This window comes from Asterias rubens, chromosome 19 (assembly GCF_902459465.1).
Source record: "Asterias rubens chromosome 19, eAstRub1.3, whole genome shotgun sequence".
NCBI lineage: Eukaryota > Metazoa > Echinodermata > Asteroidea > Forcipulatida > Asteriidae > Asterias > Asterias rubens.
Genome location: NC_047080.1, coordinates 10,331,430 through 10,543,103, shown reverse-complemented (window position 1 = coordinate 10,543,103; position 211,674 = coordinate 10,331,430). Strand labels below are relative to the sequence as shown.

At 38.5% G+C, this 211,674-nt stretch overlaps 15 protein-coding genes and 2 long non-coding RNA genes across 22 annotated transcripts; 9 read left to right on the top strand and 8 right to left on the bottom strand.

Moving 5' to 3' along the window:
- Positions 1–1,593: 1,593 nt before the first annotated feature.
- LOC117303440 lies at positions 1,594–3,378 on the bottom strand. Its single transcript, XR_004520504.1, has 2 exons — positions 2,550–3,378; positions 1,594–2,484 (listed from the first exon to the last, which is right to left on the bottom strand). It is a non-coding gene; the product is annotated as an uncharacterized LOC117303440 (long non-coding RNA).
- A 791-nt stretch (positions 3,379–4,169) lies between these two features.
- On the bottom strand, positions 4,170–27,624 carry LOC117303138. Its single transcript, XM_033787239.1, has 3 exons — positions 25,503–27,624; positions 23,671–25,223; positions 4,170–5,470 (listed from the first exon to the last, which is right to left on the bottom strand). The coding sequence occupies exons 2-3, from the start codon at positions 25,002–25,004 to the stop codon at positions 4,933–4,935; spliced, it is 1,872 nt and encodes a 623-aa protein (XP_033643130.1). The 5' UTR covers positions 25,005–25,223; positions 25,503–27,624; the 3' UTR covers positions 4,170–4,932.
- Positions 27,625–33,209: 5,585 nt separating this feature from the next.
- LOC117303281 (phospholipid phosphatase 6-like) lies at positions 33,210–34,807 on the top strand. The gene is made up of 2 exons (XM_033787442.1): positions 33,210–33,639; positions 34,005–34,807. The coding sequence occupies exons 1-2, from the start codon at positions 33,297–33,299 to the stop codon at positions 34,382–34,384; spliced, it is 723 nt and encodes a 240-aa protein (XP_033643333.1). The 5' UTR covers positions 33,210–33,296; the 3' UTR covers positions 34,385–34,807.
- A 1,750-nt stretch (positions 34,808–36,557) lies between these two features.
- On the top strand, positions 36,558–43,018 carry LOC117303080 (peroxiredoxin-6-like). The gene is made up of 6 exons (XM_033787151.1): positions 36,558–36,825; positions 38,554–38,710; positions 38,951–39,088; positions 40,191–40,264; positions 41,044–41,116; positions 42,267–43,018. The coding sequence occupies exons 1-6, from the start codon at positions 36,740–36,742 to the stop codon at positions 42,396–42,398; spliced, it is 660 nt and encodes a 219-aa protein (XP_033643042.1). The 5' UTR covers positions 36,558–36,739; the 3' UTR covers positions 42,399–43,018.
- A 1,242-nt stretch (positions 43,019–44,260) lies between these two features.
- LOC117303079 (NMDA receptor synaptonuclear signaling and neuronal migration factor-like) lies at positions 44,261–55,078 on the bottom strand. Its single transcript, XM_033787150.1, has 14 exons — positions 54,048–55,078; positions 53,215–53,351; positions 52,787–52,922; positions 52,259–52,327; positions 51,825–51,943; positions 50,457–50,549; positions 49,832–49,953; positions 48,751–48,825; positions 48,478–48,511; positions 48,230–48,300; positions 47,454–47,539; positions 47,119–47,221; positions 46,293–46,368; positions 44,261–45,520 (listed from the first exon to the last, which is right to left on the bottom strand). The coding sequence occupies exons 1-14, from the start codon at positions 54,107–54,109 to the stop codon at positions 45,432–45,434; spliced, it is 1,272 nt and encodes a 423-aa protein (XP_033643041.1). The 5' UTR covers positions 54,110–55,078; the 3' UTR covers positions 44,261–45,431.
- A 1,384-nt stretch (positions 55,079–56,462) lies between these two features.
- On the bottom strand, positions 56,463–61,788 carry LOC117303225 (queuine tRNA-ribosyltransferase catalytic subunit 1-like). 2 transcript variants are annotated; one of them, XM_033787369.1, is made up of 8 exons: positions 61,528–61,788; positions 60,734–60,802; positions 60,265–60,482; positions 59,336–59,451; positions 58,773–58,911; positions 58,176–58,251; positions 57,416–57,610; positions 56,463–56,847 (listed from the first exon to the last, which is right to left on the bottom strand). In XM_033787369.1, the coding sequence occupies exons 1-8, from the start codon at positions 61,786–61,788 to the stop codon at positions 56,692–56,694; spliced, it is 1,230 nt and encodes a 409-aa protein (XP_033643260.1). In that variant the 3' UTR covers positions 56,463–56,691. The 2 variants fall into 2 exon arrangements, with proteins under 2 accessions (XP_033643260.1, XP_033643259.1); XM_033787368.1 differs by lacking the exon at positions 60,734–60,802 and having other exon boundaries at positions 61,528–61,786.
- Positions 61,789–62,640: 852 nt separating this feature from the next.
- On the top strand, positions 62,641–75,858 carry LOC117303453 (dolichyldiphosphatase 1-like). Its single transcript, XM_033787652.1, has 8 exons — positions 62,641–62,846; positions 68,311–68,411; positions 69,436–69,520; positions 70,090–70,189; positions 70,753–70,857; positions 71,678–71,768; positions 72,887–73,014; positions 73,741–75,858. Exons 1-8 carry the CDS (start codon positions 62,762–62,764, stop codon positions 73,781–73,783), a joined length of 738 nt encoding a protein of 245 aa, XP_033643543.1. The 5' UTR covers positions 62,641–62,761; the 3' UTR covers positions 73,784–75,858.
- Positions 75,859–82,004: 6,146 nt separating this feature from the next.
- On the bottom strand, positions 82,005–98,883 carry LOC117303071 (valine--tRNA ligase-like). The gene is made up of 23 exons (XM_033787138.1): positions 98,492–98,883; positions 97,828–97,903; positions 96,898–96,998; positions 96,055–96,182; positions 94,887–95,051; positions 94,108–94,309; positions 93,261–93,369; positions 92,675–92,854; positions 92,274–92,398; positions 91,697–91,800; positions 90,505–90,663; positions 89,907–89,997; positions 88,976–89,081; positions 88,444–88,514; positions 88,081–88,311; positions 87,312–87,459; positions 86,442–86,569; positions 85,949–86,104; positions 84,869–85,075; positions 84,224–84,335; positions 83,770–83,942; positions 83,278–83,427; positions 82,005–82,740 (listed from the first exon to the last, which is right to left on the bottom strand). The coding sequence occupies exons 1-23, from the start codon at positions 98,699–98,701 to the stop codon at positions 82,663–82,665; spliced, it is 3,210 nt and encodes a 1,069-aa protein (XP_033643029.1). The 5' UTR covers positions 98,702–98,883; the 3' UTR covers positions 82,005–82,662.
- Positions 97,140–115,211, top strand: LOC117303074. Its single transcript, XR_004520485.1, has 3 exons — positions 97,140–97,235; positions 114,045–114,148; positions 115,133–115,211. It is a non-coding gene; the product is annotated as an uncharacterized LOC117303074 (long non-coding RNA).
- Positions 99,129–103,331, top strand: LOC117303073 (exosome complex component RRP4-like). The gene is made up of 8 exons (XM_033787143.1): positions 99,129–99,252; positions 100,123–100,224; positions 100,664–100,709; positions 101,231–101,386; positions 101,561–101,629; positions 102,145–102,321; positions 102,456–102,584; positions 103,040–103,331. Exons 1-8 carry the CDS (start codon positions 99,140–99,142, stop codon positions 103,115–103,117), a joined length of 870 nt encoding a protein of 289 aa, XP_033643034.1. The 5' UTR covers positions 99,129–99,139; the 3' UTR covers positions 103,118–103,331.
- On the bottom strand, positions 105,519–119,092 carry LOC117303072 (outer dense fiber protein 2-like). Of its 3 annotated transcripts, none has more exons than XM_033787140.1 (19): positions 118,878–119,092; positions 117,857–118,002; positions 117,414–117,548; positions 116,687–116,848; positions 115,915–116,102; positions 115,124–115,253; positions 114,449–114,580; positions 114,012–114,137; positions 113,448–113,701; positions 112,731–112,910; positions 112,125–112,260; positions 111,455–111,565; positions 110,899–110,925; positions 109,648–109,752; positions 108,743–108,901; positions 108,271–108,371; positions 107,931–108,012; positions 107,248–107,454; positions 105,519–106,200 (listed from the first exon to the last, which is right to left on the bottom strand). In XM_033787140.1, exons 2-19 carry the CDS (start codon positions 117,983–117,985, stop codon positions 106,021–106,023), a joined length of 2,544 nt encoding a protein of 847 aa, XP_033643031.1. In that variant the 5' UTR covers positions 117,986–118,002; positions 118,878–119,092; the 3' UTR covers positions 105,519–106,020. The 3 variants fall into 3 exon arrangements, with proteins under 3 accessions (XP_033643031.1, XP_033643030.1, XP_033643032.1); XM_033787139.1 differs by having other exon boundaries at positions 117,857–118,006; positions 118,878–119,091; XM_033787141.1 differs by lacking the exon at positions 110,899–110,925 and having other exon boundaries at positions 117,857–118,006; positions 118,878–119,090.
- A 1,267-nt stretch (positions 119,093–120,359) lies between these two features.
- Positions 120,360–133,737, bottom strand: LOC117303069. Of its 2 annotated transcripts, XM_033787137.1 has the most exons (14): positions 133,615–133,737; positions 131,667–131,848; positions 129,559–129,652; positions 128,433–128,576; positions 127,111–127,320; positions 126,350–126,478; positions 124,887–125,061; positions 124,431–124,552; positions 123,659–123,964; positions 122,919–123,227; positions 122,279–122,548; positions 121,827–121,973; positions 121,309–121,449; positions 120,360–120,893 (listed from the first exon to the last, which is right to left on the bottom strand). In XM_033787137.1, exons 2-14 carry the CDS (start codon positions 131,829–131,831, stop codon positions 120,445–120,447), a joined length of 2,661 nt encoding a protein of 886 aa, XP_033643028.1. In that variant the 5' UTR covers positions 131,832–131,848; positions 133,615–133,737; the 3' UTR covers positions 120,360–120,444. The 2 variants fall into 2 exon arrangements, with proteins under 2 accessions (XP_033643028.1, XP_033643027.1); XM_033787136.1 differs by lacking the exon at positions 133,615–133,737 and having other exon boundaries at positions 131,667–132,069.
- A 3,067-nt stretch (positions 133,738–136,804) lies between these two features.
- Positions 136,805–140,273, top strand: LOC117302877 (glutaredoxin-like). The gene is made up of 3 exons (XM_033786839.1): positions 136,805–137,260; positions 138,225–138,474; positions 138,978–140,273. Exons 2-3 carry the CDS (start codon positions 138,232–138,234, stop codon positions 139,086–139,088), a joined length of 354 nt encoding a protein of 117 aa, XP_033642730.1. The 5' UTR covers positions 136,805–137,260; positions 138,225–138,231; the 3' UTR covers positions 139,089–140,273.
- A 4,573-nt stretch (positions 140,274–144,846) lies between these two features.
- LOC117303479 (acetylcholine receptor subunit beta-like) lies at positions 144,847–150,175 on the top strand. The gene is made up of 4 exons (XM_033787698.1): positions 144,847–144,904; positions 146,954–147,063; positions 148,440–149,247; positions 149,753–150,175. Exons 2-4 carry the CDS (start codon positions 147,011–147,013, stop codon positions 149,867–149,869), a joined length of 978 nt encoding a protein of 325 aa, XP_033643589.1. The 5' UTR covers positions 144,847–144,904; positions 146,954–147,010; the 3' UTR covers positions 149,870–150,175.
- Positions 150,176–151,652: 1,477 nt separating this feature from the next.
- On the top strand, positions 151,653–156,615 carry LOC117303542 (transmembrane protein 141-like). The gene is made up of 4 exons (XM_033787776.1): positions 151,653–152,295; positions 153,529–153,595; positions 154,572–154,658; positions 155,223–156,615. The coding sequence occupies exons 1-4, from the start codon at positions 152,242–152,244 to the stop codon at positions 155,417–155,419; spliced, it is 405 nt and encodes a 134-aa protein (XP_033643667.1). The 5' UTR covers positions 151,653–152,241; the 3' UTR covers positions 155,420–156,615.
- Positions 156,616–156,694: 79 nt separating this feature from the next.
- Positions 156,695–169,679, bottom strand: LOC117303044 (folylpolyglutamate synthase, mitochondrial-like). 2 transcript variants are annotated; one of them, XM_033787095.1, is made up of 13 exons: positions 169,340–169,679; positions 167,602–167,733; positions 166,602–166,720; positions 165,877–166,069; positions 165,065–165,126; positions 164,767–164,869; positions 164,257–164,334; positions 163,645–163,813; positions 162,663–162,797; positions 162,018–162,244; positions 160,829–160,898; positions 159,470–159,538; positions 156,695–158,537 (listed from the first exon to the last, which is right to left on the bottom strand). In XM_033787095.1, exons 1-13 carry the CDS (start codon positions 169,508–169,510, stop codon positions 158,053–158,055), a joined length of 2,013 nt encoding a protein of 670 aa, XP_033642986.1. In that variant the 5' UTR covers positions 169,511–169,679; the 3' UTR covers positions 156,695–158,052. The 2 variants fall into 2 exon arrangements, with proteins under 2 accessions (XP_033642986.1, XP_033642987.1); XM_033787096.1 differs by lacking the exon at positions 159,470–159,538.
- Positions 169,680–170,031: 352 nt separating this feature from the next.
- LOC117303045 (dual specificity mitogen-activated protein kinase kinase 7-like) lies at positions 170,032–196,505 on the top strand. The gene is made up of 12 exons (XM_033787097.1): positions 170,032–170,179; positions 171,107–171,230; positions 171,619–171,685; positions 173,174–173,287; positions 174,631–174,750; positions 174,960–175,067; positions 176,457–176,508; positions 177,476–177,603; positions 184,198–184,278; positions 186,580–186,722; positions 187,209–187,254; positions 195,539–196,505. Exons 1-12 carry the CDS (start codon positions 170,032–170,034, stop codon positions 195,668–195,670), a joined length of 1,263 nt encoding a protein of 420 aa, XP_033642988.1. The 3' UTR covers positions 195,671–196,505.
- The last annotated feature ends 15,169 nt before the right edge of the window (positions 196,506–211,674 follow it).

Sequence of the window (211,674 nt, the reverse complement as noted above, 5' to 3'; positions counted from 1 at the left end):
TATCATTCAGTAACTGATGCTTTTTATGGTGTTTAAGGTGATGACAATTGCAATATCCGGATAGTTTGTTTGTATTGGGTTGTGGGTTTTTTTCTTTCCAAGTCATACCCTCCCAATATTATTATTTTTTCCAAAGTCTTTCACCTTTGTGTTACTCGGTTACGCAAACAAACTCAGGGCGGCAGTATAGAACAAACATCAAAATGACCACAACATAACGAAAGCCAATGTGAAATGCTGAGTCGTCACCCACCCAGAATTGTTTTTGTTATTTCCCAAAACATATATTTTTAAACATTTTAAGGATCATTCGCCAAACACTGCGATAGCCTTCAGTATGAAGTATACGGTTTAATACCCACTTTGAAAGCACCACAACTGCAAAACTCACATTCATTCTTCAAAACACATCATGGTACTCCATAACATCAACCAGAATTGTTACTGGCCCGTATGCTTCATTTTTGAAAGTGCAAGGGCACCAAGGCATTTTCTCCTTGGTAAAGGCCACCCTATGAGGAAATTGTACATTTCTACTTGAGCATTTCAAGGGCACCAATTCAACGACATAAGGGCATGGAGGCAATTGCCTTCGTTGCCCCCCGTGAAGAATCAGGGGTGGATTTCAGTCGAGTATAAGACGAGTAACTCGTCCTAACTTAGGACTAGCCATACGTTTTTAATATCTCCTAGGACTATTCCTAAGTTAGGACGTGTCCTAACTCTTTGTGAAATCGACCCCTGGCCTGTTGTTATAAACATTTGTTTTGGTAGTGACAATAATTTTTGCAATGACAAGACTGTATGGTATACCATTGAATGAAAGAGCAGTGTAAATTATCCTAATGTAAAACTAAGTGATAATATCCAATAACACTGATTTAAATAAAATTGATCCTTCAGAACCGGGCAAATAAACATTGTCTTAATATTTATGCAAGTTACACCCAACATTACAAAAATATACAAAAAACTTGTGGTAAGAACTCAAGAATGTACAAAAATAAAAAGAAAGATACAAAATGCTTTTCGACAAGTAAACACTGTTTTGCATAATACTTCAATCAATATTGCATGGTCAACCTATAACTGACTCTTTTTTTGAAGGAACCACCAGAAAAAATGAAACGTGAAATTGAAAAATAATTTGTGAAAGAATCGCGAGTTATTATTTGATAATTATATACACCTCGCTAAATTTATTCTCAAGTGAGCTGTTGAAATTGTGCCTGGTTGTGTTATCTCATCTGAATCTTTGAGAGGGCGAGGCCATTTTCCAGGCTAGGAATTTCATCTTTGAGGGGGCAAGGCCATTTTCATCTTGCAAAGGGCACTTTCCATTGGAGCATCTTTAAGTATAATGGGGATTTTTAAATGGGCACCAAGGCCATGGTATCCGTAGCCGAATGTCAAGGCCGCTGTATTTCACATGTATAGCCTTGGTGGCGTCTTTGTTATCACGAGCAAGCCTTCTTGGAAACACTTACAACTCTGACAGTAATTGCCCTAATTTTTGAATGGCCACTAAGGCCAAGACGAAGCCATCATAGACCATGACATAAGCCTTCGCGGAATTTCCAGGCCTCTGTTTTGAACATTCACTTTAAAGCATTAATGTGATGACGTCTTCATGATCAAGAAACCTAGACATTCTTGGAAACACTAACAGCCCAAACCATGTCGTTCATGTGAGCTATACATGTCTCATTTTAATGGAGACCATGATTAACTATCAACATGACAGTTAAATTGAAATAACGCAAAGTGTAACCGCTATTCGGAGAAACAAAATCCAAGTACAAGTAATGCTGTTTGTTTTTGTTTTTCATCATCTCTAGGAAATGACTGTGATTAACTGACGCCGAAAGTTAATGTTACTTCAAAACATTTCCCTGAAAATGAATGACGTTCAGGAATTTCAACCTAATGACATTCGTACTTGCAGAACAATTTTTACCTCTGCTCTATTTGAGCCAATTTGAGATGGTTGACACAGCACTATGTCACAATTGGATTTGGGTAAATCTTTCTGTATACACCCAAACCAAACCAGTGCACTCCTTAGGGTCCACCACAACCTCGTACCCATGGTTTACTTTATTTTCAACTATGTTTACAATAGTAAACCCTGGGATGGAAACTCCTTACTTGGACCCTGATTGGACAACGACTTTACAATATTAGAATAATGTTCCATATTCATAGGTACAGCCAGCCGCCGGCAACCAACAATGTACAAACAATATCAAATCTGGTACCGTACTACGAGATTATGACGAATATGTGAATTTCGAAAAGTAGCCAGACTATTTTAATTTGCATTCGTATCCAACATTTTTGGATATGCAAATGATCCAATACCAGGGTGAGAGAGCGGTAAACCTTGTAACCGCTGGACACACCCTGGGGACGAGGTTGGGTCCATCATATCCCAAAAAGCCTAATGGTAGCTGTGCGCACGAGCTATAACAAATGGCCCAAAACCTCATCCAGAATCCATCAAGTCTAATGGTAGCTGTGCGCACGAGCTATAACAAATGGCCCAAAACCTCATCCATGAATCCATCAAAACCCACCTACGGATTAAACTTGACAACTGTAGTACATTTACTCGAGTCTCAATGGTTTAGCTGTTTGATTTCAGTTTGATAAAGAGGGAACATTCTTTCCAATAATTATAGTAACCACCCTTCGTTACCAGTGTATTCAAACCATGTTGATGTTGTAATAAGAACATTCACCAAGCCCCATAGGTTTTGCTGTTGGATTTCAGCTTGATGAAGAGTGAATATATTTATTCCAATAAGTAACCACCTTCGTTACCTGTGCATTCAAACCATGCTGATGTTTTTTATAAGAACATTCACCAAACCCCATAGGTTTTGCTGTTGGATTTCAGCTTGATGAAGAGTGAATATATTTATTCCAATAAGTAACCACCTTCGTTACCTGTGTATTCGAACCATGCTGATGTTTTTTATAAGAACATTCACCAAACCCCATAGATTTTGCTATTGGATTTCAGCTTGGTGAATAGTGTATAGATTCATCCCAAAGTAACTACTCTTCTTTCAGTATATTCAAACCATGTTGATGTTTTAACATTCACAAAACCTAGACATGTCATTTTCATTCAGAACCCTTCATTCCATTAGGATAATTACTTTTCACTCATCATGATGTCTGATTTTTCTGTCATTATCGCGAAGCAATCCTTCCCTTTCTTGGAAGCTAATGCCAGAGAACCTTTCTGCCTGAGTGTTTTTCCCATGGAGAAATTGCCTCTATAAACAGAAAACTTAACGTTGTTTAAAGCCATTGGACACTTTCGGTAAACAGTATTGTCCAAGGCCCTAACTTCGTGTATCACAACTTACATATAAAATAACAAACCTGTGAAAGTTTAGGCTCAATTGGTCATCGGAGTCGGGAGAAAATAACGGGAAAACCCACCCTTGTTTCCGCACGTTTCGCCGTGTCATGACATATGTTTTTAAAAATAAATCCGTAATTCTCGACAACGAGAATTGATAATTGTTTTAATGTTTTCTCGAAAAGTAAAGCATTTCATGGAATAATATTTCAAGAGACGTCTTTCACCATTACCTTCTGTAAACCCTGTAAAAATTGTTCCGAAAGTGTCCAATGGCTTTAAGTTAAAGGCACTGGACACTGTTTGTAATTACTCAAAATAATTATTAGCATAAGAACTTACTTGGTAACGACCAATGGAGAGCTGCTACTAATATAAACCATTGTGAGAAACGGCTCCCTCTGAAGTAACGTAGTTTTTGAGAAAGAGGTAATTTTTCACTCAAAAAATAATAATAAAACTTCAGCTGAAGCCTTTTATTATGCATGTGAAAGCACAAAGTTATGTAACAAAATGGTTTTTCCTTTCATTATGTTCTTGCAACTTAGATGACCAATTTAGCCCGATTTTCACATAACACTTATTTTTTTGTAAATGGATTTTGTTAAGGAACACTGAGCGAGGATACTAGTCTTTGACATTTACCAAACGTTTCCATGGTGCCTTTAAGTTAAACATGAATAAACTGTGAAGTTTAAAGTTTTTTCACTCTTAAGTTGTTTTTTAATTTGAATGTGGACATATTCTAGTAAGATTCATTTCTCGGATTGTTTTGTTCTATTAAAATTAATGTTACTTTCCTTGTAGCATGTAATTCTTCATGCAAATTAAACGAACCAAAAAACATTTATTCTAAAAACCAAATTAAGCTTAAACGTCCAGTCTCAAACTTTGCTTCTTTTTTTTTGTGTGTAACTTGTTGGACATTATAACCATCGAATTCTGCAGAAATTAAAATGTGCAAATATACAACATTCATAAATACATTATTTAACATTCACTGGTCCGTTTTTTTTTAATAGATATTTTAAAGATATGAAAACTCAGTAAGAAGCATGCGTAAATCATAAATGTTCAAAAAGGATTTCGATTTTGTTGTGTACCCTGTTAGTGAGAACCAATTGGATTTAAAAACCAAAAACTTTCTATTATTTTACACAACAGTTTCACAATCTAATTTGCATATCATCCAACCAATCAAATAGCTTGAAATTAGACCTTACCATTCATATTTAAATTAGCTGTATATTAATGATTTGAAGACTCGGTAAATTTAACTGTACATTGTTTTTCAGTAGTCAGCATGCGTTAGACGTGTCGAAGACTAAATATCCACCACCAAAAATACAAAACTGGTAGCTCATAATTTGTTTGTTTTTCCGATTCATACAAATTGCACTTGTTTTTTGGTAATAAATGTCTGTTTCCAAAAATATGGTATTATTGAGGATAGATATATAAGTTCTTGATAATTATGACTCGCTTTTCCAAAACAAAAAGGAGTACTGTACTATGAGTCAAAGGCACTTATCGAGTTTTGTTTGAAAACAGTTTAGCTTTTAGTGGTGGCTTACTGGTGGTACAATTATGACTTCACCACCACTGCTCGGCCGCCATATAAGTGTCTGTGCGTTGTTTGCATTGGGGGCACGTAGGGCTTCGGGTGGGGCTACTTCATTCTGCCATGGCTCTAGAATATGAGGCTGTTCCTGTATGATGGGGTCAAGAAGCTGAGCCCTCCGACCTAGAGGTTGGGTCTCGTCCACGGCAATATTAATCCTCATCCTCCATTTAATCGTCCTCAGGACAAACTTCTGTCCCGTGGTTTTGTTCATGGCGATCAGCCAGACCGTGAAGCTCTGGTCCCGGGCCAGCTTGGTCAGACGGACCTGGTGGCTGTTTCGCACGGGGATGTCCCACGTAATTGATGGGTGGAAGTTGTCGTTCATACGAAGGTGGAATGTGCTGTAGCAGGACGTTGGCCCCGGGATGGTGGCCACCTCCGTGGTGCAACCGTACCAGGGGTAATGTTTGCCGTCCGAGTCGCTGACGAAACGTTGCTGGTTGGTCTTCAGCGAGGGGATTTCCCAACTGGAGCTAAAGGAAGCAAAAAAAAAAAAAAAAAAAAACCATTGTAAGACATTCGGAAAATATACAACTTTCTAGGAAACCTTATGCATAGGCTAAAACAGACACTTTCGTTGGGATGGGAGGCAAGCAGAGGAAAGTTTAGTGATTTATTTGTTTATTTGTTTGTTTGTTAATGTCTGTTTGTTTGTTTCTTTCTATTTGTTTAGTTTGTTTCCTTATTTATTTATTTGTTATAAATAATTGTTTGATCATTTATTTTTTTGCTTGGTGTACCTTATGCCAAGCTAGATGTTTGTTAACAGAAACATAACCCCTTTCAAAGTCTTCAGGCTTGAAATTACATCTTTGAGAAAGCAAGGTCGTTTTCATTTTGCATTGGAGAATCTCGTTTATGGGAAAGTATGGAAGGGCACCAAGGCTGAGACTAGAGGTAACAGAGGTATGGCTTCCGTGTAATTCCAGGCCAGTACCCTTCTGCCAACTTAGATGTTTGTTATTTAGGAACATAACCTCTTGTCGAATTGTAAACACTATTTATGCACGACGTATCTCACTGCTGTGCAGAAATCTTAAGTTTTCGCAGAAGATGTATGTGTGGAATAGAGAGAGCATGACAAGACATCTTGGGCCCAAAGGCAAACAGACTTAAAAAGTCTTAAAATTCAGGTCAACGAATACATTGACTGAAACCCTCTCACTACAATCGATAGAAACCCATGGAAATACAAGACTTGTGGTCATGTATGGTGCGAAGAACTGCTCAATAACAGACACTAAGTAAACTAGTAAAGAAGCTATCACTCTTGAGGCTGACATATCAATACATTATCCACGAAGTGTTTACTGTGTGTTATACTCCAAGGAATTTCCCGGTGGCCTTTGGGAAACACCGTATAAAAGTATGAGCTATACTGCTGAGTATACAACAGGACTGGACGGGTTTTTTAGCGTATCGGATTTCTAAAATGCAGTTGAATCGAATTTGATTTCTTTGAGGGGCAAGAGTGTGTCGTGACATTTGAATGTTGTAGGGAGTCAGATAATACATGTAGGGCCCAATTTCATAAAGATGTTAAAGCCATTGGATACTTTCGGTGAACAGTATTGTCCAAGGCCCACACTTTGTGTATCACAACTTTATATAAAAAAAAAACCTGTGAAAATTTAGGCTCAATCGGTCATCGGAGTCGAGAGAAAATAACAGGAAAACCCACCCCTTGTTTCCGCTTGTTTCGCCGTGTCATGACATGTGTTTAACATAAATCCGTAATTCTCGATATCGAGAATTGATATTGTTTTAATGTTTTCTCAAAAAAGTAAAGCATTTCATGGAATAAGATCTCAAGAGAAGTCTTTCACCATTACCTTCTGTAAACCCTGTAAGTTATTTGTAAATCTGTAAACTTTTAATTGTTTTTCTGTACCGAAAAGGTCCAAGAACTTTAAGCCGAAAATACTGCTTGCCAAATTTCTTTGCTGCTACAAGCAAATTTAATTGACCTTTCAATTTCAAACCCCTCCCTCAGGCCTGGAATAACACGCAGGCCAGAGAGGACATGACCTCCGTTGCCCCTAGTCTTGTCCTTGGTGCCCCTTTAAAAGTTTCCCATTGACTTTAAGATTTTCCAATGGAAGTGCCCTTTGCAAAATGAAAATGGTATTGCCCTATTTAACATGTTCAAACCAGGCCTGCTCCCTCCCCCAAAACCCCCCTGATCCAGGCATATTTAACAACCCTTTTGTAATGACATCCAGCATGCAACCATTTGGAAACATAATCTTGTGAATTATCGAATCATGAATGCCTTGAAGAGTGTTGGTTTACATTTTAAGTGTTTATGTTGAGGGTGCCTAGCAGTCAACATAATATCATTGAATGCACACCACAAGGTGCTACAAAACAGCTCTATATATAAAGGCATTACAAACAAGCTGGCAACTACTCGAATTTTAATTAAAACTTGCCACGTACTTCTGCACACTCTTTTGTACTGGTGGATTGATTTCACACATGTTAGAATTTACATTAAAGATGGAGGGTTGCATGCCACCCATGTGCATGCTAAACAATTGAGGGGAAGTTACCGTAGCTTAATTTAAACCACCCTAAGGCAGTGGACACTATTGGTAATTACTCCCAATGTTTATTAGCATAAAACCTTACTTGGTTACGAGTAATGGAGAGCTGTTGGTATTAAAAAATTGTGAGAAACGGCTCCCTCTGAAGTGACGTAGTTTTCGAGAAAGAAGTAATTTTCCACGAATTTGATTTCGAGCTAGAACTCAGGATTAGATTTAGAGGTCTCGAAATCAGTGCATCTGAAAGCACACAACTTCGTGTGACAAGGGTGTTTTTTCTTTCATAGTTATCTCGCAACTTCGACGACCAATTGAGCTCAAATTTTCACAGGTGTGTTATTTTATGCATATATTGAGATACAACAAGTGAGAAGACTGGTCTTTGACAATTACCAAAGGTGTCCAGTGTCTTTAAATGACAAACGTACACCTGAGACAATGCATGGCTTCGTCTCGACGTTGCTGTGACATCATGTTCCTTAAAGGCAAAGTTTACCTGAAGTTTTTGTAACCGTTCGATTGTTTAAATCATACATACATGTACATGTATAGGTCTATACAACAAAACCAGCATGTGCAAATTTTAATCAAAAGGTGGTAGCGTTTTTGAGATGTCGCCGTAAACCCAGAGGGAATAAGGCAATGCAGAAAGCATAACACCAAATAGTAATATACACAGCCTGAGAAACGTAACTAACAGTAACGCTTCTCACATTAAAATTGTTGGCCATAAAAGCTTCTTTTTACATAACCACATAACTTAGAAGTGAAATGTTTCTTGAAATGCTTATTATAGTATTAACCAAAAGTTTGTATTGCAATTAATTTTAAGAGTGATTACCGAACGTATAAGGCTTAACGTTTGATTATACGTCAATATGTAATTACGTCAATATGTAATTACGTCAGACGTCATTACAAAATGTATATAAAGACAAATACTTTCTACGTGTCGCTGATAAAGGCGTTGATGCAGTTGAAAACATTTCAGTTCACGTGTAAATATCACTTTATTAAAACTTCACTCGTGTTTTGAAAGGCGGATGAGGAAGCCTATGACTAACCGCGGATACGTGACAACATTGAGAGGAAGGCTTAATTTCCTGTAAGTTAGTCTTTCTCATTGTGTTTGGTTTGAGACAACTGACTTGCCAATATATCTACTTACTCACATAGCCTTAGCTCAAGGAGTTAGCTAACTGCCAGACAAACTAGACTTCCCTTGCTCAACTAGCCTCATCTCATGGAGTAAACTGCCATATACAGACTAGACAGCCCTTACTCAAATAGCCTTAGCTCAAGGAGTTAACTCTCATCAGACAAACTAGACTTCCCTTGCTCAACCAGCCTCATCTCATGAAGTAAACTGCCATATACAGACTAGACAACCCTTACTCACATAGCCTTAGCTCAAAGAGTTAACTAAATCTCAGACAAGCTAGGCATCCCTTACTCAACTAGCCTCATCTCGAGGAGTTAACTCTCAGACAAACTAGAGATCCAATCTTTCGAAACAATCTCCATTTTTTGTATACTGTCATGCTTTGAAATAATGAGCTAAAACCACAACGTGTTTTCATTGTGCCTTTAGTTCTTTCCGGTTTCATCTGTTGGCATTGACAGTTTTAGTTAACGACACTAGACTTATTAAACGTGAAGACTAGCAGGACCTTGCATACGTACATACATGTGTACATGTTCATGTACAAAGGTTGTACGACACAGCGACGCCAAAATTATAGACCCATAATTTTTAATTTAGTACAAAAAGTAGCCATTTAACTTCTTTGCTGATCGGTTCGATATCTAAATTTCTATTTTGTATAATATAGCCGCAGACAGATTGAAATATGTACGCTGGGTAACTTGATACTGTTAACCTCTATATATTTTTCCCTACCCATCCGCGCATCACCTCTTTAGATAAATATACTCAGATACCTAGCGGTATCTATACAAAGAACATTTGAACAAATAAATTATATCTGCCAGCAAGTTCTCCAGCCTGCCTGAATGTGCATGTCTGTATATCATACGGCCACACACAGAAGGCTGTAGCATAATTATTCCAAATGCTAAAAAGGACCACGGCCTTGCTATGGTTGGCAGCCAGTTGCAATTAGTGTTATTACCAAACCAAAGCCCGTAGACGCAATTCAAGACGTACAACCCAGCCCCCAGTCTATTGAATTATACACAAAATGAGATTAGCCTCATCCCAGATTGGCTGAACCGGCTTGTATCAGCGGCAATATCATCTTACTGAGAAGCTTATACTAATATAATTTAAAATTTATATATTAAAGAAAAACACTGTGCCGTGATGAAATTTGCTTCATCTGTATTTGTTGTTGAACAAATCTCGAGTGATTGAAGAAGCAGACATCAAAACTTCTGCTCAATAAAACGAATTATGTTTCCACTAAATAAATAAACAAAGTAATTTGTTTTAAAGATATCAGTATCTGAATTTGGAAATTTAAATTACTGCTACGTTGTATATGGCACGATATAGGCTTACTGATAGTGACGACAATGTGACGTCATGATATGTTGCTGAGAAAAGTAAACGTATTCAATGTGACGTCATATTCTGCTGAGCAAAATAAACGTACTCATTTATTTTTCTGATAAATCGATTGGTAATATATTGCACTTTCACATTAATTATTTAAGAATGTTTTCAAGAAGGAGTTGATTAATTTTGTTGCAAGGTTACTTACTAATTCCATTAATAATTTTCCAAAGATGTTGGTCATATTTCATAAGGCCTGTAAGCACAAAAATTTGCTTAGCATGTATTGTCTTGATAAAAACATGGTTACCAACCAAATTTTCACGTGATATTCAGGGTAAGAAAACAACAGCTCAATACCAGTAACAAGCAATATGCAACAAATTGAAATTTGGTTGGTAATCGTGTTTTTAGACATTTCATGTTATTTGGCCATTGGTTTCCTTCTAAGTTCTATATAGCTATGTTTGAAATTTCATGATTCACATACCTTTACATTTCTTTATTTTACAAAAGCCGAGTTTTACAGCCTGTTTAGCCTCAATCCACAAACAGGATGCCGTTCATTTCTGTGATTGCCTCATTACCGGAGTTCTATTTTAGTTATCACCCAAATTAAGGCCTCCATAAAAAGAAAACATCATCAACCCAAGTTTTGAAAGATCCGAATCTCGTCGGAAATGACACAAAATATATTTAGAAAACCTTTTAAAGTGCTCTTCAAGTAAACGACAATGCAAAGGTTTTAGAAAGGAGTTTTATGACGCAGATTGTTCAAGATGAGAATTGTGTTGAAAACCTTTCCAAAGTGGTGTTTGTCCGTCAATCTAAATACTTGGAATGCATTACCATGCACTTTGCATGGGAAATGTGTTTCCGTCTTAATCTATCATGGATAACCAGTACTGGAGATCCAGATCCCATCATAAGAGACGAGTAACTTAAAGGCAATGGACACTTTTGGTAATTACTCAAAATATTTTTTTAGCATAAAACCTTACTTGGTAATGAGTAATGGGGAGAGGTTGATAGTATAAAACATTGTGAGAAACAGCTCCCTCTGAAGTAACGTAATGTTCGAGAAAGGGGCAATTTTCCATGAATTGATTTCGAGACCTCAGATTCAGAATTTGAGGTCTCAAAATCAAGCATCTGAAAGCCCACAACTTCGTGTGACAAGGGTGTTTTTCTTTCGTTATTATCTCGCAACTATGATGGCCAATTGAGCTCAAATTTGCACAGGTTTGTTATGTTATGCATGTTGAGATTACCAAACGTGTCCACTGCCTTTAAGTGTAAATACTTTACTCTTCAAAACTGCCAGTGTTAAAATTGACACCATGGGTGTTAAAACAACACCAATGTAATAGTCTTTGCAAAAATGAGTAATATTTAACATTTTGGTGTAAAAAAAACTTCACTCTCGTCTAAGAGACAAGAGTAAATACTGTACTGCAAAACTTGGGTGTTAAAATTGACACCATTGGTGTGGTCATGTATTGTGATTCCGAAGGTGAGAATCATCATTACATTATAGGGTGTTAAAGGCAGTGGACACCATTGGTAATTGTCAAAGACTAGCCTTCACAGTTGGTGTATCTCAACATGCATAAAATAACAAACCTGTGAAAATTTGAGCTCAATCGGTCATCGAAGTTGCGAGATAATAATGAAAGAAAAACACCCTTGTCACACGAAGTTGTGTGCGTTTAGATGGTTGATTTCGAAAACCTAATTCTGAGGTCTCGAAATCAAAGTTCGTGGAAAATTACTTCTTTCTCGAAAACTACTCCACTTCAGAGGGAGCCGTTTCTCACAATGTTTTATACCATCAACCTCTCCCTATTACTCGTCACCAAGAAAGGTTTTATGCCAATAATTATTTTGAGTAATTACCAATAGTGTCCACTACCTTTAAAACAACACCAATGTAATTGGGTTTTTTTTTGCAGAAATTAGTAATATTTTAACAACCTGTTGTACATTTTGATTATATTTGTTGATATCGATAATGTTCACCTATAGTGTCAATTTTAACACACCGGTTTTTTGCAGTGAAGTGAATCACTATCAACCATTGAGAAAAGATACATGCGAGAAACACCGTCTGAATGTCATTTTACCTGGGCACAGGTGCGGGCTAAATGTGTGAAGTGGATTAAAAAAGCAAGCTGTGGGCTCCGTTATATTTGTGGGTATCTCCATGATATACACCCATATGTTAATGTTAACAACCCCAGTTTTTGCAGTGTAGTGAATCACTATCAACCATTGAGAAAAGATCCATGCGAGACACACTGTCTGAACGTCATTTTACCTGGGCACAGGTGCGGGCTAAGTGTGTGAAGTAGATTAAAAAAGCAAACTGTGAGACCATAAAGGTCCGTTGAGACACAATCCCCTCCAAAGCTTCGCGACAAAATAGTACACATCATCAATAATTGGCAATTTCAACATGGTGCTGAAATTACCTTTTCACGTGGTGGGATGAATAGCAAATGGAAAAGGAATACTGCTCAATAGGATATGAACGATTTTGTTTTGGGTCAGTCCTGAGTAGAATTTCAATTTTCCAAATGGACCACGAGCTTCATTGCACATTTTCCTCCAAGGCTTTGCAAGAAAATGGTGCATAGTATCATTATTGGTTTTTAGATTCAACGATGACTGCTCTGTATTCCGACACCCCAGGCCCGACACCTAATGGAGGCAACGAAGGCGACTGCCTACATGCCCCCTCGGTGCCCTTGAAATGCTCTAGTAGCAATTTCCAATATCTTCATAGGGTGCCCTTTACTATTACTAAGGAGAAAATGCCTTGTTCTGACCAAATTTAAAAATCTGCAATCTTTTAGTGAAACAATACCTCCCAAGATTGGTTGCTTTGTTTCTAACAAATTCAACACAATTTGTGAATAGTTGTGTGACATATAGTTACAAACTTTGGCCATCTGTTTTTGTTTTGCCTTTATGGCTTCCTATAGTTTTCCAACCTCGATTGGCAAAAACTCGGGCTGTGACGTTGTGCTAGAAAGGTCTACCGAAGAGTAATGGTGAACAAATACTGGCGAATAGGGGAAATGAACGATTGTTTTGCGTGTAAATTCTGTGAAGCGTGTTCAGTTTTTCCAAATTACATTTACAGAAATTGTGTTGTAGCAAAAAAGAAGAAGTTACAATTCACTCCAAGAGAAAGTGAGTTATACATCAAAGAACCATTATCCGTGGATGGTTGACGGTCATATAATTATATATTTCAATATAAACTGATTGAATTATACATGAATGGAAGATCCATCATTCGTGTCTATATGAATGAATGAATGAATGATATATCAGTTTACACAAACTGATTGATTCATCCTTCGGAAACACAGACTATTAATATTATAAACCTCGATAAAAATGGATCGACAACATTTCATTTGTGAAACGGTCAGTGGGGGATCTTTGTGTCTCGGGATGATTTATAGTGTCATCTGTTATGTAAATATATTATCATAAATGAATTTAGTTTTTTGATTAAAAAAATCACTTCATTTCTTCTATTTATTATTAAGTTTCTTGTTTTATTTTGCCGTTTTTGATTTAAAAAAAAATCACTTAATTTCTTCTATTTATTATTATAATTATATACTAAATATTTTGGATAGGGTATAGAATGATGCTATACCAGGACATCAGTTAAGATATTTGTCAATTATTTGGGTTTGACCCTTAAACCAACCACTACTTCTGGTATACTTTCCAAAGTCCAGTGAAAATCCCTGAGCATATTACTTGGGTGGGACTTGGGAAAGTACAGTACTTTACACAATGGTAAAACCAAAATAATATTCTTTATCCTCGATGCAAATTAAACATCCATAGGTCCTCTCTCTGCGTTGAATATCCCCACCGAGCTTGAGTATCCATGCATTTATACATGTACTCTCCCCGTAAATCAAAATGATAAAAGACTAGTGGCGAGTCTCTTCAGTGTACTAATTAACCCCTGTGTCAGAACCAAGGTTTATATTTAGACGTGCTGAGTGACAGTCAACATAACATGTGCCACTCATTTGTATTTCATTGAATAGTAAGCCAAACAAACTGCAAAAAGATGGAATAACATTTACTGTAATGGGATTATTCCTCCAGCTAACTTGATTGCGAAAAAGCTCGCCTAGACAGGAAGTCCATAATTTCTGCAGCATTGAGCATGTGGCAAACCGAATCAGTGTATAAAAAGTAACAACAAAGGCACTCAAATTAATTTTGAAACGGATGCCAAATTTATTTTATTTATTTTTTATATTTAATATCCTGTTTGGTGATTTGATTTTAATTTTGACCAGTCGTTGAAATTTGTTCAATTGTTATATCATATTATTTTGAATAATTTGGTATTGTATAAACACAATACCCCACTAACAATACTTTGATCATGCTGCAAACAAGGTTACCTTTATGCTTTGTTTTTTTTTAAGTGGAAGGGCACCAATGTATTTCCTCCTTGGTAAGGACACCTTATAAGGAAAAACGGCCAACCCTGAAGTAACGTAGATTTTGGGGAACAAAATAATAACAAAACACTTCTGACTTGAAGCCATTTGTTATTAGGCATCTGAAAGCACACCAAGTTGTGCAACAAGGATGTTTTTTTCTTCCTATCATTGTTCTCTTTCAACTTCGATGACCAATGGGAGACTTTCTGAGACGATAAAGGGCAGCAGACTTACCGGATAAATCCATTGTAAACTACGTAAACAATGGAAATTTACCCGGTATGTCTGCTGCCACCTAGCGTTGGAAAGTCTCCTATTGAATCCAAATTTTTTAAGACTTGTTATTTTATATGCACATTATGTTGGGATCACCAAGTAACAATACTGGCCATTTGACAATTACCAAAGGTGTCGAGGGGTCGATTTCACAAAGAGTTGGGACTAGTCCTAACTTGGAGATATACAAATTGCATGGATAGTCCCAAGTTAGGACGAGTAACTGGTCCTAACTCGAGATGAGACTAGTCTTAACTCTTTGTGAAGTCCACCCCAGTGCTGTAAGCATATCAGACACAGTAATGCCCCATTGTAAATACCCACATTATATATGGGTATTGCTTCAACATGGAGCCTGTACATAAACTCTTTCCAACGCGCCATAGTCTGATCTGAACCCACGAAGATCGATTTACCTCTTGCTGTCTTGACACCAAACAAGGAATTAATTTGATGATGTCCTCATTACCATGCCCACTTCGCTTCTCATCATTCATTAGCCTTGATCAATGTATAGATTTAACTGCTAATTATAATCATAATGACGTGTCGAGATATGCAAATTAACACTCATGGATAAATCATAGCCAGTCAGTAGCGCCAGAATGTAACCACATTGAGTGTGATTATAGTTGGTGAACACGTACAGTTGACGTTTCGCGGTCTATCCCTGCCCCAGATCAATTATTAATTCCTGTTAATATTTAAGGAGTTAATTTATAGCTGCGTAATGTTTGAATGTTGAATCATCATGTTCTATGAGACAGTTTAATGCCAAGTGAGTGTGGCAAACGCAACGCCCAAGCCTGATACTGATAAGGAGACAACGAAGGCGATTGCCTCCGTGTCCCCTGGTCATTGCCTTGGTGCCCTTGAAATGCCCCTGTAGGAATTTACAGTTTCCTCGTATAGGGTGCCAGTTTCCCAAGGAGAAGATGCCTTGGTGCCCTTGCCTGGTCTTTTAGAGGGTCTAATTAAGACACTTCCATTGGTGCATCTTCAAGTCTGAGGGACGTTTTGAAGGGGCACTAAGGCCAAGACAAGAAGCAACGGAGGCCATAGTCTCGTAATTCCAGACTTGGTGTACGTTATTTCCTCATTCGAAGCCATTTATTTTCCAAGGACAAAATGCTTGGGTGCCCTTGCCCTTTCGAAAAACGAAGCATACAGGCCTGAATGCCACACGCACGTGCTACACGTTCCAAAATACAGGCAGTGGGAAAACTCAATTTACGTGGTCTGAATTAATAGGCGATGTTTCATTTATTATTCATCGAGACAATGTTCCTTTGGGCAATAAAACCACACAAAAAAGAACAAATTGCTAAATTGTCGGGCAGTTTTGTAAAGTGAGTACCGGACTAACTTGAAATGCCCCCGACGGGGTTCCGAGACGCGCTATTCAACACTTTTACCCTCTGGTTCAAGTGGAAAGCGTTTCCTGTTTTCCGTATCGACCGTATTTTATCAAACGCCATGCCTTCAAATTGCCCCAACCGCTTTAAAGTTCTGACGTTTTTATATCCTGGATATTTTCAGCGGAAAAAATTCTTCTCATTTTGTTTTTGTCGTCCTGAAGAAATATTGATTTGATGTGTCTTAATGTATTTATGAGTTTGGAGCACAGCCCGTTTTGTTTAAATGTTGGCTACAGGGGAAGTACTAGGTAGTGTATATAGCCAATGTTTCCAGCCATTTGCTTAGGCTTAGGGTATCACTGGCTCTACTTAAACAAAAGGGCTGTACTTCAAAATGGTTATCAGGTTGACAAAACTGCCCGAAACTAAATATCTTGCTTGATATATAGTACAGGAGTGTTCTAATACGGGGGTCATTGCTGGTGAAAGTATGTGAAGATATATACGTTTGGGATCAGGTTACGAACACTTCTTGTTGTTTCAGCAGAATTTAAAGGAAACCATCAATTGGAAATTAATGGAATTATAAACGGTACTGAAACAATGGTGTATGTCTTAAAAAAACTATGTATTTTCTATACCTACATGTGATTAAAACTCCCTGTGAATTATGTGACGTGCATTATTTGGAAGCAACCGCCCACCATCTTTCAGCCTTCCGTCCCACCCAATTTTGTACAGACTTTGGCATTTTGTATATTTGCACCCCGAGTACTCTAGAGGACTTTAAAGTAAACAGTGATCGTTAGGTATTTGTAGATAGACCAATTAGATCGATAACAGAATATTTGAGTAGAACTATTACACTTAATGGTGTGTAAATAGTTACATTGTATTGGACCTTGACAATTGGTGCTAAATTTTGGCTATAAAGTTTAATCTGGACACAAAATCAGGCCTGTATGCTTGGTTTTTGAAATGGCAAGGGCATCAAGGCGTTTTCTCCTTGGTAGGGCACCCTATAGACAATTTCTACTTGAGCATCTCAAGGGCACCAAGGAAATGACCACGGGGCATGGTGGCAATCGCCCTCGTTGCCTCCGTGAAGTATCAGGCTTCTACTAAATTCTACTTTATTTAAAACAAGGGTTTGCCAGCATGCTTTGTTTTGTTTGTGTATTTAAGTTTTTGGCAACTAGTTAGTTCATGAACCAATCCCGGAAGGAAAGACGCTGTCACACGGCCTCGTGTCCAGTGCCTTTAACCTGATGGACATAAAATCTGTCTTTTTTATCGCAAGGGTTTGTACAGTAAGTTGATGTTGTTTGTCTAAAACGATAACCTTTTAAGTCCTGGCAAGAAGTTCATCAACCAGTCCCGGAAGGGAAGGGCAGTTCAGGGCTCGTGTGGTCCGTGGCCTGTCCAAAAACGGCACACTTTACAACCACGTCCTTCCGCGTGTGGCGTGAATCAGTGGCTCCTACACAACGTTATAAACAATGACTTTTTATGCCCACTGGTTTTGGGGTTTGAAATAAAATGTCAGCCTTCAAATTCCACAAAACCATTCTCTTGGAAAAGTTTCATTGTTTGGTATTTGCAGTCAGCTTTGGCCAACTCGACCTATTGTTCAGTCCTTGTTGTGACGTCACAGCTTCTACAAAGTACTCGTGTAGCGTAACGTGTTGACAGTTGACACACTGGGTTTAGTCTTTAAGATTTTTAGTTCATTGTACTTCGCCCACTCCAATTTGTTTTATCATATTAGGAAAATGTATACGCATTCTATACGGCCAGTTTCGAAACCACGGCTTAGCTTTTTACTCAAAATAATGTTTAACATAAAAACTGACTTGGTATAACGAGCAATGAAGGGCTGTTGACAGTGTTAAACATTGTGGGAAACGGCTCCCTCTGAAGTTACGTAGTTTTTGAGAAAGAGGTAATTTCTCACTCAAATACGTAAAGACTTCGGGCCTGAAGGCTTTTATTAGGCATCTGAAAGCACACAAATTTGTGCAACAAGGGTGTTTTTCCTGTCGTTATTCTCTTGCCGTTTCGTAGACCAATTAAGTCAACATTTTCACAGGTTTGTTATTCCATGCATTCTGTTGAGATACACCCAGTGAAAATACTGGCCTTTGACAATGACCAAAAGGGGGCCATGCCTTTAAGATCCGCAAACAAAGCTGGGATCAAGAGAAATTGTCACAAGTAATTGCCTCACATTAAACCGCTTGCGTTTCTGCACAAACATATTAATGGCACATCTAGCATTTAAAGGCACTTGTCACCTTTGGTAATTGTCAAAGACCAGACTGTCTCACTTGGTGTATCCCAACATATGTATTTAATTGATAACAAACCTGTGGAGATTTGGGCTTAACTTGTCATCGAATTTGCAAAAGATTAATGAAAGAAAAACACCCCTGTTGCATATATACTTTATTTGCTTTCAGATGCCTAATTATTTGAGTGAGAAATTACCTCTTTCTCAAGACTACGTTACTTCAGAGCAAGCCGTTTCTCATAATGTGGTATACTATCAACAGCTCTCTCCATTGCTTGTTACCAAGTAAGGTTTTTATGCTGACAACTGTTTTGAGTAAGGATACCAAACGTGTCAAGTGCCTTTAATAATCAGCAACCCAAGCCGGGATCAGGAGAAATTGTCACAAGTAATTGCCTCACATTATACCGCTTGCGTTTTGGCACAAACAGATTAATGGCATATTATATTATACCAGCAAGAGACTATAGTATACGGAATACCCCATGTCGGTTTGCATTTATAGATGAACCAAAAAATCGTGTACACTGTCTGCCGAATTTGCCGCATTAACTGATGAAAATTACCCACCGTGGCAAACTAGGCCCCAACGTATACTTCATGTTGCGGGAAGTGAAAGCCGCCAGAGCAATTTGTGTTACGGAAATGGCTGGCAATTTAATCTTGTTTGAACTGTTCGTGTAGTATTAACGTTTAATGCGCAAGATGATTTACGGGTGGCTGTATCGCACCGTATTGGATTTGACCCACAGCCTAGTTTCTTATAACAGCTACTAAAGCAGAACAAATTGCTAATACAACCTGTCCTTTATGCTTACGTACCAGAAAAATGGGTACCAGCCAAACTACCATGGCACATGTACACATTAAGATTGGTATGCTGCTCATTTCTGCTAGTCAGAAAATTGTTCAACAAATTTTCTGCGCATTGTTTTTTCTTTTTTTCATAATTCTCCTTCAACTTCGATATGACCAATTGAGTCCAAATTTTCACAGATTTGGGATACACCCAAGCAAAAAATGCTGGTCTTCGACAATAACCCCATGTGTCCAGTGCCTTTAAGTTGTAATTATAGGCGAAAGTAGATCGTCACTCTCGTGATCATAAAACTTAAACCCCGATCCATACACTAAGGACCTTTAGGCCAGGCTATTAATACCTTTAGGCCAGGCTATTAATACCTTTAGGCCAGGCTATTAATACCTTTAGGCCAGGCTATTAATACCTTTAGGCCAGGCTATTAATACCTTTAGGCCAGGCTATTAATACCTTTAGGCCAGGCTATTAATACCTTTAGGCCAGGCTATAAATACCTTTAGGCTAGGCTATTAGTACCTTTAGGCCAGGCTATTAATACTTTTATGCAATGCTATTAATACCTTTAGGCATGGCTATTAATACATTTATGTAATGCTATTAATATCTTTAGGCCAGGCTTTAAATACCTCTATGCCAGGTTGTTCATACCTTTATGTCAGGCTATTAATACCTCTATGCAACACCTTTAGGCCTGTTTGTTCATACCTTTAGGCCAAACCAAGGCACGTTATATGCCAACCACAGCTCTTGTTTTACAAACAAGATTCCTATCTCAGAACACGTGGTTGAACTAACCACAAACCATGATCAAGTAGGTCCTTGCATGAGCAGACTAATCGAATGGATATAAAGCAATTGAGTGTGCCATTTAAACACGATTACAAAGCTTCAACATAGAAGAATATCGACTGTATATTAAAAAATCGATCATAACTCGTCATAAAGTGAAGTATTGACTATAATCGTATAAGCGCCATCTGTTAATCGAATTTATATAATCGAGCTGCAGAAGCACAGATAATCGCAAATAAAATACGATCACCATGGATGTATTGAGTAGGACTGGATGTATACATATTCAATAGGCCTGATACTCCACGGAGGCAACGAAGGTGATCTCTCATGCCCCCTGGTCATTGCCTTCGTGCCCTTAAAATGCTCTCGTACAAATGTACAAGTTCCTCGTAGGGTGCCCTTTACCAAGGAGAAAATGTCTAGGTGCCCCTTGCCCTTTCAAAAACAAACCATACAGGGCCTCCATTTCTTTCTGGCGCATCTCGTATTTTTATTTATTCTTTGGGTGTTCAGAACTGAGATGAGGTCTGGGCCTTACAGCACATTTTGTAGTCATGACTTTCTAAATCGAAGCAAGCAAGCAAGCAAGCAAGCAAGCAGCGCGTGATGCGCAATTTACCCCCATAGACCCGTCTGGTAAATAGATCATATTTCTTGTCACTCGGTAATGTGACTCGTAAAGCATGTCATGGACTGGGATGGGGGTTGAGCAGATTAAAGTAGTATTATCGACGACTGTGGACAAGGTTGACATGAAAGTTCTTGTATCGCACGTGAACTTATTGGTCTGGGTGACTGTATTGCAATGTCTGTTCAATCAAAGTGCGTGTGATCTTTACATAAATAATCCGTCACTGAGCAAAAACCTTCCTTTTACAACACCATGACTTGACGTTTTAATTGAAGGTTTGCTGAAGTCTTACGCAACCCGAAGTAAAAAAAAAAAAATTAACGTAGCTTTTTTTAAAATATATTTTGTACATAAGTAACCTAATACATAAGCAGGACATAGATAAATTTATCTTTAAATTAAGAAACAAATCACACGTTGTGGTCCGTTTTGTTTCTCTAATCGGTCTGATTAGAAAATGTCATCGAGTAACAGTTTCTGAAACAAGCACTCACTCAACCATGAAGTTTGGTCATGGGCGCAGCCATTTTGAATAACCCGAACTGCGTTTGTCATAGTCATGACAAACTCTTTGTCACACATTTTCCACTTCAGTGATCATGATAATACCATTAAGAAACACCACACACCGTGGTTCATTAAGTTTCCCATAACGGTCTGTATAATATGAGAATATCTTTGAGTTAGAGTTTCTGCAAACAAGTACTCGCTCAACCATGAAGTTTGGTCATGGGCGCCGCCATTTGAATAACCCAAACGAACTTGGGTTGGCAAACTCATGACGAACTCCACTTCAGTGATCATGATATTACCATTAAGAAACATCACACACCGTGGTTCATTAAGTTTCTCATATAGGTCTGTATAATATGAGAATATTTTTAAGTTACAGTTTCTGAAAACGAGGACTCGCTCAACCATGAAGTTTGGTCATGGGCGCCGCCATTTGAATAACCCAAACGAACTTGGGTTGGCAAACTCATGACGAACTCCACTTCAGTGATCATAGAATGCATATGGGTAGAAAGATGTTGTAAAAGTAGAATACAATGATCCACACAAGTTTGCCTTGAAATTGCGTGGTTTTCCTTTTACTGTGCGAACTAACACGGTCGGCCATACATGGGAGTCAAAAATTTGACTCCCATAAATGGCCGACCGTGTTAGTCGACGAGGTAAAAGGAAAACCGTGCAATTTCGAGGCATGTTTGTGTGGATCATTGTATTCTACTTTTACAATATCTTTCTACCTATATGCATTTTATAACAAACGGTTACAAATGCTTTTCAGTGACCAACTCGACCGATCCAAGGCAACGTGTTCCTTTTATCTCACCATAATTAGCTGTCACACCTGTTGTAATTCAGTGTGTGAAAGCACAAACAAAATTAATATGTTTATATTACAGTTGACTGCACTCGCGAGCATTTCTCATTCGCTGATTAATGAATAAGGAAAATGAGTCATTTTATGTTTATTTAACAGAGAGTTTAACCCCAGTTGGTACAGACACAAACATTTTTCCATTGCCGTTTTACATAAAATATGCTGGTGCGTTGATCTCACGTGCTCTATATGAAATATTGCCACCAAATATCGACTTATCGGCACTGGGCAACCTTTTGGTTATTTTCAAAGACCAGTCTTCTCACTAGGGGGTATCTCAACATTTAAATGCATAAAATAACAAACCTGTAAAAAATTAACTAAACTAGTCGTCGAAGTTGCGAGAGAATAATGGGAGAAAAGACACCCTTGTCGCACAAGTTGTGTGCTTTCAAATGCTTGAATTCAAATATTCGGTGAGAAATTACCTGTTTCTCGAAAACTACGTTACTTTAGTGGGAGCTGTTTCTCACAATGTTTTATACTAACATCCTCTCCCCATTACTCGTTACCAAGTAAGGTTGTATCCTAACACAATTACATGTATTTGAGTAATTACCAATAGTTTCCACTGCCTTTAAGTCCGTACGCTTACTATGATGACTATAGATCAATCTGGCAAAATGATTAACTGTTTTGAGGCGGTGGTTCTAAAATAGTGTAAGGAAAGAGGAAATGATGAACTTAAATTGATTATGATAATATGAACTACGCATTTAGAATGAGATACCAACATTACAAAGGGAATGAACTTTGAACTTTAGTGCGATAAGAGTGTAGGGGAAGTTCTATGTTATAGTTTGTTGTTGTGGCTGTTTTAGTGCTGTTGTTGTTTCGTTGTTGTTGTTGTTGTGTTCAATGGCTTATGGAGGAACTTGTCGAGTCAATCCGAGTGGTGTTCAACAACGAAGTACAACTCTGGCAACACATATTTTCCAGGCTTATTCAAACCATACACAACGTGATATGTTCATGTACACAGTCAGTTCAGTAAATAATAATGCTCTAGGGCGGATTTCACCAAGAGTTATGACTAGTCTTATAACGTAGGACTAGCCTCAAATTTTTCATATCCTCCTAGGACTACATATTGTCTTAAGTAAAGGACTAGTCCTAACTCTTTGAGAAATCGACCCCTTGTTAGGTAGCACTGCAGAGCAGTGCAATTTTTTGTGGACAGACGTTTTCTTCTTTTACACCTTTTCGGTTGTGTTAGTTTTCACTCAATTCTGTATTTAAAGTTTTTAAATACAAGCATATACTTGATGGAGAACTGTGCACTGTATTTAATTGTTCTTATGAGGGGAAGTTCCAGGTAGCGCCAGACGAGACGTACTTTATCTTGAAGTTGATGGTATGCGTGTTTTCATCAGCCTTTTTGAGATATGGTGGACACAATCATGGGAGTGCACATTTTGGTTTGGGTGTATACAAACAGATTTACCCTAGCCTGGTATTCTAGTATTGTGTCCGCCATATCTGAAAACGGCCTAGGAGCCTTCCAGTCCACTAAAAAAAACAAAAGGTTAATTTTTGTCACAAAAATTAAATATAAAAGTGAAACTTACGTTCCCAGATTGCCGTAGGAGATGGTGAAGTCCATATTATTACAACCTTGTACCCATCCGATCTGCCACGTGTCATTGCCGCTCACGGGTGGGAATCGAACCCGGGCCGAGGCGCGGAAGTGCGGCGTCTGGTACTTCAGCACGGTCGGGGAGTTCTCGATGAGCGTGGTCGGATGCGGGTCGATGATCGCATGGAGGTCGTACACTTTGATATCACCTTCAAGACCGAGGTTCTTCTGGCGTTTTGGCAGTATGCACCCCATCGGCAAGTGCTGGAAGAGTCGTGGGGTATAACTAGCTCGTCCTAGGTCGGCGACGAAAGGAAAGATGCAAGTCAGAAAGTTCACAATCGCTTCTCGAAAAGCGCCAGCTTCTTCTTCTGGGCGCTTGAGTATCCGAAGACTTATTTTAGTTCCACACACGTACGAGTCGAGTGTCGTACCACTCTGCGAGGGTTTTGTATCCGACAACTTTATATAAGTTTGTGGAACTTTATTTGCAATAATTTTGAGCGGAGCGGGATAAAATACCCGTGTTTTAACCTCAGCACCGATTTGCTCACTCGAATAACCAAGTTTACACAAGTTTATAAACTTTGTTAACAACGCGAGTGATGGAGAAAAAGTAAGCTCACTTGGCACCGACGTTGATATGTTAACTTTAGTTTGTTCAACTCCAGTTGAAAACTTTTTTGAGTTCTGAACAGATTTTGAAGATGCTAATAATACATGGTTCCAAGATAGTTTCAATATTTCAACAAGTGTTGTCGGTGGTAGTATACACAGCAACAAAAGTTGTATCAAAAGACCGGGTATAAAATCCAAATGAGTTTGGTAGCAATTCACTTTGTTCACAAAGTACAAAAACAACAGCAGACAGATAAGCAGACTAGGCAGCAGCTGATTCAATGTTGAAGCTGGGTAGAAACTATAGCTTTCTGTAGACTTGTTGAGAAGTTCTTGATGGGGGAAGTGGTGATGAATCCCCCGTAGGGACTGACTAAGCCCCGGTCTGCTTGGATCCAGAGAACACGCTCGGTCGTGGTAAGCAAAACTTTTCGACTCAACAACAGGTCCTAGGAGTTCAACTCTCACTCTGTCGTCCCAACAACCAGGTCTGGCGTGGAGTGAGGAGCTGCTCAGATCCGGGCCGGGGTCCAGCAGCTTATGACGGTGGACAAAACGAGCACAGCTACTACAACAACTGACGGCGGGGCCACAATCTGGATTTTCCTCTGATGTCATTTCCACCGGCATTAATGGGGAAACGAGTGGATCTGGAGATAATGGCCAATAGAGGAAGCCAGCATCAAGCAGGGTCCCGGACCCCTCCATAGCCTCATGACTGGAATAGAAGATCTGATTGGAGTCACACTAACTTGCTGCATCCGGTCTATATCATCGGCTACCAGACCATGTTGGGAGGCCATGTTTTTCCTTTTCCCTGAGAATGAACTGACAGGAAACTCTTTTAAAAACAACTGTGATGGTTGCCAAGAGATGACGATACAGTCATTTGACTTACGCTGGTAGTGTTAGAATGCAGTCCTGAGTCTAGTGGAGTAAAACAAAACAACAGAGAATGATTATTAGTGTTCAACTCTCTTCGCAAGTTATATTCTCGTCAGTTCAACCATGGTTTAACGAGGAAGTAATGGTTCACAACCTTGAGGAAGGGTTCAACACATACAACGTCCCATCAACCAACGGTCCTTGCTCTATGCATCAACTAACTACCCAGTAAACGGGAGGTACTTTCTAGCACTGTCTTGCTAAACCACCCCCGTAATCCACTCCAACAATATACCAAATTCTAACCAAAAATGTACATACCATTTAGAACAGTAGTCCTCCATCTTTATAGGGCGAGTATAACATGGGTCTTTTGCTCCGAGCACCGAACAAAACACAGACCGAACGGTCGGCTGGTCACGGAACAATGGAAGCCCGTATGTTGGCAACAATGGACCCATGGGTGTTACCCAGGAATACTGCTGGTAGCTTGCGACATTGGTAGCCTTGGGTAGGTCCAGTATAACTCTACTTTGTGCTAAATCTGTTTGGCCATTACTTGAAACTCTAGTTGTTCAGTGGTGTTGTCCAGCTTTGCCTTTAGAGTCCATGTATTCCGGTTGCTACTTTATCAATATCAACCCCCAGGATCAAAACACAACCACAGACTACCCGTGTACTAATACCATTACCAGCACTAACTTGCTCGTTGCTTGTTTACTCAGCAGTTGTGTTATTTATTCACGGAGTAAATACATGAACCATGAAACTACCAAACAGTGCATAACCCACACTAGCACAGTATAATAATCTCACAGAAGGAAAAACACTCGTTACATACAGTTGAGTAGATTCAGTTTTAATGGTTTCAGTTTGCAGTCTGTCCATGTATTTTGTACTTCTCGGTAGCTATAGGAACCTCTTGTACGCGAAAGCATGCACGGTGTAAATGCGTACACGATAAACAGCCAACTGGCGTCCAAGATAAATTTCACTTGTGGTAATTCAACCACCACTGTGTGTATACAGTGCAAACATCACTTGCTGCCAGAATGCAATATTGTGAATTAATTAACCACAGAACAAATTCACTTATTACATAACACAGTTAACTTCCTTCAAAACTCGAGGTTACAGTTCCAACGCAGCGACCACAATACATTATTTATTTTTATTCCACCACAGTATGAGTATACCAATACACCACTCGTTTCACACAGATGAACTCTACACATGCAGCACACACCAACGGCATGCAGTACAGCGTGGAAACTCAAGTCAACTCACACGGGGTCAAGTCCATGTCATCCACAAGAGATCCAAAAACAGATTATTTGTCGGTGTTTTTTTTTTCTTCTTTCTTGTATAATCGTAGACAACTGTGTTGAAAAAAACTTGCATACACAAATTATGAGAGTAACCCTCAATTGCGAATTCAACTATATTTATTCTCGTACTAGCTGCATCCATTAACCCTTGAGATGCCCCTCTCAACGTAGGCTAAAAACTTCACCTTGTAAACCCGTTTCGGTTTGGAGCACTGATGTCGACGTACGTTTTAGACCTTGCACTCCTGGGGGAATAGTTCACGGTGTTCAAGTTTTTTTTTCTCTCCTGAGGTCTACTACCTGATTTGAATAAAAGTAGGTTATGTTGTTAACTTCCAACGCTGTAGGTAACCTGGGGTTTCGACTGCTATATGGGTCCGTCTGCACTCCCTTTAATCCTGCTTAAATCCCTTAACTCCCTCTTGAGTTGAAAATTGGATTTAAAACCTTGGAGTTAAACCCAACCATCGACACTATGCGTAAGTTATCCCTGGCATCGCTCATATCAAATAATCTGATCCTATCCCTGCATCCTTCAGATCCACCAAGAGGTGACTCTAGTATAACACACAACATCTTTATTTTCTGCCGGTTGACCGAATTCCTTATATAAATCTGTCATCACTAGTTGGTCTTTAGGCTTCAGAATTAGTTTTCATTGATACAAATGGTCGATACTCGAAGCAGAATATATAGATGCACTCCAAAGTTTCTTCATAACCAGACGGAATTGTTGCTGGTGCCATACATTGTCACCCTACACCGGGGAAGATGTAATGATGCTACCCCAGTTGTGATGCAGTCTCGACATTACACAGAGTCCAGCACACCGAGAGAGAGAGAGTCAGGAAAAACAGTCGTAATTCACGCTGGTTGTATTAAACATTCATGTTTATTGAAAGGCGACACAAACAAACCCGGAGAATTCTCAATTTACTACGGGAGCTTGCCTCCTCCTACTCTCGAGTCCTCACACGATGATGTGACGCACTGATCAACACAGCACACACTGCACAACCACGGTACATTAACGGACAAATCCTCACACATCAGTCCATTACAAACTTCTCTCTACTCGTACACTTTGTGGTGTGACAGTTTGTACGCATGAGGCAGTGTGGAGATACCGACTTAAGCACACAGAGCCCGGCCTAGGTATCATCATCATCATCATCATCATCATCATCCCTGGCCGTAGATGCTTCACATACCGACGTCACGCCACTATGCTAACCGAGAGAAGTTTAACCTTCTGAGAGAGCCCTGCAGACCTTTATCACTAGAGCCTGGTGTATTTGATATTCGACCTATATTCACCCAGCAGTGAGTTCATATAGCCATAGCTATGGGCTTCGTTATTAAGCGAGATACCCAAAAGGTAAAACCTGGGTTTAATTTCGTAGAGCTGTTACGCAGAAAACGCTGCTCGAAATGTACAGAGCCGATATACTTTTAATAAGCTCCTCATCGTCAGCTATCTCCTCCATACGGTGAGTCATGGGGGTGAGATGGCTCAGTGTGGATAGAGAAGATGCCTAATACGTTCAGCTGATGTGGTAGTGGATTAGACGGTCTCCATAGCTACTGTGGGTCATGATGGTGAGAGGGTTTAGTGTGGATAGAGAAGATGCCTTATACGTTCAGCTGATGTGGTAGTGGATTGGACGGTCTCCATAGCTACTGTGGGTCATGATGGTGAGAGGGTTCAGTGTGGCTAGAGAAGATGCCTTATACGTTCAGCTGATATGGTAGTGGATTAGACGGTCTCCATAGCTACTGTGGGTCATGATGGTGAGAGGGTTTAGTGTGGATAGAGAAGATGCCTTATACGTTCAGCTGATGTGGTAGTGGATTAGACGGTCTCCATAGCTACTGTGGGTCATGATGGTGAGAGGGTTCAGTGTGGCTAGAGAAGATGCCTTATACGCTCAGCTGATATGGTAGTGGATTAGACGGTCTCCATAGCTACTGTGGGTCATGATGGTGAGAGGGTTCAGTGTGGCTAGAGAAGATGCCTTATACGTTCAGCTGATATGGTAGTGGATTAGACGGTCTCCATAGCTACTGTGGGTCATGATGGTGAGAGGGTTCAGTGTGGATAATCAATAATCCGGTGTTGTAATGAAAGTTCGTCTTTATCAGCCTCCTTCAAGATGGGTCATGGGGGTGAGATGGTTCAGTGTGGATATAGACAAAGATGCTTTACTTAGCCGATAATTTAATTTGGTGTAGTGGATCATGGATAGTAATTCATCATCACAATGGGTCATGAAGGTGAGAGTGTTCAGTGTGGATCAACAATGATGCTTTGATAATAAGTGGATTGTGGATAGTGATCGTCTGCATTGACCTCTGTACAGCTCCATCGTGTTTTTAAAAAGTAGCAATTCAAAATGACTCATTGTACTCCCCTGTTTCATATTATGTGTTGACTTCTTTAAGATGTATGTATACTAAGATAACATGTGATATTTGCAAAATAAATTAACAAACAAACAAACACCCCCAACAAACAAAACAAAGGAACAGACAAACAGACAAACAAACAAACAAACAGACAGACAGACAGACAGACAGACAGCCAAACAAACAAACAAACAAACAAACAAACAGACAAACAAACAAACAAACAGCGCAACACAGCCAGCAGATTTATCATGTAATAGTATTGGTCAGTAAAGATGCATTGCATACAATCCTTTACCTAACTCACTTTTAAGTTTCATGAACTCCCAACGCGTTTCCAAACAGAACACACTCTATATTTAGATTCCGTTTGTTCCTTCAGATTATTGGATTTAAAACACAACAAGCGGTTCCAAATTCCCCCTCTACCATGTCCCACATAACAAATTCGACTGATCAATTGGTCAGTAAAGAGTTAACGACTTTCGATCTTTTTCTTCACCTCCCACCGATTTGAGTGTTTTCAGAAATAGCATGGTGCGGCATGGCATTGGCAGCCAGGTTTATTGCTTTGAATAATGGTTCAAGTTAAAGGCATAGACACTATTGGTATTTACTCAAAATAATTTTTTAGTATACCTACACACTTAATTGGTAACGAGCGATGGAGAGATGTTGATAGTATAAAACATTGTGAGAAACAGCTCCCTCTGATGTAACGTAGATTTTGAGAAAGTGATCATTTCTCACTCAAATACTAAAAGACTGTCAGGCCTGAAATTTTTTATTAGGCATCTGAAATCATTGTGCGACAAGGGTGTTTCTTTCATTACTTTGTAGCAACGTCGAAGAATAATCAAGGCCTAGTTTTCACAGGTTTGTTATTTTGTGCAAATGTTAGGATATACACCAAGTGAGAATACTGGTTTTTGACAATATTACCAAAGGTGTCCAGTGCCTTTACGGCTCAATTTGTGATGGCCGTACAAAAAAAACTTCCCTGCCCAGCGTGTCCACACGCTCCTAACAACCGTATGTGATTCAATGAGCATGGCACGTGCTGTTTGCGATCATTTTAAAGGAGTTTAGGGTGACACACGGAGGGAGGAAATACCTGGGCCCAATTTCATGATAATAACAATATCGAAGTCTTATATAAGCGCACGTGTCTACCAAACAAGGTACTCCAGGCGCTGAGTATTATACAAACTTTCAGAAATATAGGTTATTACAGTGATGAATTCTGAGACTCAATTATTTAGCACCTTATAGGGGTTTACAAGGTGCTACGGTGCATACAGCAGCCACAGCCAGGAACACCGGGGCGAACCCCTTCTCTTTTCGAAAAGTGCACTGAGTTCTTTTACATGCGTTACACATGGGACCAACGGCTTTACGTGAGGTCAAAAAATGTATAAAGATTTTGTTTGATACATTAAATAGCACCGGCCAAAACGCCACTGGACCTAAAATCATAATGATATAGAATCTTAAAAATTAATAGAGATGAAGTATCAAAATCCAAGTTAAATATCTGGGTTTTTTAAAGTTTGTTTTAAGTACCCTCAATCAATATTGCTCAACAAATTTATTTGCTAAGCAAATAATTGATGGGGTACCAGTCACATCAATTCAAAGGCCTGCGATCTGTTTCTGTTACGGCACGGGACACCTTTGGTAATTTAAAAAACCTTGTCGCATAAGTTGGGTTCTTTCAGATGCCTTGAATTCGAGACCTCAGCTAAATTCAAATATTTTAGTGACTCATTTCTCAAAAACTATATGTTACTTCAAAGGGAGCCATTTTTCACAATGTTTTATATTATCAACATCTCTCCATTGCTCATGGCAAGTAAGTTTTTATGCTATAATTATTTAGAGTAATTTACAATAGTGACTAGTGCCTTTAAAACGAGGGACCCAGTTCCTTCGAATATCGGATTATAATCTTGATATTTAAATCGGCAGAGCCAGGTAAGTTAATCTCTGTTTAAAATCTTGAGACGGCGCGGGCGAGTTAACTTTCACACTTCCACCCTGGGGCGCATTTATTTTTGTATCCTAAAATGTTATGTGGAAGGCGACGGCATTTCTAAATAACTGGGGGTGGAGTTATTTTTTAATATTTCTAGTTCCAGTGTTATTGCACTGTGGTCACAACCCTGTGGCAATCTAGTGCTAAATATACTTTCTACATAAGTGTGCAGAAGTTGAATTCAGTCTGTTATATCAGTTCATATTGATACAGTTATCTTTCGTACCCATCAATATTGACAGGGGTAGCGTACGGAATGTAAAACAACTCGACCAGGAGAATTAAATACGTAGACTTAATCAGTGATGAAATCAGAGGCGGGCAGGGGGCGGAAGCCCCGCCCCATACTTTGCCCCCTGCCTCCCTTTAATGTGAGGTCAAAAAATGTATAAAAATACATTAAATAGCACCGGCCAAAACGCCACTGGACCTAAAATCACAATGATATAGAATCTTAAAAATTAATAGAGATGAAGTATCAAAATCCAATTTAAAAAACTGGGTTTTTTTAAGTTTGTTTTAAGTACCCTCAATCAATCAAGTCAAAACGTACCCCACCTCACACATAATTGAAAGAGTATTTCATGTTACCCTTACCCTTTCCGTTATCTCTCCGTGTATTATTATGTTTACAAAAAATGGTTCGTTCCAGAAAGATTATTTAAATCATAGACTTGTGTCGGCATTGTCAAGCAGCTACCTGAGATGTATGTAGAAAACTTACTCATGTATCAGGTATTCTGACAGATGGCGCTGTTTCAAATTTACATCATGAACAATTATTTCAAAATGAACCCCAAGGGTTGTGTTTTCTTTCGACAGGGTTTTTATTTTCAACTTGGCTGTTTGACCCTCTATGGTTTGACCAATGTTCATGACAACTTTTCTTAATAAACCCAAACTTCTTATTTTTGTAACATTTCATCATTATGAGCACCAACTTCCTCATAAAGGAATGTAAAATGACACCGTTCCAGAAGGGTTTGGAGGGTGGGTCACCACGGGGTTCCCCACCCAGTCTGGAGGGTTAAATGACCACACCCAGTCTGGTGGAATAAGCCTACTCTGGAATAGTGAAAGAGGATTACAATGGTATCTCAAGCCATTCCGGAGGAGAGGGAGAGGGTAATTTTTTGAGGTTTGGATCCTCATCCAGTCCGAAGGAGGGGGGGGGGGGTTCACAATAGGTTCTGGCGCTGGCGCTTACCATCACTGTCTTCAAGATCCATAAGTTGGAAGGACACCTCATCATTCCCAGGGGGACACCTAGTGTTCACTGATGGGTGAAGGCGGGGTCGATCATCTCCTCGAGCGTTGGTCATCTTATTACTTCCAATGGGATTCATGCCCCAATTATTCTAAAAAGAGTTTGTTAAAAATGGTGTGTCGTGCTCAAGGAGAGTTTTCGAAGACACACTACTCCAACCCGGTTTTAAACCATTATGTTTTTTGTTCTGTGTTTTGTTGTTGAAAAGTTTGCAATTTTGGGCATGTGGTAACCAGTGTCACTTTACACGCTCGTTTCCGAACTTTGTCTTGTGACGTCATAGTTAAATCTTTAGAATGCGTTCGTCTCAGAACGCGCAGTCTTGGCAATTTCTCGCGCAGATAATGGCGTCACAAATAAACCTGTCCGGCATCGAATTAGCTCTATTGATGTACAACAGCTTAAACGCGCGCCGTAGTAGTGTAGCCGTGATGAGCAATTTTGTCCCTTTTTTTTTGTTTTTGTAAGGATTCCCAAAACAAATATTGCGTCCCGTGAGCATGGAGCCATAGCTTTTGGTGGACTCTCACGGTACAAGTTGACGAGTCAATCCTTTCTCAAGAAAGTATTTTTATTTTAAACATTTGAACAGTTAGAATTGAAGTGTGTCTAGTGTCTGGTTGTGTCGGACGTTTTTTGCTGTAACTTTTTCTTCAGATATCAAGAAATTGTGCTCGTTTATCAACTTATCTCTAGCGCTGAGAGGAGGCTATTTCAAAAAGCTCACAGAAAATTGTAAATAACTCCGTTGTAAATAACCCCTGTACTTGAGTTTGTGAATCGAAAATATTAAGGGCCTCTCAGCAGGATTACTCTCCGGTTTTCATTTAAACTGTGTCGCCTGGACTATTTCACAGCATGAACAAATTTAAATACACAATCTTACTAAAAATGGGGGGGGGGGGGAGTTTGCAACGCCTCTAAGCTCTAGCTCACCGTTAATGTTAAAGAGCGCCACCACTTGGTGTATTGTAATTAGGAAAAGATGGCGCCAACCATGTAGACACTTCTGTAGATATTTGTAAACAAATTAACCTATTCGTTCTCTTTTGTTGGTTTACACGATTTTAAAGTGCAAAATGGTTTCGGAATTACGATCACGAAAACTTGCCTCTTCGGAGGAAAAGGTAAAACAAGAGATATCTGATAAGAAAAGTGAAGATGGGAGCAAGAAAAGAAAAGCTGTTCGTGCCAACAACGGAAGTCAAAGTGTATTCCGACGCCTTCTCGAATGGGATAAAGAAACGTCGCTTCTTTGCAGCATCTGTGCATCGCCAACCTCGGGCCATGGAAGCTTGAGGTTGTTCTTCAAATTGATTGAGTTAGGTGGCCATGGAGTGCCATGGATAGTGATTCCTGTCACTTTGATGTATTTCACCGAGGATCCTTGGTTCATGGAAATTTTACTCAACCTCTTGGCAGGTACAAATTTAAATAAAATATGTATATTTTTTTTTTTTACTTGAACTTGGCGTATCCGATCCCAAAGATGATTTTTATAACCATAATGAATTTCTTATTCTTATAGTTAGTTATGAATGTACTTTCTGCCAGTGATAGCAGGCCCGGAATTTCATTTTTGAACATGTTGAAAGGGCCAAGGCCTTTTATTTTTGGAAAGGCAAAATCAGTTGGACTTAAATTAAATATAAAGTATTTAAATTTTCTGAGGGTTCGATAATTTTTTTTAACAGATTGGAATGGAAGTGTTTAACAGCAATTTGTATTCTAAAACCATCTTTATAATAACATGTTTATCCTTTTTTTTTGTTCACTCCTTTCGGCAGGAATCTTTCTGGATCTGCTGGTGAGCCTGATTCTCAAATCTCTGGTCCGAAGACCTCGACCCAACGTCAACCAGAATGATATGGTCCTAACTGCATCCGTAGATAGCCTGTATTCCTTCCCTTCAGGTCACTGTACACGAGCAGGGATGCTAGCCTTCTTCTTCATAGCCAACATCGATTTCACTGTCATCCAGGCTATGATACTCTTAGTTTGGACTGTCGGGATTGCTTTATCGAGGGTCTGCTTGGGACGCCATTACATTATGGATGTCAGCTGTGGCCTCATCATAGGCCTTCTTCAAGGAATATTCATCCAGTATTACTGGCTGCCTCTGAAGAGCTTTGAAGATTTAAAAGGATATTTTATTCTGAAGCAATGAGCAAATGGCAAATCAGCATTTAACTCTTTGTGAAATGAACACTATTTGGTTTTATCCTAACACCGATGTATGTAAGCGCTGTACTTACTACTTTTATAAGTTCTGTGAACTTCAAAGGCTTATTACTTGGGTGCAATGCAAACCCATGACCTTTGACCTTTGTCAATCTGCCCTTTAATACCTATTTATTTTTGCAGTGGCTTTTTATGTGCTTTTTTTGTTTTTTTAAAGGCAGTGTATACTTTGTGTATGTCAAAGACCAGTATCCCCACTTTGTGTGTACCCCAAACTTTCAAAGGCTTTTTTGAAGCCTTTCTTAGACTTGAATTTCGAGTTGAGAAAAATGACCTCTTAAAGGCAGTGGACACTATTTGTAATTACTCAAAATAATTATGATCACAAAACCTTACTTGGTGATGAGTAATGGGGAGAGATTGATGGTATAAAACATTGTGAGAAACGGCTCCATCTGAAGTGACATAGTTTTTGAGAAAGAAGTAATTTTCCGCGAATTTGATTTCGATACCTCAAGTTTAGAATTTGAGGTCTCGAAATCAAGCATCTGAAAGCACACAACTTTGTGTGATAAGGGTGTTTATTCTGTCAAAGTTATCTCGCAACTCCGACGAACAATCGAGCTCAAATTTTCACAGGTTTGTTATTTTATGCATATGTTGAGATACACCAAGTGAGAAGACTGGTCTTTGACCAATAGTGTCCACTGCCTTTAAGGGGGTGGTTCGTAACAACAGCTCTCCAGTGCTCTTTTCCAAGAAAGGTTTTTATGGTCATTTTGTTGGTGTTATTACCAAATGTACACACTTCAATATGAGGGAATGATATACATTTTTTATGCTTCTGTATAATCCATCCTCTGGGAAGAAAATAATAATGTTTTTAAGGCGATGGAATTAAATTCTAATCTTGAATCTTTTACTGAGAAAATAAACTATCCTTTCCAGGCAGTCAAAACAAGAATGAAGCATCAGGCCCTGCCCCTCTCTACCATGTCAAGATGGAACAATTTATAGAAATGTTTCATACTATGAAAACAATTTTACCGCAAATGTATTTTTGTGAGAAAACTGCCATATTTGTTATTTTTAAATAAGATAAATTTCATTGTGAACATAAATTGTAATATAAGCTTTAATATTGTAATTATTGTGGTATCATGAAATTTAACTGTAAAAATTCAAATCAAATCAGAGAGAAAAATAAAACTTTTTATTGTATCATGTAAGAGTATATATAATGAATAGGGTAGATGGCCTTAGCTTTCGATCCAATCCGGATATAATATAGACCCCCCTACCCTGTCCCTTTCATCTCTATGATCCATTTCCAGTAGACTTATTTTGTTACACCAGTAAACCTGTTTATGCTTGCAGTGTTGTCATTACCTTCCAGAAATACTCAAAACCTGGCCACTCTTTTGTTGCTTTGCTGTATAATTATAATATAGACCAGTTACAGAAGACGTTGATTTGCAGGGTATTGTTTTACTCTACTACCGTTTGGTGTCCCAACATGTTAAACCCCAAATCAAAACTACATACGTGTAGCTTATCACTTGTACCCAATGTAACACACTTCTACATTTCCATTTCCATTTGTCAGTTTTCTGAAATTTGAAATGCATGTAAATAACAGAATGTATTCGACTTTACCTGATTTTTTAATAATGACCTTTACATTCCAAACAAAATTTAAATAAAACGTTGTCTGGTAGTGTGATTTAAATTTTTAACGCAATTGTACACGTGTCTTTTTATATTGGCGTTTGTTTGTGTGTAATGACATAACCGCTCACCCCACAGTTATTCATGTTTTCAGAATTTGACTACTGCATGCCCTGGTACCGACGCGTAATTTAATTTCCTCAGTTAGAAAGAACTGAAACTCAGAAACTCAATACTCTGCAGAATATGAAAAAATATATATGAAGGACTGGTCACACTGGGAGATATTTGGGTAAAACTTAGGAATTTGTGTTGCGTAACAGCATTTAAAACGACCTAATCCCAACTTTGAATGGAGCGTGTATGGTACCCAGACTCAACTGTTGTATAACAACGCAAATCGAATGTTAACTCGCTCGTCGGGTGTCTTTAGACTGTGAACCATGTGTGTGTCCATGCAGAACCAATTACCGCGTGACATGCAGAAAGTTGCCCTGCCCACCCACCAAAAGGAACAGAGTACAAAACGTGCACTACGTGCAGTCACAAATCTAGGTTGTTTGTACTTGTTGTACACCCGTACCCTTCCACACTCCCTCCCTCTCTTACTGCAGTCTGCTTGGACCATTGACGTGAAGGCTTCATAACTTGATCTCGCAACTCTTCTACAAAAATGGTGAATCTCGGAGAAATCTTCCCCAATTTCACTGCTCCGACGAGCCAGGGTGAGATAACCTTCCACGACTGGCTTGGAGATAAGTAAGTTACAAAAGCAAATCAAGAGTTAGTGAGGCCTTAATTTAGCTCCATGGTTTTTACATACTATGGAGAGGTAGAACTGCCAGCTCTATGCAAAGCATTTGTCAAGGCCATGTCAGCCAGCGCGGTTGCTGCAACCATGGAGGTAGCTGCAACCATAGAGTAAGGACAGAGCTGCAACCATGCTGCAACCAGTGCACCGTGTTGCTGTACAGTCGGTGCCCAATAATACTATACTGCCCAGGGCCCTATTTCATAGAGCTGCTTAAGCACAAAATGTTGCTTAAGCAGAAAGTTCATTGCTTAGTAAAATCAGATGACCGGCCAAGACTCCACTCAATTGTTATGCTAAGTAAACAACAGCTAAATACTAGTCATTAGCAATGTATGTATATGGCATGAAATTTTGGTCAGTAACATGTGTAAAATAAGCGAGCTATTTTCGTAAGCAGCTCTATGAAATTGGCCCCTGCAAATTTTTGTTTTATATTGTATTTACATCATCGTGTTTTAAAACACATTGCATTTGCTTGTAATATTCACTGCCTTGTGTATATACGTGCGCAGTACAAGTCTTATTATTATTATATTATTATAATCTATTGATGTGTTTCTTTCATAACTTAGCGAGTGAGTGGACTGCGGAAAATGGAGTGTGCTATATATTATTGTATAAATTGAATTTGCTGTGTCATATTAAGGAATACAATGCTTTTTTTTCAGAAAAGTTTCTGTATGGCGCCACCACATTTTTCATTCGATATGAAATAATATAGTATCTAATTTACCTCGATGAGATATCCCTTTTTGTACAAATGAGTGAAAAAGTGGTGGCACCATACGGAGAGTTATCCCTTTTTCTGTAGATGTGGATTCATTCATTTGCAATTTTGCAAGGGCACACCCTTGTCTGTCGAGGGTTAGACCCCTCAACTCAATCCTATCTGTTACAAGTTTAATCAGTGTTTGACCAAAGACCAAGCTTTGGTCTGTCTGTAACTAACAGTTGTATTGTTTTAATCCTATATAAATAAAAACTATAAAACTAACTAGCCTGTGAAAAATTCATTTTGAAGTGTGCGTAGTGTATCTGAGATACTGCAAAAAAATCTGGAGCGGGCATATTAGCTAGAGGGGTGTCTGTGTGTCTTTTGGACATTCTGTTTTAAATTTGGACACCCTGTGTTATGTTATTTACATGTTATTAGGCTTCAAAAAAGTGGACAATATAGACACCCAGTTTTAAATCTTTAGCAAACTTGGACACTCTTTTTACCCAATCCTCGCTAAAACCTTGTTTTAAAATCATAGCTAGGCTTATATTTATAATTCGTTTTAGATTTACCTTAGCAATAAATTTTAGTATGATGAGCAAGGTTTTAATGTTTTTAAATTTAAATAACTGATATATATATATTTTTTTTTTCAAGAGATATAGTATATATCAAACATCTTGGTTTATCATATCAAGTTATAACTTTATAAACAAATTTAATTAACTTTTATCATCTCGACTGTGGACTCCTGCTTTTTGAATTTTTTGTTTAACCAAACAAATAATTATTTGAAAAAAGTTTTTATGTTTAATTACATTTAACTGATAATTTTCTTTATTCTTTATTTTTCAAGAATTTTATTCAAAACCATCTTGGCTTATCCTAATTTATAACTTTGATTTTCTGTAGTAATATTTCTCAACTTGACTCTGTGGACTCTTCCATTTTTCAGATGGGGAATCCTGTTCTCCCACCCTGCTGATTACACCCCAGTGTGCACGACGGAGCTTGGTACTGTAGCTAAACTTGAGCCAGAATTCACAAAAAGAAATGTGAAACTTATTGCTTTGTCCATCGATGACGTCGAAAGCCACAACGGTTGGATTAAGGTAGGTTAAAGGAACACGTTGCCTATGATCGGACGAGTTGGTCTATAAAAAGCGTTAGTGAACGTTTTTTATCAAATGCATATTGGTTGGAAGCCAAATCTGCCATAATCACCAGGGATCACACCAAAGTTTACAATACAATCTTGGAAGCGGCAGCAGAAGGATGCAGCTTTTTATTTCCAATCCAAACTCTAAACTTTTTAGCAGTTGACCATAATTTATCTTCTTTTGTATCATCAGGACATTCAAGCAGATTCTCAACTGAAAGGGGAATTTCCTTTCCCAATCATTTCTGATAATCGTGACCTGGCCGTGAAGTTTGGCATGTTGGATCCTGATGAGAAAGACAAGGCTGGCCTTCCCCTGACTGCTCGTTGCGTAAGTAAAATAAAAAACCTCGTTTGTAGATCAAGTTAAGCCCACGCTGTGGTTGTCAACGCTCTTGGTCACGTCTCGTAGACCTTAAGTTTGGTGTGTTGAATTATATTAAGGAAGACAAAGCTGGCCTTCCCCTGACTTCTCGTTAATTAAGTGAAGTAAAAAACTTTGTTAGTAGATCAAGTTTAGTTCCAGCTGTGATTATCAGAGCTCTTGCTCATGTACAAACCTTAGACCGTAAAATGAGCATGTTAAATCCTAGTGTTGGAAAGAGACGGCTGGCCTTCCCCTGACTGCTCCTGGCGTAAGTAAAACAAAACTCGTTTGTAGATCAAGTTTAGCCCAAGCTGTGATTGTCAGAGCTCTTGGTCACATCCCGTACACCTAAAGATTGGCATGATGAATCAGTGATGAGAAAGACGAGGAGGGCCTTCCTGTTACTACCCGTTGCGTGATTAAAAAAACACCTCGTTTGTAGATCAAGTTTAGCCCAAGTTGTGATTGTCAGATTTTCTTGGTCACGTCCTGTAAACCTAAAGTTTGGCATTTTGAATTGGTGATGAGAAAGACGAGGAGGGCCTTCCCGTGACTACTCGTTGCGTGATTAAAAAAACACCTCGTTAGTAGACAAAATTTTTCCCAAACATTGATTATCAGAGCTTCTTTGTTACGTCCAGTAAACCAAAGCAAGTTGAATCCTGAAAAGGTGGACTGAAGCTGGCCTTCCTCAGCCGTCGATTTCACAAAACTCTTCCTAACTTAAGATTAATCTTAGGACTTAGGACGAGTCCCAACCCTGCACTGCAGCATGCAGACCTTAAGATTAATCCTAAGTTAGGAAGAGTTACTCGTCCTAACTCGAGATAAGACGAGTCCTAACTCTTTGTGAAATCAACGGCTGACTGCTCATTGCATTTAAAGTAAGTAGATCGAGTTTGGCCCAGTTTGCCGACCCAGCTGTCATGCTTGAACTCTGAACCCCTTATACGATTGAAATCTAAGAAGTAGGAAGCTGCTATGTTGAGTTCTTCTAGATTAACTTTGTACGTCTTTATAGCCAAATTGATACTGAACCTTTTTTTTTCTTTTCTTCTTCTTGCAGGTGTTCATTGTTGGTCCAGATAAGAAGTTGAAACTGTCCCTTCTGTACCCAGCAACGACTGGCAGGAACTTTGAGTAAGTTCACCTATACTTGATGAGCGCAGGCCCTGTGGGCTGTCAATTTGCAGGTCATCGTTGCCTAGTCAGACACTATGTGATAGGGCATTTTCAATTGCTGCTCCCCGACTATGGAATTCTCTACCTACCCTAACCAGAAGCTCAAACAGTGTCCCAGCCTTCAAACGTGCTCTCAAAACCCACCTTTTTGCCTCTTCGTAGCTGGTCGTCTTTATCTTTGTTCTGTCTTTTCCCTCTTCTTTCCTTCTCAGCGCCTTGTATCCTTTGGCAATTTGGCGCTTTATAAATACTGTTATTATTATTATTATTATTATTATTAAACTAACGTACACTTCGCTAAAGAAATAGATTTAGACAACTTATTTATAAAAGTTTTTTTTTTCTCTGATGCGCTCTGGTCTTAGCCTAAGCCTCTGTTGTCATTTTGACAGACTTTCCCCCAAAGATTACTCAATTAGAAGTACCCTTTTCGCAATCAAAATGGCCTTGCTCTCTCAAAGATGAGTTTCCAGTCATTTCCTAATATTTGTTATTTTCAAAATTTTGTGTTTAATTCTTTGCCCAGTTGCACATCCATGCACTCCAACACTGAGAGAAAAATGTGGTTCTCAGGGAAAACCTGAGGGAGTATATATTGCTGTACCTCATAGCATCTGCCGGGAGTGTCAGGGGTCTTGGTTTCAAATCCCAAATGAGGACCAATTGGTTTTTCTCTCATCCCATGCTCAGTCATTTCCTGAAAGTAAACTTATTCTCTGTGTATTTTCTGTACACAGTGAGATCCTACGTGTGGTGGACTCCCTGCAGTTGACTGCGACCAAGAAAGTTGCGACCCCTGCAAACTGGCAGGTAATACTCTCTTTACTTTATTATAAAAGATAAAACCCTCTTGCTGCAACAAACTCTCTTGCAGCCCAACGGTTTTGTTCACTTTAATCTTGCATTTTAGAATGATTATCGCATTTACTGAGATTAGATATTGACTAATCCCATTATGTGATATCACTTGACTGTGTAAACTTTATGTGTTCTAGTCTGTCGACCTTTGCTTTTTGAGATAATGATTATAATTTATGATGTAACGTGGCATGTACATGAGAGGATCTCCTTTATACTTTAATACAGTGATGCAATCTCTGCCACTTCTTTTTGCCCCAATATTTTGAGCGACAAATTGGAAAAGAGGCACCATTTTCAACAGGGTGCTACGATCGCAATTTTCGCAGTTTTAAGCGCTGTGTACTTGGTACTTTCCAGAGTTGTGTGCAAATCACTCAGGGTTTGAACCCTGACCTTTGATTTGCTGGAGCAGATGTCTTACCACTAGACCACATAGATAGCCCTGTGGTTAAAGGCAGTTGGAATCCTAGTACGAACAGCAGATACCGCAATGATTTGATAGATGTAAGCGCATTTTACAGAAAACGTTTCAATGCACTTTACATTTGTGCCCTAGTCATCGGGTTAAATAACAATCCTGTAACCTTTATCAGCTCCCTGCTGGGAGTATACAGCCCTGGGCTGCTTTGGCTCTCCAAAGGCCTTTTCAAACACATTATCAACCTCTATTCTCGCAGATACCAATTTGTACCACTGGGTGAAGAGAAGAAATTATGGTGAAGTGTTTTGCTCAAGTACACAAGTGTCGCAAGCGAGATTCAAACCCACGCACTTCACCAAAACTTGAATTTGATGCTCTAAACCCCTCGGCCATGACAACCTACTTTCTGAGTGTTTTACATGTTCTATTGATGGTGTTGTTATTTTGCCGGTGTGGTTAATACATGACAACATAGTTGCTTTATTCTAGCACAATGTTGACCTCTTCTGTTGTAGAAATACTATTACTAGTTAACAGAAATATTTCAAGGGATGTTTTCTACTATCATAATCATTTGACTTTGTAAGTTTTATGTAAATCTGTGATCTTAGTTGAGTTTTTTTCTTACCAATTCTGTAATTTTCCTAAAACAAAGCTGTTTTTTCTTTGTTTTTTCAGCAAGGGGGAGATTGCATGGTGATACCCTCTGTCAAGCAGGAAGACATTCCAAAGCTGTTCCCCAAGGGGGTGACAATGAAGCCAGTCCCCTCCGGGAAGAGTTACCTCCGCTACACCCCTCAGCCAGAGTAGAGTAAACCCATCACTCTGCACTGTGTTACTATGCAGTGGGCGACTGCATTCAGGAGACAGGGGGTGTCCAATCAGATTGTCCCACCAATTTGTGCGAAAAAAGACATCGGTTTGTATGATTTGATTGACACTTTTTAAACTGTGTTTAGTTTGCATAAATTTGCATATTTGAGTTAATTAGTCAGGGAATAAGGTTACAAGAAGTGCCTCTGCATTTTTTTTTAAATAAAATCATAATAAATCATAAGTAAATTATCTTTCATCTCATCTTAACACTACAAAAGATAACTTCTGTCTATTTTCTAGATGTAATTATTTTTATATTATATATTTTTGAGTGTTGTTTGTTCACAGTTCTTTGGGTGTTACTGGACGGTATATGAGGGTTGTGCATCTATGAAACAAAACAAATTACTTAACTATATTCTTCTTTTTGTTCAAAAGAATTTAATTCTTGTGTGTCTTTAGTAAGTAATCATCTTTGAGAGTTTTAGTATAAATGTTTGGCTAAAAAGTTATAAGTACCACTTGCCGCATGACCAATGAAAAGAAACTTCCAAGTTTAAATGACTCCTTCAATCTCCACAAAAACTGTTGATTCGCAAAAACGCAAAACGAAAATGAAAGTACATGTACTGATCTGATAGCAGTGTGTCTTATAGGTTCTCAAGTTGCACCTGCTTTGCTAAATTGAATGCCGACTGTTTGCATGGCTAAAAATAACGCATTATAAGTTGTATTGAGTGGAACTACATATAAAATCGCTTGGGTCAAAAGTGAAATTGAATGGCGGTTTCAGCTGGAGAGGCAAAATCACTGGATTACAAACAAATGGAAGTGAAATTGGTCACTATTTGCTGGATACTATGGAAAAAACATCTGACAAAAGTGAAATTGAATGGCGGTTTCAGCTGGAGAGGCAAAATCACTGGATTACAAACAAATGGAAGTGAAATTGGTCACTATTTGCCAAATACTGTGGGAAAAACATCTGACATGCATCATAGGCTGCTAGCTGACATGCATTATAGGCTGCTAGCTGACATGCATTATAGGCTGCTAGCTGACATGCATTATAGGCTGCTAGCTGACATGCATTATAGGCTGCTAGCTGACATGCATTATAGGCTGCTAGCTGACATGCATTATAGGCTGCTAGCTGACATGCATTATAGGCTGCATACATGTACACGCTCACAACTGATAAAAATGTGAATTTAAAAGGCATCTGTCCGGCATTCTTCCTTAACAATGGTTTGGCCCGCTAGTTCAGTGGTAAAAAGCATCCAATATTCACAATGAGATATGGATCAGTGAAGAAAGCTAAAGAAGCAAAGAACTGGTCGCGCTGGCTAGTCACTGAAAAAGTTAAAACCCTTTCACACGACAGCAATTAAACACGGGTCCCATGCTTAATTTTAGCATGGTAATGAACTTTGACCAAATGCTCCTCATGTAAAAGGACAATAATGTTCACACTGTCTATATTACAGGATGGCGAATTTGAGAACAAAATCACAAGGGACCATGGACAGTCCATAACATTGGTGTCCTTTTCACACGAAGTGCAACTTATACAATTTCACAACCATGCTAAGCAGGGTCCCCTGCTAAATTGCTGCCTTGTGAAAAGGGCTTTAGAAGGCAAACCCCGGCTTAGAAAGTGCTAAGCATGCGGTATTTTATAACCATTTCGATGGACGGTAACATTCACAACATATTCTTCAAACCATCACTCTGTTCCTCACAGGCATGCAACTTTTCAGCCGGTCAGCTGGTTTCCACTTTTTCTTTTCAAAACAGTGCCATAAAAAAAACTGAAAAACACTACAAAAGTTAAGTGTGATCGGCCATTGCCTCTATTGTTTTTTTCAATTAGAAAGTTGCATGTCTGTCATCTATTATAACTTATCTCTACCATCAGAGTTGATTAATTTGTGCTCAACTATTGGAATGAACAACAATAAACTGATCATGTTCTTGAAGAATTTGTGGTCTCAGGTTGTTGATGTTTTTTAGTTTAGAGAAAGAAATCTGACTCTTGTCAAAGTTTCAAAGATATGTCACACCAAATGGTATATAGCACTAACGTTTCAAACAATGTTTATTGTTTATGTTTTGTTGACAATCGTAAAAGTACGTAAATTTGAAGGGGTTGAAAAGTTAACCCAATCGATTTTAATAAGGAATCAATTCATTATTACATTTAAAATTAAATCTTTGAGATTTGATTTTTAAAATGCTTGGGATTTATTTTCAAATATATGGATCCAGTTTCTAATCACAACACAATCCTTTTGATAAACTTTTAAATCCCTCGCATTTAAGTTGTAAATTCATTCAGCATTAATAATTATTTCGTTTCTACAACTTTTCACAGCCACAGCGAGCATACAAAACAGATCTTTAGTTCATACAGATTTGGTCTTATTTGGTCCAAAAACTTTGCACAAATGGATTGTATTAACTAAATATACAAAATCTCAACATAAATTATATACATTCTGACAATATTTACAGAAAACGACTCGCATTGCAAATTAAAAATGCTATGTAAAAATGTACACAATTCGACGTGATCCTATAGCACTGAAAAATAACTCGTGTACAACCAAAGTGTTCTAAATAGCATACACTGCTGTTGGTTGCCTTTAAGATGCCAACAAAAGTTATGTCACTTTCATCCCAGACAGATACTGTACATCAATACGATACAACGTACGAAGTCAAGGCTCTCTACACGAACATGGCGGATCCATGCGCAATTTTTGCTGCACTTTTTGACTTGCCATCCTTAAAAAGTTTTTCTGATTTTTGTTATAAGGATTCCCTTTTTTATTAATCGATTCAGAAAACGAAATTCTCCCATTGAAAAGCACTTGGACAGTGGCAATTTAATGTACAGAAGAAAAAAAATGCGATCCGTGTAAAATCGTTTTGTTATAAACCATTACATACATCACAGGTCGTTCAAAATGGAGGTACTTCATAAAATGTGCAGCAGATGGAGGACTTTCGTTGCGGTCGAATTGCTTATAAGTCCAAGTCTAATTTCAGGTGCTTGTTCGATCGCCATGTCTTATATTTCTCAAAGTCGAAGTATGTTTCAATCATTTCCACACCTATTCAAAATAAAAAGAGAAAATAGAATAAGTTATTGCAAACTGGTTACCCACCAGAAGGACCTCTGCTAGAAATGCAAAAACTAGTTTTTTTGATGGCCTGACAATTTGCCCCTTCCATTAGCCGGGGTCGAAACGTCAAGCCTTTGATTTTGTTTTGCCTTTAAAAACATAATTTGTCAGGAGAAGTATAGCTGTATACAGTTGCTTTGAAACAAATTTCTTGTAAATTCAAAATATTTCTTTTGAAATATCATTGAACCGTCTTGGTAATGTCAAATTTCTCTATCCTAAATTTTAAAAAAATGAAGTAATCCTATCGTAAATTAATAATTCTTGGGTTTTGTTTACCTCTAAAATCTGATGCAACTTGCTCCTTTATTGAATGATTAATTACTCAAAATAATTATTGGCATAAAACCTTACTTGGTGACGAGTAATGGGGAGAGGTTGATGGTAGAAAACATTGTGAGAAACGGCTCCCTCTGAAGTGCCATAGTTTTAGAGAAAGACGTAATTTTCCACGAATTTGATTGCGAGACCTCGGGTTTAGAACTTGAGGTCTCGAAATCAACCATCTAAACGCACACAAATTCGTGTGACAAGGGTGTTTCTTCTTTCATTATTATCTCGCAAGTTCGATGACCGATTGAGCTCAAATTTTCACAGGTTTGTTATTTTATGCTTATGTTGAGATACACCAACTGTGAAGGCTAGTCTTTGACAATTACCAATAGTGTCCACTGCCTTTAAAAGATTTAAGTATACATACCTGCAGGCGATAGTTCGAGGGGTGCCTCAAATCGAACAATATTTGGTTTCATGATTCCTTGAAGATGAGTAAAGAGCTGGAAGGTGCAAAAATAAGAAAAGTACAATATTTATTTCATGCTGTGATAAGGCAACATTTTTAGAATGGGTCAAATCATGTGGCAGTGAAATGCATTTTAAATAACTCATTTGTCAGGTTTGTTATGTTGTTTTGTATAGGTTACCAAGCATGCAAGTAAAACTAATTGAAATACTCGGTAAACCTTGACCTTTCCCATTCAGCAAACTTCATCATGGGTAGAGACTTTTGTTGCCACACAATGGTGGATTGGAATTCAAATGTAAATGAGGTAATATACAAAATCGGGTGAGTTGTGGCTGTAGCACTGTGAATCTCTTTCGAGTAATAGTGGTTCTGAAAAGAACGGTGGTTGACAGCTCAACGTTTTGATCAGTATGCCCTGATCATCTTCAGATTTTCAATCAGTTAGGCCTATGCTCTGAAGATGATCAGAGCATACTGATCGAAACGTTGATTTACAACTGGGTTTTCTCGGAACCACCACCACTCTTTGCAGAGTTGTACACATAGTGCTACCTCAAAACCTCACATGATTACACTCCGTACCATTCAAAGTTTCCAATCCTACGTAATACACAAAGTAATAGGAGACTTTCCAACGCTAGGTGGCAGCAGACATACCGGGTAAATTTCCATTGTTTACGTAGTTCTGAACATGCGCATAATTCTGAGAACAATGGATTTACCCGGTAAGTCTGCTGCCCTCTATCGTCCCAGAAAGTCTCCCATTGCTAGATTTACAAACCTGTTCCCCTTTCTCGTTTCCAAGCATGTTACACCCCATCACGTGTATGAAAGACTTTGCAGGTTCTCTCTTTGACATGAGCTTGCCCATTTCCTTGAAGAACCTTTGAGAGTGAATAGTGAAAAGAAATTTTTCAAAATGCACTGTAGAAAAAAAAAGCTATAGTCGAGGTTACTGCAAAAAATCAAGTCTGTTTCTGTTTCGACTGATGTTAATATTCGTCATTGAAATTCAATTACTAGTTGTCTTAGTCATATTATCATGGCCCAATTTTAAGTAAATGTTGCTTACAAATTAGTTTCTGTCCTTTGATGTTAAAATAAATCTTGGCATACCTGACTTGATCCTGTTCTCTTTCTTTCTTCAACTTTGCGACAGTAACGACTTTTCCTCTTCGAATGTACAGGAAGCCAGGACCTCCCTGAAACCAGGCATACATTTGAGGATTGTATTGAAAGTTAAAGGGAAGGTACACGTTTGGTAATTACTCAAAACAAATATTAACTTAAAAACTGACTTGGTAACGAGCATTGGAGAGCTGTTGATAGTAAAACATTGTGGGAAACGACTCCCTCTGAGGTAATGTAGTTTTTGAGAAAGAGGTAATTTCTCACTAAAATAATAAATACTTCTAAGAAGTCTTTTATTCCTATCTGAAAGCACACAAATTCGTCCAACAATGGTGTTTTTTTCTTTCAGCATTTTCTCGCAACTTCGATGACCGATTGACCTAAAATTCTCACAGGCTTGTTATTTTATGCACATGATGGGATACACCAAGTGAGAAGACTGGTCTTTGACAATCACCAAACGTGTTTCTTCCCTGTAACCGAGCATAATAGTCAAAACTATGTACAAAGTTAACAAATCATGAAGTAAAAATATTGTACAAAGAAAATACCATACCCTCAAAATATTGTACAAAATCAGCAAACCAAACAACTAAAACATGGTACAAGTTAATCGAGCGTAACGCAAAAAATATTGTACAAAGTTAACCAAGCATGACGTCAAAATATTGTACAACATTAACCAAGCATTACACCAAGATATCGTACAAAACGCCAAAATGTTTACTTGTTACTTTTTATTTCTGAAAACAAATAATTACCTGGCAATAAATGCAGATCGATCTAGCTTTACTCCCCGGTTTGAAAGCCTCGAGATTAACTTGAATATTTTCTGTGGATAGGTGAACAACATGAATGAATGAATAAATTAAAATGTCAAAAGATATTTATACAAATATTTCAAAACACATTTTGATCACAGTTTTAGCAGACAATCCGTACTATTACTTGATGCACAATCATTTGTCGAATTAGTAATAATTGATGTTTTATAAACTTGAATTCTTACCTAGCAAATTATCAAACGTATCCTTGTTGAAATCCTGGGGGAAAATGAGAAAATTAAATTGTCATTAATATACATGTATATTGACATTTGTAATATTCTATCATTATTATTTCTTGATTAACAATTATATGAATGACGTGAAGAAATTGGACAAACAAAATTGTGAAAAGGTTTCTAAAAACAACAACAATGTGTTTAGTTTCATAATGATACTTACAAATCCAGAAGAGTTCATTTTAGTCATTGTTTATTAAAATACAAGAATCAACTTACATAGTGAAATATAAGAACATTGTCTTTCACGACCTTCGTCAACAAATCACCTTTCGGCACCTTTGACGAAACCAACTGCATCAGAGAAAAAAGAGAGTACATGTAAACGCTAAAGTGTCCCATTGACGTTGCACATAAACAGTAGTTAAATAGTTAGAAACATTTTGATTACAAATTCACAGTTTTGATGTTGTTTTCCTTGTATGAGATACCGCCTATAACATCACAATGCCACGGACGGCTATTTCATGGTGAGGGCTACATTAAAAGGCAGTGGACACTATTGGTAATTACTCAAAATAATTATTAGCATAACACCTTTCTTGGTGACGAGTAATGGGGAGAGGTTGATGGTAGAAAATACATCGCCACTTACTCCTGGGGCTACCCCCTTCACAGCCGGCCTGTAAAGATGTAGGCATGGGTATCATTCACTAGGAGCCACCTACTCCAGGGGCTGAAACAGGGTTACTCCCTTTACAGTCTGTAAGGATGTAGGCATGGGTATCATCCACTAGGAGCCATCTACTCCTGGGGCTGAAACAGGGTTACCCCCTTCACAGTCCGTAAGGATGTAGGCATGGGTATCATCCACTAGGAGCCATCTACTCCTGGGGCTGAAACAGGGTTACTCCCTTCACAGTCTGTAAGGATGTAGGCATGGGTATCATCCACTAGGAGCCATCTACTCATGGGGCTGAAACAGGGTTACTCCCTTCACAGTCTGTAAGGATGTAGGCATGGGTATCATCCACTAGGAGCCACCTACTCCTGGGGCTGAAACAGGGTTACTCCCTTCACAGTCTGTAAGGATGTAGGCATGGGTATCATCCACTAGAAGCCACCTACTCCTGGGGCTGAAACAGGGTTACCCCCTTCACAGCCGGCCTGTAAGGATGTAGGCATGGGTATCATCCATTATAGGAACCTGGTTGGTAGAGCAGAATGCACTACCTTCCGAACAAGTGCCTTCCACAAGGGTTTAGTGTCATGACTGGGATTCGAACCCACACTCTGCTGCTGACAACACCAGAGCTTGGGTCCTGTGACAAGTTTTTTTACATTATTGACTTGAACTCACCACAATTCTGGGCCCAACGAATTCACTTCCACAAATAGCTTTCTCTAACTGTTGTTCAGCGTACCATTTCAATTCCGTGATTTCGTCTTGGAATGCAATGAAATCCTCCTTGGTCTGTTGCCCTGTCATGACAGAAATGAAAATATATTTGGTTAAAAACTGCTGAATGTTTTAACAAAACTTTGCAATTCCTAGGCATTTTGTTAAATGCAGTAATATACTTTTGGTAGTTGTCAACTTTAACCACTATCCTCACTTGGTGTATCCCATCGTATGCATAAAATAACAAATCTGTGAAAATCTGGGAAAGTAAGAAAATAAGAAAAGAGAAAACACATTTTACACGCTGTTTTCAGATTTATGAGAAAGGCTTGTCATTAGAAGCCTTTTCCCATGTTCAAATTTTGAGGTGAAAATTACCCCTTTCTCTAAAACTACACAATTTGTTTAAACTATTACCAAGTTTTTTTTTTATTAACTTGTAGAGAAATTTCCAAAAGTGTACCCTGCCTTTCAAAAAAAAAAACCTAGACCAATACATGTATACCGGTCTGTATTTAGTTTGACAACCTTTTAATTACACAATCAAAAAATGTGGGTCAAATAATGACTAGTAATTTCTTACCAACTCCAACAATCTGTTTTTTAACGTTAGTCTTAGTTGGTGTTTTTTCGAGCCATTCCTTGGTGGCCTTACACGGATCAGGCTCGCAATTATCTGCAAAATACCAAACAAAATAATTCATGGTTAGTTGTATTTCTGTTGAAGGTTTCCTGTTAATTTCGGTCGCTATAAGTTTTGCTGGTTAAGTCATCTTAGTTTGGGTTCGAATCCCGCCCGTAACACCTGTGTCCTTGAGCGAGATACTTTTTACTGTAGTTGCTCTTCTTCACCAGGGATATTAAATGTGTATATGCGAGAGTAGAGGTTGATATTGTGTTTGAAAAAGCCTTCGGAGCACCATGGTAGTGAGCTGAGAAAGGAACGTTATTGGCCTAATGACAAGGACACTCATGTAAAGCACATTGAGACGGTTGTTGTGAAATGCGTTTTAAATAAGAATTGTTGTATTGTTGTAATCAGCCCTTGTTCAATTCTTTTGGTTTTAGTACCATGTGTTGGCTCCTCTCTATTGCCGGTGAATTTCGGTATCTTGTTAAAGTTCTTGTGATTTTAGTACCATATGTTGGCTCCTCTCTGTTGTCGGTGAATTTCGGTTTCTTGTTAAAGTTCTTGTGGTTTTAAACTCTTATGTCGGCTCTTCTATTGCCGGTGAGTTTCGGTACTACACGTTGTTAAATTCTAGTGGTTTTAGTACCATGTGTTGGCTGCTCTATTGCCGGTTAAATTCTAGTGGTTTAAGTACCATGTGTTGGCTGTTCTATTGCCGGCTAAATTCTAGTGGTTTAAGTACCATGTGTTGGCTGTTCTATTGCCGGCTAAATTCTAGTGGTTTTAGTACCATGTGTTGGCTGTTCTATTGCCGGTTAAATTCTAGTGATTTTAGTACCATGTGCTGGCTGTTCTATTTGTCGGTTAAATTCTAGTGGTTTTAGTACCATGTGTTGGCTGCTCTATTGCCGGTTTAATTCTAGTGATTTTAGTACCATGTGCTGGCTGTTCTATTGTCGGTTAAATTCTAGTGGTTTTAGTACCATGTGTTGGCTGTTCTATTGCCGGTTAAATTCTAGTGGTTTTAGTACCATGTGTTGGCTGTTCTATTGCCGGTTAAATTCTAGTGGTTTTAGTACCATGTGTTGGCTGTTCTATTGCCGGTTAAATTCTAGTGGTTTTAGTACCATGTGTTGGCTGCTCTATTGCCGGTTTAATTCTAGTGATTTTAGTACCATGTGCTGGCTGTTCTATTGTCGGTTAAATTCTAGTGGTTTTAGTACCATGTGTTGGCTGCTCTATTGCCGGTTTAATTCTAGTGATTTTAGTACCATGTGCTGGCTGTTCTATTGCCGGTTTAATTCTAGTGATTTTAAGTACCTTGTGCTGGCCCTTCTATTGCCGGTGCTTCTTCGGGTACAGGGGTTACCTCGGCTATCGTTTCCATTACAGCGGCTTCTGTGACCTCCTTCTTTTGAGACGAGTGACGTCGGTAAATCCTAAAGAAAAAGATTGTGAACATATATAGACCAAATTTATCACCCGTGTTTCCCCCTCAAAACCAGAAATAATAAAAACGATATTACACAACAGTCGCCACCCAGCATTCTCCTGAAGACGATCAGAGCATCTGATCGAAACGTTGGGTCGTCAACCACCGGTCTTTTCAGAACCAACGCTACAAAAGAGATTTACACATGGTGCGACCGCAAATCTCAAATCTCCGTGCAAAGTTTCAAATCAGACTTCATTATTGATGATGTATGTGTTAGGTGTTTTTAAACACTTAAAAGTCGCCATGTTGTTCCACTCACCGTTGTATTTTAATCGCCATTTCAGTCTCTTTTCTTCTTAGGGCTCTCTCTTGGTAGCCACGAAACACACTGCAAAGATAAACCTCCAGATTACTCAGATTTCTACTCATAATTTTTTCATAAAATCAGACAACCTTCTTCGTGTTGTAGAGAGTCTCCTTCTAGTTTGATTATGTCCACTGATTGCAAAGAATCACTTTGTACGTCCAAGGTTTTGGTATCTCCAATTTAGCCGCACTTAATGCACAAAAGGCCATAGCAATCACCTAAATTGTTAATTTCCTTTTACATGATGAACTTATTGTCCAAGTGGCAGTTATCGATGCTTTCCATTGTTACCATTCTGGATTGACTTTCACCTTTTGCAGATGAGAGTGAAAATAATGTTGTCATCGAATACATTTCGCAGGTTGACCACACTCTATTATTCGTTGCCTCTTTGAAGTATCAGAAAATCTAATATTCTTGATGCAATTATTACATCTGCTAAAAAAAATAAAACAATCATAATGTGTCCTCTGCAGTTACCTCTGTATTTTAACCGATGCATGGCTTAGCATCAGCTCATCAGCATTAGCATCGTCATCATTTACTCCGTTTTCTATTGGTGGGTCGGGTACCACCACGTGACTCGCATCACCGTTCTGCTCAAGTGGTTGCTTTTCTAAAGTGGATACAATAGTGAAATATACAGTTTTAGAAAATGTACTCGCGGCAATGACAATGTCAAACTAAATACATGTAGAAAAAAGTGACCAGGAACAGATTTGATGGCTCCTTTCCGGGTACTACACAAGTATTCCATAAAAAATAGACGTGTTTGTCTGATTGAAGGCAATGATTACAAAAATAAACTGCATGGGTCTTCGTAGCAACAACTACTTCATTTCCAATAACTTTGAAGAACACCCCCATACATTCCATGTCTTGTAATTCAATAATTTTTATAAACCAACCTTTTTCATTTGAAATTTCTTGATGAACAACCTCTCCATTGTTTACTCCTTTTTCTTCGTCTTGTCTGTCTCCAGCAGTCTGAAGAGACCTCTTCTCTTCTGACCGTTTCCCCGCATCCTGAAAAGCATTGGCTACACTGTTTCATAGATAGATAGATGGATAAAATGTTTTTTAAAACTGCCCTCGTAGATACAAAGGCTTAGTTACAACAACTTCACATGCAAAACATATTACAAATTGAAATAAAAAAAAAAGGTGGTCGAAAAATGGGCCACTAAACCAGAATTTTACATTTAAAAACTGTTCACATATACATGTACAAGAGCAAAGTCACCACTACACCAATATGGTAAGTTGGTTCATGAATAGTTACACACAAATCCAGGCATATTCTTCCTACTTTAGTCTGTTTTCCGGGTTTTTTGCTTGCCCTGGATAAATCAGATTTGTTTATTCAAAAGGCCCGAACTAAACAGTCTACTAAAGCCTACACCCACAATGCTGTAGGTCAGCCCAGTTGTACTCAATCCAATGTTTGTACCCTTTTTCCAAGGACGAAATATCATAAATAAAATAAATAAAAGTGTATTTATATTGCGGCCATTCCATAAAATGTACACAAGCGCATAACAAAATAATTATAAAAATATTAAAAATTTACACCAGGAAAACATACAGCAATCCATACAAATAAAAATACAAGAACCTTACAGGACTATCCAAAGAGTAAAATTGCAAAACATTAAGACAGTAAACCCAAATCAATTAGTAAAGGAACAATGTAATTTTATGCACAATCAGTATGCCTGAAAATCACAAGTTGTGTACTTACTTGACCGCGTTGGTAACCTTCCTTGCTGTCTCCTGTTTCTTCTTGGAAGAACCTGATCCCATGATTACTGTTTATCCTATTGCTGTCCTTGTCTTACATAGTCATCTTCTCATTCCTTTGAAATCGTTGCTACTAAGCTAAGTAAGAGTCCTTGCTCACATACGATCTTAGGTTCTTGACCTTTTCTCAAACTTCAGGAGAAAGTCTTGAATAATATGGTTTGGAGCAGTTTCAGCAAACTGTTAATCCCTTTCTCACTAAAGTTGGCGAACTTTGAAGTTATACGTTTATAGACAACCTCATCACCAATGTATAATAAAGATGTCTAGCCGCAACACTTGCTTCAGATGGGTCTGTTACTTGCGAGATATATCTCATTAAATCCCAAAAGGGATGATCCGATTGTAGAACCTTGTATTCACCACACGGCACAGTGAAGCGTCCAGGCGAAGATGATCCGAGTTGTCTTCAATGGAAGAAAGGATAAACAAGCCGCACTATGCAACAAGAAAGCCTCAAAACTTAATCCCGTTAACTGATGTAAAAAGTGTGATCTTATTCTCCAAAATGGTGTCGTTACCGTCGCATGACCAAAATCGCGAACGGAAACTTGTTGAATGTGAAAGTCTTATGTCAACACGTGAACGTCATATTGGCACTATACATTATACAAATGTTTCACTTACTAGTCACCACTTCGATTTTCATGGAACTTGAGTAAAAAACAACCTTGTGAAGCTCAATGAACTATGGTAGCAACAGCAACACCCATAAGCTCCAGTCCGTGTTTTACAATGGTAACAACTCCACAGGTTTGGCGATAGAAGATAGCACCATTATTCGATGAACTCCTCAATCTTCGTAAACGTTTGCTTTTGCACGTAAAGACGTATATCGATTGTTTTAATGTTATTAAGTCTGTGGGTCTGACCGGTGGTGAGACGTTGCCATGCAGTGTGTTGTCCGTAACCGTTCAGCGGGTTAATGATTTTTATTCTCTATTAAGTGCGTAGCTGCTATTCATAGCGAAGGCTCTTCAGGAATCGACCTAGTGGATTTAAGTATAGGCCCTTTTGTTGATGTCAGTGCTCACTCGGGTGATAATTGGTATGAATGGGAAAAATGGATTACGCAATATAATAGGGCTGTAGACTTTGCTGCGTACACTTCGAGAGAAAAGGACAAAGCTGTGACCTTGCTGCAGGGGGAAATGCATAGGCCTTGTATTCCTTACTCTATGATACAGGCAACTCAAATAAAGTTACATTTTTAAACTTTACATGGTGAGGGTATAATCCAGGTTATGTTTGCGGTAGCATGTACCATGTGTAAATCTCATTTGAGCCATCCAACTGCCAGTTAATCTCAGTAATTAAAAGCACTGGACACTGTAGGACTATTGGTAATCACTAAAAATAAATAGCATAAAAACTCATTTGGTAACGAACAATGTCCTTGCCCTTTTAGTAAGCGTCTGAAGCGCAAAAAGTCATACAACGAGGGTGTTTTTTTCTATCATCATTCTCTTGCAAATGCCATGACCAAATTGAGCCCAATTTCTCACCAAAAATGTAATACTGCAATGCACTTTGTAAGGAAGTAAAGTAATGTTGGCAGGGGTTTTGCGTGAAACTTTGGGAAATTTAAATATAATTTTGGTAGACATGTTTTGTATTACCAGGTAGGGAAAAGGTACATTTCTGTGCTCTTAAAAAAGTGTTTGTTTGTACTCTGCAAAGTTGTAAAATGTTTATTTCAAAAAGACACACACAAAATAATTCATGGTCAACAGGTTGTTTTAAGATAAAAAATACTTTATTTTATTTGGACAATAATGTCTTTTTCTGACGAAGACAGAACAAATTCGAACATTAAAAAAAGTATTGTTTTCTACATGCGATAATAAGAAAAAATATGGTATTAAAGTGGATTTCAGGGATCTGACAGTAATTAAAGGAATGTAATTGTCCCAATGACCAGGGCACTAATGTAAAGCGCATTTTTATGGCTTTGTGAAATGTGCTATAAATAAGAACTAGTTATTAACTAGTTATTAAACTTCCATGACACCTCTGAAGGCGTTTTCTCTATAAATAAGAACTAGTTATTAACTAGTTATTAAACTTCCATGACACCTCTGAAGGCGTTTTCTCTCTAAATAGAGCTTGGAGTTCGATTCCGAGAAGTATTTTAACCAGACTAGGAGGTTTCTCAGGACTTCGACAACTATAATGAAGGATTTGAGTCATTGCATGGTGAGGTATCAATATATTTTGTTTGCGGTAACACCTTGTGTGTATCTATTTGCTAGGCAGAGTTTGTTCTTAGAGAACTGTCTTGCTTAATTCTACTACTGCCGAGTAGATGTTCGGGGGTTCAGGAGACATCTCAGTTCTGAAAAGAACTGTCCTGCTTTTTAACTATTACCCGGGCGGATGGTATAGAAAATAGGCTGGGGACTACTACTTTAGCTTATAGGATTGTGAAGTCTTTGTTAGAGCCTGGTCAGCTACATTAACATCTCTGATGAAGTATGTCCTCTCAAATGAAGCGTTTTTTTGGAGTAAACTCAGATGTACTTAAAACAGATAAGGAGGTTTCTTAAGATTTATACAACTATCATAAAGTCTTTTTCAAAGTCCCGTCAGCTTGCGTCTAGAGCTACATTAACCGATGCTAATGAGTCTACAGCCCATGTAGGGTAATCCCCAGCGGGATAAACGACTTTCATGAAGTCTTTGATGAAGTCTGGGTAGCGATCATCTAAGATGGCTTGTCGTATATCTCTCATAAGATCCATCTGGAGGAAAGACAGAAAGAGGATGTCATTAATTTGGATGATTTTGCACCGGAGATACGGTTTGATGGCCCAATCTCAAAATACACATTGGCAACCTGGACAGAGAGACCTTTGAAGTTTTAAATTTACATTACATTTGGTATATAATGTCAGTTGAACTGTAAACAAACTTTTTGGAATTCAGTAAATTTTCAATTGAATAACAACAATACACTGTAAAATCTTGAATAGAAACAAATTATGAACAAATGTTGACATTGAGTCTGATAGATACCATTATATTTTGTTGAGTAATGTTCACTTAATACCCATAAAGACAGATGAGATAAATCCTCTCTGAATGTCTTTCTTATTGCTCTTAATTTTTGGTCTCAGTTGGATTCTGGTCTTCTACGCAAATTTCTGATCCAGTGAACATTTTTAGTTACAAGCCCTGTGGTCTTTGAATATTTCTCCCAAATTCAAGCTATTTTACATCAGCGCCATTATAAGGAAATCCCACTTCACTATAGAGGGGGCTATACCATTCAACCATGCAAAGATGAATATTCTTCTGGTTATTACACACCTGGAATTTGATGTTGTGTACACTGATGATCTGGCATGCCACGGTCTCTTTTCCAGCGATGGAGTGGAGGTAAGCTCTGGTGTAGTTCAAGCAGGTAGAACAACGACAATTCTCATCAATTGGTCGGAAGTCTTTGGCATATTGCTTATTCTGTAATTGGAGCTGACCAGATCTTACAAGGGCTGAACCAAATCTCTAGGATGGGGTGGAAGGGAGATAGAAAGAAAGTGGGAATGTGTGAACCAGGAACTTTGTTCCAAGCTTGTTGCTGTTGTTGTTTATTTGCCTTGGCTTAGGTCAGGAACTATGAGGCTTCTTTGCTAAGAACTACATACACCAAGATAATAGAGGACGCTAACACAGTGAACACGGCTTATATTTGTTTTGCTATGTGTCAAAATTTTTAACCTGTTTTATTCATTTTGAGACGTTTTATTTCAAAATAGATTGAATATATATCTATACTAACTCCACCTTATTCAACATAGGACTGTATTTAGTGAATGGTTTTGCTCCTGTCGATGGATGTAGTCAGATTTTGCTTTGACCCCCCGATGTCACCTGAAAGTTATGCACTGATAACTGCTGTTGAATTTTGTTTGAAACCATTTTGTTTCATCTGCTGGATATATGAAACTTTGTGATTTGTGATCTTCACCTCTGAGGATATTGTCAGAGCCTCAAGAGAAACCAGAAGTTATGTTTCAAAAGTCACAGAATTTCTAGTAAATTTTATTTTATAACTAGCTGAAATACTTACAGCTGTTCTTGTGGGGTACACACAGTCATACATATCCACTCCTAATGCACAGCACACAACTAAATCAACAGCATATCTAAAAAGAAAAATAGCACAAAATTAAGTACTCATAAGACAAGTGAGATAAATTTGTTCTTGCATGTCTTCAAACTTGTTCAAATAAAAACAGACTCTGTCAGGATATTTTGTTTCTTATTTTGATTCTGGTATTGTCAAAAGAATTCTGGTTAGCAAACATTTTGACTGAGTAACAAGCCTTTGAATCTTGATTTTTTTTTATTCTCTTAAAAGTATTGCTAGTGTCCTGGAGAGGGTGGGTTGCAAATTCTATTTGTGATCTGTGCTTGTGCTGTCAATATTGTGCTTATAAGATGGTGATATTGTCAGTTTGTCCGGAGAGAGATGGGATGCTTCATCCCTCTTATACTATAAACTCTTATACTGCCAGCTATAAGGTATAGCTGGCATTGCTTCTCTCTGGGACCCATGGGTTGTCTTGTTAAATCCCCCCCCCCTGCTAAATTCGAGCCCTCAGCCACTTCATCCAAGATCGTGATCAATCAAGTCAGGTCTTATTGTATCTTATGAATGTCTTACCCAACTCCCATGCAGTATCGAGGTTTATCTCTCGGCAGTATATCCGTCGACAAAGTCACCATCTTCCAGAAGTGATCTTTCTCTTCTCCACCACTCAACCCTCCGATGGCGTAGCCAGGGGTGTCCCGCTTAACCATTTCTGCAATCGAAAATCATACTTGAAGCTTGGTGGCTTAATTACAATGATGAAAAAGGTACAAAACGACATAAACTTGTGAAGCACTGAACGTTCATACTTGTAAAACCCAAACAGAGAAGACTTCTAAAAAACTGCTAGGCAGCAGTAGAAAAAAGTAATTTTCTTCAGGTTTTATTTCAGATCCTTCAAAATTGGTATTTGTTTTGTTGTTGTTGTTTTCTGTTAAAAGTAAGGGAGCCAGCATCTCAAAAGTCATTCATGCTGAGAACGTTCCTCTTGATACAGGCCTGCAATCCATTGGACTAACAGAACGTTCCGCTAGACTGCATCATTTTGTTAGTAAGTACAGGAGAATCCCTTATCCGATCGGACGTTCCTAACATTCCGACCTTTGAGATGCTCCCTAAATGATGAACATCCTCACCTTTGGCACAGATGGTTCTTAGCTTAGAGTCTAAACCTCCTTGGATGATTGCAAAGAGATTCTGTTCATGGGGGCGTTTCTGAGCAGCGATGCATCTATCTAACCAGCGGATAGACCTGTCAAAGAAATCGACAAAAACTCAAGTTTTCATTTGGATACAATGTTTCAGTTCTTTCAGCAGTGCAGGAGCGTCACGCACAGCACATCATCCCAGTTTAGCTTTTACCAGCTGTAAAGGGATTACTTCATCAAGTAGATGCATCTATCTAACCAGCGGATAGACCTGTCAAAGAAATCGACAAAAACTCAAGTTTTCATTTGGATACAATGTTTCAGTTCTTTCAGTGCAGGAGCGTCACGCACAGCACATCATCCCAGTTTAGCTTTTACCAGCTGTAAAGGGATTACTTCATCAAGTATCAAGTACCAAGATTCTAGTTGTAAGACTGCCATTTTGGAGACAATGGTGTGAATGTCATCATTCTCCCTCAACAGTCGTCCGCTGGCCGAATTGCTAGTTCAAATACCCGAAGACCAAATTCTCTCCAAGTGGTCCAACTGGCGAGTTCAGCTTTGAAAGGCATCCCTATTTTTAAGTGTTCTAGAAAGCAGGAACACTTGGAAAGAATTGTCACGGTATCTGCGGTGCTCGCGATTTTTGGCTGGGTTTTGGCCAGTTGACCTCTGTTTAGGGAGAAAGCTGCTGGTGTACCAGTGAAATGACAAGATGACTGGTTCTGCTCTCAAGTCAAGTAAAAAGTTAAGGTAAGGCCGTATCCGAATTGGCAGGTGTTTTATGACTACCTATACCTAATGCATGATAACTCAGAAGTCAAGCCGTAGCTGTAGCCACCTTGCCTAAAGCTTATTAAGACTTAAGTCAAAAGACTTGAGCTGTTATGATCAAAACCTTTGACCTTTGACATTACCTATACATGGCCTCTTCGACTCTGGGCCCTGTGGTCAAACTGTGGACAACATCATCGAGCTGCATGATGATATCAGCTCCGATGCTAGCCTGGATTTCAACAGACTTCTCAGGGGTCAGCAAAAGTTCTTCCTTTGTGTATGGAGACTGAAACTTGACCCCTTCTTCGGTAATCTCTGCCAGCTTGACGAGCGAGACCATCTGGAATCCTCCACTGTCCTACAAGGGGGAAGAAAGAGAAATGGAAGTTTTATAAGAAGATTTCAGGGAAGATAATAAAAGTCAAGAAGAATGTTATTATTCTAAACTTTAAAAAAAATATGGCGAAACAGTGTCAGTTTTTTTATCCTAGCTGCCACAACTTTTTCACTCATTTTCACAAAAAGAAATATCTTTTTTGATTAAATTTCTTTCATAATGAATGAAAAAGTGGTGGCAGGATACAGAACTTTTGTTTGAATTGCACATACCGTGAGCAATGCTCTTTTCCAGTTCATAAAATTGTGAAGACCTCCAGCTTTTTCCAAAAGTTCTGGACCCTGTTGAACAATAACAATGAATGATAGATAACAATTGATCTAATTAAATTAGATTTGAAATGTTGGGCCATAATATTATTGTGTCACCATCCTCCAACAAAATAATGTAAAGAAGCCCAGGAAAGAGATAGTCTTAAAAAAAAAAAAGGGGGGGGGCCAGGCTCAGGGAAATGGGGGCGGGGGCACCTTGGTCCACCTTGGTCCAGTGGTTAGACTGCAGGACTTGCAAGCATGAAGTTATGTAGTTACGATAAAGTAACCCTCCTGTTACGTTATCACAACATGGGTTCGAATCCTACCATTACCAGGCTACATTCACATCACTTACACACTTTGTAAACTCTTCTTAATTAATATTTTGACTTGTTTGGTATTTTTAATAAAAATGAAACGAATCACGAATGATTGATTGATTGGAAAGCTAACCACTAGTTTCACGAATGACTAGCATTTATTGCCGTCTAGAAAAGGTCATTATAATTACTCAAATTAAAATCACAATTTGTTTGAATTTCTTGATTTGCGCAGTTCATAATCATATCATAGAGTAGACGTTATTTTAAACGAATGTTTCTATACCATAAATAATAGAGATTGGCAATTGGATGGCAGCTTGGTGTTTTTAAAAAATACCCCCTGCTCTTGTGGGAGTTCCCCGAGTTTCGGTTACACGGGAAGATCTTCCAACAAACAAGTAAACAAACAAAGTAAACAAACAAACAAACCGGCCGCATTCCAAGATGATACGTATTTCCAAGTATCAACTGAGCATCAACATTTTCGAGTTGTGACGTCGTTAAACTCTTCATAGTTCCCTGAGTTCCAACAGGCATAAAGACTGGAGTGTCTACTGTGTAATGTGGAAGTTTCAGTTTGCATGTTCTTGCTTTTGTTGTGCTACACTCAGCGAGAACTTTCAGCGAAAGCGCTTGTGGTGTTTTGTTTATGGGGGCTGCCATCTTGGATTTGAGGTTCGAAGTTTGCATTTTGAGTACAGAGTAGGTAAAATATATTCATTATTTTTTAAACATGCTTTTGTATATAAGAGCTCATTATTTTATTATATTGCAGTAAAAAGGACAATTTCAAGCAAATAAATATAACAATAAAGAAATTTTAAGCATATTTTAACGTTATTGTTTAATGATAAATTATTGTTTTAATGGACTACAAATATATGTAACACCCCCTATATAATAGAACATCCCACTTGCTGAAAGATCGCGTTGAGGAAAGAGAAAATGGTTAACGACGATAATCAATTTAAACATACACTTGATGTAAACCGAGGTATGACACACTTTGGGGGTGCGTGGGGTCAAGGGGGGGGGGACCTATTATCTAATTATTTATGTCTGCACTTCGATTGCAATGAAGGAGATCACAGGGCAAGATTTTCCCCCTTTTTTAATGGAAGACTCCCGGCCACTCGACTAAATGATGCAGAAGCAGTTGCAGCGGGAGCAGATTTTCAGAATTTCTCGTGTTTAGTTTTGACTTTACTGTATTAAAAGTCAAACAGAATGTGTAAAAATTCAAGGGCCCATAATAGCAAGAGGATTTCTTTTTTCAATTAAATTATAATTTCCTAAATAAAAATATATGCTTTTGAATTAAGTTTTTTAAATGTTTATTTCAAAGCTAAGATTTACTGTTGTTTGTTCACATGCAATCAAAACAATTTCCTAAGCTAAATAAAGTTATACTGCACTTTTAAAGTGTCTAGATTTACTGTTTGTTTGAATTGCGTGCAATCATTTTGGCTTCGACTTCTGTACCAAGTACACGTTCAAAAATCATTCACTCCGGCCACGCATTATGCACTGCATACGCGCACACCACCACGACACACAGAAACGGCGTATAAACACACAGTAGATTCTCGAACTTCATTTCAGGAATGGGTTTTAATTTCTTGAGAAAAGAACAAATTTGAGTGATTACAGCTGCCGAAAGACCATGGAGGAGGGAGGTAGAGAACCCACTGCCGAAACGGACGTGCGATGGCGACCGGTTTCCCTTACTTTTGTTGAGTATCCCGACGGTAAGTAATGAGTGTTTTCTTGCAGCAAACACACCCTGTGTTTGTGGTGTGTCGTGTATGCCTAGGGAGGGCGCCCTCTATTTGTGTACTGTAATATAATTTACTACCAAACCATTGCCTGTTTTGTTGTTATTGATTATCCAAGAAGAATTTGTATTAATTGCGTCATTTGGAAAGGTTCTACACTAGCAGGTTGTTAATTGTTTGGCAAATTTACAAAAATTACATTTAATTTGGGCTTTCTCTAAAAAAGGAATGCACAAACAAAACTTGTCGCAACGCACGACATCAACACACACAACCATGGACGCGCAGCATGTCATGTCTCACAGGGTCGGAAGAACCTCTCCTTTTGTTTGGGATGGAGGGCGCAGCTCACTCACGAGTTGGGGATGTCATCATCATTCAATTCAACATTGATTGATTTATAGGCGTACAGAAAAGTTGTGGAACAAACTTGACAACTGGATTCTGGAACCAGGTGTATTTCGGGGCACAATAGACCTTATGCACATGACGTCATTTCAGTACGGCGCCCTCGCCTTGAGGTCAAAAGGAGGTTGTTCATTGGCCAATCTATGTGCGTTTCGATTGTTTCGTCACCTTTTGACCTCAAAGATGCTGGCTGGATGACGTCAATGCAAGGGTCTATAACCATGCTTTTTATCATTGTCCCAAAGTTGGAGATGGATAACTTTCCGTATGGCGCCACCACTTTTTCACTCATTTTTACAAAAAGGGATATATCAATCAGGTAAATTAGATACTATATTATTTTATTTTGAATGAAAAGTGGTGGCGCCATACGGAAACTTTTCCTTGGAGATATATGGCCCTTTATACAGTTTATATGATACCTTTTTTCCATAAAAGCCACTGATTCAATTACACATGTTTTCTTTTTGTGTTCAAAGCTATTTTAATTTCCTCAATCTTTGTCATGCAGCAAAGGCTGAAAAGTTCTGCGACCCAATTTCCTTCTTTGTTTCCCCTCATACTAAAAACATACTAGTTTGCCAGCTGATGTTTTAATAAGCTCAGTAAACATTCGTTTCAATTCAGTTTTCCTCGCTTGTTTGTTCTAGACACAAAGTCTGTTTCGTTTGCATTTGTAGAAGGATTGTAACAAAAACAATTTTTTGAAAAAATAAACGTTTGATGTCTTCTCGCAAATTGCAGGCGATAAGTAAAAAGTAAAACAAGGATCTTCAAAAATATCCTAAATCTCGAAAATATTTCCTTCACTACAGACCAACTTGGTCTTAAAGGGTCACATTTCCTGGTTTTTACTATTTCCCATCAACACCATGTTTATAATAACAACGGTGGAAATAGTACAGCACAGCTACAATAATTGGAATCCAATTAATACAATACTTTTTTCAATTTACTACAAGTCAACAGATACAACGTCACTGGATGGGAGAGCACCAACATTTATTATCCTTTTCTCTTCCAGATCAAACTCACAAAATACACAATTTATTTAAAGACTGTTTGCATTGCCCCAGTTTGTACAATAGGGCTTTTAAAGCCAAAGATAAACACCCAGTAGAAAAAATTCCGAGGACCAAGTTCATTCAGCATACTTTGGCAATCCTTCAGAAATTTGGGCCAACAATGCACCATAGTTTAAAAAAAACATTGTATGTCAAATAATCGTTATGTATATAGTACCTAAGACAGGTTGTGATGATTGTAAATTTCTCATCTATACATAAAATATATTTCCAATATTCACAATCCCTCAATCTTTTTAAAGGCAGCTGACACTATTGATAGTTACTCAAAATAATTATTAGCATAAAACCTTTCTTGGTAACGAGTAATGGGGAGAGAGGTTGATACATTAAAACGTTGTGAGAAACGGCTCCCTTGGAAGTAATGTAGTTTTCGAGAAAGAAGTAATTTTCCACGAATTTGATTTCAAGACCTTAAAATTAGATTTTGAGGTCTCAAAATCAAGCATCTGAAAGCACACAAGTTCGTGTGACAGGGGTGTTTTTTCTTTCATTATTATCTCCCAACTTCGACGACCAATTGAGTTCAAATTTTCACAGGTTTGTTATTTTATGCATATGTTGAGATACACAAAGTGAGAAGACTGGTCTTTGACAATTACCAAAAGTCTCAGTGTCTTTAAGTCATCTATCCTCGAGACACACCCTTTTCTTGAGTTAGTTCATCTTTAATCATCTAATGGTAACAAGCATCATGGTTTACCGTGTCTTGAACGGAGCTTTTAGCAATTGGTCCAAGTAGAACTTGATCTTGACTGACGGATGGTGCCTGTAGATCACGTCGGGGGGGGGGGGGGGTGTTAAGTTCAGATGAATCATTACTGTGCTTATGGGATGTAAAGATACCTTGCGAACGTTTTCCCAAGACATTTTGTTTATTTAATTTCCAAGCTTTTCTGTTAGAATGATCCCTAAAGGATGGCTCAACGTTCGTGTCAAAATGTCTTTTTAAGTGCATTGATTGGGCTTCTTCATCAGAATCAAAATAGACATTGTGAAATATACACTTGTAAAGAATGCACATAAAAAAAAAAAATTCTGCGAGTCACTTAATTTTCAATGATAAGAGAATTCCACATGTGAAAGCTATTTACTTTGTACCTTTCCAAAAAAAAACACCATGATAGTTTTAGAGACGCTTAAATTTCAAATCTTCTATGCTCAATACAAAAAGTCCAGACATGAAATATGTTTTCGTTTTATATTTTCCAAGTATTTGATAATGAGGGAAATATTCTGGCTTTGATCTCTGGAGTAAAGAAGTGGTGGCGACACTAAAAGCCTCCCTGAGTAATGTCTAAAACACTTGTGTCAACCCTCCATAGCAATCAGTCAGTCATGCTTGTCTAGAAACTGTCTGCAAGGCTTTCTTGATGATTGCCTAGAAATGCCAAACCACATGCTGGACTCGATCCATTAAGTAAAAAATAGTTTGTCTTATTATGAGTCAGACTTTCCACATGAGGTTTAGAGATGTAGACCGCAGGCCTGGAATTAAAGTTTTTCACTGACTTTATGATTTTCCAATCGAAGTGCCCTTTGCAAAATGAAAATGGCCTTGCCCTTTCAACATGTTCAAAGATGAAATTCCTGGGCTCGATTGCACGAAGCATTACAATTCATCGCAAGACAAATTGTTAGTATTACCATAGTGATTTGTGTTGTGACATCACACTTTACTTAGCAACTGCGATTTATTTGCAGTAAATATCAATTTCAGCTCTTTGTGAAAATCTGCCCAAGACCTGGGGCAATACAGTATGTTAAGGCCCTGGAGTAACCCACGGCACCCGTGGCAACTGCCGTGATGCCCTGCGCTTTTGCTTTGGTGCCCCTTTCAAAGTTCAATACAAAGTTTAGTTTTCCCTCACAGAAGTGCCCTTTACAACAGGAAAATTGCTGTGCCCCTTCAAGTCTTGAATGTCATAAAAATGCAACTGGAGTCTTGTTGTTTGCTTTCTCCCTCCGTGGTTATAAGATGTTGATGTTAGTGCCACAAAAGCTCAGAATGGTAATTCGAAAATAAAACAAATATTTACAAATTCGGGGCTAGAATTTAAAGTTTGTATTGGAAAGGCAAACTCGTTCAAAATAATTTCTTTGAATTAAAACAGAACGACCATACATGTAGGATTACATGGAAAATTTCCCAGAGCCTGGCTGTAAAAAAAGAGAATAAAAGGGTAGCGACGAGTTCTTACGAGTTTGAATTGCCGTGTGATAAAGGCCTGAGCCGAAGGCGAGGGCATTTAGCGCACGGCAACGATCCTGCAAGGTTTTAAACGGACGTTTACGAACGAGTCACTACTCTTTTATTCCCATTCATAAATGCCCTTTAATTAAAAAACATCAACAAATACAATTACAGACACTTTGACAGTTGAAAATTCGAGGTTTGAAATATTTTTTTCAGAAACTTTGTGAAGAGTCTGTTGCGTGTGGGTTGTGTGTACGCGCGCGCACTTAGAAATAGATTAGGCGCGCGCGCTTAGAGGTAGATTATGCGCTGTTACTAACAGCTATGAATTGCGTTCCGCGTGATAATCTTGCGCGCCTGACACGCGGAAGCCAGCCGGTTATAAACACTGGTCATTATGAAGCGTTTAAACACGTCGACGTGACGCGCTCTCCACCAATAGGAGTAGAGAAACTGTCTGGGGTATTTATGAATGACTGTTTATAAAGTGTCAATCAAATCAAATATCACCATGGCCTAGAAGGTGAGGGTACTTAAACCAAATTAAATAGGTTAGGCTGTCATCCCAGCATTGAGCCTTATCACTTATCTCTTTACTTTACAGAACTGAAACTGGATTGCCCTTAAAGGCAGTGGACACTATTGGTAATTACTCAAAATAATTATTAGCATAAAACCTTTCTTGGTGACAAGTAATGGGGAGAGGTTGATGGTATAAAACATTGTGAGAAATGGCTCCCTCTACAGTGCCATAGTTTTAGAGAAAGGGGTAATAATCCACGAATTTGATTTTGAGACCTCAAGTTTAGAACTTGAGGTCTCGAAATCAACCATCCAAACGCACACAACTTCGTGTTGCAAGGGTTTTTTTTTCTTTCCTTATTATCTCACAACTTCGATGACCGATTGAGCTCAAATTTTCACGGGTTTGTTAATTTATGCATGTGTTGAGATACACCAACTGTGGAGGCTAGTCTTTGACAAATACCAATAGTGTCCACTGCCTTTAACAATTATAGGAGTTTGGGTGGGGGTGGGGCATCCCTAGAGGACCCCTAGAAACCAATCCCTGTAGGCCCAACTTCAGGTTGTCGGTCAGGTTGGTGTAGTGCTGTCTTGCATCGCCTTCCACCTCTGGGACTCCGGTTTGAATCCCACCGGGGGCACTATGTGGATTGGGTTGTCAGTCCCTACTTGACTGCGTTGGTTTTCCCTGGAATAATTCTCTTGGGTTTGCCTCCCACATCTCAAACTGAAATTTATTCCTTGTTTTCTTTCTTCTTGTTTGTCTCTAATAAGAGCAGTGAGAATATATATCCAAATCCACCAAGCATTAAGCAAGCATTATTGCTTTGTATCGCACAGGTAAACAGTCACATCTGTTTTTAATGTAGGGCTGATAAACCCATTGGAAATATCATAAGATTTTTCTGCATTTATAACGAAGTTGCTTTTAAAAGCTTTTTTAAATTATTTATATTCCATAGACTCAAAAACAGTTTGGTTGTCAGGTCTAATACTTCACAGAGGCAACAAAGGTGATTGCCTCCATGCCCTCATGTCATTTTCTTGGTGCCCTCGAAATGCGACAGTAATAACTTACAATTTACACATAGGTTGCCCTTTACCAAAGAGAAAATGCCTTGGTGCTTTTGTTCTTTTAAAAAACGAGGCATTACAGGCATGAGTTGTCATTTCTATAAACTACATGTATCTTATTTGTTTATTTATTTTGTTTACTGTACAGGTGACATCATCGGCAAGGCCTTAGCTTACATCAGCCTATCACCTGTCATCATTCTAGTTAGTTTTGCAACATTAATTCTCTTCAGAAGGGAATTGCATACGGTAAGATTTGATCACTTAATGTAACAACATGGGCCTCATTTCATGAAGCTGTTAAGCAGAAATTACTGCTTAGCAAATTTGTTTGCTAATCAATTAATGAGTGGGGCACCAGCTGCAACAATGTAAACCAAATGGAATTTTGGCTGGTAACCAGTTTCTGGTAAGCAACATTTTTTGTGCTTAGCTACTTTTTGCTTCAAGCAGCTCTATAAAATTGGGCCCTGAGCCCAATTTCATAAAGCGTGTAAGCACAAAAACTTGTTCAACACAAAAATATCTTGCTTTAAAAAAAAAATAGTTTACCAGCTGAGTACCATACAGTTACCATTGCTGGGACTGGTACCCTGGTAATTCTTGCTTAGTCAAGATATTTGTTAGCAGCTTTATCTGCTTAACAGCTTTATGATATTGGGCCCTGGAAGGTAAATATTGAAGCGGGAAAGAATCGTCTTCCCTCATGGAGCCAAAAATCCATTAGAGAATCAAAATATCTGACGGGAATATTTCTCTAGGCGCTGTGACGGTAAAAGTCTTGTAATTGCCAAGCAGCCATCATTGCTGTCATCAAGTCTTATATTACATCTTGAGAAACGTCTTTTGATCTGTTTAAAGGCAGTGGACACTATTAGTAATTACTCGAAATAATTATTAGCATAAAAACTTATTTGGTAACGAGTAATGGGGAGCTGTTACTAACATAAAACTTAGTGAGAAACGGCTCCCACTGAAGTAACAAACTTTTCGAGACAGACGTAATTTTCCACGAATTTGATTTTGAGGCCTCAGAATTAGATTTTGAGGTCCCGAAATCGAGCATCTGAAAGCACACAATTTCCTGTGACAAATGAAATGAAATGAAATGAGACTGGTCTTTGACAATTACCAAAGGTGCCCAGTGTCTTTAAAGGGAAGGTATACGTTTTGGTATTCACTCTAAAAATGAGTGGCAATTAAAACTTTTGCTGCCTACAACAGGAGAGATAGTTATTTTCAATTTTTGTGTGTTTTTTTTCTTGTTGATCAGGTAACATTCTTGTGCGGAATCTTATTTAATGAGATGGTCAACTGGATTACTAAACATATCATCAAGGAACCAAGACCAGCCAGAGGTAAATATCATCGTTTCTTCTTCTTGAAAAAACTCTCCACTCTCAAGAATATTTGTCAGTAAATACACCAATTAAAGGCACTGGAAATTGTTAGCATAACAACTTACTTGGTAATAAGCAATGGAGAACTGTTGATAGTATAAAACAGTGTGAGAAACTGCTCCCTCTAGTCTGAAGTAATGTAGTTTTTGAGAAAGAGGTAATTTCTCACTCAAATATCAAAAGACTTTAGGCCTGAAGCCTTTTATTAGGCATCTGAAAGCACAAACAATTGTGCAACAAGGGTGTTTTTCTGTCATTATTCTCTTGCATCTTCAATGATCAATTGAGTCCAAAGTTTCACAGATTTGTTATTTTATGCATGGGAAACAACAAGTGCGAATACTGGTCTTTGACAATTATTGTACCTAAAGGTGTCCAGTGTCCAGTACCTTTAAGAACAGACAGATAAACAAAGTGTTGATTATTACCTTCTACCACAAGACTGCAGTTTTTGCATTTGGTTTACAAAATGTTTGTATGTCAGCTTTACCTTGCAATCTGATATTGTTTCTATATTTGTATTACAGGTAATCAGGAGTTACTCTTCTCAGAGTATGGCATGCCATCGAGTCATTCCCAGTTCATGTGGTTCTTTGCAGTCTACACTGTCCTCTTTATTTACATTAGGTAAGTCCGCTCAACGTTTAAATTCAGCCATTACAAATGACAGAATTGAGGAAAAGGATTTTTGGGCGTTGATATTAAAAGGCAATCCCTCGATGTCGAGGAAGATGTTCTTCATAGGTAAACAAAGTGATTAGGGTTGTGGTAGTTTGTGCCTATGGTGGCTCCGTCGATGACTAAAAAGTTCGATCCGTAAGCCACTTACTCTCAAGCAGATGTTACAGGTTGTAGTTATAGGGAGGGTTAGACCATGGAGATGTCTCTCACGTTCCCTCTCCTTTCTCAGATGTCGCTTAGCAGTTGCATGAGCTTGACGATTCGTTTCAAAGCTAGCAGTGCCTCTGTGCAATGGTTGCCTCCATGAGGCTCGATCTCCTGCCTGCTCCTCCCAGGATGCAGTGTTGAAGCTACACTTCTGGAGCGATGCCTTAAGTTAAAGTTGTTGTTTAATATTTGATATCTTTCTCAAAGGCTAAGAAAAGACTTTGGTCAAAACGTGAGGCCATGAACAATTTATCTTTCAAGTTGACGACTGTACTGACACTGTGATTCTTGTTGCTTTTCAGGCTAGGACTACAGCAGCATAGCTCCAGTAGTCTACTAGAGTTAGCGTGGAAACATTGCCTAGCCATTGGAGCAACAATGTTAGCACTGATTGTTAGTTTTAGCAGGTAAGAACCCAGTGCTTTAGTCAAGTCCTTGCTGTCAGAGTCCTTCCCCACTGCATCAAAGTGAGTCTTAAAGGCAGTGGACACTATTGGTAATAACTCAAACAAATTGTTTGCATGAAAACTGACTTGGTAACGAGTAATGGAAAGCTGTTGATAGTATAATACATAGTGAGAAATGGCTCCCTCTGAAGTACATGTAATGTTATTTTCCACAAATTTGATTTTGAGACCTCGGATTTAGATTTTGAGGTCTCGAAATCAAGCCTCTGAAAGCACACAACTTTGTGTGACAAGGGTGTTTTTCTTTCATCATTATCTCGCAATTTCGACGACCAATTGAGCTCAAACTCTTACAGGTTTGTTATTTTATGTTGAGATACACCAAGTGAGAAGACTTGTCTTTGACAATTACCAATAGTGTCCAGTGTCTTTAACACCCATTTCAGAGTCGCGCCGAACCAAATTCTGAGTTAAGTACGTGAAAAGTTAGATGTCTGAAACAGTTAGGGGCCACTGGACGCGCTATAAGTCGAAAGATCAACTGTTGAAGTCGATTGGAACGACACTGGAGCGCCCTGGTTTCAATCGTTGATCTTATCATGACTCATGAGCCATGCCAATGTAAATGTTAAGTTCACCTGTCTGAAATCAAATTTCATTTAGGTCGACCTAGAGTTGCTCCTTATCTAGTTGGTTCTGTGCGACTCTGGCGCCTTATGAAGTTGTTTTTGTAAGACACACTGGATACTAACTACTATACTTCTTGGATCATCATGGATGAAACCAACATGACAGAATGTCTTTGATATTGTGATTGCAGAGTGTATCTTGCCTACCACACTGTAAGACAGGTTGTATGCGGAGCATTACTTGGGACCATATTGGCAGTGCCTTGGTTTGCTTTTAATGAGGTGAGTGAAGAATAATAATAGTGGCTTTTTATATAGCGCTCATTTTCGGTCACTCAGTGACGCTCAAGGCACTTTAACATACAGTGTTTCCTGCAAGGTATGTGGGCCTAGGGTTGAATTATGAGACCTCCTTTTACATAGCACCATATAATAGTTTTACAAGGTGCTGTGGCACAATATGCAGCCAATCAAACCAGGGGTGGATTTCACAAAGAGTTAGGACTAGTCTTATCTCGAGTTAGGACCAGTTACTTGTCCTCTAACTTAGGACTATCCATGCAATTTGTATATCTCCTAGGCTAGTCCTAACTCTTTGTGAAATCAACCCCTGGAACACTGGGGCGAACCCTTTCATTTTTCGTGCACTGGGTTCTTTCATGTGTTACACAACACTCGGGACCATTAGCTTTAGTCCAGGTCCAAACTGAAGGACAAAGCGTCACTGGTAAAGTGTCTGGCAGAAGGGCACAAGTGTCACGGCTGGGACTCAAGCCCACACTCTGCTGATCAGAAACACCAGAGCTTGAGTCCGGTGCTCTTAACTCTATTCGTCAGATCAAACGTAAACTTCTACCTGTTTTTTAATTATAAGTATCCTGTAGAATTTATACACGGTTTCCTCTCTGTAATTACTGCCTCATTGAAACCATTGGCAAAAGTGCTTTATAAATGCTATGTTATTATTGTACATTTGGTTTGCAATAACACCACGTGTGTATCTACTTGCCAGGTAGAGTTTGTTCTTAGAGAACTGTCTTGGTTAATTCTACTACCGCAGAGTAGATGTTTTGGGGTTCGGGAGACTTCTCAGTTCCGAAAAGAACTGTCCTGCTTTTTAACTATTACCAGGGCAGATGGTATAGAAAATAGGCTGGGACTACTACTTAGGCTTATAGGATCGTGATTAACTGTACTACCGCGGAGTCAGTTCTTAAATTGGTCTCAACATTTCGACTAGCTTGCTCTAGTCATCGTCAGGAGACTCTACCTGGCAAGTAGATACACACATGGTGTTACCGCAAACCAAATATACATTGATACCTCACCATGCAATGCCTCAAATCCTACATATTTTATTATTGGTATTACTATTTTATGTCTTTGTGATTTCTTTTAAGATTTTCCTGACCCCTCTTTACCCACAAGTCGTCTCCTGGAGAATATCTGAGATGTTGATGCTGCGTGACTCCACTCTCATTCCTAATGTGCTCTGGTTTGAGTATACCAATGCCAGAACAGAAGCAAGGTGATTAATCAGGCCTTCCTTTTACCCTATTCATCTCCAAAAATAAATTATAGTAAAGGCACTGGGGTCGATTTCACAAGAAGTTATGACTCGTCTTATCTCGAGTTAGGAAGAGTGACTCGTCTTAACTTAGGATTAATCGTAAGGTCCCCATGCTACAGTGCAGGATTGGGACTCGTCCTTAGTCCTAAGATAAGTCTTAAGTTAGGAAGAGTTTTGTGAAATCGACGGCAGGACACTTTTGATAATAACTCAAAATATTTTATAACGAGCAACGGAGAGCTGTTGATACTTTTAGTATAAATCATTGTGCGAAATTGCTCCCCCTGAAGTAACAAAGTTTTAGAGAAAAAGGTAATTTCTCACACAAGTATTAAATGACTTCAGGCCTGAAGCCTATTAGGCATCTGAAAGCGTACGAATTTGTGAAACATGGGTGTTTTTCCTTTGATTATTTTCATCCAACTTCTTTGACCAGTTGAGTCCAAATTATTACAGATTTGTTATTTTAGAAAGGAATTGCTTAACAGAAACAGGTTACCAACCAAAGATACCTTAAGTTTACGTTGTCGTGACTGGTGCCCATTTAAATTTTGCTCAGCAATGAAATTTGACAAGCAGTATTTTTAGCTTTATAAAATTTGGCCAGGCCCTTAAGACTGTAATTTTAAGAAACCCAATCCTAACTCTGATCTTATTCGGTTTTTCTTTTTTCATTTATCTCAGAACAAGACAACGGAAGCAGGGCTGCGGCAACAAAATATCATGACTAAGAGAGGCCTTTCAGGATGAGTGGCGTGACAGATGTCAGTATTCCTGATCAAAGCAGTGACGAGAACATCCCCGTCTACTGACGAGAACCACCCCCCCCCCTCTACTGTCTCCCTCTACTGCCTTCATCAAGTCACAGAAACTACTCATGACTCATTGTCACCAATTTCACGGAGAGACACATATCGTCACGTCAGTACCAAAAAGTTGTATCTCATTTTTGCAAAAAATGGCACGCGGAAATTCTCCCTGCAAAACATTGTGTCTCGGCGCATTCTTGTTTTGTGTGTACACCCTCGGCTCGATTTCACCAAGCAATAAAATTCATCGCAAGACAAATAGTCAGTATTACCATAGTGATTTGCATTGTGACATCACACTACAATTGATTTGCAGTTAAGATCAATTGTGAAATTGGCCATGGCTATTTTAAGTTAGGTACAATGTTTTTGACAATTTCAATTTGCATGAAACATACAGTAAGTGCTATTGTAGGAGATGCGCTGTTTTGGCACTGACGTGATGATGTTCTAAAAAATAACAAGTTATTGAGTATGACAGGAAGGAGTGTATATATGTAGCTCACTAATTTTCTTTTTTATTAAGAGCCACACATCCCCAAAGATGCATGTAATACATTGCGATAGAAGAGAGTAAACGTACATGTAGGTCAAACATTCAGGTTTCACGATGACCCAAATAATGTCAGTGTGTACGTGATCACACGGCATGCACATCCCTTTTCTGTGTGTAAAACACGTTGTTCACATGTCGGACAACTTGGTGAATATCTCACATACAAACACATCCTACCCAGGGTTATGGTGTTTGTGTTGGTTTCGGAATAAAATAAAACACAATAAAATTATCTTTGACTAATTACTATGGTAGTGAGCCAATAATGTACAAGAAATTAGTTAGTCGATGGAAAGGTTAGCAGAAACTTTTTAAGCAATTATTTTCTGCATAAGCAGCTCTATGAAAATGGGCCCCGGTTTAGCACAAGCAAACTGCAAAAGCTGTTTTAGCATCAAAAATAGTTTATCTGTCGATGAACATATACCATGATATACCACAATCTACAGTACATGACTGGCTTCTCAGTTAAACCCGCTTAGCATGAAAAACCGTGCTTACAAGTTGAAATGCAGTGATTTGTATGTTGATGTGCAATGGCACTCTGCAAAATGATTGACATGCAATTTAATTTCTGAAGGAAACTGTCATGTTAAGTGCATTTAAGCCTATTCCTTGGAATTTCTGTTATGGAATCTAAGATGATCAATTTGGAAGTGATGTTTGTCTGCTAAGCAGTTTGTTAATGTGGGGGTCTCTTAAAGAAAGTAAGCAGTCATTTTAAGATTTGAGTTAAATTCTCTGTCATCTGAGTTACATTGCCATAAGTGACTTGAGTGTATAAATCAATGGGGCCTATAAACGAGAGGTATAACATGTATGCGTATAGCGGAAAACTGCCAGGGCCCAACTTTATAAAGCGTGTATCAAGCACAAAAATTTGCTAAGCACAAAAAAACTCTTGCTTAGCAAAAATAGCGTACCAACCAAAGTACTGTACATTACCAGTGCTGTGACCGGTAACCCACTCATTTCCTTGGCTTAGCAAAATTTTCTGCTAAACATCTTTATGAAACGCGGCCCCAGATAAAAAACATGAGTCTTTCTTTTCATGTCGCTGCAAAATGGAATGCTTTTTGAATCAGGCTGATTTAAACTAAATATTGATTGATTTATTGATTGATTGACCAGTTGATTAAGTTTCAATCAACCTATTTTTTAATGAGCAAAAGATATTATTAATGGTTTGACCACGCACTGTTTTTGTTTTTGATTTAAATACAGGGTAGGGTAACCCTAACATAATGTGATAACGGGTCTTGCAAATTTAGGGCCATGTCACGCGAGACAATGTTCAGGCAAGAAGAATTATTGCTACACTTTCATTTAGTTATTACCAATAATCAACCAAATTATCAAGTAGGCTTTAAAGACACTGGACATCTTTGGTAATTGTCAAAGACCAGTCTTCTCACTTGGTGTATCTCAACATATGCACAAAATAACAAACCTGTGAAAATGTGAACTTAAGTGGTCGTCAAGATAATAATGAAGTTGTGTGCTTTCAGATGCTTGATTTTGAGACCTCAAAATCTAATTTAGAGGTCTTGAAAAAAAATGTAAGAGGAAAATTACTTCTTTCTTGAAAACTTCAAAGAAAACTTTCTTTACTTCAGAGGGAGCCGTTTCTCACAATGTGTTATACTATCAACAGCTCTCCATTGCTCGTTGGCAAGTAAGTTTTTATGCTAATAATTATTTTGAGTAATTACCAATAGTGTCCAGTGCCTTAAAGGTTATTTATGCCATTTGTAATCTGATTGAAAGGTTCTAACTTACTCCATTCCACCAATCAGGTTTGTTTGCTCATTTTGAAGTATTTTAAATTTCCTTAAATTCATTGGGAGTGTTACCATGCCAACCTCCTGGACATTAAGAAGGAATGCTCGACAGGCTTTAAGGTTCGAATGAAAAGATCATGTGACATAATATGACATCCCATGTTTACAAAAGAGCCACAGAGCATGGGCTTTCTGCAGGCACGATTTGTACACAGCACAGTGAAAGAAAATATGAAATCATTTATTATTTTGAGATTGCACTGTCTGATTTTGATTAATTTTTTATTTGAAGAAAGGAGGCACCTCTCAAAATAAGTGCAGCTTTTACTTGTATAACTCCTGAATTTGTGTGGAAGTTATGGCACCAAACGTAAAACTTCCCAGATGGCCAGTGCAGTATCTTGCCTGCCAGAAAGACCCTTGAAGGTACACGGTCACTCATTTTGTAAACAAAGGTTACAGGGGCCCAATTTCATTAAGCTGTTAAGCAGAAAGTACTACTTGGCAATGTTCTTTGCTTAGCAAAACATGAGTGGGGCACCATTTGCAACAACGTAAAACTGAATGGCATCAGGATTTTCTGTACTTAGCAAATTTGTATGCTTACAGGCTTTATGAAATTGGGCCCGGGTATGTGCTACCAAGCAAAGCTGGCTGCAGGTTTAAAGGTACAAACTGTGACCATATAACAAAGCAATTAATGGAAATGTGTAGGAGCCATTTGATTTGTTACATTTTCTTGACTAGAAGAACAATTTTGAACGGGTTAACGGTAGTTTGTTAAGTCTAAGATTTACGGAGTGATTGTAACTTGCAATGTCCTTTAAGATTTGTTTGTCTGCAACTTCTCCCTGTTCAAAGAAAAATTGGACCAAAAATTATCAGTAAATTATGCAAATAAATAAGTTTGTTTTGTGAATTGTAGGTCACTACTCTGTTTATAAACAACTACAAACTGCTCTAGAAAATTGCTCTGGAATTGCAAGGGTCGTGGGTTCAAATTCCCCCGAGTAATATGCCTTTGATATGTTTTCACAGGACTCGGGAAAGTACTGAGTATACAGTGCTAACACACATCGGTGTATGGGTAAAAACCCAAATTAATATTCTTTATCCCCGATGCAAATTTAACATTTATTATATAACTACAAATTTGATTTATTTTGAAACCCTCCTAACTCCTTCCTTTAAATTCCCCAGTGTTGATCACCAGAACCATTTATTTAAATCACTCTAATCACAAATTGTCTGAAAAATACCCACCTGCTTATTTGAGGTCGCAAAAAAAATACAAAATATCTGGTAGATGTTATATGATATGACAGGAATGGTACTCCTGTTGTCCTAGCTGTCCTTATTGTATGGTACAATCATAAATTTTGCTATTTGTTTTGGAAAAAAGGGTCCAAAACTTTTTGAATTATATGAAACTGTATTCTAAGATCGCTAGTTGCGAACAAAATAAGTTTTGAAATTGTTAAATTCATTGAAATATCTTCACAGTAAGGTATTTTTTTTTGTTTAGAAAAAAATAAAGACAATTTATGTTTTAATTTGTTGACCCCCACCAAAAATAACCTGAAAGATACTGGCTGTGCATGTGTGAGTGAAGTTTCGAAGTTTGCATGTATTGCACATAAAGAACAATCGGCAAATGTCAAGTTTTTTGGGGGGTTGATACATTTTACCCTAGTTTGTGGAAACTCCCAATAAGGACTGCGCTGTTTGTTTTTCTCAAACAAATCTTTGGCATTATATTTTCCTCACTCAATGAACAATGTGTGCCTATATCTATGATTTTGAACTATATGTTCTGTTTTTAAGCACACAATGATGTTGTCATCAGGGCCCGATTTCATAAAGCTGTTAAGCAGGAAATTGTGCTTAGGAAATTTATTGGCTAAGCAAGAAATGACCAGGGTACCAGTCACAGCAATATGGTATTCTGCCTCGTTACCAATTTTTTTTTTTTATCAGCAACATTTGTTTGTGCTAAGCAAGTTTTTGTGCTTACAGACTTTATGAATTCGGCACTTGGGCCCTACTTCTTGGCCCTGCTTACCCGAAATTATGGTTTAATATGCATGATGCCTTGTTTTTGGATGTAACTTTAACTAATTAATTGATTAATGATGGAGTGATATTTCTTGATTGTAATTTTTGCCAAATGGGTCAGTCTTTTCTGTATGTTTTTTGGCATCAAATGCAAACTTTTTCATTATCAAAATAAATTATGATTATTGATATTGGAATTATTGTATAGATTTGTTGTTCATCAAATCCTCATCTGACATTTCCTTATTCTCCCAAATTCACCTATTAAGATACACTCCCACTATTTCTTGAAAGAAACATAGTATTTTCCAGAACGGTTACCACGCCCTCTTTCGCCGTAGAAATAAAAGGCGCAATGTACTTGTGCGCGTGCGCAACAATGAAGTGGTCACTTTTAAAATGTCCGCCCTTTTCGCGACTCACGTGGATTTGCGAATGTGGAGAATTTCGTGTAGGAATTTTATCATCGTCATCATCTTTCTATACTATGCACCATTTCGCCACGACAGACGACTCAGTTTTACTCCAGTGACATTGTAGAAGTCCTTGGTGAGTTTATTTCTATTTGTACATGGATGTAAAGGTGCAAATTTGAGGTTTTTATTTGTTTTGTCTTTCACTTTCGGTAAACACTTTGTTCATATGCCCAACTTACGACCAGCCCGCGTTGGACTCCCCCGTTGCATGCATACACCGCAATGGTGTCCAGTGCATGGCAACAGCAGAGAATGGCCGTCTGACCCCGACGGCATGTATTATATGCCGTTTTTTCTTAAATCAAAGACCGCCAACTTTAAATTTTGTCTAAGGGTAAACTCCTAATGGAAATTTTGGCAGAAATTGTTGGCTATTTTTTTTAACCACGTGAGCGGATTCAAACTTGGCGCTGTAAGTAAAAAGTAAAAAAAAAAAGTGGGGGAGGGTTTCCGTATCACGCCACCATTTTTTCATTTGATATGAAATAAAATAGTATCTAATTTACCTCAATGAAATATCCCTTTTTTTGTCAAAATGAGTGAAACAGTGGTGGCACGATACGGAAAGTTATCCGGTTTTGGGACAGTGAGGGATTCGTTTGAAAGAAAGAGTGTCCCAACTTGATAATTCTACTTGAGAAATGACAATGTGACCTCATCCATTGTTGTACCACATTCCTCTATACACAACATTCCTTTATAACCGAATTCCTTTGGAAATACAGTTCACAAGTTTTAACATAATTTCTCTTTTGCCTTTTTATTATTATTAATCGGATTGTTGTACTAGAGCTAGTTTTGTACCAAATCATTATGTTATACGCAATTTGCATGACACAAACAGCTGCCCTCCTCTTTGGGCGAGGTTTATATGATGACTATAGTATTAGCAAAGAGGGTACATGTCACCTTGCTCGTCAGTATAGTAAACACGAGACATTCAAACCGCACATTGACCATAAACTAAGGCCTACAAAACGTGCACTGTTTTGATTGGTCCAAGGTGATTTGGGTGCAGCTGCCAACATTACATCGGACCAATCAAAACACAGATGTGGAAAGCTTACTTTCGGTCGTCTGCTAAGTTAAAGTGACGTGTTCACAGTGTATTATTATGATGGACATGCTATGATGTACATGTACATGTACTTGCATGTAATGTTGTCATGTATGTAGGATTTGGCGTCGTGTTTCCATGTGAAATTAATTATGGTGAAAGGTGATTATGGATGGGGATTGACCTAGAAGGGCACTCTCTGGTGCAACAGCCAGAGCCTCGAAGTGTGACGTCAGACATTCAGGATAAAAACATACTAACTTGGGAATTAAACTGTGGTTGGGGCCAACTTGGTGATCAGCAAGTTTTAATAATTAATCGTACCCACTGAAGAGAATGAAACAACTATTGTACCAGGCCAAAAAGACAACAAAAAAACCTTTACATTTAAAAATGTGTTGCTTTTGTGAATATTTAGAAGATAACAATTTCAAAAAACAAAAATTAACTTCTAAAAATGACAGCATTGCTGCCACTTCAAATTTTATTTCCCCCTCCCCAGTACAAAATAGTTTTCAATAATCGTACCTTACCCATCTCATTCTAATGAAAAATACTCTCAAACAAACGTTTTATTTGAAGTTACATTGCAAAGTAATTTATTTCATCACTGATGGTTTCAAGTTTGAATATGTATTTTAATTATAACATCTACATTCCATATGTTACTTGCTTAAAGACATATCTTAAGAATTGCATTTAAGTAGAATAACCCCAAATCAAGAAATGGATCAAGTTACTTTTAAAGGATTCATCATCCCTGAGTAAAAACATGAACATCCTCAATTAGTTCGGATTACAAAGTGGTGTATCTAGGATGTCTAGAAACAAAGTGGCAGCGCACACAATGGTGCACCAACTTTTCAGTCAAAATCTTTTGAGTGTATAATAGTGTCAATTTCTAGTCCTAACTGTTGTTTGTATATGGAGCTGGCCAACTGATGTAATTGCCTGTTGCGGATGAATAAAGTTCTTTGAATTAAATTTAATTGAGTAGTGACCCTCCCTTGATCCGAATAGCAGATGTGTGATACTTCAGAATAGTACACTCATTATACAAAAAACTCACATTTGTTTACCAACCCTCACTTTTAAAACAGCTAAACATAAATTCTTGTAGTTCACCTGATCTGAAAATTAAATCTAAATAATAAAGCAATCCTGAAAGAGAACAGCCCCATATCGATCAAAATCCACTGTCATACTTGGTAAATAACCTCAGCAACTTTAAGTTAAAGCTGACATATTTTGTGGCAGAACTCTGTCATAATCAGTATTTTAGATTTATACCAAAGATATCACAACACAATAAAGGCATGTGATACTGGTAAGAAGTTTACTCCATTAAAGAAGGCGCTTTGAATAAATAAACTAAAAATATTACCTCCAAATAAAAGCAAGATTTAGAAATACACTAGATTACCACACACAAAAAATAGGTGCTCCCCAAACCCAGCAAAAATAATGAAAGTAAGTTTTAACAATAAATTTTACGAGAAGTCCTTTGGGGGGGGGGGGCATATCCAGCCTGGTCTTTCATCTATGAGAGGGCAAGGTCATTTTTATTTTGCATTGGTCACTTCCATTAAAAAAAAATTTTGCGGGAAACTTTTGAAGGGGCACGAAGGCTAAGACCAACAAAGACCATGACCTCCAAGAAATTCCAGACCTAGGGCATCTGTTGAAGAAATTCAGACTTAAAAGTCTTCTGTTTAAAAAGATTCATATCCGCACAAAAACTTCTGCTCAAATATATGCTGTAATAATTTATTTTTATATAAATGATTAAGCATTACGAAAATTTTTTGATTTTCCCCCTTTGAGCAATATTGAAGACGCACACCACCATTGTGACATATTCCAGGCATGTTTTACTTATCAGTACAGTGAAAACATGTTAAAGGCAGTGGACACTATTGGTAATTACTCAAAATAATTATTGGCATCAAACCTTTCTTGGTGACGAGTAATGGGGAGATGTTGATGGTATAAAACATTGTGAGAAACGGCTCCCTCTGAAGTGCCTTAGTTTTTGAGAAAGAAGTAATTTTCCATGAATTTGATTTTGAGACCTCAGATTTAGAACTTGAGGTCTCGAAATCAACCATCTAAACGCACACAACTTCGTGTGACAAGGGTATTTTTTTCTTTCATTATTATCTCGCAAGTTCGATGACCGATTGAGCTCAAATTTTCACAGGTTTGTTATTTTATGCATATGTTGAGATACACCAACTGTGAAGGCTAGTCTTTGACAATTACCAATAGTGTCCACTGCCTTTAAGTGAAGCATTTGACATGGTTTTATGTGAATACATCCACAACTTTCTTATCAAGTATTTTGATCGAGGAATCAATAAAGTATCAAAATGAAGTGGCTGTAGTTAAAGGCACAAATTTGAATGTAAAACAGGATTGAGATTCATTGCTGACAAAAAGGTCAAAAACTAAGTATGAAGTATGCATGTTTAAATTATAGTATTTCCATGTTTGTGTTTACAGCCAGGCCTTGAACTTAATCTGTAAGAGGGAAAAGGACACTTCCATTGATGATTAAAATGTTGCTCATGAATTCTTTTTAGCGGGGGGCGTTTCAGACAAAATCATTTCAAAGGATGCTTACTGACATACTTTCTTTATAACAGATAGAAATTACACACTAGACAGTTTGAAATCATTACCAAATGAATACCCAGCCTAATACTCTGAAAACATTTATAAATTTCCAACTCATATGTAGGAACATTATGTTTTCTTCTTAGCTTATTAAGAGCAATTATTTATAAAGTGTATAATAGCTCTGGAGTCCTTGCCTTCTGTAATACATCTTGTTGCACACTTATTTGAACTATGACCTTTCACAGTTCAAAGGTCAATTCTCCTGGCCGACCAAGCGGAACATAGCCATCGCATCTTGGAGTTTCTTTACTTCATTTTCTGATTGGACCATCTGTAACAAAGGATGACATTTTTAAGGCATTATTTTGGAAAGATTGTCCTTCAAAATCAAACAATATGTTTTTTTATTCTGTTGGTCAGCTAACTGCACTAGCACAGTTAACTGACCATGCTTTACATGGGACCAGGCACACCACCATAATCAGAGTCCAACAGTTTGGTTGTTGAGGTATTGTATAGTGTTGGATTTTGTTGGCTTGAGGAAGAATTCAAGTCAACCAGACACAGGAGTTAGGGTTTAGCGAGTCCAACAGTTTGGGTGTTGAGTTATCAAATTTTGTTGGATTTTGTTGGAGTGAAACAGGACCCTAGTCAATCAATCACAAGAGTTACACTGTATGGTTCAGCGAGTCTGGGTGTTGAGTTGAAGGCTCGGCTCCAACATCTACATAACACTGACAGGAGTTAGGATTCAGCAAGTCCAACAGTTTGGGTGTTGAGTTTATGGTGTTGGATTTTGTTGGGAGCTAGGAAGGCTTACAATGAAACACTCTTGCGATACTGTGTTAATGACAACCCCTGTACATACCTTTTCTTTATTACTATCTTGCACAGTTTGTGGCACTTTTGTAGCGTAGTCAGCAACAGCCATGGCCTGCTGGAGTTTATTCCGCTGTACTTCTAACTTCTCGATTCGTTGAGTTAGTTTGACAATCTCCTTCTCTGAATCGATCAACCCCTGTGAAATAAAAAAATATTTCTTACATTTTGTTTCTACCCTTACACCAATGTGTATAAAAAAACTCAGTACTTTGCCCGAGTTCTGTGAACAAAAATCCACAGGCAAATCACTCGGGTGGGATTCAAACCCACATCATTTGCATTGCTAGAGCAGATGTCTCGCCACTAGACCACCCACCTAGCCTGGTGGGTAGCTCTGAATTTTTCTTCATCAATATTTCTTTGATCGTTATCTCCTTAGAAATGAATTCCATCTGCTTTCATGTACAAAATCTTCATGCCCCTTTTATTAATGATAAGCAAAAGTCATTTCTTTGTGTTGATTGGTTGATTTACAAACCTTGAGTAGTAGATGCACTTCACATTTGTCCGATACGGTTGCCATGGCGCAGCCACTTGGGGGCGCTGTTCCAACGAGGCAGTGCACGGCTGATGCCGATGATAGTGTGATGATCAGATCTTGGTATTGGCTGAGAGTATCTGCCACAGCTTGGTCAGTGCATCTCAAGTAAGCTAAAAAATAAGAATAAGAAAGCTATTTATTAACTCTTTCAGTGCCTGCTTTTCTGTAGCATTTTTAACCTGATATACCCAGCTTTTAGTGTCCAAGTCTTTCTCAATAAACAAATGTATCTTGCTAATTGTGTTGCATTTGTTCATCCAAAAGTCAAAAGTATTTCATGACTTGAGTGATATAATGCCCCCTCCCCCCAGCTCTATAAATCCTGTATAATACCTCTAAATGCTGAGAAACTTGGTTTCTTTTGAAAAGAAAAGCTACACGGTAGACTTACTATCAATCTTCTGCTTGGTGAGATTGTAATCTGATCTCATTGATCGTGCTTTACCCACGATGTCCTGGACCAGTGTGACCTCGGCCTCTTGCTGCTCGTTGTAGAACGGATTCTGAAAACAACCAATTGAAGTGTTATAAAATAGACGTTGCAACTCGTATATTACTCTTATCAACAAACGACAGTTTGTTTTATTGCTGTCATTGGTTTGGATGCAGTCTTGAACTGCCTGGTGTTCCTCCAGGACCCGTCTGCGACTTGAAAATTTTATCATTGTGCACCGTTTTCCTAATCTGTGTAGAGACAGTACTGGGATAAGATTGTCCTTTTGTGTAGTTCTGGGTCTTTTATCTTTGGGGAATTTGTATGTGCATTTTGTCATTAAAATACTGCTTTTTATCGTATTAACTACCATATCGTACCATAGAGACTATAACTCAATACTTTTTACTGCAAATGTGTTTTAATCAGCATTAATGAAATAAAAATAAAACATGAATATTATTTGTTTTAAAATAGTTTGTTCAAATAGAACTTTCTCAAAATATACAATTGGGGTATACAACTTTGTAGGGCTTGGTTGACTAACAATCCCATCTTGGAGGTCCTTTCTTGTTTTTTTTGTTTTTTTGTGGGGGGTCCTACCTGAGCTGTTTCTGGGTATGGAGTGACACATATACTCAGAGGTTCATTCTCTGTCCTGCGCGGTAATCTCTGGTAGAGTTCCTCGCTAAGGTACGGCATGATGGGTGAGATGAGACGCAGACCTACATCCAGACAGGTGTAGAGAACCTGACGAGTGTTGGCAAGAGCTGGCGAGTCAGATCCTCTAAGTAGAGGCTTGATTGATTCCTGAAGAGAGAAGGGAATAAGGAATGTTGTTAACCCTCATTTAATAGTCAACCCTCCAACTGTCTGACCATTCAATAGTCAACCCTCCTACTGTCTGACCATTCAATAGTCAACCCTCCTACTGTCTGACCATTCAATAGTCAACCCTCCAACTGTCTGACCATTCAATAGTCGACCCTCCAACTGTCTGACCATTCAATAGTCAACCCTCCTACTGTCTGACCATTCAATAGTCAACCCTCCTACTGTCTGACCATTCAATAGTCAACCCTCCTACTGTCTGACCATTCAATAGTCGACCCTCCTACTGTCTGACCATTCAATAGTCGACCCTCCTACTGTCTGACCATTCAATAGTCGACCCTCCAACTGTCTGACCATTCAATAGTCGACCCTCCAACGGTCTGACCATTCAATAGTCGACCCTCCAACGGTCTGACCATTCAATAGTCAACCCTCCTACTGTCTGACAAATCAATATCGACCACAGTGGAGTCAGATCCTCGCAGTAGAGGCATGATGGATTCCTGAAGAGAGAGTGGGATGATGAATTTTTACAACTTGAATGCCTAGCTGAGGTGTGGACAAAAAATTGTCGTGTCGTGGCCTAGTGGTTAAGAGCACCGGACTCATACTCTTGTGTTTCTGATCAGCAGAGTGTAGGTTTGAGTCCCATTCGGTGACACCAGGGGTCGATTTCACAAAGAGTTGTAAACCTTGTAAACCTACATGATGCCGTGTTAAAGGAGTAGATCTCATAATTCAAACATAGTCGCACATACCTTCTTGCAGGAAAATACTGAATGTGCGCTTAGAAACAACCGCATTAAGTGCCCAATAAGTGTTGTTACGGATATTTATGTTGGTACTTACTAAGTAGACGTCACAAAGGTCATACAGCCAGAAGGAGTGAATAGCTGTCGTAATACCAGGGAAGTCATAGACTGGCCACCCATCCTCACAGACCTTCACAGCGCTGGCTAGCTTACTCAGAATCCACCTGTCTATGTGACTCTCCGAACCATTTGACTGCAGATCAAAACACAAAGATAGGAATGTCAAGCAACACTCACTGTTCCGATTCTTAAATGTAGTGTGATCAGTCGTTTGTACATTGATACATTTGAAAAGAGCATAATCTATGCTTTTACGCTGTTAAAACACCATGTTGATACCCTTTTTGGATCAAAAGTTGTGAAAGTGGAAACACCAAGTGATACGAGAGAATGAATTGAGAAAAAAGAAAGGCTTGCTTGAAAGGTTCTTTTTTGATTCCATGAGGATTATGACCTGAACTCTTTAACTGATTGAACCTTTGCTTGCAAGACTTTTACCTTTGCGCCCTTCTAGAGACACTTCCACTCACCTTGAACTCCGGGACTGGCTTGAAGTCATCCCCGAGAGCCTTGAGAGCAAACTTTGTGGCATTCCAGAGTTTATTACAGAAGAATCGATAGCCTTGAATACGTAGAACATCAAGGTTGATGTCACGACCTGCAACAAGAGAAAAAAAAGTGCCATTCCTCAAGATTTTGGGCTTTTGGTATTTAATATCAATTCTGTCATTCCAGGGCATACTGATCGAATAACAGGATTACAACCCAAATTTCCATTTGTTGCGTATTTGGTATTCAGCTGTTGTTTGCTCATACTGAAAATCATGTGGGAATATGGTTGGTAATCGTGTTTTTATCGAGGCAGAAATTTCATGCTAAACAAATTTTTGTGCTTAGCAGCTCTACGAAATTGGGCCCTGTTCTTTTCAGAACCAACACTAGTTAAAACCTCACCTAATAATAATTCTTGTTGCGGAGCCAAGGATTCTCAGAAAAGCAAACTTAGTAACTAGACTAGGTTCAGTTTTAGATGTTTGAGGAAAACCCCAGTGAATTATTTCCTGGCAAGTCCACACAATCAGGAGGGGAATATAACCAAATCCACATACTGTAGTGCCCCATGCAGGATTTGAACCAAGGTCCTATGAGGTGGAAGGCGAGGACAGATACCACTACCCTAGCCCGATTGCCATTTGTGGCAACAAACAACAAGGCCCGAGCAGAAGATGTTGCTTAACAATTTCTTAGGAATGAGCAGAATGCCAGTCACAAATTGTACAAGTGAAATGCTATTTAGGCTGGTAATTCTGGTAAGCATGACTTTGTCGTGCTTCAAAAGCAGCTCTATGAAATTGGACCCAGATGACTAACTTTATTTCTGATCAGTGAACTTTGCTTACCTTGTGCTGTGTATGCACACAGAGCAAACCTCAATGCGTCTGTTCCACACTCTGGTATACCATTGGGGTAGTCCGCCGACTGGCCGTTCTTGGCTCTGGTAATCTCTCTCGGATCAAGGTTACTATTGTCAAGTAACTTGTGAAGATTCTTTAACAAACAATACAACAAATATAAACTTGCTTAGCATAATCAGGGCTCAAAGTTGACTGTGATTTTAGTTGGAGACAAGCCTGATGGTCTTATGTTTTTACTCAAATAAAATACCTCATTGTGCAATATCGTTCTATAATTTTTGTGACTGTGAATGTGATTTATCTTTCAATTCTCTTTCAAGAGTATCGAGCTACACTTACACATAAACACAAACTCTCTGAGTGCTTGTTCAACTCATTTTGAGTCTGTTCTTGTACTACTTTGGCTTTGTTGATTAAGGGGACTTCTCGTTATAAACTTCACTACCTCAGTGAATTCTTAATTGGTTTCAATGTTTCAACTAGCTTGCTCTAGTCATCGTCAGGAGACTGAAGAGTGTGAGAGGTATTGGCTTTTTTATAGGGGTTCATAGGTTTTAGTGTGGAGTCAGTCACTGGTCTGATTGGTTGATCTGAAAGGAGAACTGTAGTTGGAGAGTTCAGGGTTATTGTGTTTTTTATTTTGTTATTTTATGAAAGTCTCCCAACACACAAGGCCTGAAGGCCACTTCAAGGAGTGAGCTAGAATTATTTTTTTCAGAGGCCGTTGCCACCAACTCCTAGGGCTGAATCTTACCTCTAGTGTGATACCAGTAATAACATCAATCGGATCGATGACGTTACCGAGAGATTTACTCATTTTCCGTCCGTGAGCGTCTCTGACCATAGCATGGAGGTACACCTCCTTGAAGGGTAGCTTGTCTGTCAGCTTGATTCCAAACATCACCATGCGAGCTACCCAGAAGAAGAGGATGTCGTGACCAGTCTCTAGAAGGGTACCGGGATAGAAGACTTCAAGGTCTTCAGTCTGTAAAGGTCAAAGGTCATTCAGAGTACAAAGGTCAAAATATCAATTAGAACTTGTTTTTCCCTTTGTATTGGCTATGTCTTCTTAGGCAATATAAAAATTTGTTTAATTATTTTTGGGAGAAGAGTTTACCTTGTCAGGCCATCCAAAGATGGAGAATGGGAAAAGTGCTGATGAGAACCATGTGTCAAGTACGTCTTCATCTGTTAGAAAGAAAGTGCAAAGGAATACATGCTACCGAATTGTCATCTTAAGTTTTTGGTTAACGATAAAGCACATTTTTATGATTGATGGATTTAAGAAGATTGAGGGAAATCTATTGCGACCTTTGTTGAGTTTTTTTGTTGGAGAGTGTTTGAATCTGTCAAGAGGAATATAAATGCTGTGTAAATGGTTAAAAAGTGGTCATGAAATTCTTAAATCAACCATTGGGTTCAACTGGGCTCAGGACTGAAGACCAATCTTCATGATTTAAGCTATTTCTGAAGCGCTGCATACTGTCAACAGAATGTCTGCGAAATTGTTTTGATGGACAGGGAAATGATGAATAAGTTATTATGAGGCAAATGGTCAGAAATATCACAGATTAAAATATTCTTCTGATACTTTGTATATATTTGATCAATGTTGGCTTTGACACCCATATTTATATTCTGTACCGTACCTTGTTTGAGTGAGATTTTCTCAGCTGGAACGTTGAACCGTTTTGCAGCTTTCTCCAGAGCCAAGGCTTCTGTTCTGGCACTAACCCAGTAATTGTTGTCCACGTTCTGTCAAAATAATCAAAATTGAAACATAAAATTATAATGTACACAAATGTAAGAAATACACAAATGTAAAGGTTTGAGGTAACTCATTGTTATGATATTCTCTAATACTGCTAAATGAGTTTGGGTGGTTCTGAAAAGAACCGTTGGTTTCAACTCGACGTTTCGATCAGTATGCTCTTCTGAAGACGATCATTGATTGAAATGTCGAGTTAAAACCAACGGTTCTTTTCAGAACCACCCCAACTCATTTAGATATTATCATTACATGGCTTTACCGCAAACCTAATACTATCTTGTATTTCCACCATACAAAGTTTCAAATCCTACTTTACACAAATGTAGCATCCCCGCTTGCCCCCCCCCCTTTTTTTTTGAAACAAACCCTTTACTTCAATCATCTCCAGAAAGTTCAAGAATTCATTGAAAGATCAGGTCCGAATTTCATAGCGCTGCAAAACGGTAAACAAATTTTCGTGCTTACTGTAGCAGAAAAATTCGCTAAGGTGCAAGCGTATTTCACAGGTTAGCAGAAGAATTGGGCGGCCATATTGCACATTTACCATGGATTTGCATTGTGATGTCATATCTCTTTGTGCGGTAAGCACCGGAAGGTTAGCATGCCTTTTGTGTGCTTACGGTTAGCAGCGCTATGAAATAGAAATCGCACAGTAAGCAAAAAATCAGCCGCTAAGCAGCGCTATGAAATTGGGCCCAGATGGTAAACAGACAGTCAGATTGCCTAATGATAAGTAGTCTAGTAGTCTGAAAAAGCAAAAACGACAGCACTATTTGCTGAATTTAAAAACGAATCATATTGTGACTTACATCACCGGCGGGGACCTTATCATCGCTGACAGTGATAAAATAACACGGGATACGGTGGCCCCACCAAAGCTGACGAGAGATGCACCATTGCCTAGATAAAAAACAACAATAACAATAACATCAACAACAGTTTGGGCTTTCTTAATTTGAAGTGATACTTTTACAGTAACTAGGGGTAATAATGTTAGAGCACCATGAGCGTCAGTGAGTGATGGATTTGAGCAATATATAAGAAGCCACTATTATTGTGTTTTTTAAAAAAGGTTCAGGCCTCAAATTAACCCATGGCACGCTGTGCTTTTGCCGAGGTGCCCTTTGCAAGGTTTCAATACAAATTTACGTTTTTCTCAAAGAAGTGCCCCTTACCAGAGGAAAACTACCAGTGGACCCTGGTTCGAACCCCACCTCAGACCGGAGCATTGTATGTGGATTGGGTTTTCTGCCCCTACCGGATTACATGGGTTTTCCCCCATTTGGGGTTTTCTTCCCACATCTAAAACTAAACATTTCTTCTCGTATCCATTCTGTTATGGCGCTAATTGTGCTTTCGGGTATGTCAAGAATAAATAAAAATACAAATTTTGAACCACACACTGACCTGATGTTCGTCAGCCAGTTGTTCCATGTCTTGATGTGCATGTCTGGTACAATCTTGAGCTGGCCTTCCTCTACAGCCTTGATGGCCTTTGCCGCCATGTCTGTGCAGTCCACATACCACTGTGGCTTAAGCAGAGGCTCAACAATATCTTTGGAGCGGCTGGAATGGAGACCATACAAATTGCCATTATGTCATATCGATGATGAGGTTCATATGTACCTTTTAGTACGAATGAACATTCAGTACATTAGTCTTGGCCTCAGCATCCCGTGCAAATAAATGAGTGAAACTCTAATTTAATTCTGATTTATTAAAAAGCGAGAAAGGTGGCCTCGACTTGTCCCTGATGACGGCATTTTAGAGTCGTGGCAGAGCGGTTAAAGCACCGGACACAACATCTGTTAAAGATCAGCAGAGTGTGGGTTTGCATCCAGGGGTCGATTTCACAAAGAGTTAGGACTAGTCCTAACCTAGGACGAGTCCTAGGAGATATACAAATTGCATGGATAGTCCTAAGTTAGGACGAGTATATGGTCCTAACTCGAGATAAGACTAGTCCTAACTCTTTGTGAAATCCACCCCTGGCCTTGGCACTTGTGTCCTAAAGCAAGCCACAAACCATTATTGCTGCATCCTTCAGATTGGACCTCCACTGAGTTGTGTAAATGCATGTAAAAGAACACATTTAAGCGTATTGTTAAAGGAACACATTGCCTTGGATCGGTTGAGTTGGTCCTTGAAAAGCATCCTGTAACCGTTTGTTATAAAATGCATATGGGTAGAAAGATGTTTTAAAAGAAGAATACAATGATCTACACAAATATGCCTCGAAATTGCATGATTTTCTTTTTACCTCATCGACTAACACCGTCGGCCATTTATGGGAGTCAAATTTTTGACTCCCATAAATGGCAGATCGTGTTCGTTCGCGACGTAAATGGAAAACCGTGCAATTTTGAGTGATACTTGTGTGGATCATTATATTCTATTTTTAAAACATCTTTCTAACCATATGCATTTCATAACAAATGGTTTCAAAAGCTTTGTATAGACCAACTCGTCTGATCCAAGGCAACGTGTTTCCTTAAGAGAACAGGTTTTGCCCCAGTGTTGCTGGCAGTGGCTGCTGAGTACGCCGCAGGACCTTCATAAATTGATACATAACTAGATACATCTCAGGAATTTGACTCACCTACAGATAGGAACAACCATTGGGTTCTCTTTTGTTTCTTTGTAGAGACCCTTCTCCTTCAGAGCGGCTAACACAGCCTTACGAGCTTCAAATCGCTTCATCCCCTAATAGCACAACAAATAAGAAGATGCATTATACACAAGAAACTGTAAAATTGTGCAGATATTTGTGTCAGTAAATGACAGTGGTACCCAAAACCACCTGTTCACCCTTCATGAACTTTTGATCAGATAAGAAAGATTGTGTTTAAAACTGCTCATTTCCTAACCAGTAAGTTCATTCCCCAGTTTGTCATAGGCAATCTCAGGTCTGCTTTTAACTGGTGATTCAAATAAAGGTTTTCTGTTATCAAAGTCACAAACACAATATTTGATTTTAGAACTGAGATAACCACACATGGGATAAGAGAAAAGTCAAATGGTACTCATTAAAGGAACACGTTGCCTTGGATCGGTCGAGTTGGCCTTTGGGTAGAAAGATGTTGCAAAAGCAGAATACAATGATCCACACAAACATGCCTCGAAATTGCACGGTTTTCCTTTTACCTCGTCGACTAACACGGTCAACAATCCTTTACCTTGAACTGCTCACAGATATCAGTGATGTTCCCATCATCAGTAATCATTGTAATAAATTCCAGGTTGTGACGTTTTCCGACATCGTAATCGTTGGGGTCATGGGCTGGGGTAATCTTCACAGCACCTAGGGGGATATGAAGAAGAAGAAGAAGAATAATAACTAGACATACAGCTCTTTATCTATAGGCTTCTAAAAGTAAATGACATGCCACAATTTGGGGTAAACTGATTAGTTTACCATTCACTCTCCTTGAAGCAAAATAATTAGTAGTTAAATCAGTGGTTTTGCATGTATAAATAATTTCACAGAGATAGGTTACGTCAAAAATCTGATGCTACCTTTATCAGAATGCCAGAAAATCCGCCAAAAAATTAAGTGGTTTTACAAAGTTCAACTCACCAGTTCCGAATTCCTGCTCGACGAATTCATCGCAGACAATGGGCAGAGAGCAATTGCGGAATGGATGGATGACACGCTTGCCGTGCATGTGCTTGAAGCGTTCATCGTTCGGATGAACGGCGACGGCTGTGTCTCCTAGCATCGTCTCAATACGAGTTGTTGCAACAATGATCTCATCATCTGTGACCAAACACAAAAGAATCTTTGCTTAAATAACCTTGCTTTGAGTACAATGGGTACGTTCGATTAGCTTCCCCAAGTCGTTCATTCAAATGGCTTTGACGTCATTCCAGGGGCTCAACTGGGTCAGCCCCATGTGCCCTGCTTGTAGAACGGGTCACTTGGGGCTGGCCCGAGATGCATGATGCACCACGAGAGCGCGACTGATCGTTTGTTTAGCTCTTGTCAGGGGCTCACCCGAGTGAGCACTTGGGGTCGACCCAGGGAAGCTAATCGAACGCACCCATAATACAGCACACTGTATGTAAACCTGTGAGAAATATTAAAAACCATTCTTTTAGATAAGTCAGGCAGACTGGCCTCTCTCATTAGAAAGTCTGTACATTTGTTTTTAGTGTTGGCTTACCAGATCCTTCTACTTTGTAGGAGAAGTAGACAAGTACTCCAAACTCAACCTTCTCTTCATAGCCCGGTACAAACAGCAAGGCTCGGCCTGGCAACTCTCGCTTCTCCACCTGTCAGGTCAAAGCATATTAAATATAACACAAATGTCAGAATTAGTTGGTGCGTTTTTAAGAAAAAAACCTGCTTTCAAAATAAAATGAATAGGGAAGGTTTGACAAGGGCCCGTTAATAGCGCTGCTAAAGCACAAAATTATGCTAACCAGAATTAGTTTACCGGCAGAATTGTTTGATAAGTTGCTTAATAATTTCCTGCTTAGCAAAAATATGCAGGAAACCAGTTGTAAATGGTACGTACATGACACAGTATTTTGGCAGGTAACCTTTTTACTGCTCATTGTTTTGTTTTGTGCTTATACTAACATTTGTGTTTCAGTAGGTGGATGAAATCGAATCTAGGCCATTTCAAACTTTTTATCTTAAAGCCAAATTGCAGTTACCACTTATCCCAAACATTTGAATTCTTGTTAAGAACAGAACATCGCAAGAGTGAATGTCCGCCATCAATGACAGCTAAACTAACCTCGTTGCGGTACCCGCTGCCAAAACATAGGATTCAAACTGCCTTTAGCTACCGGGCAACCTCGGTAGTCTAGTTGGTAAGACACTACTCTAGAGTTGCAAGGGTTGTGGGTTCGAATCCCACCCGAGTAATATGCCTGTGATATTTTATCCCAGGACTCAGGAAAGTACTGAGTATACAGTGCTAACACACAGATCGGTGTATGGGTAAAAACCAAAATTAATATTCTTTATCCCCGATGCAAATTTAATATCTAGTATAAACTAACCTCAATGTCCGAAATAGCACTCTTCAGTGTGCAGGACCAATTAACCAGACGATTGCTACGGTATATAGTTCCATCGTCGTGCATTCGGACAAAGGCCTCCTGTACAGCCTTAACCAGCTTGGGGTCCATGGTGAAACATGCTCGATCCCAGTCCACAGACGAGCCCATTAGACGAAGCTGGTTGTAGATTCTGTCTCCTTTCCTAGTTGGATAATCAGATCATTATTAAAATAACTTCCAAACCATCAAAGGGAAGTGGTTTTCAGGCATGGAATTTCATCTTTGAACATGTTGAAAGGGCAAGGGCCGCTTTCACAAAGCAATAAAATTCATCGCAAAACAATTTTTCAGTATCACCATAGTAATTTGTATTGTGACATCACCATTTTCATAGCAGTTACGATCAATCTTAGATCTTTGTGAAATCAGCCCCAGGGCCATTTTCGTTTTGCAAAGGGCACTTCCTTTGGAAAATCTTGCAGTCAATGGGAAGTTTTTGAAGGGGCACCAAGGAAGGGCAACAGAGGCAGGGCAACGGAGTCAATGGCCTCAGTGGTCTTTGTGTGTTTTCAGGCTGGTTGTCTTAATTCTTAAAACTTTTGAAGGGGCACCAAGGTCAAGAGCAGGGCAACTGGGCCATGGTCTCCTTGACACTTCAGGCCTGTTGTATTAGTCTTACTTCTTGCCTAGTTCCTCTTTTTTCGAAAAATTAATTTAAAATATCTTATAAATGTCTAAATCTATCAATGTTTATGAATCTTGCAGAGGTTACTCCTTACTCATTCTTCCATTTCCAGACCTCCTCAACAAACTTCTCTCTTCCCAAATCGTGTCTGGATAGTTTCTTCTCTCTCCAAAGTTTCTTCTCAACTACGACCTGTGTAGCGATGCCGGCATGGTCACACCCTGGATTCCACAGTGTAGTCTCTCCACGCATACGATGCCTAAAAAGAAATATCAACAAAATTTGAAAAGTTCTTGTACAGCACAAACACAATCATGGGTACACATTTTGTTGGTGTTCATATCATGAACAACAGATATCTCAATTGTAGGCCACATAAAAACAAATTGTTGATCGTCCTTTTTTTTTGCGGATGGGGGAGGGAGGGAGTTTTTTTTTGTTTTTTTTTTAAGTTTTGTTTGACATGCCAAATATGAAATCAAGAATAAAGAAATCATCACAATCACTATAAAACAGAGGGTTTGTGTGTTTTTGATGTTTTCAATAGTTTTGTCAAACAAATTTAACTCCTAGATGACATTTTCTGTAAACTTTTTCAAACAACTAAGCACAGTGTAGCCTAAGTAAATATTTGAAGAATTGTTCTTGCTTTGCCAACATGAATAAAAACCTTCTTTAAACATCTTTTCGAACCTGGACATTTTGAAAAAAATATCAGCTGAAAAATCTGGGCAGTAAAAGTATAAAGAGATATCCAGACATGTTTTTTATGATTACAAAAAAAAAATAAAAAAAATGGGGTCGGGGGGTTTTGAACAATTTTTTTTTTATGTGGCCTTTTACACACAATGTAATTACATATCAATCAACAATTATCAATCATAGATGAAAGTGTTTGAGTTTGTCGACGACTAGATCTACAAAGAGTTACTCAATATTTATATGTTGTTAAATAGGTATTTTTAAATACATGTACAGTAGGTGTCTTTTTGCCTTATGTTGAAATTATGCAAGGTCCTCCAAGTGTTTTTACTTGGTAATTATCTTTGGTTTGAAAAGCCCAGGTCTGTGCAATCTGTGGCATTCTGAATGGTGTTATGTTACAGTCCCCCACCCCCCCCCAAAAAAAAAGTTTCTTGTTCACTTTTTGGCACATTGTTTTTAATTCGCACGTAAGATGGCATGCTATCTGCGCAGATCCTTTCAGTACGCTAAGCGCGTATTGGTCTGATGCGCTATATACGTAACTTGTAAATACTTACCACCTAGTGAGGGTGTCCTCAACGGCATTAGTTAATGCATGACCAACGTGCAGGCTGCCGGTTACGTTGGGTGGTGGAATACAAATCATGAACACACCTTTTGGATTCGGCTCCTTCACACTCTTCCTCTGAATCAAATAAGATTCAAGAGATTTGATTAATTTAATAAAAAAATCAAGAGATTTGAATGAATTAACCGTCTTTTTTGTATCAACAGCTTCTTTGACAACTCAAATAATTGGGATCTTGCAAAGGTCTGAGCAGGCTGCCTGAAGATTATCTTGGCCCAGTTTAATTAAGCCTGTAAGCACAAAAGCTTGCTTAGCACAGAACAATCTTGCTAAGCAGAACTCGATAACCGTCCAAAATTCCATTAAGTTTTCATTGTTGTGACGAATGCCCTACTATTTTTTTGCTTAGAAATGTTTGCTAAGCAGTATTTTCTACCTAACAGGTTTATGAAATTGGGTCCCGACTAATAACAAATAGGATTGTCTAACCCCAGCCGTGACACTTGTGTCCTTAAGCAAGACACTTAACCATTGCTTCGTCCTTCAGATGGGATGGGACGTAAAGCCGTTAAATGTGTTGTGTAAGGCATGTAAAAGAACCCAGTGCACCTCTCGAAAAGAGAAGGGGTTCGCCCCGGTGTTCCTGGCTGTGGCTGCTATATGCGCCGTAGCACCTTGTAAACCCTTATACGGTGCTACATAATTGGGTCTCAAAATTCATCACTGCAATTACCTATCATTCTGAAAGTTTGTGTATATACTCAGCGCCTTGAGTACCTTGTTTGGTAGATTCGTGCGCTATATAAGACTTTGATGTTATTTGTTTACTTACACCGTACTCCGGTTTGAAGAAACCGGATTTCTCCCACCATGCGTACCAAGCTGCCTCAACATATGATGGACTATAGGCGTCAGGTAAGGGACCACTCACATCTACAAATACCAAGTTATCATTATTAAAATCTTGTTTTTCCTATCTTGGTAGGTCCAGCCAAAAGAAGACACGATTGATGAGCATGCAAAATTAAGAATGAAAACACCAAATGAAAAAGCAGACAATAAGAAAATGTGGAATCAGAATCAGAATCAGATGGAAAACAGTGGCAACAACTGAGGCAAAAATCAACAACAGTGGGAGGCTGGAATTTATCTTACTACGATGGAAAACAGGTAAGCCTATAAGTAACAACTTGGATTCAACAATATCACTAGTGTTTAGTCAACAAATTGTGATTGGTTAGATTTGATTATTTTATACCGATTATCGAGCTACGGTTTTCTGATCGGAAATAGGCTACAAATTGAACTTCGGGAAGGATGGCAGGGTTCTGCCAAAGATTTCTTTAATGGAGGAAAACTATTTTCCCTAGTGTGGTCAATGCACTTTCCTTTGCACACAGAATGCAGGCCTGATACTTCACAGAGGCATCGAAGGCGATTGCCTCCATGCCCCCGGTCATTGCCTTGGTGCCCTTGAAATGCTCCAGTGCAGAAGAAATTTACAATTTCTTCATAGTCATAGGGTGCCCTTTACGGAGAAAAAATGCCTTGGTGCCTTGCCCTTTTGAAAATGAAGCATACAGGCCAGCCGCCGATTTCACGAAACTTTAGGCAACTGTGTTAGTCCACTTGCGGAACCTTTATGGTGCAAGTTGCTCCATAAAACGTTGCGCAAGTGGACTTAGGCAGTTGCATAAAGTTTTGTGAAATCGGCTGCTGTAATTCTCTTTTCCAAGATTTTAAGATCCGACAAGATTTTTACCCTTCTTCTCTCCTGCTGGTGTTTGTATATCGTACGTAGCGGACACTTTCTCCACTTTCTCTTTCTTCTCCTTACCCTTTTTTTTTTTTTTCAGAATAAAATAAAAAATGTAGCTTAGCTAGAGTGATGAGATTTGAAGAATTTGATAACATTAAATTTAAATATGATCAGGTTTTCACAAAACAATTTCTGCTTTTCTGTCAAATATGTCAAGACTCATAATTATATTTGGCAATTTCTTTAATTTTTATAGTTGCATGAACCGATTTTCACCAAAGATATGTTGTTTATTAATTTGTTCTCCGAGTCTGAACAAATTCAGGTAATTTTGACAGATGATGCTGCTGCTTCAAACAAAGCGAAAACATTCGCAGACTTAAACAAATTAGCTAGAATGCATTGTCAATTTAGTTAGCTAGAGTAAGTAATCTCTTCCAAATTGCACAGTGATGCAATTTAATAATTGTTTGGATTCCAACAGTTTTTAAATAACTACCACTTATTACATGATAACGTAATCTGATGATCTTTTTTAAATTACACAAAAACAATATTGCCAGTTAAAAAAAAATATATATACTGTTTTAGTTTACAATTAAGATTTCAGTTTATTCAATTGAAATTAAATAAATTATTTTTGAAACAATAATCTTCAGTTCCATACCGCAGCTTTTGCTGGCTTATCTGCTTGCTGTTTTGCCAGCTTCTCTTGCTTCAGTCGAAGTTTCTCCAACTTGGCCTGTTTCTTAGCCTCTCGTTCTTGTTCCTTCTTGAGCTGCGCTGCCGTCTTTGGCTGGCCGTCCCCGGCAGCAGCTCCAGCTGCGCCCGCTGCTGGAATCGGCTCCGTGGTCTTCACTTCCGGACTCTCTTCCATGGTTAATTTGATATGAAATTAACCTCAAAAAAAGCGATGAAGAGTGGGTTTCTATTCTTCCACCAAAATCAAGATTTCGTCAATAATCTGACTGATTTTCTATTGTAAAACACACTTTTTATAGAAGACTTTGAGGGCAGTTCGGAGCAGACGGTCCCTGTGATTGCGTGAGACGTGCATGACACATGTCAACTCGGTCATTGCGCACGCTCAGTACCGTCCTCTGCAAAGTGATGCAATAATATTGTTTTATGTTTATGTCAAAATGTAAATATAGAACGTACATTATTCCAAGTAAATTAAATCAAAAATTTAGTTTAATGCTCTGTTATTATGGTTGCATTGCGATTTCATCATCAAAGACACTCTTTTGTGCTCGGCAAAAGTAGAATTATTGATAAAGTGAAGCGTTTGCGAGGACAGAGGGCGCACTTCAACATGGCGGCTCCCATCAGAGCAGCAAGGAAGCGAAAGTCTCCAAAAACTTTTACAGAACCTAAGCGTTTGGTGACACCAGGAGATGTAATAACATCGGATACTGACTTTATGAGGTAAATACAATGTTTAACTATCTATGTGAATTGAAACAAGAAGGCCTACTTTGTATTTTACGGCGGTGTACCCACTTTAATTTAAACTTTGTTTGTTGTGTTGCTCCGTTCCTTCTTCTTGATCTTGCCCGTCGTGTGTGTCGCTGTGTGATCCGTCGCTGTCGGCGGCGCGAGTGGCCAAGCAAGAGGCCAGCCGCCGCCGGCCGGCCGGCCACCACCAACCACAAGCCAGGAGTCAAGAAAATGGAATTAAGTTGTTGTTGCTGTCCTCGACACTTTTTGTCTTGATTTTTTGTATTGTACATATTAGTATGGCTTTTGGTTGCCTTTTCCCCCTTTTTTATGGTATAGATTTCGCCTATTTTATTTATCAATAATAATGTGTCCATTTAAAAAAAAAAAATTATTGTTTGTTTACACTTAGTATAACCATGGAGGAAGGAAAACATAATTTTTATGCATTGTTTTTCATTTTACAATTTAGTTTTAATTTTTTTTTTAAGTGAATTTTAAGTGCAATAAATCAGAAATCAAATGAAGTATAAATGAAACTGATTAATTGAATTAACAAAGTTTAACTATACAAAACAGTTGACCATGATACTATGTTTCACAGTTTAGAATTGTTTTTGTGTACCGAGTTGTAGATTACTTTTTAAATAAAGTAAACATTACATTGCCGTTAAAAATAAGATTAAACCTCTTGTTCTTTGTCACCAATTTTAAATTAAATAACCGTTACATTGCAGCGAGTGAATAAGATGAAACCGCTTGGTTGTTCTTAATAAACAGTTAGAATAATGGGGCACAAGTTATTGTAAATGTAATAAATGTTACTTTTAACTGAGTGATAATTTGACAATTCAACAGAGGACATGGAACCTACCTTGATGACGATCAACTTCATGCTTCTGTTGCTGGTGTCGTGGAAACAGTCAATAAACTGATTTGTGTCAAGCCATTGAAAACAAGGTAAAAATATGTGTCTTTAAAATGTTTGTCAACTGTCAACTTTCCATTGCAAGGGATACAATTTAATTTTTTATTTTAATACAAGACTTAGGGGTTATGACTAGCCCACCTTGTTGGGCTGTTTTGGCTACATTTTAACATCAGTCTTATCATAGTAGCGACTTTGTTTAAAGACGGCCACAACAGCCCAACAAGGTGAGCTTGGTTATGATTTACATTGAATTGCATTGAGTTCAACCTGAGATGTTTGGAATATCTTTCTTAGTTTCATTGTAAGGATTTGTGTTTTGTTATTTTAATAGGATAACCGGTTAGATTTATAACAAGCAAGACATTTTCTCAAAATACATGTAGCAACTATTAAGTGTTCCTACAAAGTATTTTTTTTTATATTCTGATTTGGAAAATCATGATATTTGTTTAATTTGTTCTATTTCAGATACAATGGTGAAGTTGGTGACGTTGTGGTTGGAAGAATAACAGAGGTAAAATATAACTTCTTACAAATGATTTTTATTTATTAAGGTATCGTCTAACAATGTTTAATAAAAGGCATGCTTTTTTAGAAACAAAGTCAAGAATCAATTGTAAAAAATCACCTTATTGTTCCTTAAAATTGAGCAGAAAATCATGGGGTGATAGATAGGTCATTTTTGCGTGTTGGACCCACTCTCTGGAATGACTTACCACGACAAACTTGCAATATTTCTTGTATTGAAACTTTTAAAGTTAGTTTGAAAACTCACTTGTACAATCAGGCTTTTTGTAATTGTTGTCTTTCTTTACTGTGTCAGGGTTCTGTCTTGTGTGCCTATTCACCAACATTTGGTGCAGTTGAATACAGGCTTGCCACTTTTTTCAGCTCTTTTTCTTTTCAAAATGGTGCCATAGAAAACTGGACAAAAAGTTTGCCCATTTCCTCTTTTTTGTGCAATTAGTTTGCATAACTGACAATACTCTGTATTTTTATTACTAAAAAGGAAAATCTAACTTTGCTCAATTTCAGGTTGCCCAAAAAAGATGGAAAGTTGACACCAACTCTAGACTTAATTCCGCCCTGATGCTCTCTGCCGTCAATCTGCCAGGTGGGGAGTTGAGACGACGATCTGCGGAAGACGAATTGTTGATGAGAGAGTATCTCGCTGAGGGTGACCTCGTCAGTGTATCCTTTCAACTTTGACCTCAATGAATTGACCAATCAGTATAACCTCAAGTTCTTTTAAGATGAACAAACTATTTGAAATTAAATGAAATAGCTCAGTTTTGTCTTACAAACAATCCGTTATATTGGGATTTATATGTCGTTCAGTTGTTTTGCCTTAACTATACTTACCAGGCGGAGGTGCAGTCTGTATTTAATGATGGTGCTTTGTCAATACACACAAGAAGTTTGAAATATGGGAAGGTAAGTGATTTGTAACTAAGGTTTCCTTTTACAAACAGCAAGGAATCCTGAGAAAGACCCTCTAAGGCTACAGAACGAAGCTCGACTGAAGGAGTTACCGGCACAAGGGAAAATGTTTTTTCCTCTTTTTCATTGGCTGCATATTGCGCCATAGCACCTTGTAAAACTTTACATGGTGCTATGTTAAAGATAGGTCTCATTATTCGAATGTAGTCCCACATACTTTGCAGGAAAAAAATACTAAATTTTGAGCGTCACTGAGTGACAGATATGTGCGCCTGGATAAGAAGCCATGCTGTGATAAGATGCAACTGCAAGCCAGTGGCATTGGACATATAGGCTTTTAGTCACAAATATTTAGTAAACTTTTTACATTCCAGGCATCTGCCATTGTCTTATTGTCCTTGCTGTTTTGTTTTGTTTTTCCTGTATTTTGTGTTGTTCTTCTTGTTATGCCGAATAAATAATAATAATAAATAATAATAATTATAATAATAATAATAATTTATCAACAGCTTGGACAGGGCCTCCTCGTAACCGTCTCCCCATCCTTGATCAAGAGACGGAAGACTCACTTTCATAATCTTACTTGTGGAGCAAGTGTCATCTTGGGTAACAATGGATACGTGTGGATCAGTCCAACAGCTATTGACGAAGAGGAGGAAGGTGGTGGATTTGTCCAGAATCTAGAGGTAGGTAAAACCTTAGGTAGGCTAAGAGTTTCAAAGACATGTAATACAAGGAATAAAACTGTTTATTGTCACGATGTTACCCCTCTATGGTAAATGGAGTAGTCCAATTTATGCTCTTTTTCTTTTTGTTTCAGCCTGTTCTATACTCTGATAGGGAAGTTCTTGCCAGATTGCGGAACTGCATTGTTGGTATGGCAGAGCATCGAATGATGTTGTATGATACAAGTATTCTCTATACATACGAAGCTTCCTTGAAATACACGGTAAGAATATTCACTTTATTAGTGTTTTTTTTTTTTTCACTTTATAGGGGACTATTTTGGAACTCGGCAAACTCCCACAAAGGGATATAAACACCGAGCCGGAAACAGCCGATCTCTCTCATTGGTTTAAATCTCTGATTAGGAAGTGCTCAAATCAAGAAATTATGATTCAGAACTAGACTGCAGTACTTAATCTAGTCATTGTGAAATCAGGTAGCTTGGTAGGATTTGAACCCACATCCTTGTGATTGCACGTCATGATCAGTAGACCACAATGAAAATTGTCTTAAAAATTGTCTTCACGCAGGAGACTTTTGAAACAATAACTCTTATAACCGAGAACAATGAAAAAGGTGCGGTGATTGCGACACCCACCATCATCTCAAAAAGTCTTCCATTGTTTGCAAGTATTGAGATACCTCAAAGCTATTGTTCTTACGTTTTTTTTAATGCAGCCGGAGGAGCTTTTGAGATCTGAAGTGATTGAGGAAATTGTTGAAGAAACCCGCAAGAGACTGGAGCAAGAAAAATAGTGAAGGCTGAAAGTGGAAGCAGACTGGAGATCATGTCTTAAAGATGCTGCCTGAGATGAGAGAATAATAACCAGCCTTGAGAGACAGACTAGCAGGGGACCTGGGCCCAGTTTAATAGATATAGGCTAGGAGATATAAATAACGTGTGGCTAGTCCTAAAGTGAAAGTCAAGATAAGACTAGTCTCAACACTTTGTGAAATCCACCTGTAAGCAGAGAAACCTGCTAAGCACAGGAAAATCTTGCTTAAAAAAAAACCTGTTACCAGCCAAAATTACATTGAGTTTTTATTGTTGTGACTGGTGCCCCAATCATTTTTTGCTTGGCAAATTCCTTTGCTAAGCAGATGCTCATGCTAAATAGCTTTATAGTGAAATTGATTCCATGTCTCAAAAGATGTTGCCTGAGATGAGTAAATAATATCAGCCTTGAGAGACAGACTAGCAGGGGGCCTGATGGCCAACAAAGATTTTTTTCTTTTTTTTCTGGATCCTGTAATCACTGAAGTAAGTCGAGTTGCTGAAGTTTGTGAGAAGGGTTATTGCCATCTTGGAATGGTAGACAGAGCAATAACTCCTTCAAAATGGACAGTGGTTGTAGCTCATTCAGCTTTCTGCTGAAAATTAAAGGCATAATGGAGCCGAACACCAACACTTGTGATTGGTTCAGAGTGCCTCACATCCTTATTTTTTAGAAGAAAAGTTATGGGGAAGAAATTGCTGTATAGACAAACTTTTACATTTGAAATAAATGTTCACAACAACTTATGAATTACTGAGTCAATTCTTGGTTTTATTACGTATTTGAAAAACTGAAAAATATGTGATCCACATTGCTTGTTCTGACATTGTTCACACGGTCTGGCATACCTTTAGATAAACTGTTCTATTAACAAAACGATGTTTGCTTTTATTGCTTTTACGACTGAACGGGAACATGAAAGCAGCATTTTAGTTTGTTATATCCCGTAAAATTAAATCAAACCCCTTTCCCACATTTTCTTTTTCAATACCTTTCAAACATAATTTGATGACAAATAGTAAATTCATGCTGATGCAAAGACAAGATCGAGTTAAATTCTTTTGGTTTTTAATTGTTGCCAAGAGTAAGCCATCCCATCTTAAGTGGCATGTCGAAATTTCACTTTATAAAACAAAAACAAAAAAATGGTTTGTATATAATGAAAAAGTTGGATACAGAGAAAATAAAACACATTTATCAACAAATAAATTCTTTAAGAGGAAAAAAAAGGTCACCCTTTCAAATCAATTTTCAAGCCTTTCTCAGTTCATAAGTAGGACAAAAATGAGTTTATAGAAACCAAAATTTGACACCTGGAATTTTGTTCCATTTAACTCAATCACAAATACAACAAATTTAAAAGATCACTAAATGGACCAAAAATACATGATATTGCGATTCAAAATAATTTAAATTGTTCAACATTTGATAGAATCCATGAAAAAGTAAGTTTTTTTTCTACCGACTACATTTCTTTGCTAAGCCTAAGCATAACTCTGCGGGCTGAAATGATCTTTCTAAGGTTTACATTTTTTCAAAAAATAAAAAGCTTTCTACAGAAAAAGACTGAATCTATAAAATGATTCCTGAACAAATAAATACAGCATTGCTGCATCGACTGGCAAGTTTGATTAATATACCTGAAATGATGTCTAGACACATGACTTCTCACTGGAATATCAAAGTTGAACATGCAAGCTTGAAATCAAGGAGGCCAAGGCCTCTGCTGCCCCCGTCTTGGCCTTTGTGCCCCTTAGATTTCCATACTTAGAGTTTCTGACGGAAGTGCCCTTTTGCAGAAAAAGGCCTCGCCCTCTCTAAGATAAAAATCAAGGCCTACATATATCAAACTTCAAGAGAATCTTATTGAAAATCCGCTTATGTAAAGATTTGAAACTCTAGCAAATTTTATTCACTGATATTTGCATATGAAAATGGATTTCTTTCAAACAGACAAATGAAGGGTCAAGTTTACCTGACTATTGGGCATAATTTTAGTTGCCTTAAAGGGAGGGTACACCTTTCGTTATTATTAAATGACCACAAGAAAACTTACTTGCTGAGAAGCACTGCAGCTGTTGATAACAAAGAACATTTTGAGAAACAAATCCCTTAAAGGGAAGGTACAAGTTTGGTAATTGTCAAAGACCAGTCTTCTAACTTGGTGTATCCCATCATAACCATAAAATAACAAGCCTGTGAAAATGATGGAAGAAAAAACACCCTTGTTGGACGAATTTGTGTGCTTTCAGATAGGAATAAAAGACTTCTAGCTAGAAGTCTTTTATTATTTGAGTGAGAAATTACCTCTTTCTCGAAAACTACGTTACTTCAGAGGGAGTCGTTTCCCACAATGTTTTATACTATCACCAGCTCTCCAATGCTCCTTACCAAGTCAGTTTTTAAGTTAATATTTGTTTTGAGTAATTACCAAACGTGTACCTTCCCTTAAAAAGGAATGTGAGAGGGATTCTAAGACATCTCAATCTGAGAAATGTTCTGCATGAAACGGTTCTCAGATTATGTATTCCAATCATGGATCATTTCCCTGCATACGGCAACATCTCCAAATTGCTACCAGCTCTCAAAAATGAAAATTTCACAAGTTACTTTTATTGTATCTTAAAATTAGGATTGAAACAAACGAACGTGTCCAAAACCAAAGGTATACTTTGCCTTTAAGTAAACAATATAAAGTAATGCACCTGAAAATCACAGGTTCCCTTAACATGTTGAATAACATGCTATTTATATGTGTTGCTATCACAGTTAACTGCCATTACTACATCCTAATTGAGGCATTAATAAATACTGGCAAGCCCTGTCCCTCACCTAAATAATACTAAACCTACCCTATTTCTGATATTACTATGGTCCACTTTGTCATGTCCTTAATGGGGTGTGACCTCTTAAAGGGGATCCTGAGAGGGAGGTATCGCCGAAGACGTTTGCGTATGAGCTCTTAAGGAACTGAACGTAGTTCTGCATGCTGCGGTTGGTGCTGTGGGATTGCTCCAGGCGATCTTTTAGGTCGTAGAGCTGAGAGTTGAATTTACGCTCCGTCTGAAAGAGATGAATATTGACAGAGAATTAGTCAAGGGTGATTGTTGCTTCACATTGTGTGGTTAGTCTGGGACTACATACCCGACAACTTTGAGGAATGAAAAAGAGGAATCAAGCAAAATCAAGCAAAATCATTATTCTTACAAAAAGTATGCACCCTGATTGTGCACCCTAAAAAAAAAAGAATTAAAAAAGCAAGAAAAATGTCCGGATTTTTGGGCCAGCATTACGGACGTTAAAAGGCTTTAAAAAATAAACTGCAGCTAAGACAAAACATTTACAGAAACTTAGACATGGAGGCAGTCAATTTATTTTTGAAGTGACTCTTGATATGGTAACTTGCAGTATTTATCAATGTGTTAGGGCAGGAGTAAACTGAATTTACACTATGCAAAATAATTTAAACAAGTAAAACCAATTGTTCTTTTCATTGTTATTTTTTATTTTATTTTGCCATTGATACACAAAGCAAAATAAGACAGAACAGTAAATTGTGATGCAAGAAAACAAAATAAAGGCAGTTGGAATAAAAAAAGTAAAAACTGTAATTGTGATGTAAGGAAATTAGCCACAAATAGTGCCCTCATGTGCTAAAAAAATACAGACAATGCCACAAACAAACCTTGGGTGAAACTGTAGGAGTTGCTTTTCTTCTTACATGGGCTCAATTTCATAGAGCTGCTAAGCCAAAAAATGTGCTTAGCATGAAATTTCTTCCTTGATAAAAACAGGATTACCAACCAAATTTCCATTTGTTGCATAATGCATGTTACTGGTATTCAGCTGTTTGCTTATCAAGAAAATCACATGGAAATTTGGTTGGTAATCCTGTTTTTATCAAGGAAGAAATTTCATGCTAAACAAATTTTTGTGCTTAGCAGCTCTATGAAATTGGGCCCTGGTCTGTATCATTATTCATCTTTTTCCTTTGTACCACCGGTTGCTTTGTGTGACCGTTATTGTCCAATTATAAAAACCAAAAATCATGGCGATGCAATAATCCAATTTATCAGAACAAATGAAACAAAACAAGCAAAGCCTACTCACATCTTCTTTGGCGCGTTTGATCTGTATCGTTTCCGTCTTAATGCGATTCAACTGCGACTCCAGATCTAAGATCCTAGCCTGTGTGTTACGCTCTCGTTGAATCGCCTTCTCCCGAACCTCTTCCTCAAGGTGCCTGCTGTCGCTGATGGCTTGCTCCAGCTGCCGAGTCAGACTGGCATTCTCTCTGGTCTTATCCTCAAGTCGCAACTGGGTGTCACAAAAAAGAGAAAGAGATTGTCAGTTTAGGAGGGGGGATCTTTTTTACAAGGGATGTCGTGGCTAAGTGGATGAGAGCACCAAACTCAAGCTCTGGCTTTTCTGTTCAGACGATTGTGGGTTCGAGTTCCCGGTTGTGACACTTGTGTCTCTGAGCAAGGCACTTAACTATAATTGCTTCTCTTCACCCAGGGGTAAATGGGTACCTGTTAGGGCAGAGACGGTTCTTGTGATTGATTTTTGTTGTGACTGATATTTGTTACAAAGGCCAAATACTCCCCAGGGAGCCGAGATGGAGGCCGTGGCAAACCTAAATGAGAGGTGGCAATCTAGAGATGGGCAGAGATGGTTCTTGTGATTGATTTTTGTTGTGATTGATAATTGTTACACAGGCTGTATACTCATTAGGGAGCTGAGATGGAGGGCGTGGCAAACCTTAATGAGAGGGGGGCAATCTAGAAGCCTACCTGATTCTGATGAATGGTCTCCTCCCTCTTTGCTACGATGGAATGCAGCTCTTTGTTCTGGTCTTCAGACTCTTGAAGCCTCCTAGATTGTGAACAAAATATAACATTATTTACAGGCCTTGGACTTTGCTATTAACAGGGCACAGCAATTTTAACTCTTTTAAAGGCCGTGGACACTATTGGTAATTACTCAAAATAATTATTAGCATAAAACATTACTTGCTAACGAGTAATGGGGAGCTGTTGATGGTACAGTTATTACGTTTGCTTTTCTGAGAGTCATTCGCTTCACAACCACAAGAAATGAAATGAAATTGAAGTAGGACATTGTTTATCTGACCTTTGAATGGATTCCATTCTGCCAGTGAAGGATCTGTTCTCGTCCTGAGCTACGTGCCACTTCTCTCTCATCAACTCAAGCTGCTCTGCCTGATGGTCAACCTAACATTAAAAAAAAATTGACAAAGAAATGTATTAATTCATAGGTCATCACGCCATGGCCGAGTGCATTAGAACACACAACTCAAGCCCTGGTGTTTTTGATCAGCATAGTGTGGGTTCAGATCCAGGTCATGACACTTCTGTCCTCACGCAAGACATTCTTAAACCATTATTGCTGGGTCCTTTGGATCCTCTTCTTGTTTCACCTTCTTTGGTGCGTCTGCAAATAGTTCAGCTATTTTGTTTTGCCCCCCCCAATGAAATACATGTAATCAAAGTGAGGCTGGTAGGGAAAAATAGCCTGGTGTCCATCTTGGGTTTTTTAGAATCAGTATGTAAGATGACTATATGACACAGGGAACATGACCTACTTTGGTGGACATGTCTGAGATGACCTTGGTCTGTTCAGAGAATCGTCTCTCCTGAGTCAGGAGGTTCTCCGTTGCTTCTAGGAGTCTCTGCTCAGAGTTCCGTAGTTGCTCGGGGAGTGGTTCCAGCTCCTGTAGTCTCTTCTCAAGATGGTTCCTCAGCTAAAAAGTAAAAAAGTTCCATTGTTTAGAAAGGGAAGTTATAATAAAAAACAACAGTTTGGAAGGCTAATCGTCCTTACTCGCAGCTGAGAAGCAGAAATTTGAAGGACACGGCTACAATGTGTTCGAAGCCGCAGGCATGCAGAGGGGCACTTTGCAGCCAGCCACATTGACTCATACATGACCAAGGAGATCTGAGATTGAGTGTGGTTGTCAAAATATATGCAACAATGCACAATATATAAAGTGTATTCTTGGAATGAGCCTAGATTATAGATTTGCAGCAATTTGACTTCACTGAAAAAACAGGACAGTAAACCAAAACACAATTGAGCGAAATCAAATTAGTTAAAGGCAGTGGACACTATTGGTAATTACTCAAAATAATTATTAGCATAAAACCTTACTTGGTGACGAGTAATGTGGAGAGGTTGATGGTATAACACATTGTGAGAAACGGCTCCCTCTGAAGTGCCATAGTTTATGAGAAAGAAGTAATTTTCCACGAATTTTATTTTGAGACTTCAGATTTAGAACTTGAGGTCTCGAAATCAACCATCTAAACGCACACAACTTCGTGTAACAAGGGTGTTTTTTCTCTCCTTAATATCTCGCAACTTCGATGACCGATTGAGCTCAAATTTTCACAGGTTGGTTAATTTATGCATATGTTGAGATACACCAACTGTGAAGGCTAGTCTTTGACAATTACCAATAGTGTCCACTGCCTCTAAGACCCGACTTACAATGTCCATTTCCTTCATAGTTTCTTGTTCTCTACGTGATCTGTCTTGTTGGTGTTGCTCCAGCTGGAACGAGGCATCAAGAGCTTCACGCCGAGACTTACTCATCTGTAATCAGAAATCAAAGAAACATCAGAAACATAACAAGAAATAACTCATCAACTCACACATATATCACATGATAAACATCATTCCAGGTAATAAATCTCATATTAAAGCCATTATACACTTTCGGAAAAGAAAAAAAGGAAAAAAGTTCACAGATTTACAAATAACTTACAGGGTTTACAGAAGGTAATGGTAAAAGACTTCTCTTGAAATATTATTCCATGAAATGCTTTACTTTTTGAGAAAACATTAAAACAATTATCAATTCTCGACTACGAGAATTATGGATTTATAGTAAACACATGTCGTGACACGGCGAAACGTGTGAAAACAAGGTAGGGTTTTCCCGCTATTTTCTCCCGACTCCGATGACTGATTGAGCCTAAATTTTCACAGGTTCTGTTATTTTATATAAGTTGTGATACACGAAGTGTGGGCCTTGGATAATACTGTTTACCGAAAGTGTATAATGGCTTTAAAGGCACTGGACACTATTGGTATTTACTAAAAATAACTTTTAAACTTATCTGGTAATGAGCAATGGAAAGCTGTTAATAGTATAAAACATTGTGAGAATTGGCTCCCTCTGAAGTAACGTAGTTTATGAGAAAGAGGTAATTTCTCACTCAAATATTAAAAGACTTCATACCTGATGCCTTTTACTGTGCATCTGAAAGCACACAAATTTGTACAAAAAGGTTGTTTTTCTTTCATTTCTCTCTTGCAACTTTGATGACCAATTGAGACACAGTTTCCTAGATTTGTTATTTTATGCATATGGCTGGATACACCAAGTGAGAATACTGGTTTTTGACAATTACCAACGGTATCCAGTGCCTTTAATAAATTCTTCTAGTTTGAAAAGTAAACATCTCTCTTGCCAGCCGAAAGAGAAGGAAGCGTTGTAGTGCTTACAATTGCCGCATTAAACCGTTTCTATAAAAACCAGTTTTATATTCAACCTACAAATCAAAGGGAAATATTGCTAGCATTGAAAGTAAAGTAAGCGTCACAGCACCAGAATTTGCAGCACAGCAAAGAAATTATTGTAGTCGTAAAGTAAAAAATATCACCCAAGCCACCAAAAGCAAATTGCAAAATCAGAAAGCGTGAGCTTAAAACTTGATAGAGTTTGATGAAACGTACCCTTAAGCTGGACCTAGGAAAGGAGCTCTATATAAGTAGGAAGGAATGGGACATCAATTACTTTCTTTACACAGTGTAACTAACAACAAATGTATAGTGTTTCTAAAAACACATGTTTCTAAAAACACATAGGCCTACCTGTAGTGTGTGCATTTTCTTCTTTTTTTGGAGCAAACTAACAAAACCGATACATTGCCATGCTTACGATTTGAAACTAAGGAGCGTGTATGGGTTTGTGTACTCGAAGGAAACAATAATAGTTATTTTGGAAAGCTTCCGCCGGGTACGAACTGGCCCAGTTTTTGGTCAATCCCAGTGGGTACCAGAACAATGTTTTGATCGGTCAAAATAGGCAGGAATTCTCGGTCGTCTGACTCGGAATAAAGCCCCTTTCACATGAGAGCAATTTATAAGTAGGAAGGAATGAGACAAAATATACAACTAAAAATAGATACCTGCTGATTTGGCCAAGTAAAACAACAATATATTAACGCAGAGTTTGAGTCTGCACCATTTTAAAGATGCAAAAATTATATATATAATCGGCAAAACTCACCTGGGACTTGTACTCGCCAACCAGCGACTCATACTCATGGACGCTTGTCCTAAGTTGCTCTACCTCACTCGTTGCAAAGGTCAATTTGTCTTGAACGGTGTTGAGTGTTGCCTGATGGAAAAGTGAATTAAAGAATTTATGAAAAAAAAAAAAACTATCGTGGCCTAGTGGACAAGAGCACTGGACTTAAGATCGTGGGTTTCTGAACAACAGAGTGTGGGTTCGAGTCCCAGTCTTGATACTTCTGTCCTTAAGCAAGACACTTAACCATTATTGCTGTGTCCTTTAGATGAGAAGTAAAGCAGTAGGTCCTGTGTGATGTGTAAAGAGAAGGGGTTTGCCCCGATGACCCTGGTTAGAATGGCTGCATATATTGCACCGCAGCACCTTCTAAACCATTTCTTGATGCTATAAAAAGAAATTTGTCTTATACTTCAAAACCGTCGCTCCATATATCTTTCAGAAAAAAATACTAAATGTTGGAGCGACATAAACGTCACTGAGTGACGGATTTGAGCGCTAAGGAAGCTACCATTATTATAATTTACAAAAGTGAAAAGAAAAAGCATCTTATTCGAGAACTTGGGACAGGGTAACACTTCCTCAGACCAAAAGTTAATAATTTCAAAGTTGGTAAATCTGGAGGGTTTCTCCCGTAAAAACCACGAACCTTAAGTCTATCATTTTCCAGTTTAACGGCAGTTCTCTCAGTGGACTTGCTGTGTAATTGATGCTGCATTTCATCTGCCGTGACTCTAGAGTTCATCTCAACTTCTCTCAGCTTTTCTTCCAACTCCTCAATTCCCCTGAAATTTAAACAGAGCAAAGACAGAGTCGACTTAAAAATCTTTAAAACATTTGCAATGCCACCAAGCTAATCTTACTAGATCAGTTAAACAATGGTATTTAAGGGTCTTGATACCTTTTGTAGATCAAAATTTTGTCATGACATAAAACCCTACTCACTCTTAATGAATATTATGTAATACGACTTACCTAGAAGTTTCAGCTTCATTAATCTTCAAGTTGTTGAGAAACATTGATAATCACAGAGTAATGTTTCCAGGAGAGTTGCATTAATCCCTTGTACATGCTAAAATAATTTTGTTTCACTAAGACGAAAATTACTTTGGGAAAACTGTTTCACTCACTTCTCAGAAACTACAGCACCTCAGCAGGTAATATTTTTAGGGAAGCTTTCTACTATCATTATCTCTAAACCGTGTAAAATTAATGTAAATCTGTGAACTTTTGTGTTTTGTATTTATTTCCTCACCGTGTAAGAGTTGCATTCTGAGATTCCAGTTGGACCTTCTCTCTCGTGGACTTCTCCGCTCTAGCTTTCCACTGATCCATAACCATTGCAGAATCTGCAAGCTGCGTCTCTTTCTCCAGCAGCTGCATGTTCATTTTCTCCACGGCGTCTTCGCTGCGTGTCGCTCGGTCTTTCTGGACTCTGTTTTTTTTTTAGGGGCGACAAAAGATTGTAGAAAAGGCAAAAAAATTAGTTAAAATTATTGATATGGACCTTCAAAGACGTATATTAACTCATCCGTGAATCAAAAAGCTAGTGCTTAAAGGGTTTGGTATCTTTTTTAGATTAAGTTTTTGGCCATGACATGAATCCCTACTCACTGTGAATGAAGATGTATGTAAGATAATTTACCAGTAGAAGTTTCAGTTTCATTTGTCGTCAAGTTTTTGAGAAGAAAAAAAAAGGTGAAAAACACAGAGCAATGTTTCCAGGAGATTCGCGTAAATCTGTTGTACATGCTAAAATAATTTTCGGCTCATGAGAAATTTGTTGTGAAATTGTTCTTAATACTTATTTCTCAAAAACTACAGCACCTCAGCAAGTAATATTTTAACTGAAGCTTTCTACCATCATTATTTCTAAAGCAAGTAAGTTTATAGTAAATCTGCGGACATTGTGTTTTGTGTTACAAAGAGTACCCAAAGCCTTGAAGGGATAAAAACTAGATGGCCCCCATACCTTGTGGCTCTCTTCAGTGCCTCTTTATCCGATGCCGCCTTCTCCTTCGCTGCACCCAACAATCCCTGCGTGTGATCAACGTCAATCTGCTGCTGCTCTAGCTGGTTCTCCATCTTGCGCAGCTGCACGGCCATTCGGTTGCAATCTCCCTCCCGTTTGCGCAGCTGGTTTTGGAGATGCCCTCGTGTGGCGGAAACGGAGGTCTGGAGGTCGGTCATGGATTGCAGTTGCTCCCTCTCTGACACTAGTGAATCCTTTAAGAAGAATTTTATAGTACAAAATTGATGGAGTTGCCAATCGATATTGGGGCTAATGGACTTGAACTGAAATTGTTAATGGCTCAACGTTTCAACCCCAGCATAGTCTTTCTCGGCTGTCTGAGGGTCAAAACATCCGGCCATGAACTTTTTTTTTGCATTTCTACCATAGGTTGTTTTGGTTGCTGTGCTCCTTCGCGAGCAAAGCTCAAGGCGAGACATGGTGTTACAAAAATTTTGTTATGTTGATATTATTTAAGAGCATGTTGATATTATTTTAGAGACAAATAATGATGATGTACAGTACCTTTAACATTTGAATTTCTTGTTCTTTCTCCAGGGTGAGCATACGGAAGCGTTGATTGTCCGCGTCCGATTGGGTGAGCTTACGTAGAAGTACGTCACGCTGTTCTTGCGTCTGGTCACGTTTTGCCTTTAACAGAGGTAAACCATTTACAAGATCTTTCTTACAAAATAAATCACTTTTGCATCATATTGAACACTACCTGATGAAACTGTAAACCTCTTCCAGAACTCAACTACATACATTGGCAGCCTATTGCGCCACAGCACCTTGTAAACCATTACATGGTGCTATAATGGAATAAAGCTCATACTTCAATAAGTAGCTCCACATATCTTGCAGGAAATAATACTGAGCGCTTTGATATGCCCCTAGGGATAATAAGTATTATTATTACTACATTGAAGGGTGCACAATTTCCATTGATACGTTTAAGTTACCTCTGATTTGTGCTGGTCCCGTAACATTTGTCTCAGTGTTGAGTTAGTCCGCTCAAAATCCTCCAGTTTCTGTAAAAGCAACTCTCGCTGCTTCCCGAGGATCTTGCTGTCATGAGATGACATCCGCTTCTCCTGAAACAAAATCAGATTATTTGAGGTTTAAGTTGTCTTTGTGAAAAATTAAAAATGGAATCAATGAATCAAGATTCTTTGTCCATTCGCGTTTCCAGTTATGCTTTAAATTGGTGGTTATATATAAAATACATTGAGTTATGTTAATTCTAATACCATCATGATGTATACAACGTCATAAAAAACAGAGAGCGTATATCATCTCAAGGTCGGACGGCCACTTCAAGGTTAGGGCTACATAGCCCAAATCAACTGCCACCAAGGGCACGATGCAACCTTTCCCTGGGGCTGAAACAGGGATACCCCCCTTCACAGTCCGTAGGTATGGGTATCACCCACTAGAAGCCTGGCTGGTAGAGCAGAATGCACTACCTTCCCAACTAATTACAAAGCAATTATGGTTTTAAGTGCCTTGCTCAAGGGAACAAGTGTCATGACCGATGATCGTACCCACTCTCTGCTGCTGACAACACCAGAGTGAACTAGACCGTTTGGCCACAACACGCCACAAATATTGAAAACTTAAATTGACATTGAGACTACCTCTCTCAGTTTGTATACAGCATCCCTGAGTTGTGTGACCTGTTTGGAAGCTGCCTCTGCGTCTAACTCCACCTCAACAAGCTTCTTTAGCAGGCGTTCTCGCTCTGTGCTAACCACTACTCTCTCAGACCTAAGAAGAAGACAGCAAAGGTAAGTTAAAAAAACGCTTTACTCAATATTGCTTGATTATCATTATTTCATATCGTGTACGATTTATTGAAAAAAGAACAGGTTTATAATTCGTGTGTTTGGTTGGTTGGTTATTTTTGTGTATACAGACAATAGTGTGCTTTGAAACAACCATATTAAGCGCCTAATAAAATGTTGTGTAATATTATCTTTATTTTAATATTTAGGATTCAGGGCATGTATTTGTTTGTTTGTTGTCACCATTATCTGCCTGCGGGGTGAGTGCAAAATTTCTGCACTTGTTTCAAAAGCAGAGAATGCATATATAACGCAGTTATAAAAATATAACACCCTAGAGTTAGAATTTAGAGTTCGGGCCGGTACACTTACAACCGGACAAGTCCGACGGTCCTATGATAACAAAACAAAATTAGGTTGACAAGCTAAAATCTCCATGGAACTGCGCCCCGTTAACCACGCTTTCAACAGAACTACTATGCTGTATAAGAAAGCAACGGATAGGTTAGCAATAAGCATGCCTTTTCATGTGCAATTACGGTTAGCATCTTTATGAAATATAAATCGCACAGTAAGCAAAAAATAAGCTGTTAAGCAGCTCTATGAAACTGGGCCAAGTACTTGAATTATTCTTTACGGCTTACCTTGAGAAGTCCGTATCATACTTGAGTTTATCCACTGAGCGTCTAAGATGCTCATTCTCTCGTTCTGTCATCTGCAACTCCTCCCGGTAGTCCAGTATCTCTTCTTCCTGGTTCTCAAGAAGCCGTCTGGAAATACCGAGGTCTTCTTTAGCTTTTTCTGCTTCACGTTTATTGCGCTGGAGCTCCCTCTAGTAAATGAAAACAGAACGAGGAAATAGGAATGTCAAAATAAAGTAAAGTTTTTTTATGTGAATTTTTTCCAATCAAATTATACCCCTTGATAATAAGCCATTCAAAAATTTAGTTTGAAGTTTTCAAACTGATTTTGGTTGAACCTCTAATGCCACATCCCCTGGTAAACCATTACATGGTGCTATGCAAAAGGAGTAGGTATCATGATTCAAACGTAAACCAACATCCCTTGCAGAAACAAAATGTATGTTAAAGCGCCTTGAGTGACGGAATGGGCGCTATATAAGAAGCCACTATTATCATTATTATTATTAAACAGATCCCCATAAAAATCCACATTGTTAATGCACACATGCAGTAAATAAGCCAAGTGCAATAACTGTAGAGACCAAGTCCAGAACAACAAGCAGATATTAAAGTATCGTAAAGAGACGGACCAGGACAAGATCTCTACCTGCCGTTAATACACCTTGTTAGAAATTGGGTGTCAGAGAAAACATGAGAGAAGTTCACAGTGCATGGAGAATTGTTATCCGACTACCTGTCCTGGATTAATTTTGACAAGACTTTTCCTACGTACCTCAGTCTTCAAAGATCCCACCTCAGACATGAGACTGTCGATCTTCTTCTCATAATTACTGAATTTATTGTCGTTATAATCCTCATCGAGATCTTCCATTCTCATAGTGGCGTGTACTGTGTCTCGCTCTGGGGGGTTAATGTCCAGCATGTGATTTGCTCCCTGTGGGTGCCGAAAAAGAAAAATTGCAACCAATGTGTAATGGTATAAATGCAAAAAGGAGTAGTTAAAGGCCTAATATGATGGTCCACAGATTTACTTTAAACCTAAACGGTTTAAAGATAATGATGGTAGAAAGCTTCCCCAAAAATATTACTTGTCAAAATGCTGTACTTTTTGAGAAATTAGTAACAAAAAATCATTAAAATTTTCGTCTCAGCGAAAACAAAAATTAGTTTAGCATGTACAACGGATTCATGTGACTCTCCTGAAAACATTATTCTGTGATTTTGTTTTTCCTTTAAAAAAACTTGACGACTTTTTAAGCTGATACTTCTGCAGGTAAATTATTCTACATCTTCATTCACAGTGAGTAGGGATCCATGTCATGGCCAAAAACTTTATCTACAAAAAGTATCCAAACCCTTTAAGGTTGTTTTACAATTATGGAAACTGGTTCTGTTCAATAGGACAATTTTCCTTTACAACAAGCAAGATAATTTTGTAAAAAAAAAAACTTTTTTTGCGCTGGAAAAATTACACCGATTGATGTACAGAAGGAACTAACCTGCCATGAGAATTTTTTCCCTTTGGTCGACTTTCCAGGGGCTGGGACCCACGGTTCCCTTGAAGAAGAGGTGGGTCGGAGGTTACCGAGTCCAAAACTGCGATTGGTGCGAGCCTTTGTGTCTTTTAACTTTTCCTTCAAGTAAATGATTTAATTCGATTCAATTGACATTTATTTCTACAAATTACAGAACGACACAGTTTTATTGCATTTTCAAAGACAGAAAAAGCATAAACAAGCGGGAAAGCGTGTGTAGGCAAGGCCCTAAAAATAGCTTGTAGCGGCTTGAATATTGATCCTCTTGTTTGGTGATATTTTAAATTTGTACAGCGCCTTGGGGTCCAGTCATTTATAAGCATAATGTAGTATTATTATCATTGCAAAATATGAGACAAAAATATTTGGTTGGAAAAGATGGTCATGAAATGAATAATCATCAGTACCTCAACAGCCCTGGCAGTTGCTGATTTCTTCAGCGCTCCTTTCTTAATATGAACATGGACCGGTGTAACCTCATCAATGTGAACATGCAGAGGGGGTGAGGGAGGGCCACGCCCCTTGTCTATTGTCATCCTCACAAGGTGTCAAACTGCCTGACAAGAAATGAAAACAAATTGAATGAAAACAATATTTGCAGGTAGGATACTTCACGTACATGTAGACAACGAAGGTGATTGCCTCCGTGCCCCCTGGTCATCGCCTTGGTGCCCTTGAAAAGTCCAGTAGAAATTTGCAATTTCCTCATATACTAATAATTATTACTAGTATTATTAGTAGGGTTCCCTTTCAATACCCTTGCCCTTTGAAAAAAAAAAAAAAAAAGCATATACATTGTAGGCCTGTATTTGACTTGGAGGAATGGAGTCAGACTCAAATGTTTACTTATTTTTCAAAATCCTGTAAATTTAAGTTAAATTAGGCCTAAAATTTAAAAAAAAATTAACAACAATAATTTGATATTTTATTGTTATGTATCAAACCATGTATCAATCATCTCAACTTTTACAGTACACACCTACAAAAAAGCTGAATTAAAATCAAATAATTAATTTCATGTTTGAATTTTGAATTTGAATTTGATTCAACTTTCAAGTTATTAATTTTTAAACATTTTTGTTCATTATTTTGGTTCACTTCATGATGTACATCATTATGAATTTGAACTACTTCCTAAGTAAGACTCTTAGTCTATGAGAACACATCATATAAAAAAATATACGCAATATATTTTTGTCTACCACTTTTTTTCTTTCTCGACATTGTACTGTCGGAAATAGACGACTTACAGATCACGTACTGTACACTTAGTCGTAGTTGGGCAGACGACATAATTTCAACGCTTATAATTTCGAAATAAACAGGGCCAACTGTGCATGGATGAATCCAAATGAATAAAACGGAAATAAATACAACTTTGGGATTATTAATTATGCATGACAGGTTTTTATAAAACAAGAAACGCACCTGTTTTGATGATTTTTCTTCGTCTTCGAAGAAGCGGACGCCACACTTATTGAAAAAATTGCATTTGTTGTTGTTTACAAAAGAAACGTGACGCCACGCTCAAACGAGCTCTGCCATTGGTCAGGTTTTTTTTCCAGGGGCAAACAGAGTTCATACGCAATATTCAAAGTTCGTGTATTTTACACCTTTGAGGGCATGTTGGGCCTGGCTGGAGTGTGGAAAGTGGGTGGGGCGGGGGGGGGGGTGGGGTGGTAACACAGTCTCTGTTCGCAATTTTGGCCTCACAATATCTATCAAATTTGTAGGGACACCGTACCTGAAAAATTTATAACTAGCACTGTTACATCTCAAATAAAAAATAGATAAACGAACACAATTGTTATTTGTGTTACGTGTTGTGTTGTCAATCTAAACCTTGTGAGGGGGGGGGGGGGACGACAATTGTGTATCTACTCGGTAAATGGATATATACACCTAAAAGACGAAAAACAAGTTTAGCAGTCAAAGGTATGATAATTTATTGTAGTTATTCGTGGATATCACACAGAGCGTGCCCCGATTTTATCATTAAAAATAAATAAAAAATATACCCTAAGTATACTGCTCTGATTTCTGAAAGACGATGTTGTAAACAAAACTTTGGCCTACAACAAATATTTCATCATGGACAATGCACAAAATACATCTAACATGGGAGACTCAGACAATCATATTATATAACTTAATTAATTACCATTGCGCTTGTTTCATTGGCATATTTCTTTTATAAATTATGCATCTTGGACAATGCACAAAAAACAAACATTGGACTCAGACAGTCATTTTTTTTAATTTTTTGTTATTACTATTTCATTGGTAGATTTGTTTTTGCATGGAAACACCTTCAATCGAATCGAGGGGGAGCTAAATAAGCATAATTTGTTGATATCGGCAACAAATCGACAAAACTCTGAACCTGACATGTGGTCCATAACTCAGGTATCGAATTACTCTCTCTCTGTACATTTAAGTAACTAACTAATTAAGTAAATACATAAATAACTAAATAACAGAGCAAAAGACAAATAAACATACAACTATGACACTATTGAATGCCCAGTTAAAAGTCAAACGCAATTTTTCTTTTACAAAACTCCAGCATGCAAATTAAGTTTTTAGTTGCTGAATTCACAAAATTAAAAATTGAAACAGTTTAGTATTACTCAATATTTAGAAATCTGTGTTTCTATTTACACACACACTAATATATATTTGAGCACCATTTCAGAAAATTAATATTTATTTATCTGTGTATTTTTTTTTCAAGATCTTTATATATGGATATATCAGCACAACGGCTGTTTTACATTATGGTCATGTCTTAAAGACACTGGACACTATTGGTAATTATCAAAGACCAGTCTTCTCACTGGGTGTATCTCAACAAATGCATAAAATAACAAACCTGCGTGAAAATTTGAACTCAATTGGTCGTCGAAGTTGCGAGATAATAGCGCAAGAAAAAACACCCTTGTCACACGAAGTAGCCCTATATAGGACTCTTCCTCTGTACACAGAATAAGAAAAATCAAGCCTGAACATCAATCAATAACATTGCATTTTCCTCAACTTTTACATCTTCATTTCCTTCCGTGTCAACTTTATCTTCTCCCATTCCGTCCAAATCATACAGCTGCTCTTCCAATCCCAGGGGGTTGTCGGGCAAGGATTCCCAAAGCAGTTTCCAGAACCGATCTTTGTCGCCCTCCCTCTGCGGACCCCTGCCGTCCAAGACGGCACCGGGCCAGGTGATGTAGGAGAGAGTACGGAGGACGGTCTGGATGTCGTCGGAGAGGTTTGCCGGGTTGCCGAGATCCTCGAAGATGACCGGGATGATGTCCATTTGACGGCGCAGCATCTGAAGGAGAGCTGCTTGAAATTCATATCGACACCATTCGCTCTCGACAAAGCCAGGGGTGAGGAGGAGAAGAGTCTTGCGGGACCGACGAACTGCATCAGAGATGTTGTCGATGATACCTGGCGGAAACAAGAAAATTGTACATCTTCAAGCGGACAATTCGGTAATTTTTGTCAAAGACCAGTATTCTCACGTATCTCAACATTATGCATCCAGTAACAAATCTGTGATAATTTGGACTCAATATTGGTCATCGAAGTTGCAAGAGAATAATGAAAGGAAAAAACACGCCCGGCCCTGTTGCACGTCTTGTTTGCTTGCAGATGCCTTAAAATGCTTCAGGCTTGAAGTGTTTTAAGGAAGAAAGATATTATCTCTTTGTAAATAACTACGTTACTCAAGTCAGAGGAAGCCGTTTCTTACAATGTGTTATCTACCAACAGCTATCCATTGCTCGTTACCAAGTAAGTTTTTATAGACCAACAATTATTTTGGAGTAATTACAAATGTGTCCAGTGACTTGGTTCTACTTACTTCTCCCTGGCAAGAAGAATCTAAAATGGACACAGACACGGTAGCCATCTTGCTCTAATCTTGGAATGAGCTCCTGCACAACAAACTCCTCATCGGGTGTTCCACTCTTGTACGAGATGAAGACGTCAAAGTCTTTGTTATCTGAATCAAAATCATACCAGAAATAAACTCTCCTGAAGACGAGAAGAGTATACTGTTCGAAACGTCGAGACCCAACCGGTTCTTTTAAGAGCCAACACTCACACAACAGAGTTTAACACATGGTTGTACTCGTAAGTTCATTATGGACCAGGAGAGTGGAACACTCCAGTAAGTCACATCAAGTATGCCCAGAAACTGCTAAATTTTATATTTTTCTACAAGTGCGTTGTAATTAATTTCATGTAACTGCATGTCTTGAGCGCCTTTGATTAATTTCTGTTGACTTTGGGCGCTACAATAATGACTTCTGATAGATGGATGGATTGTTGATTGATTGTATGATTTCTCGCATGCTATCTAGCTGTGTGAACTCTTACCTTTATTCTTGCCAGTCTTTGCAGACCACCAGAGGATAACTTCTTTACGGAAACAATAAGCAAGAACACTTGAGACGATCAACACCAAGAGGCACATTCCTCCCAAGACGGAGAATGCTGTAGTTGCAGCCGGTGTGAAGCCATTCTCTTGAAAGCAAACACACAAACAAACACAAGAAAATAAGATAACATTCAGAAGAGAAACCGACGGCCCAGGGACCACTTGCAGAAGAAATTGTCCCCGCACGGCAAGAGACTGGAACCAGCTATACTCCAGCGCCAGGATCACAGACTCTCAACTCAAAGTTTCATGAAGTTCTTGTAAAATTATCTGCTGCGTCCAAAACACACGACTAGTCCACATCTCAATATCTAAAGATCTAGATCAAGAGGAGAATTTCAAGGAGCATTGAGCACTAATTACAGACTACTTCCTTCTCTTAAATCCTCACCTGTCACTTTCATCCTCACTGTATCATTCGTCTCCCCAACCTCATTCCCAGCTCTACAGGTCAAGCTTGCCAGGTCATAGGTCATATCAATATTTATAAGATGGTAGGTGTCACCAGTTGAGGAATCAATCTGTGGTGTTTTGTCAGGTCGACTGAGGATCCAGTCGTAGCTGGTTGGACGTGGGTTGGCTTTGGTCAAACAGGAGATGACAGCATCCTGTCCTGAGGCAAGCGAGATTGGGTCTGGATTGATCTCCACAATGGGTGCATCTGTTAATTTGATGAAGTAAAAAATAAAACCTGTTGCTGGTTCAGCTTACAATGAGTCAAATTGTGTTTGCAGTTTTGTTTTCAAGTTCTTACGGAGACCCTACAGGGTAAGGACAGGTACAAACAATGGAAAAGGTAAAACATAGAGAAAAGGTTAACAAAATGTCGAAATTACTTCGTCGAAATCATTTTCTTACATCGAAATAGTTTTGTTACACCCAAATATTTTTTGTTCCGTGAAATGTGCATAGGTGTATTGACCTGAATTATTTCAGGTAATTACCGATGAATCCAATGTCCATTAATCAGAAGCCCTTCTCAGTGATGTGTGCCACTCTATACTTCATATTCTTTTCTAAACCAAACTTACACTGTACATTCAAAGAGGTTGACATTACTCTACTCCCCTCCCAAGCTGGGCTTTCCATGGCAACAGAGACTCTCCGTCCATCATCTTCAGGGGCAGGGTCAAAGGTCATCGTGGTGTTGACATCAAATGAATACTGATCATCTGATAGAGTGATGACTGTTGTGGGTTGCGGGGTGATTTGTCGGCCCTCTACGGCCCAAGTCAGTGATGGAGCTGGTTTGACTTTCTCCATCTGGCAAAAAAGCGTCACCTCCTGACCCGATGTGGCATTCACCACGTCTTGGAAGGAACACTTAGGTTGGGGATCAGCTTGAGGGGAAAGTCAAGAAACTTATTCAATTTTTCATTTCATCGATCGCATTTAAATAAATTTAAAAAAGACATTCAACAAACACCTTTAATGCCATAAACAAACATCTTTAATGACATAGACAATAACTATAAAACTGAAAGTAAAACGACACCCCAGGTTTCATGTTTCCTTAGTGTAAAGATACTCTGTATATCGAGAAATCAAAAGAATCAGTTTCGATTTCAATGGAAACCGAAATGTATTGTTGTTTTCAAGATTTGTTTCGATTGTCTACAAGTCATATTGCAAAAGTCATGTAAGTTGTTTTAGTCTTTTTAGTTCTGTGAAGTCATGTCAGTTGAAGTGATTTTTCATACGATATTTCCTGCAAAACTAAGAGTACTCATTGATCTTAATTTAGAGCTAGTGAAATGTATACAAAACTCACATTGGACAATAAGCTTTGCCTCTGCATAATTCAAGTCTGGCTCCTTGAAGGTGAACCCAACATAGCATCTGTACACATCCTCATCCGAGAATTGTACACCATAGATATGAAGTTCAGAAACACCATCAGAGAGATGGCGTACCCCGTAATGGCCAACTTTATCCTTGATCTCTGAGGATGGTGGGTTGTGACCTTTGACCCATTTGATGGTCCCAGCTGCCTTCTTGGTCTTACAGGTGAAGACAACATTCCTGTCGATGAGGGCGGTTTGGTTCTGAGGAACTCGCATGAAGGGATCTGGGACGGCTGTCAAATATTAAAACAATTTAACAAAATGAGCAATAAAATGCTTGTAATAATATTGAGATAATTATATGAGAAATGTGGCTATACCACAAGTACTCAACCCGAGTGAAGGAACATCAACCAATGAGATGGGTTCTAAGTGTAAAATGGTCGTGGCACTCTTGTGTCCTTATAAGCAAGTGGCCAATATTGCCCCATCCTTCGTGTGTATAATAAAGCGAACTCAGGGCACGTATCGTAACAAAAATTGGCTTGCCCTCGTGTTCCTGGTCTGATCGGCAGCATATTGCGCCACGTCACCTTGTAAACCGTTACCTGGTGCTATAAAGGAATAGGTCTCAATAGTCATACTTTAAAAACAAACTTTAAAAAAACGTAGCTCCATATATGCAAGATGCGCCCATCAGTTTTGGTAGAGCGCTATGTAAGAACCGAATAACATTATTATATTTAGACATTATAATACCTATGACGGTGACGTTCACATATTGCCTGTACTCTGTTCCATTTCCGTCATAGACTTCGCAAAGATATCCACCATTGACGGTTGTGCTGTTAACTTCCAATGTGCTTGTGAAAACAACAGGGCTATTGTAAAAGCAAAATTCAAAAACATATTGTTTAACAGAGTATTGGAGTTTGTAATCAAATAATCCTCAAAACACAATCTTGTTTTAAAACCCAATGAGTTGATATTGCTTTTCTTTTGAATTTCGGACATTTTAACCGGTGTTAAAAATGGATTTATATTGAAATTGAAAAATCAGGAAAACATTTTTCATTTGTAACTATTGCAATGTTGAATTGTCATCACCCAACCACTCTCTGTTTTTTTGTGTGTAAGTTGTCAGAGTCACAAAGGATATTAAGCTTATTGATCTTCCTAGCGCATGTCTTTAAGAATCTTGAAGGATTAGACTACCTTGGTTTATAAGGGACTGTTTTCTCTCTGGATGCAGTGACTAGGCGCGTTGATGTACTCTCTTTGATCCAAGAGTAGTTTGCAGGTATCATCCCGTCTCCAATACAGGTTAGGTTGTATGATGTTCCATACGGTACATAAACATGTTGCTGTTGTACACTGAGTCTAGGGGAAGCTATATGGTACAAATGGAATGACATTAGAAAGCACATGCACATGTTATTTTAAAAACATTTTGTTGTCACTTATAAGAAAATAGACTGGAGTGGTCTCCTGTCTTTTTCCGCAGTTATAGTCACTGGTCTTAACGGGCCCATTGATTTCATTGGGTACGATGACTTCATTTTGATAAACATGCAGTGACGAAGCTTTCCATATCTGTGTTACATTTGGTTTGAGGTGATGAGCATAATGTTTGACGACGTCACGAATAGGCATGTAGCGTTGTTTTATACATAGGTCTATGTAGAATTCGACTGCGAATCTCCATGTACGAATCCGGACATAAGCGCAAGACTGGTGTCTGGCGTAATTCACGAGCTTCAAAGTGTGATGGCAGATGTACAGGTCAATCAGAAAACAGGTGTTTTTATTTCAAATTATCAAGTATCGAGGAAATACCAGCAACTTTGATAGGAGTATCGTAATTTCAAACCAGTCTGGGGATGATGTGGATCTAAAGACCCCGTCATATCATTGGATCTAAACAACTGGCTGTAATATTAAACTTATACCAATACAATACATGCATTGCTTTCTTTTAAAGGGTTCATTTATTGGGTTGTTGTAGTGGTATCTTCGCCTTCCACCTCTATGACCCCGGTTCGATTCACGCCGGGAACATGATACGTGGGTTCTCGGACCCGTTAACCCTATTGGACGCTTCCGCCAAGGTGTCCGCCAGGGTGTTGTCCCTACCAGACTGTGTGCGGTTTTCCCTGGAATAAATAGCTGCGGTTTTTCCTCCCACATCTAAACTGAAACTTCCTTCCTTTGTCTTCTCTCAAGTTTTGGTTCATGGCTGGTAGGGCGTAAGGCTTTTCTATGAGTCATTGGCTTCACTCAAAATTTCTGCTTCAACGCAAAAAGTAGCTCAACAAAATGACGGTTACCAGAACAAGGTTACCACACCCAAACTGCCAAGTCACAGTTACAATTAGTGACTGGTATCCAGTGCGCGTTTGTGCTGAACAGAACATTGTTTAAGCAATAGTTATAATATCTGCTTGAGCAGCTCTACATTTTGGCACTGAATAAATGAAATGAAATAAGAGTAACAGTTTGTGAGTGGGTTTATATCAGGCCGTATCTGAATCGGCGTCTACAGCTACGGCTACGGCTGTTGCTAAAGGTGTTGCTAAGGATGTCCTATACCTCAAAGCATGATGACGCGGACATCTCTAGCCGTAGCCGTAGCTGTAGCCGCTAATTCGGACACGGCCTAAGTCTTTTGATGTACTTACTGTGTTCACAACGCGTTCCTTCAAGTCCAGGGGGACACATACAGATCCCATTGAAGCTATGGCACTCAACTCCCTGAACACAGGAACATGTTTGGTTACATGTACCCCCATATCGGCCAGATGGGCAACCTGTGGAGAGTAACAAAAGTACATCACCACATTTAACCCTCCGATGACCTGTCAGAAAACCTAATTATTGTCCATGACTTTAAAGTTAAATGATTCTCAAAATGCTCTATCGAAAGCTGCTGTACTCCTTACCATTTTTTATATATATAATTATTATTGCCATTAATTTTAAGATTGGTTACCAAACATAGTATCTTCCCTTTAAATAGATAGAATTAGTGGTAGGTTCCTTATAGAGTACATATGTTTATATAATATTTTATTTCAATTTATCAATATACATGTAGCTGTTTTGTTTTTTACTGTGTTTTTTTTTTTTTGGGGGGGGGCGCGCTGCGAAAAGAGCAATTCACAATATTTTGATCTGTATCCTTTACAAGTTATTTCTTTCTGGAAAAATACATGCAAATAGTTACATTAAGTGGACAAGTCGTTAAATCGGCCCCACGCGCTGAGATAGTCGAGTTGTGGCGGAACTCTCGCGAGATCACTGCTCGAACTGATGGCTCATTGGAGTAGAAATCGGGAAGCCATCAGTTCGCGCGAGAGCAGTGATCTCGCGAGAGAGCTCCGCCACAACTGGACTATCTCAGCGCGTGGGGCCGATTTAACGACTTGTCCACAAGTCTCACCATTAAGTTGTGCAGTTATGTTCAGGTTGTACTTTTCGTTTGGGAGTCTTTTAAGGAGAGGTACGTTGCAGCGATTCGTCAGTGATGTAGCTGGGAACTGGTCAATGTGCATTTGAATGGTAAGACCTTGCAACCACTCAGGCGGCAGATGACGCAACTCCTTGTCTGGTACAAGTTTTACACTGTTTCCATAATAACCATACGGACTTCCTGTGTGTAAAAGAAGCGGGGAAAATCATAACTACTTTTACGTTAATGAAGGGTTTTGATACCTTTTGTAGATCAGGTTTTGGCCATGACATGAATACCTACACACTGCCATGCGAATGAAGATGTATGTATAGTACAATTTACCTGTAAAAGTTTCAGCTTCATAAGTCGTCAAAGTTTTTAAGAAAAAAAATGGAAAGCACAGAGCATCTTTTTCAGGAGAGTTGCGTAAATCCGTTGCGCATGTTAAAATAATTTGTGTAAAATTGTTTTACAAATTTTTCAAAAATTTAACCATCTCAGCAAGACATATTTTAAGAGAAGATTTCTTCTATCGTTACCTTTAAACCTTGTAATTTTAATGTAAATCTGTGTACGTTTGCGTTCTGTGTCGTCCAAAAAGTACCCTAATCCTTTAAGGGCGAGCCTTTTTTTTTTTTTTTTTTTAACATCTCGATTGTGTTAATCCAATATAAAAATAAAAATAAAAGGAATACCACGCAATTTCGTTCTACTTTTAAAACCTCTTTCTAACCATATGCATTTTATAACAAACGGTTACAAACGCTTTTCATAGACCAACTCGTCCGATCCAAGGCAACGTGTTCCTTTAAGTCCAGGGGCCAATTTCATAGAGCTGCTAAGCACACAAATTTGCTTAGCATGAAATTTCTTCCTTGATAAAAACAGGATTACCATCCAAATTTCCATTTGTTGCATATTGCTTGTTACAGGTGTTCAGCTGATGTTTGCTCAAATCATGTGGAAATGTTGTTGGTTATCCGGTTTTTATCGAGGCAGAAATTTCATGCTAAGCAAATTTTTGTGCTTAGCAGCTCTATGAAGTTGGGCCCTGGTAGGGGAAGAATGGTGAGCAAGGTTCCAATAAATCAGAGGGTGCTCTTCTGGAGGTTGCTATACAAAAGCATTCCCGGGTCATTTGACATAGCAACTGTCATGTATCATCTTTATAACAAGTAGGCTTTCGACTCAACAAGTAGGCTTTCGACTCAAAAGTTACATACATGTTTCGGGGTCATGACCAAAGTTTGACTTTATACTTTAAACACTTTTTTTTTTACTCATACCGTGTTTTAAATGAAATAACAAACCTGTTGTGAGGACCTTTATGTACCAGCTTGTTTCAGGTGAGAATAAACAAGCTTGAGTAAGTAGCTGTTCCGTTTGTTGTATGACGTCCTTGTATTCTGGTGCTAAAAATATATGGTAATTGACGTAATACACATCAAGTCCACCTGTTACAATGCAAAACAAGAACAAACCCATCAGAATCTAAATTCTAATGGACGTTTTATGAACGCTAGGTGGCAGCAGACTCATCAGGTAAATTTCCATTGCGTAGTTATGAGCATGCGCACATTGCCGAGATTTATAGATTGACCTGGTCAAATTACGGGTGCTTGCAATAAACCAGAAACACCGGGGTTAACCCCTACTCTTCCACGGTAAGTGTTTAACGTGCACTACCAATCCCAGTACACGGGACCTATGGCTTAATGTCCCATCCGAAGGACAAAGCAATGTGTGTTAAATATTGCTCAAAGGCACAGGGGGTATGAATGGGACCTGAACCCACACTCTACTGACCAGAAACACCAGAGCTTGAGTCTGGTGTTCTTAACCATTCGGCCACGACACGCGACAAAAGGGGGTGTTCGGAAACTTGTTGAGATTTTCAAAACTCAACCACGGTACATCATCAATATTATTACATTATGTACAACCGCGTTCCCTACGCTCTTCCTCAGAGAACCTCTTGGCTGAACATACGAGCTGCGAACGTACATTTTATGATGCGCCTCCAAAATGTATGGAACTTATTACCATCACATCTTCGTCATGCAACTACACTTGGACAATTACAAAAGCTGTACGTAAGACGAATTAATACACAGAAATATTGTTTTATTTGATTTTACATAGGAGCATCTTGAGTTCGGACTTTTTGTTGCAACTTCTGTTATAGGCGTTAACCTTAAGAAAAAGGCACTAGGGGTGGATTTGACAAAGGTAGTCCTAACTTAGGACTAGTCCTAGTCAATGCTAAGAGATAGGACCAGTCCTAAGTTAGGATGAGTTACTGGTCCTAAACTTAGGACCAGTCCTATCTCTAAGCATTGCTTAGGACTAGTCCTAAGATAGGACTACCTTTGTGAAATCGACCCATGCTGACAGGCCTATGTATGTATAATGTCTGTATACGGTAAATATACTTACATGTCCCGTTAGGAATTGCCAATATTTTATAGTCCTGAAAGTCATCTTGCATTTCTGGGTCCATAGGGGGATAAGAAATGTCCACGGACATAAACTGTTGGAACAAACACCAACAAAAGAACTCGTCTTATAAAGGGAATTTTTGTGCTTACAGGCTTTATGAAAGTGGGCCCAGGGTGATTACTCATTCAGATTCTAAATTCCAGAAATTTTGTTGTGCTAAAAAACAACCTTTATTGTAAACTACCAGGAACAATTAGCTTTAACCTTGACTGCCACCATTGACGGGATAAGGAATAAAGTGCACGACAGAAAAGGCTAAATAAATGAAGAACCATGCCATAAACAGGGTTTATGTGACAAGGCCAAGCTAATAAATATTGTAGAACTAAAGTTAAAGGGAAGGTATACCTTGAATAATTACTCAAAATAATAATGACCATAAAAACTTACTTGGTTTAAAGGCAGTGGGCACTATTGGTAATTACTCAAAATAATTATCCGCATAAAACCTCAATTGGTAACGAGTAATTGGGAGAGGTTGATGGTATAAAACATTGTGAGAAACGGCTCCCTCCGAAGTGACGTAGTTTTCGAGAAAGAAGTAATTTTCCCCACGAATTCGATTTCGAGACCTCAGATTTAGAATTTGAGGTGTCGAAATCAAGCATCTGAAAGCACGCAACTTCGTGTGACCATTATGCGACAGGGGTGTTTTTTCTTTCATTAATATCTCGCAAATTCGACGATCGATTGAGCTCAAAATTCACAGGTTTGTTATGTTATGCATATGTTGAGATACACCAACTGTGAAGACTAGGCTTTGACAATTACCAATAGTGTCCACTGTCTTTACGTTCATGGCACTAAAGAAACATACAGTATTTAAAAAGCCTTTTGAGAAACATTTCAATTTATGCAGAGTGGTCACAGGGCTATATGCCAACATTTGTATCTAAAAAGCGTTACCGCGTCAATGTAATTGTCCCATAGGTCACCACTCACAATGGTTAGTGTCAGCTCTTCTGACGGTTGCTATACAAAAGCTTGCCCACATTATTTGACATAGCAACGGTCTCTATAGTCTGAACAATTCAAATGTAAGCCAAAACTTGTGACCAAACAAGTCATTGCACCAGACATCATTCAAATCTAACTCGCAGAAATGGCTTCCCTTTCATTTTGGCTGCAGAGCTGAAACCTTGTTTTTGTCGCTCAATTTCCGGGTTGAATCTGTTCAGCGTTCGTTTACTCTGATAAATATGATTATACCAAGCCTGTCGTGCTTCGTGTTTGAAAGGGCACATGGCGTCAGGGCATTTTCTCCTTTAAAAAGGGTACCGAAACCCTATGAGGAAAATTGTCAGTTTCTTCTGGAGCATTTGAAGGGCACCAAGGCAATGACCCGAAGCCGATTTTACGAACGCTATAGGATTAATCCTATCTTGAGTTAGGACGAGAATGCTTTCAGATTCTTGATTTCAAAGTCTAATTTTGAGGTCTCGAAATCAAATTCGTGGAAAATTACTGCTTTCTCGAAAACTACGTTACTTCAGAGGGAGCCGTTTCTCACAGAGTTTTATACTATCAACCAGCTCCCCGTGTACTCGTTCCAAAGGTTTTATGGTTATAATTATGTTGAGTAATTACCATCACTGCCATTATACACTTTCGGTACAGAAACAAAAAAATTCACAGATTTACAAATAATTTAAAGGGTTTAAAGAATGTAATGGTAAAAGACTTCGCTTGAAATATTGTTCCATGAAATGCTTTACTTTTTGAGAAAACATTAAAACAATATAAATTCTCGTTAGCGAGAATAACGGATTTATTTTAGCACATTTCATGACACGGCGAAACGCGCGGAAACAAGAATGGGTTTTCCCGTTATTTTCTCCCGACTCCGATGACCGATTGAACCAAAATTTTCACAGGTTTGTTATTTTAAATATAAGTTGTATAATGGCTTTAATATTAATAATAAGTTAGGAAGAGTTTGGTGAAATCGACGGCATGGGACTTGGAGGAAATCGGTTTCGTTGCCTCGTTTACGGTCCATTAGCCAAAAAAAGTGTAAAGAGTTAGAGAATTGATGTAATATTTACCGGCTTTGAGTCGTCGTGTTGGGAAGGAGGGACAAAACATGACCTGTCATAGTCATTGTGCTGTGGTTCATTCAGTTGGTTACCCGATGACACAATCGGTGACAACGACACAGTGACAGTGACAACAATGATGATGGCTGCTGCACTGACGGATGACGATGACATCTTTTTACGAGTTGCTTCTTTTAGATCAGAAAACAGTGACTTTAAACTTGGCTGGATCAATATGTCGTATGAATAAAAAGTAGTAGAATACTGAAAAGTATTAGCAAAACGTAAAAGCATCAACTTCTAAGTAGAAGCATTCAGTAAAAGCATCTACTAAATTCCGGATGAATAAACTTATCCGCTTACTGCAAATGGAGTAAACACTTCAGATGTCAAGCTCTATGCCATTGCTGAATGTTCGAACCCTGTGTAAACGCATGCACATTCCTGTCCTATTTACACATTTTCATGTCACCATGCATATATTCATCCGCACATGATGCAGCATTTCAGTTAAAGGTGCACTGGACACATTTGGTAATATTATTTTTCAAAGACTAGTATTCTCAATTGCTGTATCCAAACATATGCATAAAATCACAAACCTGTGTAAATTTGGGCTTATATGGTCATCGAATTGACAAGAGACCAATGAAAGAGATGACACCCTTGTTGCGTTATACTTTGTGTGCTTTCAGATGCATAAAGGCTTCAGCTGACGTCTTTTATTATGTGAGTGAGAATTTACCTCTTTCTCAAAAACTAGGTTACTTCAGATTTGGGGTTTATGGGGCTATTTCTCACATATGCATACTATCAACAGGTCTCTCAGCTTGTACCAGGTAAGTTTTTATGCTAAACATTATTTTAAGCAACTACTAATACTGTCCACATGCCTTTAACAGAAACATGTCTTTCACAGAACAAGTCAGCCATGAGTGATTTCGATTGTGACTACATTTTGATGAAGGTGACTCATCAATAAGGTAGCCTCGTTTTGTAACCTCGTTGATACCTCGTATAAAGCCATGCCTCAACCCCGCGTTATCAAGTACTGTTATGTGTCGTGCGGTATAGTATCTATGCATTTCGTGAAGTCAGAGCGGGCCGGTGCTTGCGTAAAGAGCCTTGGACAAGGCGAATCAGAAGGGGGATACCCCGAATCGAAGCAAAACGTTTGTGTTCAATTGCTGAAACATCAAAAGTGTCTTTTACTGACCAAAAGTTCAGTTACTAAAAAGTCAGAGTGAAGAAGGAGAGAGCTTAATAAGGGAATAAAAGTGTAGAGGCCGTTTAAAACCGGCAGGGTCGTTGCCGTGCAATAAAGGCCCGAGCCGAAGGCGAGGGCTTTTATCGCAAGGCAACGACCCTGCAAGGTTTTAAACGGACGTTTAAGAACGAGTCACTATTCCCATTCATTAATGCCCTTTTGTTAAAAAAACGTTAAACAAAATACCATTATAGACACTTTGACAATTGAAAATTCGAGGTTTAAAATATTTTTTTCAAAAACTTTATGAAGATGTTTGATGCGCGTGGGTTGTGTGTACGCGCGCGCTTATAAATAGATTACGCGCGCGCCTACATATATTACGCGCTGTATAACTATGAATTGCGTTCCGCGTGATAATCTTGCGCGCGCGCGCCCGACACGCGGAAGCCAGCCGGTCTTAAACAGCTTCAGCTGTGTCTTTATCAACCGTTTAAATACCCCCACGTGACGCGCTCTCCACCAATAGGAGTAGAGAAACTGTCTGGGGTATTTATGAATAATAATATAAAAAAAAAGATGCGAGCTGAATAATTATGAGCACATACCCCAGCTTTTATTGAACAAGTGTCATATTTAATAATTATGCACATTGCGAAAAATGGTTCGTCACTATAATTATTAGTTTGTGTCAAGTATGCAATACAGTTTTGCTCTAACCAAATTGAAACAATTGAAACATCAACTTACTTTTATAAGACACCTTTAATGAATAAAGCCTTATAGACTAATAGACGTGCGTCATATCCATTTGATAAATAAATTGGCTCTCACTGTTGCTTTGTGCGTTTATGGCATACGAGTGTGTTGCTACTGCTGCATTGTTGCCGTAATATGAACCCAATTTGAACAAGCTGCTTTTATATAAAGCAGAAAATATTGCTAGATGGTTTCCTGTTTTAAGGAAAGTGAACAGGATGCCAGCTATTTTGTGCTTAAAGATAAAGGATGATCTCAATATGTCAACTATTACCTTTTGATGGCCAAATAGACATCGCAGATACCGGTTAATAACCATTTTACTCTCAAAATTTGCATTTAGTAATAAATAACTCGAGTCAAAAATGCACCAGGCCGCGCAGCTTTTTCAGCCGAGAGTCGAAACCGGGTTATCTATTATAATGACCCTGGACGCCAGTGACGAATTTCCCCTATTGGTTTTGAACACAGTTCTCCAGCTTTGGCATTTCCACACCAAATAGCCGCCACTGACGTCACGATTCCTTTTACGCGCGGGTTTGTTTGACCCCACGTTTTTCAGAAATTTGGCTTGGAGCGTTCTGGAGAAAAACCCATTTTTACCATGTTAAACGTGAGTTAAGAGACTCGTTAAATTTGTTATGTTTCCTGGATGGAATTAAGCAAGGGACCCCAGTTAAATTTCTGTCGTGTGAATTGCACTTTAGTGATCAATCTTATTTCTTTGTGAAATCTATCCCTGGGTGAACTTCTGAATATAAGTGCGGAAACTCTGATGTTTGTTGGTCTTTGGTGAAACACAAGAACAATAGAAGTTATTGAATCGGTAATATACAATATAATATAACTGTGATTACTTCCTCAAAGCAAAACTACATGGGATGGACAATCAAACACAAAAATCAAACACCAGTGTGTTATTGTCAGCACGGACAAGTTAGGGAAACCATACAGTGTTATTTTTTTTCTCTTTTTTTCCACAAAACCTCCAAAAATTATTTTCAGTATTTACCGATAGTGCCCACTCGACCTTGAAAATGGGCCCTGCGGTATTAAAAAGGGAAATTCCACATCTGTTTTTTCATATGAACAGTTATATACATGTCCGGCTGGTTAATAGTTCTTCCTTTGTTCCTCAAGTTCTTTCGGTTTTGATTTGAAGAGAAAAAAACGATGGTGCGGTTTTTGTTTGTATAACATATGCCTCGAAAATATTTATTTCCACAAAACCTCCAAAACACTGAGAAGTTACAAAATGTTTCAAGAACATGTTTTAAAATCCATCACGCAAACCCCATCAAAGAAAGTAGCCAACAAGAAACTTCCTAAAATTATAAAATTATTATGAATTGACACTATTTTTTGTGAGAAGTGAATCTTAAGATGTGAAATCGGAAGAAAATCTCAATTTACCAGACAATTTATAAGCCTTGTAGTTTGTATTAAAGGTTTGCATGGTGGAAATGTACTAAACATACGAAATTTGGAGTATATAGTAACACTCACTTTTAGATAGATCTCTCTGGAGCGGTTGGTGGGTCTGAGAAGAATCTATGGAATTTACAATTAATGGGCAGTTAACTCGATTAAAATTTGTTTTTGTCTTTGGAAATGTGTTATTTCAATTTCAAAGCTCTAAGTTCAGAGAAGAAACTATTGTATGACAAACTCCATTATAAAAAGGAGTTACGAAACTTTTGTTTAAACCTTCACCCCTTTTTTTATAATTCAAACGTCCATTTAACTTAACATTAGTTGTCACCAAAAATAACATGTAGGCTGGTTGCCAAACATTTTTTTTCTCTATATACAAGGCTAATGCCAAAAATAATGTTTTTGTTTTTCTTGGCTTGCTCTTAATAATTCACAGACCTTTTCTATTGTTGTCAACATCCGTTTTATAAACATGTCCTTGTATTAATTTGACGATGTTAAACATGATTTGTAAAAAGAAACTGGAAAAAAAAAATCAAATTTCCTTGTTGAGATTGTAATGAAAGACGGTGTCAAAAAAAGGTTTCATATCCTGGCGATCCAGCTATGCAGACATTACATGAAAAACAATTCCCGTTAAAGACTATTAATTTTGAACTTCTCACAGAGCAATGTGAATGTCAAAGCGGCAACACTGTTTGAAGAAATGCTTATTAATTGTATAAATCAATTTCCTTTGACAAAATTCCTAAACTAAGCACGTTGTCGTGGTTCAGATCTACTCGGTGCCCTGTATCCCTTTTTGAGGAGCGGTGATGCCTTGATGATGGCAACTCGAGAAGGCTCCGAGATAATTATGTGCACATCAGGGCCCAATTTCATAAAGCTGCTAAGCACACAAATTTCCTTAGGATGAAATTTCTTCCTTGATAAAAACAGGATTACCAACAAAATTTCCATTTGTTGCATATTTCTTGTCACCGGTATTCAGGTGTTGTTTGCCTATCCTGAAAATCACGTGGAAATTAGGTTGGTAATCCTGTTTTTATCAAGGAAGAAATTTTTGTGCACGGCAAATTTTTGTGATAAGCAGCTCCATGAAATTGGGCCCAGGTCTTCAAGGCATCACTGCTGATGGGCTCTCAACAAGAAGTTATTACATTACATTCTGAATTTTATGGAATAAGTTGTTGAAATGCTGTCAGTGATTGATAAGTTATGTAGCCATTCTCAGAGCTATAGTATACACTATTTGACATGAGATTTTGACTCAACTTGGAGGGTCAACTTGGAATTTGTTTTGCAATACTCTTCATACTTAGACTTCCATTGAAATATCCGATAAAATGGCACAGATTATAATTTGAATATTCTTCGTGTCACGTGGGCAATGAGCAATCTCAACAAAATTAGGCTAATTAATTTATTTGGCTAAATCTGCATCAAATTCAACCTGTATATTATATTTAATATTATTGAAAAACAAAGTTGAAAGCATTATAAGAACTATAAGCTTCCTTTGTCGATTTTTAAGTGTTGAGTATAGACTAGACTGGGCCCCTGTATTATCCGCAAGGATGAGGACAGGTACCTGCTTTTCAGATCCAGTGGTTTCATTGGACAGTCTTTGGATTGCAGTAACATATCGATCACTTGCCAATCAAAACACGGTCGTCTTCTACCTGCTGTGTCCCTCCCCGTGTGTACATAGCCATGGTTTCGAAAAGGGCCTATGTATAGGCCCTCTTGAGGGCGTCCTAATGTTTACAACCAAAAAGTCCAGAATCCCAGCAGAATCAGCTGTGAGTGTGCGTGTGAGTGTGACCACCTTCACAACTATCTTTTCATCCTTTATTTAGACATTCATTAATTCTACATATTGTGCCCACCTGTGACCTTGGAATGGTATTTGGACCATTTACGCAAAACCCTTCAATTCCACCATCGTTTGGTTTGACACTTCATAGTCAGCTCTAGAACTAGTGCAACTTGCGACACAACTTGCATTGACCGTCGCAAGGTCGAGTGCCGTCCTGCAATACAATACACATCAGCATTGCTTGCATTGTGTGTTGTGGTCTTCCTGATACTGTGATAGTCACATGACGGTGTGTGTTATTAGCAACATATGGTAGAACATTTACCTTGCTGTGTGTTTTACAACTGCCGTTTTGTTTGTCTTCTACAGCAGAACCAGAAACAGGTATGTAGTTTTATTGTTTTATTACTTTTTTTAGCCCACCCTGTTGAGCTGTTAATGGCTCTCTTTTATCATAAACATCAGTCTCATCACACCGTCGCCATTACAACACAAAGTCTGTGATGAGACCGATGTTAAAAGAGAGCCGTTGGGTAGGCTAGTAGTAGTTTTGGAAAAGTTTCCGTATGGCGCCACCACTTTTTCATTCGGTATAAAATAATAATACTATCTAAGTTTCCTCAATGAGATATCCCTTTTTGTAAAAATGAGTGAAAAAGTGGCCATACGGAAAGTTATCCGTAGTTTTTGTCCTATACTTTGTTTGATGGCTGCTCATACAGTCGATGCTTTCATACTTTTTCAGATTTTTTACTCTTTTTTTTACCAAAAAATTGTATCATTAGGCCTATTTGATACAAATGAAAACTTAGCAATCGTACTACTTTTTCAGTAAATAATGTACACCACTAGCTAGATTAAATTCCAAACAATGATGTCATCCTGTTTATGAAAACAGATGTTTTATAAAATAATATATAAAGATTGTACAGGAGACATGAAAAGTTCATTATAATAAATACCAATTTGTGAGCTAGAATAAGAAGTAGGCGTTAGGCCTAACTAACTTAAACTAATCGAGTAACTTGCACTTGCAGGTACAATCATGAATAAATCTCTTTTGGAGGATTTTTAGCTCAGTGAAAAGACCTGGCGTGTGGTCGGGACGTCTCAAACGATTTCCCTTGCTATGTACAGCAAAGTAAAATGCAAATTTTGTTTTATCATTACCACTCAAAAATCACCATTTGCACAAAACAAGCTCAGTCTAAATATTGTGCTATGTCAAACTGCTAGACCAAAACGTTCCCTAAGGTAGATTTACATACATGTACAGTTATGGTAGCTCAGTGAGTTAGTTTTTGTTTCACTATTCTAAGCAGCTATCCTTTTTTACAATCTTTTCCAGCATCAGAATGGGTAATTTGTTCTCGCCCGTCACTCAAGTCTCTTTAGACTCACCAGAAGGAAAGTTAGTACAAGACATCATCCACGACAAAACAGTCGTCGTATTCTCAAAGACGACGTGTCCATACTGCGCTATGGCCAAGAGGGCGCTGGACGAACACAACGCAAACTATGAAACGATTGAACTTAACCAACGTGAGGATGGGACGCGTATCCAGGGGGTGCTTGGGAGGATGACTGGAGCAACAACGGTGAGTGAAGTCTTTCTTTGGAGCCTGGTTTTTTTTTACCAGTCTCTAGAACTAGCAGAGGCATTCTAAAGGCTGAGTCACTGCAGCTATAACGAAAACGATAAAGATCACAATGCAAAGCGAACGCATTCTATTGGTTGAATGAACTTGTGCGTATTCTTCGTGGAGCAATTCAACCAAAAGAATGCGTTCTCTTTGCGTCGTGATTGTTATCGTTTTCGTTATTGCCGCAGTGTGACTCGACCTTAAGATAGTTTTAAACAAATTAGGTTATGAGACCATTATTTTTGAAGCACCTTAAAAAAGGTTCATCGGATACTGTGGTGCTTTCATCAGCGACTTTCAGAAACACAGGGGCAAACCTCTTCTGCTTAGGATCAATCTTAACTGGGTGCTGTTTTGGTTGTGGACATTACACAACACACAGGACCCATGGATTTACATCTCATCCAAAGGACGAAGCAATTGAAGATTTGCTTTTCTTTCTCTTTCTTATTTTGTAGGTTCCAAGAGTTTTCATCATGGGGAAGTTTATCGGAGGAGGAAGTGAGATCAAGAAACTAAACGACGAAGGAAAATTGGAAGGGATGCTAAGAGAAGCTAATGCTATCTAAGACCCTTGAACCTCTTTTACTACCAGGGTCCAATTTCATGGAGCTGCTTAAGCACACAAATTAGCTAAGCACAGCAACATAAATGATTGCCAGATTAAGGTTACCAGCCAAAATACCAAGTCACATGTACAATTTGTGACTGGTGTCCTGCCCATTACTGCTTAGTAGACATGTGGCAAGCCGTATTTCCTGCTTCAGCAGCTCTATGAATTTAGGCCCAGGGCTTATTTCATAAAGCAGTTAAACAGAAAATACTGCTTGACAAATGTCTTTGCTAAGCATAATGAGTGGGGCACCAGTCACAGCAATATACAAATTATGTAGTTATGGTCGGTAACCTGTTTCTGTAAAGTAACACCTTTTTGTGCTTAGCAAGTTTTTTGTGCTTACAGTCTTTATGAAATTGGGCCCTGACAGTACCAAGAAGAAAAACATAAGTTGCCTTTTTCGGTTTTTTTTTTAACACTCATAGATTTTATTCCTTCTCGAAAAATTGCCTTTTAATTATATAGGCCTTGATGATTCCGTGTTAGGTTCCCTGTATACACGATACAATGATACTTAGTTTTATAGTAAACACAAAAAGGAACCAGACTCAGTTTCGTCAAGGTTTATGGTGAAGGTATTCATTTAATAATAATATTGTTAATTATACTACACAAATTATTACAATTTTTGTAAACTAAACATATGTAAATTTTATTTATCCTTTGATATTACTGCCATCAACAAATCGATATGTCACAATTTTGTTCATGTTCTGTGTTTTTATAAATTGTTTTGAATAAATTTTGATTTGACAAGATTCGGAAATTTAGGCTCAAAATAAGTTTAGAAATGACTTACTCATCAAACCTACCTTGTATAAAGAAAGAAGGTACAGTGGACCATCATCACTGTGTTACCATGACTCTCTCCTTTTTATTAAAGGCCACACTATAGTTATTTGACTTTCACTATACCAACAAGTTTATTGCACCTTTAGCCTCGGTTTTGTTACCTTTCTGTTGCTGATGAACAAACCCTCCGGTTGGTATGGACGGCCAAGTGTTGGCAAAATATTCAATCGTGTTTAAACAGTTGTGACCAAATTCAAAATTTCTTTCAACTTTCAATTTATTTTTTACATTTTACAACGAAAGTTATTTTGTGACTCGTTTTACTAATTTTTTAAAAACTGCACAACCCCAGTTAGTAATATTTGAAGGGAAGCTTTCCACTGTCATTATCTTCAAACCCTGTAAGTTGAATGTAAACCTGTGGACATTTTGAAAAAGTACCCGAATCCTTTAAAGTGAGTTGTTTCTCCTTATCAACAGCAGCAGTGCTTTTTAAAGACAGTGGACACTATTGGTAATTGTCAAAGACAAGTCTTCACAGTTGGTGTATCTCAACATATGCATAAAATGACAAACCTGTGAAAATTTGAGCTCAATCGGTCGTCGTAGTTGCGAGATATTAATGAAAGAAAAAACACCCCTGTCGCATAATGGTCACACGAAGTTGCGTGCTTTCAGATGCTTGATTTCGACACCTCAAATTCTAAATCTGAGGTCTCGAAATCAAATTCGTAGGGAAAATTACTTCTTTCTCGAAAACTACGTCACTTCGGAGGGAGCCGTTTCTCACAATGTTTTATACTATCAACCTCTCCCAATTACTCGTTACCAATTGAGGTTTTATGCGGATAATTATTTTGAGTAATTACCAATAGTGCCCACTGCCTTTAAACCAAGTAAGTTTTTATGGTCATTATTATTTTGAGTAATTATTCAAGGTATACCTTCCCTTTAACTTTAGTTCTACAATATTTATTAGCTTGGCCTTGTCACATAAACCCTGTTTATGGCATGGTTCTTCATTTATTTAGCCTTTTCTGTCGTGCACTTTATTCCTTATCCCGTCAATGGTGGCAGTCAAGGCTAAAGCTAATTGTTCCTGGTAGTTTACAATAAAGGTTGTTTTTTAGAACAACAAAATTTCTGGAATTTAGAATCTGAATGAGTAATCACCCTGGGCCCACTTTCATAAAGCCTGTAAGCACAAAAATTCGCTAAGCACAGAAAAGTAACCACAACCCTAGATCTAGTAACAACATGCGTCCCATTCGCACGCACATCATACACATCAAATACTCTCCGTCACTATGGTCTTCGTCTTTGGAATTCGGTTGACCAGACAATCAAAACCTCATCCTCTGTGGCTATGTTCAAAATATTTTATAAAAAGTTCCTTATTTCCCAGTATGTGACATAGTTTCTATACCTATATTCTCATTGTAGTTTTTGCTTACTTTGTCATTGTCATTTTCTCCAGTAGTTTGTTCGTATGTATGTATGTCTGTTTGTCCGTCTGTCTGTCTGTTTGTCTGACGGTCTGTCTGTCTGTCTGTCTGTCTGTTTCGTCTGTGTTTTGTCCTAAGCATGTACCTTTAGTTTATCTATTTTGTTATGTAAAGGCAAGCCGCTACACAAGCTACCTGGCTTATCTTGGGCCTTGCCTCCACGCGTTTTCCGCCAGTTTATTTTTGTTTTCCTGTCATTTATATACCTGTATGTTTTACTATAATATTGTGGAAATGTTTTGTGGAAATAAATATATATTGAATATTGAATACCATTGTTGTGGCGTGCCCGACTCAATTTGTCAAGCAAAGAGGTTTGTCCAATTTGTAAAATTTCTGCTTTAACAGCTTTAAAAAAAATGAGCCCAGTCGGTTTCCCTGTCTCGTATATTATGTATAGATACACTATAGTGTTCGTGGTGTGATAAGTGACCAGACTATATATTCGTTGCATCATCCTCGTTTGGATTGTATCGACTTCAAAGATCGATGTAAGATCAATATACTTGTGAAGATCGATATTACAGATCGATTTGAAAGATCAATTCAATAAATCAACATTTTGAAACATCACAATGTAGGTTTTAGACAAACTAAACACACATTGAAGGGGCCGTTTCGTCACGATCAAAGCAGGATTTCGGCTGTACATGGAATAATTAACTCACCAATGTATAGACGATGTGACCTCTGACGTCACACGAAAAAGCTGTTTTGGCAGCCAGCTAGAAAGTGTATGCAATCTTACCATGACTCCGTGTCTTTTTGCCCCGGCGAAACATGACGTATACAGTGGTTTGTTTTCAACAGAGGGCGGTTTGAATGTAAACATAGGGACGACATAGCCCCTTTAAGCCTAAAGTGTTTTGCACTTTTCTTTTTCTTTTAGTTTTCTTTTCTTGAATGGATTTACGCCTGATTTTATTATATGTTGACTTTTTTTTTACTGGTACCTCTTGGTAATTGTTGTACCGAGTAAAATATGAAATAAAATACGACTACCCGTATGATTATGGTTTATTTCAAGGATTTCTTTGTCACAATATTTGGTATATTAAATATTGGTTGAATGGCTTCTGACAGGCACCCACCCCCCGAAACAAAGATATTGACAAAATTGTGAGACCTCCAACATAGGGCTAGATAGCTCAGAGCGCCGGCACGTTAAACCGGACGTCGTTGGTTCAAATCCCGCTCCTACTAGTAAATTTTTCTTTGTTCAACCCGAAATCGTATATTAATTGGATGAGAGTTGTATGGTGCTGTGGCGGTGTTTAATATTGTTAATGTTTGAATTCACGCGTTCGTTTTCCTTAAATCCGCTTGACTATTTTTCTTAGGATTAACAAAAAGAAGCTTGATCGTTTTGAGATTAAGGTTGTACGTTTTTAGAGTTACAGTATTTGTAATTGAACAATGAAAAGGTAACGAGGTGTAGCCTACATTGACAACCTTGTTCTCTCGTTCAGCCTTCACTCGGTTTTGAGAATTCAAATGATGCTGATAAAATATACAACGGAGATTTGTGACAAAATATGGTTTGACATTCACTTAGATGAAAATGACTTACAGTTTAATCGTTTAAGCTTGGCTATACTTATAAATAATTTAAATGTGGACGGTGTTTTTATAAAAACTAGCGGGATGCCGCGCTTCGCGTTTCACCCGCTTGGTGGTTGCGATTCTTTCTTATAGAGGTTTGCAAAATGTATTCGGGTACGGGTGTAACTCGTCCTAAGTAGAGATACTACTAGTCATAAGACACTGGAGACTATTGGTAACTGCCAAAGACAAGTCTTCTCACTTATGTATCTCAACATATGCATAAAATAACAAACCTGTGAAAGTTTGAGCTCGATTGGTCGTCGGAGTTACGAGATAACTATGAAATAAAAAAAGCCCTTGTCACACGAAGTTGTGTGCTTTCAGATGCTTGTTTTTGAGACCTCAAATTCTTAACTTGATGTCTCGAAATCAAATCCGTGGAACATTACTTCCTTCTCGTCACTTCAGAGGGAGCCGTTTCTCACAACGTTTTGTACTAACAACAGCTCTCATAATTACTCGTAACCAAGAAAGGTTTTATGATAATAACTATTTTGAGTAATTACCAAAAGTGTCCACTGCCTTTAACTCTTTGTGAAATCCACTCAGGCCTACTATAATATTTTGAAGACGTTTTAGTGCACGATTTTACAAAGCGCTAAAAGATAAATATCAAAATATAAATCTCTAATGGTAATTATAATGAGGCATTGTCACTAATGGTTTCTAGCCAATTAAGTTGTTTGATTTAGGACTGGTATAATGTCAGAGTACTTTCATCTGCTAATGTGTATCGTAGTCTGGTGACAGTGTCTTGCGCTTAACAGTTCAAAGGACACCGTGGTTAGACTGCGTCGGGGTACCATCATCTATAACATCTCGCTGTTCTAAATAAATCAGACAGAACCACCAAATATCTGATTTCGTTGAGCAGTTTCATTTTGAGATTTCACCATGAATCGAACTGTACTTTGGCTAGGGCTCGTGTGCCGTGTTGTGTTTTCTCAGGCTGGTCCACCCTGGAACGACGAGCAGCGGCTTTTGGAGGGTCTGCTGGACGCACCGGGCCGGTACGATCGGCGCGTTCGACCCGTCAAAAACGCCACACAACCCATCGATGTCCACGTCATTGTCGGTCAAGAACGCATTGCTATTTTGAGCTTGGTAGGTATACCTGAATGAATCTGAACGTAACTGAATAATAATATCGGGTTGACACTGGTCGAGGCTACCTTTGGTTATTGTCAAAGATCAGTCTTCTCACGTGGTGTATCTTAACATGCACAAAATAACAAATCTGTGAAAATTTGAACTCAATTGGTCGTCGAAGTTGCGTGATAATAAAGGAAGAAAAAACACCCTTGTCACACGAAGTTGTGTGCTTTCAGATGCTTGATTTCGAGACCTCAAATTCTAAACCTGATGTCTCTCGAAATCAAATGACTTCTTTCTTGAAAACTACATTACTTCAGATAGCCATTTCTCGCAATGTGTTATACTATCAACAACTCTCCATTGATTGTTACCAAGTAAGTTTTTATGCTTAAACAATTATTTTGAGTAATTACTAATAGTGTCCAGTGCCTTTAATAACACTAATTTCTTCCCATGTGGATTATTTGAACATCATGATGTTAATTTTGATTTTCTCCTCTTCGGTATAATAATGACAACACCCATACATGATTTCAAGTTCAACAACCCAGTATATTTGCATGCAACTCATGAAGGTTCTGTTATACCACTTAGAATTTGGCCGAATTTTAACAGACATTAGTCTCTAACTCACAACAAACATTCGATTTCGGCCATTCACAGCAAGTTTTTCGATCACAAAATTAGTTTATAAAAAATAATTGGACATATTTTTCTTTCCATTTAGGATTCAAGACAACAAAGTCTGTATTCCGCTGCTTCATTCTCAGTGGTGAGTATTAATTTATTTTTATTTTTCCCTGAAAGCTAGACAATTATGTTAATGGTGTTTGAAGCTTTGCATGGTGTTGAGAATGAGGGTATACTATAAATATACATATTATGAATAGTAAACTTGCGGGTACAACCATGGGTAAAATATCTGTTTAAGGAGTGGTGGCTCTGAAAAGAGCCGGTTTGGTCTCGACGTTTCGAACAGTAGGACTGAGGACGAGCAGAGTGTATTATTGTTCGAAACGTCGAGACCAAACCGGCTCTTTTCAGAGCCACCACTCCTTCAAAAGAGATTTTACTCATGGTTGTACCCGCAAGTTGACTATTCATATTGTTTATAGTCACTCTTAGTTATTAAGTTGAAACAGTGATGTAGTTTGTAATTATACGGGAAACAAAAGCTTTAAAGACACTGGACACTATTGGTAATCGTCAAAGACCAGTCTTCTCACTTGGTGTATCTCAACATATGCATAAAATAACAAACCTGTGAAAATTTGAGCTCGATTGGTCGTCGGAGTTGCGAGATAACTATGAAAGACCAAAACATCCTTGTCACACGAAGTGGTGTGCGTTTAGATGGTTGATTTCGAGACCTCAAGTTCTAAATCTGAGGTCTCGAAATCAACTTCGTGGAAAATTACTTCTTTCTCGAAAACTATGGCACTTCAGAGGGAGCCGTTTCTCACAATGTTTTATACTATCAACCTCTCCCCATTACTCATTACCAAGTAAGGTTTTATGCAATTAATTATTTTGAGTAATTACCAATAATGTCCACTGCCATAAAGACACGTTTTGGTAGTAGATTGTCAAAGACCAGTATTTTCACCTACGGTATCCCAACGTTATACATATTAAAATAACAAACATCGCACAATTTTGGCGCTTGGTTTCGAAGTTGCAAGAAAATAATAAAACACCCTTGTTGTCCAAATTGGTGTGCTTTGAAATGCCTACAAGAAGTTCAGGCCTGAAGTCTGTCTGCAAAATTATCATTTTCTCAAAAACTATACGTTACTTCAGAGGGAGTCGTTTCTCACAACGTTTATTGTTTGTTTTTGTTTTGTTTTGTTTTTTACTATCAACAGCTCTCCATTGCTCGTTACCAAGGAAGCTTATATGCAAATACACGTAAATGTTTTTAATTTCCAAACGTGTCCAGTGCCTTTACTGTTAGCCTTCGGAATATACCTCGACGTCATAGTATTGTCTTCCGTGCTCAATCTTGTCACGCACAATTACTTTTAAATAAAGCTATAAAAACACAGAGGTTATTTGACCTAAGCCATAATTAAATTTGTTCAATAAGATTGAAATGTGGTGTATTAGTAAGATTTACAGTCATCAAAACACTTTTTATTTCCACTATTTAAAATTTAAAGCTAAATTTGCCTAGCATGTTTAATGCATGTAAGCAACGATATCCCACTTCGCGGCAGATGGTCTTTAAGAAACCGTTCGATTTTTGTAACTCTATAGAGTAGACAAAACATATAAATTCTTTCTTAGGCCCTGAGCTGTGGTTAACAACTCCACACTCATTCAATCTCCTGACGATGACTAGAGCAAGCTAGTGGAAACGTTGAGACCAATTTAAGAACTGACTCCGCAGTAGTTCAGTTTAACCACGATCCTATGAGAAAGTAGTAGTCCCAGCCTATATTCTATACCATTCTCTTCAGAACTGAGAATTCTCCCGAACCCCCAACATCTGCGGTAGTAGAATAAAGCAAGACAGTTCTCTAAAGAACAAACTCTACCTGGCAAGTAGGTACACACAATGTGTTACCGCAAACCAAATTATATTATATACATTGATATCCTCACCGTACCAGGCAATGGCTCAAATCCTATATATTAACTCCATACTCAATTCGTTTCAACCACTGGTTCTTTTCAGAACTAACACTATATACTCAAAAGAGATTTCCACATGGTGTTACTGCAAACATCTTATACTTCCACCCTGCAAAGTCCAAAAACGTTAACTTTATGGTTATAACTTTACTCGAGTTTCTCTAATGTGTGTTGTTGTAACCTATAGCAATGGGAGGATGAGAGACTGAGCTGGAACCCTGACGACTACGGTGGTGTTGAGTACATGATTGTGAATACAAATGAGATATGGTACCCCCGACTGATCATGCGCAAAGAGTATGTATTCACATTATTGTTCATTTTGTTTAGTTTGCAACATTTTTATTCAATAATTATTTGGGATTAAGTGATGTTCCGGTGTGGCGGTTTCAACTTTCCGCTGTGTTCAGTTTTCCGAATGACCAAATACGGTAGCATGACGTCATGCGATGCCTGCGCACAGCAAGCGAAAGTAGTCCATTTTTAGTTCCGTATTGAGTCATCCGTTACCCTCGGGTAGCTGTCATGGCGGCGTCCACGAGTCGAGTACAACTAGCGACAAACGCGTGGATCGTATGAGTTGTTTTTTTATGCAAGCAGAGTGTGACCTGCCTAAAGTTGTACCCATGAATACATGTAAAGATGGGGCAAGAGATTGTGTGACTACACATAAAAGAATCGTAATATAAACAATTTGGGGTCACTGCTGAGAGAACTACAATACTCGCCAGGGTACTCGCGGCGGTATCTGACAGGTCACCCGGAAAACTGAACACGCCGGAAAGCTAAAACCGTTCGAACAACGTGCTGATATGTCCGACTACGTCACCCGGAAAACTGAACACGGCGGAAGACTGAAACCGCCACACCGGTCTCCATTCCGTGGTAATGACCGGGTTGGCGGTTGGCGGTCCGTTAATAATTGCGTAACGTGTCCTGCCAGTGCATTTAAAGACACTGGGGTCGATTTCACAAAAAGTTAGGAGATATTAAAAACGCATGGCTTGTCCTAAGATAGGACAAGTAACTTGTTACTCGAGATAAGACTAGTCTTAACTCTTTGTGAAATCCACCCCTTTGGTAATATTTTCAAAGACACCCCATGCATAAAACAACAATCTATGAACATTTGAACTCAATTGGTCATTTAAGTTGCAAGAAAATAGTGAAAGAAAAAACATCGTTGTTGCCCAAATTGTATGTGCTTTCTTTTAATATCTGACTGAGAATTACCTCTTTCTCAAAAATACGTTACTTCAGAGGGAGCCGTTTCTCACAATGTGTTTATTGTTACTAAGCAAGTTTGTAAGATAATGTAAAGTATTAATTTGGAGTTACAGTAGGCCTACTGTAACAAAAGTATACTCAGCTATTCAAGTTTGCGTATACAGTCATTTAGGGAGGTTCAGCTGCACGTCACGCGAGCAAAAAAGTGAACGTGAGCGTAAACAAGTTGTGTTGTATGACGTCCTCACTTTAGGCTAATTTCATGCTACGTCTGCATGTACGTACCTGACGTGATAAATTAATGTCAACTTTACCTATGCTAAAAACGTATTATTATGCTCGCGTACGCGCAGCTAAACCTCTCTATTATTTATTAACCTGACGAAGAAGCCTGAAAGTTTTTTGAAGTCTTTGGTTATGTCTTTTGTTTCTATTTTGCACGACAGTTATGCACGAATTGGAGTTATCGGAGATTCGACAGAATCCTTGCTGATGTACAACGGTAAGGTGAACACGATGAACATGATAGAGTATCACTCCTCCTGTTTCTTAAAGCAGGGTAAATTCCCGTTCGATAGTCAAACTTGTGATGTATTAGTTGGACTAACCACCACACCCGATTCCCTCGTGAGGTTGTTACCTCGTCTGACTAAGGACTACCGGCTCAGCATTGTTAATGACTGGAAGCTGCTTGACGTAACAATCCAACCATTCAAATTAAAATGCGCCAATTTCGAGGTAGACCACTCAGAAGCTACATCAGTCGAGTGGGTAACATCACCTGTGATTGGTGATCCAAGATGCATGTATACAATCGATATCAGGATAAGTATATCTCTCCAACGCGAATGGGTGGCTTATATATATTCAGTGATAGGTCCATCCGCCTTTCTGGGCATCATCGCAGCCGCCATCTTTTGGCTTCCGCCGGACTGCGGTGAGAAGCTTTCCTTTGGCGTGTCTTTACTTTTAGGCTTCGTGGTGTTTCAGACGCTGGTCCAGGGAGCGCTTCCGGAAGGCGGCAACGGGGAGCCCCCGGCCGCGCTGTCTTTCATTGTCATTACCTTCTTCTTGTGTGGTTGCTCTGTGCTGTTGACTGCCGTGACGCTCACCTTACACAACTGGGAGGTCCCCAAGGAGAAGAAGAAGAAGGAGAAAGTGTTTTGTGTGAATCTCGGCAGTACGAGCTCACAAGAAGAGAACAATTACGACTTGGGGCGTGATGGAGACGCTTTGGAAGATGAGATATCAAAGGTGAACAAACAAAATACATATACAGGGATGTCGGACACTTCGAACCTTTGCCACTCCCTGGGACACTTCGTACCTTAAAAAGGTACGAAGTGTCCCATCAGGGAGTGGCAAAGGTACACTGTAGGCCAAGTGGCACAGGTACACTGAGTGGCCACTCGCTGGGACACTTCGTACCTTAAAAAGGTACGAAGTGTCCCGTGTACGAAGTGGCAAAGGTACGTAGTGTCCTGACACCTATTATAGCACTACTCTCTTTTGAGTGAAAATTTTACTCTTATTTGTTGTGTCGGTTTCGCTCTTTTGAGATTGAAAGTCAATCTCTGTTATTCTTTTTGAGTCAAATTGGAACAAACTTCACTTAAGTATCCGTCTTTCACCACTAAAATCTAGAAAAAAGAAAGATATTTGTCCACCTTAATGGCTCTTTGCAATGATTTTTAGGTTTGTATAATGGTTGCCCTTAAAACTGTTTGCATTTTTTTTTTTTTTTTTTTTTTTTTGACAGGAAACAGTCGCCACTAACTGGAAGAGGATTGCACATCGTCTCGATATGCTTGGGTTTGTTTTGTATGTCGGCGGCTTTTTCGTGAACATAATCATTTTCGTAATGTCTGCGACTTAGTAGCCCATGGTCCAAATTAAATTCCCAGAGAACCGTCGAAATCATCGACAAAATTCGCGGATAAAATTATACAACAACTAACCATTCGTTGTGAGTAGCTAGAAACAAATTAATGTTTGATGGATTATTGGCGACTATTATTATTATTCATATCTTTTTGTATTATGCGTGTTTGGTGAGCTGGAAAGGGTATTGACTGAAGTTTGTGTAGAAGTATTTTGTCATAGTTGTATTAAAATTGAGAATTTGTACAGATCATAGCCCAGGGGTGGATTTCACAAAGAGTTAGGACAAGTCTTATCTCGAGTTAGGACCAGTTACTCGTCCTAACTTAGGACTATCCATGCAAATCGTATAATCTCCTAGGACTAGTCCTAAGTTAGGACTAGTCCTAACTCTTTGTGAAATCGACCCCATGACACTTATTGGTAAAATAATTGTGGGACCCCCATCTGTGAAAATGAGTCAGACGTCGCCCAATGCGTTATTGAGTTATGGACAGTTTAATGTGGATAACAAAAATAAAAAATACTTTTTATTTTTATTTAAAAAAAATTAAGGCAATAAAGCTTATGAATTCTGTGATCATACTTTAGTCTAACTTGTATCCTTTTGCGCGAAATTTTAAAACATCACTTTTACCTGTAACACTTGTGTTTAACAAAAACTGATATACTGGCTGTTGGAGTAACACAGCAACGCGATGCATCCCAAAGCTTAGACATACCAAATAACTGCAGCTGATGTGTTCTTTCCAGCCATGCCTATAACTCAATTTTTTTAATTGTCAACATCTTACTCATTTTCACAGAGCGGGTCACATTATGTACATGAAGCATGGACGTAGACATTTTTCTACGTGCATATAGTGCAAGCAACGAAAATAATTATTTATCGTAATGAAATTGAGCTATTAGGTTGGTGTGCGCCTACCTGTAAGTCAACCCATTACTTTTTAGTTCTTAAAGACAGTGGACACTATTGGTATTTGTCAAAGACTAGCCTTCACATTTGGTGTATCTCAACATTATGCATAAAATAACAAACCTGTGAAAGTTTGAGCTCAATCGGTCGTCCATGTTTCGAGTTAATAATGAAAGAAAACACACCCTGGTCACACGAAGTTGTGTGCTTTCAGATGCTTGATTTCGAGACCTCAAGTTCTAAACTTGAGGTCTCGAAATCAAATTCGTGGAAAATTACTTCCTTCTCGAAAACCACGTCACTTTAGATGGAGCCGTTTCTCACAATGTTTCATACTATCAACCTCTCCCCATTACTCGTTACCAAAAAAAAGGAGGTTTTATGCTAATAATTATTTTGAGTAGTTACCAATAGTGTCCACTGCCTGTAATGTGGAAACGACCAATAGTCATGTCGCATGCAATTATGTCTTCTATGCAATACTATCAGGAGCACATTATTCCACATGCAATAATGTCCGCCGGACGGTTTTGTATATGTAATCGTGTCCACCCGGACGCTGCTGCATAATGCAATTGTGTCCGCCCGGAAAAATTTGCATATGTAGTTGTGTCCGACCCATGCAAAACCGTCCTTGCAGTAAATTAAACGCCCTTGGTCGACGGAACACGTTCGCCATTTTTGTTAAGGGCATGTCATGATGACATGGGAAATGTTCGACTGTTGGGTATTTGCTGCAAATACGTGAATATTCATGCTTTATTTTCAGCGCATGCACGCTCGCTTACGCACGCACATATTATTATGTACATGTACAGTCATGTTATGTCCACCGGACGGTTCTTGCATAGCCCCGGACACGATTGCATATGCAAAAGTGTCCGCAGCGGGCAGTATTGCATGGCGGACACAATTGCATCTGATACTGGCCTCAAATCCAACATAACCCAAAGCACGTGTCGTCAGGGCTTTGATAAATTACTAATCTTTCGTTTATGATTGTTGTCCTTTTACAGCAACTGCAGGCTGTTCTTTTTGTGCAGTTAACAAAATTATTTGGGGGCACCTCCGATGATTTTTCCGCTAGACGGGGTTAGTAGGCAAACTTTGGGGTATTTTTATGATGATGCTACTTTATAATTGGTTTGCGATATCACAATGAGTGTATATATATCTACTTCCAGGTAGATTATGAACATAATCTCTGGCAAGGTATACCCACATTACATGGTTCGATCGCAAACCAATCCTCGCGCACCAGCATGCAATGCCTCAAATCCAGAATAAAATGATTGGTCAATAGGTGGCGCCCTACTTGCTGCCCGTAAGTTTCATAAGTGTGTCTGTGCACTTTTGTGCCGATTATGTAATGTAAACTAAAAGACGCCGGGAATTTTGTCTCTAACTTTTAGTAGTTAGAAACACCCTCCGTCATTTTTATCAGCATAATGGTGTTGGTTGGAATATCAGATCTTGATGACGAGACGGCAAGTAAATATCCGGTAAGATGTTTGTATGAAGACGGTACAGACCAAGACTGTTGTCATTGTGAGCATGGAGGAATTTATTCCTCCATGTTGCGAGAGATTGTTATTTTTAGAGGTTCTTCCTCCATGCTACACTACACTGGAGATTCACTACACTACATGCAGTGCACAACATAACCCAGTCCTACCATAGTTGCATTTTATGCCAGGAAAAGTTTCCGTATGGCGCCACCACTTTTTCATTCGATATAAAATAATATAGGAACTTATTTACCTGATTGATATATCCCTTTTTGTAAAAATGAGTGAAAAAGTGGTGGCGCCTTACGGAAAGTTATCCCTTTTGATAAGAATAGCCATGGCCCACTTCTAGAAACTATAATATTAAGGCTAGCCTTGGCCCTTGTATAGAACTTAGAAGTAGCCATGGCCCAGCCCAGTGTTAGTGATGGCTCTCTTTTCATCGTCCAATGATAAAACTAAAAAAGGCTGGATTATAATTGGTAGTTGGTAGAATTAGAAATATTTCCTATTAATGTAATCAATCAATTTATATAGGCCTAGACCTACTCCATAATGTATAAATTATTGTAATTTTCTGATCTATTGCCATTGAATGGCATGCTTACTATACTACCGGTATTACATTTTTTCAAACATATAAAGTTAATTTGTTATTTAAGAACATTACATGTAAAGATGTATTGAGCAAGTGTTATGTTTGTTTTACATTTTGTTTGCGTTTAAAATGGTGATTATAAGACTGAGTCAATACTATTTTTATTCAAATTCTATGCCCCTCTAAAATTGTAAAAAAATTACACTTACAGTGTAATAAAAGTTTTGGTTCCTGTACCGAGGCTGCTTCGCCAAAAGTCCAATTGCATCAGATGCTCATATCAGCAGGGTTCAATTCCATATAGAGCTAGCTGCTAAGCTTAGGCAGAAAATATTGCTAAACAATTTCTGCTAAGCCAAAATAAACAGGATATGAATCACAGACAAGACGGTACTATGTGTGACCTACAAGTGGTTCGGCTGGTTTAAACCTTTTTCTGGTAAGCATAATTTTGCTAGTGCTATTTACTACTTTTGGTTTAGCTATAAAATATTTAAGAAATATTTAAGTGCCCTCTAAGTCTAAGAAATAACAATGGGCCTTGCCCTATCTACGATGACATTCCATGCCTGCAATTGTTTCATTTTTAATGTAAAATATCTCATTAATTTTTGTCTTTTTCTCTGTAGGGAATACATGAGTATGGACAGTGCCAGTCCAAGGCATTCATCAAGGGAATGTTTGCATTCTTTGCAGGTATGTACCGGTACACACAGTGTAAGCTTAATCACACTGCCTCTCTTATCTTCGGTGAATGCAGCCATGGGGAGTCTTAAGAAGGGTCTTTTCCCGCGGTTACCCTAGCGCGTTTACACACTGTCCCCGCCTAGGTCCCTATTTCTTGTGCAAGTAGCTTGTATAGTGCCCTCTGGTGTCACCTTTGCCTTTGTTTACATACTTACTTGAACTTACTTGAATCCACCGACGCCATCACACAACTGGGGAGGAGACGGTGGTTCTGGTTACTGGGGCAGACAGCTTAGATAAGCTTATGTAGAGCCCCCCGACATTCTTTAGGAATTTATCCACATGTCCATCTTATTCTTTATAGTTTTTTTTTTCAGTTTAAGAATAAAGGTCCTTGTGTTTACTTGGGCAATGGTGTTCCATTTCAAGAATACCCCAAGGTTTTACCGCTTGCCCCTATTCCAGAGATGGATACCCATTTGCCGGGGCAGACTGGGGGATAAACCGGGGGTAAAGCTATCATACATGTAGTGTGAAAAGGCCAGCCCTAATTCCCAAAGGGCAACCCCCGGGGAATAGAGTAGTTTGAATGATTGGCAGCAGGGAAGGTCTGGAATGGTCTCCAACATTCAGAATCAATCAGACATAAAACAGTTTTGATTTTCACAAAACAAAGAATGTTAAAACATGCCCAAAGCTCATTGCTAAGCCCATTTGGCCCTTTTCGAAACCACGTCTTCCTCTTTAGATTCAGCTTCAGGCTCCGTCCTCTCGTCTGAAGCACCGAGTGTGAGTACGCACAGCACGCACAACTGTCAAAACAACCACGGGCCAAGCTAGCCTGAAGATGAATCCAAAGCCAAAGCTGTCGTTTCGAAAAAGGGCCATAGAGAAAGGACTACTACCTACCACTGACCACGTTTGGGCACATTGTGTATGAGTTACAATACTTTACACAAGGTATTTTTTCTTTGTTTATTCATAGGAGGAGCTGGTGGCTTTACTGCATGGTTTGCAATCAGACAAAAATATCAAAAATTTCCGGCAGTCTACAATGTAGTCTTCATTGCTGGTAAGTACACTACAGTATTCCAGGGATGAGATTAGACGTGTGGACAAGTCGTTAAATGTCTGTCGCGGTGATAGCATTCCCACTCTCCCGATTCCCGCAACACTGACGGAATTCTCACGACACTGCTGACCCCCATGGTGTTTAGGCTTTAACCACTGAGACACTAAGACATGTAGATTAGACTGATTCATAATGATACGTTTATTATTGGTCAGACATCTTGGATTCCAACTTATAGACTTAACAACTACAGTCAATAGAGGGCGGTATAACAACTCTACAGTTAGCAGCCATCAGTTTCGCGTGAGAGCAGTATTCTATCGCAGAAACCTGAAACATAATCCACCACCACGACTTGACTATCACAGCGACAGACCATTAACGACTTGTCCACAAGTCTAGGATGAGATTGGATTGATTTGAAAGTTCCTGAAAATATTTTACAGGGATGCTTTAGAGGAAATTGTTTCTTCATTTCGATTTCAATTTCTTCTTCTTTGAGGTGGGTTCTATTGAAGGGACAATCTTTCAACCATAAACGGTCTCTTTGTGCTTTCATTGCAGGTGGCGCTATTGTTTCGTCGTATGCCGTGGCATCTATCGCAAGTAAACAGTGTCAGAAATTGTGGGTGAATACAGCGCATCACCACGACTCGCTACAAATCAGAGACTCAAATCCACACGCTCTGAGTAAAACACCCTCACAAGCAACAGATGAGGTTCCAATGAAGACGACAAAATACGGTGATCGGATGGGATGACCGTCACTATTATACATAAAATATTGATATTTATTGTTTAATCAAGTAATATTATTGTTATTGAGCTGTCAAACTGAAGGCTTCTTGAAGTGGACGATTCATGAACAATACATGGTTCGCCCTGAACTTTATTTGTGACTAGCCAGCAAAGTGAGCCAGCAGGACCAATTAGCTTTTCGTTTTCACTTTGCAGTGCTATGAAATATGACGAAACGACACCCAGCCTGCAGCAGTTACTTTGGCTTTCGGTCAAAGAGAGGGTAACTTTCAAAGTTTTAGTTACTGTGTTTAAATGTCTCATAGGAATAGCACCGGGCTACTTATCATCTTGCCTTGCTCTCTACCAACCGCCAAGCTCAAGCCTGGGTCAGCTTCCGACAACACACGCCTAACCGAACACTCAACCATCAGAACACTCTCATCTGCTCACAAAATTGTAACTCTTTGCCAATTTTCAAGAAATCTCTTAGATTTTATTAGTATAAAATGTAGTATGTTGTAGTTCCATTGGTTTGCACACTTTACAGCACTTTGATCTTGTTGAATTTATAAATGTGCTTCGTAAATGTTCTGTTATGTTGAAGAATCATGGCTGAGTGTTTACGAGCATCGAATTCAAGTTCTGGTGGTTAAGTCATTGGTGGGTAGGTTTGAATCCCGGTCATGGCACTTGTGTCCTTGAGCAAGATGCTTTACTATAATTGCTACCCAGGGGTAATGGGTACCTGCGAGGGTTAGAGGTTGATATCCTGCATATGGCAAACTATTTTACAAAAACACAGCAATATTTTTCAACCTTACTTTTTAATTACAAAATAAATTGGCAATTCATTATAACAATATTTACTTATGTACATACAGTGTGTAACCATTCAATTCATTGAAGTTTGACAAAAATTAAATTTATTACACCAATATACCCCCACTGGTCCGAGTGATTTGCCTGTGGATTTTTGTTTCACAGAACTTTGGAAAGTTCAGATTGTGCAAGGAAATGCATCAGAAAAATTAAATTATATTTTGTATTCCCGACAACATAGATCTGTTAAATCGGTTTGGTACCCATTACTAACACATAGGACTCTCGGAATTGCCTCTAGCCACTGAGCTAGCTCAATGGTCGTTTAAGATTGCTTTAAAGACGCACTTATTTAACATTTAATTCATCCATTTTGTTTGTTACCCAGTACATCTTGTCTTTGTATTCTGTTCTGTTTTTCTCAAGAGCGCTTAGGGACATGTTTGATTTCTATGTGTTATGCGCTATATAAGAATGGTTAATTAATGGTCTAGTGGTAAGACATCTACTCTAGCAACGCAAAGGTTGTGGGTTCGAATCCCATCCAAGTGATTAGCCTGTAGTATTTTTTCCGAGAACCTGGGAAAGTATACAGTGCTTAAATACTCATCGATGGATGTACCTGTAAGGGTAGAAACCAACTATACATTTTACACTGGTACATTTGAAATCTTACATTTTGTTTCAAAATTTCCACCGAAATTCAAGATATGTAAAACTAATAGCTGACAAAGTTTTGAGATGTGGCCCCTTTCTTAATATCAAAAGATTATCCCCAAAAAAATCATACAGTGCAATCTCAATTAAATATCAGATTGTATGTGAACCATTGAGCTCTGTACAAATCGTGCTTGCAGGAAGTCCAGGCTCTGTTTTATTTTTTTGTAAACATGTGATATCACATGAGGTTACTGGTATGAGCAGCTCCAACAGCATTTTTGAAAGTGTACTTCTTCGGTACTGGACTTTGGAAAAGCCGATTGTGCCACAGATGTGGTCCAAGCCCAAGCCAGGGTTTGGGCGAGACAACCAGCATGACACGGCCAGCATGACTGATTGCCGAGATGTTTATAACCAACGTCCATCAATGCTTCAAGTGTTCTACATCATGTACTATGGAGCGAGGTAAGAAAACTGCTTAAGTTTGCTGCAAAATTTTGATTTTGTTTTTGGAATGTTTGCTTTCAAAACTCCATTGAAAACGACCAAGTTATAGACACGGCGCTTTATAACATCTAATGCTTTCTAAAGTTGTGTTGCAGTTACACCCTTATTTGACGCAAGACTTATCATGTGTTTGTACAGAGACTGCAGATGCAGATAATCAGAATGTATTATACAGAAAATTATGTACGCTTTTTATAAATAGACATGTAAGCTATGTACTGGAACCTTAAGTATACATTATGCATGTACATACATATGAAGGTGTACATGTTGAGTGAGTTGTGTACTTTGTGTACAACATTGACAAGCATGCATGCAAACACAGCTTTGTGTTGCATACACTCTTTTGGCGTTTCGTTGTCCTGTACACTTGCGCAAAATCTTCAACACTAAAAACACTGTGTGGAGTTGTCTAAGTCCACACAGTGTCCCCACAGTGTTGGTGGACTTCTTTTTGAGAGAAGAGTTGTCTTGGTTTAGCTGTACAATGTAAATTAAGCATGAAGGAATTGTAAATTCAGAACATAACCTTGACTACAACCTTATTTGTTGTTGAAATGAACATGGCCAAATTTGCCGTTGCTGGACATTTTTGGAACACATACAAACTTCACTTGTACTCTACAATTATTGAAAGACCTTTCCCAACGGAGCGATTGGAGTTCATTCAACTTCCCGGTCTGTTCACCAACTCTGGATCCAGCACCTTGATCACCCCGCCGACCAAATGTAGGCTCCCAGTGATTAACACCTGTACATGAGGCTTCTGCTTCTTACCACCATTCAAGGAGGGTTCCTCAGGGGTTAGTTCTTGGTCTGCCCATGTTGCAGCCCAATGTAGGGCGTCAGAGATGCTATCTAAAACTTTGGTGGCAGCCTTTGGTACCTTCACTGAGTCCGTTTGATACATGTTCTGTGGTACAGACTGCAGTCTCCTTGCATCATTTGAGGGAGTTGATTTACAGATAGATGACGTGGCTCGGTGGCGCGACTGTCGACTATGCCATTCTCGGGACGGATACTTGGCCACGTCTTGGATGGTCAACAGTAAGTCGGACTGAGCTTCTTCTTCGACGAGGTTTTCGAAGGCGATGAGGTTGCATTTGCATCGAGCCAGTTGCTTCTCGTTGGTGGTGTTGAAAGTTGTCTGGTCTGAAATTTAAACCCAAAGCCAACAATTATTATGTATATTTCAATACTTTTAGTACTAGATTTATTCATTTTGTATTTCTCTTTTGTTATCGCACAATGTAGTTTATGATGTAGTTAGTTTTTGTGAGAGAAACAACACTTTCTTAGAGCAGCCATTTTGTTTTTCTTCCATTTAAACCAATGGAACCAAACTGAGGCTGGAAGGAAAAAATAGTCTGGCACCTTATAAATTGAGAGAATTGTTCATAATTATTGCAACTGAACACGGGGAACAAGACAAACAACGATGCAATGATAAAAGCAGTTCATACTTACCGGAACCTCTTGTATAAAAAACAAAATAAAACTGGTGTCCAAATAACTGACCAGCAAACAGTAAGTTTTATATTTTTCATCAAGCGTTGTAATAATATATTAAAGGCATCGGACACCTTTGTAAAAGACCAGTATTCTCCCTTGTTGTAGCCCAACATATGTATGCATAAAACAACAAACTCTGTGAAAATTTTGACTCATTTTGGTCATCGAAGTTGCAAGAGAACAGTGAAAGAAAAAACACCCTTGCTGCACAAATCTGTGTGCTTTCAGATGCCCAATAAAAGACTTCAAGCCTGATGTCTTTTAACAATTGAGTGAGAAATTACCCCTTTCTCCAAAACTACGCTACTTCAGAGGGAGCCGTTTCTCCAATGTGTTATACTATCAACAGCTCTCCAATGCTCTTTTTTATGCCAACAATTATTTTGAGTAATTACCAATAGTGTCTAGTGCCCTAAGGAACTAACTGGTCAGGTCCACTCTAAAGGGTGAAATGGGCACAAGGGTTAGTCATGTTAGTATGGTATTTAGTTTCCTTGTAACGATCATTTCTAAAAATGATAACAAATGAATGGTTTTCTGAAGTTCCTTTTGTCGGTAAAAGTTATAATCACCTTTTTTCTTGCCATCATTATTGCCCATGGCACCCCCAGGAGCTTTGCCAGAATCATCTGTAAGTGAGTCTGGGAAAATAAAGCCAAGATTTACTCTTTGCTGTGATCGGCGAAATGGCGGAAAAGTTTCATCAACACCAAAGTTTCATCGGCACCAAGTGCTCTTACGATTGTTGTGAATGATAATTCATCCAAGGTTCGTCTTGTTTGTTATCTTTGTTTATAATAAGTAGGATTTGACACTTTTCATGGTTAGGTAACACCCATTTCAGACACAAGTACATGAGAAGTTCGACGTCGAAAAAATAAAACAGTTGGGGGAGTGACTGGACGTGCTAGTAGTCGAAAGATCAACTGTTGCAGTCATTTGAAACAACTGTGGAGCGCCTTGGTTTCGGCAGCGATCTTGACATGAGCCGAGCCAATGTTAATGTTAAAATGTAAGGCTGCAACCAAAATTTATTTGGGTTGACCTAATCTATTTGAGTTGCGACTAATGTATTTGATTCGGCGCGACTCTGGCGCGCCCATCTAAAACTGGTGTAAGGTTTGCGGTAGCGCCATGTGAAAATCTCTTTTCAGTCGTGTTGGTTCTGAAAAGGACTTGTGGTTAACAACTTTAACGCTTTTCCTAAAGGAGATCAAAACACGTCAACACGGAGTTGTCAACCACAGGTTCTGTGTTGATAATGTACGGCTGATGATTGCAGCAGTTGATATTGTCTGTCCGTAATGATTGACTGTATTAAAGGGAAGGTACACGTTTGGTAATTACTCAAAACAAATATTAACTTAAAAACTGACTTGGTAACGAGCATTGGGGAGCTGTTGGTAGATAAAACATTGTGGGAAACGACTCCCTCTGAAGTAACGTAGTTTTTCAGAAAGAGGTAATTTCTCACTAAAATAATAAAAGACTTCCAGCTAGAAGTCTTTTATTCCTGTCGGAAAGCACACAAATTTGTCCAACAAGGGTGTTTTTTCTTTCATCATTTTCTCGCAACTCCAATGACCAATTGAGCTCAAATTTTCACAGGTTTGTTATTTTATGCTTATGATGGGATACACCAAGTGAGGACACTGGTCTTTGACAATTACCAAACGTGTACCTTCCCTTTAAAGGCAAAGTATACCTTTATTTTTGGAACTGTTCAAGTTATTACCAACGGTATGTTATTATTTCATGCAGAAACTATTGAAGGAAAATGAAAGATAAAGTTAAAATTAAAGGAAAAAGAAAACTGAAATTATAGGAAACACAAAATTCAAATTAAAAGAAACAAAAAATTCAACTAACCATTGTGAACAAACGCATTAGCAAGCTCAAAATTAAAACATGACAGAAATTCTTGTACTGACCTGCCGAGTTCCCTGACACGCTTTCCCCAGTGATGTTTGGACAAAAGGCGGCACCGTCAAACTGGCAATCCTTGAAAGAAAAAACAAAAGAATCCTGTCAACTAAAATCACTGAGATTAAAGGAAGTGCACACTATTGGTAATTACTCAAAAATAATTATTAGCATTAAACCTCACTTGGTAAAGAGTAATGGGGAGAGGTTGGTGGTATAAAACATTGTGAGAAACGGCTCCCTCTGAAGTGGAGTAGTTTTCGAGAAAGAAGTAGTTTTCCACGAATTTGATTTCGAGACCTCAAGTTTAGAACTAAAAATCAACCATCTAAACGCACACAACTTCGTGTGACTAGGGTGTTTTCTTCTTTCATTATTATCTCGCAACTTTGATAACTGATTGAGCTCAAATTTTCACAGGTTAGTTATTTTATGCATATGTTGAGATACACCAACTGTGAAGGCTAGTCTTTGACAATTACCAAATGTGTCCACTGCCTTTAATTCATGTACTTTTTATCATTGTTGAATGATAGATTTGAGCCATTTGATTTCATGCGGTGCATGCCCGATGCTTCACAATGGAGGAAATTGCCTCTGATCATTGCCTTGGTGCTCCAATAGAATTTTCCTCATAGAGGTGCCCTTTATCGAGGAAAATACGCTCTGGTGCCCCTTGCCCTTTCAAAAATGAAGCATCAGGCCTATATTCATTTTCACAGTAAACTTAAGTACTGTGTTGTGCAGTTGGATCGTTTTCTATGGGTTAACAACTCATTAAGAAACGATGCATTATAGTGTGAGGTGTAGTTATTTAAGTGTTGTGAAATATTGTTCAGCATGATGACATTTTTCTCAAGTTGGACGATAACTTTAGAGACCATTAATTTCTGTATAATCAACACAAAACGGCCCGACAATGGTTTTTATTGTTTAATTTTTTGATCAAATTCTTTCAGTAAAAATGTCTCCAAAAATAATATCAAAACAGAAAGTTAGTTTTGTGTTTAGAAATTGGGATGCAATATTACATTGGAAAATTTCATATCCGGACATGACCTTTACTTTGACCTATTTATGTGAATGGAAGAAGGTCAAACCTTGTGGCCGTTTGCAGCCGATGGGCATTTTGGGATAAGCCACTTGTGGCCACTATGGTCTCTAAAGAGTTAAACAAGCCTATGATAATTGACGTACTGTGAGTGGTTTAAGCAAGCTATATTCATCCCGATTCCCGGTCGAGTTGAAGATGAGGATACGTTTGATTGGACGGTCTAGTATCCAGGCTTCTTCATCAGCTGCGCTAATGAACCACTCCTGACACACCGTGATGCTGCGTGGCGTGTGAGCCCCATCTATGTAGTACGTTAGATTCTCTCCTTTGACCACTTGATTGCGACCTGGCCAGTAGCATTCCTCAAGACCTGATAAGCGGAGTGTACAATGCACATCTTTAGTGTTTAGAACAAGAAGATTACTGAAAAGTAAGCCGACGATATTATTTCACAAAGCGGTGCCATATTGACATCAGAATTTGTGCAACCACTCATTCCAAATGATCACAAATGTTTTTGCGAACAGTCGCAACCAATTTGCACAAGTTGAATGCAGCCCAGTTTTAACAGATATGAAAATTGTAAAAAGCAGGACAGTTCTTTTTAGAATTGAGAAGTCTCCCAAATTCCAAAAATCTACTCCACGGCAGTAGAATAAAACGCAAGACAAGTTATCAAAAGAACATAATCTACCCAGCAAGTAGTAAAAAAACATGGTTTTACCACAAAAAATACATATACTGAAATTTTTTTTTTTTCAACTATTAAAAGGTATCAACTGACCAACCTTTCATGAAGTGGCAGGGAACGACGAAGCCTTCAGCCACCGGCATGCCGACCCTAGCTGCTGATGATTCTAACTCTGGATCGCCAACTGCTTCAGCGGGTAAGAAGGCGTCAGTTCTTAGACTCTCAGGTCCATCTAAAGAAAAAATAACCAGTAATTGAACTCCAATTTTTAAAGAAACCCTGAGGACTAAACACCCTTTGCATTTGACGTCACACTTTTACAAAGCACCAACCCTCAGCCCAAACGGAGGAAGATTATTGGATGGGGGCTGTTCTTTGTGCATAAATGCAAGGGGGTCTATTAACTTCTATAGACACTCTTACACAATGCGAAACGCACCTCTGAACAATGCGCTTCTACCATTTCCATCGATTTGGGAATTCTTGTGCAATATTTTGGCTCCCAAAATGGCCGACATGATAGGCGCGTATGAGTGCGCTGTGCGTCGGCAAGGGGTCTATAGTAAATACAAAAAGTACCCAGCGATAGCAAGCGTCAACTGCTCAAGGCTTAAGTGTCCTGACCAGGGGCCAATTTCATAGAGCTGCTAAGCACAAAAATTTGCTTAGCATGAAATTTCTTTCTTGAGAAAAACAGGATTACCAACCAAGTTTTCATTTTTTGCATATTGCTTGTTACTGGTATTCAGCTGTTGTTTGCTTATCCTAAAATTGACGTGGAAATTTGGTTGTTAATCCTGTTTTTATCAAGGGTAAAATTTCATGCTAAGCAAATTTTTGTGCTTAGCAGCTCCATGAAATTGGCCCCAGGTTGTGAACCAACACCCTGATGACTCAGCATCCAGAGCTCGAGTCCAATGCACTAAAACATGACGCCCCAAAGCTTTGATATAGCAGGGGTTGATTTAAAAACTTATGGCTAGTCCTAAATTAGAATAAAAATCGTCCGAACTTTATATTAGAGTAGTCTCAACTCTTACTGAAATCCACCCCAGGAAAGTTAAGGGCACATAGTTTACCTTTGTATTGCTGTGGATTAATCTCTTGATAGTTCTGGACCCACGTCTTACACAGCTGTAATGCAAGCGAGGCATTCGTGAGTTGATGTCTCCCTGCCAGGCCCAACCGTAGTTTTATACCGCTGAAGTCATAGCAACTAATGTCTGGTATACACTGAATGCTTGACACCTAATAGGGGGATTCAAGAAAAAGTAAACAAATGCAAGCATTAGATTCTGAAGGCTTTTTTAAATGGAGGTGTACCTTCGGTAACTTCTCCAAAAATAAATTAATGAGCATGACAAGTTGCTTGGGAAAGGAGCAGTTGAGAGCTGTTGATACTATAAAACATTGATAGAAATGACACCCTTTGATGCAATGTAGTTTTAAAGAAAGAGGTAATTTTCACCCAAAACCTTGAATCTCCTGAAACCTTTCTCAGGTATCTGAGTGATAACACATAATTCTATTCAACGTAGGTGTTTTTTTTTTCATTATCTTCTTGGAACTTTGTTGACCAATGGTGCCCATATTTTCACCTGTTTTTTTCGTTATGAATATGTTGAGATACACCTAGTGAGAATACTGGTGCAAATTACTTGTTCGCAAAACACATTGAATCTTTATCTTACCCCAATCTTATTTGCAGTATCCATGACAACGTTCATCGCACCTTCTTGCTGTTCCACTGTAAAAGCTGGTCTACCAGGCTGAACGAGATCAATTGAGAAACGAGATAATTGTAAATAATTACAGTCGCCTATCATTAATACGAGGTTTGCAGGACTGGCCCGTTTTCCTTGAATTATCCAAACCTCGATGAAAAACCATACAAGGTTTTTCAAACCTGCGTCTCGTATCTTCTGAGGTCGTATACCGACTGTACTACACATAACGCATACTGTAATTAATACATGTATCAAGATTGATAGTTCTTCAGTCAGTCAGTTGAGCGAGAGGATGTCTTCAGCCGACGCCTTCTCGGGAAACTCTGATGGTCGTCTTCCGCGCATCCCGGTCCAGCAACAGCGTCCTAAGCTCGGAGTTCTTACATGCAGCTGGTTGTACTCCTTTTAAGGAATTCAAATCCTTTGAGTTGCACATCAAACCAAATCAGTTTTCAAACTTTGTACGGTACAAACCTTAGAAATGGCGGCTTTGTGCCACGCGATCTCCTCAATGGTGTCACCCAGTATAGCCATGTGGTCCAGACCCAGTGATGTAATGCCAACAACCACTGGTTTCCTGCAAGCAAAAAACATGCCGCGGGGATTGGTTGAAAATGAAAAATCCTGAAAATTAAATAATTATTGCCTCTTGGTTTGGAACAAAGCTCTCTAAAGAAAAAAAATAATCAAATTCTGCTCCTAAATTTTGAAGATTTTAGCGTAAACATAAATATTGATTATTATGCCTAAAAAATGACAACCAAAACCTCACCTGATAATATTTGTACAATCATAGGATCCCCCAAGACCAACTTCAATCACAGCAACATCAACCTACAGAACACAATTAACATCAAAAACACAAACAAAATTCATTGGAGTTTTAATCGACAGACGTCATAAGAGTCCAATGTGCTAGAATGATAAGCCATTATATTTCAACACCATCTGTTGGAAACTTTTCTCCCACCCTTCAACACATTTTTTTTTTTTCTCTTCCACTTTTCTTATTTTTCTCCAGATATAAAACAAAGGGATGAGAGTCATTTCTGACAACAACAAAAAGTCTGAAACTGTGAGTCAGATCTTAGCAGGTATATTGAAATAATTGTATTTATTTCCACCTTTTTAGCCCCTGGAATTATAGATTCCCATGAGCTTTTGGGAACATTATCCTCAGCACTGGTTCTTACTTGGCAGTCTATCCATGGCAATGGCATTGCCCCTATTTATCTTCAAAGCTTAGTTCAGGAGTATCAAATGGCTAGAAATCTGCGATCATCAAAAAAATCCCTTCTTACTCCCCCAGTTATCAAAACCAACATGCAGCAGTTCAATTATGGAACAGCTTCCCAGAGGTTGTTTTAGGTTGAAACACCAGAACAATTCAAAACATACGTGAAAACATATCTATTTACTTTGTACAGCCATTGATTTTCCCCTTTCATAGCATATAGGGACCTCAAGATGATATGCGCTGTATAAAAACTTTTTATTTTTATCACAGGTAGACTCTAAAAAGTCTGAATTCAGATGAAAGTTTATAAAAATCTCATCCCTGAAAAAATAACCAGGAGTCCTTACCTTTTCCTTAAGGAAGACGTGGAACGCCATGATCGTTAGGAACCGGAAGTAAGCTGGCATCGCACCCCCGTGAGAAGCTTTCGTCTCCTGCAATCGATCAAAGATGGTGAAGAAGTATTCACTGAAGGCATCTTTAGCGAGGGGCTTGCCGTTGATGCGGATTCTCTCACGAACCTCAACGAGATGTGGAGAACTGTCGATCAAAGAGGAGAAAATTCAACTCAGTTATTCAAGGCACGGTACTTCACGGAGGAAACGAGGGCGATTGCCTCCATGCCTCCTGCTCCAGTAGAAATTTGCAATTTCCTCATAGGGCATGTAGGGTGCCCTTTACCTAGGAGAAAATGCCTTGGTGCCCTTGCCCTTTCAAAAACGAAGCATACAGGCCTGTTTATCCCTCAGCCCCGTTTCATAAAGCACAAAAACGTTCTAAGCACAGAAAATAATAACTTTTGGTTTTACCCATGAACACCGATGTGTGTTAGCACTGTATACTCGGTACTTACCCCGAGCTCTGTGAACAAATCACAGGCATATTACTCAGGTGGGATTCGAACCCACGACCTTTGCAATTCTAGAGCAGCGTCTCACCAACTAACCATTTGTACAACCGAGATTGCCCGATAGCTAGAGACAGTTCAAATGTTTGTTTTTTTTTTACCACAAAAAAAGTATTGCACATCAGATACAGGTCACCAGAATAAATGAAATGAAATTAAAAATACCTGAAGAAACCTGTCTTGTACCCGGAAGCCCTCAGCATACTTTCACACAGTGCACACACAGATCCCTTTCCTTTGGTGCCACTCACATGTATGATTGAAAGCTTGTCTAACTTATCCAGCTGTCAAGACAAAAAGACAATCAAACAATATTTATTGATAATAATAAATTATTGAATTTTTATATGGCTCTGTCTAGGACCAGCCTGTTAGAGAGTAATAACAATAAAATTGCAAAGTATTAATAGTAATACAGAATTTTTTAATTTTACACAGATGATAGTGGACGAGACCAGTTATCAGGTACGATACACAAAGGCAATGAAGGGGATTGCCTCCATGCCACCCTAATCATTGCCTTGGTGCCCTTGAAATGCTCTAGTAGAAGGGTGCCCTTACTTTACCAAGGAGAAAATGCCTTGGTGCCCTTGCCCTTTCAAAAACGATGCATACGGGCACGAGAAATGAATATTGTTATGGACAGTTTTTCCACCCCGTCCAAGTCATCATCAACCCAACCAAAATAATTCAAATTGGACAACTGTCTTCATAACTTGTGTTTTTTACAGATGAGAACAAAATCTTAAAGGGAAGGTACACGTTTGGTAATTACTCAAAACAATTAACTTAAAAACTGACTTGGTAAAGAGCATTGGCAAGCTGTTGATAGTATAAAACATTGTGAGAAACGGCTCCCTCTGAAGTAGCATAAATTTTGAGAAAGAGGTAATTTCTCACTAAAATAAAAAAAGACTTCTAGCTAGAAGTCTTTTATTCCTATCTGAAAGCACACAAATTCATCCAACAAGGGTGTATTTTCTTGCAACTTCGATGACCAATTTAGCTCAAATTTTCACAGGCTTGTTATTTTATGCTTATGTTGGGACACACCAAGTGAGAAGACTGGTCTTTGACAATTACCAAACATGTACCCTCCCTTTAATTAGCAACAGGTTGGGCGCTGGACCACGAGTATACAAATTTCAATAAAATGATATATTACCGTCAAGCCTGCCCGCTCAGCGAACTTCTGCACTTGTTCCAGATTGTTTTTTCCATGATCTTTATTTTTTCTTTTGACTTGAGCCAACACAGATGCATTGCTTTGTAGTGTGTTCAATTCATTCACTGCTTCCTGTATACGAAGATGACAATAGAAAAGAAAAGGGTACTATAAAGTACAGAATAATCAGTACATTTTCTAGAGCTGCCAAGTGCCACCTTGCACTCAGGGACACTTAGTACACTAATCAGGGAAATATTTAGAATTACAGCAGTGGACACTATTGGTTATTACTCAAAATAATTGTTAGCATAAAACCTTACAATTTTTGGTAACAACCAATGGGGAGCTGTTGATAGTATAAAATATTGCGAGAAATGGCTCCCTCTGAAGTAACATAGTTTTCGAGAAAGAAGTAATTTTCCACGAATTTGATTTCGAGACCTCAGAATTAGATTTTGAGGTCCCGTAATCAAGCATCTGAAAGCACACAACTTTGTGTGACAAGGGTGTTTTTTCTTTCATTAAATTATCTTGCAACTTTGACAACCAATTGAGCTCAAATTTTCACAGGTTTGTTACTTTATGCATATATAGATACACCAAGTGAGAAGACTGGTCTTTGACAATTACCAATAGTGTCCAGTGTCTTTAATATCCAACATAATGGGGAAAAGGGTTTCATAATCGGGAAGATGGAAACAAATTGCAAACTCAACTGCTTGCCAGCCAGAAGGACCAAGGTTCAAATCCCACTCTAGTCACTTATTCTGTATTCAACAAAATCTTGACTCACTTAATTGTTTCAAGTTGGTTGTACGAGCCTAGTACTGGTATGGAGTTTTCTGAAGTTGCTATGAGAATACATGCCTGGAATTACACGAATGCCGAGGAGGAAATGGCCTCTGTTGCCCCTAGTCTTGGCCTTGATGCCCCTTCCAAAAATCTCCCATTGACTTAAAGATTTTCCAATGGAAGTGCCCTTTGCAAAGTGAAAATGGCCTTGCCCTCTCAAAGATGAAATTCCTGGCCTGGGAATATATTTACTCATCCTTCCAAAAAAGTAATTTTGTTTTCCCCTTTTAAATAATTTTAATAAACAGCATTAATCGGCCACTGCTAAAAAATGTTGACCTCAATATTAATGGGACCAAAAGATCACAGCCAGCAGATGACCTTTAGAGTCTACCAACCAAGATAACAAATATATAAAAAGATCGACTGTAAAAGCGTGTGCTGTGTAGAAATTTGGTATCTTATAAATATAAATCTGAGGTCAATTAATTTGTTTACAAAAATCAGGGGCCGATTTCACATAGATAATATATTGATCTTAACTTTGCATCATCAATCTTAATTCTAACAAAGTATCACTATAGTACGGCTCATCTTAAGACGATTCTTAGGGCTTTGTGAAACCGAGTTGGGAGATTTGGTTTACCAGGGGCCTTTCTAAAACCACGGCTTGGGCTCACAAGTGGGGCTACAGTGTGTGTGACCTATCCCCACTTGTGTGGCCAAGGATAGGATTCAGCTATCCTTGGCCATAAGTGGGGCTACAGTGTGACCCTGACGGCCACCCCCTGACATCCTTCGCATCTTCGTAAAATCGTAGACGAAGTTGCAAAGCCAAAAGTCAGAATTGTTACACATGAGTACAGAACAGAGCCCCAGTTATTAATAAAACTAGTAGTACTAGACTTATTATTTAGACCAGAGCTAGGGTATTCTTCCGTACCTCGTAACGGCTCCCGGCTACGCTGTCTCCATTCCCATTGGTACTTTTCTTAGCTAGATTCATCGTCCATGGTCTATTGCCGCCGGACATTCCGGACGGGGCTTTCGAGCCGATCATCTCTTTCATACCGAAGTCGAAGAGTTTCTGCAAATGCCGCCGAACGACATACATTCCATGTACAAAATGCTTCACATAAACATTCACAATGCATCGGGTACACACCTGTGTAGAGGTACGATCGCCGACAATGGTTCTATTTCTGATGAAATTAACGATTACAACAGCCCTAAACACATTCACAATCACATTGGCAAATTCCCCCACACACTGTACATGCGGTACCTATTTATTACTACAACAGTGCCGTATCAATGATCATGCATGCCTAGCCTTTTTCGTTGATAAACTTTGTGTACAAAGGCATGAAAGAGCATATAACACACAGCGCGCGAATTACCAGCATTTGCCGCGAACTTTTGGTCATTTAAATACTCCAAATGCCTAAAATAGTCTTTTCTAAAACCTTCAGAACAAAATAAATTAGTAATAAATTATTGTTAAAAATATTAAAAGAATGATACTGAAGTATTTTGAAGATAATTTTTTGATTTAAAATGATGTATTTTGTAAAGTATTTTAGAAACAGTTATATGCCTTTTTGTACGAGCCTGATTTGACCCCAAATAAGAGAAATGGCCAAAATGTCTTCTTCCGTGGAACTTCACCAGAAATTAAATCGAATAGAAGCAAGTTTGCGAGCGGAAAACGAGGCTAGAAAACGCGACAGACCGACGATAGATTTCAAACTGGATTCTCCAAAAGCTCCTAGGCAAAGACCAGGTAGGTTTATCTTTACAGGGACGGGGAAAGTGTGTTTGAAAATAGCTAGTCCGTCACTCTGTTCATTTGACATGACATGTTTTTGTTTTGATACATTGTGTGGTGCATACCGCTCTGCTGTGCGTTGTGAAATATGTTTTTATACGCATTCATGATTCAGTCATTGGTTTGTTTTGCAGAAATTATTGTAAAGTCACCGTTGTTTCAAAACCAATGACTCCTTCCATAGTAAAAATGTTGGGCAATTTAGTGAGATGCTTTTTGGTATTAATTTGAACTTGTTTTGAATTGAATTTGAAGTCTGAAGAAATTATGAAATTTTCTTTTGTCATTTTTTTTCAATTTCAACATGTTCAATTTCAGTTTTTCAATTTGATATTGGACGTCTGTTTGGTCTACTTAATTGGCCATCTATTTAATATAATTCATCGAGAATGGTGTTAATAATGTCTAAGAAATTCTTAGTTTAAAGTTGTATTGACTATTATTGTGTTCCAAATATTATTACAAACTTGTGACTGGTGACTAGTTCAGACTATAAAATATGATAACATAGTAAAATGAGGGACTGCTAGTCTACTGTGTAGTTCTGCCACTCAAGGATGTCAAGATGAAAATCCCTCAAAAAAGGTTATATTTTACCAAACGGAATGTTTATTTTTAATGTAAAACAAATATTTACAAATTCATTCTAAAGGTAGGCATCAACAATCTCAAAAAATAAAGAAACATAAAATTAATATAAATTTTTAGTCGTGTTGTGTGTGGGCACATTTCAATCTGAAAATTTCTAGGCGTTCTAAATCATAGTGTTCATTTTGTTTGTTTCTAAATTTGACAATTGACATCACCCTCTCCTAAAAATGTATTTTTTTGACAAAATGAATTCTTACACAAATAATAATCTTGATTCTCCTTTGTTTGCAGCTCTTTTCTTGCATCAAGATGGTCCATCCACTGCGTCAAGACCAGGGGCTGGACAAGGCAGAAAACACAAGGTCAAGGATAATTTTCCACGGCCCACTGCATCACACAGAAATTCTATTGACAGGTAAGGATTAACGTTGATTTTTTGTGCAAATCTGATGAAATCGTCAAATTCAGACTTAAACATTACTTGGGACAATTGTTAGGGGTGAAGCTTACTTTAAAATAAAAAATACAAGTTTATTGTTATTGTACATGTTGTATGGTAGTAGTCCTGGCCAATTTTCTACCTTCCGCCTAGGTTGTAGTTAAAAAGCATGACAGTTCGTTTCAGAACTGAGAAGTCTTCCGAATTCCAAAACTCTACCCCGCGCAATAGTTGAATATAAAGCAAGACTAGATCTCAAAAGAACAAACTCTACCTGGCAAGTAGATACCCACACGGTGTTACCTCAAACCAAATATATATTGATATTGCTTGTGTTGGTTTTCTTTTACCAATTATTTTTTAGTCGAGAGATTGATCGAAAACTACAGGAAATTATGCGACAGACCGGAAAGCTCACAATAGAGGGCAAGGTAAGTTTTGAACAATTAACAAAAATCCAATTTAAACTTAACTTCTTTCGTTTAAAACATTTTTTTCAAGGAGTTTTTGTAAATTATGTCACATTTGTATGTTTGTTGTACATGATCTTCTTTTGGGGGCATGGTTGGCTTATGAAATCTTAGTTGGTAAGACACTGCTCTAGAATTGCAAGGGTCATGGGTTCGAATCCCACCCGAGTAACATGCCTGTGATATTTTTTCACAGGACTCGGGAAAGTACTGAGTATACAGTGCTAACACACATCCGTGTACGGGTAAAAACCAAAATTAACATATAACCCTGTTTACCAGAATAAGCTTACCAGACAAAATACCATGTGACATGCACCATTTCTGACTGGTAATCTGCACATTTTTGCTAAGCACACTGTATTTAAGCAAAATTGTTTGTTTAAGCAGCTCTATGATATTGGGCTCTGCTGTGCAGTTGGTTGATTCCAAGTTGCCTGAAAATATTGCACTGTCTGACATGGCCCTATTACACTGCGCATTTCTACACAAACAGTCAGCTTCGACGAGTGAGGTCATGTGCCTTAAGACCAGGGAAGTTGTAGACTGATCCAAATTGGCTATTAACATAATTGACTTGTCAAGTTCAATTTCCTGTCCCTGGTCACAAGGGCCTCCCAAAGCAGGGGAGTTCGGATATTGGATGAGGGTGGGTAGTCCCAGTAGGGGAAACTGGGACAAGTAAGTGTGGGGTAAAAGGGGGCCTTATTGAGTTACACCCGGCGCCCAGAGGAAGTGTGAGGTGTGGCTACAGTTCATGTTCACACAGTTAAGTCCTTTACAGTGGTCATGTACCTGTACGTGGATGACGTTGCGAGTTTGAAGGGAAGTTATATAGTTTGTTCCCCTTTGGATCAGTTCAGGGCCCAATTTCATAAAGCATGTAAGCACAAAAACCTGCTAAGCACAGAAAAGTATTGCTTAACAGAAACAAGATACACTGTACCAGCCAAAATTCCATTAAGTTTACATTGTTGTGACTGGAGCCCCACTAAATTTTTGCTTAGCAAAACAAAATTGTCAAGCTGTTTTTTTTCTTCTGCTTAACAGCTTTATGGAATTTCGGACATTGGATGAGGGTGGGTAAATTTAAGCGGGGGAAACTAGGACATTCTGGATATTCAGTGAAACTTTATCAGGTGTTTTATTGTATATCTACATAGGATTAAAACCATTGAACGGTTCTAAAAGCCTAAGATATTCATTCTCTTTAAAGAGACATCGAGAGGTGTACAATATTACAGTCCGATAGTCTAACATGTATACAGCGCACGTACGGTGTATCTATTAATAAGGTACTCAAGTGGCCTGAACAAACAGAAACATTTTAAAGACATGTTTTTGAATCTGCCAGCTGGATTTACTCTGCCTAAACAGTTCCAGATTTGTTTTGTTCAAAAGCCAGTTGAATTTCTGATCACTAACTTGTGACTCTTTTCCTTCTTGTAGCGTTTGACGTTCAACATAGACTCATTGGAGGCAATAGATGAGCTTGGTTTCGGCAGCTGTGGTCATGTGATACGTATGAGACACAAAGAAACCAGTACAATCGTTGCTGTCAAGGTAGGCAAGAGGAATACTGGAAAGCGCGAGAGTTGTGCATTTAAGTATATTCCTAAACAGTTAAAGGCACTGGACAGTATTGGTCATTACTCAAGATAATTGTTAGCATAAAAACTTACTTGGTAACGAGCAATGGAGAGCTGTTGATAGTAAAAAAAACCTGCGAGAAACGGCTCCCTCTGAAGTTATGTAGTTTTTGAGAAAGCTGTAATTTCTCACTCAAATAATAAAAGATTTCAGGCCTGAACCCTTTTACTAGGCATCTGCTGAAATCACACAAGTTTGTGCGACAAGGGAGTTTTTCTTTCTTTCATTATTCTCTTGCAACCTCGATGACCGATTGAGTCAAAATTTTCACAGACTTGTTTTTTTTTATGCATATGTTGGGATACACCACAAAGTGAGAATACTGGTCTTTGACAATTACCAAAGGTGCCCAGTGCCTTAAAACATAAGTCACCCTTTCTTCCAATTCCAATGGGAACTATGAGCCAATCTGTAAAATGAACAGACGTCAACACACTTTCAAGGTAGGATTTGAAACTTTGAGAGTCCAATCAGGTCACGTTACGGTGACAATCGGCGCACACTGCTTCAAAAGTTTCTTATATATTTAAGATTTTTCAATAATGCAAAATGAAAATGGACTTGCCCTCTCAAAGATGAAATTCCATACCTGGAAAATGGCCTTGCCCTCACAAAGATAAAATTCTCTGCCTGGAAAATGTCCTTGCCCTGTGAGATGAACTTCAAGGCCTGTAATAATTACTACTGTGGGAGGATTTAAACAGCCAATAAAGGATGTTCTCAAATATATAGATATTACTGTTTTCTAATAGCTGGTGTCCATAGGAAACATTACAAAAAAATATAATGAGTCTCTTACCTCACGTTAAAACATGGTAAAAAATGTTTTTTCTACAGATCGCTTCTAGCCAAATTTCTGAAAAATGCAGGGTAAAACAAACCTGCGCAAAGGAATCGTGACGTCAGTGGCGGCTATTTGGTGTGGAAAATAGCGCCCTCAGTTTGCCAAAGCTGGAGAACTGTGTTCACACCCAATTAGGGGAATATCATCACTGGCGTCAAGAGGTCATTATAATAGATAAGCCGTTTTTGACTCTCGGCTGAAAAAGCCACGCGGCGGGGTGTATTTTTGACTCGAGTTATTCGTTACTAAATGCAAATTTTGAGAATAAAATGTCTATTAACCGGTATCTACGATGTCTACTTGGCCATAAAAAGGTAAGAGTTGAAATATTGAGATCATCCTTTATTGGCTCTTTAAACAAATACAGAATGAGTAATAAAGTTTCAAATTCTGTTTTTTTTCCCTTGAACAGCAAATGAGACGATCTGGTAATAAGGAAGAGAACAAGAGGATACTAATGGATCTGGAAGTCGTCCTTAAGAGTCACAACTGTCCCTTCATAGTGCAATGCCTAGGTGCCCTCGTTAATCCAGTAAGTACTGTAAAAAAAACTCAAAAGTTTCTTGTCTGCAGTAAACATTTTTAGCTACGAGCCCTGGGGTTGTCACACTATTACCATAGTGTTTTGTATTGTGACATAACACTTTGCTTAGCAATTAAGATCGATTGGCAGTTAAGATCAATCTTAGCTCTGTAAAGTCTGTTTAGTTAACATTTTGATTTCCAATCTTATCTCTTCAGAGTGAAGTCTGGATCTGTATGGAGCAGATGGCAACTTGCTTAGAGAAACTTCTCAAGAAATTACGAGAACCCATCCCTGAACAAATCATCGGCAAAATGGTGGTTGCAGTAAGTCTGACTTTTGTCATCATGAATTGTGACTGTACCAAAGCAATGGGACGAGGCTTAGGCTTTATCCCAATTAAAGACACTGGACACTATTGGTAATTGTCAAAGACCAGTCTTCTCACTTGGTGTATCTCAACATAATGCATAAAATAACAAACCTGTGAAAATTTTAGCTCAATTGGTCGAAGAAGTTGCAAGATAGTAATGAAAGAAAAAACACCCTTGACAAAGATGTGCGTTCAGATGCTTGATTTTGAGACCTCACAATCTAATTCTTATTTCTTTTTCGAAAACAACGCTACTTCAGATGGAGCTGTTCTCACAATGTTTTATACTATCAACAGCTCCCCATTGCTTGTTACCAAGTAAGGTTTTATGCTAATAATTATTTGAGTAATTACCAATAGTGTCCACTGTCTTTAATGGCTGCAGCTATGTCTATGACTGACCCTAAGGATATTGCTAAGGGCATGTTGTGGCCGAGTGGTCTACTTCACCGGACCCTAGCTCTGGTGTTGTCAGCAGCAGACTGTGGGTTTGAAAAAAGGGGGTTTGAACAAAGAAAAATTGACTGGGGCAGGACTTGAACCAACAACCTCTGGATTAACGTACTGGCGCTCTACCAAGCAAGATATCCAGCCCCACATGTGTGGTGGCGGTCTCCCTATTAGTCAATAGGGACTTTTCGTTTTCGACGACGGATGGTTCTGCGACGGTTGTTCAGCTAACATTGTCGTTTTCAGCACAACGAAGATTCATCCCAAGTACTGTCGTAGAAATTGAGGGACGACCGTCCTCAAAGCCGACGCATGCGCAGATGACGCCAAATGTCATCTTTACCGTCGCAGAACCATCCTGCGTCGAAAACGAAAAGTCCTTTGTTTGGGGGTGTGAGTCGGAAGCCATGTAACAGTTGGCTATCGTGTAGCCAGGGATCTCACCCTAGTTGTTTAGCTTACTGTACATGCTGTACAACCAGGGCCCAATTTCATAGAGCTGCTAAGCACAAAAATTTGCTAAGCATGAAATTTCTTCCCTGATAAAAACAGGATTACCAGCCAAGTTTTCATTTGTTACATAGTGCTTGTTACTGGTATTCAGCTTTTGTTTGCTTATCCTGAAAATCACATGGAAATTTGGTTGGTAAACCTGTTTTTATTAAGGAAGAAATTTCATGCTAAGCAAATTTTTGTGCTTAGCAGCTCTATGAAATTGGGCCCTGGGAAGCGGCAGCCATAGAATCACCCGAAGGGAATGCAACTTGGTTATATTAAAAATCAGCCCAGTCAGTTTCCCTTGCGGTTTATTACACGAGCTTAAAAAAAAAAAAAAAGGAAGTTTTGAAATTGTATGGTATTTATTTTGTAATATTTTTTTCCTTTTCTTTAGATTGTAAATGCATTGAATTATCTGAAGGAAGTACATGGAGTAATGCATAGAGGTATGTAGGTTTCCTTTTTAGGAAAGTCAAAATAATGAGACAGTTAGAAGTGTCTGCTGCCCTCGTTGTTTGGGATTACTGCATTTGTAGAGTAGTCACAAGAGGGCAGCATTCATTGACACCATACATGGAGTGGTGCATCACATTTGCTTCACGGAGAAGCCAATGCTAACTAAAAATACCTAATAATTAAGGTTGCTAGCCTTTTAAAAACAAATCAAATATGCTTTCTGACAGCTAAACTTAATTTTTCTTTTCAAATGTTTGACCTTTTGATTTGTGAGTTTGCCAGAGTCCACCTTGGAAAATTGATGACCCTAGACCTTTTAACAAAATAGGGTTCTTTTACATGCATTACACAACACAACACATTGTGACCGACAGATTTACGTACCATCCGAAGGACACAGCAATAATTGTTAAGTGTCTTGCTTAAGGACATAAGTGGAACAACCAGGAATGGAACCCACACTCTGCTGATCAGACAAACAAGAGCTTGGGTCCGATTCGCTTATCCCCCTCAGTAATGATGCGCCTAATTTATTGCTTGGTGCTATGCTTGAACAAAATTTTCTACCTGACGTGATCCTTCTTAAAGCGGGGGTGTCGTGGCCGAGTGGATAAGAGCACCGAACTCGAGCTCTGGTGCTTCTGTTCACCAGAGTGTGGGTTCGAATGCCTTTCGTGACACTTGTGTACCTGAGCAAGACACTTAACTAAAATTTCTTCTCTCCACCCAGGGGTAAATGGGTACCTGTGAGGGCAGAGATGGTTCTTGTAGGATTTGAGGGGATGGTTCTTGTGATTGGTTTAGCCGAGTAGCGCATATATTGCGCACAGGCTGTTTACTCCCCAGGGAGCCTAGATGGTTAAAGGAGTGATTTAAGGCCCCGGTGACCAGCGTGAAAAAGCGCTATATAAAAACAGGTTATTATCATAATTATTATTGATCTTTTCTCTCCTATAGATGTGAAGCCATCCAACATGTTATTAGATGAAAAGGGAGTTGTCAAGTTATGTGATTTTGGAATCAGCGGTAGACTGGTCGACTCCAAGGCAAGAACAAGGAGTGCTGGCTGTGTGGCCTACATGGCGGTGAGTCAGAATCTCTTTTCTTCTTTTGTGTCTTTTTTTTTGCTTTAAGGTGAGGTTTGCGATAGCACCATAATGTTAACCATGTCAATTGGCACTGACATCAAATGGCCCCCCCCCCCCCCCCGAAAAAAAAAACAAAGTAAAAAATACATAAATAAATAAAATAGAGTGAAATAATAACAATATTGTACCAAATTGTCCGTAGTGACTGCAGTTAAATGGCAGCATTTATTTCCGCTCAAACAAGAGTGTCATAACCGAATTTACATTTTCCGATGTTTCCTTGTTTTCATTTAATCAACAATTCTAGTAGAAAACCACATTTTGTGTTTCTCAATAATTTGTGAAAGATTTTTCCTAAAAATAACGGGGCAATAAATCATTAAGATCAGCCATCTGGCCGTACATGTATGGTAATGGGAAATACATACATTAATGGTCTCAAAAAGGTTAAACACACACTACAGACAAAAAACTGTAAAAATAAAATAAGAAATTGGATTAAACAAAAATGAAATGAAAACCACTGAAATGATTCCACACAAGGAACATTCCATAGTTTCATTCTGGACATAAATCTTTATGCATAAATACCCCAGACAGTTTCTCTACTCCTATTGGTGGAGAGCGCGTCACGTGGGGGTGTTTAAACGGTTGATAAAGACACAGCTGAAGCTGTTAAAGACCGGCTGGCTTCCGCATGTCGGACACTCGCGCACAAGATTATCACGCGGAACGCAATTCATAGCTATATAGCGCCTAGTATATGTAAGAACGCGCACGTAATTTTTTTTTTTAAACGAGCGCGCGTACAAACAACCCATGTGCATGAAACAGATTCTTCACAAAGTTGTTGACTTTTTTTTTTCAAACCTCAAATTTTCAGTTGTTAAAGTGTCTATAATTGTAATTTGTTTAAAGCCATTATACACTTTCGGTAAACAGTATTGTCCAAGTCCCACACTTCGTGTATCACAACTTATATATAAAATAACAATCCTGTGGAAATTTAGGCTCAATCGGACATCGGAGTTGGGAGAAAATAACGGGAAAACCAACTCCTGTTTTCGCGCGTTTCGCCGTGTCATGACATGTGTTTATAACAAATCCGTAATTCTCGCTAACGAGAATTTATATTGTTTTACCGTTTTCTCAAAAAGTAAAGCATTTCATGGACTATTATTTCAAGAGAAGTCTTTCACCATTACCTTCTGTAAACCCTGTAAATTATTTGAAAATCTTTTTTTTTCTGTACCGAAAGGGTCCAATGGCTTTAACGTTTTTTAACAAAAGGGCATATATGAATGGGAATAAAAAGAGTAGTGACTCGTTTTTAAACATCCGTTTAAAACCCTGCCGGTTTTAAACGGCTGTTTAAGAACTCGACGCTTCACTTTTATTCCCTTATTAAAACAGTCAAACTAGAATTGAACCATAATGGAGTGCAGCCCATTGTCGGGTATAAACAGCTCCCCCAATAGTTTGATGTACATAAGTACACCATCAATACTTAAAACAATTTGTAGATGGCCATACCATGCACAAACAAATATTTAAACAGATAACAAACTACCATTGCTGGTTATCAACAAGTTTTGAATTTTTGTGTTTTTCATCGACAGTTCTTTTCTTATATATGATTTTAAATGGATGTATATTAAACGAAATAATAATGTACACTCATCAACATTAAACCAATTTTTGTAGTCTGAAGAAAAATTTTTGTTGAAACTCCCCAAGTGAACAACATGGATAGCAGTCTGAAACTCTCTGATTTATAACATTGTGTTTACATCATGCAGCAAATTTTTGTTTTGTGTATTGCCGATGTATGGAGCATCGCAGCTACATTAAAGCAACCTGGGCCCAATTTCATAGCGCTGCTTAACGGTAAGCAAATTTGCGTGCTTACTGTAGCAATAAAGTTTGCTTAAGCCTTAGCGTATTTTACAGGTTTGCAGAAAAATTGGGCGGCCATATTGCGTGTTTACTGCATGTTTTCTGCGGATTTACATTGTAAGCACTGGAAGCAGCGCTTACCGTTAGCAGGGCTATGAAATAGAAACTCGAAGTAAGCACAAAATCGGCCGCTAAGCAGTGCTATGAAATGGGAGACTTTCTGGGACGATAGAGGGCAGCAGACTTACCGGGTAAATCCATTGTTCTCAGAATTATGCGCATGTTCAGAACTACGTAAACAATGGAAACTTACCCGGTATGTCTGCTGCCACCTAGCGTTGGAAAGTCTCCTATTGGGCCCTATAGGCCTACAAATGTTGCTTAGCTGAGTTTTACAATATCGGTTTCACAGTTCTACAGGCTTTGTAACCATTGCAGCCCTGTGCAGGCCTGTCGTTTTTGAAAGGGCAAGGTTTTTTCTCCTTGTAAAGTGCACCCTATAGGGAGAGTGTAAATTTGTACTGTCAAAGCATTTTAAGGGATCTAAGGCAATGCCCAGGGGGCATCAAGGCAATCATCTTTGTTACAGTATCGGGCCCGAGTGCAACTTCCTTTTATAACCAAATCTAGAGATTTCTAAAAAAAGGTCTTTTGTCATCAAACCAATAAATATATATACAAAATGCTTTATTTATGAGACCTTCAAACCTGAACGCGACGTGGGAATTGTTGTTTTTTATTTATTCACGGGTATTGACATTTGATTGGGAAATTATTTAGAATATTTCCAAGGTTAGCTTGCTATTGAAACCTGATATAACACCGGATTAACACGGAGTCATGCAAAGTTTAAAAGGTTCACGCCTGGAATTTCATCTTTGATAAGGGCAAGCCCAGTTTCATTTTGACAAGGGCACTTCCATTGGAAATATCTTGAAGTCAATTGGAAACTTTTGAAGGGGCACCAAGGGGCAACGAAGGCCATTGCCGCCCTCCGCGGCCTGCATGAACAGCGTAGTTCCAGGCCTGGGAGATGAATTTATTTTTATCTTTTTCATTTCAAATTACAATTTTTTTTACTTGGCAAAACAAGTCATTTTAAGGGATATTCCACAACTTATTAACTTTTTTTTTTTATCATGATAATAATAGAAAACAATCCATCAAAAATCTCACACATCTGTCAATTCAAGCACAGTGCATGCACCTCCATAAATCAATTAGATTTTTGTTATGAGCACCGAGCGCACGGAGAAACATTCTCATCAAAAATATTTAATGAATTTTCTCTTTAATTTCCCCTTCGCGCAAGCTCAGTGCAAACTCAAAAAGTTTGTGCGTACAATTTGTATAATAAAAGGCCTGGCATTTCAGGCAGGTCGACAGGCAATGGCCTACATTGCCCCTGGTCTTTTTCGGATTTTCCGTAGAAGTGCCCTTTGCAAAATGAAAATGGTCAATTACCTTCTCAAAGATGAAATTCAAGGCCTGTAATACTGTATGAATGCGTATCAACACCTTTGATATGGGCAAGGCCAATTCATTTTGAAAAGGGCACTTCCATTGGAAATGTCTTGAAGTCAATTGGAAACTTTTGAAGGGGCACCAAGGCCAAGACCAGGGGCAACGAAGGGTCAAGTTTTACCAGGGTCAATTACCTTTTCAAAGATGGAATTCAAGGCCTGTAATACTCTGAATGCGTATCAACACTTTTCATTTGATGAAAGGCAGGGGCTACGGCGCTGGGTAATACTTTGGTAAAATTTGTCGAAGACCAGTATCCTCACTTTGTGTATCCCAACATATTTTATGCATAAAATAAAATAACAAACCTCTGGAAATTCTGGCTCAATTGGTCATCGAAGCTGCAAGAGAATAATAGAAAAGAGAAAAAAACACCATCGTTGCATAGAATGGTGTGCTTTCAGATGCATTGAGTAATTATGTTTCTCAGATTGTACAGGCCTGATACTTCACGGAGGCAACGGAGGCGATTGCTCCATTGCCCCTTGCCATTGCCTTGGTGCCCTTGAAATGTTCCATTAGAAATTTACAATTTCAGCATAGGGTGCCCTTTGCCAAAGAGAAAATGCCTTGGTGCCCTTGCCCTTTCAAAAATGAAGCATACAGGCCTGATTGTATATTCCCATAAGGGATTAATTTCCTATCTGGATATTTTTACTCCGGATTTGAGATGAATCTCAAAAATATGAAATTTTGTTCATGTTAGTTTTTGGTATACATCTACATTTATTAAGGGTTAAAACAATCAATGGTTATAAAACCAAATGTACATATTGCCTTTAAGCAGCTCTATGAAATTGGGTCCCACTCAGTGTAAATATCTAATTACGTACTGATAATTACATCATGCCTAAACTTCATCGCGTCTTTAACAAAATATGACAGTGATGATTATTAAATCAGTCTCGTCCACGTCTGTCGTCATCCCGCTCCTATTTTCAGTCAAACAGGTGCCTTATAATTGCCCCGCTGACAAGTTGACGTCCTCTCCCACGTCTTATCCCCATCTGGTCCTTTGATCGCGAATTGATTTAGAACCTCTCTGCGTCCGCCACTGCACATGTGTGCGCGCCAGCTAACTCCAAATCACCCTTTAAGGAACATTACTGAATAGGGTTTTGCTAACGAAACAGTTGCTTGCACTATAAGCACTCTATGTAATCTACCATATGGGGCTATGGTGGATTACATAAAGTGCTTATAAATATATATAAACTGACAAACCTGTAGAAGTTTGAGATCGATCGACCATCTGGATCACGAGAAAATAGTGAAAAACCAATAAAACATTTTGCATGACGTTGATTAAAAAGAATTGAATAGAACGCTCACTGAGCGATAAACTCCAAATGGGAAATTAGTTTTATTTATTTCTCATCAAATATGACATTTCAGACAGAAATATTTAAAGGGATGTTTTCTATCATCATTAGACCATGTAAGTTTGCTGTAAATCTGTGATCTCAGCTGATTTTTTTATTCTTACAAATTCTGTAATGTTCCTTTAAGTTCATTGCCTGCGCTGTTTTGTTTTGTAAACGTTGATTGATTGCGTAACTAATGAATCGATGGACAGATTGATGTTAATGTGTTTATGGGATGGCGGGTGTGAGATATTCCGGGCGACGCTCGGACGGACGTCGTAACGTGGGAGACATTGCCCCGACCTTTTGCCTTGTCACCTTGCGATTCGATTAATTGGTATTTATGGGTCGGTAGCACCTGCGTGGAGTACCATTTAGAGAAGTTCATACCAGCGCTTAAGTGAACAATTGTCAAATTAATTTGTACTCCAGTCTCAGCCTTGGCAGAAGGTTTGAAATGACTTCTTCATTCTGTATTTGTCTAGACTGCGCTAGACAGGGAGTGATTACATTAAGAATTAACATTTTTGTGCTGGAAACCTCCTGAATTGTAGTTTTAAATTTGGGGTGCAATGAACGAAGACACATTGACTAGAGCAGTGTTTGAACCAACGACCTCTGGAATAATGTACCGGTGCTCTACCAACTGAGCTATCCAGCCTTTTGTTTGCAGTCTCCCCATTTTGTCAACATCCCTGTTCGTGGGTAAAGCCCCGATACATTCATCCTGTGGTTGTTGGTCCAAATTCGCTCAAGTAAAACTTTCTTTGTTCAACCCTAAATTATTCAACCGCTTTAAAATGCAGTGGACACTATTGGTAATTACTCAAAATAATTATTAGCAGAAAACCTTACTTGGTATTGGTAACATGTAATGGGGAGAAAGTGATGGTACAAAACATTGTGAGAAACGGCTCCCTCTGAATTAACGTAGTTTTCGAGAAAGAAGTAATTTTCAACGAATTCGATTTCGAGACCTCAAAATCAAGCATCTGAAAGCTTCCAATATAACTCAGTCAGTTTCCCTTGTGGTTTATATTGATATCTGAAACAAAAAGTCGCATCCCCTTAAGGTGATCCCCTGGCTGCCGCTTCCCAGGTTGTATCGTAATTTGGGTGTGATCCCTGGCTACTCGGCAGTTAACGGTTGAATGGCTTCTGACTGGCACCCCGAACAAAGATATTGACAAAATTGGGACACCGCCAATATAGGGCTAGATAGCTCAGTTGGTAGAGCGCCGGCACTTTAATCCGGAGGTCGTTGGTTTGAATTCCACTCTAGTCAATTCTTTGTTCAACCCCCAAAATCATTTCAAAATTTACCCAGTCAGTTTCCCTTGTGGTTTATATTAATAACATGGAAGCGACTGCATCCAGTTATATTCAAATGCGTAGACTCATCTCAAGAAGTCACAACTCATGATAGGTACATACTGTATGGCATTTACCAAAGAGAATATTTAACAATAACATGGAGCGACTGCATCCAGTTATATTCAAATGAAGATTACGTGGCTAATTAATTAAGATTTTTAATTTTGTTTACATTTAGAGTAAAGCTTATGTTCTAAGCTTCAATTTGGTATATGATTTCACTCTTTTGAAATTATGGTCTAGGAGATTAGATTTAAAGAAAAAGACGTGTGCAATTGCTATGGGTTTTAGGCGGAAACAAAAAATAAGAAAAAAAATAAAAATCTTGACAGAAACAATACCTGTAACAGCTAAATATTCTTTAGCCCAAATGCAAAAATAACATCTACAGCTTTATTGGTGACTAACTTGTCTTCTCGTTCCCTCCCTACAGCCGGAGAGAATTGACCCACCCGATCCCAACAATCCCGACTACGACGTCAGAGCAGATGTTTGGAGTCTGGGCATCTCCCTGGTAAGTGCATTTTTACTCAATAAAAAAAATTAAAAAACGCCACTCATAACTGTCTCTATGTTCAACGGGGACGTTTAGAGTCTCTTTAAGAAGGATGTGTTCGTCCCTTGTGTTTAGCTCACGAACAAACAGCTTCCCAGAATTTCCAATTATTTTTTCAAGATAACCAAGTGACGTCTGGAATTCGTAAAAAAAATTGTTTTTGCCAAACCCTGAACTTAATTGATTCAAGAGCAAAATTAATAAACACATAGGGAGTTCAATAAATAAACACCAAAAACCAAGAACATGTAGTGCGAGTATGCAAGTTATAGACCCCTGGAATTGTAAACAGAAATATTGGACACCCTGTTTTAATAGTGGGCACACTGTTTTAATAGTGGACACCCTGTTTTAATATTGGACACACTGTTTTAATAGGTGACACCCTGTTTAATATTGGACACACTGTTTTAAAGTTGGACATCCTGTTTTAATATTGGATACTCTGTTTTAACATTGGACACCCTGTTTTAAATTTGGACACCCTATTTTAAAGTTAGACACCCTGTTTTAAATTTGGACACCCTGTTTTAAAGTTGGATACCCTGTTTTAAAGTTGGATTTACCCTGTTTTAATATTGGACATGCTGTTTTAATATTGGACACACTGTTTTTTGTATCGTACAATGTGTAGGTGAAGAATTTTGGACATCAAGTTTTTAGATTTCCTGCAAAATTTAATTTGGCTAAAACCTGGAGCATGTAGATGTAGAACATGGTACAAACAAGGCAACTTTAAATGCCTAAGGGTCAACTGTAAAAATGAGTGTTTTAAATGCATCGTTATGCCCATATGGTAAACCAGGATGTAGTTTCTGTGCATATTAGTCGCCACATCGTCTTCCTCTGCCCTTAGGCTAAGTTGGTCAACGACCGTTCAGTCATAATTTCTCTTTCGCTCTCCCGATAGTAAATTAATGCTATACAGTACATGTATGTCTTGTATGCAAACACTGTGTAGACCATAGAAATAGAACCCGGAGAACGCTGAGTGTCTCATTTTGCGTGCGATTTAGTTGTGAGACCATTTTTATGGACGCTCATACGCCATTTTTGTAACGCGTGTATGGCAAAATATTTGCCAATCAATTTTGCCATACAATGACATCATCATTGACCAATGAAAACACTAGAAACGGTCTATATGTGCGCTGACATCTTGCCATTTTGCCATACACGCGTCTCACGCAATGATAGTTTTTCCATACGCCGTGTCCACAGAAGACACAGAGGGTGGCCGAGCAGTCAGCGTTCTCCGGGTTCTATTTCTATGGTGCAGACAGAGTGTTGTTCATGTTGTGTAGTTCATTACTCGCTCAAAAATTACCCACGGCACCCACAGCAAATGTTGTGGGAGAGCTGCAAACTCTCCTTGATTCTGCAGAAAGTTCCCTGAAAATGAACAAAATTGTCCATTAGTCTGATTGACAAATTTGAAAATTTCCCCGATTGTGGAAATTATTTCATCATTATGTTGAATGTAATTCTAAATATTTCCCTGACTGCAAGATGAAAATGTTGGCAGCCTGGCCGAGGTGCCCTGTGCTTTTGCTGGGTTTCCTGGGCCCAATTTCATAGAGCTGCTTAGCACAAAAATTTGCTTAACATGAAATTTCTGCTTCGATAAAAACAGAATTACCAACCAAATTTCCACATGATTTTCAGGATGAGCAAACAACAGCTGAATATCAGTAACAAGCAATATGCAACAATTGGAAATTTGGTTGGTAATCCTATTTTTATCAAGGGAGAAATTTCATGCTTAGCAAATTTTTGTGCTTAGCAGCTCTATGAAATTGGGCCCTGGTGCAAGGTTTCTGTACAAATTTACATTCATAGTGCCCCTTTCGAGTTATAAATTGCTGTGCCCCTTTAAGTTCAAGACCTGCACATACACACTGACTGTTTAGAAACGGTTTTGTGTGGCATTTACATGTACTTCCAAATAAAAATAAAATTGTTTAGCGTCCCTGCTGAATTTTGCAACAAATAATTCTCATTGCAGTTGAAATGTGCTCATGTCCTGGGAAACATTCGCTGCGAAAACAGCCATGACGTCAAGGACACAAGTGTCATGACTGGGATTCGAACCCACACTCTGCTGAACAGAAACAGTCCAGAACTTGAGTTTTCAGTGCTCTTATCCACTCGGCCACGACACCCCAATACATGTAACCGACAATATAATTCAGATTCAGAATATAAATTTACATTGTTTGAAACTTCTCGTTACACAAATATTTGCTTTGCTGCTTTTAGGTGGAGTTAGCTACAGGGGAGTTTCCATACAAGAATTGTAACAATGACTTTGAAGTGCTTGCAAGAGTCCTATCCGAGGAACCTCCCAGACTTCCACCTAAACGAGGGTTCTCTGTCGACTTTCATGCTTTTGTCCAGTGTTGGTAAGTAAACAACCTTAATAAATTTGGTTTTACCCTCCGATGAGTGTTCGCACTGTATACTCGGTACTTTCCTGCAAAAGTCTGTGAAAAGAAATCATTGTCAGGCCTGATTCTTCACGGAGGCAACGAAGGCGACTGCCCCCATGCCCCTGGTCATTGCCTTGGTGTCCTTGAAAAGCTCCAGTTGAAATTTGTAACCTAAACCGCCTTGGTGCCCTTGCCCGTAAGCATACAGGCCTGCACGGTACCGCAACAATATAGATTAATTTAGATGTTGAACTTGCAAAAAGGCCGTTGAAACATGTTATTGTCTCAGAAACTGTATCTCACATCAACACATGTGTATCTGAAACAAATTCCCTAACATTCATACTCATTAAATTGTGGATTGGTTATCTAAAGTACACCCTGCCTTTAACTTCATGGTGTCAGGGCAAACCCTCTTGCATTCTTCTTATCTTGGTTTCTATTTGTTTGTTTTGACAGTTTGACGAAGGACTGCTCTCAGAGACCCAAATACAAGCAACTCATGGTAAGAGAAATGTAGCTCTAAGACTGACATTTCATTTTTTCTCTTTCTTGTGGAAATCGAGAACAAAACAGAAAAGGGAACACTACGTTTTGAAGTATGAGACCTGTAGGGGGAGACACCAAATCCCCTGGGGGAGAGACCAAATCCCCTGTAGGCAGGGGAATTGGCTCGTTAGGAAAATTGGTCTCATATTTCAAAATGTAGCTGCACAATACCTTAAAGGAACGTTACAGAGTTGGTAAGAAAAAAAACCGTGAAGAACACAGATTTACATAAAACACGGTCTAATGATGATGATAGTAGAAAACATCCCCTTGAAATATTTTTGTCTGAAAATTCATATTTAATGAGAAATAAACAATCTAGTTTCGCGTTTGGAGTTTATCGCTCAGTGAGCGTTTTATTCATTTTTATTTTGCATGGATGTCATGCAAAATGTGTTATCGGTTTTTCACCATGTTTTTGTGACCCGGATGGCCGATCAATCTCAAACTTGTATACTGTACACTGTACAGGTTTGTCAGTTTGTGTAAGCCTACGTATGTAGTGCTTACACTGCCAGCAACTGTTTTGTTAGCAAAACCAATTCTGTAATGTTCCTTTAAAGGAAAAATACTAAATGTTTTTTTCATTTCATTTTATTCACAAGTAAATATTGAAAAAAAAATACTTGTATATAAAAAAAGAAAAATTGCAATTTAAACGATTGTCAGGAGCAAACAATACTTGTAGCAGTTTTTAGAAAAAGACAAAGATTTGAAGAGTTTTGAGAGTCACTGAGTGACGGACATTTTTTTTACTATTTTTTTATTACTTTTTTTATTTATTATGCAAGTCGCCAGACACACAAGGCCTGAAGGCCACTTCAAGGTGTGGGCTACAATTATTTTTGTCCAGAGGCCGTTGCCACCTACTCCTAGGGCTGAAACAGGGTTACCCCTTTTACAGTCCATACGGATGTAGGCTTGGGTATCATCAGTCCGAAGCCTAGCCGGTAGAGCAGAAAAGCACTACCTCCCTAATTTTACGCAGCAAGTGTCACGACCCGGGATTCGAACCCACACTCTGCTGATCAAACACCAGAGCTTGAATCGGGTGCTCTTAACCGCTCGGCTATGACACGCCAGTATTATTATTGGGGCTGGCGGTGTTGCTTTTGCCCCTCTGCAAATAAATAAAAAACAAGACATTGAGCCTCACCGGTTTCCATGGAGCCACTTTGATGGTCCAATAATCCATCCTTCTATACTCTGGCCATCCTTTGTCCTCATTACTTTACTCTTTGCCACCTCATTGTCTGTAAATAAATAACTTTGATTGGCTATAATTTTTTCCGCCCTATTTCTCGATACCTTCACTCAATTCTTTGATCTTCTTTTTGCTATAAATGGATATGTTTTTTTGTTTGCCTCCAACGAAGATCCTGTTTGGATCAAAAGATAAGGCCATCTCGCCTACTATTTTTATTTATGTGCGTTTGTAACTTGTAAACTCGGCCAACTCTGTGTATATTAGTTCAGACAAAAATAATTTAAGATTGCGTGTACTTTCGACCAAACTGAGGATCATTAATGTTTTCTTTTGCAATCTCGAGCTAATGAGGAAAACATATCTGGATATTTTTAATTTTTTTAAATATTTGTTATTTGGCCTTTATTTTTGCCCTGAAAGCCATTGGACACTTTGGGTACAGATTTTTATTTAAAGTTCACAGATTTACAAATTACTTCACAGAAGGTAATGGTGAAAGACTTCTTTTGAAATATTATTCCATGAAATGTTTTACTTTTTGAGAAAACATTAAAACAATATAAATTCTCGATATCGAGAATGACGGATTTATTTTTAACACATGTCATGACACGGCGAAACGTGCCAAAACCGAGGGTGAGTTTTCTTGTTATTTTCTCCCGACTCCGACGACCGATTGAGCCTAAATTTTCACAGGTTTGTAATTTTATATAGAAGTTGTGATACACAAAGTGTGGGCCTTGGACAATACTGTTCACCGAAAGTGTCCAATGGCTTTAATCTTCGTGTATAATCCTCTTGAATTAAGAAAAAAAAACAGAAAGAAAAAATCTTAACAGGTATTGCTCTTATTTTCTGAATAAGCTTTTTGTTAAGTAGCCAACCGGGCTAATAAACTTAGGGTTAACCTTGCACCCAGGAAGTTTTAGTAGCCCTGATTTTAAACATGTATTATTGTCATAAAGGTATCTTTCTGATGCACTCATTAATGGTAGCAATCACAACCAGTATAATAGTAGGCAAATAAAGTTACACTCAAACACACACAAAATAAATTAACACATTTCTTGGGAATTGAGTACAATAATGCACATTAATGAGGTTAAAAGCATTAAAAAATACAGCAAAGAGCAATTTAAATACAGTAAAGAAAGAGAAACAACTGGAGCCTGAAGGTTTGCCTCAAAGAAACACAGTTCCTGTTGATAGGCTTTCCTCTCCAGCTGATCTTAAAAAGAACAATAAAAAAGTAGGTTGCACAGTTCTTAGTAGCCCACGGGGCAAGTTGAGAGCTGGTGTTTAATAGCTAGTAGCAGTTTTTACGAGACAATGTACACAGGGCTAGCGTTAAGGGCGAGCCCAGGGGTCGATTTCACAAAGAGTTAGGACGAGTAACTCGTTTTAACTGAGGATTAATCTTAAGGTCTGCGTGCAGGGTTGGGACTCGTCCTAAGTGCTAAGATTAGTCTTAAGTTAGGAAGAGTTTTGTGAGATCGACGGTTGAACAACTGCCCAACAAATGGCGACAAACTACTGTTGTCCTTCCTCTGAACCAGCATCCTAAAATTTCTCAACCGTCCCTGTCACCAACCTTTCAACAATCTCTTTAACCAATCGTCTCACGCCGGTCCAAGTTTTTTCCTGGAAAATTACATCTGTCCGATCCTAATTCCTCCGGAAGTCGAATTTGTTAACAGTTGGGGAAATAGAGTAGGACCATACAGCAAAAACTGTGTCATGCGGTACATTTTATAACAATGCAAATTCAATCCGTCAGCTCCCAGCCGACAAATATGTTATACAAGTAGGATTCTGGTGGGTGGATTAACTTAATTAACCGTTGCTAGAAACAGGCTTTTAGGGAACTGGTCTAGACTTGAAATTCAATGTAAAGTGAGACCCTTTTGTTACTTTTGTCAAGTCGAAAGAAATGGCATGAGAAATCTTTTTGAGCGACAGTTCGTAGTAACATGAAGAAATCTCTTTTGAGCAATTGTGGTTGTAAAAAAGAACTGGTCAACAACTCAACGTTTGGAAATTATTGTGGTTTGAATGCTGCCCTCAATCTGGCAAGAGATTCAGTTGGTACCTCCTGTCATCTTGCAATGTTTTTACTAAATTTTTGCTACTTTTTTAACTGTTGTGTATTTTAAAAAAAAACATATTGCTATTTTTGCTCATGTTTTTTTAATGCTGCATTTTAATGTTTTTCTTGACTGTACAGGGCTTTGAAACAGTGTTAAAGCGCTTTATAAATGCATTTAAGTTAAGTTTAAGTTAAGTTTAAACATGGATGGATTTGACATTCTTTATCGAAATACTGTGACAATTTCTTGCTGTTTTCTCATTATCTATTGGAAAAAATAAGTGCATAAGTTTTTGTTTAAATTGACTTTGTATCCCCTCTTTAAAGGATTTTGATATCTTATTTTAGATCAAGTTTTTGGCCATGACATGAATCCCTACTCACTGTGCATGAAGATGTATGTAATTTTATTTACCTGTAGAAGTTTCAGCTTCAACAGTCATCAAGTTTTTGAGAAAAACAAATCTCAGAGCAATATTTTCAGGAGATTCGCGTCAACCCAGTTTACATGCTGAAATGATTATTGTCTCCCTTGAATGAATTTTAGGGGTAATTGTTTTTTAATCATTTCTGAAAAATTACAGCACCTCATCATGTATGGAAAGCTGCCTACCATAATTATATTTACACCTTGTAAGTTTAATTTCGCTCTGTGGACGTCTGTGTTTTGTGTCGAATACAAAAATCACCCGTACACTTTAACGTGCTAGCACGTTGGTGATGCATTTTACATTTTCCATCTAAAAAGTAATTTCCACATGATCCACATTTCTAGGTTGTTGGTCCAGAGTCGTTTCAATCCCAGGCACTTTTCCGTCACTGACACTTACAGCGTACATGTAGTTGTTCTGGCATCTCCTGTGGCGATACATTAGCACCTAATTCTTTAGGGCTTGGCACTTGAAATGTGTCTGGATTTATTCAACGGAATCACTAGGGCCAGGTTTCATAAAGTGTAAGCACACAAACTTGCTAAGCACAAAAAAGTAATGCTTTATCGAAAAAAGGTTACCAGGCAAATTTACATTAAGTTTACATTGTAGTGACTGGTGTCGCACTCAATTTTTGCTTAGTGAAGAAATGTGTCTAGCAGTTTTTGAAAGGGTGAGGGCACCAAGGCATTTTCTTCTTGGTGAAGGGCACCCTATGAGGAAATTGTAACTTCTTACTGGAGCATTTCAAGGGCACCAAGGCAATGACCAGGGGGGGAGGGCATGGAGGCAAATGTCTTTGTTGCCTTCGTGAAGTATCGGGCCTCATCTCATATTCGCAATGTACAGTACTTTGACACCATTGACATCTCCAACTTTTAAAAACTGACAATGAGTGAGCAGTGGAATTTTTTAGTATAACTTTAAAAACTTGTCAAACATGACATAGTAACCCTCCGGCAGTTTGTCAACGAGCACTCAACGTTCTTAGCATTGTTTTTTTTTTTTGAGCTGTCGAACTGGGTCATCATGTATGAGAATACTACATTTTTGTCCCAGGGCAGTAGCCTGTGTTCTTCAAGTGGACCCGGCCAACAAGACTTAAAGGGGTTTGGATACCTTTTGTAGATCAAGTTGTTTTTGCCATGACATGAATCCCTTATCACTGTGAATGCACATGTAAAATGTCATTTACCTGTAGAAGTTTCAGCTTCATTAGTTGTCAAGTTTTTGAGAAGAAAACAAGGAAATAACAGAGCAATGTTTTCAGACAAGTGGCGTGAACCCGTTGTACGTGCTAAAATAATGTTTTGGTTCCTGAGACGAAAATGGTTTTACTCATTTCTCCAAAAATACAGCACATCAGCAAGTAATATTTTAAGGGAAGCTTTCTATCATCATAATCTTCGATCTTTGGACAAACTCCTATTGACATGATTGATCTCTCCTCTGATTCAGCATTAAGCTAATAGCGGGAATTTTGAAAAGCTGCTCTTGTCAATATGAATTACTGCAACAATGGAAATGGGCACTTTTCACCTGTAAGCACATACCGCGAAAACAAGGTGTCAAAATCACCGTACTTAAGCTGTCCGTCTCCTGGTCTATTCATTTTTAGAATACGAGTAACAATTTATAGGTGCTTTTACAACAGCTGCGTGACTTTTTTGCTGTCTTTATCTGAATGTCACTGTACAAGTGAACATTTTTGAGAAAGGAATTGCTATGTTCGGGATGGGCTAACAGTAAATGATTTTTAGTCGTTTACTTATTTTATGTTCCTTTTGTAAAGGGGACTGTCACATGCACGGTACAAATTGGAGACGTCGGAGACATTTAGATGAGCTTTTCCCATTTATTTGCACTCGGTGTATAACATTACACAGGTGAAACTATAATAACACATACATAAATAGCTAATAAATGACACGAAAAATGCACATTATTAAACAATTAAGGGAAGGGGGACAAAGGTGAACCATATCAGCCTAACAAAAACAACGTTAAATGCGAACGAGATACAGCGATAAAACAAGCAATGACCGAGGGCTGATATTAAAGTGAAACTTGAATATAAGACACTACAAAGACGAATCCGGCGTTAAATTACAATGGTGAAATAACTTAATACATTCAATAAACTTACATCATTGCCGGGAGAGACTCAGAAACTAGGTCCGTGCACATGGTAAATCGGTATTCTGGGGCGTTCACTGGTATTCTGGTATAAACATTACATAAACCAACGATAAATATACAGGAAACAACGGGGGCATTCTGAGGTATTCTGATATAAACGTTATATAAACTGACAATAAATATACAGGAAACAACGGGGGACTTATAAGCAGCAATAAAATGAACTACACGCCAAATTAACTCCAGAGACTATAAGCCGTAAAAGGGGGACCGATTGAGTTGGCTCAAACGGCGATAAATAACTATTAAGAAAATGAGAAAACGGCAACTTGCTGAATGAGCCGAACAGGAAAATGCTTACATAAGGGAAGTTTTGACTGCGAAGGTTAAAATAAAGATATTTATACATAAGGGAAATAAATGCTAATAATAATAGTTGTAAACAGAATAAAGGTTACTTACGGGAGAAGGCTACGGGAAATTACATGACTGAGAAGAACTGAAATAAACTCGAACTGAACACAACGGAATCGGGAACAGAAAATGAGCCTAAGGTGTATGCTGCAAGAATATATACCAAGCAGCCAACGCCCACTTCGTTGGTACCCGGGGCATACTAGACATTCCAAAGCGAATACAAAGTAAATACCAGAAATGCAGTGGCCGAAATAAAATAAAGGGGAAGGCGGGCGGGACAATAATAGAAATACCTTAGGATAATACCATGAAGGAATAATGATAATACAATACAACAAATACACTTATCGACGGAGATAACAGGGACATTTGGGGGAGGGGCGGATACCCTTGGGTCCTGAAGGCTGCTGCTTATCCATCTTAAAAACACTTATTTAAGCATTATCAAGGAACTCGTATCCTTCTTATGGTTAAAACTGAAAACCCCAGTGGGTAAATTAACGTCTTAGTGCAAAGGCTTGTCGAATAGTTCCAGAGAGCAACTCTCTGCCGTTCAACTTTTCTCAAATCTGAGATTTTTTTTTTAATTTGGAAAATCCTCTTCTTTGCCACGAAAACGTAACCGGACTCCAAATGTCTTTGCCAGAAGGTGTAATTGCATCTCCTTTTAACATATCTTCAGGGGTAAAAAAAAGACAGAGAAGGACGAAGGACTGAAGAAAATGTTTTGTTATTGTACACTGTCTCCCAGGGATGTATTTTTTCTCCGAAACGTTGATCTTTTAAGGCAGGAACTCTGAGTAAAGGGTTAGATTCCTTCAGCGAAACTTTAAGGCATGTTTCCAATGTGCTTAGCTGCAATGTAATTGAACTTAAAGGAACACCTTGCATTGGATCGGTCGAGTTGGTCTTTGAAAAGCGTTGTAACCCTTGTTATAAAATGCATATGGTTGGAAAAATATTTTAAAAGTGAAATACAATGATCCACACAAAGATGCCTCGAAATTGCATGATTTTCCCTTTACCTCGTCGACTAACACGGTCGGCCAGTTATGGGAGTTAAATTTTTGACTCCCATAAAGGGCTGACCGTGTTAGGTTGCATAGCAAACGCAATTTCAAGGCAAATTTGTGTGGATCATTGTATTCTCCTTTTAAAACATCTTTCCAGCCATATGCATTTTATAACAAACGGTTACAAATGCTTTTCATACTGCCAACTTGTCCGATCCAAGGCAAATCCCTTTAAATCCCATGATTAAAGGGTCTGTATGCGTTTGGTAAGGATTCTGAACATTAATGTCAATTCAATCTTTTGTGTAATCAATCACATTCAAAAACCTGAACCAATTCAATTAAAACAAAAAAATCTATGTAAACTAAACACAACACATTGTATTTCTTACAAAAATTTCCACCAGGGAAAAGTACAGCAGTTTTGAATAGTATTATGCGATTTGAGAACAATTTCAATTTGAAGTGCTGCGTTTATGGAAAAATATATCATTTTTATCACCCGAAAATTGGATATAAAAAGTGTTACCACGGCGATGCTCCTCAGATTTTGTACAGTGTATTCCTACATGACAGCGATTATTCTTCCTGCGTGGAAATTTTCGGCGATATCTTAGATACGCAATCACCTTTTGAAATGAAAATTTCAAAGGTTCATTTTATTGTATACAGAATCATTTCTATACCTTTATAGCACCGTATAATTATTTACAAGGTGCTGTGGCGCAAAGTGCAGCCAATCAAACCAGGAACACTGGGTTCTTTTACGTTCATTGCACTACACACGGGACCTATGGCTGACTGTCCAGTCTGATTGTCAAATGGCCCACCTGAGTGACTCCTATTCATTATAGCATGGCATATTGGTGCTTCTGTTGTTGAAAAAATATAAAAGCAAAAGAAGTTTTATTAATCCTTATTTTTTTTCTTCATTTTTTGCACTTCAGGAGCACAGCTTCTTCAAGCGTTATGAACTAGCAAAGGTGGACGTCGCAACGTGGTTTGCAACCGTCATGGCGAAGATTGAGCCAACCCGATCACGATCACTCTCCAAACCAAGGTCAGCGACCTCGACATGAGGTACAATCTTTGTGGTATCAACGAGCTGAGGAGGTGGAAATATTGGTTAAAGGTATTGAAGCCATCTGTAACTCAGTTTGAGTTCTGGAACGCAGTTTAAGTCCTGGAACTCTGTGTTTTGAAACTCGGTTTGAGTTCTGGAATGCGTTTTGAGTTCTGGAACTAGATTTGAGTTCTAGAACTCGGTTTAAGTTCTGGAACTCGGTTTGACTCCTGGAACTCAGATTGAGTTCTGATAATGAGGTTGAGTTTGTGAACTCAAATGAGTTCTTTCTCTTTTAATCCTCAAACTCAACTTGTGTTAATTCATTTCTGTTTAAAAGGAACTCAATTTGAGTTCTCAATCTCCCTAAACCTGGAAATCTGTTGAGAACCTGGAACTCGTTTTTGTACCTGAAACTCACATGAGTGTTTTAATAACCTCATTGCATTATTCCCCCCTTTTCAACAAGGATTGTTTTGAGTGTAAAGGGAAGGTGACACCTGTAAAATAATTTTCTAAATAAATTTGTCCTTCAACCTCGGGAAATGTATATGAACTGACACAAGGAATGTTTACGTGTATTCACAAAACATGTTTTTCCTTTAAATAAGCAAAAAAACCAGACTTGTAATTATTACTCAGGACTTTTTGCAGATTACTATCATTTTAAAGTAGATATTAGAGAAGTCAATGGGTCACCAAAGGTAGGTAAGGATACCGGCGCTATAAAAGTGTCCATTTTTATTATAAAGTTGTCCATAATAATAACTAAATGTACACTGGACACCTTGGTAATAGTCAAAGATCAGTATTCTCACTTGGTGTATCTGAAACATTGTGCATAAAATATCAAATCTGTACAAATTTGGACTCAATTGGTCATCGAAGATGAAGAGAATAGTGAAAGAAAAAAGCACCCTTGTTGCGCAAATGTGTGTCCTTTCAGAAATGCCTAAAAAGGCCTGAAGTCTTTTAATATTTGAGTGAGAATTTACCTCTTTCTTGGAAGCTCTCTTCTGAAGGAGCAGTTTCTCGCAATGTGTTATACTATCAACAGCTCTCCATTGCTCGTTACCAAGTAAGTTTTTATGCTAGCGATTGTTTTTAAGTAGTAATTATCATGAGTGTCCTGTGCCTTTACAGAAGGCAGTGTACATGTATACTTTTGGCCCAGCTGAAATTCAAATCCTAGTTCACCCTTGGAAGAGCTTGAGTTCGGTGAAAAGGAACATTGCATGAGCGTAACGCCAGCAATCATGTTCACTTTATGGTGGTCTTACATGTCTTATGGTTGAGATTTGCTCATACATCAATCTGTAATGTGCGATTAACCTGTATCTGGAACATTTATTACCCCATGTCTTCTTTCACATGAATTATTTGGGATTCATACCTGACTCAAGATATCAGAAAGTCTGGCCAGTTGTATAGGAGGCATACTTTAGGATATCTGATTACTTACTGTTGAATTTTTCACAAAGCTAACGGCTTGAGATGTCAACGTACTTGGGATTGTCAGGTACTATGTCATCCCGGTTCTTACTCCATAATTTGATACCATCTTGAAGATGCTGTCTTGTCTCCCGTCAGCTTAGTGTTGTGAAGATTGTTTGGATTGGGTGCAGATTGGGGGTACAACCATAAGACTACAGGGCTTGTATCTGAAGAATATTGACTAGACCAGAATTCACTTAAAGATGCGATGTCAGATTTTTGGCCGATTTGACCCAACAATTTTGATTTAAAATTCAATAGGTATTTTGATGGGGGTTGAGAAAGTTACAAGCTTTCATTTGAGCCAATTATTAGTAGCAGTGAAATGAAGTGTTCAAAATTGGGATCCCGACAATATATCGCGTGACCAATTCTTATGTGTTTCATAAGAATTGTTTTAAATTTTTTGTCTCGGTTCCTGACCATTAAAAGTAAAAGTTAAACTTTTTTTTCATTAGAGCGGGTGATACTCTTTGAAATACCATTCACTCAACAAAATCTATTTTTTAATGTTTGGGGCCAAAAATCTGACATATCATCTGTTTAAAGGAACGTTACAGAATTGGTAAGAAACAAAAATCGTGACGATCACAGATTTACAGTTGTGTGTTTACTGGCCTGATCTGCTGATGCTGGAATCACTTTTAAAGCCCTGTTGGGGTGGTAGGGGATGGGGTGGTCAGTAGGAAACTATTTTTGAAGTTGGAATGAGCTACGTTTGGAAAAGTCCATGACTCTACTGCCTCTGGTGAGGACAATGTTAATTTGCATTGAAACTTTGCAAAGGGCACCACTAGCAAAAGCTCAGGGCACCATTAGCAAAAGCTCAGGGCACCATTAACAAAAGCTCAGGGCACCACGACAACTGCTGTAGGTGTTAGTTCGAGGCCTGAGTTTGCATTGCTCCTCTGAAGCTAACACTGTATGCATCCATCTCTGTGTTGCATTTGTTGATAGGGCGTGCCCTTCAGACTACTCCGTACTCGGTGAAAACTTTTGACCCATCCTCAAGTTGTTTAAACTGGCATCTGGCCAGTGGACCAGTGTTCATAAGGGAGGACCCTGAAGGCCTTTCTCCTCTGAGTGCTAAGAGTCTCCTAAAACACTTCAGATTTCTCGGGTGTTTGGATAAGAGAATCGCGTTTTGAAAAAATAGGGTTTGGCTGAAGAATTGTCCCTAACTTATGTACATCTATACCTGTGTACAGATTCCTTTGTGCCAACTACGCACGGTTGTGATATAAAATAAATAAGCTTGAAAATAGTTGGTGGACTGATGTTTCAAACCCAAGCAGAGTCTTTCTCAAAGGCTAAAATAAATATTCAAGCAGGGACAAAAATCTAGACTAGATACTCAAGTGTTTGAAGTGTTCCAACTATATGAAATAAAACGTTAGGGGACAGTATGAAGCAGTTTGTTTCCGATGCCACAAGAAGCAAACCAATGTAGTAAAAATGTACATGTACATTTTGAAAGGTGACATACTGTTCATTGGCCCTTTTACTACACAAAGATTTACTTGTAAAGGCAGCTGGTATACTTTTGGTAATTGTCTAAGACCATTATTCTCACTTGGTGTATCTTCAACATAGGCATAACATGTGAAAAATTGGGCTCAATTGGTCGTCGAAGTTGCTAGAAAGTAATGAAAAAAAAAAACCTTTGTCGTAGAAAATGTGCGCTTTCAAATGCCTGAGAAAGGCTCCATGTCTGAAGCCTTTTTTCAAATTCATTTTTGTAGGTGCACAAAATAACCTTTTCTTCATCTGCATTACAGCTCTCCATTGCTCTTTACCCAGTGGTCATGAATTTCATGCCTGAAACTTTTTTTTTCAAGTTCAAATTCCAATTTTTGTAGGTGAACAAATAACCTCTTCTTCTATACAACTACAATACTCCGAAAGTGGGTCGTTTCTAACGAACCTGTTTGATAATACAACGGCTCTCCATTGCCCTTTACCAAGTGGTCATGAATTTTGAAAACCAGTAAAAGATTGTAATTATTCGACTGCCCCATATGGATGATTTTCTATGAGCTCTCGTTGACATTTCATTTAATCTCTGCCTGAGGATCAGTGTTTTGTAAAAGCTATTCATCATTAATGAACTTGAGGCACTGCAAGGCTACAGCAGTTTAGTGGTAATTAAACCTTCATTAAAGGCACTGGACACAGTTGGTATCTGTCAAAGACAGTAGTCTCGCATTAATTCCCCTTTGGTAAAGTATCAACCCTCTTGGGTAAAGTGCCAACCCTAATACAGTAAAGTACCAACCCCCATTTGGTAAAGTACCAACCACTTATTTGGTCTTTGCTTGAAATGCTATAATTTCAAAGAATCTAGGAAACATTCAGTTTGGTAATGCAAGTCCAAACTTGATGTTTGAACACAGCTAAAATGTAACACTTGTTTTTATCACAATTTTTGGGTGACTGGATGACCGATTGAGCTTAAACTTTCAATTTTTTTATAATTTAAATGTTCATGTATGTTGGTATGGATTGACAATAACCAATGTTATACATGTGCTTGAATCAGAAACTCTTTTCTCAGATGCCCCTTAGTGTGATGTAAGTTTATATTTCTTGAAAGCTATTGGTCACTTAAAATGCATAGATGCACTTAAAGGGGCTGTGTCTTCATGATCAAAGATGTGGCTGTACACGCCCTCTATAGACTGATACAGGAAAGGGCACAGGTGCAGTTACTGGGTGAGAGTTCACAATGCTATGTACAGCCTGCTTTGATTGCGACCACACTACCCCTTCGTTTGGTATGGTTCATTTTGTCCGTAATTTCTCTATCACAATTTTCCTATAATGGACAATATTTGTGTAGAGTGTGTTTATATTTTAGTAATTGCAGCCAGAATGTAAATGCTCTTGGTTTCATTGTTTTTTTGGTTTAGCCAATCAAAGGGCAGCATAGAACCACAGTACCCTCTTGTTGGTTGGGTTGGTATAACAATTGTAATCAGATGGTACGGTGGACTTAAACTGAATTAACATCTTGGGCCAATTTCATAAAGCTGCAGAGGCAAAAGTTAAGTGCCTAAAAGTTTGCTTCTAAGCGCAAATGAGCAGGAAACCAGTCACAAATTGTACTTGTGACATGGTGTGTTGGCAGGTAGCCTTAGTCTAGTAAGCATGATTTTGGTGTACGTTTTGTGCTTTAAGCAGCTCCATGAAATTGGTCCCGCTTAATTTTTTTTTTTTTTTTAATAAATAAAATAGTCAAACCTATGTTTTCTTTTGTTGCCATCAAGCTTGCATACTTTTTGCACATCTTGTGATAAATAGTTGATTTGAACCATGTCAGCTAGTAATCATTAATCCCTAAAGCCCTTTCACATGACAACAATTAACAGGGGTCCCCTGCTTTAATTTGAACATGGTTGTGAAATTGTTTGTGTAAAAGGACAACTATGTTTGGACTGTCCAGGGCCCCCAGTGAAATCTTCTAAACTTTGGCATAATTTACAGGCAGAATGCAAAATGTCTCTTCACCGGAGGTGTATTTTGTCAAATTTTGCACCCATGTTAAATTCAAGCATGGGATCCTTGTTAATTTGCTGTCATCTGAAAAGAGCTTAATGACCAAAGATGGTAACATTATGTCATAACACGCCTGCGCACAGCAAACGAAAGTAGTCAGTTGTTATATGCTGTACTGAGTCCCGGAAAACTGAACACGGCGGAAGACTAAAACCGCCACACTGGGTTTGCTCTATGATTAGAGATTTTAATTATTAAGATAAGAGGATTACTGGAGCTTGGTTTTAGATTTGAATACAATCCGCAGGATTCCTTCCCACTCATTTTTCAACTTTTATGTCTATCCTCAAAGATTAAGTGAGAGGTTAACTTTTTTTAAATCTTTTTACAGGACAAACCATTGACTTCAAAATATCCCACTTGTGAATGCAATTTTGAGAGGTTCATGAGCACAGTTTAAAAACCCCATAGGATTAATGATGATATAACTCCAGGAAATTGAGCAATTGATCTTTGTAAATATCTTCACCAAAGAAGTATAGAGCGCCAAAGGTGCTTGAGTGGGAACTCTGGCTGAAATGTGAATTGTGCACTGGACTCCATTTTAACAACCAACTCTTTTGATGCAACAAAAGATAAGGGTACAATTTTATGGCTCTGCTTACAGCTGAATTCCAAGCTTACAATCACCATTTTCTGCTTACACAGCAAGCGCAAAATGCCTGCGCTAGTTGTGTAAGAGTAGAATGCCGGGTAAGCCAAAATCCCTGCTAACCCGTGGAATAGGTTTGATGTAAGCGCAAAATTCCTGTTTCCTTAAGCGCGATTCTTTGCTTTTGGTAGTAAGCAGACCCATGCAAGGAGGCCCAGTACAATGACCATTGCTATCAGTGATAATATGACGAATCATTTGCTTGCTAAAATGGCGCCCATGTGTATTAAGTTAACATCACAACACAGCTCCAGTACACCATTGTGCCTTTGGCGCTCTATAGTCTTTGATCTTCACTGGTATACTTTTTGACTTGTGCGCTTGAGAGATACAGTGCATGTGGAACGGATACCAGTGGTGTTATTTCTGTAATACTTATAATAATCACGAGTACTGTACATTACTGTGTTTTCAAGGTGTTGTTTTTTGTTATAGATCACATCAAAAAGTAAACAAGTTTGTAGATAACTAAATTGTAAAAAAAATAAAAATAAAAAAAAAACAAAAAAAAACTGGAAAATAAAAAAATAAAACATATCCCTTGTAAGATTTTTTTAAAGAGTATTTTGTTTCAGTTTGTGTATCATTTTCTCCATGACTATTTCCTATATTAAAACGTTTAATAATTATGAAAGGAATAAGACATAAAATGCCTACCTGCACGCAATTTTTTCTGTACATCAAAATTGCCATTGTCGTGCTTTTCAATGGGGAATTTTGTTTGTTCTTAAATAATCGATTGATAAAAGGGAAACCTTAAATGCAGTGGACACTATTGGTAATTATTCAAAATAATTATCAGCATAAAACCTTACTTGGTAACGAGTAATGGGGAGAGGGTGATAGTATAAAACATTGTGTGAAACAGCTCCCTCATAATTGACGTAGTTTTCGAGAATGAAGTAATTTTCCACAAAATTTGATTTCGAGACCTCAGATTTAGAATTGGAGGTCTCGAAATCAAGCATCTGAAACCACACAACTTCGTGTAACCATGGTGCGACAAGGGTGTTGTTTTCTTTCATTAATATCTCGCAACTTCGATGACCGATTGAGCTCAAATTTCCACAGGTTTGTTATTTTATGCATATGCTGAGATACACCAACTGTTAAGACTAGTCTTTCACAATTACCAATAGTGTCCAGTGTCTTTAAATACAACACAACGCGATACAACTAGTTTTATTTATAGCTGGTGCAATAAAATGCCTTTTTGGGTAGGAACTGATACAATTATGCAGATCATAATCTACGATGAGCTTCATTGGACTAGAACCGCGGCTCAAGGTGAAATTTCATTTCGGCTATATCAAACTTCCAACAAAAATTGCCAAAACTGATAAAATTTGCAGGTGCCTTGCTTTATTACTAACGAATCGTATTTGACTGCACATCACAATAAAAACCAGTGTTCTCGAACACATGGCGGCAAATCACTTTTGCTTCTTTTTGCATAATGCGTGGTTTTTGGTCTCCAGTACAAAAACTGCAGACGAACTTGATGGTAGCCATTTCTCTCGCATCAAGCGTGGACGAGCCAAGTCACGTGATTGGTGGCATACTAAAGCTGTATATTTTGTCATGTGCTCGCTCTGTACTAACCAGCGTGGTCTGGAGTGAGGGGCAGTCTGTACCACAAGGCCAACCTGCCTTTAAGATTGGAGGTACACCAAGGGCACCGAAGGCTAATTTTAAAGGAGGACGTTGGCTGATGGATGTACAAAGCAGCAAGGATTTGATGGTAAGTGTTGTGGTGGATGTCAACAAAATCTTGGATTTTAGTTCGTTTTTACTCCAATGCAATGAAGTGGGAGTGATCACTTTGTTTCATAATGTTTCCTATAGTTTAGTCTAGTTTTATTTCGAGTGGTGTCCCCGAACTGTTTTATCCATAAGGTTCTGTCCTGCATTGTTGTTCATAGCTCCACTGTCTCCAGTCTGGAGCCTTTCCTCTACCACGTTTCCTGCGTCCATGTTTTGGTTCCTAGTGTGAGTTTTGATGCAGACCCGCCTCGCTCCTACTACAGTGCCCAGCAAATCTCATTTCTCGATCCTTGATCTTATCATTCTGATTCCTATTGTAGATTTACAGACTGGAGGGCATTGTGTTGGGCGTGACTGGGTTGTTGACAATGCATAGAAGAAAGACTATACATTCCTGCTTACAAGCAGATTGCGTGCATCTTCCATGTCCATTCACTTTGTTGTATATAGCTGTATATTTTGTGTGCCCTTGCGAATGATTAAGGTCTGTTATACGGGGTTTAAAATGGTGAGATTTTGTTACCATTTCGTTTGGTATTTAAAGCCATTGAACACTTTCGTTAACTAAAATAACAAACCTGTGAAAATTTAGGCTCAATCGGTCATCGGAGTCGGGAGAAAATAACGAGAAAACCCACCTTTGTTTCCGCACGTTTCGCCGTGTCATGAAACGTGTTTAAAATAAATCCGTAATTCTCGATATCGAGAATTTATAATTGTTTTTATGTTTTCTCAAAAAGTAAAGCATTTCATGGAAAAATATTATCCAGAGAGGTCTTTCACCATTACCTTCTGTAAACCCTGTAAGTTTGTAAGTCTGTGAACCCCTGTTCCGAAAGTGTATAATGGCTTTAATGACATTTACACAACGGTGTTAATGTTTAATAATTACAAAATATATATGTTGTTTTCCTTTCAAGATAACATTTCGTCACCCTAATTTTTCATTACTTGTAAATTTTATCTGATTAAAAATATTATTTACTCAAAATGAGATATTGCTTTTGGAAACAATGAGTGAAAAGGTGGCAATCGGATACGGATTTTTTTTTTTCCCGAAATGGTTCAACTGTAGCTTCTAATTTCCTCAAGTGACCGGTCATGGCCATAATTGAGCAATACATATTATGCATAAAATAACAAACCTGTGAAAATTTGAGCTCGATCGGTCGTCGGAGTTGCGAGATAACTATGAAAGAAAAAACACCCTTGTCACACGAAGTTGTGTGCTTTCAGATGCTTGATTTCGAGACCTCAAGTTCTAAACTTGAGGTCTCGAAATCAAATTCGTGGAAAATTACTTCTTTCTCCAAAACTATAGGTCACTTCAGAGGAAGCTGTTTCTCACAATGTTTTATACCATCAGTCTCTCCCCATTACTCGTTTCCAAGTAAGGTTTTATGCCAATAATTATTTTGAGTAGTTACCAATAGTGTCCACTGCCTTTAACAATGGGTTCAGTGTCTTTAAAGTGCAGCAACTCACACAACCAGGGACTGCAAAACCCATTATGACGGAACAAAAGCCTGTAAATGTCATGGTTGCTCACATTTTTGCTGGTATTCTGCGTAATAAACCCACACAGACGGCGTCAGATTGAAACACATCGTGAACATTATTATAGTGTTTATTACTGCAAGTTATCATAGCTAGTGGCTAAGTGGGCTTTTGTTTATTACGCTGCTTATGAATTTAGTTAAAATCCACTTTCCATATACTCCTGAGAGAATACGCCTGAGAAACAAAGCTTAAAAGTGGCAAATGCAAGGTCGTTTATCCGCTGGATTTTTTTACACCATAGATTGGTCCGCAGTTTAATGCGTTACAACTTGCAGTTTTAGTCACTGGCTAAATTGAGCTTTTGATAAATCACTCTGCCTAGACACTGCTCGAGAATTTCAAAGGTCGTGGGATTCGAATCCCACCAGAGTGTTTTTTTTAACACAGAGCTCGGGAAAGTATCGAGTACGGTGCTATTAGGAGTATGCCTTTGGGTTGCGTATAATTTATGATAAAACTTTGTCTCTCGCCTTTATATTACCCATAATGACACTGATCAACATATGTGAAATATTTTTTAATTTACCGGACCCCCCGCCCTCCCTCGACTTCCCGCCCTACCTCGACTTCCCGCCTCTCCTCCTTCAACACCCACCGCCAAACAGCTCTCTGGGCCAAGCCCCCTGCAACCTGTTTTGATTTTTTAAGTTGTCAACTCCATCAATTTTAAAAGCTGATTTTAAAATGTATTATGCCAGACTATACAAGATATTATTTCTGTAGATAATGCATTTTTGTCATTTGAAATTCCAGCGGGAAATTGTAGTTGCATATCATCTTTCATAGGGCTTTAGCTTAAGTCCATTTTCTTTTCAAAATTCAGGTCGTCGCACCGTAGTCATCCTTTATTACCTCTCATATGATGGGTTTTTAATAAATCTAGCCTATCATTCCACAATTGTTGTTGTTATAACTTATACTTTTCTTTAAAGGCACTGGACACCTTTGGTAACTGTCAAAGACCAGTCTTCTCACTTGGTGTATCTCAACATAGTTTTGCACAAAATAACAAACCTGTGTATATTTGGGCTCAATTGGTCGTCGAAGTTGCGAGATAATAACGGAAGAAAAACACCGTCCCTTGTCACACGAAGTTGTGTACTTTCAGATGCTTGATTTCGGGACCTGAAAATCCAATTCTGAGGTCTCGATATGAAATTAAAACATGTTAGTTAAAACTATATGTTACTTCAGAGGGAGCTGTTTCTCACAATGTTTTATACTATCAACAGCTCGCCATCGCTTTATGACAAGTATAAAGTGTTTATGCTAACAATTATTTTGATTAATTACCAACGGTGTCCAGGGCCTTTAAGATTTGTTATGGATGATTGTGAGTGCTAGTGTCGAAAAACTAAAATCACCAAGTAAAATGGGGACTATTCCCTAACCTCGTGAAATAAAAGCTAGATTTTACGGAATGATTGCTCTTCGACGACTAATGCATGAATGAAATGTATTCATTGTTTAAATACACTATCTATTGGAAAATGAATGAAAACAAAACACCTTAATTTTACGGAGCCCATGATTCTGTCACCTTTTTGTCCAAAGATTAAACGGCTCGTTTTTCGCGCGTGTTTTTCGCACGATTAGTGTTTGGGCATGGTGGTATTGCATTAATCAAATTTAATAATGCAAAGTTTAATCAAGGCACAATTTTTAAAGGCACTGCTTATAGAATTTTGCGCTTACGGAACCCGTGTAGCGCACAGTTCTAAATGAAATGGTCTTGTCAAATAATGGAACTATTTTGATGAATTGTACTTTGAAGGCCATGCACACCATGTTTAGCCTCAAGCCCCACCTCAAACATGACATTGATGTAAAACTAACTAACACAAGAACCTAGAAATGGGAATTAGCCTTGTCAATTAATACTGAAGTTAATGAGTGATGAGTTGTACTTTTATAAGTCCACCATGTTTAGCTTCGAGCCCCACCTTAAACATGACAATGATGTAAAACTAACTAACAACATGCAAAACAAATATATACATGGAAATTAGCTTGTCAAATAATGTAATGAGCTGTAGTTTTCAGGCCACGTGCCCGACCTCCAACATGCCATGATGTTGGTTAAAGTAACCGATGCATAGCATGCATGTTAACTCGTGTAAGTGTGAATGCATGAGTGAGGCCTCTTGTGGACAGTATGAATGGCGTGACAAAATTCTAGATTTCCCCAAAGAGAATCGTAGACAGAATGCAGGAGACAAAATAATGTTGGCTCGTTTTATAGATTCATCATTGCATAAATGATATTGGTGGTGAAGGTGTGGTACTTCGATTGCTCTTTTGGGAAGAGGCCTACCTGGGCCCAATTTCGTAGAGCTGCATGCTAAGCACAAAAATGTGCTTAGCATGAAATTTCTTCCTTAATAAAAACAGGATTACCAACAAAATTTCCACGTGATTTTCATGATAAGCAAACAATAGCTGAACACCACTATCAAGCAATATGCAACAAATGAAAATTTGGTTTGTAATCCTGTTTTTATCAATTAAGAAGAAATTTCATGATAAGCAAATTTTTGTGCTTAGCAGCTCTATGAAATTTGGCTCTGGTTCAAAGATCATGATACCCTTGGGTAAGGCCATCTTGATTTTCTCTCATTCAAAATCAATGTAACCAAACTAAGGCTGGAAGGAGAACTAGTCTGGTTCCTTTTTGTGAAATAAGTATCAGCATTGATTACTGCTATTGGATTCAGGGGACACGACAAAGATAGTGGCATCGTGGTAACCAGTAGTTGTCTTAACCAATAGAGTTATATATAAGAACAAGAGGGCGAACTGGCATATACACTGGTCTTGTGTTAGTTTTCAAACGATTAAACAGTTAGTTCAGGTTGTTCATGTTTTATTTCAAGGTTCTTTCATCAGTGAGTTGATTTTATTTATTTTTGTACAAACCCTTTAGGCTCTTGACAATTACGGATGAAAACATCTGGCTTCATAGAAATTGTGTAGGATGATAATTCATAATTATTGTTTTATTCTTACGGGATGTTAATATTGTTTTGTTGTTAAATGATTCTCATAAAATTGATGTTGTGTGTTCTGCACTTTGATAAGTGAAACCTTTTCAAAAAGCTGTTCATGTTCTGATAAAACCCATGAACCGATAATTGTTTTTGTTTTATTAATTGTTTTATTGCTGTGGTGTGTTCTGCACTTTGATAAGTGAAACCTTTTCAAACAGCTTTTTATGTTCTGATAAAACTCATGAACAGATAATTGTTTTTGTTTTATTAATAGAATATGCATCACATGTAGTTATTAACCATGTATACACCAGTGACTATGCACCCAGGTGCATCCATTATTCAGAATATTTTATTATTATGAGTTATTTTCGAAATGTCAAAAATAAGTTGCTTATTAAAGAAAAACATCTGGGCGGTTTTTAGAAGATAAAACAGCTAGTTCATGTTGTTCAGTGAGTTGATTTATACAAAATACTTTACTATTGTCAAGTACGATGAAACATCTGGCTTCGTAGACATTTTGTAGGATTACCTCCTTTTAAAAAATTCTTTATCTGACTAAAATGAGGTATCGTTAAAGTGTGTTAATTTAACTTGTTCATAATTTTCCATCGAACGATGTGAAAGGTAGACATTCACTGTAGAAACATACGTGGATGTCCAATATCCAATAATGGAAGTACAAAGTAGACATTCACTGTACAAACTTATGTGAATGTCCAATATTCATTTTCTATAAAGCAACATCGATATGCATTGCACAAACCATTATGCAATATTGAAAAAGGAACATCGATATTCGCTGTATAAACCTATATGTGAATGTCCAATATCCAATATTGATTTACAAGATAGATATTCACTGTACAAACCTATGTGAATGTCCAATATCCAATATTGATGTACAAGGTAGACATTCACTGTACAAACCTATGTGATAGTCCAATATCCAATATTGATGTACAATATAGACATTCACTGTACAAACCTATGGAAATGTCCAATATTGATGTACAAGGTAGACATTCACTGTACAAACCTATGTGAATGTCCAATACCCAATATCTATGTACAAGTTAAGGTATACTAGACATTCACTGTACAAACCTATGTGAATGTCCAACATCAAATATTGATGTACAAGGTAGACATTCACTGTAGAAACCTATGGGAATGTCAACCGTCCATTATCGGTAAAGCACATCGATATTCGATTTGCAAACATAATGTGGATGTCCAATACCCTATATCAAATTAAATTTTCTGTCATGTTCTAAAAGAAGAATGTGCGGGATATTCCATAAGACTGGACTTATCGTAATCGTTATTAAACTATTGCTGTGACGTCACTCTATTGATGAAAGTGTGAGAACTTTTACGAATCTACACTCAGCTGTAGGAAGTAATAAAAATACTGCTGTAGAACATCTTTTTTTAAATTCTCATTGTTCGCCAGCCTTCCAAAGTGTCTTAACCGAAAAGACTTCCCACATCCCCTCTTCCTTCCCTACCTTGTGTCTTTACGTTTGCCTAAGGATTTTGGTTATCTAGGCCAAACGGGTTAAGAGCACTTGCTGCATAGTACCCACTCCGTGCAGAGATATCTAGAGCACGTTAAAGCACTGTGCAATTACACAACAGAATCCCAGATCAACCTGGAGAATTATGAACAACTTCCAAAAGATATAACGCAGCTTCCGTTTGGATTCAAGGGAGGCAGGTGAAAGGAAATGCTTTCAGGTGTAGTAGATCCCATTCAGTTGCAGGAGTTTTGTGCACATGAGAATATACTGTGCACTATTAATGCCTCAGGTTTGTACAGTGCCCGTGATGGCAGAACTCCCTAATGCCAAAATACACGGTCATCATTAAACTCGGGCACCGAGGTTTTCTTCACCGGACGGTGAAGGATTGCCCTCCCGAGAAAATACCTTGACTTTCCCGCTTCCGAATCCCGACGGACGCGGTAGGAAGATAATTTATGGCGGAGAGTGGCAGCTAACTCACGCACCCAGGCTTTTGTAATTTTACAGACCCGCGTTTATTGAACGCCAAGGGGCAGTTGGACCAATGTTTAAACAATCCATTTCATAATTACCATCTGCAAAGGTTAGTGTTTAGTTTTGTTCCCAGCAATTTTCTGGATTGTATTAGTTGAAGCAGGTGCTGTTGTGCCAAAGGAGTTGAAGAACTTAGGCGCCTAATAGACATGGCTAGTTGGGTTCTTGTTGGCCCTATATAATATAGGTCTCTTCCTCTACTATAGTATAATACGAAAGTGTAAAGCCCGGGTCATACTTCCTGCGAATGCGAATGCGAAGCGAATATTCACGTCACAAATTCGCAACGAACAATTCGCAGCAGTTGAACTCTGCTCTGCTCCCTTGCGAATAATCGCTGCGAAAGGAGGGTGTGACGTCAAATTCACGTCAAATTCGCTTGGCATTCGTGTTCGCATGAAGTATGAACCGGGCTTTAGGCCGCCAGGGCGAGGTTCTTGTTTGATAAAGGCTACCAACTCTTTGCACAAAATAAATCATGCTTGCCCGAACATGACGTCACACTTCGAGCCACGTGTGTAACACCGGTCTGTTGAACTTGGCGGTTTTCTGACAGATGAACCTTTGACCTTGCATATCTGGTTACTGGTTGGCTTGTTCAAACATCTGACGTACACACTTCGAGTCACGTGTGTAATACCGGTCTTTTGAACTTGGCGGTTTTCTGAGAAAAATTACCTTTGACCTTGCATATAGGGTTACTGGTAGGCTTGTTCAAACATCTGACGTCATACTTCGAGGCACGTGTATAATACCAGTATTTCAAACCTGGCGGTCATCTTTAAACTTTGCGTGTCACAACACTGTGTATATCGCACACACGCGCACAACAGTATCGCCGTACGCATCCGTAAAATAAAACATTGTGAGAAACGGCTCCCTCTGAAGGGACGTAGTTTTTGAGAAAGAAGTAATTTTCCACGAATTTGATTTCGAGACCTCAGATTTAGAATTTGAGGTCTCGAAATCAACAATCTAAAAGCACACAACTTCGTGTGACTAGGGTGTTTTTTCTTTCATTAGTATCTCGCAACTTCGACGATCAATTGAGCTCAACTTTTCACAGGTTTGTTATTTTATGCATAAATGTTGATATACACCAAGTGAGAAGACTGGTCTTTGACATTTACCAATAGTGTCCAGCGTCTTTAATTTCCACCTCTTTCAATAACTCCTTATGATATTGTGATAACGATTATACAACAGATGAGAAAATAGATGTAGATCTAAATAGATCTTCGTAAATCCAGCTCAAATAACACAATGACCACTAGAGCCCGAAGCAAAGCTAGTGCAACATCAACATTGCGTTTGCTGTAACTAAAAACAAATGTATAGTGTTTCTAAAAACACATAGGCCTACCTGTAGTGTGTGCATTTTCTTCTTTTTTTTGGAGCAAACTAACAAAACCGATACATTGCCATGCTTACGATTTGAAACTAGGGAGCGTGTATTGGTTTGTGTACTCGAAGGAAACAATAATAGTTGTTTTGGAAAGCTTCCGGCGGGTACGAACTGGCCCAGTTTTTGATCAATCCCAGTGGGGACCAAAATAATGTTTTGATCGGTCAAAATAAGCAGCAGGAATTCTCGGTCGTCTGACTCGGAATAGAGCCCCTTTCACATGATAGCAATTTAGCAAGGGTCCATTGCTAAAATAATTATAGCGTTGTTGTAAAACTGCAAAAAAAATTACCTTGTGTGAAAGGACAACAATTGTTTCTAGTTGTCTTGTAAAATCTTGTCAAACATTGCTACATTTTATAACCATGCTAAAATTTAGCAAGGGACCCCAGTTAAATTGTCGTCGTGTGAATAGCACTTAAGTCAACAATGTTCCTCTTGGCTGTGGCTTTCGACTGTTGGCTGTGGCTTTCGACTGTTGGCTGTGGCTTTCGACTGTTGGCTGTGACGGTGGTTGACGAAGGGTATCAGGCAAGTGTG

Bases quoted from the DNA above. Each gene is read 5' to 3' on its own strand.
- LOC117303138 (XM_033787239.1), bottom strand. From the start codon at position 25,004: ATGGAGGGGTCCGGGACCCTGCTTGATGCTGGCTTCCTCTATTGGCCA. The intron at 5,471-23,670 runs GTAAGTTTCACT...TGCTTCCTTTAG, and splicing joins TCCTACGGCAATCTGGGAAC to CTCCAGTTGGGAAATCCCCT.
- LOC117303281 (XM_033787442.1), top strand. From the start codon at position 33,297: ATGGTTTCGGAATTACGATCACGAAAACTTGCCTCTTCGGAGGAAAAG. The intron at 33,640-34,004 runs GTACAAATTTAA...TCCTTTCGGCAG, and splicing joins TTTACTCAACCTCTTGGCAG to GAATCTTTCTGGATCTGCTG.
- LOC117303080 (XM_033787151.1), top strand. From the start codon at position 36,740: ATGGTGAATCTCGGAGAAATCTTCCCCAATTTCACTGCTCCGACGAGC. The intron at 38,711-38,950 runs GTAGGTTAAAGG...TTGTATCATCAG, and splicing joins GCCACAACGGTTGGATTAAG to GACATTCAAGCAGATTCTCA. The intron at 41,117-42,266 runs GTAATACTCTCT...TTGTTTTTTCAG, and splicing joins CGACCCCTGCAAACTGGCAG to CAAGGGGGAGATTGCATGGT.
- LOC117303079 (XM_033787150.1), bottom strand. From the start codon at position 54,109: ATGGGATCAGGTTCTTCCAAGAAGAAACAGGAGACAGCAAGGAAGGTT. The intron at 48,826-49,831 runs GTGAGTTCAAGT...TCTCTGATGCAG, and splicing joins TCGTTGGGCCCAGAATTGTG to TTGGTTTCGTCAAAGGTGCC. The intron at 47,222-47,453 runs GTATGCCAAGAT...TCACTCTCAAAG, and splicing joins AGAGAACAGGATCAAGTCAG to GTTCTTCAAGGAAATGGGCA.
- LOC117303225 (XM_033787369.1), bottom strand. From the start codon at position 61,788: ATGCAAACTTCGAACCTCAAATCCAAGATGGCAGCCCCCATAAACAAA. The intron at 60,803-61,527 runs GTTTGTTTGTTT...ATTGTTCAACAG, and splicing joins ATCATCTTGGAATGCGGCCG to GGTCCAGAACTTTTGGAAAA. The intron at 59,452-60,264 runs GTAATGTCAAAG...TTTCTTTGACAG, and splicing joins GTCGAAGAGGCCATGTATAG to GTCTATCCGCTGGTTAGATA.
- LOC117303453 (XM_033787652.1), top strand. From the start codon at position 62,762: ATGGAGGAGGGAGGTAGAGAACCCACTGCCGAAACGGACGTGCGATGG. The intron at 68,412-69,435 runs GTAAGATTTGAT...CTTGTTGATCAG, and splicing joins TCAGAAGGGAATTGCATACG to GTAACATTCTTGTGCGGAAT. The intron at 70,190-70,752 runs GTAAGTCCGCTC...GTTGCTTTTCAG, and splicing joins GTCCTCTTTATTTACATTAG to GCTAGGACTACAGCAGCATA.
- LOC117303071 (XM_033787138.1), bottom strand. From the start codon at position 98,701: ATGGAAGAGAGTCCGGAAGTGAAGACCACGGAGCCGATTCCAGCAGCG. The intron at 96,183-96,897 runs GTAAGTAAACAA...TATTTGATTCAG, and splicing joins TCTTCAAACCGGAGTACGGT to AGGAAGAGTGTGAAGGAGCC. The intron at 88,515-88,975 runs GTACGGTACAGA...TCTTTCTAACAG, and splicing joins GAAAATCTCACTCAAACAAG to ATGAAGACGTACTTGACACA.
- LOC117303073 (XM_033787143.1), top strand. From the start codon at position 99,140: ATGGCGGCTCCCATCAGAGCAGCAAGGAAGCGAAAGTCTCCAAAAACT. The intron at 100,710-101,230 runs GTAAAATATAAC...GCTCAATTTCAG, and splicing joins TGGTTGGAAGAATAACAGAG to GTTGCCCAAAAAAGATGGAA. The intron at 101,630-102,144 runs GTAAGTGATTTG...ATTTATCAACAG, and splicing joins GAAGTTTGAAATATGGGAAG to CTTGGACAGGGCCTCCTCGT.
- LOC117303072 (XM_033787140.1), bottom strand. From the start codon at position 117,985: ATGACAATAGACAAGGGGCGTGGCCCTCCCTCACCCCCTCTGCATGTT. The intron at 113,702-114,011 runs GTACTGTACATC...TTCTTCTTAAAG, and splicing joins AAGAAATTCAAATGTTAAAG to GATTCACTAGTGTCAGAGAG. The intron at 110,926-111,454 runs GTGAGTTTTGCC...CTACTTATATAG, and splicing joins TTGGCGAGTACAAGTCCCAG to AGCTCCTTTCCTAGGTCCAG.
- LOC117303069 (XM_033787136.1), bottom strand. From the start codon at position 131,951: ATGCTTTTACGTTTTGCTAATACTTTTCAGTATTCTACTACTTTTTAT. The intron at 129,653-131,666 runs GTAAATATTACA...TTGTTCCAACAG, and splicing joins AACACGACGACTCAAAGCCG to TTTATGTCCGTGGACATTTC. The intron at 120,894-121,308 runs GTAAGTAGAACC...TGTTTCCGCCAG, and splicing joins ATTCTTCTTGCCAGGGAGAA to GTATCATCGACAACATCTCT.
- LOC117302877 (XM_033786839.1), top strand. From the start codon at position 138,232: ATGGGTAATTTGTTCTCGCCCGTCACTCAAGTCTCTTTAGACTCACCA. The intron at 138,475-138,977 runs GTGAGTGAAGTC...CTTATTTTGTAG, and splicing joins GGATGACTGGAGCAACAACG to GTTCCAAGAGTTTTCATCAT.
- LOC117303479 (XM_033787698.1), top strand. From the start codon at position 147,011: ATGATTGTGAATACAAATGAGATATGGTACCCCCGACTGATCATGCGC. The intron at 147,064-148,439 runs GTATGTATTCAC...TTTGCACGACAG, and splicing joins CGACTGATCATGCGCAAAGA to TTATGCACGAATTGGAGTTA. The intron at 149,248-149,752 runs GTGAACAAACAA...TTTTTTTGACAG, and splicing joins TGGAAGATGAGATATCAAAG to GAAACAGTCGCCACTAACTG.
- LOC117303542 (XM_033787776.1), top strand. From the start codon at position 152,242: ATGGTGTTGGTTGGAATATCAGATCTTGATGACGAGACGGCAAGTAAA. The intron at 152,296-153,528 runs GTAAGATGTTTG...TTTTCTCTGTAG, and splicing joins AGACGGCAAGTAAATATCCG to GGAATACATGAGTATGGACA. The intron at 154,659-155,222 runs GTAAGTACACTA...CTTTCATTGCAG, and splicing joins CAATGTAGTCTTCATTGCTG to GTGGCGCTATTGTTTCGTCG.
- LOC117303044 (XM_033787095.1), bottom strand. From the start codon at position 169,510: ATGTATGTCGTTCGGCGGCATTTGCAGAAACTCTTCGACTTCGGTATG. The intron at 167,734-169,339 runs GTACGGAAGAAT...CTTCGTATACAG, and splicing joins TAGCCGGGAGCCGTTACGAG to GAAGCAGTGAATGAATTGAA. The intron at 158,538-159,469 runs GTGATTATAACT...TTTAAATTTCAG, and splicing joins TAATGATGGCAAGAAAAAAG to ACCAGACAACTTTCAACACC.
- LOC117303045 (XM_033787097.1), top strand. From the start codon at position 170,032: ATGGCCAAAATGTCTTCTTCCGTGGAACTTCACCAGAAATTAAATCGA. The intron at 171,231-171,618 runs GTAAGGATTAAC...ATTATTTTTTAG, and splicing joins CACAGAAATTCTATTGACAG to TCGAGAGATTGATCGAAAAC. The intron at 177,604-184,197 runs GTGAGTCAGAAT...CCCTCCCTACAG, and splicing joins GCTGTGTGGCCTACATGGCG to CCGGAGAGAATTGACCCACC.